Here is a 215,674-nt window from a genome sequence, read left to right as displayed (position 1 = left end):
TCCTCTGTCTGGCAGTTGTATTTGTTTGATCTTCGGAAGAATCTGCCAGCCTGGCTTCAGGCTCAGTGCATCTCAAATCTTATTTTTCCCTGCCCTCCTACATACTTGCAAGGGTGGGTGAGTGGGACGCTCACACGGTGTCAAACTTGGGCTGCACCTGCCCGCCCCGATGCAATGATACTGAAGCTGGCAGGAATGACAGTGTTCCTGGAAGCCAGTCCTACACCCGCAGCTTGCAGATAACTTGTCTCTACAAGGAAGTGGCGCTGAGCTACAGAAATATATCCCTCCAAGCCCAAATTAAATGTTACCCCAATTCAACTTCCTCTTAGCCGGATCCCGCAAATGCCCAACTAACGGAAAATCAGACAGAGAAGTGGGAATGGCAAGAGACGGTGCTGTTAACCCCTGGTGGTTGGATAATCTTACTTTTGCAAGTAGTACAGAAACATTTGGGCAGAAGAATGTGCTGCCCCTTTGGGAGGGGCAAGGAAGGCTGAGGCTTCCTCAGCTTCCCAGCAAATACATCCCTGGCCTCGAACAAGGAGCCTGTGGGGGATGTGGGGGCTGTAGGATGCTGACATTATCAACAGTTTTGTCAAAAGGCAACAGGCTTGGAGACGTGAATCCCAACTCTGTCCCCGAGCCTCCCTGTGCCTCAGGGGCCCTCTGAAAACAGAGATGATGACACTGACCTCCCGGGAGGGCTCTCAGGCTTAAAACATCAATCTGTGACATCTCTTGGTAAGTCAGAGCATTGAACAAATGTCCCCTGTTATTCTCAGACCAGCGTCGTGGCATCTCCTCCCCTTGGGTCCAGAAGGAACAAGTCTATAGGAACAGCTCTGCCTCTTTAAAGTACGAGGTTGTGCTCTGACCCCTAAGGGAATGTCTTCTGGAATCAGGATAATCCTGCTGAGGTCGCTTAGGCCACCTCCTCCTCCCTGCTGTCAGGCAGGGGATTAGAGGAAAGGCCTGTGGATTAACGGGCTCATTTTGTCATAACCAGCCCCCCTCCCCAGACCATCAGCCCCTCCTGGAGCCTGCTGGTCAGGCCAGGCAGCTCCTCTGTGCACCATTCTCTGCAGGGCAGAAAGAAGTCCTTGCCCCTGCCAAAACACTGTAGCAAGACCAGACTGAAAGCGGGGTGACCTCAGGCTTGCCAGGACTCGGAAGGCAGAAGGCCTGGGGACGTCCCAAGTATCTGGGTGACAGGTGGACAGAGCTGGCAGTTGGAGGCCGCTCTCCTCTCTCCCTCCTTTCACCCCGAGCTCTGCAGGGACACCATGCCAGGACTGCCCAGGTTCCACCCAGACACCAACGCCCCCCACCATCGGAGGCCCTGCTGCCCATGGCCAGTGGCGCCAGCCTCTCTACGGAAGACCACGATCATGCTGAGCCTGCTGCTCTCCAGCACCTCCCTGCCCCCCACACACGGGCAGGCCAAGATTCCTCTGGAAACGTAAGCATCAAGTTCCGCCCCCACCCCATAGAACCCTCTGGCCTTGTCCTCCCTTCCTTCCTCCTGGAGAGTCAATCCTCTGCCCACCCTCCTAGCCCGGACCTCTGGTCTCCCTTGGGACACTCCCCTGGGGGCTTGCACTGCCCACCATCTCTTCCCCTCCTCTCTTCCCACCTGATTCCCATTCTGGAGCGGCACCTGCCACTCCAGGGACACCTGCCGGTTTCAGGCAGAAGTGATCACGAGGGCCCTCACGCCTCCGGATGGGAAACAGGACAGTGGCTGGAGCACCTGCAGGCCAGAGGGATGACCCTTCGGGGATAATCACTGCAATGAGTCCACTGGGAATGGGGGCTTTGCTGGCTCAAAGCGATCATCGCAGCTCCCTAAGGATTTGTGAGGAAATTTGTGTTTCAACACTCTGAGAGAGTAAAGCGGTTCTAAACCGACAAAACAGATCATGCAGCCAGGCACTGAGCAAGACTGGACTTCTGTCGTCTTCACCTTCCCTTCCTGCCTCCTTCCAGGCCTCCTTCTGCATCCTGTCAGTCAGACCAGCTCCAGGAAAGACTCTGTTATCAGTCAGTTACACTTTAGTATAAAGCTTAGTTGCTGGGAGTGTGTTTTACTCTTCCTTGCTCTGGCGGTCCTATTAAAGAAATGGCCGAGATACGTGGGGACCAGAGCATTCTAGATGGCAGGGGACCACTTGCTGAGTCCATACCCGAGTCCAGCATAATAGCCACCAGAGCCAGCCGCCAGCCTCGCATCTGAACAGGAGTGGGGACCGGGAGGCCAAACAAAGCACACCTTTGTCAGGGGTGCATAGCAACGGCACTGTTGACGTTGGGTAGTAGAGCCTCTACTGTTTCTGAGCCTGGCACGGTGCTGTGCAGTTGAGGACACGAGCTCAGAGAGGTTAGGGGACCTCCCCACGTTCATGTGGGCAGTAAATGGAAGTGCCTGAATTTAAACTCAAGTCCACTTGACCTGCGCTTTCCCCACTGCTGGGCTATATGAGGATCTGTTGCTGAGGAAGAGGTTGAGAGTAATTTTCCATCTCCAGAACACACAGCAACTGATAGTAGAAGGAAAAACTCTGGGGATGGGCTGAGTTTTGAGTAAGGTAGCTGGAATCCAGGTCTTGGTTGTGGAGAACCATAGACTGGACCGTATACATAGCAACCTCGAGAGCTGGCCAAGATTACTTGCCTTTAAAGACACCTGTGTCTGTACCTGCCCTCTCCCTTGGAGCCAGACCTCTGCCAGGCCCCTGGCACCAGCCCTATTTCCCCTGCTGAATCCCCTTCTCAGTCTTGTGCACCCCAATGGCACCACATCTCCCTCAAATCATGCTCTTCCTTCCCACTTGACCCTCACCCTCACCCTCACCCCTTGCCAGGCTCCTACTGCCCTTCCAAATCTGTTGCCACCAATATCCCTAAAGATTTCCTTCCTGCCCAAATCACTAGACATCCCTGGCCTCCTCTCACTGAACTTCCTTCTCCTTGACTCTTGATACCTCAACGTCCATAACAATGAGCTCTCCTGGGTCTCCTTGGGCAACTGAATGAAACTTCTGTCCTCCTCAAGCAATCCTTTCCGTCTGCCTGCCCCTGAGATTGTCAGTGTACCCCAGGGTTTGTCACCACTCACAGGTCTTCTCATGCTACACACTCTCCTTGAATGAGTCCCTCTGCCTTCAGAATCTCAACTCACCCATATGCTAATGACTCTCTCAGCCCTGCCCCTGACTCTTAGACTGACATACGCATTGGCTATGGACAGCTCTTCCTGAAGATCATATGACGTTTTAAATTCAAGTGTGTGTCTTTCAAGATATAATACAATCAGTGCCTTCTGGAGTTGTGCAGTGCACAACCTGACCTATGGCACACAGCATCCCTGCAACAGGGAGGAATTCCACATTCTACATATCCCGAAACATTCTAGATTGCAGGGGGCCATTTGCTCAGTCCATACCCGAGTCCGGCATGATAGGCCACCAGAGCAGAGCCAGCCTCGCATCTGTTCAGCAGTAGGGACCAGGAGGCGGAACATTCATCACCTTCCACCCTCCCCAACTTGTCCTCCACCCCGATCTTCCTGTATTCTGAATTTAATCCAACAACACCAACTTGACCACCCAGGCTGGAAACCTGGAGTCATTTTTGACTCCTCAAGCTCTTCTCTACTGTTTATGTAGAAATCTCTTCCGAATCTCTTTGGCAGGGTAAACTCTCCTGAACTTCTAGCACTGACCTTAGATCCCGTTTGTCCCAAGAAGCCTTTTGGCACCACCACTGCTCCTCTCCAAGCTTTGTTGGTACCCCTTCACCTTCATGCATGCATCACACTATCTGTATGTGGAGGGGTATCCCTCTTCACTGAGGGTGTTACAAAGGTGAGGACTACGATGAGGTCCCAGCACTGTGTATGATGGGGTGGCACATAGTAGGACCTCAATAATTATTGGCTGAATTACAGCATGAAGGCACCCTTGATAGGACCGTGTGGACAAACCCATTTGGCTCCATCCGGAGACGCTCAGATGAGGTCCTGTGTACTCATTGCAGGACACCCCCAGCCTGCCCAGGGGGCAGGACCTTGGTGCGTTTCCCGGGACGGATGGGAGGTCAGGGCTTCTCCACGAGGCTGCCTGCACCCCGGATGTGGGGTGGCCTCCTCACACCCCCCCCTGCCTGGCCTGCTGTCACCTGCACAGAAGCAGCTCGGAGCGTCTTCCTCTGCCGCAGCCTCATGTCCCCCTCTGCAGTTTTAATAGAGGATTCGGTGACCAGTAGTGACCTGGAACAGGGAACCCTGGAAAGCATGGCCCACTGAGAATCTATAGTGGTGCCAAACAGCTCCCGTTTCCATCCTCAGGGTCGTCCCCGTCCGGGCCTGGACCCATCCACAGCCTCTTCCCCTTCTCTCCTCTCCATTCTCCACTCACAGAGAAGAACTCTTGGGGGCTTAGGGTCAGACTGTGCTTCCCAGCTGGTCCTCCCTGCCCCCTCAGGGCAGCTGTGGAGCCCCCAAAGGGTCCTCTTGGTTTCCTGCCCTAACCAGGAGGAAGGGTAGCTCTTTGTGTGTGTTTCTGGGTATAGGTCAGTATGTATGCCCACCCAGGTATATATATATGAAACTCTATGTATTATGTGTGTCTCTGAGTGTGTGTCAGTGGGTGTCTGTGTGTGCACATGTTGTTTTCTATGTGCATGTGTGTGTGTGTCGCACGTGTGTCTGTGTGTGCATATGTGAATACACAAGCACTCCCGTCACCTGGCAGAGTGAAGCTGTGGGCAGACACCTTCGGGCAGGACCTGTATAACACCGTGACCAAGTACTCAGGCTCTCTCTTGCTGCAAAAGGTCAGTAACCCCCTCCCGGGGAGCTCAAAGGGTGGTCAGAGGGCAGTCAGCCAGGGACTTCCTCCTGGTGGAGAAGCAGAGTCCTCTAATCCCTGAACATCCATGCTTTAAGGGATCGTAGAGAGCATCTAATCCATTCTCCTCATTCTCAGATGGGGAAACTGAGGCCCAGGGAAGGAATGATTTGCCCAAGTCACAGAGCAAGTCAGTGGCCAAGAGCAGAGGGTCAGTTCAGATCCTCCAGACGCTGATGCCAGGATAGAATTGGATGGGCCAGAGATTTACCTGGACAGTTCTGTAAAGAATAAAAGGGAGAGGGAGCAGGTGTAGACAGAGTGGGATCCTGCCTTTACACCTGTGAGCTGGCACAGGGAGGAGGGAGACAAGGATGAGTGCCTGCAGGGGCTGCTTGGGCCGGAGTAGATGAGTGGGCCTGCGGCCCTCTGCGGGGAGAGCTTCCCTGACCTCCAATTCTCGGGACCTCTAGCCATGCAGGGGTGCTGGAGGGCACCCACATGGGGCCATAGCTGAGGTCTAGCCTACGCCTGGCTCCCAGGCAGGAAGAGGGCCTTGATGGACAGGACGATGCACCAGCTTCTCCTTGCCTTTATTTATTAATTACTTTATTGCAGATTGAAACCGAGTCTCTCCTCTTACTGGATTATAAACAACCCCATTCTCTCTGATATTTATAACTCCCAGACCGATTTTAATAATAGTCTGCCATTCTCTATTATTACCATTTGCTAAGAGCTTTATACTCAAGATTTAATTCTCACCACAGCTTCATAAAGTGAGTACGATCTTTGCCATTTCCTAAATGTTGTTAAGAGCAAATCTCAGGTTTTTATGCCAGAGCGCGGCCACACTGCAGCCCTTCCTCGGGCCGCTGGGCGGGGCTGAAGGGAGTGGGCGGAGCCAGGGCGGGCACCTACCTCTCCCACGCCCCCTGCATGCCGCTGTAGCAATGACAGCTCAGACCCACTTCCGCTCACGTGGAGTTTCCACCCAGCGAAGCACCAGGTCGTTTGATTTTCTCATTTGTGCCCTCCAACCCCGGGTAAGGCAGATGAAGCAATAATGACGTGGCCATTTGGGGTAAAAGCATTCTAGAGCGTGCTCTAAAGCCGTCCAATGTCGCATCTTGTAGATGAGGAGACGGAGTAACTCACGTGAGGTCACATGGTCACAAGGTTGCCAAATGGGGTCATTAGACTTTAGTGACACACACACTAGGTGAGAGATTATCTCCTGCGAGCCCAAAGAGTAGACTTAAATCCAGCTCTCTTAACTCTCCTAGATTCTCCAGCAACTCCGGCAGCATGAACCCTTGTAACTCCTGCTGAGCTCTGCCCAGGCAGTAGAATTATAGTTCACACTGTTGGGAGCAGGGGCACACTGATACCTGGGGCATCAGGGAAAAATGAACTGCTCATAATCCCTGTGAGCAGCACCAGGGAGGCATCATGACTCCATAAAGATGGAAATCTGGGAGACCTGGGCCATCCCAGGTCCTCCATTCAAGGGCTGTGTGACCTTGGTCAAGTTTGTTGACCTCTCTGAGCCTCAGTCTACTCCCTTTTAAGGTTATTAACCACAGATTTAATGTCCAAAGTTCCTAGAACAGAGAGAACTTTGATAAGAGGCAACTATTAATGGTAGTGGGGGCAATTATACCAGAAGGCGAGGGCCTGTCCTTAACTCTCCTTGAGTCAACAAGACTCCACAAGTGTGAATGCTTAGTTGAGAGGATGGAGGCTGCACGTAATCATGTACAAGGCTACAGGTGCGCATCTCTCCCACTTCCCCCACATAGAAATACAAGGATGTGGAACCCAGTCTGAGTATCTCAGAGGTGGACGGCTTAGAGCTGGTGAGGAAGTTCTCAGAGGATATGGAGGCCATGCTCCGCAGGAAAGTGGAGGCTGTCAAGGTACTCTCGGTTCTATGATTTGTGGAGGGGTTCTGGCCCAACCCCCATGACACCAAAATGACCCTCAATGTTGTGCTCCCTTTATCCTCTTTCCCATACCATCTTCTTCTTACCTTATGAGTGTCTGCTTTGTAGCCTCATGAGCCAAAAGATCCCTTGTAAAGGAGAAAATGTTGGGAATCAAGGGAAGAGAGGTGGGGGCTGGAATTTGAACTCTGCCTGAGGGAACTTTGTCCAATACAATAGGATCAACTTACAGTGTCAAGAGGGGTTCTGCATCACAACCTCATATTCAGAGACAGGCACAGAGCAGGTATAGAGTAAAGTTTTAGGGGTCACTAACTGATGAATGAATGGGTGGATGGATGGGTGGCCAATGGGTGGAAGGGAATACAGCTGGATGGAGAGCTCAAAAAGCAAGCTCCTTCATCTCCTTTCCCTTTTCTCCTCTCTCCTTTTCTCCTCTCTCCATGCTCTCCTCTTCTGCATATCAGCCCACCCTTCATGGCACCCACATTCTCTGAGGGCCACCCAGATCCCAGAGGTACTTACAGTGCTGGGCCTCGTGTTCAGGTGATTCCCACATTGCACATCCCACTGAGCAGGAAGGACGTGCCCCAGTATCTTTGGGGATCTGGCTAAGTGGAGAGACATGGTTCCTGCTCCCCCCAGCCAGAAATCTGACCATCCAAGACCAGTCTTATCCCAAAAAGGACTCCCTTGGGGGAACCAGGAAAATGACAGAACTAGGATGGTAGATCATGCAGGGGAGGCAAGGTCAGGGGTTGGGGAGAGAGCAGACTGCAGTCTGCCCAGTGGGCCTGCCTGGCTCCCCACCTCCCCATCAGAACCCACTTTCTGGGAAGCATCAGCATCATAGTCTCTGGGGCCTTCTTTCCCACAAGTTACAATTTGCAGCCTCTTTTCCACAGCTTAGGAGAGCGGGATTGTAGCATCAGAGATGATAACTTGGGGACTGGAGAGCCCACCCTGTACTATGGTGGGAGGACACTGATCTCACAAACAACCGACACGGGCAGTCTGCCTCCTTCTGTCTACGGTGCTGTTTGAAACCCCTCTCTGGGCACAGACATTGGGCACCCCTTTGGGTACTGGTCCTTATGCTAGAACAAAAGTAATTCTGCTGCACTCCCAGAGACAAGGGTTCTGGGCTCTCTGGGGCTCCAGTTCCACTCTTTCCCATGGCTCCCACTGAGGAAACCAACCAAAAGAAAAGAGTGTTTGCTTGGCCAGTCTCCAAGTACCAGGCCCCACTCCTGCCTGGGGGTTCCATGGGGGCCTCAGTCACAGGCCCTTCTACATGGCATCCATCGGGAAATTTCCTGCAAAGCAGCAATAAAATTATCTTTGCCCTGTGAATAATGCTTCAGTGAAAATGAGAGCATAGATATCTTTTCGAGATTCTGATTTCATTCCCTTTGGCTATATAACCAGAAGTGGGACTGCTGGATTATAGGGTAGTTCTGTTTTAAGTTTTGGGGGAACCTTCATACTCTTTTCCATGTGGGGTACCAATTTACATTCCCATTGACAATGCAAGGGTTCCTTTTTCTCCACACCCTCACTTGTTATCTTACATCTTTCTAATAATAGTTGTCCATCCCCTACACACCTTCCCTCTGGTGACCACCAGATTGTTCTCTATATTTAAGAGTCTGTTTTTTGGTTGGTCTCTTTTTCCTTTGTTTTGTTTCCGAAATTCCACATATGACTGGACTTATATGGTATGTGTCTTTCTCTGACTTATTTCACTTGGTATTACAACCCTAAGTCCATACATGTTGTTGCAAATGGTAAGATTTCATTTTTTATTATGATTGAGTAATATTCTATTTTATAAATAGAATTTATAATTAAATAGATTTTATAAATTATATAGATACATAATTAAATTATATAACTATATGATTATATAATTTAATTATATTTTAAATCTATATAATTCTATATAAATCTATATATAATCTATATAATTAAATTATATAGACTTATAATTAAATATATTTATACACTAATAAATTTATAATTAAATTTATAAATATTTATATAAATAGAATAATATTCTATTTTTATAAATAGAATTGCATAAATAGAATCTATTTTATAAATAGAATATTACTCAATCATAATAAAAAATTAAATCTTGCCATTTGCAACAACATGTATATATAACATATATATAAAATAAAATATAATAATACAAAAAAGAATATAATAAATATAATAATATAAAAAGAATATAATAAAATAATAAATAGAATATTACTATTAATACTATTAATATTACTATGTAATAGAATATATATGCACCACATCTTTTTCCATTCATCTATCAATGAGCAAATGAGTTGTTTCTATATCTTGGCTATTGTAAGTAATGTTACAATAAACATAGGGAGGCATATATCTTTTTGAATTAGTGTTTTTATTTTCTTTGTGTAAACACCAGTAGTGGAATTACTGGATAATCCAGTACTTCTATTTTTAATTTTTTGAGAATCTCCATATTATTTTCCATGGTGGTTGTACCAGTTTGCATTCCCACCAGCAGTGCACGAGGGTTCTTTTTTCTTCATATCTTCACCAACACTTGTTATTTCTTGTGTTTTTGAGTTTAGCCATTCTCAGAGGTGTAAAGAGATAACTCATTGAGGTTTTAGTCTGCACTTCCCTGATAATAAGTGATGTTGAGCATCTTTTAATGTGTCTGTTGACCATCTGGATGTCTTCTTTAGAAAAATGTCTAGTCAGGGGTGCCTGGGTTGTTCAGTCATTAAGAGTCTGCCTTCAGCTCAGGTCATGATGCCTGGGTCCAGGGATGCGGCCCTGCATCAAGCTCCCTGCTCAGCAGGAAACCTGATTATCCCTTTCCCACTCCCCCTGCTTATGTTCCCTTTCTTGCTGTGTGTCTCTCTGTCAAATAAATAAAATCTTTTTTAAAAAGAAAAGAAAAGAAAAATGTCTATTCAGTTCTTCTGCCCATTTTAATTGGATTATTCTGGGTTTTTTTCCCTTGTTGCATTGTATGAATTCTTTGTATATTTTGGATATTAACTGCTTATCAGATATATCATTTGCAGATACCTTCTCTCATTCAGTAGGTTGCCTTTTGTTTTGTTGGTTTCTTTCGTGTGCAAAGCCTTTCATTTTGCTATAGTCCCAAAAGTTTAATTTCACTTTTGTTTACCTTGTCAGAAGAGACAAATCTAGAAAAATGTTTCTATGGTCAGTGTCAGAGAAATTACTCCTTGTGTTTTCTTCTAGGAATTTTGTAGTTTCAGGTCTCACATTTAGGTCTTTGATCCATTTTGAGTTTATTTTCCTGGACAGTGTAAGAAAGAGGTCCAATTTTATTCTTCTGTATGTAGGTCTCCAATTTTCCCAACTGTAGGTTCACTCTGTTGATTGTTTCCTTTGGTGTGCAGAAGATTTCTGGTTTGATGCAGACAACGAAAGCAATACAGAAATGAGTGATGCAATCTCATTTCTATTTTTGCTTTTGTTCTCTGTGGAGAACAAAACTTCTTGACCAGTGTCAAGAAGCTTTTTCTTTATGCTTTCTTCTAGTAATTTTATAATTTCAGGTCTTACATTTAGGTCTTTCATTTATTTTGAGTTGATTGTCTTTTCTTTTTTTATGTTTTATTTATTTATTTTTTAAATTTTATTTTATTTTTTCAGTGTTCCAAGATTCATTGTTTATTTTGAGTTGATTTTCATATCTGGTAGTAATAAAGGCCCAATTTAATTCTTCTACATGTAAATATTTAGTTTTCCTCATACCATTTATTTAAGAGACTATTTTTTTTTTTTTGCCATTGTGTGCACTTAGCACCTTAAAGATCAGTTAATTGTAAAATGTATGGATTTCTTTCGGGGCTCCATTCTATTTTATTTGTCTATATGTCTGTTTTTGTGCCAATACCAACTGCTTTGATTATTGTAGCTTTGTAATATATTTTGAAATCAGGAAAGTGTGATGTGAAATTAGCTTTGTTCTTCTTGTCCAAGATTGTTCTGGCTACTCAAGGCCATCTGTGGTTCCATATAAATTTTACAATAGTTTTTCTATTTCTGTAAAGAATGACCTTGGAATTTTGATAGGGATTGCATTCGTTTATAGATCACTTCGTGTAGTTGGACTTTTTTTTTTGGTATTATTATTCCTCTTTTATTTATTTTGTTATGCCAGTCAGTCAATATATCATTAGTTTTTGATGTCATGTTCCATGTTTCATTATTTGCATGTAACACCCAGTACTCATCACAACACATACCCTCCTTAATACCCATCACCCGCTACCCGATCCCCCACCCCTACCCCTCTGAAACCCTCAGTTTGATTCCCAGAGTACATAGTCTCTCATGGTTTATCTCCCCCTCTGATTCCCTCTCCTTCAGTTTTATCTTCCTTCCCCTAATGTCCTCTGAGTTATTCCTTATATTCCACATATGAGTGAAACCATATGCTAATTGTCTTTCTCTGCTTGACTTACTTCACTTTGCATAATGCCTTCCAGTTCCAGCCATGTCGATGCAAATGTTGGGTATTTATCTTTTCTGTTGACTGAGTAATATTCCATTGTATATATGGACCATGTCTTCTTTATCCATTCATCTGTTGAAGGGTATCTCAGCTCCTTCCATAGTTTGGCTATTGTGGACTTTACTGTTATGAACATTGGGGTGTATGTGCCCCTTCTTTTCACTACATCTGTATCTTTGGGGTAAATACCCAGTAATACAATTGCTGCATTGTAGGGTGAGTCTATTTTTAACTTTTTGAGGAAACTCCCTCCTGTTTTCTGAAGTGGTTGTACCAACTTGCATTCCTATCAACAGTGTAAGAGGGTTCCCCTTTCTCCACAATCTCACCAACATTTGTTATTTCTTGCCTTGTTAAGTTTTGCCGTCCTAACTGGTGTAAGATTGTATCTCAATGTGATTTTTATTTGAATTTCCCTGATGGGAAATTATGTTGAATATTTTTTCATGTGTCTGTTAGCATTTATATGTCTTCTTTGGAGAAGTGTCTGTTCATGTCTTCTGCCCATGTTTTGATTTGATTATTTCTTTTTTGGGTGTTGAGTTTGAGAAGTTCTTTATAGATCTTGGATAACAACCCCTTATCTATAATGTCACTTGCAAATATCTTTTCCCTGTCAAAGGGTTGCCTGTTAGTTTTGTTGACTGTTTCCTTTGCTGTGCAGAAGTTTTTATTTTGATGAAATCCCAAAAGTTCATTTTTGTTTTTGTTTCCCTTACCTTTGGAGACGTGTCATGAAAGAAGTTGCTGTGACCAGTGGGTAGTGCTGTCATTTTAACAATATTAATTTTTAAAAGAATATGAATTCTTCCAATCCATGAAAAAAGATCTTCCTATTATCTGTGTCTCCTTTAATTTCCTTACTTGCCATGATGCTCTATAATGCTGGCATCCTTTCCTTTTTCTTTTCTTTCTTTTTTTTTTTTTTTTAAGTTGTGGTAAATACACATTATACAAAAGTTACCAGTGGGTAACCTGGGTGGCTCCGTCAGTTAAGCATCCAACTCTTGGTTTAGGCTGAGATGATGATCTCAGGGTGATGAGATAAAGCCTGGCTTTGGGCTCTGTGCTGGTCATGGAGCCTGGTTGAGATCTCTCTCCCTCTCTCTTTGTTCCTCCTCCCTTGCTCATACTCTCATATGCTCTCTCTCTAAAAATAAGATAAAATAAAGTAAAATAAATATTTAAGTTACAGTTTTAACCATTTTTAAAGTGTACAGTGCAGTGGCATTAAATAAACTCCATGCAACTATCTTCACTATCTAGTTCCAGAACTTTTCATCACTCCCAAACAGAAACCCTGAACCCATTAAGCAGTCACTCCAATTTCCTTACCCCTCTGATTTCTTGTAACCACTAATCTGCTTTCTGTCCATAGATTTTCCATTCTGGACATTTCACAAAGGTGGAGTTATACAATATGTAACCTTTTTATATCTGGAGTCTTTCACTTCATGTTTTTAAGGTTCATCATGTCTTAACATGTACCAGAACTCCATTTATTTTTATGGTTGAAAATTTTTTATTTATGGGTATCCCCCATTTTTGGGGATGTACATCAGTTGATGAATATTTGGATTGTTTCTGTCTTTTGACTACTGACTATGTATATTTGTATGTATGTGTGTAGAATAGATACATATGTGAATATATGTACGTACACACACATTTTAATAGACTTTAATTTTATTTTTTTAAAGATTTTATTTATTTCAGAGAAGAGAGAGAGCATGTGTGCAAGCATGGTTGCCAGAAGGGGAGTAGACTCCCCTTGGAGCAGAGAGACTGATATGAGGCTCGATCCCAGGACTCTGGGATCATGATCTGGGCCAAAGGCAGACACTTAACTGACTGAGCCACCAAACACCCCTAGACTTTGTTTTGGAAGAAAGTGAAGAGTTTCCATATACCCCTGCCCCCACAAATACACAGTCTCCTCAGCTATCAGCAATTCCCACCAGAGTGATACATTTGTTACAATTAATGAACCTATATTATCACATGATTATCAACCAAAGTCCAGGTTTACATGAGGGCTCACTCTTGGTGTGGTACATTCTATGGGTTTTGACACATGCATCCAACATTATAGATCATGCAGAGTAGTTTCACTGCCCTAAAAAGTCCCCTGTTTTCTGCCTATTCATCCCTCCCTCCCCAAAAACCTCTGGCTACTACTGATCTTTTTCCTTTTTCTGTAGTTTTGCTTTTTCCAGAATGTCATGTAGTTGGAGCAGGACGTAGCCTTTTCAGACTGGCTGCTTTCATTGAGTAATATGCATTAGGTTTTGGCCATTGTGAGTAGAGCTGCTATAAACAATTATGCGCAAGTTAGTGTTTGAGTACCTCTTTTCAGTTCCCTTGGGTAAATTCTTAGCAGGAGAAATTACTGAAAACCTTCTGGACTTGTTTTGTCCATTCATTCTCCCTTTTGTGTTCCCATCCTGCAGAATCTAGTAGAGGCTGCTGAGGAGGCTGACCTGAACCATGAATTCAATGAGTCTCTGGTGGTGAGTCTGCCTGCTCCCAGAGCTGCTGCTGGGAGAGTATGACTAATGGCCGAACCACAACCAAGGCCAGGGTCACCTGAGTACAAGATATGGAGGGGTGGGGGAAGGGAGGTCCCACGCTGTCTTTTGATGTGCATAGGATTTGTATGAACCTACAGTAGTAGTTTAATTCTGAAATGTTCTCTGGTCTTTAAGAAGAGATTTAAGGATTGGGTAGGAGAGATAGCTATCAAGACCTGGGGGGGCAGGGCACAGAGCAGCAGTCCACCCATTCCATAAACTCATATTGCCCAACCACAGTGGGTTAGCCTCTGCAAAGATTAAAAAGTCAAGAAGCTCATAGACCAAATTACTCTAGCATATGGCATGTAACCAGCCCATGAGAGTTGGTAAACAGAGTTACAAGAATACAGAAGGGAAGGGGTGGAGGCTCAGATGCTTCAGCAGGCAGGGTGGCTTTCAGGCCAGCCTCAGGCTGCAGGGGATTGGAGCAGAACAGGCATGGAGAAGCTGAAGGAAAAGAAAAGACACCGAAATTGGAAAACACAAGATTGTGGAAATTGTGAATAGTCAGCTCTGTGTATCCAGGGGATGGTGAAGTGGAAAGTGACTGTGGACAGATAGGAATTTGGCCTCACTTAAGCTCAGAATGGCACATGTTGAAGGGTTTGAGCGAGGGAGGGACACAGCGGGACCTGTGTCCCTGGCCGTCAGTGGTGTTGTGGCATGGGGTGGGACGTAGAGTGTCCTGAGAGGGCTGTTCAAGATCTGAACCAGGTGGTGTGTGGGGAGTGGGGAAGAGGCTCTGATTATGGCTCTAAGTGTGGTCATCCAAGTGGACCCCCCCACAACACTGCATGTTAGAGCCAGAGATCACACTGATGACTCCTCAGAGGGGCACTGGGGCCACAGGCTGTTTCTTAAAGAAAGAAGCCTTCCCCTCCTAGAACCCACTGTTCCAAGTCTCTAGGAGCTCCCCACACAGGAAAAAAATTGTGGTGCCCATGATGCTGCTTCTGTCTCTTTACCTCACCTTAGATCTCTGGCTGCTTGTCTCTGGCTCAGATCACGCTCTACAGAGTGGGAAACTGAAGCAATAATCTAGACCATTTACAACAAAAACCAAGTGAATCAACCATGCACTCCAGTATCTGGCTATGTATTGTCTGTATGTGTGATGCAGATCATTTTTTGAGTTGTCCACGGCTGTTGCTGGTATAGATGCTGTCAGTCTGTCTGACCCTGTCTCCCATGTCTGAGTCCTCTGACCTGTGCCATTTGTTTTTCTCTCTCTCTTGTGTCCACACTGTCTGTCCTGCTCACACTTGTCTGCTCCTAGTTTGACTATTACAACTCTGTCCTGATCAACGAGAGGGACGAGAACGGCGATTACGTGGAGCTGGGGGCTGAGTTTATCCTCGAGTCCAATACGCACTTCAGCAACCTGATGGTGAACACGTCCATTAGCAATGTGCAGCTGCCCACCAATGTGTACAACAAAGGTAACTCCCCACCCCCACCTGACACTCTCCCTGAATAGCTTATACTGTGAGTTTTAACGCTATGCCTCCATTTTCCCGAGAAGCCATGAAGGGTATAAACTGAGTCTCCAACCTCTTACACTGAGGAGAACAAGAAGAAGGGATTCTGCACTAGTCTGGACTGGGAGAAAGCTCAGTGTTGCTGGATTGGAGGGTGTGAGTGTGGCTTTCTGAGTGTGAGGTAGCAGGCAGCTGTGAACAGCATCACTGCAGCCTGTGTGTGTGTGTGTTCAGTGGATGAAGAACCGGTCACTGTTGCTTGTGACTTAGTTTCCCTGGCAGCTCCTTCTATAATCTCATCATTTAGACCCAGACATTTTAAATGGAGTCTACATGTCTGAAGCCTTGAACCCTGTTTTTGTGGAGAACTTCCGGAGAGACCCAACACTGACCTGGCAATATTTTGGCAGCTCCACTGGATTCTTCAGAATCTATCCAGGTAGGGCCATGAGAAGGCATTTCTGTGGCCTTTTCGGCTTTTCTTGGAATAAGGCAATAGAGCATTGGAGACAGACCTTGGCACTCAGGCCCCCAGTGAATGAACTCCCACCCCATCCAAAAGCATCTCTAAACCACACTTTGACACCCTTTATAACATGATAAGCACATTTATGATAAATAGTTATTAAATAAATGAATCAATCAATGAATCAATGACACCATCAATCACCATGGTAACCAGACCCAAAATGCCCACATTAAATTCTTGTCCCATAAAAAGCACTGTGGAAAATTCAAAAATAAGATAAAACAAGTCTTGATCCTAAGAAGTTTACATCCTAATTGGAGACGTGGAGCATATTTGCTTGAAGTGCTCAATGGCAATGTAAAAATTTTCACAGGTTACTGTGTGATTAATGGCCAACTAAATGGACCACATGGAGAAAGTTCCCTTGTTCATCAATAAAAATAAGAAACAGAAATATCTACCACAACATTTGCATTTTACTCCAACCCATTTTTATATTTTTAGCACACTATCTGGAAAGTCTTGAAGCTGCCCTGCATTTCTGAGACAGGAAAACAGAAAAGTCCTAAAGGATTTTTAGTGTTCCCAGGCTGGAAAAGCCAGTTCCTCTGCAGGACTACATGGGGATCTTAGAGCCGACAGGGTTCCTGTTGTTAGCATGCCCTTATCTCTCTGCCTGAATCCACAACCAGTCGCTGGTTCTTTTCTGCTCTCCTGAGCCTCGATGAGCAAGCTCTTCCCCCTTCCATGTAACAGCCCTTCAAGTGCTTGAAGTCAACTCACATGTCCATGGGGCCTTCTTCAGGGTAGAATTTCCACAAGTATTTCTGCCACACCAGGGCTTCCAGAGACATCAACTTGTGTGCAAATAACACTGTCCAGTTATAGTCTGCAAAGAAGGGGGCAATTTCTCACATTCACATCCACATTTATAGATACATGTCAGCCCTCAGGTGGACTGTATTGGGTTGACCATAATCCTTGACCATGGTATACTGTTCCTATGAGTCCAGGAAGGCCTATTTCTATTTATCTTATTTTTAATTTGTTTAAAAGAGATGCTTGTATATACATGATGGATGCAAAAACTAGAATGTTACCAAACCTCTCTCTACTTAATATGCTCCTCCTCTGATCTGCCCTTGGCCCCCCAACTTTCCCGCAATCCCACCCTCCCAATGACCAGGTAACAGCTATCCTGCACTTTGAACTTAACATCCATTTGAATTTTTTGGCCATCTGCTTAATTATTTAGTCTTATCTCATATTTACACACACACACACACACACACACACACACACACACACACACACCTCCTCAAAAATGCATTGTTTTGTTTAGCTCATTTTTGAAATTTACTAAACTGGTTTTATGTATAGACTTTCAGAGCATACTTTTTTATTCAGTATTATACTAGCAACATTCATCTGGGTTGTCACATATATCTGTACTTTGTCATTTTTGTTCCTGTATCATATTCTTGAGGGCCAATATATCAGTTCATTCATCCTCCTGATCGTCTCTAGGTTGTTTGCAGTTTGTTTTTCTTCTGGTTTTTTGTTTGTTTTTTACTTCTTATGTTTGTTTTGTTTTTTTGTTTGTTTGTTTTGTTTTGTTTTGTTTTACTTTTAAGAACAGGGTTGCTATGAACATATCTTATGCATGTGTCCCCAGGCACATTATAAGAGCTGCTCTTGAGCATGTACCTAGGGATGGAATTGTTAGGTCCTAAGGTACAGGACTGTTCGGCCATGACAAGAGAGTACAAAATTGTTTTTAAATGCTTGCACCAGTTATAATCTGACCAGCCATGAATAAAAGGTTCTGTTGATGCACATTTTCTCAAACACGGGGTATTGTGAAATGTTAATCATTTTTGTTAATAACACTTTAGTACAAAATGGTATTTCACTGTGGTCTGACACTGTGTTTCTTCCATCGCTTAGAAGTTGAGCATCTCTTTCTTCCTATGTCATTTGTTGTATGCTTTTCTTCTTCTGTGAAATGGCTATTATGTCTTCTGTCTGTTCCCTTTCCTAATGTTAATCTGTCTTTACGGTTTTATGAAAACCTAACTTGATCATAGCAAGTTAGTCTTTTATGCGTTATTGGATTTAGTTTACTAGCATTTTTTTTAAAGATTTTATTTATTTATTTGACAGACAGAGATCACAAGTAGGCAGAGAGGCAGGCACAGAGAGAGGAGGAGGCTCCCTGTTGAGCAGAGACCCCCCTGATGCGAGGCTCGATTCCAGGACCCTGAGTTCATTATCTGAGCTGAAGGCAGAGGCTTAACCCACTGAGCCACCCAGGTGCCCCTAGTTTACTAACATCTTGTTCAGGACTTTTTGAGTAAAATGGTCTTGTAATTTCTTTTTCTAGTACTGTCTTTGTCTGGTTTTCAAAATTATACTAGCTTCATAGAATAAACTGGGAAATATTCCCTTTTTCTGGTTTTTGGAAGTCTTTAAATAAGTTAGAGTGATGTTTTCCTTGAAAGCTTGTAAGGATTCATCTATAAAACCATATAGGCTTGGGGTGTCTGGGTGGTTCAGTTAGTTAAGTGTCTACCTTTGGCTCAGGTCCTAGGGTTCTGGGATCAAATTCCACTTGGGCTCCCTGCTCAGTGGGAAGCCTGCTTCCCCCACCCTTACTCCCCCTGCTTGTGTCCTCTGTCACTGTGTCTCGTTCTGTCAAATAAATAAATAAAATCCTTTTTTAAAAAATATAAGCCTGATGTTTTCTTTATGGGAAGATTTTAAATTACCACTTCAAGGAATTTATGCTTATGGGCCTAATAAAGCTTTCTATTCCTTCTTAATTTGGTAAAATACCTTTTCTAAGATTCCATCTATCTTGTCTGAGTTTTCAAAACTATTTTCAGGAAGCTATTATTCTATTATCTTTTTACTCTCTGCTGTATCTATAATTATTTCCTGTTCTTATTCATAGTATTACTCATTTTTTTTTTTTAATCATTGCACCACTGGGTTCTCTGTTTTGTTAGTCTGTCTCAGGAATCATCTTTTGTCTTCATGGACTACTCTCTATGGCTTCTTTGTTCTCCATGTCACCTGTTTCAGTTCTGACCTTAGCTCTTCTTCTTCTTTTTTTTTTTTTTAAAGATTAATTAATTAATTTATTTATTTGACAGAGAGAGTGAGAGAGAGAGAGAGATCATAAGTAGGCAGAGAAGCAGGTGGAGAGGGGGAAGCAGGTGGAGAGAGTGGGGAGGAGAAATCCATGCTGAGCAGAGAGCCCGATGTGGGGCTTGATCCCAGCACCCTGAGACCATGACCTGAGCCAAAGGCAGAGGCTTAACCCACTGAGCCACCCAGGCGCCCCCTTAGCTCCTCTTCTCCCTTTCCTTGGATCTATCTGCTGTTCTTCTTTCCAACTTATTAAATTGTACACTTAGCTTTAACTTTTAGCCTTTCTTTGTTACTAAAGTAAAAGTTTTTGTGTTTTTTAAAAGATTTTTATTTATTTATTTGATAGAGATCACAAGTAGGCAGAGAGGCAGATGTGGGGGCGGGGGGAGGCAGGCTCCCTGCTGAGCAGAGAGCCCAATGTGGGGCTCGATCCCAGGACCCTAGGATCATGACCTGAGTCGAAGGCAGAGGCTTTAACCCACTGAGCCACCTAGGTGCCCCTAAAGTAAACGTTTTTAATGAGACTTTAGACCTAGAAGCTCCACGTTTGCTGTCTCTCATTAGGAATGGTTTCTAAATTTTTTAAATTATAGTAAAATACATATAACATAAAATTTATCACCCTAAATTTTAAATTGGAATGATAATTGATATATCTATTATATTAGTTTCAGGCAGATAACATAGTGCTTCAATTTTTTTATACATTACAAAATGTTCACCTCAAGAGCTCATTAACCTCTGTGACTGAACAATTATTACAGTATTATTGACTATATACCCTATGTTGTACATTACATCCCTGTGACTTATTTATGTTATAACGAAGTGTTTATCTCTTAATCCTCTTCACCTCCTTTGCCCATTTCCCAACCCCTCACCTCTGTCAACCACCAGTTTGTTCTCTGAATCTTTGAGTCTGTTTCTGTTTTGTTTTGTCTGCTCATTTACTTATTAGATTCCACACATATGGTTTTTGTTTTTGTCTGACTTATTCACTTAGCCTAATACTTTCTAGCTCCATCCATGTTATTGTAAATGGCAAGATTTCGTTGTTGTTGTTGTTGTTTTTTATGGCTGAGCAACATTCCACTGTGTGTGTATAGATATAGATATAGATACAGATATAGATACAGATATCTCACATCTTCTTTTTCCATTCATTTTTCAATGAACACTTATGTCGCTTCCATGTTTTGCTAGTATGTTAGTACTGCAGGAAACATAGGGCTGCATTTATCTTTTCAGATGAGTGATTTTATTTTCCTGAAACAAATATCCAGAAGTGGAATTGCTGGATTGTGTGGCAGTTTTATTTAATTTTTTTAGTATCCTCCATACTGTTTTTGGTAAGGCCTGCACAATTTACGTTTCCATCAAGAGTGCACAAGGGCTCCTTTTTTCCTCATTCTTGGCAGCACTTGTTATTTCTTGTCTTTTTGATAGTAGCCATTCTGACAGGTGTGAGGTGGTATCTCACCATGGCTTGATTTGCATTTCCCTGATGATGAGTGACACTGAGCATTGTTTCATGTGTTGGATGACCATCTCCACATCTTCTTTAGAAAAAGGTCTATTCGGATTCTATGCACATTTTTTTAAGGATTTTATTTATTTATTTGACAGACAGAGATCACAAGTAGGCAGAGAGGCAGGCAGAGAGAGAGGGATGGGGAAGCAGGCTCCCCACTGAGCAGAGAGCCTGACATGGGGCTCGATCCCAGGTCCCTGAGACCATGAGCTGAGCTGAAGGCAGAGGTCCAACCCACTGAGCCACCCAAGTGCCCCCTCTGTCCATTTTTAATCAAGTTGTTTGCTTTTTTGTTGTGAGTTGTATGACTTTTTAAAATACATTTTTAATATCAACTCCTTCTTGTATGTATCATTTGCAAATATTTTCTTCCATTCAGTAGGTTGCCTTTTACTTTGTTGACAGATTCCTTTACTGCAATTTTTTTTTAGTTTAATTTTTGCTTTTGTTGCCTTGCCTAAGGAGACCTAGGCAAAAAAGTATTGTAGGAGGGTTCCCCTTTCTCCATATCCTCGCCAATACCTGTCGTTTCCTAACTGATTAATTTTAGCCATTCTGACTGATGTGAGGTGGTAACTCACTGTGGTTTTGATTTGTATTTCCCTGATGCCGAATAATGTGGAACACTTTTTCCTGTGTCTGTTGGCCATTCAGATGTTTCTTTGCAGAAATGTCTGTTCAGGTCCTTTGCTCATTTCTTGTTTGGACTTTTTGTTCTTTGGTGTTGAGTTTGATAAGTTCTTTATAGATTTTGGATACTAGCCCTTTATCTGATATGTCATTTGTGAATATTTTCTCCCATTATGTTGGTTGTCTTTTGGTTTTGTTCACTGTTTCCTTTGCTGTGCAAAAGCTTTGGATCTTGATGAAGTCCCAATAGTTCATTTTTGCCCTTGCTTCCCTTGCCTTTGGTGATGTTTCTAGGAAAAAGTTGCTGCAGCTAAGGTCAAAAAGGTTGCTGCCTGTGCTGTCTTCAAGGATTTTGATGGATTCCTGTCTCACATTGAGGTCTTTCAACCATTTTGAGTCTATTTTTGTGTGTGGTGTAAGGAAATGGTCCAGTTTCATTCTTCTGCATATGGCTGTTTTATGCTCCCAACACCATTTGTTGAAGAGACTGTCTTTTTTCCATTGGACATTCTCTCCTGCTCTGAAGATTAGTTGACAATAGAGTTGAGGGTCCATTTCTGGGCTCTCTATTCTGTTCCATTGATCTACATGTCTGTTTTTCTGCCAGTACTATACTGTCTTGATGATTACAGCTTTGTAATAGAGCTTGAAGTATGAAATTGTGATGCTGCCAACTTTGGTTTTCTTTTTCAACCTTCCTCTGGCTATTTGTTGTCTTTTCTAATTCCATATAAATTTTAGGATTATTTGTTTCATTTCTTTGAAAAAAGTTGATGGTATTTTGATAGAGATTGCTTTAAATGTTTACATTGCTCTAGGTAGCATAGACATTTTCACAATATTTGTTCTTCCAATCCAAGGGCATGGAACGTTTTTCCTTGTCTTTGTATCTTCCTCAATTTCTTTCATGAGTAATCTATAGTTTTCTGAGTATAGATTCCTTGTCTCTTTGGGTAGATTTATTCCCAGGTATCTTACGGTTTGGGGTGCAATTGTAAATGGGGTTGACTCTTTAATTTCTCTTTCTTCTGTCTTGTTGGTGTTGTTGGTGTATAGAAATACAACCGATTTCTGTGCATTGATTTTATATCCTGACAATTTTCTGAATTCCTGTATGAGTTCTAGCAGTTTTGGAGTGGAGTCTTTTGGGTTTTCCACATAAAGTATCATATCATCAGCAAAGTGTAAGAGTTTGACTTCTTCTTTGCCAATTCAGATGCCTTTTATTTCTTTTTGTTGTCTAATTACTGAGGCTAGAACTTCTAGTACTATGTTGAATAGCAGTGGTGATAATGGACAGTCCTGCCATGTTGCTGACCTTAGGAGAAAAGCTCTCAGTTTTCCCCCATTGAGAATTATATTAGCTATGGGTTTTTCATAGATGGCTTTTATGATATTGAGGTATGTACCCTCTATCCCTACCCTGTGAAGAGTTTTGATCAAGAAAGGATGCTGTACTTTGTCAAATGCTTTTTCAGCATCTATTGAGAGTATCATATGGTTCTTGTTCTTTCTTTTATTAATGGGTTATATCACATCGATTGATTTGCAGATGTTGAACCAAACTTGTAGCCCAGGAATAAATCCCACTTGGTCATGGTGAATAATCCTTTTAATGTACTGTTGGATTCTATTGGTGGAATTTTTGCATCCATGTTCATCAGGGATATTGGTCTGTAATCCTCCTTTTTGATGGGGTCTTTGTCTGGTTTTGGGATCAAGGTAATGCTGGCCTCATAAAATGAGTTTATAAGTTTTCCTTCCATTTCTGTTTTTTGGAACAGTTTCAGAAGAATAGGTACTAATTCTTCTTTAAATGTTTGGGAAGCTTTCTGGCCCTGGGCTCTTGTTTTTTGGGAGATTTTTGATGACTGCTTCAATCTCTTTACTGGTTATAGGTCTGTTTCAGGTTTTCTATTTCTTCCTGGATCAATTTTGGTAGATTATACATCTCCAGGAATCCATTTCTTCCAGACTGTCAAATTTGCTCATGTATAATTGCTCATAATATGTTCTTACAATTATATTTCTTTGGTGTTGGTTGTAATCTCTCCTCTTTCATTCATGTATTAATTTTGTCCTTTCTCTTTTCCTTTTGGTAAGTCTGGCCAGAGGAGTATCAATCTTATTAATTCTTTCAAAGAACAAGCTCCTAGTTTTGTTGATTTGTTCTACTGTTCTTTGGGTTTCTATTTCATTGATTTCTGCTCTGATCTTTATTATTTCTCATCTTCTGCTGGATTTAGGCTTTATTTGCTGTTTTTTCTCCATCTCCTTTTGGTGTAGGGTTAGGTTGTGTATTTGAGACCTGTCTTATTTCTTGAGAAAGGCATGTTGTGCTATATACTTTCCTCTCAGGACTGCCTTTGGTGCATCCCAAAGATTTTGAACAGTTGTGCTTTCTTTTTCATTTGTTTCCATGATTTTTTTAAGTTTTTCTTTAATTTCCTGATTGACCCATTCATTCTTAGTAAGATGGTCTTTAGTCTCTATATATTTGAGTTCTTTCCAACTTTCCTCTTGTGGTTGCATTCTAGTTTCAAAGTATTATGGTCTGAAAATATTCAGGGAATGATATCAATCTTTTGGTGCCAGCTGAGACCTGATTTGTGACCCAGAATGTGATCTATTCTGGAGAATGCTCCATTGCATTAAATAAGAATTTGTATTCTTTTGCTTTGGGATGGAATGTTCTGAATATATCTGTGATGTCCATCTGGTCCAGTGTGTCATTTAAAACCTTTATTTCCTTATTGATCATATGCTTAGACAATCTGTCCATTTCAGTGAGGGGCTGTTAAAGTCCCCTCTATTATTGTATTATTGTCAATGTTTTTCTTTGATTTTTTTTATTAATTGGTTTATATAGTTGGCGCTCCCATGTTAGGGGCATAGATATTTAAAATTGTTAGATCTTCGTATTGGACAGACCCTTTAAGTATGATATAGTGTCCTTCCTCATCTCTTATTATAGTCTTTGGCTTAAAATCTAGTTGTCTGATATAAGGATTGTCATCCCAGCTTTCTTTTGATGTCCATTAGCATGGTAAATTCTTTTCCACCCCCTCACTTTAAATCTGGAGGTGTTTTTGGTTCTAAAACGAGTTTCTTGTAGACAGCATATCGATGGGTTTTGGTTTTTTATCCACTCTGATACCCTGTGTCTTTTGATTGGGGCATTTAGCCCATTTACATTCAGGGTAACTATTTAAAGATAAGAGTTTAGTGCCATTGTATTGCCTGTAAGGTGACTGTTACTGTATATTGTCTCTGTTCCTTTCTGGTCTATGTTACTTTTAGGCTCTCTCTTTGCTTAGAGGACCCCTTTCAATATTCCCTGTAGGGCTGGTTTGGTGTTTGCAAATACTTAATTTTTTGTTTGTCCTGGAAGCTTTTTATCTCTCCTTCTATCTTCAATGAGAGCCAAGCTGGATATAGTATTCTTGGCTGCATATTTTTTCTCATTTAGTGCTCTGAATATATAAGGCCAGTCTTTTCTGGCCCTCCAGGTCTCTGTGGATTGATCTGCTGCCAATCTAATATTTCTACCATTGTAGGTTACAGACCTCTTGTCCTGAGCTGCTTTCAGAATTTTCTGTTTATCTCTGAGACTTGTAAGTTTTACTATTAGATGATGGGGTGTGGACCTATGTTTGTTGATTTTGAGGGAAGTTCTCTTTGCCTTCCTGGATTTTGATGCCTGTTTTCTTCCCCAAATTAGGGAAGTTCTCTGCTATAATTTGCTGCAATATACCTTCTTCCCCTTTCTTTCTTTTTCTTCTGGGATCCCAATTATTCTAATATAGTTTCGATTTATAGTATCACTTATCTCTCAAATTCTCCCCTCATGGCCCAGTAGTTGTTTATCTCTCTTTTTCTCAGCTTCTTTATTCTCTGTCATTTGGTCTTTTATATCACTTATTCTCTCTTCTGCCTCATTTATCCTAGCAGTAAGAGCCTCCATTTCTTATTGCACCACATTAATAGTTTTGTTTTGTTTTTTTTTAAAGTTCAACTTGGTTAGATTTTAGTTCATTTATTTCTCCAGAAAGGGATTCTCTGGTATCTTCTATGCTTTTTTCAAGCCCAGCTAGCATCTTTATAATAGTCATTCTGAACAATAGTTCTGATGTCTAATTCTATCAGTACTGCCTCTTGTTTTTTTTTCTTTGAGGTGAGTTTTTCCACCTTGTCATCTTGTCCAGAGAAGAATAGGTGAATGAGAGAAAAAAATGCTGAAAGGGTAACAATAACCTCAGAAAAAATATCCACTAAACAAATCAGAAGAGACCCAAAACAGGGGTGGGGGGGAGGGGGAAAAAAACAACATATGATTAGGCTGGTGAATAGAACAGAGCTACACACTTGATTTTGGTTGTATTTTCATCTGTTAGAAGAATCTGCCTCCCAAATTTTTAAAGAAAGAAAAACTTATATATATATACACAAAATATATACAAAAATAAGGATAAATACAATGAAGGGATGGAATATGACTGTGAAGATGAAAATTTAAAAAGATTTTTTAAAAGGAATTGGTAAGAATTTGGTTGAAAAAAGAAAGAATTTTTTTTTTTTTTTAAAGTAGAGAATGTGACCAAGCTGGAGACTAGAACAAAACCATTCACTAGATTTAGGGTATATTTTGGTTAGTTAGAAGAAACTGTATCCCAAAATTTTGAAGAAAGAAAAACTTATATGTATATAAAAAATAAGGTTAAATACAAAGAAGGAATAGAATATGGCTATAAAAATGAAAATTTAAAAAAGATTTTTAAAAAGGTATTGAAAAGATAAGATTTGGTTAAAATAGGAGAGAAGAAAAATTAAGAAAAAATAGGAAAAAATAATGAAAATTTATTTTATTTTTAAAGATTTTATGTATTTATTTGACACAGAGAGAGAGAGGGAACACAAGCAGGGGGAGTAGGAGAGGGAGAAGCAGGCTCCCTGCTGAGCAGGGGGCCCAACGAGGGGCTCAATCCCAGGACCTCAGGATCATGATCCAAGCTGAAGTCAGCCACTTAACAACTGAGCCACCCAGGCACCCCATAATTAATGAAAATTTAAAAAATTTAACTGGAAGACTAAAGAGTCATGGGGAAAAAGCCATGAAGTCTATGTGCTACAAGCCTCTGGCTCTGCAGCTCCACGGTTCTCATTGATCAGTGAACTTGGTCTTGGCTGGACATTCTTGCTGATCTTCTGAGGGAGGGGCCTGTTGCAGTGATTCTCAAATGTCTTTGCCCAAGGTGGAATTACACCACCCTTGTCAGGGTCCAGGCTAAGTAATCTGCTTGGGTTCACTCTCGGGAGCTTTCCTTCCCTGAATGCTTTCCATACAGCTTTAGAGCACGAGAATGAAAATGGCGACCTCCTAATCTCCAGCCCCAGAGGAATTGAGAGTTTCAGGGGTTCCGCTCTTCAGTGAGCCCTCAGAGAAAAGCAGTCAATCTTGCCTGTCTCCCTGATTTCCGGCCACACCTTCAGCTCACCCAGTCGGTGACCAAGTATTTCTGTCTCTGGTGCACAGCCCCGTTTGGAGTCTCCAAACCCAGTTGATTCCTGCCATGCACTCCCACACTGCTCCTGCTGGTGGAGGAAGGTGAGTCTCCCCAGATCTGCTGCTTGTCGGGTCCCGGCCCAAAGAGCTGTGTGGCCCGACTGTGCCTCTGATCATGGTTTAAGGTAACCCCGAGCTGAGAACCCTCTGCTCAACTCTATCTCTGCCCTGGGCTTCCCCACTCTGATACCTGGGAGCTCTGCCATACTCAGGCACCCCTGGTTTTTCTGTGACCCTGTGGATCCTGAGGCCACACTGTCCCCATGAGGGCTCCACCCCCCACTTAGCCTCTGGATCAACATCCCTGAGTGGAGCAGACTTCCAAAAGTTCCGATTTTGTGCTCTGTGGCTCTACCGCTTGCCAGGAACTGGCCCCTCCCCCAGCAGTCTCTCTTTCCTTACATCGCCTGGGATTCACTTCTGCGCACATCCTACCTTCCAGAAAGTGGCCGCTTTTATGTTCATTGAATTGCTGCTATCTTTCTCTTTGATTTCCTATTAAGTTTGTAGGTGTTCAGAATGGTTTGATAACTATCTATCTGAATTCCTGGGACCAGATGAAACTTAAGTCTCCTACTCCTCCACCATCTTGCTCCTCGCCTACTCCTTTGCCTATTTTTGAATTGGACTGCTTGCTTTTGTGGTTCTTGAGCTGTAGTTCTTTATGTTTGATGGATATTAACCTCTTATCAGATAAATAGTTTGCAAATATTTTCTCCCATTCTATGGGTCTCTTTCCACTTTATTGATTTGATACACCAAAGTCATTGCCTGAGTTTTTGGTGTCATGGTAGTTGTTTAAATTACCATTTGCTTCTAAACATTTTTTAGTTTCCCTGTGATTTCTTCTTTGATCTTTTGGTTGTTTAAAAGTGTGTTTTAAAATTTCCAAATATATCCAATTATATTTATCTTTTCATTATAAATTTCTAATTCAGTTTATTTGCAGTCAGAGAACCTGGCATGTGTGGTACTGATTATGTGAAATTAGTTGAGATGCGTCAAGTATGTCATCAAGTTTTATAAATATTCCATGTGTGCTTGAAAAGAATTTGTGTGCTCCAATTGTTGGATGAAAAATTCTGTGTATGTTGTTAGATCAAGTTTGTTAATTGTATTGTTTAAATTTCCTATATATTTGCTGATTTCTCTATCTGTGCTGTTTGACCTGCACTAGCCCCATGGCACTTTCTGTTGTAAGTCTGTTTTGTCTGATACCCACAGAGTGATAATAGTTTTTGGTTAGTATTTGAGTGATGTATATTTATTGCCTTCTTTTACTTCCATCCTTCCACATTGTTTTGTTTTAGACCTATCCCTTGAAAATAGTGCATAGCTTTTCAGTTTTTATCCAAACTGACAATCTCTTTTACTGGCTGGCAAGTTAAACACATTTACATTTATTGTATTGATATAGTTAAACATGCCATTGTATGATTTCTAAAATTTTTACTTGTTCTTCTATTTCTGTTTCTTTATCCTTGTTTGTCTTTTTCAGTGATTAAATGTTTGATAAATAACCCCTTTCCTCATTACTTCTCTATTTTTCTACCAGTTTGGAAATATTCCTTCTGGTTTTATTTTTAGTAATTACCCCTGCAATTTCATCAGGCATACTAACACAAGATGTTAAAATTAAATAATATCTCTACTCTCCTTCCAGTCACAAAAGGGCTTTGGGACTCTTGCACTTACCTCTCCTTCTATCACCTTGATTTCCATTCCATTGTCATCTAACATTTCCCTTTTTTTATTCCCACAAGTTAGATACTATTACTGTTACTTGAGACAAATATTGCCTATTTGAATTAACCTTTGTTTACTATTTTATTTGCCCACCTTCATGCATCTCAAGCTGTCTTTCCAAGATCCTTTTCCCACTTGAAGTAAATCCTCCAAATGTTCCCTTCCAGTAGGTCTCTCTGGGTGGCAAACTGCTCCAGCTTTGTTAATCTGCAAACGTTTTGTTTTATCCTCATTTCATTGGTTTTTTTTTTTTTTGGCTTTTAAAGTCCTCATTTTAAAAAATTTTTATGAGTTACACCAATCATTTCCTGTTGTTATCTTATTTAAAAAGAAAAAGGCAAAGTCTTTTTTTCTTTTTTTTGATGAGTGTGACTAAGCCTGCATTTAATGACACCCCCCTGAGAAATGGTTTGCAATAAATAACAGCACAGAGGAACTAGAAACTCCCAAACAGATGTCAGCAAACAACACTGTTGCTCTCCATCAACACTGATGTATTCTTTAATGATTGTTTTTGCTGGGAATGCATTTCTAAATTAGCAACTATTTTCTCTCAACACCTTAAAACTGTGTTTCCATTGTCTTCTGACTTCCAGTGATGTTGCAAAGATCTGCTATCAGTTTAACTGCTGTTCCTTTGTAAGTATTCTAGTTTTTCTGGCTGTTTTCAAAGTATTTATTTATTTATTTATTTACCTTCGGAGTTGTGCAGTTTCACTACTGTGTGTCCACATGCGGATATCTTATTTATCCTGCCTGGGATACACTGTGCTTACTATGTCTATGGATTGGGACTGTTTGTCAGTCCTAGAATATGCTGACACCAGCTTTGTGGCCATTGTCCTTCCTTGTGCTCTCCTTTTTCTCTTTCTACAACACCAGCCAGACACATATTAGCCTTTCTGACTCTAGCCTCTGGATGAATGCTCAAATGCATGCATTTTCTTTTTATCAATGAATAACCCATTATGTATTTTTTCAACTTAATTTTTTTTTTCATTTCTGAATGTTCCATATTCTGAAGGCTGTCTCTTTGTTCCTAACCACTTCTTGTTACATATTCTTCCTGGTGATTTCTCTGACACAGCTATCCTATACCTTGTATTTGTAATTCAAACACATGTAATCCCTGAAAGGCTACATCTGATGGTTCTTACTTCTGCTGCCTCTCACTCACACTGCTTGTTTCTCATGTATTTAATAATCTTTGCTTGTGAGTCCATGCCACTTCAAGAGACAAGCTTCCCCTCCAGAGGATCATTTCTATCTCTTCTTGGAGTTGAAGATACCCCTAGCAAGACCACTAAAATACTCTTCTAAGGTTTAGGTTCAGAGCCAAAAACTTCAGACTCAATTCCCCCTCCTCATTATTGTTCTAAGGATCAGATTGCCCACAATCATGCTGCTGTAGGAATGTGGCCTCTGAAAGACCCCACATCTCCAGCTGCCTACAGGTCTGCATCACAGTCATTGTTACTCAAGCTCCCACCATGCTCTGGTCCCATTTCTTCCTTCCAGGGCTCCTGGCGGCCTTTGCCTCTGTCCCTCATTCTTAGAACTCTGCTTTCATTTGTCTGATTTGGGGGTCATGATCCCTGAAAACATCTCCTGCCTTTGAGAGACCAGCAATGCCTCAATGAGTACATCTCATCTGAAGTCTAACTACTGTGCAACAGGACAATCTCTGGGGGCTCCCAGCCAGACACTCATGATACTGCTACTACTTTTTTTTTTTTTTTTTAGCCCATACATAACCTCCTACAATTTCACCATTTATTTTTCATCTCCTTATCTTGAACCCTCTATTCACAAGTGTTAAAGTCTTTCAAACAGAGATTATGTTGTGGATCATGTCAGTAATATCTGTGCTTTGTGTGCCTTTATCCAAGTTTCTGAAAAGATAAATAAGACAAAAATCTATCCTGGCACTCTGCTAGTGCTCAAGGCAAGACCTTTCATACACATTCATTCATTTTTCATTCCTGTAATAAACATGTATTGAGCATCAACTCTGCTAGGTGCTGTGTCAGACACTGTGCTAGGTAATGGGAATCCCTGACCTCAAGGAGCTTACTGTTTATAACCAATTCACTTCTCCCTTTGAACTTAATTAAGCTGAGTAGGTGGGCTAGAGATCAGAGCACCTGCAAGAATTGCACTCTGTCCATGCTTTGCTGATGGTAGTGGATGCTAAAGTCATACCTCCTTCAAGCTTCCCCTTCTACAATTTGATGTGAGGTTCAGTCACAGGAGACTCAGGCATCACATTTGGTTGTCCTTCCTGGGACAGTAACCCCAACTCTGGGTCTGGGCAGTGTAGGTGGTAGGTGTCCCTCCATAAGCTGGCCTTCCTCCTTGACTGCTGCCTCAATTTACAGGGTGTAACCTAGTGGTCCCACACCCTGCTGCCCAGGCCCACTGCCAGTCCAGCCTTGGGGATGGTCAAACTGGACAACATCACCCAATCATTTCTCTGAAGCAGCTTTATTGAGCTGGTGCAAAAACCAGGCTTTATTTCCACAGGTATCAAATGGACACCTGATGAGAATGGAGTCATTACCTTCGACTGCAGAAATCGTGGCTGGTAAGAGCTCCAGGGGAGAGGTCTCTTATAATGGCATCTCTCTTACAACCCTTGTGTTCCGCCTAGTTCTCATCTGGTCCCTGCCTGGCCCTTACCACTAGCCAAGGGCCTCAGGATATAGAACCTAAATCCAACACAAGAGCAGGAAGACTTGCCAGCTGCATTCCTCCTTGTCTCTGCAGCTGCCTTTGCTCCAGGACTCTTCACATTTGTCTTTCCTACCCCAAACCTCCACACAGGACACTGAGCTGTCTCTAACTTAACTCAACCCTCTGCCAGACTTGCCTCTCCCTCCACACTCCTCCTCTGATCGATTTGTAACAGAATCTGAGACTGCAATCCAGCTGTCCCCTCCTTGCTGCCCGCCCCTCTAGGACACCGGCTGGTCCAAAACAAAGAGAATAAGGGTTACCACCAGGACTTAACCTTTCTCCCACCTGACAGGCCCTTTAGATGTGCACATTCCCAGCTGTGCAGTTCTAAATGGCTTTAGAACTACGCTGAGTGGGTATGGGGCCTGATAAAACCTGGCATTGATGGATCACAAACCTGAAATGTGGGCACACTTGAGCCAGACTCTAAATAGAAATAATTAGAGACTCAATCGGGTGGCTGCCCTGGCTTTAGTTTTCCCATCATTGGACTGTGCTTGTTTTCTGCTAAAGGTACATACAAGCTGCCACTTCTCCCAAGGACATAGTGATTGTGGTGGATACGAGCGGCAGCATGAAGGGGCTGCGCATGACTATTGCCAAGCACACCATCTCTACCATCCTGGACACACTGGGGGAGAATGACTTTGTTAACATCATCGCGGTAAATGTGCCTTCCTGCTCTGGAATAGCTCCCCTAGGAAAAAACCTTTCCTCTGCCTGCACTAGAATGACCTATATCTACAATCACTTGCTGCTTCATATTGTATGATGATTCTCTCCTCTGAAGCTGGGTATTCTAAGCTAAGGTCAGACCAAGGATGGCCTTCAAGAGGTCCACAGAGTTTCTGAAATTATGTGTAAAACATGCACATCCATTTTTTTCTAATTCTGTAGATTCCACCAATTTCTCAGATGAATCTGAGAATAATAATTAAGAGACACTGGCCCTGAGCAAATACCTAACTTACTCTAACCCATGTGCCCTTGACTGGTACCCATCTCTGGAACAGCCTCTCTGTTATGCTTTGGATGAGTGAGCCTTGGGCTCTGGATTTTTACATTTTCAGACCTTCCACTTCTTTCATCCCACCCAAATCCAGATGTTTCAGGAGAAGGGGAGCATAGGTTTTGGGGGCCTGGAAAGGGACCAGCAAACCCTGCTCCTGCTTTCACCACAACTCTTCCTGAGGATAATTCTTTCTGCTCTAGAAAAGTAATGAAAGAAAGGGAAAAAGCAGAAAGAAGTGGGAACATAAGAGTCAGGAATGCAATGAAAGAGCAGGCCAGCTCAGTCCTCTAAGGAGGCAGAGTTGACTACCACCTTGGAAGCATCATTTTGAAGGTCACCTGATCTAAAACTCTCCCACCAACTTGCCACATTGCTGAAAATGCTTGTCCTCTGTGACATCTATGTATCTAGTAAAGGAATACCAAGGCAAAATGATCTAATTTCAAAATGTTCATCCCAGGGTGTGAGAAGGGCCCCCCCCATCCCTGAACTGCTCCCCTGCTCCCCTGTGGCCTGCATCATTTCCTGGACCCCACCCTCCCAATCTCCACCACCTTTCCATCCCTGGTCATGATCTGCAGCAAGGCCAGGAAAGCCACAGGATCAGGTCCGACCCCCTCAGGCAGAGTGCGAGTGTGCTCCTGCTCCTACCACATGGCCTGCCCCACCTCCTTCCCAACCCTTCTCCTGCCATCTGGGGAGGTGAGGTAGGGGAAGCTTTGCTCCCAGTGTTCCCCCAGAACACCCCAACATTTGTCCTCGAACTTGCATGCACTCCTACGACCATGTCACCACCATCCCCCTTTCTCTCCCTCTCTTATTTATTTTTTTTAAGATTTTATTGATTTATTTGAGAGAGAGAGAGAGAAGCAGACTCCCTGCTGAGGGAACCTGATGTGGGCTTGGACCCTGAGACCATGACTGGAGCTGAAATCAAGAGTTGGCTGCTCAACAAACTGAGCCACCCAGGCGCCCCTCCTTCTCTTATTTAAACATCAGTAGATTAAAGACATCTTGAATATTTGAATTTTAACTATGAGGATGTGGAGTGAGTAAGAAAAAGAGGGCAGCAATAATTCATCTTTTTCCCTTCCTGTTTCCTGTTGAAAGTTAGAAGACCTTCATCATAAGTATAAAGAAAAGGGTGAAAGAACACAGTTCCTAATCCCCAGACCCAGGCCCAGGGGAGGGGTCTGCACATGGAATGCTCTGGGATTCTCATGGAAGGCACTTTGTGTAGTCTTAGGGTGAAGACCCAAGGGTTTCTTTCAGTACCTTCAGGTTCTCTGTATGTTCTAGGAGATGGACATCACTCAGCCAGCCACCGAGAAAATGGCCCAAGACCAGTTTTTGAGGGAGAACTTTTGGAGTTAAGACCCCACTGTTCTCTGTACTGCCTTCTCTCTGCTCAGAAGAACTGCCAGAAGCATAGGGTATCCCGAGATAATATTACACAGGTGCCTACGTAACCTGTGAGCTGCCTGAGTTTTTTCACTAGGCCCTGACCTTCCAAATGGACCCAAACTGTTCTCCTGTCCCTTCTGCCCTTTGCACTTGCAGTACAGTGACTACATCCATTACATCGAGCCTTGTTTTAAAGGGATCCTCGTCCAGGCAGATCGAGACAATCGTGAGGTGAGTGTCCCCCATCAAGTGAGTGCCTGAGGCTTCCAAGTCCCTGCTCTGATTAGGATGGTGGAAAGCGACATGTACAGACTACCTGATGGTCCCCTTTCCTTATTTCCATGGCACTTGGAAAGAGGGCAAAGAAGTTACCCATGTAAATACACCCAAGAAATTGCTTCATAAATATGCTGCCTGCCTATCGGAGCAAATAGTGAGCCAAGAGAGACCTCCCACCCAGGGGAAATCTCACTTATTCAGGACGGCTTTTTCTCTCTGTGGGTTATCCAAGACTCAGTTCTCCTCTTTGCCTCTTCTGTGGGACTTTCCACTATATCAGTCATAAGGAGATTCCCCAAAAGGAAGAGAAGTTCAAACCCATCAGATTGAGGCAACTTTTTTCAAAGGAAAAGCTTTCACGTGACAGATCCTTCTTCCTGTGGCTGGAGAATTTGAGTTTGATTGCTTCTTGAATCCCAGCCTCGGGCGGGACCCTGGAGCCCCTGGTGGCCTCCATGGTTTCTCCTGTGAAATGTTCATTATTGGGTTACATTGGGCTGGGTGCTGAAGGTGCTGGGGACCTGGGGACCTGGGCAGTGGCTCCCAGCAGTTCTGCCTGGACTGTCTTCCTGCTCTGGATGGGCTCACACTTGGAATTTCCTTCCAGTAGCAGGAATGCGTTTGTACCCAGCCATTTACACTCCTTCAGTTTATCTTGGGGGCATTTGAGAAACATCTGTGGTAGGGGTCCAGCTATGAAATTAGCTGGATCATGAAGAGATGGATTCTGCAATCATGTTTTGGGGAAACAGGTCTAAACAGCCTTTGAAATTAAGACCAAAGATGAAGGTTTCCTGGCTGTCGATCCACTGATTCTCCTCTAATTTCTTACCCATGACAGCATTTCAAACAGCTGGTAGATGAGCTGATGGTCAAGGGTGTGGGGGTCGTGAACCAAGCCTTGACTGAAGCCTTCCAGATCCTAAAGAAGGTACCTACACATGGTGAAGCTGGGGGAGAGTGAAGGGTTGGGAGACAAGGTGGAGGTGTGGGGAGGGCAGGAGATGGCCTGCAGTCCCAGTGCCTGTCCTTTCCCCACACAGTTCCAAGAGGCCCGGCAAGGAAGCCTCTGCAACCAGGCCATCATGCTGATCACTGATGGAGCTGTGGAGGACTATGAGCCAGTGTTTGAGAAGTACAACTGGCCGGACCGCAAGGTTACTCTTCTGGTGGAAGTCAGGGGGAGCAGAGGAAGGGGCCAAGGGGAATGTTCTACTGCCTGCATGGGATAACAATTGGTGCAAAAACAAACAAACAAACAAACTATGCCTGCCCTGAGTTCAAATGTTCTGACCCATTAGACCCGTTATCTTACTCAAATAGTATGTCTCAGACTGGTGTTCCAAAATTACACTGACCCTAGGCACAGAGGCCTCTTGCAAGAAAGAGTGCAGGCTGAGAGATCAGGTGTGGCATTGAGAAGAACACTGCCAGGCTGTGACCCTCCGCTCGGGATCTGGCCCATGTCACCATGGCCCTGGCAAGTCCTGTCACTGCCTGGGCCTCAGGATCCTTTCTGGTCAATAGGATGAAAGTGGAGAGTCCCAAGTCAGGAAAGTACTTGACCTGATATCCAAGGCTCACATAAATAATATTAGCACTACTTATAGCCAGGATCGTAGCTGCTGAGTCCATCTGTGTCTTGCGGACTAGGTTCGAGTTTTCACTTATCTTATTGGAAGAGAAGTGACTTTCGCTGACCGCTTGAAGTGGATCGCGTGCAACAACAAAGGTGGGTGGTGTGTGAGCAGAGCTCCTTGCTGCCTGCGTCCAGTCGTTGAAGGTACTGAGCCATGGCTCTGACATGGGGCCTTGCAGAGGAGCAGTGTTGTGCTGAGATGACAGTATTCACCCCTCCTTCTTACTTGGGAAAAGCTAGACAAAATGTAGATTGCTCCCGTGAAACCCTGAGTAAATGCATGATTACCCCTGCGGGAACTCTAGGTCATAAAGTCACCTGAAATGAAACTGAGAGTTTATGTATCCAGTGTTTGCAGAAGCAAAAATTCTCTCTTCAAATAAAGTCTATATGAACCACAATACAGACAGTGAGACAGAACTTACACGGTTTCAGTGTAAGTTCTCTCTTTTGTCTAGACTCCGCTCCTCTTGTTGCAAAATTAAGCCCCTTTACTGTGGTTCTGCTTCCAGACAAAAAGCAGAAGATCATCATTTTCTTTAGAATAATGTTTTGGATGTGATCATCATTTGTCTCTGGCCAGAACCCAAAGCCTGGGCTTCATGATGCCAACTTGGGCCCTCGATTCAACCAGCTTATGGAGTATGTACTGTGGTGCCTGGCAAAGTGGTCAGGATGGATTCAGTCTTGTTCTTGCTACTGTCCAGCAGAGGACACATACAAGTGAATCATTAATGATGACGTAATCTGAAATGTGCTATAAGGGCAGAGGGGCACAGATGATACTGGGGTTGGGAGAGTGACTTGATGGGAATTTGGAAGCAGCAGGGAGGGCTTCCTAAAGAAGAGGTGTCTATGCTGAGACATAAAGGATAGTAAGAATCATCCAGACATAGAGAGCATGGAAGAGTCTTCCAGACAGAGGGTCTAAGACAAGAGGCATCTGGGAATGGAACGCAGTTTCACTTTCTGGAAGGTGGGATGAATGTTTTGTGGGAAGTGATAAGCAATGAGACCAGAGAGGTAAACATGTACTAAGTCATTCATAGCTATTTGCTCTTTTAAGCCATTTTGTAAGCCATTTGCTCTTTTAAGTATCACCTTGGCTACCACACAGAGGCTATAGCATCCCTCCCTGTAACTGGGAAGGCAGTGGTCAGAGAAAGGGGGTAGGGAGCACTGAGTTACTGCCTTGGACTGTACTCCCTGAAAATGGACCCAAAACAGAGCTGCATTCAGGAGAGGGTGCTCTTGGGAAATAACCCTGTAAGGAAATAAAGAGGGCACCAATGTGAGAGGGAAGCCAACCCACACAGTCCTTGCTGCTGAGGCCCCTCTGCTCTTCTGGCCTTTCTGGATTGGGAATGCCCCCCGGAGCTCTCCCAGGTTGAGACAGAACCGGGGCCTCCAGCTCTCCCCAGGAAAAGCATAGCCTTGGGAGAGAATAGTCCCTGTGACCCAGGGAAGCTCCTAGTGCAGATCCCACTTGTAAGCCAAGAGCAGCTGGGGAACAGTGTATGGGCCCCAGAGACCGATTTCAAGTGGTGCCCCCAGCTTCCCACAACCACACTACCCTCTCCTCTGCAGGCTACTACACGCAGATCTCCACTCTGGCAGATGCACAGGAGAATGTGATGGAGTACCTGCACGTACTCAGCCGCCCCATGGTCATCAACCATGACCATGACATCATCTGGACAGAAGCCTACATGGACAGCAAGGTGGGAGCCTGACCCTGTTCCTGAGTTAGGGGCCCAGGAGTAAGAGGAACTTCCTGGGTCAGGAGAGTGGTGAACAGAATACCTCCTCAGGAGATGGGTGAAGGGGTGGACAGGCTCAGCCTGCTAGAAGACCCTTGCCTGGATGCTGCCCCCAGAGACCCGGAAAGCTGGTGAGCAGACCTGTTCAAGCCTGCCCTCCCTGGACGGAGCCCTTCTGCTCCAGACTTGTTCCTTCCCTCTTCCCTTGTTGGTTAGTGATCTATGCATGGTGTAATGAATACAGACAATATTGTATTATAATTACATAATATAAAAGACAGCACTACAATGGCAATCATATGACAGCATAAATGTATCAAAGCAACACTTAAGTAATACCTCGAGTTAACACGAGGTTATGTGTCAAATATATCCAATTTTTTGGAAAGATTTTATTTATTGATTTGATAGACAGAGTTCACAAGTAGGCAGAGAGGCAGGCAGGGAGAGAGAAGAGAAAGTAGGCTCCCTATTGAGCAAAGAGCCCAATGTGGGGCTCAATCCCAGGACCCTGGGATCATGAACTGAGCTGAAGGCAGAGGCTTTAAACCACTGAGCCACCCAGGTATCCCGAATATATCCAATTTTTAAAAGTTCTTCATTCTCCAGGAAAGAATACTATAGAACTCTAGGGGCTCAGCACAGCATTGGATCGATCCTGATGACGAGTGCACATATCAAACACACCTGCACACAGCACCTGTGAGGGCCTGTCTTCATAACAAAGTGGGATGCTTGCAGCTTCCAAGGAGGCTGAAGGAGCCCACACAGTAAGATGAGGCAGTTGGGAAGGAGGGCCATCTCAGAGGTGGGGAATGATGTGGCTCTGACTTTCTCAGTGAGGAAGAGGTTGTGGGTCTGTCTCATGGTCGTTAGGAGTGACTCTATGATCAGCTACAACTACGTTGTAGCCTCCCCTTGAGCTGCGCTTCCCCATGCGTGCCCTTGCGTTTGTAGGTGGCTCAGTGTCAATGTCCTTCTCCCTCTTAACTGGACTGGACTGTTGTGTCTGCCAACCTTGTGTCCATGGCAGAGATTTCTGGGTCTGTGCAAGACGGGTTTGTTCCCCGAGCTCACGCTCTTCCTTGGCATGCTTGAGACAGAGGACTTCATGAGCATGTTTGAGAGCTGTAGGCTCTGGGGCTCTGACACTTGCCCTGGTTTAGGACAGTTGTTGCTAAGTGACATCGTCCTGATTCCCTCTCCATCCAACCTCTCTCCTTCAGCATTACTGCCAGCTCTCCTTTTGCAGAGAAGGGGAACCTCACATGTGGCTTTTTCCTCCTGTTGGAAGGTGACACTTCAGTGGTAGTCCACACGGGTGACTCTGGGTCCTCCACACTATGGACTCTGAACTCTCTGTCCTTTTCTCTTTCCTCCTTGACAGCTCTCCCCTTCGCAGGCCCAGAACATGATGCTCCTCACCACTGTGGCCATGCCAGTTTTCAGCAAAAAGAATGAAACAGTGAGTGGCCACTCTCTGAGAAGCTGCAACAGGGATTAGAATTTGGGGCCATGGGCTGGTCTCTTTAGACAAATGGTTCTTGACTTGGTTACATATCAGAGCCCTCTTTCATATTCAGATTCCATGCCCAACCAGCTATACCAGACTCTCTTGGTTGGGAAGGGGTGAGGAGGGAAAGTGGTGTGGTGTCTGTATTTCCCAAACCTCGCCCTGTGATTCTGTTTAGCCGGTTTGGAGTTGTCCTAGTGCTCTGAACTTGTAACCACTGTCCTGAGATATAAGGCTAGAAAGGTTCCCTTGCCAACCTTCTGGCAAAATAACAGTTAACCTACCAGTTTGGGTGGCCTCTAATTTGTTGGTAAAGGCCTCTGGTCAGGGAATTTCTAGAAACTTCCATCCTTCCTCTGGTTAGAAAATGTTTCCTTATAGGCATTGTGTGTTTCAGAGCGTCCATCGGTTATGGTCCCTGGGATTTTGATACTTCAGCTTCTTCCATGAAAATTAATATTTCATTCAATTTTGTATTTCTTTTAAATATTACAATTTAAATATTAATACTGGAAATTAATCTTCCCAGCAGCTGAGATTACTCCTGGGACCTCTTCTGGTAGGTTCTAGATGTTTATTCCAAAGAGCTCAGCCTAAAATCCAGTTGCAGAAGAAGGGTCATATAAGGCCTGAGCAGCTTGCTTCCTCTTCCAGGCTCTGGGAAAGCTGAGGGTCCAGTCTGATCCTGTGCATAGGGAAGCCAGGTCCCCCCTGACCCTGATGTTTTTCTTTCCAGCGATCCCACGGCATTCTTCTGGGTGTGGTGGGCTCTGATGTGGCCCTGAGGGAGCTGATGAAGCTGGCACCCCGTTACAAGGTGAGCCTGGATCAGATGCCTGAGTGGAGATCACAGACTCCCTTGGAGCTGTCTTACCCAGCTCCAGAGCCTCTCTGAAGGCAACGTAGCCAAGCTCAGAGCTGGGATGGGGCCCTGCCGTCCCACCGCCAGGGAAGTGCAGGCACTGAGCATGGGAGCAATGGTTTGGACTTCTGAGACCCTTTGTCACCACCAGCTCTGACTCATTCTGTGGCCCTTTGTGCCTTGGTTTTTCTATCTGCTCCTCCATGCCATGCAGTCCTGTTTGGAGAACATGTGAGATTATATCATCAAAGCACCTAGAACATGTGGTGGGAAAAAGGTCAAGTAATTATATGCATCATTACAGCTGCTATAAACAGTAGAATTTAGGAAAAAATTCAAACTTCATGGCTAGTAGCATGGTGCTGGCCCTGTTAATATTCCTATTTGAGAACCTCACCACTGTGAGCTGTCATCTTTAATTGTCCTGCAGCCTGACCTTTTGCTAGCTCCAGTTCTCCAGCTCAAACAACAGGTCTGATGCCCCTCAATCCCTGTTGTTTTGGCAGCTCGGAGTGCATGGATATGCCTTTTTGAACACCAACAACGGCTATATTCTCTCACATCCTGATCTCCGACCCCTGGTAGGTACAGATCTTATTTGCATTGGGATCTTAACTCTATGGGATCTGGAGATAGTTCATAAGAACAGTTAAAACAATGAGCACACACTGGGCTCCATTTAAGAACCCAAACAAAGAGTAATATAAGAAAAAAAAATTAAGTCATGGTCCTTGTCTTCAAATTGTTTATAATCTAGCAGGAAAGACAAAGCAAAAATTCATGAACTAATTGATGAACAGACCAGAGGGCATGTAATGAAATGTACAGTTTTCCCTGAAGGACAAGCCACTTATGTTCCTGTCACTGCCTCAGTCACACCACACTCCTCTTGGAGCCTGACAGTGGTATCATCAGACCTTCAGGGTCCCCACATGAGGAAGTGTGAACATTGAGTTAACAACAATAATGGCAAGGAAAGAGTCACATGAGAGGTGGGACAGCAGAGCTATGACTCCTTGAGTTTGTCTTGGGCTATGTTCCCGAGTGCTCCTGTCTGCCTCCATACTAATAGAGGGGCTTGGGGCATTTTCATATGCAGTCGATTGAACAACTGAGAGCCAAGAGAGAAAGTTGCTTCATTTTATCTAAAGCTTCTACCTCCAAGACTTGGAGCTCCCTGCTGCCTCTGGTCATGGTACTTGGCCACTATTGATGACAATAGTAACCATACTTCTCAGTGTGAGTGCTGGGACCAGCAGGGGGAGGGAAGTTACAGGAACCTTAGCCCTTTCCCCTTTCAGTCTCACTCTGAATTGAGATGGCATCTGAAGAAAGTAGCTAGCAGAGTAAATTTGTGAGAACTTACTAAGGGGCTCATCTGCTCCAGTTGCCATTTGGAGAAAACAGCCAAATCACGTGTCATTCCAGTTTGGTTCAGATAGATACTGAATGTTCATAAAGCAACTGATTGAGCTATTTAAGGAAAACTGTAGAGGTTCATAGTAGAGAGATCGGGGCACACTAGAAGCCGTGTTGTCTTCCCAATTCAGACTCTACTGGGCAAGCATCTGAACCAAAATGGGTCACTGACTGGTATCAGTGGGTTCTGTAGGAGGTAGCCCCAATGGCAACAAAATGACTCACTAGGGGAGAAAAAGGTCTATCATGGAGCTGACTTGTAAAATTAAAGGGCACTGATCAGAAACTCACCTGTCAACAACTCTATAATATAGATGAATATAAGACTTCAACCAATCAATTGATATTGTGGGCCTACTGGGGGGCTGACCTTATAACACTCTGAGAATGCCATAAACAGAAGGTAATAGTCTAATTAAGGAAAAAAGGTATACCCAAATAGACTTACACAAATGAAACAATTAGAGAAAAATACTGTGTAGATCATTATCATATGATAAACGTCACTATGTAAAGCCAACATAATGAGCTTCCTAAAGAAACACTATCAGTTTGTGACAGGTATTAAGGAGAACAATACTTAAGTTTAAAAAAGAAAAGTAATAGAGGATATGCCTAGTAATAAACTGAAAGAGGGTCAAGAGCCGTACTGTTGGCCTGAGATCTTTCCGTTGGAGCTCGAAGTATAAGCCGTTATACAAAGTGGAATTATGGTTTGAACAAGAGGAGCTAGAGATGATCTTTCAAGTATTATGAGGAATAAGACAATAGCAATGATGCAGAATATTGCACCTTACTCAAAAGAAAGAGAGTCGATATAAAAGATGGTAGGGCAGTGCTGTTTGTCAAGAGCACAGGCCTCAGCAAGACCAGGAATGGAATGTCATCCAAGGGTGGGTGAGGAGGAAAGGACAATACTGCTGTGTCAGTTATAGTGCAGACCTCCTAGAGAGGCAAGAAATGAGGGTGACAATTTCTGGAAAGAAATAAAAACTGGCAGAAGCACGATACACAGTGATAGGGGACTTCAACAATTTGAGCATCTTTGGGGGCCTCATTCTGCTAAAAGTAGACCCTCTGATTAATTCTTAATTTACCCTGATAATAAACCATCCCTTTCCTTTTTTTATCTATTATTAAACTAAAGCTGGGAAGTGCTGCCAACCTAGTGGCAGATAACTTGACGATAATCTGTCTTGGTAGCAGAGAGGGAGGGAGGGAGGGAAGGTAGGGCCAGGAAATAATAACATTCAAAGACTTGATGAATGGCTCTGTGTTGAGCTGGAGGGAGGCCTTCATTAGGCGCTACGGAATCTGTCTGTCCTTGGCTTTGTCCCATTCAAGAATTCTATCAACAAGACGAAAACACAGAAACCAGATGACACAAAGTCTGGAAGGTATGGATAATACATTAAAGGAGAAAATTCGTATTCAGAAAGTACTCTTCTAAACAATGGGCTGAAACTAACAAGATAAATATATTAGGATGCATGGAAAGCTCTGCAAAATAGTCAGTGTTCAAGCATAGTATTGAAAAGATGTAGTTTAACAGTGTACCATGCAAGGAAAGCCAAGGGCACTTAAGTGACTGAGAACTCCATTTTGGCTGTCTGGGCAGTGTAGCTGTCCTGGAAATCCAGCTGAATCAGAGGTAGCAGGCAAAGCCATATGATATTGTGGCCCACGAAGGTCGCACGCACACACCACACTGGTCGGAACCCCATCTGAAATACGGACGTTCATCCTGGGCACTCCATTCTGGGAGTGACATTGACAACGTAGAGCCCATTCAGAGGGAGTTGAGGCATCTGCAACCTGTGAGCGTTTAGCTTGGAGAGGTGTAGTCAGGAATAACAAACACCTTCAAAAACCTCAACAGCCATCAGGTGGAAAACGTGCAGTGTAGCTCCAAGGAAAGAATAAGGCCAATGGGTAAAAGTAACAGGGGGCCCAGACTTGAGCTCTGTATGGGGAAGAGCTTCCTAATGATTAGAGCTGTCCCAACTACGACAAGCTGACTCACTATTAGGGAGCTCCTCACCATGGGAAATACTCAGAGTCCATGAGGTGATCTGTCACAAATGTTAGGAAGGGAAATGTTGCCTCCGGCAGAAGGGTGGCCCAGATAGCCTTCAGGAATCCCTGAGATTCTTTGATTTGATGAAAATATCTGTAAGGCTTCAGAGAAGAGATGAAAGTTGAGCAGGGCCTCGTGTTTCACCTCACATCTTTCTCCCCAAACTGCCCACTCCAGTACAGAGAGGGGAAGAAACTGAAACCCAAACCAAACTACAACAGCGTGGATCTCTCTGAAGTGGAGTGGGAAGACCAAGCAGAAACCGTGAGTAGGGAAAGCAGAGGAAGGAGGAGCGAGTGTGGCTCCATAGCCAGCACAGAAGCCAGCTGCGGGGCCGTGAGCTCTGGGCCCACTCTCTTCCTCTCAGGGGAGGCTTTCCAATCCCAAACCAGAAGCAGTTTCCGTAATGGGCAATCCTTCCAACAACTATAACAACGTAATAGTCTCTTCCTGAGTCTCAGGGAGGGCTGAGGTGGAAGGAGCCATGTCTATAAGCCACAGAGGTTGAATTCCAGTGGTGTTTCAGTCTGATTTGGGGAGGGTGGTCAGTACTCATTCTAGAGGAAATTATGTCTCAGTATTATGACACCATGTTCTCTCATACATCAAAGTACTTGGGAGCATTATTTTGGTGAAGATCTGGAATTATAAGCTAAATAAAACTAGCTAGAATCAGGTCGATACTCCCTCCTGGTATTCTGCTTAAAGGAAAGAGGGAAGAGCTGGAAATATTCCTAAGGATCACCTGCAGTCCGGTCAATAAAGCTCAGTGCCTTCTACCCTCCAGTGTGAGCCAGGGGACTAATACCATTATCTTTCCTCTTGAAGCTCAGAACAGCCATGATCAATGGGGAAACAGGTTCTCTCTCTATGGACGTGAAGGTTCCACTGGACAAAGGGGTAAGATGCTCAAAGGAAAGAACCAGGGTCTGGTTCCAGGAAGGCAGCATCCCGACTGACTGAGGTTTGGGGTGGTCAGAAGGGATTTGAGCCTACCTGAACTAGAGCTTAAGACTTGAGTGTTTGTTGTAGACAGTAGGTCATAGTGTGCATCAACCCCAGAGATACATTTGGCCAAGATCTGGTCAGTTCTTTTGAGACTACTGAGCAGTAGGTTAGCTCAAGGCATTTACAACTCTTCTTTCTTCCTACTGCTGCCTGCTATGCGGCCCTTTTTTTGTTTATAATGGAAGGAGGGAAAGTGATAGTTAATTTTGCAAATTGTCAGCAACTCTTGTTAATCATGTTATATGGGAAGAGGTTAAAAATAATCCACTGTCACTACAGATGGTCAAGAATCAGTGCCTTCACTGATGCCATTGCTATCTTCCCAGATCGGTGCATCATTTATAAAAGATCATTTCATCTTCTCATTTAAAAGGTTCCACTGCATTTATGCTGAATTTGCATTGTCCCTTGACATATTTACAAATGTCACCTCCTCCCTCACAACCACCCCCACCTCCTCCTCTTGTTGCCCATCTGCCTCAGCTAAAAGAACACAGGCATCTGTCTGCAACAATTAGACCCAAGTTCTTCCACAAACACAAACCTCCATGGAAGCCAAACAAGAAAGCATTGGAAAGGAAAAGCAATTCATTGCATTCCCTTTAGACACATGGGCTGAATTTCCCTGGGACCAGTATCTGATTTATGTGGCATCTGCCTGCTTTTTATAAGCTCTGGACTGGGAAGGGCCTCCATTAGGCAAACTGGGCAACATCAGTGATGTCAGGCCACAAGTTACAGAAGCTCCTTCCCCTAATCCAAAAAAAGTAGAGGTTTCTTCCATGCAGTTCCACTTTTATCCCAACAGACTCTTGCATATAAATGCACAAGGGAGCTCTTCCCTAACCCAGCCCTGCCAAAGCATTTAAGGTAGCTATAGTGAAAATTTTAACATACACATGGCAGAAGGCAACTTCCAGACAGATTGAAGTATGGCTATACTATATGTAATTCAGACCAACTTATGAAGTAGGCACTGTGTGTCCTCCATCCTTTCCTCCCAGTGCCCTGTGTTCTCATGTTGCCTTCATGCTTCTCAGAGCCACCAAGAGAGAGTTCTAACCAGATCCAGTCTGAACCTCTCCTCAAATTTCTGCTCATCCCTTTGATATTTTAGTATATGTGCTGCTGAAGTGAGCACTGCTCATCCCTTTGAAATGTGTTCGTTGCTGCTAATAAAACACCAAGGTTGAACTGTAATTTAACAAAAGCTCTTGGGTAATGCTGATCACGATTATGAGGGAGATGTGCATTTCATAGCACATAGGTGTTCATGGTATGACTACTGTAATTACTATTACTACTACTAATAACGGTAGCTAACGTTTATTAGAAACTGGACTCAGCACTTTGTTAGTATCTCCTCAACATTCACAGGTCTGTGAAGTACGTACTATCCTAACTCCCATTTCATAGATGAGGAAATTCAGAGAAACTAAAAGCTTGCCCAGTCACCCAGATGATTAATTGCAAAGCCCACATGTGTCTGATTCTAAACCACGTACTCTTAATCACTAATGCATAAAGCTTTTCTGTAGGAGTGGCCCTGAATTCTCTACTCAATCTCTAGCTCAAAGATTTCCCAAGAGTGTCTCTTTAGAATTCTATTTCCATCTTTAAAATTCATGGTCTTTTCTTCTTCCTCTGCCTCATTATAGCATAACTCAACTCTCTAATCTTTCCTCTCTTTACTTCCATGCTCAGAAGCTGCTGCACCTGCACTGTGAGTGTCGGATGTTTAGCTGTAAGACCACTGCAGCAGTATCCAGCCTCTCACTCCTCTGATCTATTATGATGCCACCCTCCCCAGTGTTGCTACATTTTGTTCTTTGCCGATTGCTCTGTCTGCCCTACATGTCTTCTCTTTTTAAGAGCTGCAGACAGTCCTGTCGTGTTCTTGCCTGCCAGTCTACCCCAGCCCTCTCAGTTCAGTGGCCTGTCTCACCTCACAAGCTTGTGCCTCAGTAGAAATACTCTACAATCCTAAGCCAAAGGAATGCTTTCTTAAAGCATTGTGGGAATATCTGTTATCATCCTGAAAGGTGGTGACCTGTTTTGTTGTTTTCTTTAGGGGATATAACGTGAATCCTTACTTCCCATAGATCAATTCAGATAGGCCATGTTCAGAAATGTGAGTAAGAGAAACAGACAAGTCTTGGTACTGCAGATGCTGGGAACTGAAATGTTACATGTGCCATCTAAAGAAGACAGCTAAGAATCCATATTTTTTAATGTTATGCATTTAATTCCAAAAGTATTAAAAACACTATATGGGCTGATATCAAGGATCTCAAACTCGTAAGGAGTCCAGCTTTGGCCTGCAGGCCTCCTATTTGCCATTTGGATACAGGCTGTTTTTCCCAAAATGTGAACCAGTAAACGGTGTCATAATGTCTAACCCACCAGTAGTATCCTGGTCAAATGTCCTGGGACACACTTAAAAGAAAAAACAGATAATCACCATATCCTGGAGCATCTTATCCAAGGCTCTTTTTATCCTTTTCATGTTGTTTGATAGTTTAGAACAAATAATTAGCAGTGAGGGAGGGAGATTTCTTTACTAGCTTTCAGGTTCTTCCAAGTTAGCCCTGCTAAATTGGGCATATGATACACACACACACACAGCAACTGGCACAGGTAGTTAGGGCAGCTTTGCCCCATGTTCCTCTAGTGCTTTCTAATCCCTATGCATTGGATTCAGAGGGACAAGATTAGAGTGCTCTGTGGCATTTTTAAATTCTCTCTCTTTGTCACACACTCATTCACTCACTCACACACTGTTTTTTACAGCAAAGGGAGGCAATCTGTTAAAGGGGGAGACTGTTCTGATGCCTCTTCACTCTCATCTTCCAAACCTCTCCAGTCCTCTCTTTCTGTTTAATGGGGATTCAACAAAACCCCCATACCTTCTCTCTTCCTTTTGCCTCAGCCTTTAAAGATTCGCAGTTATGATTCCAGTTATGCAGTACTCATATTGCAAACTATGAATAGTTTGCAATAGACTAATCCTCCAGCACGTAACAACTATAAATTTAGACTAAATATAAAAAACAAACATTTAAGGGCATATGAAAATGACTAAAAGCAGGCAGAAACAAGGGTTGAAGAGGTTTCAATTTTTGAATCAAGAGAACTACACTGGGTGAAATACTCATTTTTGTGGGATTTTCTTTTCTGAAGGGCATGCCCCAGTCTGTTTAAATGAAAGAGTTACGATTCAAGAAAAAAGTTATAATTACCACCTTGAAGTATCAGAGAATAGAATTCGGGCTCTCAGAATGTCTGACCATGAAGGAAGGCATCCTAGAAATGAGGGATCCACAGGTGGGCTGGCCCTAACATATGCATACAAACTCCCCTTAAATTCTTGACTGACCTTAAACTACATATACACAGGGGAGAATATTAAGTACCCAGTGGAAAGCAACAGTTGAAGAGCCGAAAATCAGAATAAGGATTTCAACTGCTATCGATGGTAGTGAAGGTAGTTTGGAGTTGGAGTCACACCAACGTGAAGAGGCTTGGTAAATAGCTCAGGAATTTCTTTGAAAGCACAGAAGATGCTACACTTTAGGAGTACAGACAATGTCCCAAGACCAGGAGATCTACTCTAGACCTAAAGACAAAGTTAAAACAGATCCACCCTAACAATAATGTAAATCTAAGCCTCCACTTGCTCAAGGTGATCAGCCAATTATTTATCCACTGATTAAAATAGAAACCAACATTCTCCAGAGGAAGACAAAGATCTCCAGCCTATTCTTTGCAATAGCCAGTGTGCAATAAAAATTATCAGACCCTTGAAGCAACTGGAAAATGTAACACATAGTCAAGAGAAAAAAAAAAAAGTCTTAGAAACTGACCTACAGATGACCAGAATTAGAAGGACTTAAAAGCAGGTGTGATAAATATGCACAAGAAGTTAAAAGATGACCAGATGAGTGACTAGATGGAGAATTTCAGCAGAGAAATGGTTGGGGTTTGATCAAAGAACTAAGTCCGCTACAAGTGATATGGATATAGGGCTTTACTCCAGGAGTTAAACATTACAAGACTGTCATTTCTGGTAGAGAAGTCTGTGAGACTGGTGTCTCTGCATTGAGTGGTGAGCGTGAGGTCATCATAGGTCAGTAGGGTCAGCAGTTTAAAAGGAAAGGTGGACGGAATGCAAAAGAAAACAAGAAGAAACTGAAACCTATGAGGAAAAATAGGAACCCTGAAGACAGCTAAAACCCACACCTGTCTCTTACTACCTCCAATCACAATTATCACAATGGTGTGGGTAGTCTCCAAGAAAGAGCAAGTGCCTTTCACATGGAGCCAGACAATCACCAGGCTCCGATCTCAGGGAAACTGAAGGAGGAGGTCTAGTGGCAGCTGGGGAAGTTTTGATTCTGGCTGCTGCCCCACGCCAAGAAGGTGAGCCAACAGCTCAGAGCAAGTTGCAAGTGCTTGATATGCTAGACTTACCTGTAGCATGTAAAATGGTGCTGCTTCACTTCTGCCTTATAAACCTCATGAAAATCTCTTTGAGTAGGCCTATTTTGGAACCAGACAGGGAAGTGAGTCTGGAAATGTAGTTCCAGCTTTGTTAATTTGACACAGTATAAAACCACCACAAGAACCAAGTGGAAATTCTAAAACTGACAAGTACAATATCTGAAATGGAATTTTCACTGGATGGCTTATCAGCAGATTGGAGGAAAACGGGACAGTGAATTTGAAGACAGATAAATAGAAATTATCCATTCTGAAGAACAAAGAAAATTTTGAAAAAATTTTTGAAAAAAAATTCTCCCTCAGTTATGTATAGTCTGACATATGTCCTTGGAGTCCCAAAAGAAGGCAGAAGGAATGGAACAGAAAGTATTTGAAAAAATAATGCTCCAAATATCCTGACTATTGTGAAAAACATCACCCAACAGATATAAAAATTTCAGCAAACCTCAAGCAGGATAAAAAGAAAAAGAAGCCACAACTAGGCTCACCATAATACACCTACGCCAGAAAATCTTAAAAGAAGCTAGAGGGAAACAATAATAGAATGATGGCTGACTTCTCATCAAAAACAATAAAATAAAAAATTTTAATGCCAAAGGAAGAAAAAACTGTCAACCCAAAAGTCTATGTATGGAGAAAATATCCTTCCAACAAGATGTGTATTTAGACATTTTCGTATAAAAAAAAAAATACAACAGAGTTTATCACTGTCAGACCTGCACTATAAGAAATGCTTATGGAAGTCCTTCATGCTGAAGAAAAATGACACAGATGGAAATTCAGATCTACATGAGGAAACAAATGGCTCTGGAAATGGTAAATGAGCATATTAATATGACTTTATTTTTTTAATCGCTCAAAAAAAAATCTATGTTAGACAAAAATTTTGACCTTGTATAACATACATACAGGGCTTATAACATACAGAAGTAAAAGATGCATGACAACAATAGCACATGGTGGGGTTATCCCAAGAATGGAAGTCAAAAAAGTCAATCAATGTAATTCATTACATTAACAGAGTAAGAGAGTAACGCCATATGGTCATCTCAATAGATGCTAAAAAAGTGTTTGACAAAATTTAACTGAAAACAAAAGGAAATTTCTTCAATCTGATGAAAGGCATTTATGAAAAGGCTAACTTTAAGTAATGGAATATTAAATACTTCCTCCCTAAAAATGTGAACAAGAGAAGGATGCCTGCTTTCACCACCTCTGTTCAACTTTGCACTGGACACTGCCAGGACCTATCCTTGCCATAAGGCAAGGAGACAAAATAAAAGGCACAAAAATTAGAAAGGAAGAGGTAAAAACTGTCTGGATTTACAGATGAGATGATGGTTTACGTAGAAAATTCCAAGAATCGGCAATACAACTAACAGGTAAATTTAGCAAGTTGACAGAACACAAGGTCAATACTATAAAAATCAATTGCATGTTATATATATATATACACATACACACACACATAAAATAAATATATATACACATATATATGTATATATACATATATATTTTCAATTGTCCAATACTATAAAAATAAATTGTATTATTTATTTATTTATTTCTAATTGTCAACGAATGATTGGAAATAAATTATTTTTAAGTTCCAATTTCAATAGCCTCAAACAACATAAAATACTTAGGAATAAATTTAACAAAGTCATAAATGATCTCTGCCTGAAAACTACATAACACTGCAGAAAGAATGTCAAAATAAATTAAATGAGTAGAAAAATATATTCGTGTTTACAAGTTGTTATCAATATTGCCATGCCATCCATTTTCTCTAAACTAATGTGTAGATCCAACATAATCCCATATCAAAATTTAAATGAGGTTTTTCAAGGATTATTTATTTATTTATTTATTTGACAGACAGAGATCACAAGTAGGCAGAAAGGCAGGCAGAGAGAGAAGAGGAAGCAGTGTCCTTGCTGAGCAGAGAGCCTGATGTGGGGCTCGATCCCAGGACCCTGAGACCATGACCTGAGCTGAAGGCTTAACCCACTGAGCCACCCAGGCGCCCACATATCAAAATGTAAACAGACTTCAGGAGGAAGTAATTCTAAAATTTACATGCAACTGCAAAGGACCTAAAATGCCCAGACAAGAACAAATTTGGATGATTCGTACTACAGGATTTCAAAGTTGACTCTAAAGCTACAGCAGCCAAGCAGGGGGTAGTGATGCAAGAATAGACAAAAGGATGGAGAATCTTGGAATAAACTCTCACATTATCAACTGAGTTTCAACAAAGACAGCTTGTCGGATCAATGGAGGAAGGAAAGTCCTTTTAACAAATGGTGCTGAACCTACTGTATAAAATGTATGAAGAAAATAAATGGTGAGCCATATCTCACACCACATAGAAAAATTAATTGGAGATCGATCCTAGTCTTCAGGGTAAAAGCTACAACTGGAAGTCTTCTACAAGAAAACATAGAAAATCTTTACCACCTGAAGTTATCCAAAGATTTCTTAGACAAAACGCTAAAAGCACCAAACATAAAATGTGATATACTGAACCTCATCAAATGAAGTAAGCTCTGCTCATTAAAAGACGCCATTAAGAAAATGAAAAAGTAAGGCCCAGACTGTGTGCAGAATACATAAAGAGCTCCTACAGATTGTTAACAAAAAGACTAACAACCCAATAAAAAAATGGGCAAAATACTTGAGCAGAACCTTCCCAAACGAAGATATACACATGAAAACATGCGTCACCCGTCATCAAGGAAATGCAAACTCAAACTGCAATCAGATTCCGTTCCATACCTTCTGCTAAAATTTAAGGGACCGATCGATAGGAGAGTGCAAAGGCAAGCTAGTGTCCCACACATCAGCGCACCCCTAGGCAACAGAAGGAAACACACTGCGGACAGACGCAACACCGATGGATTTTAAAGACATTATGTTATGCAGAAGAAGCCAGACCCAAAGAAGCACACACCGTGAGAACAGTCCAACGTAATCTAAGGCCGTAGAGTTCAGAACAGAGTTGACCCTTGGAGGGTGGATGGGGCTGGACGGGAAGGAGGCAGAGAGACTTCCTGGGGACAAACACTCCATATCTTGATTGGGGAGGTAACTACATGGCTGTACACATTTATCAAAACTACTGGAAGAACATACTAAAGATCCATGCATTTTGCCTTTTTCTTTAATAAGTGAAAAAAAAAAGGAAAAATTAAAGAGATCATCAGTTTAGACACTCAAGCCAGCCCCACCTTGGCAGGGCTCCCAAGGTCATCACAGTCCCGCTGGCTCCCATCCCGACTGCCCAGGACGGCTGGGAGGGAGGGAGACTGCAGAGAGGAGCTGACAGAGGCAGAGGAAGCAGGAGGGCAGCCCGTGGGATGAGGCCAGAGCTGGAGAACGGTTCTTTCGAGTTTAGTCTAAAACCGGTTTCCTATAGAAACAAACCTTTCTGTGTCACCCCACTCCCGCTGTGTCCCCTTCTGACATCTTCCTCTCATTTCCAAAATGAAAGAGAAGCCAGGAAGAAGTGAAGGGAATAAGAACAGCTCTGGAGGCAACCACAGCCCACAGCTTTCCCAGTGGCATAAGCAGATAGGACCTTCCACAGAACTTCAGAGCCCAGAGCAAACCTGGCTCTTCCCTGGACCCACACCCATCCGTGAAAAACACTCACAACCTCACAGCAACCTTAGGCACTGCCGGGTGCTGTTGTCAGTCCTGACTTACGAGCAAGCGCTCTAATGCTCAGAGCTGTGAAGTCACTCACCTGAGATCACACAGCCTGGAAGTGGCCGAGCTGGCCTTCAGTCCCCATCGTCAGGTGCCCAACCCCCACTCTGCCTTCTCTGATGCCCTCACTTCCACAAATTCAGCTGAAGCCCAAAATATGGCAGCTTTGCAAGGAAAAGGACTCTATGAAAGGGGCATGTGGCACTAGAAGGGGTTTCGTGGAGGGACCACTGCCCCCTCCCCCTTGGTTGTATTCCAGAAAGGGGGAGGTTGTAGGTGGGTCATACACCAGCTGGCGGTCTCCTCTCCCGTCCCATGTGAGCCCCAGTGTCGCTATCCATGCCATCCTGCACGGCCCGATACAGTAGCCACTAGCCACATTGGCTATCTAAATTTCAATGTATATTCACTCAGTTATCTAAAACGTAAAACTTCAGTGCCCCAGGCACACGTTTCAAGCGATAGCCGCATGTGGCTGGCAGCCACTTTCTGGGACAGCACATGCTGTCCCTTCGTCAGGCAGCCCCCGTGGCCGCAGCTTGCTGGGCCTGGTGGACAGTCTTGCCTGTGGCATCAACAAGGTAAGGCATGTCCTTGGCAGTTGGAGGTGAGGGGTCAGAGGTGAGGGTTCAGAGGTGAGGGAAGAGGCACAGAGGCGATGAAACCCCAAGGCATTCGATGAGGAGGTGGGAGTCGTGATCAGGCATTCCTCTCCCCAGCAAACACCCTTTTTCCTTCTTTCTTGTAGAAGAGAGTTCTTTTCCTGACCAACGATTACTTCTTCACAGACATCAGTGACACACCTTTCAGGTGAGGGGGGCCCCCGTTTTGTGTGGAAGGGGGAGCAGTGGTTGGAATGTAAATACCCACCACTCAGGGCAGAGCTCTCCCATCAGGGTAATGAGTTTATTTCGATTTAGTTGGCAATTTTTGTGGTAACCCAAAGGAAAAAAAAAAAAAAAAAAACAGGTTTGCCTGCAGGAAACAAGTTCTAGACGCACTCTGCGGGTGAATCCTTCTGTGCAAGGGTGGAGCCAGACTGCCCGGGCTGGGTCCCAAGCCCACCTCCAGCAGGCTGTGTGACCTTAGTTAAGGTACTCAACTGCACTTGGCCTTCGATTCTTGCCTGTAGAAGGAGGCCTTTGTAAAAGGAAATAATAGCTCTTTCTTTGTGGTCGGTGAGGACAGAGGATCTTCAAGCGATGCAATGTAAGCAATGGTAAGATGAAAGATGGAATTCGAAATTGTCTTAGGTTCCTTCCAACTCGTATTCAACTTGAGGAATTATACAGATTAGTAAACAAGTAGACTGCATCTCTGAATCGCCTCATTTCTCATTTCTCTCCTGCTCAGCCTAGACTGCTCATTAGGATACCTGAGGAGTTTTGCAAAGTTGCCAATGCCCCAAACCAGTAGACTCAGAGTTTCTGGGGTGGGGCCCCAGCACTAGTATCTTTTAGAGCTCCCCAAGTGATTCAGATGTTCAGCAAATATTAAAAGCAGTGTTCTACCAGGATAGAGAGGACGGCATTGTGGGATTCACCAGGCAGGAAAGGGCTTTCCTGTTTGTGGGACCCGTGGGATACAGAAACCTCTCACAATTCAGGAGGTCCCTGAAAGCTCTGGGATGACTCTTGACTAAAATGGGAGCCAAGGGGGCTCCTGTCCTAGAGAATGTACAGGGTCCTTCTCAGGAAGAAAGGCCGATGAAAAGAATAGAACAGTTCTAGAGGGGACGACCTGCAAAGCCAAGGGCAAAATCTTGTCCTGCAGGCCACTTGTCGGGGCAGAAAGCTCACAAACCTCAAGTGACTGTAAGGAGGGAGGTGGGCCAGGTGCCCCTTGGCTCTTGCTGTCGCTGAACATGCTCGTTCTCTGTTCTCCCCACAGCCTGGGAGTGGTGCTGTCCCGGGGCCACGGAGAATACATCCTCCTGGGGAACACATCTGTGGAAGACGGTGGGTGTGTGGCAAGTACTGATGGGCATCGTAGAGGGAAATGCAGATTCTCCCTGGGCACTGAGCAGGGCCAACCCGGCGCAGAGCCGAAGGCTCCCAGGTCCGGGACTTGAGAGCGACTCTCAGAGCGGGGCTGCCTAGCCAGGAGGGGATCTGCAGGTTGTGCAGGATCTGTGGGTCATTTGTCAAACTCAACTCAGCCTAGGACTAGCCCTCGTGGGAAGCTTTGCTGGAGCAGAGCAGGAAGGCCTCGAAGGGAGGTGTTTCTCTGGACAAAACTGCACTTCACCTGTCAGAGGGCATGGCAGAGGAGGTGGGGAAGAACAAAGGAGCAAATCCACAGAAGCTGGCTAGGACGGCCACACCAAAGCACTGCAAACTGGTGGGCTTAAAAACCAGAAATGAATTCTCTCACAGTTCTGGAAATCTGCCCACTCTGACCCTCCGGGGCAGGATCCTTCCTGGCCTCGCTAGCTCCTGGGAGCCCCAGGCATTCCTTGACTTGCAGCCTTTGTCCTCATCACAGGGTTTCTCCCTCTGTGGGTCTCTAATTGAGCCTTATAGAGGGACACCAGGCATCCCGGGTCGGAGCCCACCCTAACGGCTTCATTTTCACTTGACTACATGTGCCGAGACCCCATTTTCAAATAGAGTCACATTCACAAAGACTGGGGTTCATACTTCAACATATCTTTTCGGGGGACATAGCTCAACCCATAACAGGGAGCTTACAAGACATGAACTGAGAGGGGCCGTGAGAAACCCGGGTCGGGGGGAGGATGGGAGAGAAGGGCCCCACCTTCCCTAACCCAGCGTGCTCTTGACTTCCAGTTGCCTGAGAACCTTGAGAGCACAAAACCAATACCCAGGGCTCAGGGATGTCTCAGGAAGTCTTGAGACAGTGGGGTCACAGTTCTAATGGTCAAATTCTGTCCATTCTTCCCTCACCATCTCTTGAGTGCGTCTCATCCATCCGTCTCTCTGCCACCCGTCATTGTCACCTCTCCCCTGAACGGTCACAGCAGCCTCCAACTGGTCTCCCACCTCTCCCTTCCTGTAAATCTCTGCCAGAGGAACCTATTTAGAAATGCCAGATCACATTGTGTCACTGCTAAAGGACCTTCAGTGGCCTTCTGAATTTTGGGGGGGGGGGAGTCATTTCTCCATGCACTAAGCTTCAAGGTCTTCCCTTGAAAAGCTCTCCTCTCCAGGGCCCACCCTCTCATCCCATCTAAGTTTGGACCCACTCTTCACGTCCCAATATAGATGTCGCTTTTCTGGGAGCTGTCCCTGGCAGACCCTTGTGCCCAGCCCCGTGCTCCCATGTGATCCGGATCCCTGCATTTGCTCTTTCACAACAACATCCGTGATGTTGGACGTCTCTCCTTCTCGGTCTCCCACTGTCCCCAAAATGACCAAACTCCCTGGACATCCACGCCACCTTCTTGAGGACTGAGTAGGTGCTCTGTAGGGCCTTTGTTCTTCACTTATTCAATCCACAAACACATAACGAGCACACGGCTGGTGGAGGGGTAGCATGAGGCTACAGAGATTACACAAAACGCACATGGCCCATCTCTGGCTCTTCTTTCAATGGACCATTCAGCTCAGCTGGGTACAATGAAACCACTGAAGCCAAAAATCACGGGTTTCCAAGTATTATCTCCTTTCAGAGAGAACCTAATAGGTGAGATTTGGACATGAGGCAATGGGAAGAAAAAGCATTTCAGGAAGCAGGAGCAACGTGGACAAAGGCATTTGTACAGATGTACAAACCCACCACCAGCATAGCGGTTGAGTCCCTCCCTGAGGGATTGAGGGACTAAGAATAAGAAAGAATAAAACCCAGCCCTTCCCCAGAGAAGCTTCCTGGCAGTTGTTCGTAAGCAAATGAGACGCATACCCTTACCACATCGACCAAGCATCATACTGAGTGTGAGCTTTGATTTCAGGCCTGCACGACTTGCTTCACCCAGATCTGGCCCTGGCCAGTGACTGGTAAGTGGGAAAGTCGCTGTACGGGAGGAAGAGAGAATGGGAGGGAAGAAGGTGGAATTTTCCTGAGGTGACATTGACTCTCCTGGGCTCCAGGATCTATTGCATCACAGATATTGACCCTGACCACCGGAAGCTCAGCCAGCTGGAGGCCGTGGTCCGCTTCCTGACAGGGGAGGACCCAGATCTCGAGTGTAAGTGCCAGCCCCACCCACGGAAGATTTTCTTTTTTTTCTCTTTTCCCCTTTCTTTTCTTTTTTTTCAAAAATTTAACTACATACAAGTTTTAGTATGATACTTATCAAAAATTATATAAGCAAATTTAAAGTGAAATCAGAAGAAAAATACACTAACCTCGATGTGTAAGGTCTTGATGTGTTTTTTTAAAGTGCTGAATTACTGATGTTTTATTGCATTAATTATCATTATCAACCTTTTTTTATTCAAGCGTAATTAATATACAGTGTTCTATTCATCTCAAGTGTACAGCACAGTGATTAGGCAATTCTATTCATTACATGGCGCTCATCACGATAAGCACCCTCTTAGTCCCTGTCACCTGCTTCCCCCATCCTGCCACCCACCTCCCCTCTGGTAACCATCGGTTTGTTCTCTGTAGTTAGGAGTCTGTTGTTTTTATTTTGTTTTGTCTTGTTTGGGTCTGTCTCTTTTTTCTTTGTTTGTTTGTTTGGTTTCATAAATTGCACCTGTGAGTGAAATCATATGGTGTTTGTCTTTCTTTGACTTATTTCACTTAGCATTATACTCTCTAGATCCATCCATGTTGTTGCAAATGGCAAGATTTCACTCTTTTTCATGGCTGAGACACTGAGAAATTTACTCACTGCCAAGCAGCCTTATCCCACAGACTCACCCATGACTTAAAGAGAACAGGGAGATTTTCACTTTGGCGTCAAGAGGTTGTCTGTGCTCCTAGCACTGTGACAGCATGGGTGTATCCCCATGTCAGGGACCCAGATCCCTTTGAATGTCTTTCATCCTGGCACTGGGAGCGCTCTAGAGAGACACACAGTGTAAGGGCCTCAGCCTGCCCATAGATCTGTCCCTACCACCACCCAGCAGAGGGCCCCCAAGCCAGTAACTGATGCTCTGTACCCCCAAAGTCCTCATCTTAGCAAAGGAGAGTCTTCTAGCAGATGGTGTCTTGTAGCCTGTGGCCTGTGTTTTCCAGGGCCTCGTTCTCAGGCTAACCTTAAATTTCCCAACACAGAAGCAACTGGTGAAATCAGCCACACCCTCAGTAGGGTCCCTCTTCTTCCTCTTCGGAAAAGAAGTGGTCCTGCTGACGTATAAGTATCACCCCCAAAGAAGACTTTGCGTCCCATGCTGGCCCAACTTATTTGTGCATTCATGCATTCACTCCATCAGTAAATCTGTACTGAGCACGTACTCTGGGCCAGGCCTGGTGTGGGCACTGAAGCGACAGAGATGGCCCAAATGGGTGAGGCCCTTACTTGCAGGGAGCTCGTAATCTGGTGGAGAAACCACACCATAAAGAAGCAAGCATGTGTGTAGATGTAGGGATTCCAAACTGTGGTAAGTACCATGAATAGGACTCTGTGTGGGGTCCCTTATTGTGCCTGACTCTGTCAGACCCTGTTACTCACGTGGAGGATGAAAAAGAGCTGCTCATTGCCTTCACAGGCACAGGATCGGCTTTGAGGGCGATAAAAATGTGGACATAGACAGAGGTGACGGCTGCAATCATTGTCAGTGGACTGAATGCCACTGATGTGTATGCTTTAAATTGGTGGATTTTGTTAAGTAGATTTCACCTCAATAAAAGTAAATACTTTTTTTAAAAAGGAGAGAGGGAAAAGAACCACCCATGCAAAGAGTAGGGGAGAAGCATCCAGACCAAGGAACAGCATGCATGGAGGCTCTGAGGCAATTTCAAACTCACAGACCTGGCAAAAGGCCCTCCCTGCTGGGAGGGAGATGACCAAGTTGCAGAGGGATGGCAGCAGAGAAGAGAAGGGGCCGGGTCAGGACAAGGGCTAATGTCACAGGTGTGGGGGAGTTCTAACCTCTCAGAATACCAGAACTGGGAAGAGCATTAGAAACCACTTAGACCTACTCACGTATTGTTTGGGATTGAATATGTGAAGGCTGAGAGAAGCAACATGACTTCCTCTAGCTCATATAGATGGTTCTATGAGTCCCAGACATGGACTTATGACGCACATCTCATCCCCTGAGGTCAGAATTCCTCGTAAGGGCAGATGAGCTGTGTTCATCATCGTGGAGGAAATAAGTTGTTTGGTCTCTTATTTTGCCCCCAGGCGACGAGGAGCTTGTGCGGGAGGTACTGCTCGACGCGGTGGTGACCGCCCCCATGGAGGCCTACTGGACAGCGCTGGCTCTCAACGCCTCTGAGTATGTCCAGGGCTGGGCAAGGATTCTGAGAGGGGAAGCACCCCCAGCTCCCAGGATTCCCTTGGCTGAGTCAGGGTCCCTCCCACTAGGTGGCTGGCAGCTCAGGAGACAACTGGGTCCAAGAGGAATATTATGAGGGTGGGAAGACGTTGGGGGAGTGAGAGCTACCTTCACATGGCCCCAGTAAAACAGGGACTTGGCACGGCATCCACACCCCACACATGCTGCTGCTCTCCCCTCTGGAAAAATACCAAGTGTATGGTCTCCCGGGCCTAGGTCCAGATCCCCCACCCACACTGCAGTAGCCCCATTCCAGGAACACCTCTCTGAGGCTGGGCTGTAGCTGTGGGAGCCCCTTCACCAAGTGCCCTGGTAAAAGTGGTTTGAGTAGATCAGGACCTCATTTCCAGCAAGTACGCTCAAGACACTACGAAGTACAGACTTGGCCTTGGTCTTTCCTAGTGCCTTAGATTTCCTCACTCCCTTTGCTGATGTTTACCTAGTGCTGTCATATTTAATGGACAGGTAGAAAGAAGAAATAAATGGCTTGTGTGTGTGTATGCACGCACATGAATGTTGGGAAGGTAAAAAACTAATGAGGTCAAGAATACAGTGGACTCCACCTTGTTCCTGAAGAGGAAGATTTAACATTAACGTCATGAAGATGTCAAACCTCCCCAAGACACTCAAGTTAATTAATGCTAACCTACTGAAAACAATAGCATTTTATATGAAACAACCACCTATTTAAAAAAGCAAGACACAAAAAGCTGTGCACATTGTGATGCCATTTCTATAAAATGGAGACAAGACAGTATGTCTGTACATGTGCATGTACAGATAGACTATCTTTGAAAGACCAAGTAGGAAAGAGTTCTCACTGGTTGCTTCTCAGTAGAAAAATGGGTAAGTGAAACAGGGATGGAAGGGACACTTTTCACTGTATAAATTTTTGGTACAATTTTGAGCCATGTGAATGTATTATCTCTACAAAATTAAATTAAACTAGAGAACAAAAAAAGAATATAACAGGCCAAGCAAAGTTCTGAGTATTTGGTGTATATTAACCCAGCGAGCCTCATAACCACCTTGCTATATAGATACTATCGTTATCCCCATTTTACAGATGAGGAAACCAAGGCAGAGTGAGATAAGCAACTTGCCCAAGGTCGTATGCCTCCCAAGTGGCAAAGCTGGAATCAAAACCTGGCAGCCTGGTTCTGGGGTCTAGGGAATTGGATCACTGGTTTGGAGAGAAGGGGCATGATCTTCATCTTTCCAAGTTTTGAGATTAGCCAGAGACATTTTTAAAGTTGAGAAACACTGAAGAAAAAATATTCTTTACCCAGGTGTATATTAGAAAAGAAAGCCTGGATGGGTGCCTGGGTGGCTCAGTGAGTTAAGTCTCTGCCTTCGACTCAGTTCAGGATCCCAGGGTCCTGGGATCGAGTCCCGCATCGGGCTCTCTGCTCGGCAGGGACCCTACTTCCTCCTCTCTCTCTCTGCCTGCCTCTCTGCCTACTTGTGATCTCTGTCAAATAAATAAATAAAATCTTTAAAAAAAAAAAAAAAAAGAAGAAGAAGAAGAAGAAGAAAAAAGAAAAGAAAAGAAGGCCTGGAGAGTTAATATAAAATGGCGTATTGGTAATATAATGCCCTATCAATAATATCAATGCAGAAAAGATATTTGAACAAGAAGTAACATCCATGCATGTTTTAAAAAACTAATCAATAAAATTAAAATTGACCAGCGTGCCTGGCTAGCTCAGTTGGTAGAGCATACAACTCTTGATCTCAGGGTTGTAAGTTTGAGCCCCATGTTGGGTGTAGAGATTACTTAAAAATAAAAATCTTCAAAAAAAATTTGACCTAAGCCTGAAAGTCAACATCTGAATGGGGCTAGAGCCTCTCTCAGCTAAAGATAGGACTAAGACAGGCCCTACCCCTACTACTGCTTAACAAGGTCAGAAGGTATCAGTCAGGGCAGCCAGACAAGAGAATGCACATAGAAGCAGTGAGAAGTGGAAAAGGTAAAGTAAATTATCTCTGTTTAAGAAGGTCATAATATTATATATCTGGAAGCTCCAAAAGAATTTATAGGAAAACTACCATGAACACTAAGAGAATTTAGTGAAGTAGCAGGATATAATATGAACATTCAAAAATTAAGATCCTTTATCTATGCAAACAAAAAACTAGATTTAAAAATGTCATGTGAAAATATTCAAGAGGGCAAAAAATAAAATGTAATGAAACTCCTAGGTATAAACAATAAAATATGTCCTAAAATGTACACAAGAAGAATTATAATATACTCCTGGAAGACATAAAAGTTGTCTTGAACAAATGAGGAGATATTCAGTGTCTTGGGGTAGGAAGAACCAGCATCACAAAGACATTAATCCTCTGTAAGTCAATTTATAAATTTAATGTAATCCCAATAAAAATATCATCAGTATTTTTCTGGATCCAGATAAATGGATTATAACATTTACTTGAAAGAATAGTCAAAAAATCTCTGAAAAAGAAAAGCAACAAAGCAAGTTTAGTCCTACCAACATATTAAAACATATGGCAAAAATCTCTGTAATTTAGAAAGTATAGTATTAACACACGAATAGAAAGGCAAACAAGAGGACAGAATACAAAATCCAGAAATTCTTCTAAATGCATATGGAAAGACATGTCAGACCAGGGGAAAATGAACTCTTTAGTACGTGGTTTGAGAGCCATATGGAGAATGATAAAATTGTATTATTCCCTTACACCATACACCTGGATAAAGTCCAAATGACTCAGAGATTTAAATGTAAAAAAAAAAAAAAAATGAAACCATATAAGTACTGAAAAAAAAAAAATGAGCCAATTGCTCTAAAATCTAGGAATTAGGAAACCTTTCCCAACGATGACTCAAAATTCAGAAGCAATAAAAGAATGACTGACAAATTTAACAGCATAAAAATATTTATTTGGCAAAAATAAAAACATGAGCAAAGTGAAAACAGAAATGACAAACCAGAAAAATGTTTGCAACTTATATAACAAATAAAAGCTTACTATCCCTACATTATCGAAGAAACTTCAAAAATACAGAAGTAAAAAACCCAATCACTTTGAAGGAAAAAGGACCAGAAATATGGACAGTTCAGAGAATACATACAAATAGTCCTTAAATATATTTCTAGTTCATAATAAAAGGAGTGTAAATTAAAACTGTACCAAATTTTTAATTAAATTAAATTAAAATTAAATTAAAACTGTCACTCATCAGATTGATAACATCTAAGTTTGTTGCCAGTCAGGCTGGCAAGGCTGTGGGGAATCAGGCTTGTGTATATTGTCAGTGGGTATACAAAATGTTTCAAAGCCTATGGAGGACAGTTTGATAATATCTAATAAATTACATACCCATTTACACTCTGACTCAGCAATACCATTCTAGGAAAGTATCCTTAAGATATACTACGAAAAATAGGAAAAGTTACATACATGAGCTTTTTGTTAGAGCTCCATTTATAATAGTGAAAGATAGAAATAACCTAAAGCCATCAGTAGGAGCCTCCTTAAATAAATCATATAATTGAATACTATGTAACTGTAAAAAAGGACAAATCTACATACTGCAGTGAAATGGTCTTACCAATGGAGAAAAGTATATGTAATACCCCCACTATTTATTTAAAAAGAGGAGAAGCAAATATATTTTCATAGTTACTTACACATATATAAGCATAGATGCATGTATATGTATACATATGTGCACCTATCTTTTTTAATGAAACAATAAACAAGAAAACAAAAAAGATTACTTTATGCAGAGTGAAAGAACAGGGACAGAGACAGAGACAGAGACAGGCTTATGAACATGCTTTATTTTACATATTTGACTTTGGAACCATGTAAATGCTTTATATCATTATAAAACAAGATTAGATTTTCTTAAATAAGCTCTAAAAATTTGAAGGCAAATGAAACAAATAAACATAGTTATGTATCAAGCTCATGACATAACAATGTAAATCCTTTCAAAGGACTTGAAAACACAGAACCATAAACAACAAACAAATAAAATCTTAAACCGTGTTCAGTAACCACATTGCTAGAAATAATATTGGCACAATTATTCTCAAACTATATAGATGAATAGAGCAAATAGTATTATGTTAATGTCATTAGGAGCCAAGGTTTTCAGCAAATGAAAAAAGAGATGCAAATGTTTTAGATCAAAGAAATTAAGATGTGCTGCTGAATATGAATTGGAAATATCAATGAATTTGTGATGTGTTTTCCCTGAAGAACAAGAAGGCCCTGTCCATGGAGAAGACCAACCTCAGTGAGCACCCCAGCTCTGGACTGTGGACTTTCAATGTGCATATTAATAAGTCCTCATTAAAATGAGTCAGCAACCCTTGGAGAAATGTCTGATTTCAGGACAAGGGCAGAACTGTAAAACATGAGCCAGGAGCATCTTGTCATATCCAGAAGAAGTTACTAAAGACTATCACTACATTGTGCTAGAGGGACCCCAGAATCAAACTGAAGTGGCTTTCACTGGTCAAAGGGGGGACAATTAGAGTAACAAAAGTATGATAACTTCAGTGGATTAAAACATGTTTAATGTGTTTAAATCCTGTGTTCATAATGGTACTGAAGAGGGGGAAAAAAAGCTTTTTAGTCATCTTCAGAAGATGTTAAGAAACAAACTCATTATTCTAAAAACTGGTGAACAAACAGAGATTCAATTATTTATCCTGGCTCTCCTATACCAAGTTTGCATCTCAGGATAGCCAAATATTGATGAGGAGAAGTTTATCTTTATTCAAGTATTTCAGATACAAATACAATAAGGAAGAAATTAAGGAATATCCCTATTTGGCCACCTCTAGTCAATCCGACAGTATGTGCCTCATGACCAAGAACACACTGCCTATAATAACTCAAACCTCTATCAAGCCAGTAGGGCTAACTGCTAGCTTGTAAGAAATACAGGGGACAAGAGAGCATGCTGATTAACACCACAACATCGTGATCTGCTAAACCCAGAATGCAGAAACATTACGGAACAAATGACCTACTTCAGCGAATAAATTGCAAGGGAAAGAGAAGGGACAGAGAGAGGAGACAGAAAGGCTGAAAGTGACTAAAGATGACTGCTACTAGGTGTGGGTTCCTTCTGGGGATGATGAAAATGTTCTAAAATTGACTGGTGATGGCCACACAACTCTGTAAACATACTCAAAACCATTCAATTATACATTTTAAATGGATGAACTGTATGGCAAGTGGATTATAGTTCAATAAATATAAATTTCTATTATCTAGATCTAGATAGATGAGAGAGAGAGAGAGGAAAGAAAAGAGACACATGAACTTGTGGACCCTAGTCAGATTCTAATTCAAATAAGCTAAAAAAAGGATTTTGGATTCCTGGATTATCTGATGCAACTAAGGAATGGAGGGGTGGGTTTGGGTGTGATAATGGCAAGAATAAAGGATTTTTTTATTCCTTATATTTTAATGATAGAAATTAACATATTCACCAATGAAATGATATCTGAGATTTGCTTCAACATAATCTAGTTGAGAGGCTGAGGGATGCTGTAGATGAAACAAGACCGGCACGGACTGGTGAGTGCTGCTGCTGACCGATGGGTACAGGAATCTCATTAGACTATTCCCTACTACTTTTGAATAAAGAATTGCATCCGAGGTGCCTGGGTGGTGCAGTTGGGTAAGTGTCCAACTCTTGGTTTTGGCTCAGGTGGTGATCTCAGCGTTGTGAGATTGAGTCCTGCATCCGGTTCTGTGCTCAGTGCAGTTTGCTTAAGACTCTCCTGCTCATTCTCTGTCTCTCTCTCTCTCTCAAATATATTTTTTTAATTGCCTCAGGAAACTTTTTAGAGAAAGTCATTAGGTCCCAACCCCAGAAATTCTTATTTCTACAACATCAGAGGGGGGCAGGCAGGCCCTGTCTGCATTTCCAGATCCGTTCCTCTGTGGTTTTCCAGACTGTAGATCAAGTGCTTTAATCCAGCTCCAGGTGTCATCAGTTGAATGTCACATAGTACAGCCTTCTTCACAGAATCCCAGTAGGGAATCCCCAATACCCACACAGCTGAGCCTTGATTAAAAAAAAAAAAAAAACAATACTTCCCCTTGGCAATGCTTTGGGCATTGCCTACCTTCTACACTCACTAAAACACTGATCTAGGTACTGCGAGAAATTGGGTAATAACCTGTAGCAAATTGGGTGAGGGGTAGAATATTAATAAAGTTAGAAATAATTAAATAAAAACCACACATAACAAGCCCACAGCTGATGTCATATGCTATGGTGAAAACAATGAAAAGGTGAACATTCTTCCTCTAAGATCAGGAACAAAGTAAGGATGTCTGTTCTCACCACTGTTATTCCACATAATAGTGGAAGTCCTAGCCACAGCAATTAAGCAAGAAAAAGAATAAAATGAAAAGGCTACCTACAAAATGGGAGAAGATATTTGCAAATCATATCTAATAAGAAGCTAATATCCAAAATATGTTAAAAACAAACAAACAAAAAACCTCACAGAACTCAAGGGCAACAAAACGATCTGATTTTTTTAAAAGGGCAGAAGAGCTGAAAAGACATTTTTAGCTTTTAGAGGAAACCTACAAATGCCCAACAGATGCATGAAAAAGTTCTCAGCAACAGTAATCACCAGGGAAACACAAACCAAAAACTCAGCGAGGCATCACCTCACGTGTTAGAATGTTACCCAAAAGACAAGAGACAGCAAGTATTGGTGAGGATGTGGAGAAAAGGGAACCCTGTGCACTGTTGGTGGGAATGTGAATTGGTCACTATGAATAATAGTTTGGAGCTTCCTCAAAAAGTTCAAAAGAGAACTACCATATGGTCCAACGATCTCATTTCTCATTATTTATCCACAGGAAATGAAACCATTATCTTAAAGAGATATTTACACACCTGTGTTCATTGCAGCATGATTTACAATAGCCAAGATATGGAAACAACATGTCATCAATGGAGGAATGGACAAAGAGGATGTCATATAGATATATAGATATAATAGAGAATGTAATATATTATATATATATATGCAATGAAATATTATTCAGCCACGAGGAAGGAAATCCTGCCGTTTGTGACAACCTAGATGAGCCTGGAGGGCATTATGCTAAGAGAGACAAGCCAGACAGGGAAAGACAAGTACTACATGGCATCACCTATATGTAGAATCTAGAAAAGAAGAAAATTTTTAAAAGTCAAACTCATAGAAACAGAGAGAGGAGAGTGATCGCTGTGGGCTGCTGGGAGAAGACAGGTCAGCACAGTCTTTCAGCTACAAGAGGAAGAAGACTTGAAGGTCTAATAAAACGTGGTGACTGTAATTGATAACATTGTATTATATAATTGAAATTAGCTGTGAGTATAACTTAAATATTCTCAACCTCCAAAAAAAGATAAATACCTCATATAATGGACGTGTTATTTAACTAGATGGGAGGAACCCTTTCACAGTGTACACATATATCAAATAATCATAATGAACACTTAAAAATCTTACAATTTTATGTCAATTTTATCTCAAAAAACCTGAAGTCTTTAAAAAGAAGAAGAAGGAGGAGGGGGGAGGAGGAGGGGGAGGAGAAGAAGAAGTAGTAGTAGTGATGCCTCCCACACTGGTGCCATCATCGTGGAAATATGGCTTTGGGACCATGAGAAATATTAGTTACACTCCAGCTAGCTAATGGATTTTCTTTCTCCAATACTGCTGGCGAGGTTATAAAGTCCACTGGGTTCACATGGGTGGGTGAAGACCGTGTCTGCTCCTCCTCCTTTTCCATTTTAAAAATAAGGTAAACATGTGAAAACGGTTTTAAAACCGTGAAGTGTCCTGTGTCAGTCATAAAAAGTTCCTATTCCTGAGGTCACAAAACAACATCTCTTTTCCTGAATTCCTCCTGTCTTTCAGAGCCAACTCCCCTAAAACCTGCATGGACAAATTAGGAGCCAAAAAAAAAAAAAAAGACAGAAAGGCAGAGGCCCAGGGAACACATTAACAAGGGGAGGTGCTGCCCAGGGGAGCCGGGTCTACCAGATATAATAAAATGAGGCTCACAGTGGATGGCAGTGTATGTGTGTCTGTGTGTGTGTGTAACCCTCTGAGCATCCATTCTGCCTGCCCCCCGACCCCCTCCCCAAGAAGATCAAGCCAGGCACTAGCAGAGACCTGCAGGTCTTCCCCAGCCTCGCAGTGCCCCCTTTCCTAGACCTGTTGCTGTACTGCCTGGTAATGACATCTGCTCCGTCTGCCTCACAGTGAGTCCGAGCAAGTGGTGGACATGGCCTTCCTGGGCACCCGCGCCGGCCTCCTCAGAAGCACCTTGTTTGTGGGCTCCGAGAAGGTCTCAGACAAGTAAGTCATGCTGGGCACCCCGGGAGAGGGATCCCTCCAGCGTGTTCCTGCGGCATGTGGGCAGGCAGACTCTCAGAGGCCAGGAGAGCACAGAGTGTGGAAGGTGATGGTTTGTAGATTAAAAGAGTCAGAAAAGTAACTCTTCATCAGGGTTATACGCATCCTGGAGTTGTCCCCGGGAGAGGAGGGACAATGGCCCAGTCAGGCAAGAAAGTGGCTGGGACACTAATGTTAGAAGGGTTAATCACTTCCACAAGAGGAAACCCAGAAGTTGTTTTCCCCCTTGGGACAGTCTGTATGTGACAAGCAAAATCATTTATCTGTGTCCCCTCCTTTACTGACAACTTACATATCTCCTAAGCCAGCAATTCTCAACTGAGGGGGATTTTCCCCCAACCCCACCCCAGGGACATTTGTCAATGTGTGCAGACATTTTTTGTTGTCACAGCTCGGGGACGGGGGTTTGCTGTGAGCATCTAGTGGGCTGAGACCAGGGATGGTGTTACCACAACCATTGTGTGGCCCAAAATGTCAATAGTGTTGAATCTGAGAGACCCTGCTCCCAGCAAAGCCTGGATTCTGGGAGACCAGCTGGCCGGGTGTCCTCCCCACCAAGTACTGCAGCAAAGGGAAAATAGGAGCCAGAGAAGGAGGCCAGGTGGGGGTTGGGAGAGCAGAGCAACCAGCCTCTTGCAAACCAGGAGACTCAAATCGTCAGAAGTCAGCAGGTCTTTGGAAGAGAATGGCCAAGGGAGCACCCCGCGGTCCTTGCCTCTCACCTACTCCCTGCTCCTCTCACTGAATCCAAGCACACCCAGCCATCTAGGAGCTTCTTCCAGGACTCTGACAGAACCACACTTGCTAAAAAGCTAAGGCGTTCTAGGAGAACAAATCAAGTTGCTTTTCCCTCTCCCCATATCCCCTTACTCCCAGTGAGGTGAAGAGAAGAGAGCCCTCTGCCTCTCTAGCCCTTACCATGGTCCACTTAGAGATACAGCAAATAACTCAGTGGACCAAATCTGGTGGTAAATTTTAGATTCACCGAAAGGCCTTGAACAGCATGGGGAACTGACCTCCCCACAGTCACTACCCAGCTGGCCCCCCACTCATACCTCCTCCTCCCCTTAAATTTCCACCCCCACTCAGAAAATTGCATACCCATGTCATTGTCTGGCCAAAGTTGGACAGGGTGAACCACACCGGGCAGTATGAAGGGGGTAAAGCGTCCTTGGCAGTCCCCTGCACCCTCTGAAAGGCTTCGAAGAATGGAAGAGAGAAATCTTAATAAAGAGAGACCCTCCTGGGTCACAAAAGCAGCCACCATGAATGGCCACCCAGGGGCCACACAACTCCAGAGGGCTCACTTCACCTAGACCATGGCATGACTGGCGAGCTCAGGAACTGTGCAACAAGGCAGGTAGCTTCTGGAATACGTAAGTGGACCACTCTTAAAAATCAAACTTCAATTAACCACCTTGTGGGTTATCCACAGTGTCTTTTTTTAATCCACAAACCAGCTTCTCCCTGCCTCCCACTCTGCTTCTGGACCAGCACTCCCTTCTGCTGGCTGCTGTGTGTTCAGGCAATGCAAAACCATAATTAGCAAGGTAAAGCTGCTCAAGAAAAAGATAACTCATCATACATTCTAAACCCTAGAGGCAATGACTTTTGAAGTAACCATTTGGGGGGAATTTATGCCCTTCTATTAGTGCAGTGATAGAATTCACCATGCAATTTCCCCATTCAGACATGCCAATTAGCCAGACAGAAAGAAATTAGGGTATATCCAAAAGAAACACACCCTGCAGGCAAAGGAGTTTTTATTTAACCAAAAAAGTCCCCTTTCACAATACAGGCGCTCTACCTCTTCTAGCTACTAACATGCCATCAGGTGCAACAACATTTGAATCTGGAAAAGGCAGGAATTGCTGGGGAACATCATCTGGGGTAGAATCAGTGTAGTGGCCAATATTTTCTACCTGCAACTCTACTAAAGCAGAGATGAATCTCTCTTCTTGGCCCAGCCACGATGACCCTGTGTGGAAAAAAGAGAAAGGGACAAGCGTGTTCCCAGATCTGTGGGGAGGTACCGACTCTTTGTCTTTGCAGAAAGTTCCTGACTCCTGAGGATGAGGCCAGTGTGTTCACTCTGGACGGCTTCCCCCTGTGGTACCGCCAGGCCGCGGAGCAGCCTGTGGGCAGCTTTGTGTTCAATCTCCGATCGGCAGAGGGAGCAGGTAATCCGCAGCCCTGTGCTCTGGGACGGAGCTGGGACTAGGGCGTGCCTCCTCCCGCTGCTCTTGGTGGGGAACAGAAGCAGATGTGGAACAGAATGTCGACGCCTCTGGGTTCCCTCCCAGCCCTCCCTCCTGACACGTTAGTGCCTTGAGAAAGCTCGCTCATGTTTCACCACACTATTGATCTCTGCCCTGAATATAGGACAGATCATTTTATCCCCTAGCCAGCAACCAAAGTTAAAAATCCAGCATGGCACAAAGGAAAGAGATTTGCCCCAAAAGTCAAAGAGCTGGATTCCAGCCCAGATTCCAAGTGGGAGCGTATTGGAAGAGTTGATCTTTAAGATTTTTCTGTTTCTAAATATCTGAGTATCTTTGAAAGCTCCCCAGATGAAAGTAACAGACTTCCTTCCATCAGGGGACCACTGTACTTACCAGGTTCACTGCCCCATCGCACTACTTCCCAGAAAAAGCAGCCTGGTCTCCACTCCCTTATGGTCTCCCAGGAGCTGCAATATTGAGCCCCATCTTCTCCTCAGGACCTCCCAGTAATAAAGGGTGCCCCCTGGCTGTGCGAGAGGGGGGCCTTGAGGGGGAGGAAGCAGGGCAGCCAAATTCGGACCAAGCCACCAAATCCTTACTAGTCCAAGGCCCAGGAAGGGTTTCTGAGCTGCCGGCACCCAACTCCAACCCCCAGCCCCCACTCTGAAAAACAGCCCCCATAAAGAAAAATTAAGTGACTCTAACAGAGTACAAAAAAATTGCGAAATGTTTAGAACAGAAAGGGACTTGGAGGATGCATAGCTTCACCCTCTTAATTTACACTTGAATAGACTACGCCCCAGAGAGGTGGAGGGACACATCCCAGGGCCTAAGAGTTTGCAGCATAACGGGCCGTCCACTGGGGGGAACTGACCCCAGCACAGTGGGACGAGAGGGCCTAGGAATACCTGAGCGCAGGACAGAGTGAGCAGAGGTGGTGGGGGTGGGGAGAGGAGAGGGAGAGGAAGAGGAGAAGGAGGAGGGGGGAGAGAGGAAAGAGGGGGAAGGAGAGGATGGGGGGGGCGGGGGAGAAGAGGAGAAGGAGGAGAAGGAAGGGAGGGGGAGCGGAGAACCCCAGCTGGGAGTCTGCTGGAATGGAGAGTGTACTTCCGCTCCACCATGCCCTTCCACCGAAACCCTCCAGCCACCACTTTCACCAAAACCATCCTCCAACTTCCTGATGGAGAAGTGCCCTGAACTGACAGCTGGAGGAGATCCGGACTCCCAGGGGCTTTTCTTGGGGCTGCAGGCAGCAAGGAGGAGGTCCCCCTCTATGCCCTCTTGATGCCTTCTTCACCTTGTGCCTAAGCCCACATCTCCATCCTATGCCTGTTCCCCCCACCAAATGCATCGCAAATGTGCTTTACAAAACATTCCAGAGCCTACAACTCATACAATCTCCACAACCCTGTAAGCGTAGTTACTATTTCTCTTCTTATACAGGAAAAGTCTGAGGCTCGGAGAGGTTCTGTGACTTGCCCAGGAACACATAGCTATGGGACCACAGAGCCGGGCCAAACCCAAGTTCTGCCCACCAAAGCCCAGGCTCTTTTCCTGCCCTAAGTGTGACGCAGGAAGGGGAAGAGGAAGTGAATGCTGTTTGTCCCAGTGAAAGCCCACAAAGAAGGCTTCCAAAGCCAAGGTGATGGGCTCCTTGCCTCATAGTCCCCCAGAGCCAGAAAGTGGCAGCTCTTTCTTCATGTCACCTTCTAAAGTGGCATCAAAGGGCTCCCACCTACAGGGTCCTGGGGAGGTTCTCTGGGGTGTAGCCCCGTCCCCTGCCCCCAGCCCATGATGAGGGCTGCCTCCTACCTGCATTGTCACTGGGCCCATGCCTGAAGGCTGCTGGGGTTGCTTTTTGTGGCGGTGAGGTAGGAGGGCGGTGGGTGGGGAACTAAGCCGCAAGGAGAAGAGAGGGAAGCTGGCAACCCGAAAGGGGGGACGGTCGAGTAGGGAGGCAGGCGCTTGCTCTCTTTTCACACCCTCGCTTGCTGCTTTAGCTCCTGCCTGTGCCTGAAGACACGTGGGCACCTCTGCACACTCCCCTTCTCCCCCAAGGAAGGAAACAACAGCAGCTTCATTTTAATGGGGTCGGGTACCCTGAAGAGGCAGAGGAGCCGCCTCCAGGGTGAATGGAGGCTTCCCTCTGCCTCTCCAGGCTGACTCTGTTGCCTTTTGCCTGGGGCCTGGTGGGCTGAGTCCTGCCCACGAGGAACTGTCTTTTGCAACCAGCGCCTGAGAAATCTGCCAGCACGGAGCCCAGGTGCCTCAGGCCTGTCCCTCCTGCCTCCAGACATTTCTAGAAGCAAGGGGAAGAAGCTGACTTCTGTGTTTATTGAGGCTTTGTCATGGCAGATTCCTAGAATCAAGGATAATACTCCATATTGTAAGTTTCTAGAATCAGGGTAATTATGGATTTCTGTGAGGTATTGGATTATAGCAAGGTATGAGGAACGATCTTAGCAAAATAGATACAAGAAAGCATAATTTAAGTTCCAAGACAACAGACCATCTCCACATAAGCTTCTCATGACCTATTTGTTTCAAGCAACATTTGATATAAAGACCTTCCCACAAGACAGTACTTGATAAAAATTTTGCCCCTTTGTTGGGAATTTTAGTTATGGAACTTGGCCTGTAGATAAGAATGCTTTCAAAGGGGATGCCTGGGGGCTTAGCCTGTTAAGCATCTGCCTTTGGCTCAGGTCATGATCCCAGGGTCCTGGGATGGAATCCTGCATTGGGACTCAGCAGGGAGCTTCTTTCTCCCTCTGCCCCTCCCTTCCCACTTGTGCCCCCACCCCCTGCAAATAAATAAATAAAAATAAAATCTTAAAAACAACAAAAGGAATGCTTTGAAAAGTGAAGCCTTGTCCCTAGACTGATTAAGATTAAAAAGCCCAAGGTCACACACTAGCCCAGACCACCACTGAGCCAGAAATCTCTGTTTTCATGTCGAGCCAACACAGCCACCTAAATTCTGTCCCTATGGTGGCCTGATTCTCCTAAAAGAGGGGGTGCAGAGCAGCTCAAAGCAAGCCCCTTGCCCTTGAAGAGGCTGGCAGTGTCCCAGAAGTGCAGTCACCATCTGTAACACCTGTGAAAGGCATGGCTTGAGAACAGGGTGGGGGTGGCAGGCCGGCCCCTAGCCACCAGGATGTACAGAGTGCCCTGCCAGCCTTCTGTGTCTGCGCAGCCCTGGCTCTGGGCCTCTAGGGGGCTGTCAGTGTCACCCTGACTCATGTGACTGGTGAAGGACAGGCCAGGATCAGCCACCACGAGTCCTGGAATGCAGCCTATCCTTCTGCTAGGAAGAATCATTTGACCCAGCGCAAGTCTTCTGGATGGAACATTCGCGGAGAGGACGGGTCACAGCAGGGTCCCTGAGCTCAAGGGAGGCAGACAGTTGCTGCCCCAAGACAGAGCAAACCCACAGTGTTCAAGTGACATGGACACGCTGCATTTTCCAGGCCTTCGGGGGCCCTGATGTGTTTATCTGGCAGGTTCAGATCTGCGTGAGGACGGGGCAGTACCTGACACGCGGGGGCGATCCGCAAAGTCCAGTGGGGGACAGTTGCAGATCCACCGCAGCAGGGGTGTCGCCAACACCCCCCACCCCCACTTACTCCAGAAATGCCCTCTTCTGGGGTTCACAGTGTGCTCTCAGCTTCCCCACCCACTAAGCAACCCCTGGCTCTTCCCCAGGCACTGAGAAAGTGACTTGGCAATTTTTGTTTCCCCAGAAAGTCCAGGCCAGCCCATGATAGTGACAGCCAGCACAGCTGTGGCCGTGACCGTGGACAGGAAGACAGCCATCGCTGCAGGTAGGAGCTGCCCTCTGCGCCACGGTGGTCAGGGGCACTGTGAGTCAAGGTCAGGAATAGCACAGAGAAATAGCAGGAGGGCCCTGCCTGTGGCTGGCAAGGGCCGCAGCCCTCCAGCCGGAGGTTTTCCCAGCCGAATGGTGTGACTGCGGGAGAAAGGAGCCTTCCCAAGCCATGTCGTTTATAAAACCGTAAGTCTTGAGATCCAAAAGAATTTATGAAGTCAGTCAGATGAAGCTCAGACAGTTTAAGAGATTTGCTCCAGGTCACCCGGGACAGAGACTACAACCGGGACCTCTGCTTCCCTCTCCCGTCACCCCAGGTGTAGAACACCACTGAGCACAGAGGCGGCCCTGTGACTCAGACCGTAAGGATGAGCCGGGGACACGTGTTCAGTGTGTGCAGGGCACCACAGAGACCACATCCTGCGCTCACATCATCCGGCCCTCAGGGCCAAATGGGTACTTTGGGCTCCGTTTTACAGATAAGGTAACCAAGATAAAAATTCTTTGCCCGAAGTCACACAACTAATAATGAATGAAGCTAGAATTTGAGCTCAGGTGGCCTTTCTTTAAGTTCCAGCTTCCTACCCAGTGTTGCCACTGGCCTCAAACGTGATGAGAGCGCCCAGTGACCCTCCCAAGCTGCCCAGACTCGGTGGTTTCTTAGTGCCTGAAAGAGTTCTTTGCACCCAAGCCTCCTCGCCGGAGTGCAGTCAGGCCTGCCTGGTGAAGTCCTCCTTAGCCGGGCTTCAGTCCCCTTGTCTCGGCCCCAGCTGGGTTCTGCAAAGCTGTGCAGTTCAGTGGGCACTCACGCTTCGGCCGTCACAGGTCCCGTCCGGCTTCCCTGGGGGCCCCGAGCCGCATGGAAGGACTCTCCAGCTGGGGAGCAGAGGTGAGCCTTGTCCCCTCAGTCTGGGTTCAGGGCAAAGGAGGTAGGAGGAGCAGGCTGGGGTCCAGCTGAGAACCTCAACCCTGACTTTCCACCAGAGAAAACACCTGCTCCACGGGCGCCTTCAGGAGGCACTGCTCCAGCATTCAGGAGGCGACTTGTGCCATCTCAGCTGCCTTTTGAAACTTCGGCCATAGTGGGCTAACTCCAGACTCATTGCTAGGCCAAAACTGGACCCAAACTTGTCTCCCTCGAGCCTGTTCGCCGGTCCCATCCAAGTGCCTCTGTCCTGCTCCCTCCGTGCTGTGGACTCTCTCAGCAACCTCTCCCTCCCCCGCACCGCATACCTGAGAGTCTAGGAACCAGAGGGGACGCGGGGTCAGGCACTGGCTGCGCTCTCCGGCACTCTCCAATTATTTGATATCATTTTTAACTCAGAGCTGAATTAGAGCCTCCAGGGGTTGCCATAGAAACCGTGATCTGGTGCCTCTGGTTTAACTCACTGCAGACAATGGCTCTGAGGCTCTGGGGTGTGTGGATACGATAGGAAAAGAGTGAGGTACTAGAGACCTTATGCTTCAGCTTCTGTGTGTATAGAAGGTGGGGCGGGGTATCTCCTTTTGTAATTTCCCCTCCGTGGACTATGGCTCAACATCCTTGATACTGGAGCTAGATGGGCCTATATCTCAAAGCAAGAGAGGTGGCTGGTATGCTGTCCTGGCAGCTTCATCCCTTGGAAGCAGGGGGCACTGTGTGCATTGGGGGCTCCTGGACTGAGCGAGCCCTGGTGGCTAAAAAGGGAGCTGCAGGGGTGAGGTTGTGCACTGAGCAAGGGGAGAAGGCAGGAGAAGGGCACTCGGCCCAGCTACAGGGGTCAGCTACATGCCAGATGTGTGTGTCATGCTACGGGTTCCTCCAGAATGGCAGCTGAATAGGGAGGGGTCCTTTTAAGCTCTAAGCAGATGATTTACCAACAGTTTATGCAGAATTTCTAGGACTCTAACTTCTTGACCAGGATCCATTTTCAATTTCCCATACCCTGCAGACCTAGTTGGGGAGTACTGCCCAACATAGTGATGGTGGCAGCATAACCTGCAAGTGTGTTCCTCTAGTACGTGGCGTGCGATACACTTGTGCCCCTGTCCTGAGCCCTTCAGTGCAGAGCCTCCTCTCTGGGGGTCCACGAGCGCTCCTCTCCTCAGGGTCTGCCTCCGTGCAATTGGACCTGGACATCCACACTCAGAACAGTGACGTGGACGACACACCTATGCCTTACCCAGGCCTGTGCCGGGCTGCTGAGGGACCCTGGTCCCTGCTTCTGCAGTAGGGCCTGGGGAAGACTCTCAGGTCCGCTATGCCTGTTAGGGCGGCACTCCACAGTTTCTCACCACCTCTGAAAGGCAAAACAGCCAGCTGAACTCCAGGAAAGGGACGTGGAGGGCCCACTTTTCCCTAAGGCTTGCTACTGCCTCACTGGGATGTCATCCAGAGGAAAGCGCCTAGGAAGGAGAAAACTCCTTCTTGGTCTCTGAAAGCTAATGAACCATAGAGCCCGAGTGCAGTCAGCCAGAGGGCAGTCCAGGCCTGGAAGTGAGTCACCCCGGCTTGGGGCAGACAAGCAACCACCCAGACCTTGTTCTCTGGCCCATCTCCTCTCTTGGCCTCCCCACCTCCGGCCCTCCAATTCATAATTCTGAGAGCTCACCTGCTGAGCCCTGCAGGGATCATATCTGTCGGTGCAAAAGGTCATTTTCCTGTCCCTAAAGCCAGTCTTAAAGGTGCAAGAAGAATGTAAGCGAAATAGGGTTTCTCCTTCACATTAGCAACACCCCCGATCTAACCAAGGCTAATGAAACGGCATCAACAGCTTCTAGGGAGCCTTCTCCAACCTCCCCTTACACATCGGGTCCTCTGGGCAAACGCACGCCTTCCTCCCCCAGCGGCTGTCTGTCAATGGCCAGGGTGGTTCGGCTCGAGACAGAGCAATGACAGATCTCCAGCCCTCCCTCACGAATTCAGAGCGCCAGGCCAGCCCACAGGCCACCTGCCTCACTCAGCTACAGACCCAGATCCAGAGCTCCCCACAGACACCTCTCCTGGTGCTGCCCCCAGGAGAGGCCTCAGGCAGGAGTTTCCCATCTTTCTTATGGAGCTCTGGACATTAGGGTGAGGTCCTGCAGCGCTTCTTGCCGCTGCCTGGGGAGACAAGGGGGCAGGAAGACCCTCTCCCAGCGCCCGCATGCCCTCCCCACCCAAGGAAACCAGGAGGTACATAGGAAAATACAGTCTTTATTGTTCTTCTGAAACAACAAACCAGAAATATAATTTTGCCTTTAAAAATCTTCTGTCTCAGGCTGAAGATACCACTGTTGACAATACCCACCCCTCCCCACCTTTTCCTTTAGAAAATTCCTAGATCTGGTATCAGCTGGAAAGCCAAAAGAAGGAAGACTATGCCCCCAGCTCCGGGGAGGCCACCTGCACTGAGCTCCGCCCCCACAATGTTCAAAGACATTCTCTGCCCCTCCCCCAGCCCCCCACACATACCACGATCCTCTATAAGGTGAAAGGATGGGGGTGGGGCGTGCAAGGCAAGGTGGGCCTGCCCTGTCCTGCCCTGTCCCTCCTCAGACTCTTGGCCTCCATGTTCTGGAGTCCTCTTCCGGGGCCACCAGCAAGACCCCCTCTTAGAGCCTGAAACCAGCCTGATGTCTCCCCACTCTCAGTAAGCCGTGGGAAAACGGGTGTCCAGCAGGGGGAGACCTAGTACTCACCTGTGATCAGACTCACAGGGAGAGGGCCAACCTACACAAGGGCACTTGTGCCCCACAAAGTCCCGCATAGCAGCACAGCCGTCTCCTCCCCTACCGCCCCTTCGGTGTAGGCTGCAGGTAACAAACAGGACCCCAGCCCATGCTCTGGTTTGGACCCCAGCCCAGGTGCTATTAAAGACTCCAGGAAGCCAGACTGAGCCCACAAAACCCTGGGGAAGGAACCCCACCCCTGCAGCCTCTGGGCAGCCCTCTCCCTGCCCCTGGGGCCTCCTGGGGGTCTGCCCTGGCAGCGAGCTTATGCGAAGGCCATCTGCATTCCCAAGATGCCACCAGTCATGACCCAGTCCCCACCCCAAGATCCCAGGCCCGGATCTGCTGATGAAGGAGGGGTGAGGGGTACAGAGCAATGGTTCTTGGGCTGCAGGCTATAGGATTGGAATTGGTGGGTATCCCCATGGGGCCTGCAGTGATGATGTCCTTAGACAGCGCTGAAGAAACGCCCAGTGGGATGGGCCTGGGCTCTCTGGAGGCTGCCATCCACACATGCTGCAGCGTCAAGGCCTCTGGGCTGGTGTCCCTGGAAAACCCAGCAGGAGAGGTGTGAGAGGGTTACCATGGTGACAGGAAGGCTCAGCCAGCAGCACCACTCTGGCCCACTTCAGAGACTCTCAAAGGATCCTTGTGTTGTTGGTGTGGGCTTCTCCCCCCCGTTGACTCAAGAAGGTTGCAGGAAGCAAGCGAAAGGTTCTGTGGCCTGACAGCCAGAGACACAAGGGGGAAACAGGTCACCACTCCCTAAGTTCTCATGACCTCTATCTCCGTGTGATTCTGTGTGTGTGTGAGACAGAGAGAGACGGACAGACAGAGAAAGAGAGAGATTTCCGGTCGGCGTAATTGCACTGGTGACGCCGGGGGTGTGTGAGAGGACATGAGTAAGGCTGGGAACAGTGGGGCTGGTGTGGCCTGTAGCAGACAGAGGGACACGATGGCTTCAGCCAAGGGAGTGTGTCATAACTGAGTTTCTAAGTGCTGGGTCCAGATGCCGGGGTTGGTGTGATCGTACATGACAGCTAGAGGCTGAAAGCTGGACTCAACTTGGACACTGAAGGACAGCTGAGAGTATCTTCTTGGCTTAGAAGGGGGTCACGGGAATTGACCCCTTGGCCCCCTCATCCCCTCCTCCCCACACCTATGGGCCAAAGGGGAGAGGCACCCAGCTGTGATTGCCCCAGGGCAGGAAGGACAGCAGGGGAACCCTGAGTCCAGAAGCCTGCACTTGCACACAGAGCCATAGCCAGAAGCTTAGGGAGATCCCCAGCTGTTCAGAGACTTGGTGGCAGGAGCCTTGAGCACAAGGGCAGCTTCTGCAAAGACTTGGAAGTTCATGGAGACCCCCATACCGCTTCTTGCTCTCTGGAGGGCTGGGGGCACCAGTGGAGGTGGAAGGAAGGGCCAGCCCTTACGGAAGGGATCCCCCACGTGCTCTCCCTACCCTTCCTACCTAGGCCAGTGGGGCGGGGCTCTCATGCCACAGAAGAGATCTGCTTCTGGTCTTCGTGCTCACCCTCCGGGTCCCCCATGAGGGGCTGCCGCTTCTTGAGCTCCCGGTGGTACTTGGCCATTAGGGAGGCGTAGATGCAGCCGTAGGCAGCAGCCACCACCATCATGATGCAGACGATGCCACAGACCACCCCCGCGATGATCACAGTGCCGATGGCCCGCCTCACGCTCACCGGCCGATACCGCTGCTTCTGGGGGCAGGCTGTGCTGGGCTCGGGCTCGGGCTCAGCCCCTGGCTTGGGCTTAGCAGGTTCAGGGCTGGCCTTGGTGCAGGGCGGCCCCGGAATACCCAGCCCAGCCGAGCTATTCTCGTCCTCCAACTGGGAGCAGTAGTTGAACATCTCCATGGGGACGGCGCGCATGTCCTTCCCCCTCAGCTCCTTGGGTAGGGTGCAGGCCAGCTGGTCCAGGCGCCCCCCTGCAGCCAGGGGAGAAAAAAAGCTGGGGCTGACCAGGCATTCGGAACCTGGACTCCCTCTCCCCATCCCCAGGGCCCCAAAGCAGAAGGCCCTGAAGGTTAATCAGGAATGCAGTCGGTCCTGGAGTCACCGCAGTAGGAGAGGACCGGAGAACAACCAGCATTTATGAGGCCAAGGACCACAATCGGTGAGATACACGTAACAGGTCATTCCATCAGCACAGAAGCCATAGAAAATGGATAGCGCCGTCATTCCCATTTTAGAGAAGCACAGAACCATTCCAGTCCAGCCTGCTCTGCCCAGAGTCCAACTGCCCCACGAGAGTACGGCACCGCCAATGTAGGCCGATGCTCGGAAAGACTCAGCCATGAAAAGAGAGAGCCGAGAGCCCTGCCGGGGCTGCAGGTCCTCTACTCCTCTCCTCGCCCCCCATCTGCCTGCTCACCGCCCATCTATAGATCTGGAACACTGTTCTCCACTGTATCTCACCCCTCCGGCACTCCTCCCTGTCACAGAAAGCACAAGTCAAAGGCCACTGCCACAGCCACCACTCTTCTAAATGGAAGCTTTTGGTGGCCCAAGATTATTTCTTTGGCATGGGGAGGAAAAAGGTCAGGTGAGAATGTTTGTCGTTCCCTCTTTGAGAGCATTCCCATAGCCCATCAGCACCCCAGCATCTCTGAGCACAGTGGCATCTTGGGAGGGAACCCTGAGACCCCTAAGGGCAAAGGAGGGGGGCTGGTGATAATGAGGGGGTGTGGTGCACAGGCTGAGCCTTGGGGAAGTCAGGAGAGAATGTGTATGCAGAACACAGGCAATAGATCAGGAGAATCCCCTAGGAAGTCAGAGTCAGAGTTTGTCCCTCTATGAGCTTCCAGTGAAATCTGGATGCCAGCAAACGATCCCTTCCCAAATAGCTCCTGCCGTCCCCTCACTGCCAGTTCCCTCTCCCCGAGCAGCTGCTGTGCGTCCGTCTCCTCATATAATAGATACGTTTTTCCTGGGATGCTGATGAAAACATCCCAAGAATTTTTTTTTTTTTTAAAGAAGTGCAAGGTTGAAAACAACTGTACTGTTGAAAAGTTCCAAAAATAGACATTCCCACTCCAGGCCCTTTGGTGCTAAGAATTTAGTTCCTGATGACTATGTAAAAAGACAAGGACGTTGCCTAGGGATAACAAATGGGGCTGAGACCCTTGGCCTCTAGTTCGCCTGTGCCTCTGACTGCCTAGGGGACTTGTGGCAAGTCTCACAGCCAGCACATTGTGTCCAAGGGTCCCCTTCAGACAGGCAGGGGTGGGGTGTTGAGATGGAAGCAACCTCACCTTCCTGTTCAAAGACCTGAGGTTGAATCCTCGCCAATAATTTAATTTATTTAATTGCATGTGAGTCTTGGTTTTCATGGCCATAAAAGAAGAATGGCTAACTCGATTAACTGTTATAAGGATTAGGATAGATAATGTATATGAAAAGATATTTATAAACTGGAAGCTATATAGGTATTAATGGCTATTTCCTGACTCACAAGAATGGGAGAAATTATCATAGTGACAACATTTTATGGCACTTTACAGTTTATAAATTTTTTTTAAAGATTTTATTTATTTATGTGAGAGAGTAAATGAGAGAGAGAGAGAGAATGAGCCAGGAGGGGAGCTGAGGGAGAGGGAGAAGCAGGATTCCTACCGAGCGGGGACCCCAATTCGGGGCTCGATCCCAGGACCCACGATCATGGCCTGAGCCAAAGGTAGTAGCTTAACTGACTGAGCCACGCAAGTGGCCCTGTAAAATTGTTTAATTAACTAACACAGGAGAATATTATGCAAATGTGGCTGGATACAAAACAAAAGGAGCAAGACTGGTGGAAAGGATTGGTATTCTTTTCATGTGGATTCACTCATTCAGCAAATACTCAGGGAGCATCTACGTTGTGCTGGGCACCAAATTCTGTCTTACTAAATCCGTTCTATGTTATGACTACTAGTAGCAAACGAACAAATAAATGAATAGGTTTTATGGACAACTTGCTTTATGCTAAGTACTTTTCAAGACACTTTACAGGTGGATGCTCATTCAGTTAAGTGTCTGCCTTTGGCTCTGGTCATGATCCCAGAGTCCTGAGATCAAGTCCCGCATCATGTTCCTTATTTGCCAGGGAGACTGCTTCTCCCTCTGCCTGCTGCTCCCCCTGCTTGTGCTCCCTCTCTTTCTCTCTAACAAATAAATAAAATCTTTAAAAGAAAAAAAAAGATACCTTTACATGTATTGCTATTTAATTCTCACAATGATTCTATCAGATAACTGTTATCTGACCCATTTTACAGAGGAGGACAATGCCACAGAGAGGTTTCTCAGAATCACACAGCTACTAAGGGACAGAGCCACAAATCACACCCAGACCTGGCACTTTTAACCACTACACTCACTTCTTTGCCCTCCTTATCATTTTATAGCTCATTCTAGAACTTTCCCCAAAAGAGGGAAGGGAAAGAGTAAAACTAAAGCCATTTGGTTTCTTATTAAAAGCTGTGAATATAAAACTTCTTGGGAGAGAGCGTTGAGATCATCATCAAAACGAAAATTTGGTTTTATCTGTGGATTTAAATTATATTCCACCCTCCTGAAACTGAGGATATTTAAGAAATTGCTGTATTATTCAGAGGAGCAAGGGTGGTTTTTCTTCCTCCTACCATGCCAGGGAAGCCCAGAGGCATACCTGGTGGGATGCAGAGAAAAATTATTAAGTTGCCTCACAATACCTACAGAAGTGAGATCGAGTTACAGTGAGTCAGTCTGAAAGAAAAAGAAGAGGGAGGAGTGGGAGGGGCACACAAAGAAGAAAGCGGAGCAGTAAAGGGGGAGGGAAAGCAGCACCAGCCTTTCTGCCCTGCCCATGGATTGGAGCCCAGGCTGAGACTCCTCCAGTCCGAAGCTAGAGGAGAGGTAGGGCCACCCCTTCTCCCTGGACCTCGGACCCGTGTCAGCGCCCAGCCTCCAGGAAAAGTGTTGGGCCAGGGCTGAGTCTCCCGATTCCTTAACCCAGGCAGGACTAACCTCGGTAGGAGAACCACTCCATCCAGTGCTTGAAATCACGCAGGTTACAGTCACACTCCCAGGGGTTGTCCCCAATCTGCAGAAGCTGCAGGCTTGCGAGGGGTTCAAACGTCAGCCGGTCCAGGTTCTGCAAACGGTTGGAGCGAAGTGACAGGGAGCGCAGAGCAGGGAGTCCATCGAAAAGGCCAGGGGGCAGCTGCGCCAGCCCATTGATGGACAGGTCCAGGTGGCGGAGCAGGGGCGAGTGCTGCAGCAGGTCCCTGTCCAGGGTCCTGATGCTGTTGTTGCGCAGCTGCAGCTCTGTGAGATTCGTCAGGTCCCCGAAAATGGACCGGGGCAGCTGGTCCAGGAAGTTGTTGGATAGGTCCAGCCGCTGCAGGCTGGACAGATTGGCGAATGCCCAGCTTGGCAGGGCACTCAGCTTATTGTTCAAGAGTAAGAGGGTTCGGGTGGCCGCAGGCAAGTCTGGGGGCACCATGGTGAGGCCTAGGCCACTACAGTCCACCTCCAGACTGCGGCTGTCACACTTGCAGGAGAAGGGGCAGGCAGGGAGGGCGTCCACAGCATACAGCGTGATCCAGCAGGTGAACCCTGGAGGGAAGGGGGACAGATAGGCGGAAAGAAAGCCATGGGCAGGGGGTTACCGTCCTTTCTAATTTGTACCATAATGGCCTCTTGACTTTATCTGTTTTGGCCAGAGCCCCAATCAATGCACAAATCCTCACTGACCACATAAAAAGATAATTAACAAGCTGAAGCCCGTCTATATTACTGGACATCACACAGTGTCCGCAGAACTCCGTGCCTCACAGCACATCTGGCAAAGAAACCAGTTGAGTGGAGTACAATCCTGGAGAATGGCAGGCCTGAGTCCAGAGGATGAGCAGTGTTGTTCCACAAGATGCCCCAGCTCACGGGGCCTCGCCTGGTTGATCTCCTTGGGAGCTTGGACCCCACTGATACCATAGATGTTGACCAAATAAAGGGTGTAAGGGTGTCAAAGAAACCTGCTCCCTCGTTCCTCTCCCAGTGTCACAGAGAAAGATCCTCTTTCCAAAAGAAAATAGCCACATTGCTGCTTCCTTCCCCCCTGCACCTCCACCCCCAACTTGGGGCTGCCCAGGGCTAAGACGCACCGTATGTGTAAGAGGGAGAGCACAAAGGGGTGCTCCCACCCCTGTCCCCTACATCCTCCCATGTGCTACCAGAAGGGAACTGGTAACAGTATGAAGACCAGGAGCCCCAGCCCCTCTAGGATCCCACTCTGAAGACCACAGTGGAAATGATGAGGATAAGATGCCCAAATCCATTTCCATGCTGAAGAACACTTGGGCACAAATGACTGCAAATCATAGATTCTAGGAGAAGTTTCATATTTATTTTCATTCTAAAACCAACCATGCACTTAGGTTGGGCTCCTGTCCCTCAGGGCTGCGGGATAGCATTTCTGCAGGATGGACCCATTAACAGCTTTCCTTTTGTGGGCCCATGTTTTGCCCAGGACCCCTCTGAGTAAGCAAGCTCAGAGTCTAGCCTGGGAAGGGCTGGGACCTCTCAGAGAATAATTATAACAGAGCAGCTCATTCCATTGTCCAGCAGCACTTTCTCAGAGTGACTGCAAATCTCCCCTCAAGCATCTTCCTGAATCACATGGAAGTTTGCTCGCTATGGAAGAGAGAATGGGTGAGCTCAAAATAGTTCAACTTCTTCAAGTCAGCACCCAGTCTGGCAAATTACTGGCTCCATCTTGGATGTGGGATTCATGCAGATCTGACAGTGCAGGGGAGGTTGTAAGGGCAGGGGTGGGAGGGCCCTTTTGTGCTCTGTCTCTTTCACGCATGGCGTGTCTGAGCCTAGCATAGCTCCAAGTTGAGGGTAGGGGTGCAGAGGGGAAGCAAGCAGCAGCGTGGCTGTTTTGTTTTTGAAAGAGAGGTCCAGAGGAAAGAACCTAGCCCGAGAAGCAATGGAGAATCAGGCCCAGTTCATGGCCCCGGTGATCCCACTCAGAGAGCCAACAGCCACTCCGACTTGAGTGCCTGAATGGGATGGTCTTGAGCCTCTGTCCGGTAAATGTCTCGTTGTCTGGTGTCCCCAAGAACAGAGCTTGAAGGAACAGTATGGGATTATCTCTCCCCATGCTTGTGGGGTCAGTGACAGCTGAGAGGCGGACTGCAAGGCTGACCCCTGAGCCTCATTCTCCAGAGGAACAAGCACAGTCATGGGCAGGGGAGCTGACCAGTGACCCTTCCTGGCCACGTGGGGTGGCCTGCTGCTACCTCTCACCTTCTTACCCCTATGATCGCTTCTGTTGCCAGGTCAGCCTGCCCCACTGTGCCATCTGAAAATCAACATTCTTCAGACTTCACTTTCCCCAGAAAATAATTCAATCCATCCAGCTTCCCTCACAAAAGGGTCATAACCAGAAGCCATTATTCCCCCCACCCCTGAGGAATTCAGGGTGACGTGAAAGCTCTGGTGACAAGAAAACATAATCCTGTATTGCGAGGTGTTGAGTGATTCTAGAATGAGGTTGAAACAGGATCTGAGTGGCTCAGGGATCAGCCGCTCTCACGTGGTGAATAATTCAGGCTGCTCTGGTCCAGCCACGGTATCACCAGGCCAAGTGAGCGAAGGGAGAAGTCAGGCAGAAAAATGTCCCTCGGGACCATTTCTTACCTCTTACCTTGTAGCCGTGGGCAGGCCAGTCCTCACTGACCTGGACACTTTGCCTCTCCTGATGAGAATTCTCAAGCTTCTTTCAGCCTGACAACTTACAAGGATTTCTTATGGGAAATGGAGATCCCATTTTCCCCATATACAGAAGGAAGGCTGGGACCCAACCCCTATGGCCCTTCCAAAACCACAATCCAAGAGCTCTCTCCATTTCAGATCTAGGAAGACTGAGACAGAAGCCTCTAGGTTCACCCAGTCAATGGAAGACAAGAGGGAGACTCGCCATTAGAACAGCAGGACTCCCACAAGCCAGACCGCTGAGGGTGGGGGTGGACTTCCTGGGCGCAGGAATGGCCCCACCTAGAGCCGCAGAACCACCCATCATGGCCTCCAGCTCCTGACTTAACCACCGAAGGTCCCAATGGCAACTCTTTCTTGGGCTGCCACAGATGCCAGTACCACGGGCAAGACTGTAGAGGGTAACCCCTGGCTTCTCAGGCCTTGGGCATCCCAGAAAGATCAGAGCTTCCTACAGCCTGGCAGGCATCCCTGCATGCCAAGCTGCCTCCTCCCCCACCCACTCCTGCCCCACTGTACTCACAGGAGATCTGCCTCCATGGCAGGGCAGGCCTGGTCCTCTGCTCAGGGCCAGTGCCCCGGGCCAGCATGGTGAACGCCACGGCTCTCACGGCTCTGTACCTCCGGGGAGAGAAGAGCCCCTCAGTGCGTGCTACCTGTCAGTCCTGAGAGAGAGAGAGAGATAAAGAGCTGAACAGCACTTGAGGCCCCGTTCCAGCCCAGGGGTTAGGAGAGGGCTTGGTGTCTCTTTACACTCCTTGTCATTCCCGCTCCTGTTCTACTCAGCTATGATTCCCTGAGTGAGGGAAGGAAGAGAATGAGGGGCAGAGAAGCCAGGAAACCATCCCCCTCCCTGGGTGACTGGGGTGGCAAAGAGGGCAGGCTCCAGGCTGTGGCAGGCTGCTGAGTTCTGCCTGTGCGATGCGGAGTTCCCTAGCAGCCACCTCTCTGGTGTCCCCTCCCCGGCCTCTCTTGAGGCCTCTCTGGTGTGCTATCTCTAAAATGCTCTGCAGGGTGACAGGGCCTCCTTTGTGAGTTTCCCCCAAGTCACAGGTGGGACAGTGAGGGACATATCTACTAGGTAAGCAGAGTGAGGCCATGGTAACCATGTTCCCGGTCCCCACGCCGCTCTTACCATGGCCCCCGAGGAGGCAGAGTCTGCTGCTGTGTCAGGCGTGAGGCCCAGGCCCTGCTCCCGCCACCGGGCTGGCCTCCCGCTTCCCCTCCACCTTCGCCTGAGAGGTGAGGTGCAGTGCTCTGTCTTCCGCCCGCTGGTCTATAATAAGACTCATCAGCTCAGGGAGTTCATGCTGCAACAGCTGTTCGTGCAGGAGACAGGGACAGGAAGGAGAGGATGAGCTTGAGAGCAGAAGGAGGGCTGGGAGGGGGCCCAGGGAGGCAAGGAAGCAGGTTTCTCTTACAGATGACAAAAGAGGGGTAGTCACCCTGTCTAGGGTCTCAGGACCGGCCCTGCACCAACCCGAAGACTAGTAAGAGGGGCATGGGCCCTCCCGTGGTCCCATTTCCTTCTAGGTATGGCTAAGGCCCTCAGACAGAGGCCAGAGCCTCAGCTCTCCCAGCCCCATCGGAGGGATGGGAAAGGGGGACGGTGATACCATTGCAGCAAGCAGGGACACGGTGGGGAAGGGGACGGGTGCAGGAAGGGAAGGCTCTGCCCCCTGCCCAGCCCCTCCTGCTCCCAAGGGCCAGCATCCCATCAGCCCACTGCTCCTGGTTGGCTCTTCTGGTGGCCTGCTCATCCCTCTGTGATCCAGGTCACAGCCTCCGCTCTCACACACAACATCCCTCCCACCACCGCACTCTCCCCCCCACAATCTGGAGGAGCCAGGGGCAGAGTTAAGCAGGCAGCTGAGGAGTTAGAGGGACTGCTGGGAAGCTAAGTCAGCTCTGACATCTTGCATCCAGTGAAGCGGGTTTCCCTCGGGCATTTTGGGGCCTCCTGCCATTCCTGTGTCTCTCGGCGCCTCCCCAGCCCCCACTCTCGAATCGAGCCACCTCCGGTGGCAACCCCACTTAAAACACAGCAACCCCCACAGGACCCTCAACTTTGCTCCCAGCAAGGGGAGCCTGGGGTGGGGAGGTGGTCTTGGTTGGTCTCTTTCCCCCTCTTCCACTGGGAGATAGGGGGCTCCAGATCGTGCAGGTCTCCTAAGGGCTGGCAGAGTCTGTCACAACAACTGGGCCCCCATGTGGGGTGTGGGGAGCAGCCCAGTGCCCCGCACCGCCTCTTGGATGGGTCCCAGGCCCTGGGCTGAAGCATGAAGGAGAGGCTGGGAGCAGCTCAAGTATTTTCCCCAGCAGCTCTTGCCAGCCCCGGCCCACAGGCCTCCGGTTCCCTTCGGGTCCTGCCGCTCCCTAGCTGGACAGCCTTAGCAAACCGTGTAAACTCTCTGAGCCTCAGTTATCTTCTCTCTGAAAGTGATGACAGTAAGACTTCATGGGCGGAATCTCTGTGCAGATCAATTTACTTAAGGGAGGAGAGTTAATATCTACTATACTATATTTAGTACACATTACCTTAGAAGATAATTCAGGAGAACATGCCCATCCTGGACATGAGCCCATGATAGCTGTGAGGAAGCCCCAGCTCCCCTCCTCCATGGGGAGGGGGACCACAGCTTGCACGAGTTCTAAGTAACACCTCCTTCCTGGTCCCACCAGCCTCACACATGGGACTCCTTCCCTATTTCTGAGCAGATGGCCCATCGCGGGATGCTCATGGTGGGACACGCTCGCACACACAGCCTTCCTGGACCTCCATCCGGACAGCAGTGTCCACCCTCTCTGTGTCCCTTAGGCCCTGACCCTTGGAAGAGCCTCCAACTCCCACAGGAACCTCACAGCCAGAGCTCATGGCACCCACACAGTATCACAGTATCAGGCAGGTTAGTGGCCATCCAAGGCATGGAGAGGATGACCAATTTGCCCAAGGTCACATGCTAGATCAGAATAAGTCTGAGTCTGGCTGCTCGTCCACTCCCTGGTGATCATCACCGGCAATGGCCCTTATGGGGAGACGTTCATGTGTGCACCGAGCAGGGTGCACGGAGGCTCCCAGACACGTGCTTGGAGCACCCAACACAGCACATGGTGCAGACACACACCCACAGAGAGCTGTGCAGTTAGGCACGTGCTCACGCGCACATACGCACATGCACACACATGCGTGCACACACGCATGCGCACTGGCAGCCTTCCAACGCTCCCCCTCAGATGCCAACACTCAATCAGCAAGAGCCTCCAGAAGACAGACGTGCAGGGACACTTCCAACCTAGAAGTAAGGTCTAAACAAAAACCTCACAAGTAGCCCCCACTCCAGATCATTCTCTATACTCAGACCCAGAGGGCTGCTGAAGACCCAAGCCAAACTTCTGCTCCTGCTCTTTCCAGCTTCTTGCAAGGACACAGGGGGCCAAGAATCCCTCTTGCCCAAGCCCAGGCCCTGTTTCCACCTGAGCCTGTTCTCCTCTGTTTCAAGCAGCTTCTCCGTTTCCAGCCCGCTCACACATCCCGGACCTCAGTGTCACCCCATAGCCCAGGGGCTGACCAGCAAGCACAAGGCAGACCCCTAGGTGTCATCTTCCGAGGTGACAGGATGCCATTGACCCCAGCATCTCTAGAGAAATGTGATGAAAACAGAGTCCCCCCAGGTCCAGTGGTGGGGAGTGGGGCAGTGGTACCTGTGCCCCTCACTGAGCTGGCCCTGCCTCCTTGGGCACCATGGAAGTGACCTTTAGGGAGATATGAGGCTAGAACCCAGTGCTTCCTGCCTCCTTGGCCCTTTGCCCACAAGCACACCTCCAACCCAAGGACCCCTTCCCACCCCCAGAAATCTCCAGCCTCATTAGGAAAGGGGATGACCTACATTAGGAGTGCATCTGTGGCTGCAGGCACTGCCCGGCTGCTGGAGTAAATTTACACTGTCTGAGAGGGAAGTCCCTGCACCCAGGATGGGGAATGGGGGACAGAAAAGAGCAGGGAGGCCCTGCCAGAAAGATCTCCAGGTCCCGCAGCCTCTCGGATGCTGGACTTGCTCCTGTTCCTCACACACTCATTGTCTCAGCCCCAGGGACAGAGACACCCAAGAGAAGGGCCGGGCCCCGGCGGGGCACTGGGCCTCCTTCGCTGGGCTTTGCTAAGAGAACCGGGACATAGTGGGGCCGAGGAACTACAAACAATCAAAGGGAGAACCCCCGAGAATCCTTTGCTACTCAATATGGTCCGTGGGCCTTTCTTAGGAATTCCTTAGATACGACTGTCAGGCCCCGCCCCAGGCCCACCCAACTAGAATTTGAATTTTAACAAGATCCCATACTCAAGTTTGAGAAGCACAAGACTTCTCTCCTGGCAGGCCCTGGCACTTCCCGGGAGGCCATGCAGTCCGTTCCCCCAGGCTCCATCTAGGGAATGGCCATGACCTGGGCAAGGGGGGGGCGTGGGCAGAGGATACTGACATTAACCTCCTTCAGAAAGCCCCTTTGTGAGGAGAAGCTCCTACCACAGCCACAAACACCTGTTTATAGTGTTCCTAGTTCTCAGAACAACACTTTGAGGTTTTGCAGTTGGGGAAAACTGAGGCAAAGGAAATGAAGTAACTTGTGTCAGGTTGAGCCAGGGAAGAATGAATACAGCTTTGTGATCAAGCAGCCTGGGGACAAAGCTACAGCTGAGTTAGTAGCTTTGAGCAGAACGGGTCCATTCTGCTCCTGCTCTGCTCACAGGCAGGGGTTCCAGGTGTAGGAAGGAAAGGCAGACACGGGAGAGGCAATCTTCCATTCGTAGAGCACTTCACAGTTTACGCAGCAAGTCCTTACCCCCAGACTCAGGGGACCTGGAAGCAGGTGCTTTGACGCCCCTCCTGCTGGTGAAGAAGCCAGCGGAGCTGAACTGGACTGAGACGCCAGCCCAGTACCCCCTCCAAGGCCCCTCCTTCCAGTAAGCTCATTGATGCAGTGTGGAAACGTCCCAAGTGGCCAGGATCTTAGGAAAGGACGTGGAGGGGGCTTTCTAGAACCCCTTTGGGGGGAGGACCGGGTGCTGAGGTGAGGAGGGAAGCCAGGGGTGGAGGATAGTGATGGAACAGGAGGCAGCAGTCAGAGCAGAAATCTCCGCGTGCTCCAGCCGTGCGGAGTGGGTGTAGCAGCATCCCCTGGGGACTGGGAGCACCCCCCACCCAGCCCCACCGGTGACAGGCAAGGAGCAGCCTGCCAGGGCCCCAGCCCACAGAGTGCTTGGGCCGGAGGGTATGGGGCGGTAGCCTCTCTGTGCTCCTGTGCCTTGGGGTTTCTCCTGCAGACAGAGGTTAGTCCTCCAAGTGAGGCTGGCTCAGACCTCAGCTAGAAACCTCCAACACACCCACTGCCAGCCTGGTGTCCACACCCTTCCCCTGATGATTCTGTCATGTCCGTCATCCCAAGCCCAGTGTCCAAACCACACAGCGCTTAAGGCCCGCTGAACCTCAGCCTGGGGCTCCCTGACTCCTCGGACATCATGCTTGCTCCTCCATTCATCTCCACCAGGATCTCCCTTCAGTCAAGGGTCTCTAGTTGAGGACGAGGCTTCTGCACACCCTCGGCATCCAAGAGTCACAGAACTGAGAAGCAGAAAGGGCCTTCGTGGTCACCTGCGCACCCACTTCCCTCTGCAGACAGGTGAAGGTCACAGGCCAGTGAGAGGCACCAAGACGGGGGAGGGGGACCTGGACTGCAGGGTGGCCTGAGCTGAGCCCTGTTTGGTGGGCACCACGCAGGGTGACCGCTCCACCTGCTGCCTCCAGTCTGGCCATCTAGGCCCTTCTAGGAAACATGCTCAGCCTCTTCCTGCCTGTTACCCTCATGACACGCTGCCCAGGCAGCAAGGAAGCAGCTTTTATCAAATCTCTCTGTCTGTGCTTGGAACCAGCTGACCTTCCTGGTTCGTTTTAAAAAACATATCCCATTCTCACCCCAAGCTTCCTGCCTCCTGGTTTCCTTGTTGAATAGTCCTGATCCCAAACAGATCTTCCTTGTTGAATAGTCCTGATCCCAAACACATCTTCTGGGAATCCGAACAGAAAAGCCCCCAGTCATTCCTCACTGGAGCCCCTCTCCATTGTGAATCAGCTAAGCGTCCTCACTGAGGTCAGGCCAAGGCCTCAGGCCGTGGTCTTGGGCAGGGGGCAGAAGAGACCTGACCTGAGTTAGAAGGAGAGAGACCCCAAGAAGGGCGAGCCTGCCTGAACTACAACCCCTTCCTCCCCAGACAACCCAACATTACATAAAGGCCCTCCCCTGCCTCTAGCCCATGTTACCCATCCTGCCCAAAGCAGCTCCACCTGGCCCTTCCTTGGCTTTGGTGCCAAGGAAATAGGAACGCGATTTGCTCATCCAGGCCCCAGACACAGCTTCCAGCCAAACCCCAAAGAAACCAGATCGGTTGCTTAAGAAACGTCCCTCCTTCTCCTGCCACCCCCAGGCTGGCTTTCCTGGGCTCCCTCTTTTGGCAATGCTGGAGACTGTAGCAGTGGGGAGGTGGGGTGGGAAGAGCAGGAAGCTGCTTCGGGTTTCCCTCCTGCTGGACTTCCCCCGCCCCCTCCACGTGCTCAGCCTCCCTTCCCTCCTTCCCTCCCCCCCTCCCCGCCAATGTAGTTATCTAAGCTCCTGGGCGTCAATCTGAGTCATGCCAAAGCCATGCCCCATGCGCCCTGACAGCCAGGTGCCACCCTCGCCATCCCCCCCTTTTGCCCCCTGCCAACTCAGACAGCTTAGCTCACAGAAAAGATAAAGCAGCCCCTGGAACTGAGCTGGGCGGTTGGGACCCCCGGTTAGACCACCCTCTCTGCATTGTCAAAATGGGCCTGGGGCTGCTGAGAGCAGTTTTCCTACTCCAGCTCAGGACGCCCCTGCCTCAGTGGGTCAGAATGCCAGGCGGGCAGGGCCGGGCTGTACACCACCCATTCCCCCAAGGCTGAGTCCACAACTCCCACCAAGGAGGCATAAGGCTTCCCAACCCATTTACAGATAGAGGACCCGGTGTGTAGCTGGGAGACACCCTGAGTGAGTTCTCATGAGCCCGGGTCCACCCCCTTCCCCGGCCCCCCTGAGGGCTGGGAGCAGGGCCTCTGGCTTTGCCAAGGAAGAGCTACAAGGCTTTTCTCCCTTGTCCACTCCCAGCCACGCCCCCACCAGGGAACTTTCCCCCACAGCTGCATGGGGCCATGTCCAGCTAGGGAAGGGTTCCTCTGCACCCTTGTCCAAGGACAGCTGCCTGGAGGCCAGCAATTCCACACTGAGGGCATCCAGCAAAGAGGCTGGGCCCTCAAGGTCTATTCCCATACCTCAGACAGCTCAGATCTCCAGCCTGCCACCCCCCACCCAAGCCACGCTCTGAACCAGTTCTGTCACCAGCATCCCCTTTCCCATAGCACCCAAGCTCCTCGGGCTGTGAATGCTGAGCTGGGCAGGCAGACGGCACAGGGCTCTTGGCTGGCACTCCCCGTGCTGCGGGGACTGGTTTCTATGCCACCCGGGCCTGTCATCTGGCACTGGCACTGCTCTCTTCTCCCCTCCCCTGCCCCAGCAGAACCCCAGCTCACCTCCCCAACACTGTGAGGTCAGAGCAGCCCTGCGCCCTATGCCTTTGGGCTGCCCCGATGTCCAGTCCTGAGCACTTCCCCAATCCCGGCAACTGCTCCCAGGCAGGAGGTAACAGCGGCTGTCTGTGCAAGGCCAGGAGACCCAGCAAAGATGGGCCCCATTCCCCGTGTCCCGGCCACCCTGCACCCCCACGGGCCCTTCATGCCTTCCCTCCAGCGAACAGCACTCACCTTTCTTCACCCTGACCGCAAGCTCCTTAAATCAAGCAGCTCTAAACCATCCGTCCAGTGAGACCCTCCTGGGGTTCCTGGAGAAATCCAGACAGCCCTGTCCAGCGGAGCGCAGTGGGCACTGAGTCCCCAGTCCGCCGGGAGCAGGGACCTGGAGCGCAGCACAAAGCACGGGGGAGAAGGAATGCCTGCCGCCGCTGCCAAGGGGACCGGGCTGCTGGGTCAATAACAAACTGAGAAGGAAAGAGGGAGGGACGGAGGGAGACGACAGCAGAGGGAAGAAGGGGGAGAGGAGGAGCGCGTGTGCGAGCAAGGACGGAGCAATGGAGTGACAGCTGGGGGTACATCTGTGATGACAGCGACAGTAGCACACACAGCAAAGGCGCGCACGCACAGGCGCGCGCACACACACACACACACACACGCACACACACACACACACACCCCAGAGGCGCTCTTGGCCAGAGGGCAGCGCTCACCCTTAAAATGTGAGCATTTCAGTGGAAAAAAAGGCTCCTGCGGCTGAATTGCTTCCAACCGGAGAGGGGAAAGCTGTTGAAAGCTGTTTTCCCACCGACCTCCATCTTCCTTCCCCGCGCCCCTCCAAGCTCTCCCTGCCCTGACCAACTGCTCCACTCTGGGCTCCCCCTCTCTCCCCTTTCCTTTGGCAGAGAGGGGCAGGACCCTGGCGGCAGGAGGCCCCTAGGAAGCGGGGTCTGTCTCCAGTTCAGAGGGATGCAAGGCAGTGTCTTCCATCCTGCTTGGGGAGCAGGAAAAACTGAACCCCTTTCCTGGTCAAAGGGTGATATATTCCAGAGAGGGTAACTGGAGGGGTGTGCAGGCAGCCCATCTGCCCAGCAGTCCTCCAGAAAGGGGCCCTGAGCCACACGGAGCTGAAATCACCTGGTCACACACAGGTCAATGAGCCTCAGTAACCCCAGACCAGGGCTGCCGGCTGTCAGCTCAGGGGCCTGCTGCAGCTGGCTGATGCGGGAGGGGGCGGGGGGACTAAATGCAAGCCCCCACCCCGCCACACACCATGCTTGGCTTTTCTAGGCTTCTTCCTCTTATCTAGATGGGGGAGGCATGGAAGGGAAAAAAAAAAAAAACCTGGTATTCAAGAATTCAGAAGCCTAACCAGTCAGGACAAGGAAGTTGGGGAAATTGATATTCCAAGAGATGACAAGTATCTGATCCAAAGGCAAAGGAGCGAAGCCAGGGACTTGTCCCAGCGAGACCACAGCCTATGACCAAGCCCCCTAAGTGACCCTCCTTTGAGTCTCTTAAAATCTCCCTAACAAGAAGATGGCACAGTGTGTTGCCAATATGTCAGGGATATCCCAGCATCCCTCTTCTATTTCACTTGTGTTGGCGGGGGGGGGGGGGGGGGGGGGAAGGGTGGTCATCAGGATCAGGAACGGGGGAGGGGGAAGTTGAAAAACTCCCTCAACTCAGGATGACTCTCACAGGCACTCCTGCACCTCCTTTCTCTCTGTTCTGATGGAAGACAGACTCAGCAGGAGGGCTCGGACAGAAGTCCCAGGAGGAGAGAGAGAGAGAGCGGGTCTTCTACCTCCTGGGAATTCCGTGCCTCTCACCTACACAGGGTGCATCCTACCTTCAAACTAACTGTACCCACCTGCCTCTAAACAGACCTCTGCTTCTCCAGCTCCTTCCCTGAGTCTGGAACAGCCTCCTTCCCCATGGGTAGCCTCCCCCTTCCTAAAAACCCAACCAGAAAGTCTGCTTGTTTACAAAGGTTCCCTGGATGGTCCACAGACTTGACCTTCTCCCATCTATAGCCTTTCTTGGGGCCATCCTTGAGATTCTTATCCAGAAAATGTAAAGCCACTTTCTGTGGTATGGTTTATCTTCTTTCATAAACTAGGAACTGTTCCGGAAGAGGGACTCTGCCTCTCCCACGCCCCAGTGCCTTCTTGTCAGCTGAATGAGGGAGAGAAGGGACCAGCCCAAGCCTAGGCATCAGGGGACCCAGAGTCTAGACTCTGTTGCTCATTAGCTATTAGTTAGTTAATGGACCTGACAGCCCTGGGCCTTGCTTTCCTGTTCTGTAGAACGAGGAGATAGAATGATTGAGGTCTCTGGTCTCCCTTCGGTTACTGGCACTCCGTGACCTTGAGCATCTGCTGGCTCCCCAGCTTGTAGGCATAGGAGATAGGCCCCTCCTAGCCTCGCAGCTCTAGATCCCTTAAACAGTCTCTGGGCTGAGCTATTAGGGCAGAGAAGGGAGAAGGACAAAGGAGATACTAGAGCTGGGGGGTAAAATGTGGAGGTGCTGACCCCTGGGAGCACGACTTCTGACAGGGAGCCCTTCCCTCTGTGCACACAGCTGCTTCGCTTTGCGGTCTGTGACGACAAAACAGCGCCATAGTGACAGACAGGACTCGGAGCGAAGAGGTACATCTTGATAAGCTGCCTGCTGCCTGTGGCCTTACAGGGCTCTTTGTTAGGTTGTCTGAGAGTCAAGCAGATCTTAAAGAAAAGCTGCTTTGGAGGAAGACCTGAGATCATTCCAGAGACGCAGGGGAGAGAGGTCAAGAGGAGGCCCGGGGGAGGGGGAAGGACAGGCCCGGCTAGGGCCAGGATGAAAGGGGTGTCATTTTTCCACATTTATCAAATTGCAGCAGGACCTGGGGACCAAGGTCAGGCTCTGAAACAAGGTCCAATCATGTCTGGGCAAGAGGGGGAGGTCCCACTGCTCCCCTGGCGGAGCAGCCCAGGATGGCTAGATGCTTCATGTTCCCTTGACCCCTTTGCTGGATCTCTCTGCACTCAGAGTTCTGAGCTTGTCTGCAAACATCAGACCGTGAGGCATGATCTCCTGCACACGGCAGGCTGCTAGGAGGTGCTGGGAGGGAAGCTGGCCAGCCTGGTGCTCCCCTGACATGGGGGGCCAGTGAAGTCCTGACGATGGCCGGCCACCTGAGCAAGCAGCACAGAGACCCAAGCGTCACGCTGGCAGTTCTCCCAGGAGAGAAGGCTGGGCTGTCTCAGTGTCTGGGGTGGAAAAGTACAGTTTGGGCTGTAAGGCAGGATTTGAACAGGGTTTGAAATGATAAGTCACGAGGCAGGGCAGAACAGACAGTCTGTTGATGAAGAGGTTCCCATGCCCCTCACTCGCTCCCCAGTCCTATCTCAACCCCTGCCCTCAGGATCTAGCACCTCCTGTCCCGAGGAAGTTCTTTCTGTCTCACCCGAAGTCCCCATTCCTTAGTGGGTTCCCTCCTAGGCCTTCAGGGGAATCAGAGCACAGCTTCAACTCTAGGGACTCAAGTTCAGATCTGTAAGAGGGCGAGGCTCCATACAGAAGGAAGGAGTTCAACATGATCCCGAGCCCCAAAGGGACGAGACTGAGAGATCTTATAGAATTCGCTTCCCCATCAAGAGGCTGGCTCAGTGGAATTCACAAATATTTACCTATTTAATTCAAAAGATATTTTTGGAGCGCCATGATATGTTAAGTCTGATGCTAGGTGCAAGGGATCAGAACTCTCTCCTTCTTGCCTATTAGCCCCCATGCCAATAAGGCAAGACAGGCAATAAATGAGAATAAAATAAATAAATCATGTTGCTGAGAAACTAAAAAATGATGAAATGAGAATGAAGGATGAAGGGGTGGGCTACTCTATCTGGAGAGGTCAGGGAAAGCCTCTGTAGGAGGTGACATTTGGAATGAGATCCGACGATGAGAAGGAGCCAGCCATGTAAAGTTCTAGGGCAAGAGCATCCCAGGAAGGAAGGACAGCGGATGCAGAAGCCCTAGGTGGGAACAAGACTAGCATGTTCGAGGGAGAAGATGATTCAGGTTGAAATCAGAGAGAATGGCAGGGCTGGCTCCTGTGGGGGTTTGAGGCCATATTGCAGAGGAGTTTGGATTTTGCTCCAAGAGCAGTGGGAAGACATTGGAAGTCTTTAAGCAAGGGAGTGAGGTGATCTTCAGAAAGATCACTGTCATGACTCTTGGAGAACGGATCACAGAGAGGCTGCTTGGGGGTCTAGAATATTAATGCAAGTGAGAGATGTTGGTTTGGCCCAGGGTGGAGCAGACGGACTTACCGTGTTTTGGAATAAGGTCTGCAGAACTTGGACGGGATACAGGAAAATGATTACAATTAAGTGGAATATGCTCCAGATGGTGAAGTCTCAAGGAGGGTCACATTTTGGGGAGAAAAAGCCCAGGTTCAGTTTGGAACCTGTGAGGTTTGAAATGCTCTCAGTGACTCAAGCATGGAGAGGTAGTAAGCATTTGGAATGTCCTCAGCTCTGCATACGGATCCCAAACACAAAGGACCCCGAACTAGTCTTAGAGGAGCTTATGCACCAGCTGTGAGACAGAACCCCCAGGGGGAAAGAACATGCTTTGCTCCCCACTCCTCCCATTTCTACGCAAGAGCCTCAAAAACATGTTTCTTTAGGGGAAATCAACCCCCACTCTCTCAAGACTCTCCGTGTTTGAATCATAGCATTTCTTCTAGCTCAGGAATGTCATGATTCTAGGTACCGTGGCTCCGAGCAAGCAGGTAGAGAGACAGAGTCTGTCTCTAGGAATAGGAAGAGAGCTCTTTGACCAAGGAAGCCAAGGACAAGGGTAGATAAACTTTCCTAATCCCAAAGATTTGATCACTCTAAGCATTAGTGTGATGGCTCCATGACAATTTTGAGAAGGTTCCTCTCCTTTCACTCAGCCTTTATTCTACAGGTGAAAGACATTGTCTAAAATGAGTATCAGAGGCGGCCTCACAAGAAAGAATAAGGGGGAGAGCCTGAGGAGTCCCCTCTGTCCTCCAGGGCTGGAGGGAACCGTGAAAGGGAGGAGGGATGTGCCAGCAAACACTGGGCCCTCCAGCACAAGCTTTGTGTGGGGATTACTGCTGTCCGTGTGTCTTTTGTTTCGGTCATGACCAAGAATTCCATGTACTTGTGTCCTTCTCACCGACTCCTTTCAGCCAACAACAAGGAAGTGCACAAAGAACTCAAATGTTCCCATATCAGAGGACCTGCTCAAGAAAGCTAGCCACGCTTCCAGCCACAGAGCTGCCATGAGACTCCAAGGGAGGGGGAGGGGCCTCTCAGAGACCTGGTTCCATCGTCTGCAACCACATGAGCTCTAGAACTGCGTTATCCAACATGGTGGCCACCAGCCACATGTAGCTATCTAAATTTAAACTAATTAAAGTTATATTTTAAAAAATCTAAAATTCAGGTCCTCCATCATAACAGCCACATGTCAAGGGCTCCACAGCCACATGTGACTAGTGGCTACTGTATGAAACAGTGCAGAGCTTGGACGCCCCATCATTTCAGAAAGTTCAATCAGACAGCATTGCTTTTGAAGAGCAGTTTCCAAACCCTGGTTCCCGGGCCAGTGGCATCAACACCAAACACCATCTGGGAGCGCTCTAAAAATGCAAATTCCCAGGCCCCGCCCCAGGCATATGGGGATGGGGACAAATCCTCCAGATAATTCTTTTCTTTTTTTTTTAAGATATTATTTATTTATTGGAGAGAGAGAACGTAAGCAGCTGGGAGGAGCATGATGCGGGGCTCGATCCCAGGACCCTGTGATGGTGACCTGAGCCAAAGACAGATGCTTAACCAACTGAGCCACCCAGGCATCCCCTTCCAGATGATCCTAACACATACCAAGTTTGAGTACCAAAGCTCTAGTGTAGAATAATATTCTCTCTCCCTGTCCATTTGAGCCTCAACAATCTTATACCCATTCAGCCTTCCTAGGGCAAGAATAATCATTACTTGTTCTATAACCAAGGAACAAATCCAAAGATCGCAGCTCTAACCCAGGGCCAGAGTTCTGGCCCCTTGACCCTTCCTTGGTCTCATTTTTTTTTTTTTCCACCAAACTTGTCTAGGATCATTTCATATTGAAAACAAAAGGATACGATTCTATAGCTCTTTGCTGTAACTCCAGTCCATTGAGAAGAGCCGGCTGCTGAGTTTGGGGAAGTCAGAATGATCACAATGGAAAATCTCTCCACCGAGTGGCCATGGGTTGATTAGAATGTCCCATGAATGTGCGGGAGCAGTCGGGAACCCAGATCCAATCCCCCTGTACGGACCAGGGAGCCATAGCCCCCAGTGGGAGACTGCTCACCCACGCCCGCCGGCTCCTTCCTGACCACTGTGACCCAGGCGTGAAGAACAGAGAGGTTAAGAGCCTCAGAGACAGACCCCAGCTGCGCGTCCTGGTTCTGTCATTCGGAGCCGGGGGACTGAGGCAAGCAGGCCGTCTCTGCAAGCCTGTTTCCTCTTCTGTGAAGCCCCAGTAAGAATAGAACTGCTCTGCTGTGGGGATGAAATAAGCCCATGGATGTGAAGGTGCCCGGCACTCAAAATTTTCAATGTTATTATACCAGACAGTAGGAAGTCGACCTAGTTTTTCTATTCTTTTTCTTTTCAATAGAACCTGCCTTTTCTTTGTGTTCTCTGACCTCAGATTTCTCTTAGCATGTGAGCTCTAGCTTGGGTCTTCCAAGCCTGTTTGGGAACCAAAGAGACATGCGTAGCCCCTTGTAAGTGGCATCACCAAGGGGTAGTTTTTGCCAGCTGGCAGCATGTCTGGTTTTCTGGAAACAACCCGCAAACCTGGGTAAACCTGGTCACACCTTTCGGCAAGGAAAGCACCTTCCTACAAAGTAGGGGAGACCCTGAGCAGGGATTGGGTACAAGACGGGCTCTTGTGTCAGGCTTGAAATCTAGAAAGCTCCATGTGGGGCCCTGAACCCCCATCTCAGCCTGCCGCTTTTGGTCGCCGTGACCTTGAACAGATGGCTTTGTCTCTCTACCTCTGTCCTTCCATCCTTGGGAGAGGGGAAAATAATGTGCCCAGTGCATCTGCCTTGAGTTTCCCAAGATCAGAGGATGAATGCCACCCTCATTGTTCTCTAGAACCTGGGCCTCATCTTTCTCTGGAAGCATTTTCCAGAATTATCTGCTGCAAAGAGATAGAAACTGCACCCCCCCCCCCCACGGCCAGGAGTCCGGGCTGGGCTCTCACAGGCTCCTGTCTGACTCAGCTATGATACTACCCCTCCCCTTGGTTCCTGCTGATGCACCTCCTCTCTCTAACTTGAATCTATTTTTTTCTCTCACTGTCTCTTCCTTCGCACAACCCCCCTCCCCCAAAACACACCCATGGTCTTGTCTGCCCTCTTCCCACTTCCCCGCAGCGGTGGGCGTCCAGATGAGGCTGGAGTTCCTGCAGCGCACATTCTGGGCGTCGACCCGGCAGGTGGGTGTGATGGGGCCAGGTCAAGGCCAGAGGCTCCCTCCTGCTGCCCCACTGCCTCCCGAGGCCCCCTCTCTTCTGGGATCCTCGCTTAGCTCTCCTGGATCCCTTCCTTCTCTTCCTGTCTCCGTTCCCTGTGCCTCTGACAGTGGCCTGGATCTCTCTGCTCCGCTCAGCCCTGGGAATGAGCAGGACCCCGTATTCCCACCAACCCTGCCCCTGGGGCGAGGAGACGTGTGCCCCTCCATCCTTCTAGCCAAAACCCAAGCCTGGACTGCTTTCCAGCGCACCTGTTGCCTCCCAGCCTCCTCTCCCAGTTCCCTGGAGCCCTCTGCCTTTCCTGGGTTTCCTCAAGTCCCCCTCAAGTTCCTCCACCAGAATCTGCCCCTCTGTTCCAAGACCTTATCTGTCCACTTGCTGTTGCCGCTTCCTCACTTCAAGCAGGTTTAGGGAACCATGACATGAAGATGGAGAGGATGGAATGAGAAGGGACACCCGTCCCGTAATCTAGTGTCACCCTCCAGGTCACACAAAGAACAGGAGCCTCCGAAGCCACCCCAGGAGGCTTCTGGCACCATGAGGCTGATCTCCAACCCTCACGCATGGGATGCAGGGGTGCGGTTCCCTCGGAGGGGAATGTGGCTGAACCCCTGTGCGTGGACAGCTGGTGAGGGCCTGATTCTCAGGGCTCTGACCCCGCTGACACATAGCCTCACCCACACATATAGCACACGTGTGTATCGTGCCCGCACACACACAAACGGCTCATGTACACCCTACCCATACAACACACCACATACACCCTACAAAGACGCACACCCAGCACAGTGTGTACACACACGCAGACACACAAGTATGCCTCAAACACACATTCACCATCCCCCCACACAAACACAAGCACACACATAACCCACACACAACACAGACGTGCTCATGCGGTGCGTGTCTCCCGCGTTGACACACACATACACGGAGGCACACACCACGTACAGTTTTTCCTCTTCCTTCTAGTGCAGCCCAGTGGATGGACCCTGCCCAGAGAGCTGCAAGGACAGTGTAAGTTCTGTCCCAGGGGAAAGGTGGGGGAGCGGGAACCATGGGCCCCACAACTAAAGAGGGTACCTTTGCAGTAGACATGGGGGTGCTCCCCACACACCAGGCCAGGCCCAGCGGTCAGGGCTTGGCCATGACCTTCCTCCCGGTCTCTCCCCAGGAGCTGGACTGCTTCGTCATCGACAACAACGGGTTCATCCTGATCTCAGGGCGGTCTCAGGAGGTAAGGTGTCCGGGAGGTGGAAGGAGGGAGGAGTCGGATCATCCTCCAGACAGGCCAGTCAAGGAAAGGACTGACCGTGGTTGCTAATGGCGGCTTGGGGCACCAGGAAGTAATGGCAGCTTAGGGCAGATTAGAGGGAACAGTCTGAAGAACGCAGAGTCTCTTCTCCAAGCCAAGTCAGTGTAGGAAGACCACAAAATGCAGACACTTCACTCAGATCGTCAGAGAAAATGTTATTTCTTTATTTTGTCTCTCCCTAATCCAGCCTCGTCCCATGGTTGGTAGGGAAACTGTCCACACGACGAGGAGAGGCTCTGCCCGGCTCCACCGCAGGGCCCCCCATGTTTTCTGTGCTCTGGCCGTGATGCTGACTGGCCTGGCCTTAGAAGCCTCCTCCCAGAGTGCAGACACCCTCAGACTCATCACCCCACTCCCCTCCATCACCTTCCTGCCCCTTTAATCCACTTAGGCCACTGCTGGGGGGCTCATCCACAGAGAGCAGGGGGCCTGTGTGCCGGGGTGAAGGCCCTTTTCTGAGTCACAGACTTCTCATTGTATCCTCGTGTGGAGCAAAGGGCAAGGGAGCTCTCGGGGGTCTCATCGATACTGACCAGATCCCATTCCTAAGGGCCTGATCATACTGATCATGATCCCATTCCTAAGGGCCTCATGATCTAATGACCTCCCGAAGGCCCCACCTTCTACCTTCAAGCCAAGAAGATCCAGTGACAGACAATGACAACAAGACAGAAATCAATGTCTTTTGGAACCTAATTTCAGATGTGGCATCCCATCACTTTTACTATATTTTACTCACAAGAAGCAAGTTACCAGGTCCAACCTACCCAGAGGCTGGGACCATTGTGAGTCGTTGCCGAATGGCCCTACCACACTCCCCTCCACCTCCCCAAACACACTCCTGTGGTGGGGGCACTGGCAGCAGCAGCAGCGTCTGGGAGCTTGATAGGAATGCAAGTTCTTGGACCTGACCCAGATTGGCGAGTCAGAAGCTCTGGGATGGGGCCTTCCAACCCTGCTGTGACAAGTCCTCTGCTGACTCTGAAGCCCGACAAAGTCTCAGGACCACCGCCTAGCCTTTCCTGCCAGCGGCTGTTGATCTGGACGCACTTTCCCTGCCGGGCTAATATGCCGAAGGTCCAGGCTGCTCCTTGTCCCTGCCAAGGTCCACCCAGAGGTCTGGGGAGAAAAGACTGTCCCTGCTCCAGACGCCAACTTTCCTCCCCACCCTGCCTCACGGAGGCCTTCCTGCCGGGCAAACAGGGCAAGTGCAAAGCCCCAGGGCACCACCTGTCTGTGGTCTGCGGGAGGCAGAGGCAGGGGCGGCCTGGATCTCCTGCCCCAGTGGTGTTCCAGGCCTACTGATTAGACATTTGGTCTCCCTGGGCCTCTCTTCCAGCTCAGGGTTCATTGTTATAATGAAAGACTACAGATGACAGGATTACAGCCCTCCGCGGGGGCCTAGAAAGAGAAGCAGACAGCTGGGGCCATGAGAGTGACAACAGCTCTGTAGATCTCTGTAATGTTTACAGTGGACCTGTCATCCCAGATTTGGGGATCCCTAGTCCTCCCGCTTGCCTGTGGGTAGCACCTACACAGGAGAGCTCCAAAATGGACCTCACAGGGGCACCAAAGCTAGAAAATCGAATGCCCCATCATGAGGAGGTGAAATCTCTCTGAGGGTGGGTGCAGCACCCTCTCCCTTCCTGCCCCCAGCCCAAAATGCTGGGCTTGCCTTCAGACCAGGGCAACCCTTTTCGCCCTCAGAGGGCCTCTGATGTGCCTGTCTCAGCTCATTTTCCTCAGCAATCCCTTCTCCCTCCCTGCTTCCCTATACACTGAGTGCCGGGTGCTTCCAAAGAAAAAGTCAGTTGGCCACCTGCCCCCTGGGTGGCTCTCTCTGGAGCACAGTCCCTATGCTCTCTCTCCCACATGCTTCCCCAGCTCCACTGTGGGGCCAGAGGGACTTGTCAAGAGACTGAGCAGCTCAGGGGAGCCCGGGAATGGGGGGCTATACATGAGAAAGGAACACCTTACGTTTTTAGAGAAGAAACCGAGGCTGTCCTTCGGTAAGAAGAGGCTGTGAGACATCTGCTCCATCCCAGAATCACGGGCTCTCCCACCCAACCTCAGGTCCCCCTTCCCTCTGGGGACCAGAGCTTCACACAGGCATGCAAATTAGCCTAGTTCTGGGGGCTGCGGCCCAGCCACCCGGAATACTCATCAGTTCTGGGTTCTCTGCCGCCACCTGCCCCCTGTCTGCTCCCTGCACCCCCGCACGCCCTCCTGCCTCATTACAGACACTGAAAACACAGGCAGCCCCAGGCCCTTTTCATACAGCCCCAGAGCTTGGGCAGTCCAAAGGACCGTTGCTTATTTGTGGATTGTGCCCTGGAAACATGGAGCCCTGCCCCGCTGCAAGCAAACCCGAAGGCAGGTGGCACTCGGGGTGCAGGGACCTGGAGCTTCCAGACCTTGGATAGCACCGTGGCTGGAAAGACGCCACAGACCCCGCAGTCAGTCTGGGCACCCTGAACTGACAAGGGTGCTCCAGTTTGAGTGTTTGGACTTCAGCTTTGCAGGGTCAGGAACTAAGTCAATCTACCTTTTTGAGGCACTGATGAAGTTCCAATGAAACGATCAGCTAAGAAATGTGTTCTGCTGTCGGCAGTGGAGCCCCCACCACAGGGTTTTAACCAAATCAAAGGTTTATTCTCTCACATAAAAGAGTAGATGAAGGTAGCCCAGGACTGGTACGGTCTGGTCACCAGGTGTCTGCATCCTCAAGGTCACAACATGGCTAAAGGAGCTCCTGCCTTCTTGTCCCTTTTCCAGACCAGAAGGGAAACAGCCATGAATGAGGTACTCCTCCTATGGAGTCTTCTCCCTTTAAACAGATTCCCGGATGTCCCACATGGTGACTTTGCTCAGTTTTCATTGGCCAACTCTGGCCAGAGGGGAGTCTGGGAAATGTAGTCTTTTAGACCAACACACTGCTACCATAATTCAAGTCCGGCTTGCCTTACCTGAAGAAGGGGAGCCCGGTCAGTCACGTTGTTTATGTATAGAAGAGGATACATTTTTTTCCAGTGTCCAGGAGCTCATCTTCTCAGAATCAAGTGTCTGAACTGTGGTGTTTTTGGTGAATAAGCGTAGAGTTTGGAAAGAAAAGCCTTGTGGGAATTTGGGCCAGCCTCATTTCTACTCCACTGCACTTTCCCAGGGAGAAAACTCCGGTCACTCATTCATTGCCCGTCCAATCCCTCACACATGCCTTCAGCAAAGATGCACGGAACAGTAACCACGAACAAGACACTGGGTGGTGTGGGGGACCGGGAGGTAGGTGTCTGCCCACAGGATCTCGCCGTCTGGTAAGGCAGGAGCACACACACATCTGGTCCCTGCAACAGCAAGAAGCAACCCACAGCTGATGGAGAGGGATCGCGTGAGCTCAAGGAACTTCAGGCGGCTTCAGGGCTGCACTTCGGAGAACGGCAGGAACGGATACCTCACACCTTTCCACTTGCTAGTCTCTCCCTCAAATGCCTTCGACTCCTCTCTGCTGTCCTCTGCTCTCTCCACTGCCCTGCTCCAAGAAGCCTCGCAGGCCTCAGAACAGAGCGGTCTTCTGGCCAAAGAGAGCGCAGAGCTCAGACAAGCCTGCATGTCCCATCCCGCACTCTCTGGGCCACCCCCTCCCCTGGTGCCTTTGTCCTTACCCTCTCTGTTCGTGCAGAGGAGGGAGGCCTTAAGTCCAGCTGGAAAGGTGAGAAACGAAAGACTTCCTGGAGGAGGACAACAAGGAAAGCTCCTTGGAGTAAGGACTGGGGAAGGGTTGTCCAGGCAGAGAGAAGAGCCAAGGTCAGGCAGCTCCTTATCCTATGCCCACCACATACGGAGCCCTCGCCGTGTTCCAGATGCTTGGCACAAGCTATCCCCTCCCCGGCCCATGGCCACGCAGTGGGCAGTGCCGGAGCCAGGATCTGAATCAAAATCTGATGCTGAAGTCCAGGCTCTTTCCTCTCTGCCATGCTGAGAAGGCCGCAGAAGCAAGAGACCAGGGCAGGTGGGGAGGTCAGTGTAGGGGTGAGGCTGGAAGGCAGCCTGAAGCCAGATCATAGGAGGCTTGACTGTCATCCAACTTGGGGGACTTTGCGGGCTTGGAGGGTACGGCCTCGGCTGGTGCACGTGGTGGGTGCTCACCAGTGCTGGCTGACTGGGCCATGGAGGAGGGACTCGGGGGAAGGAGGATCCTATTTTGCTCTTTAGGAAACAAAAAAAAGTAGAGAGAGAGACCAAATCCCAGCTGTGTTGGCAGCAGGGCTGGGGACTGGGCTCCAATCGTAGCCCCTAGATTGATTTCATAGCCAACTAAATGAAAAGTGCTAAGATAAAGAATAGGGCAGGGGAGCCTGTTAAAGGGGGAGGGAGCCGGTGGAATGGGTACAGTTCTGATTCTGTTGCCCGGTATCTATAGGGGAGACCCAGCCCACCCCTGTCTGGAGCTAGCAGTGAGCCCTGGCCTAATGTGGGAGACTTAGAAGCCTTCATCCCGCTTCCCTCCTCTTCCTCTCCTCCCTCCCTTTCTTCCTCCTCTTTCTCCCACTCTCCCTCCTCATCCCTCCCTCCCTCTCCATCTCTCTCTCTCTCTCTCTCCCTGTCTCTCTCGCCCTCACAGATGGGAAGATTCCTGGGGGAGGTGGATGGCGCTCTCATGACCCAGCTGCTCAGCATGGGGGTGTTCAGCCAGTAAGTGGGACACGTTTCTCCCCAGACTGAATACACACAGAAAAGGCAGGAGCTGATGCTAACTGGTCCCGACAGATATCAGGATCCTGACCTCAAAAACCCACAGTGAAAGCCCCAAAGAGCTAACAGAGCAACGTTTCTGAAGCCAGAGACTAGATATGAGGTGGAGAGGGGTATAAGGTCATATGGGCCCTTAGAGGGAAAACCGAATTTGCTGTTCCGTGTCTTCAAAGCAGTGGAAGTGCAGAGATGAAATCGTCTGATCGCCCATCCTCCCTCCCTCGCCCTCAGGAAGCCTGGGAAATGGGAACCCTGCAGCAAACCCCCACCCCGGCGGGGGGAAGGCCTGACTCCCCAGGTCCTGTTTCTGATTTTCAGAGTGACCATGTATGACTACCAGGCCATGTGCAGACCCCTGAGTCACCACCCCAGTGCCGCCCGGCCCCTGGTCAGCGTGAGTGTCACCCCAGACCTTTCTTCCCACCCACTACCCCCAGGACCCCACTCTTGACTGGGACCAGAAAGTAATGTCAAATCTCCTCCCACCCCACCCCCGGACCCACACCCCTGCTCCCTGTCCTCAGCCTGCCCCTGCCCCGGGCCTGTGGGTCTTCTCTCCGGGGCTTCTGGGTATTGTTCTGGCGGCCCCCTGAGGCAACAAGCCTCTGGCAGAGAAAGCAGAGGGCAGCCCCTGGATTGTTTTGTTCCTGCCTCACTTGCAAGTAAGTGCTTTCACACGTATCACAAAGGATGCCAGGAGCAGCACCAAGTGGCTCATCAGGGAGAGAACTGGAGGAGTCCTCCTGATGGGCATGGTCGAACCCCAAGTGCCCTAGGAATTTATCACATAACAGTTGTAAATGCTCCCTCTGCTGGGAAGGGGTGGGAGATGGTGGCAGCCGGAAGGGGCAGGGGGGAAGCTCCTCCCTCCACCGCACGTGCTGGTCTTTAATGACGGTGCCCAGGGGAGCGCCCTCAGCTGGGGCCTGGGCCTAACCCTGTGTCCCCTCTCCTTCCCAGCCAATCTCTGCCCTCCTGACCGCTACCAGGTGGCTGGTGAATGAGCTCTTGCTGTGAGTGAGGTCTGCGCCTTGGGCGGGGGCTTGGGGGGGACTGGGGGGACTTCATGCAGGTGTGCCTTATGAGGGAGCCCTTTGAGCAGGAGCTGCATCAGGTCCCCGGAACCCCAGAGGAGGCAGGCGAGATCCCCGGGTGTCTCGCGCCTGCCCCCCAAACACACTGCTGGCCAGCGGGGAGGCTCCCTGCTCACCCAGGAGCCCCAAGCAGGGAAGAGGGTGTCCTGGAGGAGAGGGGCTAGACCAGGGGCCGCCAGGGAGCTCTGGTGCTCCAACCCCTCAGGCCCCCGGGTCAGGAGGGCACCGGGTCTTGGAGATTCAGCTCTGTGTCTGACAGGATCCTTCTGGAGTGGAGTGCATGGGGCTCCTGGCCAGCAGACAGTGGGGCTGAGGGTGAGTACGCAGGACTGCAAAAATGGAGTGTTTGCTCTCAAAGCCATTTCAGTAGGAACCTGTCACCTCTGGGAGGATGACAGATGGGATGGGGACTCTGGAGAGTCCGTGCCTCCCATCTCACCTCACCAGGCCCTCTCTCATGGCCTCCCCTCACTTCTGGCTCCCCTCACCTCTCTGTGTGACATCATACCACTGCCATCTCGGGACACCACTGCTCCGTGTGACATCATTCATTCCATGCGACATCGCCACCCTGTGCCATCCTGCCCTCCATGTGACATCGTGCCCATCATGTCCTGGACAGCCAAAGCTGTCTTCCATCACTGTGAGTAGCCTCACTGAGTTTTCTGGGGGTGCGGGTAGGGACTTCGAAAAGGGACTGTCCTCAGCTCTCCATCCAAGGAAGTCTGAGCTCTCTTCATCCAGGGGACCCCTAACTCAGAGGCCCTCTCCCACTCGAAAGCCCCATCCCTTAAGGCATGAGGGTGTCACCCAGATCTCGTCCCACACAAGTATAGTCCTAGCCCAGGGCAAACAGAACCTCCAGCCATCTCCTTGGGTGAGCTCACTTATGATTCCAAGGGGAGGAAGCGTGATGTGGCCCAGTGGCTGTGACCACGTGCAGGTAAGCAGCCGCCAGGTCTCCTCGTGGAGCAGGAAACAGGGGTGCCTCCAGCTCCCTGTGTCCACCGAGCCCCCAGCAGTGTGCAGGGTTAAGGGGGTGGCAGGTGGAGGCCTAGGTCTGGTCACTTGGGCACTCTGGGGATAATGTATCTCCTGTGACCTTGGGTCTGAGGACAGTGCCCTCCACAGGCCCCACCATGAACCAAAGAAATGTCCTCTGTGTCAACCAGCTGTGACTCTAGACTGCTCTCCCAGAAGAGCGAAGCCACTTGACCTTTAAATGCAAAAGGCAGTCCTTGGCTTCCACTCCCAGGGTAGCTGGGGGATTTCCTACCACACAGACTGTCTCGCTTTAACCAGCCTTGCTCAACCCCTCCATCAATAGAGCCTTTTCCATGGGGTTCTGGAACATCTCCACTGCCTGGGCTATTCTCCCCACCCCATTTTTGTTAAGAGTTTGGCTTCCTGATGGTGTCTGTGACAGGAACCAGGAAGCACGTGTCACAACCCATTTAGAAACAGGGCCCTCCTCCCTCTGCATGGGAACATGGGCCGGGGGCACAGCTCCCCTCCCTGCCGTGCTCTCCCTGCCAGCAGCTACATCTTGCAAACGCTGAGAACGATCTCCCTCCGTCTCCTGGTTCACAATTTCTCCTCTTCAGGGAAGCTGCCCCTGGAGCTTCTCCGTCCTGCCCAGGAGGCCTGGTTCAGCCACTCATCCATGTCCTCAGTGAATAGCGCTGGACTTGGAGTCCAAGGACATGGACTGAGGGAGGCCGAGGGAGGCCCTGTCCCAGCTGCGTGGAGGCCCACTCCAGTCTGTCGTTGTCCGCATGGTCCCTATCGCTGTCATGGAGATAATCTACCCACACGAAGTGGCTCAGGTGACTGGCCCAGCCCCCACAGGGGACGAGGCCAGTATAACTGGGCCCAGGAGGGAGCCGGCCGCCAGGCTCCTGCAGGCTTTAGCCAGGGTGCCCACACAGTCAAAGTGCCCAGTAGCAGCCCTGGAAGGTCTGGTGAAGCCGACCAAGTGTGCAGAGCCCCGACTAAACACTGTGGTTCTTCCCCGCAGTTCGCACTTCTCTGCCCACAGACTGGCCTTCCCTTTTGCCTTCACGGTCCAGTGGGAAGTTTCTGGGTCTGGGTGCTCTCCTGCTAACCCCCATGTGATCCTGAGATGGGGGTCTATGAAATGGGGGTGACCCTGCCCACCCTCCCCATTCCACAGATAGTAGCCAAGAACCCAGAAAGCGCAGAGAAGTGCCTGGAAGAAACAGACGTGCTGTGTTAACAAACCAGGGCTGCTATTTTGACCAAAAATAATGTCGTTCAGTCCGTGAACCAGCCCCGTTTGGCTCTTTGCTCACCCCAGGCGCAATGTGTGTCCTCCAGGACTGGGCTGTCCGGGCCTCTGCTATTCGTTTTTCCGAGTCCTGCTAGCTTCATCCTTTGTTCCTGAGGGGACTCAGTGCACCACTAAGGAGCCGGAAAGCTTGGGAGCTGTGTCTCCTGGGCTTTGGCCACGTTGGGCCCTGGAGGCCCCTGCTGGCTCTCTCTCCCAGGCCCAGGCAGGCTGGCGCTCAGCCCTTGCTGCTCTGCTCAAAACTGGTGGTGGGGGGGAGGGCTGGGCAGGGTGGGGGGTTGGTTAGGGAGCAAGCCTAGGGCTGGTCTGCGTGCTACATGTGCAGAGCACAGTAGCTAGACTTGAGAAATGTCACCTGTATACAATGAATGGGGGGAGGGGTAGGATTAAGAGACCAAAGTGTCCCCCAAGTCACCCCTTGGCCCTCCTCCTGCCTCTGCTCTCCTCTCAGACCCTGGGTATCAGTGCTGATTGGAGCCTTCAAGGGGTCCCCCCCAGCCCTTCTCCCAACCAGCCGGCTTACACTGAGGATCGCGCTTCCAAGGGGGGAGGTGGTTTTCCCCCAGGTCACGGGGCTAGTGTGCTAATCACCCACAGCCAAGAGCCAAGGCCCCCCATGCCAGTCTGCTGCCCTTCCCACTGTGACACCATCTGCTCCATTTTTTCTGTCTCTTTTCCTTCCCTGTGTTCCTTCCTCCCCTCCTCCTCTCCGAGCCCTGAGAACCTTCTGACAAAGGGACAAAAGGGTGTTCTACTGTACAGTAGTGACCATGCCTGCCAGCCAGGGTTGCAGCTGAGACCCCCCCCCAGGCATGGCTTCCTGGGGCCCTCTCATCTGGCAATGCCCCTTTCCCCATCTGTAACTCTGTCTCTCTGCAGCCCACAAGCACAAGAAACAGGACGTGCTGCAGCCGTGTGACACAGAGTACCCTGTGTTTGTGCACCAGACAGCCATCCGGGAGACCAATGGGATCATTGAGTGTGGAGCCTGCCGGAAGTAAGATCCGAGGGCAGCGCTGCCTGACCGCAGCTGGGCTCCTCCCTCCCCCTCCCCCCGACAACACACCATCACACCGTCACACCCACACCCACCCACCCCTCCCCATCTTTGCTTCCTCTTTTCCTTCGTGAAGGAAACATGGGTGGGGGCAGAGGGTAGGCTGGCTGGGGGCACCTGACGGTTTGGTAGAAGTGGTCCCGAGGCCAGATCTGGGCCCAACCACCCTACCACAGGCTCCAAAAGAAAGTCTCCCACAGCCCCTCTCGGAGGCCCTTTCAGTGTGGGTCACACACATTTGCTTAGCCCACAGCAGCTCAGCGGCAGCCAGCCCCGTGCAGGCCCGGGGCATCTGAAGGCCCTGGGAAGGCACCGGGAGGCGAGGATAGCGGTGAGGAAGAAGCCAGTCGGTGCCCCCTCAGAAACCTGTCTGTGCGGAGAAGCAGGCCAGCTCGGGGGCCCTCTCAGGAGTGGTGGGCTGGAGGAGGACTCCTAGCGCTGTCAGGTCACACAGGCCTCTCCTCTCCGTGGCCGGCCTGGAGCCTGTGTGTGCGCCCCGCAGAGACTCAGGCCTTGCCCGTGTGCAAGCCGTGAGACCGAGCTGCATCCTACTGGCTCCAGCCAGCGCTGGCCTGAGGCGGGCAGGGAGGCCCAACAGAAACTTCTCTCCCGCCAACTCCCACCCTGACCTCGGGGACCTTCCAACTTGTGAAGTTCTGTGCTGGGCCGCCTCTAGGGTGTCCACTCAGCCAGCTCAGCCATTCGCCAAGGGCTTCTCGGGACGTCCCTTGGACTCCCCAGACCTCAGGGGAATTACTTCTAATGTAACGCCTCAGACTTGGCATGGGACGGTCCTACTAGTGTGTGATGTCGGGTGGACAGTAACCTCGCCAGAGCGGTTTTCTGGGAACTCCTGTGACTCGTTTATCTCAAAGGCTTGTCATGAGAATGAAGTAAGTGGTCTGGTGTAAGGCACGGACTTCAGGGTAGACAGTTTCGAGTTCAAAAACACTCTCTTCTGCTCCGCAGCCCTGTAACGTTAGGCAAGTTACCTCACCTCTTCTAGCCTCTGGGTTCTCCTCCACAAAACAGGAACGACAGCAACCTCCCTCGGAGTGGTTGCGGTTAAGTGTGTGTGTGAGAGAGAGAGAAATCATCCACCCCAGAGGAAATGCTCAGGAAGTGGCAGCTACTGTTACATAAGGCACCAGGCCTCCCGCAGACAGGCTTTCCCGGATCCCTTCCTCCCTCCCTCTGGCGGCTCTCCAGGGCCTTGTGCGGGCGGGCTCTGCCACCTTGTGGCCAAGCCTGAGCACCGCATCTTTCCGGCACGGCCTGCCCCAGCCACACATCCCTATCTGTTTGGGACAGTCTTGATTTATGCCTGCTGTCTCTGAATATATTAATGACAATTCTTTTCCCTCTCAAGAATTATCTGAGCCTGCCACAGAGCGGTTCCGCAACCCACTTCTCTCTTGGCCGCAGGATATTTGTGATGCAACAGATTCCCAGCAGTAACCTTCTCCTCCTGGTGACAGACCCCACCTGTGACTGTAGCATCTTCCCACCAGTCCTGCAGGAAGCTACAGAAGTCAAATATATCCTTCCAGCTTCCGGGAAATGAGGGCTGGGGGAGGGATGGAGGTGTTGGTGTCACTGAGGAGCTCAGATATTGAGAGGCGAGGCCATCCTCCCTCCCCACCAACATCCCCCTGCCTCCCACCCAGGGCTTCCGGATTTGTTCCCTAACCCCTCCCCGCCCCCCAACCCCTGGGTGCCTTCTTCTACAAGGCAGCTGGTCCCACCTGGGCTAGGCTCTTCCCAGACTTAGTCTCTAGAATCTCCAGAATTCGCTGCTGTCATGAGATGTTCGCCTTAACAGTGACTTCCGCACATAATGCGTCCGTCAAGTGTGACAGGCTACGCTCACAGAAGCTTCGAAGGAGACCAGATTCCTGCCACGCCTTCCATCCAGAGGTAAGGGCTGGAGGGGGGCAAAGGGGCGGGGCTTGGTCTTCATCCACAAATCCTGGGCTCTTGGATGGGGCCTGTGCATTTGCAGATGGGAGCTGATGCTTATGAATGCAGCCCTGCTTGTGCACGTCCGTGGAACACATTCATGCGTGTGCATGGACATTCAGGCCCCTGTGGCGTTCACATGTGGAGGCAACCAGGAGCTAAGGGCCAAATTTCCTAGGGTTTGGGCCCTCAGTGATTTCAAACGCAGTTCCCCCATATTGCCTTCATTACTACTGCAGTTAGCTCCAAACGAGGAAGCTAATATATGCACATGCTAATGACATTAATTGAGCACCCACTATGTAAGGTGCTTTTAGCTTAAGGCCTCAAGCTGGGTGCCTTACTCATGGTATTGTCTTTGTTGAATATGCCACAAATAATCCACATCCACTAAGTTTCCAGAGTTGATGGCTTCCCCAAAGTCATTCTAAGAGGATGGTCCCACGGCCACTGTAAGACTAGGGACAAGCAGAGGCTTGAACCCAGTTCTGGGCTGAGTGCACAGCCTCTCCTTTGCCCTAAAAAATAGGCGGTCTAAAAAAGATGGCAGGCAGTGTTTCCTCCATTTTCTGGGCTTTCCCTCTTACCCCAGGTTTTTGGCTATTAGTCCCAGAGGCCCTCCTCCCTCTTCCTTGCCTCATCCTGAAGGCTACCTTTTCATCTCTGCTCTGGGTTCACAGGAAAATGCGCAGGAGTGTGGCGGCACCGCAGACACCTCGGCCTCCCTCCCCATGCTCCTGCTGCCTCTGTGTGCCTGGGGGCTACCACCCCAGCTGCTGCGGTGACACCCGACCAACCTCACCTCTGTTTTGACAAGATGATCCTTCCAGAGACACTCTTAAGAGTGGGCCCCTGCCGTGGGATCCACCTCACTATAGCTGGGTTATCACCCAGGTCACTGTTCATCTGTCTTGGGCTAATGGTCCCTGCCTCCTGAGATTGCCGGATGGAACCAGAAACCACTTCTTAAAGGCCTTCCAGGGAGCCTAGTACCATCCTTCCTACCTCCTCTTCAGGAGTCCACCGGGAGCTCAACTTGGACCAAGACAAAAGAAGTTAATTGCATCTATTCTCCAGAAGCCCAGACCCAGCCAAGGGTCAGCTGTTTCTAATGAACCTGGTTGGTCTTTAGTAGAATCCAAGAACTTTAAGGTATGAGAAAGAGGAACAGAACGAGGCCAACAGCAGAAATGAGATGAAGAACATGCCCCCACCTGAAATAGAGCTTTCTCAAAATGAGATGCATGGTGAGGGGATAGGTCAATTTCCTAGCTGCTGCTCAGAAAGGGGGGGGGGGGGGGCAAAGAAGTAACTAGTAATGGGAAAAACCCAGAACAGGAACAGGTATTAAATCCTTTTATATTACTGTGGCATGTCTGCAAATTATGGCTTCTAAAACTTCTGAAAATGTCTTTACAAAATGCTAACATACAGAAACTTTTGCATCTGAGTAAAAGCCAATAGGGTAAAATATATAGCTCCTGCACTAAAAGGTGACAGAACAGGGGAGGTCACAGTCCTTCACAGTGGTCTGGTGAGGGATCTCCTGAAGGACAGCTCCAGACTCCCCGGGAGGGCCAGCTGCCTCAGTGGTCTGTTCTAGCCACTTATCTTTGTAAGAGAGACTACCTTGATCTCCACGTCCTGGGACTGAGCCCCATGCCCCATGTCAGGCTCCCAGCTCAGTGGGGAGCCTGCTTCTCCCTCTACCTCTGCTTCTCCCCATGCTTGTGCTCTCTCTCTCTCAAACGAATAAATAAAATCTTTTAAAAATAATAAAATAAAATAAAAATTTAAAAAAGACTGCCTGACTCTATCCCTGGGGTGGGCATTTCAAGGAACATTCCAACATGCATAGCAGAGTCCACCAGGAGGGGAGCTCTGTCTGGGAACTTACTCTCCACATGCACACCTCCCCCAGGGTCTTAGGGCCCTGGAGCTTCCTCCTCCCTCCCCCAAAAACCTGGCTCCACTGTGAGAGCAACATTAAAGGCAGACCATGTAGAAATTCTGAGGTGGCCTCAGAACTTTAAATTCAACCAACATCCAACGAGGAAGTCCAGCCAAGCCCCAAGATAAGCATGGACAGCATGCCGGGCCTCGGGAGACCCTTCTCGGCCCTCCACAATTCAGAGTACAAGCTTCCCACCAGCAAATGGCCCCCCTCCCCCTGTACAGTGGGCCAACTTTGAACAATGCATTCATTGCCCTATTTGTAAAATGCCTTACATTACTGATAAGATGACGTCACTTTCACCACTTAGTCTCACAAGCCTGTGAGGTCGGCATTAGCAGCCCTACTTACAGCTGAACAAGTAGAGCCTCAGAGAAGAGAGTGACTCAAACTCACTTGCTCAGCCAGTTTAAGTGGCAAAATAATGCTAGGAATGGCTAAGGCTTACAGGTACCTGGTAAGTAACAGGCATTAACTCATTTAAATCTAGCAGCAATCCTCTGAAGTAGGTACTGTTATCTGTCCCATATTGTAGACAGGAAACTGCAGCAGAGACTTGAGAACTGGTTGTAAATTACTGGGAAAGAGCTTTATTCATGCAGTGTGCTGGGCATACAATAAGCACAAATTACATGTTAACTACTGTTAGATCTATTACCTCCTTGGGGAGGAGAGAAGTTGGCCAAGAAATGACAATGTGGATGTCAAGAACAATAGGCAAAGATCACAGGTGTCCATCTGGCACAACAGGGAACCCTTTCTCCAGTCAGGTGCCATTGCTCAGAGCTTCCCCATCATCCTGTCCAGACCTTATCATGACAGGCATGGCTGCATGAACACTTCCTGACTTGCTCGGGCACCTTCACCACCAATAACACCCAGTGCCCACGTGCACCCCTCTGCCTCTCTTTGGCGTTAATAAACGTTCTGGCCTTCAACAGCATCTGACCTCTATTACCAACTCCCAGACACAGGCTGCTTGTTCTTCTCTCTAGGACAGCAAGCCTGTCTTTTGAAAGGCCTGACCTCCCTGCCCACCCAGGAAAATTTATCAACTCTCTTGGCCCTATCACTTAAAAACCAAGATTAGGTGCTCACTTCAGCAGTACATATACTAGAAACCAAAATTAGAAGTGCTGGGACAGCTCCTGGCCTTGTCTTGTCTCCTTCATCCCCGTGTCTCTGGGTGGCCAGGAGACTATAAAATTGGGAAATCACTTTTAGAACCAGTGGAAGGAATAAACTAAGCTTTCTGAGAAACCAACCTTGCTCCTCACTTGGGAGAACAGAATATTCTTGTGAGCTTAGGAGACCAGAGCAACTATTTTTTCCTTTCTTCTTTTACCAGAACCACTACTAGACAGCAGGTGGCGGCCTGACTCAAGCTAAAGAGTCATCACTGATCATAGGCGAACGAGTTAGAACCAAAGCCATTTAATAAATGACAAGAATCTGTCAGCATGTTGAATTATTTTTTTTTAATACTTTTTATTTATTCACGTGACAGAGAAAGAGAGAGATCACAAGTAGGCAGAGCAGCAGACAGAGTGAGAGGGGGAAGCAGGCTCCCCACTGAGCAGAGTCCAATGCGGGGCTCGATCCCAGGACCCTGAGATCATGACCTGAGCGAAGGCAGAGGCTTAACCCACTGAGCCACCCAGGCGCCCCTTGAATTATCTTTTCTTAAATGACCAAGAACTCAAAGCTGCTGTCAGATCCTCCTTCCTCAGTACCAGGAATAAATTAACTACTAGATCCAGCTAATAATTTTGTACATTCTGATAGAAGTGCTTTCATGTAAAACAGTTCACCACTTTATAATGCTAAGTGAAGTTCTGATTCCGGAGGGCAGGGGAATGGAAGTATCTTAAAGTCAGAGAAGTAAATATGGGGGAGGTGGTCACAATAGGAAGAAATCAGAGCAAGAGTTCAGCAGAAACACCCGCCAATCACTATGGAAAGTGCGAGAAATGTTGATCTCAGTGAAAGATGCAAAGAACCTAAGCCCATTTTAAAAGGTGAGAAAAAGAATGCTGTAACTGAAGCTAAGTATTCTAGAGACAAGGATATTACTTCCAGGATAAACTGTAAAGCAACACTGCCCAAGGGCTCTTTTAGGAAACCCAGAGCCCAGCATTCTACAAAGTGAAAATTCAAACTTGTCCTTTCCTTTGCAATATCCATGGCAATACCATACAGGATCATCACCTGAGAAAGGGAGCATACAGTTTTTAGCAAAAAACTAAGAAAAAGCCAAATGGTTCTTTATAATGGCTCAAAAGAACAGAATGCAATCCAGTGTTCTATACCCAGGGAAACCCTAAAGCTGTATCTATACCTTAAAATGAGAATTCGGGGCACCTGGGTGGTGCAGCTGGTTAAGCATCCAACTCTTTCTTGCTGGTTTCAGCTCGGGCCATGATCTCAGGGTCAGAAGACTAAGCCCCACATTTAGCTCCAAGCCTAGCATGGAGTCCGCCTGAGGTTCTCTCTCTCCTTCTGCCCCTCCCACCCATGGTCTCTCTCTCTCTAAAATAAATCAATCTTTTAAAAAAAAAAAAAAAATCCAAATACTGGAAATTCTCCTGCAAAGATAATTTACCCAAGGCAAAGGGGCACGGATTCCTCTCCTTTCTTAAATTACACAAATGGTTAACAAACCCCCAAACCTTTAGGTCAACACATGAGATTTAATCCGAACTGTCTTCTTATTGTGAAGAGTGCAGCACAAGAGTCACACTTGGCCTTTCTGAGCTTCAGTCTCCAAACCCAGAAATGAGTGATACTAGTTAGTTCACAGGGAGGTGGTTATGAGTATCTGAGATACCAAGTCCTTCACCAGAAACTTTCACATAAAGTATCCATTATGTTGAGTATTATTTTGATAAACTTTAATCATAAATTAACTACCCCTTGGGGTTAGCTCTCCCCTGCATTCTAAACCTCATCTCAGTTGTAATGAAAGCTTAAGAAAGGTCAGGAAAAGTGAGTTGGGCATAAATAACTTTGATTTGTGCATTCAGACCGGGAAGTATCTGACAATTTCTTAAGCTTCGGTGTCTAAATTAAGACTTCAAGGCAGGTAATTTGAGTCAGTAAAACAGTACACGACCAAAGTTCATATTCCATTTGGTTCTTTTTATTAGAAGTTGAGAATACAGCAAGTAAGGGAAATCCCATGGCGAATGGAACCATCACACAGAGGCCTTTCTGAAACCCCAACCTTCTATGATCCCCAAAAAATGTGCTTTGTGGCTTCAGCAATTTATAAAGGGGAAGGGGGAAAATACTGAAAAAGGCCACTATTTAATGGTTAAAGAATGAAGCTGTAGAGGTCCTAACCAGCCTAGGGCCAACGAAGAAAATTAAAAATCTGCACAGAGCAAGCAAGCCTCTGATGCTGAGAGTAAGGCATTCAGGCGCCAACCTGGTGAGAGTTCTCAGCGAGCACTGTGAAGACCAAGTGCACAGTGAGGCTGTTGGTAGTGAGTTGCACGTAGACACACACACATAAATGGGCGCACACACACGCACTCGCACACACACCCTAAAGAGGGAGATTTTTACTGGATGACACATCATTGATGTTAATTTCATTTTTCCTAACAGTTTGTGCTATGTTGAACCAGATTTAGCTCCTCCTTTGGGGTGTGGGGTGACTGGGCCCAGAAACTTCTACTTCTGTTGGTGGTGTTACAGGGCTGCATCTTATACCCTGTATCCCAAAGTGCATGACCGAAGAGCAAGTCTGGCTTCTGATATGTGCTGTTGCTTCCATGAGACTAAGTGTCCCTCCTTCCAGATGGCCACTGCCCTGCTGGACTATTCCCTCAAAGGGAGGAATACTGTTCTTTATTGTGTCAGGCACCACACCAGTTCACCTACTCAAGTCTCTCGTTGGGTCCCTTGGTACCCAAGGCAGTGACCTTACCCAGAACCAAAATACTCTTAAATCCTTCCCCAGTTCTATAGTGGAGTCCTTCTTCCCAGTTCCCAGCTTTTGCTGGAGACTGGAAGGGGAGAGAAAGGAGATTACCAACAAGACAACACTCTGCTGGATACCAGACTCTTCCCATATGCCAAACGCCTACTGGAGGGTGCCAGGCCCCAGACTTAGGGCTTCAATGTTTAGTTCTAAAACCCACAATCCCGAAGATGTAACTCAATCACCTGAAACCTTGGGTGACAGCAAGTAACCCAAGATTCAAGTGCTATTTTGGTGGTTTGCCTATGAGCCAAGATTAGAATTCTGTGAACCAGATCCTTCCCCTACCACTCTCCCTGACACCATAACAGGATACCTCTGGGGCATGAGCAAACTTTTTCTACTCCTAGCAGCTCTTCAAAGATATGGCTGTACCAGGCTCCCTGGCAATAACATACCATTTTCTTTTGCAACTTCCCACCATGCTATCCCCGGAATCTGGGGTTTGGGGAATACTGATGACTCCTTGGTAGGTACTGGACTGGCTTTCTTGTTCAAAGACAGCTGATATGTATGTCACGACTAGGCTTACTAAGACAGTGGTGCCAGAGGTGAAATTTACCTTTCCTGATCCAGAGGAAGCCTTCTCCCAACCTATGTACATGAGCTCAGGAGGCACCTGGACAAGCTGGAATCTTTTTTGTGGCTGGCTGCATGCCAAGAACTATGATGCCAGGGAAAAGGTCAATTTGTATTCCCAAGACAAGGAAGGGTAGTTAGGGCAGTGACTTTTAACAGAAGGATTCTGGGGCGTTCCTGAGCTCCACAGCAAAGATACAGAAAACTGTCACATCCCTGCAGATAAAAATCACCACAAAACTGAATAGGATGCCATGAAGTAATCTGATCAGCCCCCGGGCTAACATTTCCAGAGCTCCTCCTACTGTCTCCACTACCCCTCTGCTGGCATAATTGACTTTCCCAAGTAAATGGCTCTACTCTTTAGAAGGGGTCACTCTCAGCATAGAAAACAAATCACTCTCTCAAATGATACCTTAACTAGAGCCTTTATCTAACACATCCTGTCAGCCATTCACATGCTGCTTCCACTGAGAAAACACATACAGCTTCCTTCCACCTTGGGACTCCCTAAGGCTCTCAGACATGAGAGTGGTCATGTGATCACTGGGCTGGGGCTATACTTTCTGCCCCACAGGGTCCAAGGTATGCCAGCCTTTAGAAGGCACCTTGGTGCACCAAGGCATTATACATTCTGGGGCCATCACCTGATCCTCCTACAGTCACTTTGTGCAAAATTGAAACAGTGTGTGGTACTTGCATGTTTCGTTCTGTACAAAATTCCCCTCCCTCCCCTACCCCTATGTTTTAAACGTTTATATAAATTCTTATTTAAACAGTGAGTTAGAAATCTTATTTACATTAATTTCTTTGTTCTCCCAAAAGAGCATCTAAAATCACATTCCCACCCTTTAACAGGATATAAATGTTCACCTAAATTGGTTTTTAAATTGATTTAAGGAGCGAGAAAGGGAGAAGAACGAACCACCAGCTAAACTGTGTTCCCATCTTCTACAAAGAAATGTGACACGGATCAGAAGCCAGTTTGCCAAGGTCGTGCAGAGCCCTCAATCAGTAGATCCCAATTATAAGTCAGGGTTTGGGCCATTTCTCCTTTTCTCCAAATTGATGCACTCCATCCTTTGAGGTATGATTTATTTTTGTTTTTCTCTTCTCAGTCGTGTACCAGGTGGAGCCCCAGGGGCATCACAAAGCCCACGAGGCTGTCAAAGTTTGGGGGCTCCTCTGGCACTGGCATCAATGGCCGGTAAGGGAGGCCTGCAGACGCTGCAGGCCCTGTTCAGGGTCACAGTCCCCGGCTTCTGGAAGGTGTCACAGTGCATCCTCTTCACTGCAGCCTCCACCAATCATGAAACGGAACTCCTGGAGGTTTGAGACGCCATGGAAGTGAACGAAAGCGCCAGCAACCACAAAGATGTGAAACAGCTGATGAGAGTGAAACTGGAGGGAGGTAGGGGAGAAACCCATTCATTATTTAAGTCTGCTAAAGAGTCTTCAGGTTGTTTGTGCTGAGCAGGGCAGGGAATGGAGGTTACAGAGCTCAAATTCAAGGTGTCCACAGATCTTGAACATCCATTAGGCATATCACATTCTGCTGAACTGAAGGCCAGCTGTCCCCAAAGAAATCAAGGTGCTACCGCTAAATTCTAACCATGAAGATGTGTACACATATCATAGGAGTATCTGGTGAACTCAGGCCAATGGCATACACACACCCTTGCTAACAGACTACAAGGCTACAGTTAGACACAGGGAGGTTTTCCTGTTTGCTGAAGAAAGCTTTTATCACGGCATTAAAAGCACCAGAGCTATGGCCAATTTAAATGTTGCTCTCTCTCAGAAAAACTAAAGGGATTTCCAGGATTAGGTAGAAGGTTGAAACATTATGTCTCTCCAGCTCTAAGACTCTGAAATTTCACAAACAACATACCTATCAAAAAACTTGGAAGGTCAGGCCTTTTCATTCCTTCTCTAATCAGAAGTGGTCTACAAGCACATGAGCTTTTTTTTCTGATTTAATCTCTTCTGTTGAATGCTAGTTCATTGTTTAAAAGGGATCTATCAATTGCTCAGTGCACCAACATTACTTCAAAAATTATACTATTCTCTCATTATCATCTCAAAATGAAAAAGTACAGTGGCAAAACAGTATTCATAAAGAGAAAGGCATTAACTTTAGAGGTTAAACTAGAAAGAGCCATAAGTCACATCCCAGGAAAAGTTTCCTAGGAAATCAATTCATTCTCAAAATTCTCAAAATAAGGGGGGGGTGGGGGGGCTATCTCCATAACTGATGTCAAAATGATGAGAAGGCAATCTCCAAAAGATAAATTAACTAATTTGAATCTGAAAAGGTTGCCTAAATTAGCATTATATTCATTTTATGGAGGGCTAAATTAAACTTTGAAGACTGGATGATCAATTTAGTTTACAATAATCAGCAACAGGTCAAGGAACAGAATTCTAAAGGTCAGACTTCATATCAAACAACTCTTTAGGGCGCCTGTGTGGCTCTGGGTTAAAGCCTCTGCCTTCGGCTCAGGTCATGATCCCAGGGTCCTGGGATCGAGCCCTGATCTCTGCTTGGCAGGAGCCTGCTTCCCCATCTTTCTGCCTGCCTCTCTGCCTACTTGTGATCTCTGTCAAATAAATAAATAAAATCTTTAAAAAAAAAAAACAAAAAACCCCTCTTCAATCCTGCACCTACTGAAAATGTTTCAGGCCATTTTCAATTACAAAATTTTCCATCTATTGGACCCTTATATTTCTTTCCCCTTCTCTTTCCCTCTCTCTTAACCACAATTTAGTTAGCTCTCCTTCCTCTCTTGCTACCAAACACACCTAAACACAAATCTCTTGTTACAAATCACCGAATTTTAGTATCAAAAAGAACTCTGGTAGGGGTGGCCTGGGTGGCTCAGTTGGTTAAGCCCCTGCCTTCAGCTCAGGTCATGATCTCAGGGTCCTGGGATTGAGCCCTGCATCAGGCTTCCTGCTCAGCAGAGAGTCTGTTTCTCCCTCTCCCTTTGCCCCTTACCCCTGCTCATACTCTCTCTCTCTCAAATAAATAAAATCTTTTAAAAGGGGGGTGGGGCTTTGATAAACAATCTAGTCAATCACCCTCATTTTCTAAATGAGGAAACCAAAACAAACTGTCTTCCTTGCCAGTTCAGTGTACTACAGGAGCACAGACTCTGATATTAGACTAGCCTGATTCAAATTCTACTTTTTTCACCCAGCAGTAACTTGTCCTAACATTGGACAAGTTACCTAATCTCCCTAAACCTCATTTCCTAATCTGTAAAATGAAAACATTAATAGCAGTGTCATACCTTATAGGGCCAATGTATTAAATGAGGTAACCTGTGCAAAGCACTCACTCAGTACCATGCCAGCCACCAAGTAAGTGTTCAGTAAATGTTAGTCCTCACTGTACTTACCATTTAGAGACACACAACTAATGAAGAAGAGTTACAACTAAAATACGGGTCTCTCAATTTTGAGTCTAAAACAACTTCAATTATTTCACTTCCTGGTCTGTCAGTAATATACTATCAGATATGTATGTATACATACTAACTCCCCCTGGTCATACTTACCCAGATATCACACTTGCCAGGAAAAAAGCGTTCAGGGATGCGTGCAGCATAGAGGGCGGCGCCTGTGATATAGAGGCTGGCCATCAGCATCAGCCAGCCGATCTGCCCTATGGTGGCGGCCTTCAGGAATCCCTCCGAGATGACATAGTGCAAGGTAGGAATGATTCCACTCAGGCCAAGGCCCAAAAATACTCCTGGCAATCACAAGAATAAAATAAAGTAAAAATGCAGAAGAGAAATAAGGAAGAAGAAATATTACAATATAGCACGAGTAATTCTATAAACAGTATTTCAAGTATGATGCTTCTTGTTTGAAAGGAAAAAGGTGGTCTTCAAACTCTGGGATACTGCCACAACAGACAGCAGCAGCTGTGTTCTAAAAGATGGACCCATTTACAAAGGCAAGGAGCCTCCTGCTGAGAGAGGCTCAGCTTAACAAGTCAGCAGTCCTCAGTGGGTTTAGAACTGTGTTGCTAAGTGTTTCAGGTACAGACAGCTCCAGAAGTTTGTTTAAACCTTCCTCAATGCTTCCACTTTGTAGACAAAAGAGACTGCAATACAGAGCAATTTCACATATTTTGTCTCCCCTCTGAAGCAACAGGGATTCCCGGCATTGAAGTGGAATGGAAGAGCAGGGGTGGTAACTGAGGAGGTTGGAGGGAGGTCACAACTGCTCCTGAAAGCTCCCAGACCCAGAAATACCAATCTGGTACAGAAATCTATCAGAATCATTCCACCACAGCCCTACTGCCTTCAAAATCATCTACAGCAGTGTTTTTCAAACTTCTGGATATGACTTAGGCTGTAAGATCAACTAAGTGAATCTGGATTAGCATTTTTTTATTTTTTAGTGAACTACAATGAAATAAAAATCAGACTGTCACAAATGGAATGTTAAGTAACAGTTTGTAAAAGCTGAGTAATATATGTGTGTGAATTTATAAGTATATACACAAATCTGTGTCAGTTGAAATACCACAGGAACATCTCACACCCAGGAGCCAGTAACTGCTCCTACATTTTGACAGAGAGTGTTAAAAATAAACTTTAACTCTCTAAACACAAAACAAAAATTGGACATTAACAAATAAGTTGCTGGTGTGCAACAATGTATGTATGCACATACACATGATAAATAATGGGCATCTACAAGAGAAGAGGAAAATGGCAACGCTCATCTCACAAAAGGGAATCAACCAGGCCTAAATAAGAACCTTTTCCTACTTCTACTCATTAAAGAAAAACCATCACAATCCTGTTTCACTTGTTATTTTCCTCTACATGCTAACCAGAGGTTCTAGTGGTTTTGCCTACCATTCTGGAAGTCAAAAGCTCAAGAGCTTGGTTCTTCTGATGTGTATTTTTACAGCAGAATGTTCAGCTGTACTCTCAACTCCTGTGTTGAAGCAGGCTTAGCCCCACAGTTAAGTACTGCTGCAAGTCATGCCTGACCACTGCTTCTCTACTTAAAAGGGTCAGTGGATAGACTGTTGTGAACAGTGGTCATTAACAAGAAGTTAAATTCTAACTTCTAACCTTGCAGGAAACTGCAGATGTACCATGGCTTGGATTTTAATACGAAATGGTTTTGGGCTTTGGGCTGGGGTTTTTGTTTGGTTTTTTAAAGGTCAAAAGGAAAAAATACTCCTTTTACTACTACTTGTTCATTCTCAGTAGACACCAGGTTTGATAGTGAGGATAGAACACTGAAGGACATGGTCCTGGCTACAAGGAGTCCCAGTCCAGTAGGAAACAAAAACATGTCCCTGGTGAAATCCCCACTCCTAGAGGAAGGCTCAACCAGAGGTTTCTGGTTTTCCAAACACTCTCCATCGAGACAGGCATGATTCTAAATATAAAAAGTTTTCTTATCCCTATATTAGAAGAGATGTATGGTACTTGTGTTAGTAGAATACAATCAGTATGAAGTTTTATTTACCTAAGCAGTACACATTTTCGAATAAAAACACAAAACAAAAAAAATGATGCCAACAAAAAACCCAATCACTTAAAAAAGTACACTCCAAGCTGATAAAGAGTAATCATTTTTAACGAAGGTTACAAAGACACTGCCTTATGGACAGTATATAGCCATAAACTCAAGTGAATTACAAATACATATACACTGACTCATAAAGCTCACCATGCCCCTCAACTCCATGCACTTTAAGACAACTAATGAATACTACCATATTAAAAGCCCCTGAAGAACAGGAACTGTGACTTATTTATCTTTGCATCACAAGTACATAGCAGAGGACTTGGCAAGCAGACTGGTAAATGACTGGTAAATTAGCAAAGGCGCAATGTAAAACCCCGACATCTCTTACCTGCTCGTACGCCTCGATACTGAGGGGTAGCAAACATGTCCCACTGGGAAACGATAATGGCCGCAATGCCCAGCACACAGATGACAATCAAGTAGATGAAGCAAGGTTGTGGATTACAGTAGAAAGAGTAATAAAGCCATGGAACAAAACTTCCCATAATCAGAAGAGCAATACCAGAGTAATCCAGTCTAAAAAAGGAAAGAAAGTCATGTGATATTAAAAAATACAGCCCACTACAGACAGGTTCCAATTACTCCCCCTATGACAGGAGCTAGCAGGTAACAGACAAGAGGCAAACAGGAATGCTTGCTTTAATTTAAAAAAAAAAAAATTTAAGTTCCCATCAGACAGTATCAAGAATTCTGGCAATTCTGCTAGATATTCTTCCCTAACCACTGACTCAAATACTTGATTACAATGTAGACTTTCAAATACTTACTTAGAGAAGAGCCGGGAGACCCCTTCTGAGTGGCAGTAGACCGTGTGGAAGAGCCATGAAAAAGAAAGGCAGAGAATGGCCCCCAAGAAGAATAATCCAAAGACCACCTTCTCTTGCAGAGGGGCCACAAAGGAGATGTTTGGGCGAAACATATAAAAGATCCCCAGGCACAGGAAGAATACACAACCTACAAAAAGAGTAGAGAGAGAAAAAAGAGGATCCTTGTCAGGAAAAAAGTGTTGTGTGTTGATGAAGTTCTCAGTCCTTCACAATCACAGTATCTGAATCAAAAGCTCCAGGAGAAAGATTTTCCAAATAACTAAAGCATATCCAAAATTCTGGTCTACTTCAAACATTGCTCCTCAGCTTCAAAAAGCAAGTGTTTCTGTATAGGAATAGTACTTTATTTATCTAAGAGCATAATCCAAAAAGAAACAAGACAATGCTACTACTTCTTAGAAGGCTAAATTTGTCCACTTCTACCTCTAGGTCTAGGATAAAATTTCATTTAGAAAGTTTTTGGCACATATGCTGGAGCCCAGCTTTCAAAGACCCATTTTCTGTTTGCTTTTGCAATGAATTCAAATGCCTCCAAACCCTGTCAAGAAATACAGCTTTCGGGGTGCCTGCATGGCTCAGTTGGTTGAGCACCTGCTTTCTGCTCAGGTTATGGTCCCAGGGTCCTGGACTGAGTCCTGCATGGGCAGGGAGCCTGCTTCTCCCTCTCCTCTCCGCCAAATAAATAAACATCATTTAAAAAAAAAAAAAAAAGAAAGAAAGAAAGAAGGAAGGAAGGAAGGAAAAGAAATACAGCTTTCCTCCACCAGTAGCTGTCAAGGAACATTGTGCTTCTCTGGTTCTCACTGGTTAACCCAACAGATTCAAGAGTTAAGGACAATAAAATGCCTATTCATTCTATTTCTTAATCAGTTTTTAAATTGCTCTTCTATTCTAGGGCACCTGGCTAGCTCAGTTGGTAAGTGTCTGCCTTTGCCTCAGGTCATGATCCCAGGGTCCTGGGACTGAGCCCCACATCGGACTCCTTGCTCCACAGGAAGCCTGCTTCTCCCTCTCCCACTCCCCCTGCTTGTGTTCCCTCTCTCGCTGAGTCTCTCTCTGTCAAACAGATAAATAAAAATCTTAAAAATAAATAAATAAGCTGGTCTTCTTCACACTAAAATACATGTTCTTACTACTTAGGAGAAGGTCACAGGGCGCCTGGGTGGCTCAGTGGGTTAAGCCTCTGTCTTCGGCTCAGGTCATGATCTCAGGGTCCTGGGATCGAGCCCCGCATCCAGCTCTCTGCTCCTCGGGGAGCCTGCTTCCCTCTCTCTCTCTCTGCCTGCCTCTCTGCCTGCTTGTGATCTCTCTCTCCCTCTGTCAAATAAATAAATAAAACCTTTAAAATTTCTTAAAAAAAAAAAGTCACTTAACACAAGGAAGGCACCGAAATTAAGATGTTAAACATGTGCTAAGTAACTGTTCTAGTTAATAAAACTTTACCCCTGAGTTAGAAGTCAGCAATGAACTGTATTTGCCACTCTATTCCACCCTCACTACACTAGCAGGTAGGAAGGCATCTGGGGACACAACAGAAATCAAATGTGTGAAAAAAAAAAAAATGCAAGTCGAATGGGTAAACCAGAAAAGATTTCATATACTCACAGGTCTGTAGAACCATCACTATTATTTAATTTCAGAATATATTCATCACCCCAAAAAGAAGCCCATAATTACTACATTCATTTCCCACTCCATACTCTGCATCTAGCCCTAGACGACACTAATCTTTCTATCTCTGGCTTTTCACATTCCGGGCATTTCGTGTATATGAGTTACATAGTATGTGGCCTTTTGTGTCTGGCTTGTTCCACTTAGCGTAATATTTCAAGGCTCACCCATGTTGTTAACACATATCATCAGTACTTCATCTCTTTTTATGACCATATATACTTCATTTGCATGGATATACCACATTTTATTTACCCATTCACCAGTTGAAAGATGCTTGGGTTGTTTCTACTTTTTAAATATTATAAATAATGTTGCTGAAAACATTTGTATACATGTTTTTGTGTGAACATGTTTTCAATTCTCTTGAGTACATAATTAAGGAGCAGAACTACTTATACCTCTGTTTAACTTTCTAAGGAACTGTCAAAATTGTTTTCCATAAAGGCTGTACCATAATAACACTCCTACCAGTAAAGTATGAGAGTTGTCACCTTTCTATATCCTTGCCAAAACTTGTTATTTTCCATTTTCTTGATTACAGCCATTTTAGTAAGTGGAAGGTGGTATCTCATAACATTTTTCAAAGTATTTGATTTGCATTTCCCAAAATGACTAATGATGTTGAGCATCCCTTCCCCCCCCCCCTTTTTAAAAACTGAAATAGAGTTGACAATTGAGCATCTTTTCATGTGTTTTATTGACCACTTGTAGATCTTTGGAGAAATGTCTGTCTATTCAGATGCTTTACCCATTTTTTAAACTGGGTTGTCCTTTCATTGTTTAGTTGTCAAAATTCTTAGATCCTCATCAAATAGATGATCTGCAAACATTTTCTCCCATTTTGTGGATTATCTTTCCACTTTCTTGATAATGTCCTTTGATATACAAAAGTTTTTAATTTTGAGAAAGCCCAATTTAGGGGCACATGGGTGGCTCAGTTGTTGGGCATCTGCCTTCAGCTCAGGTCATGATCCCGGGTCATGGGATCATGCCCTGTGTCAGGCTCCCTGCTTAGCGCGAAGCCTCCTTCTCTCTCTCCCACTCCCCCTGCTTATTATATTCCCTCTCTCGCTGTCTCTGTGTTGAGTAAATAAATAAATAATCTTTTTAAAAAGGGGGGGGGTCTAATTTATCTGTTTTTTTTCTTTGGTTGTCTATACTAAACTTACGTGTCAATTCTAAGAAATTATCACCTAATCTAAGGTCACAAAGATTGACATCTATGTTTTTACCTAATAATTCTACAGTTTTAGTTCTTAAGTTTAGGTCTCTTTGATCCATTTTGAATGAATTTTGTAATGAGGCAGGGATCCAACTGGACTCTTACATGTAATTACTCAGTTTTCCCAAATACTATTTGCTGAAAAGACTATTCTTCCCCTATTGTACTTTTTTTTTTTTTTTTAAGATTTTATTTATTTGACAGACAGGAAGAGCCAGTGAGAGAGCAAACACAAGCAAGAAGAGGGGACACGGAGAAGCAAGCTTCCTGCTGAGCAGGGAGCCCGTGGCAGGGCTCAAGCCTGGGACCCTGGGATCATTACCACAGCCAAGGGCAGACACTTAACAACTGAGCCACCCAGGTGCCCCTCCCTGTATTCTTTCTTTAATATGCAATCAGGATGGAAAAAAATATTAGAGACCACATTCTACTTCAAGTAAACTGAAATTTAATTTTCATTATGCTAAGTAATGATTTTGAAAAATCAGCTTATTTCTACTAAATAAGCACCTTTATTGAAAAATCAGCTTATTTCTACTAAATAAGCACCTTTCTCACAGTGTTCATCAAGACACTATACCACATTTTGTACAGCAGCTTTCCCTAGGCCTGGTTCAAGGACACAGTCTGAAAATCTAGTAGAGAAAATGAAATAAAATCAGAGTGCAAACTAGGATAACAACAGAATAAACCAGTAAGAAACTGCATCATTAGACATCCAAAAAACAAAATGGCAAATCCCAAATACATTTGTTTTATCCATATCCTCAAATACATGGGGAGAAAAAAAAAGTAAGTGAATCACTAATTCCTTGCACCACTGAAATTACATACCTAAAAGATGTGTCCAGATGTTGCCTGTCTCTGTGTGTATTCTGAAAATGCTCTTAAAACAGGCCCGGAAAGAAGGCATTGGGGGCCGATGTCCATGTAAAAGGAAATCGTTATCCTTGAGCCAGTCTGGTAGTACATCATGAGGGATTACTCGCCACCGACCTTCCCATACCTGGAAGAAGAGTATTAAATATCTTTGTGGTTTTGTCAATGTAGCAACACCAGCTGCCCTAAAAAAATGGCTTCAAGCTTCATTTCAGTCTGGGTAAAGGAGGGTCCACCTGTACTGACTTACCTTTCTTCATCATCCACAACAGACTTTACCTCTGAAACGCCCCTGTGATAATAATTAAATATGACTGCTTCTATACTTAACATTTCTGCTGGTGGAAAAAAAAGTACAGCTGAACCTTGAACGTGGTTTTGAAATGTGCGGGTCAACTTACATGCAGATTTTTTACAGTACAGTCCTATAAATAAATTTTCTCTTATAATGTTACTAATATTTTTTTCTCTAGCTTACTTTAAGAATATAGTTTCTAATACATATATTGTACAAAATATGTGTTGACTTTTTATGCTACTGGTAAGGTTCCCAATCAGTAGTAGGCTATTAATAATTAAGTTCTGGAGGAGCCAAAAATTATGCATGGATTTTCAACTGCCAAGGGGTCAGTACCTTTAACCCCTGCATCATTCGAGAGCCAAACCTGTATACAGAAGCACTTGTGTGGCTTCTGCTAAATTCTCTCCCTTTCCCTTCTCTTCCTACCACAACAAACACGACGAACTAAAAAAAAAGTGCACCGGAGTCAAAAATCTTGGATCTCTATCATTAACTAGTTAAAGGAGCTTTAATGAGAAAATCACCAAGCCCCAGTTTCCTCATTTATAAAAATGGGATGATACTTTGGTTACTTCGTAAGGATCAGATGAAATAACCCAGAGCCCTTGTAAGTGAATTAGCAAACTCCAACATCCACCCCACGGGTGGAATGTAACCCAGACCATCCCCAGAGGCTAATATCTACCTAAGAGTTAGTGACTAACCCACCCTCCTCATGCTGAAGAGACGGCAAAGAAACTCAAACATTAAGGGCTCTTCAAAAGTCTCATCATCACCACCCCCTTTTTCTCCCTTTCTTCACTGTCCCTCCCCCTCGGACTCTAACAGAAGAGAGATCAGGAATTTGGTATCAGTCCTCAAAAACCTGTCAACTTCTGCACTCTGCTTCTTTTAATGTCTCTCAGCCCAGAGAGCTCACATCAGAAGGATCACTTAATCCTAACTACCTTGTTTCTGCTAATCAGAAAGATGTAAGGGAAAATGCCAGGTATATGTGCTCTACCTATAGTATTCAGGTTGAGACAATGACCCCACTCCTACCCCTCAGGGTTCTGGCAGGCAAACAAACAAACAACGCAGCTGGGCTATACAATCTTGGCTCTCTTTCTTCTATGTGATGCAAAATGACTGCCAGCTGCTGAGCCCAATCTTTCTGCTACACATCTTCCTGATCTCTGCTCCCCTTAATCCTTCTTATTGAAGTATGCTTGTAAAAGAACTGATCCTCTGTGTAACTCCAAAGGAAGCAAGAACTAACAATTTAAGAGAAGTGGCCCTCTTAACACTACTAAAACTCATTCTCTCTAGCCTCCCCACTTCCTCTCTCACCTTCTAACTCAAACCCTGAGGCCGGTAATTAGGATAATCTGGCCATTTCATGCTTGTTCGTAACACACAGTGAAATACAATAATGCCAAAAGACTAATCTAGATATTTAAAGTCTACTGGTAATAATAGTTTTACCACTTGTAAAAGTAGCTGTTTGAGATCTTCCAAATGACTTTCTGGAGAGATAGAGAATACTCTAAGATACTGAATTTATTTTCTCTAATTTGGACTTGAAAAAGATAGCTATTGTTAACATTAACTTTACAAGATGCTGCTCTGTTTTACTTTGGGAGAATTTTATTCTCTAAGAGGGAGAGGAAAAGAGAAATCAATCCTTACATCCTCAAGGCAGTTCACAATCTGCAAACAGCTCTGCTGTGACCATATGAAAAGTGCTATTGTGTTACCCACACAGCCAAGATGCTCCCTTTTTTGCAGTCAGAAAGAATATGCTGAGATTCTTACTAGTTATATTTGCACATAACGTCAGAGTGATTATTCTCCATTGTTTCTAAACATTCTAGCAGTCTAAACTGAGCCAAGGAACTATACTCTCATAATTACACTGAAGTTAGTGTCATATTCAACAGACACTGCACCCTCAATCCTCAACTTGGAGTCAACCCAAATAGGCAATGTCTTACTCCCCAAGGAAAAAAAGAACAGGATCACAGCTTGGCCAAATACATATTTATTTATAAGCTTGACAAAGGCACTGCATAAATCAAACATTTGAGCAATGGTCCACTGGATTTGTATTAAGACCATTAATGCACAAAACATTTCTTTTTAACTAAAGGCTGGAAAAAAAGAGCATGATCAAATTGGACACTCTATAAAGATTAACTGATTTTATTTCCCCTTTTCCTATAAGAAAAGCTTTTCCAAAAGGGAAAAGCAAGGCCACAGGACACTTTGTTTTAAGTTCTGTTTACATCCTTGCAACCTAAGAAAAAAATTTTGTGTGTCACTAGACCCATCGAGCTGTCAAGTACGCTCAGTTGCATGACCACAGCAGGCGGAGCAAGCATGGAGAACGCCATGTCAGAAGAAGCCTCTCCAGGTCACTCTCACAGACAAAGTGCTAGAGGATGATAAGAGAATGGTAATAATTTTTGTGCTTCACTCATTTTTCTTTAGTAAATCACAGCCTGGAGCAAATAAATGCCCTATTTATTCCCCCATTCTCTGTTACATTCAAAGTTTTATTTGCTTTACTTTTTATTGTTAGTTCAGAAAAGGAGGATAAAAAGGCAGTCAAGTTAACTACAGTACCCCACTGATCTGTAAATATTAAAAATCCCTAACAGCCCAGACACTAAATATTCAACTTCAAGAGATTTAACACCAAATTTGCTTTATGAAAAACAAAACATATCCTTTATATCCTTATGTGTTAATTCTTCTGAGACAGAAATCACTGGAAAGAATCTATTGTTTTGCTTTTTCTTAACCAATTTTTAAATACTGAAAATTTCCTGGGCTCTAAGTAGACCTATAAATGTTTAAACCTCTCCCCCACTACTCTCTACCCATCCCCTTTCTCTTAGAAGGGATATCTATACTCAGATTATAATGTTTCCTCATACTCTGGTCCAAAGTACAGTATTCTAAAGTCAACTGGCCCCCAATTATTTCTACCACCACTGTGAATGTAGGAAAACCTAACTTGGTTTTCAGGACCTAAGACCACATGCACAGAAAGTCTTGATTCCATGAAACCTATTAAAAAAAAGCCACGGAAAAAAAAAAAAAAAAAGCCACGGGTCACACAAATTTCTCTCTAAATAATCAAGAGCGCTCCAGAAATGTTTAACAAATAAATTTATTTACACATACTAACACAGACTGACTTATGATTTTGGATAATTCCTAACAGGGTCCCTATTGATCAGATTATCAAGTAGTTATAAATTTACCAGTGTCTCTGACTTCTAAGAAAGCAACCCCAATTCCAGTTACCATTTCCGAAGAAAAAAAACCACAATATGACCTAAAGAATCAGAATGCGTTAGGAAAAAACCTTAAAAGACAGAAAACATGCCAGATGAACTAGAAATGCTAGATCTGCATGAAAACTGGGAAATCTCTATCTGAAGATTAGTTTGACTACCCACAGAATCCTTAGAAAGATTAGCACATTTGTCATCCCAGTCGAGTAGCAGAAGAGATTCAAGGGACTTGGACATGGCATTTTAGTATCTCTAGGGATCAACCACTCCCAACTTTCATTCTGTCTTATCTAAACTATCAGCAAAACATCTACTCTGTTAATTTTCATCAGGAAACACCTGTTTCCTGAATGAATATTCCAGTTTTATCACAACTTTATCATGGCTACTTCAGGCAAACAAATGTATTTTGTCTTAAACACGGTTAAAGTCATGAAACTGTTTCTGTCTCCATTTTGCCAAGGATAATTTCCACAGTAACCAAAGGCTGCAAATCTCCTTAAAGGTTCCTGTTTGGGAAGGGTTAAATATATAGCATAGAAATGATAAGAAACTTGTATCTTACCTTACAAACAAATTCTTCCATTCTTTCCATAGCGTGATGGGCTTGTAAAAGAGGGGACATGCCCATAAACCCCTCATCTTCCTGAGAAGCTTCCTCATTGCACTCATGTTCCTCAGAGATCTATAAGGCAATCACAGAAAGTCAGGGACAGAGGCCAGGAGCCAAATGAAATAGTCAATACACTAACCTATAAAATTATAATGAAATAATTCTCTCTTAAGGTCAAAGCAAGGCTTCAAACAAGTAACAATATAGGAAGTATTGTCAGTTTATTGTAGAGTTATGAGTACTGAAAAGGAACGAAAGTTACTCAATGCTTCTCACTGGCAGACAAATGAAATATAAGAGCATTCCCATGTTTGTTTCAGTAGCAAATTCCTGGGGTAGCTTGAATGGTTCATTTTTTTGTGTTAAGATTATATTCACATATTCAAGAAATTGCTGAGGGGAAAAATCTCTAAGATGGTACCTGGTACATATAAAATAAATATTTGTAATACAATATGGTAAGGGGAAAAAAGGGGGGAAAAACGAAAAACAAAAGAAAAAAAACATTTACTCAATTCTTAAGATATGCCAAGCATAATCCTCTCTTAATCAAGAAGTAATTTTCACCAGAGAATGTATATGGCCCTACCTAACCCACAGCAACTGCCTCCTCTTCTCAACTCTTCCAGCAGTTAAAAGTCCGTAGCCCCCATTTGACAATGAATATATCTGATTTACAGATGTTTTACTGACTTATACTGTTTTATTTCTCGTTTGACATAATTTTCCTTTTTAGTGTATCATTTCCTAAGTGAGATTTTAAGTGTCTATGTGATCTTCTTCCCCATGACCCCCCAAAACAGCTCTGTGTAATATGTTATATACTTCACTACAGCTCAAATTAACGCTTTAAAATTTTTTCAACAAAAATTTTTTAGAAGTGCCTAATTAAACACAAAATAGACAACAGCTTAAAAGGATTAGCAGACTGAGTTTAAAGTATAAAATGTAAGTTTATACATAAAATGTAAAATAGCTTAAATAGTTACACATATTCAATATTTACATGATCTTCACAGAGTAAAAGAAACGATTGTCTTTTCTTATAAATTATGCCAGCAGTTTCTAATAAAACTATAAATAAATGAGCACATAAAGCAGAACTAGTTAAATATTTCCTAAACCAACATAAGTAAAACCCAATTAGGTGGCAGGAATGGTCTGAAATGTCAATAGGATTACTTACAGACAGTAGTTTTGAATATCGGGCTAATAATACATTTGGATCCATAGAAGACCACTGAGAGGAAAAGAAGCCAGACTCCATGGCAAAACAAAGGGTATTTCACACACTTAATGATTTAGATAAGAAAAAATGAGGATAGGGTGTCTCTCTCCATGGGTACTCCTACTTTCTACAGAAAAGAGAGATGAATGGTTCAACTTTCCAATCATAAGGAGGTTAAGAAAAACAATGGCACTGCTGTTGGGAAGCCAATACATTTATCGAAAGAAAACAAGTACATTCAGAATGCAGGATGTATGGTCTGAGTCAAACACCAACTAGTTGCCAAAAACATGTTTATTCATTTAGTTAAACATTTTTTTAGGAAAGGTGGCTTGCATAATGGATTAAGAGTCGGAAAAACTGATACTGATAAATTCTGTCATCTCTGATAAGACTACATTTAACCAAAACATCAGTTTCCTTATCTGTGAAATGATTTTAATACCGTACCTACAATGCAGATCTGTTTTAATAAAGACAATAAAGAAAAAGAAACTATCATAGGACCCAAGACTCAGAAGGCAATATAAGTGATAGTCTTTATTATTATAATGATGGGCTAGGTACTGGGAACATTAAAGTTAGTATCACAACCTGGGGGAGAAGATATACATGTAAGTAAATACAGCAAGTGAACTGTATGAAAAAGGTCTGATGCAAAAGAAAACAGTTAACTTTGACACTGCTGGAGAAAGGTAACATCTGAACCAAGAGCTGAAAAATGTGTAAGAGATTCAGGAGTTAGGCATGGCAGGGGAAAGACATAACAGGTAAAGGCAACAGTGTATATCCAAAAACACAAAGGAACACACAAAGAATACATAGTTTAGCATGGCTGCTGCAGCAATAAGTCAATGTGACTTTAGACTAAAAAAGGTTAAGTACAAGGGTGCCTGGGTGGCTCTGTCAGTTAAGCATCTGCCTTCAGCTAAGGTCATGATCCCAGGGTCCTGAAATCAACCCCCGTATCAGCACGCTCATACATGTGCACGTAGTTCTCTCGTTCTCTCTCTCTGTCTCTGTCAAATAAATAAATAAAATCTTTAAAAAAAAAAAAAAAGGTTAAGTACAGACACAATCCAAATGCCCATCAACAAATAAATACATAAAAATGTGGCATACACATACACAGAATATAGCACTCAGTCATAAAAAGGTTATGGTGGGTACTACCACATGGATAAACACTGAGAACATTATGCCACACACAAAAGGGCAAATATCATACAATTCCATTTATATGAAAAATCTGGAATAGGCAAATTCACAGACACTAAAACTAGAGAGTGGGTACCAGGGGCTGGACTGGAAGGAGGGAATGGTAAATTCTATTTCAATAGGTACAGAATTCTGTATGGGATGTTGAAAATTTTTAGCAACAGTGGTGATGGCTGTGAATGTAATTATTGTCACTAAGTTGTACACTGAAAAATGGCTAGAATGGCAAACTTTATACTATATATTTTACAATAAAAATAAATTTTTAAAAGACACAGGGGTCCACAGCAGCATTCTTCATAAAAGTAAAAAACCACAAATAATCCAACTATCAATAAGAAAATGGATAAAAACAAGTGTGATATATTTACATAACAGAATATAACAGATTACTCAGAACTACCAACATAAAAAGAGTATGGCTAAGTAACAAAAATATGCCAATCATAAAGAGAGTATATTACTGTATGAGTCCACTCATTATTCAGCAACAATAAAACAATCCATTGTGGTACAAATCAGAAGAATGGTTCTCTCTGGGAATATAAAGGCAAGGCACAGAGAGATTACTGACTTGAAAAAGGCATAAGAGAAGTTTCTGAAATGATGAAAATAATCTGAATCTTGATCTGTGGTGATCGTATATAGGTAGTGTCATGATGCTATATGTTTAAGATTTACATATGTTTAAATTATTCCTCAATAAAATGTTATCTGTGTAAATCCTCCCTCAATAAAATGCTTTCAAAAACAAAAACAGGAGAGAGGAACAGAAGTGCTAAAGGCTTTTCATACTAAGGGTTTTTAGGTTTTGTCACGTAGGCAAAGCTGAGCATTTAAATGATGAGGTTGGGCCAAGCTGAACACGATTAACATTTGTGTTGACAAACTTACTCTGGCAACAGAGAGAAGGCAACGCTGAAGAAGGGAGACAGGAAAGGAAAGAAATTAAGAAAACACAAAGTCAAAAGCAGTTGTTCTCAACGAAGGGCAATTCTGCTTCCCCACCTAGGGGACATCTGGCAATATCTATAGTTGTCTTTGCTTGTCACAAGTAGGGGGAAATGTTACTGGCAACTAGTAGGTAGGGGGCAGACAATGCAAAGACAGTTCTCCAAAACAAAGAACTATCTGGTTAATATGTCAACAGTCATTGAGAAACTCTGATCTAAAGATATGATGAGGGATGGTCTATATACCTACTACGGTATTATGTGTTCACATCAGAAAAGAATATTTTATCAGATACTTCACACTTCTTATTAATAAGTGGTTACTAGTGCCATGGCTAAATGGTAATCATTCATTCAAAAAACTTAGAAAGTACTCATTGAGCAGCTACCATTTGACAGATGAGCACACTTAAGGCTGAATGATTTGCTCAGGGTTACCCACCTAGAAAATACCAGTCAAAAGTTCAATTCAGATCCATACAAGTTCCAAAGTTCATGCTATATTCTTTCCACTCTCACTGTTTTCTAATTATAAAAGTGCCTAATTTTGTGGGTAACACATTTGACCAAAAGGCCACAACACATACAGGCAGACTTTGCTTTCTAGTGGTGCAGGATAGTAAAAATGACTATGCAAGCCACAATCATGTAAAGCATTCTTAATAACCAACGAGGAAAATGGCTATTGTGTGGCTTTCAAATTTGCTAAAATATTAAAACTCTGTCAGTTATAAATGTGTAAGACAATTTTAAAAATAGTAAGACTAGTATTTAGTATGCTATATTTTAAAAACAGAAACATTGAGAATTATTTATTTATAAGAAACTTACCCAGAGTAATTTGAGCAGTACCTACTTTTTTTTTTTTTTTTTTTAAAGGAGGCTCCACACCCAGTGTGCGGCTTGAACGCATGACCCTGAGATCAAGAGTTGCCTGCTTTACCAACTGCACCCCAGCTGGGCGCCCCAGTGCTTGCCTTCTTGTTGTATAATTTATGATACAAGGTGAGCAACTCTTCTCGGCCTTGGGAAATTGTCCATACTCTGAGTTTGGATCAGCTTTAAACATCTTACTCTTTGTGCTGTCACCTCATGAAATATCTCTAAGATTTCCTATTTTTTTTTTTAAGATTTTATTTATTTATTTGACAGAGAGAGATCACAAGTAGGCAGAGAGAAAGGGGGGGGAAGCAGGCTCCCTGCTGAGCAGAGAGCCCAATATGGGGCTCAATTCCAGGACCCTGAGACCATGACCTGAGCCGAAGGCAGAGGCTTTAACCCACTGAGCCTCCCAGGCACCCCTCTCTAAGATTTCCTTCAATGTGATCCCCCACCCCCCCGCATCAACTTCTCTGGACATCTTCATCCTTTTTGTCACAAACACTTTACTCCTTTATGTTGACCAGTTTGCCTTCACCATGTTCCCCTGGCTGCACATCTAGAATCTCTTAAGTGATAGCAGGGTCAACATTCCCAGTCCCAATTAGGTATTTCTTCTATAGCCATTTATGTTTGGTCTGATTTGCAAATGCAGCATTATCAGTTTCATTTCGTTGCTTTTATTTTTACCTTTGTTAGCCAATTCCCCCTTCTGATTATCCATTTTTGTAAAACATCACATGGGTATATCACTGGGAAACCACACAACCATATACTTCACTGTCTTATGCATTAAATGAATGACAGATATATGATAACCAATCAGTCATGACAGACTTTGAAAGAAGTGACAAGACTGGATGGACACTAATCCTGATGCATATCTACTATTTGCACAGTAGATATGCAGACTGTAGACTGAAGAGCTAGCACAAAAGTGTGTGCTTTATGCAATTATACACAGTAAACAGTGAAATATGAACCATGTTGTTGAGAGCCTGGTATTATTTGACTAACCCAAGATAACTGAAACTCATGCATACTGGGACCCTGCAAAGTGTTAAAGCTGCTTGTCCACATTTTCTCTTCTTATCTTTTACAAGTGCCCCTTCTACCCAAAATAGCACTTCTAAAAAAATTAATCTCAATTGAACAGAATGCAAGCCTATACATAAGCAAGGATTTCAATGTGCACTACATTTCTAAGATATGTAACTACATCCGCTTTTTAAGTCAGTTTTTTGTTAAGAAATACTGCCAACAATAATACAGCTGACACTGAACAACACAGGTTTGAAGAGCAGAGATCCACTTACACATGAATGTTTTATAGTACAGTACCATAAATGTATTTTCTCTTCCTTATACCTTTATTAGTAGCGTTTTTTTCCTTTCTCTAGCTTATATAGTAATAGCATATAATAGCATATAATATTGTATATAATACACAGAACATATAAAATATGTGTTAATCAACTTTTTATGTTATCAATAAGGCTTCCAATCAACAGTGGGCTACCAGCAGTTAAGTTCTGGGGGAAGTCAAAAGTTATACACAGATTTTCAGAAAGTCGACACACCCTTTACCCTTTCAGTACTCAAGAGTCAACGATAATTGCATCTCTGGTAGTCCAGTGTATGCTGTGAGGTATAATGTGTCAGTGGTCAGAAATACATATCCCAATAAAAATAACTACTTCTATCCATCCCAGTATGTCAGGAAAATTTGTGAATATTTATAAAAAAAGAGTATTCGTTCCCAAGTACAAAGTATTCTTGGTCTGTTAATTTATCAAGTATTATCTCTAATTCTCAAAAAATAAACATCTAAAATACTAGCCCATAATTAGCTATTTACTGTGTTCAAGCATTATGGAGTTGCTAATTAAGAGATCTACGAAGAGTAGGTATAAATAAATATAGCTCCCCGGGTTAGGCAAAAGATAACAAGTAGGAATAAAATGGTAGAGTCAAACACTGGCTGTAACACAGAATAAAAAATGCATTCTCTAGGGTACATGTGCCAGTTCATGGCTATGCCACGAAACAATGGTTTAGAAAGCCTATCCTGGGCACAGTATATAAAACAGTTTTTTCCTCCAATATTAACTCTAAAGAACTACACTATCAAGAGCAGAAATAACTTCCCATTAGCCAGCACTAAACTACAGTACCCAAAAACCTCTCTTTCAACACTAAATAGCATCTATATTAAGATGATCACATACAAGTGTTAAATACATGTTATGTTCTGTTTCTGTTCATATTCTAACCCTCATCAAAATAAATTATGAAGAGCAACATGACACTGACAAAGATTAAAAGACTAAAACTAAAGCTGTCTTTAAAAAGCCATAAAATTGGGACACCTGGGTGGCTCAGTGAGTTCAGCATCTGCCTTCGGCTCAGGTTGTGTTCCCAGGGTCCTGGGATCAAGTCATACATAGGGCTCCTTACTCAGTCGGGAGCCCGCTTCTCCCTCTGCCTGCCGCTCTACCTGCTTTGTGCTCTCTCTCTCACTCTGACAAATAAATACATAATCTTTTTTTTAAAAAAAGGCATAAGTAATTCTCTAAGGTTTTCTACACACAAATTACTATATTTAAACTTAAAGGTCAATGCTCTGAAGTACAAAGGCACCTTTTAAGTATTTTTCTCCTACATTCAGTGAGGTCCATCTGTGAAAAGACTAAGTTAAACTTATATTTCAAAATACAATGATATCCGACTCTGATGATCTATCCACAGTGAACCTAAAATGATAATTCTCTAGAATATATATTTTGCCTTTGGAAAGACAGAGAACCATAGTGATAAAGATGAAAGACCTTTAAGATCAGTCTAATATGAAAAGAATTCACTTGGGCATTTACTTGTTTTAGCACAACTCAGTTCAATACAGTTAAGTTAACAAATGTTTACTAAAAAGATTATTTTATTTAAAAAAGATATTTATTTGTCAAAGAGAGAGCAAGAGGGAGGGACAGAGAGACCACACAAGCAGAAGGAGCAGCAGGCAGAGGGAAAAGCAGGCTTCCCACTGAGCAAGGAGCCCAATACAGGACTCAATCCCAGGACCCTGGGATCATGACTTGAGCTGAAGGCAGATGCTTAACCGACTGAGCCACTCAGGTACCTCTACTGAAAAGATTCATAAATAGAGGAGTAGGGTATAGTCTCTGTCATTCACAGGCTTCCAACCTAATGAGGTTGGAAAACACAGCCATGTAAATGACTAAAACAGAAATAAGGTATAACTAGTTTAAAGGCAGGGAAATGTGGAGCTCAGAAAAGACTGCATGAAAAACAGAATTTTGAGAAGATAAAAGAGAATAGTCAAGAGAAGAAAAAGCAAAAGTACCACTCTGAGGACAAGAGACCCTTTTGGTTCAACTGAAGCTAAGGATGCATTCAGGAAAGTAGCAAAACATAAACTACAAATGTAAATATTATTTGAAGTCAGTAGACTAGTAGACAAAATGCCACACAGATCCAAAATCGTAATACCTTCCACAGTTAGAAAATAAAGGTCAAGGAAATGGTAAAATACCCAAGGGAGAAGACAGTAAATCTCTGGTTAAAATTTGTCTGCCTTTATAGATGTAACTGAGAACTGCTTAATTATGAGGACTAAGATGTAAGGCCCCTATTCTATCATCTGTTCCAGAGAATCCATGCCCAGGAAGGTTTAGAATACTAACCAGTAAATAATTTTATTATTAGCTTTAGAAGCTTCTCAAAAATTCATTTAACTATACAACCAGCCCCCTAGTATAATTGTTCAACTGGGTAAATCTGCTCACTTATCAAATAACTGTTCACCAAGACTTGCTCTACCAATCCTAAACTATCAAATCACAAACTGTGTGCAAATCAGTATGACTGCTGTTTTTGTTTTTGGTTTTTTTTTAAGATTTGAGAAGACAGCATGCATGCGCACCCACACACACACATGTGGGGGGCAGAGGAACAGGGAGAGAGAGACTCCAAGCAGACTCTGCGCTGAGCATAGAGCCCAATGTGGGGTTTGATCCCATCACCCGGAGATCGTGACCTAAGCCAAAACCAAGGGTCTGACACTTAACCAACTCTGCCACCCAGCCACCCCTCTATTCATTTTTTTAAAGATTCATTTATTTTAGAGAGAGAGCATTGGTGGGAGGGGAATCACAGACTCTGCACTCAACGCAGAGCCCCACACAGGGCTCACTCTCATGACCCTGAGATCATGACCTGAGCCCAAATCAAGAGTCGAATGCTCAACTGACTGAGCCACCCAGGCACCCCATGACTGCTGTAATCAAAGACCTGACTTAAACCTCTAGAACCCAGACCCCTAAACCCTAGAGATATCCATCTATGACTTCTCCTTTGTAAACCACATACCCCTTTATGTGGTATGCCCTTTTACTGCAGCATGTAATAAACCTGGCTTAGTTTGAGCAACAGGTTATTAAACGGTCTTTTTGGAAAGTGGACAGGCTAAACCCAGCTTTAATTTAGAAATCTGAAATGTGTAGTAAGGCAGTAAGCTGATAAAGCAGGCAAAGACAAACACAGGGGTTAACAGAAATTAAGGTGTCTACAAAAAACGAAAGCTGAAAAAGAAAAGGCACTGGTGACTGTGTCTCTTGAACTGTCCAGTAAACTAAGTATAATAGTTAATGTATAAAAGAAAAAAACATTCATTTTGGGCTGCCTAAAAATATATATACTTTTAACCCATACAGACTAGTCATCTCTATCAAAGCTTAACAGAAAGGCTCTTTAAAATCATCCAAATTATTTTTTTAAGATTTTATTTATTTATATGATAGAGAGAGACACAGCGAGTGAGGGAACACAAGCATCAGGAGAGAAAGAGAGAGAAGCAGGTTTCCCGCCAAGCAGGGAGCCCGGTGCAGAGCTTGATCCCAGGACCCCAGGATCATGACACTTAACCATCTGAGCCACCCAGGTGCCCCATCCAAATTTTTTTTATTGTCACATAGCAACTCTCTCTAGTCTTAACTAAATATCCTAAATACACTTCCTCCAGAAAAGAAATGTAGAGCTCAGCAAATGATAGCCTATTTACAAGTTAGCTTTCATAGGATAAATTAATATACAGTGGCATTCTTAGGAGTTTGGTTAAAGTAAAACTGCTCAAAAAATAATCCCTACATGAAATGAGTAAAAGCTGGCTCCTAATCCTCCCATTTATTAAGAAGCATCTGGAGCAGAAGAAAAGTAGGACAACCATAAAGGCTGCTCTCTTTGTCTAAATACCTTGAAAACTCAAAGATGTGAAGAAAACCAAAGATCAGGGCAACCTGGTTTAAAATGCCTCTTTTGTGGTTTTGTCTAAGGAAGCTTACTTCCTTAATTCTTAACTATACACCTTAGCAAATACAGTTAAGAGAGTTCAGGTTTTGGAGTCAGAGACCTGGAAGAAATGGCCTATTCATTTCAACCAACATACCACATTATACATTACAAAAAGAATTCTGTATGATAAAATATACTGCACCAGGAGTCTAGAAATCTGGATTTCAGGCCTCAACTGTCTAGGCTTACTCGCTACCAAACCCTCTGCTACCCTGCACTCTTGATCCTTCATTCTAGCTATGCTGAACACTTTCCAGGCTTAGATACCAGTACATACCAACGTATATTCAATACATGCTAGCTATTATTGGTACCATTCCCTAAAAGCATACTATTTCCTACTTCTGTGTCTTCACATCTGCTGTTCCCTCTGCCTAGAATGCGCTTAACTCTTTTCTCCTAGTTAACTCTGAAACTCAAGTTTTGCCTCCCTAGACCCCCAGCTAAAAGTACAGTTAATCCTATAGCACCTTGTACAATCCCACAGCCCTTACCACAAATGTACTCATTTCCTTGTCTGTCCCTCCAACTGCCTTCAACAAGGGCCAAAACTATGTTTTATCTTTGTATTCCCAGAGTGCCAAGACATACTTAAAAAAACATCGCGGACCTGGGGCTCCATTGGTTAAGCCACCCAACTCTTGGTTTCAGCTCAGGTCATGATCTCCGTGTTGTGAGACTGAGCCCCCTACTGGCCTCTTCAGAGTGTGAAGTATGCTTGCCCCTGCCCCACCCTGACTTGTACTCTCTCTCTCTAAAAATAAATAAATAAAATCTTTTTTAAAAAACACCTAACAACATCTGCAGAAAAAAATAAATGCATGCATGCATTTTTACTAAACTAAATGACTCTTGGTATTCCCTCCAGTCTGACATTTTAGGAACCAGATTTGAAAACCTGGAAGAAAGCTGGGACGATTTAGTAGAAACCAGGACATTAGAAGGAAAAGCTTATGGGGGAGGAAGCAGGCTAAATTATTTCAATTTAAAGCAGTTAATGCTCCAATAAAGAGGTCAGTACTAAGATGACAGATTTAGAAAACACCTTTGTGAAAAAACTGTTGAAGTCAAGGGTGGCTGAGATGTAAGAATAAATTCAGGATGTAATTACTAGATTTATTGCAACTGTTTGAGTACTATTACAAAGAAAGGATGGGGTAACAGAATTCTTATTTCCTGTGTGCTAACTACATGCCAGACACTGTGCTAAGTGCTTTTACAAATTAAATCCTCAACAACCTTCTGAGATGAGTATTTTTATTCCCATTTTATGATGGGGGAAATCCAGATCAAGCATGGTAAATAAAGAAATGCAATCTAAGGGAAGTTACACTGCTCTGAACGGTACCTCGATTCCCAACCTAACAACAGTATCTTACATAGATGAACTAAAGAATTCCTGATCAATTTCTATCATGCATTTTTTCAAACTAATATTAAAAATATGGCCATCGTGTGATGGTCTGTTAAACATTTTTGATGTTTAAAGGAGGAAAGGGGCCATCCCTTGATGGCCTAGGTATAGAGCTAACAGAAATGCTTCTGTACCTTCACCAGAAGACAAGCACTAGAATATCCACAGAAACAGTTTTTTAATAGTCCAAAACTTGAAACAACCCACTAGTCTTAATAGTATACATATGTTACAGTCACAGAAAGTTAAGATGAACTATAGCTACAGAAGTACAAATGAATTTCACAAATATGATACTGAGTGAAAGAAGCCAGATATAAGAAAAATGAAACAAAATGGAACTGACGAGGGAGACAAACTGTAAGAGAGTCTTAGCCTCAGTAAACAAACTGAGGGTTGCTGGGGGTTTGGTGGGGAGGGATAGGGTAGCTGAGTTATATGTGCTATGGTGAGTGCTGTGAACTGTGTAAAACTGATGATTCACAGACCTTGAAGCAAAGAATACATTACATGTTAGTAAAATATAAAAAATGTTTTTAAAAGTATATACTGAGGGGCGCCTGGGTGGCTCAGTGGTTTGGGCTGCTGCCTTCGGCTCGGGTCATGATCTCAGGGTCCTGGGATCGAGCCCCGCATCGGGCTCCCTGCTCCGCAGGAAGCCTGCTTCCCTCTCTCTCTCTCTCTCTCTGCCTGCCTCTCTGCCTACTTGTGATCTCTGTCTGTCAAATAAATAAATAAAATCTTTAAAAAAAAAAAAAAGTATATACTGAATGGTTCCAATGACATAAAGTACAAAAACAGGAAAACTAATCTCTACCGCTAGAAGTCAAGACAATGGTTACCTCTGGAAAAGGGACAGGCATCACTATGGAAGAGGGAAGGCATTAAGGGGGCTTCTAGGGGTACTGGTTACACAGGTGGTGGCCACTTTATACAAATTTATGGCACTATCCGTTTACAAAATATGTACTTTTCTATATGCATATTACACTTCAATAAGGTTTTTTGTTGTTTTGTTTTTTACTCAAAAATATTGGGAAATAATGATGTAGAAGAGATCAGAGGTTCAAACTGAGGTATCTCTAAACCCAAAGCTCTCCCTTTTTTTCCCCTTTTACCAAACTGCTTCCTCTGAGATTATATACTGAAGCACAGAAACGGCTTCACTTAATAAAAACACATTTGCTAAAAGTGATAAAAGTAGCTATTAAGTAGAGTTATTTAAGCAAAGATACCTAATTAGACCAATCCATGAAAAACTAATTATGATTCTCATTCATCTTTTCTCCTCTAACAAAACTAAAGTGGGGGGACCACAGAAATGTGAAGGTTGATGGGCGCCTGGGCAGCTCAGTTGGTTAAGCGTCTGCCTTCAGCTCAGGTCATGATCCCAGGGTGCTGGAATTGAGCCCTGCCTCGGGCTTCCTGCAGAAGTCTGCTTCTCTCAGCCCCTCCCCTGGCTTGTGTTCCCTCTCTTGCTGTGTCTCTCTGTCAAATAAATAAATAAAATCTTTTCATTTTTTAAGATTTTATTTATTTATTTGACAGAGATCGTAAGTAGGCAGAGAGGCAGGCAGAGAGAGAGGAAGAAGCAGGCTCCCCGCCGAGCAGAGACCCCAATGTGGGGCTCGATCCTAGGATCCTGGGATCATGACCTGAGCCGAAGACAGAGGCTTTAACCCACTGAGCCACCCAGGCACCCCAATAAATAAAATCTTTTAAAAAAAAATGTGAAGGTTGAGAAACCATTAGATATCACCTAACTCCAACAACTTCATTTCAATATTAAGAAAATGAGGCCCAAAGAAATAAAGAAAATTGGCCAAAATCACACAGCTGGCTAGCAGTGCTAAAACTCAGATTCAATCATTTACTCATTCCTTTCCTTGTTTATTGAGCAAATACATCACTCCGAACTTTTTTAAATGTAGGGGATAGGCATTATATTTAGGTTTGCATAAACAGATCATAACAATCTTTTTTTAAGATGATTACAAAGTCTTTTAAGAACAATATCCAATAGATTATGCCTTGTCCTTTGGATAGAACAGTCTGCCTTTCTGAGGCGAAATTTAAGCAAATCTTTTCTTTCTGACAAAAATACAGGCTTCCGATGATGTGTCATATCCAACATTTTAAGTACTTTCTATGTACCCGGCATTGTTCTCACTGGTATCGTGCAGGTAGCATTCTCACTACCACACTACAAGACATACTGTCAGATACTCCATTTACAGATAAAGACAGCTACTCAACCCTTTACTCTGAAGTTCCATCAGTCTAGAGCCTATACATATGTATCATGAAAAGGAGAAGGCTATAATCACTAGTTCTCAAAATTTTTTTTTTTTAAAGATTTTATTTATTTATTTGACAGACAAATCACAAGGAAGCAGAGAGGCAGGCGGGGGGGGGGGGGGGGGGGGGGGAAGCAGGCTCCCAGCTGAGCAGAGAGCCCGATGTGGGGCTCGATCCCAGGACCCTGAGATCATGACCCGAGCTGAAGGCAGAGGCACTAACCCACTGAGCCACCCAGGCGCCCCACTAGTTCTCAAATTTTAAGTGTGCCCCAGAATCTTTTTCATAAAGAAAAACAGATTCCTAGACTGGAGATTTTAATTTTAAAGTACAGTTAACCCTTGAACAACCCAGGGATGAGGCATGACCCCACCACCACCCCACCCCATGTAGTCAAAAAACCATGTATAACCCCCACCCCCCCAATGTAGTAGAAATTCCTTAAAAACTTAATTCCTGATCGTCTACTATGGATCAGAAGCTTTACCAATAACAAAAATAGTTGATCAATACATATTTTGTATATTATATACTGTATTCTTACAATGAAGCAGGCTAAAGAAACTATTAATAAAAAATCATAAATAAGAGAATATATATTTACAGTACTGGTACTGCATATTTCAAAAAAAAAAAAATCTACATATAAGCAGACCTATGCAGTTTAAGCCTGTATCATTCAAGAGTCAACTATATGTGATTTCTAGTCCTCTTTCTTTTAAAAAAAAAAAAAGAAAGAAAAAGAAATTGCTTCTTAAGGAATAAAGTAAATTAACTTTTCCATTGCCTCAAATAAAGGACTATCACACACAGGGAAATGAATGTAATTGTGCACATAGATATTTCATTTGAAGCTACTTAAGAGTCAATTCCACAATTACAATGATCACTACCACCTATCAAGGGTCTCTTTTTCCATAATTTTGACCATCTATGAAAACAATGTCCTTTAAAATATATTAAAGACAAATAACCAAACTGCCAAATCACACTTCTGACAATAAACCAAAAAAGGAAAATCCAGTCCCATGAAGAGAAGTAGTATATTAAATCCTCCAATAAATGTCCCAATGTATCACTCACATAAATTCAGTGGAACCTCAGTTTCCCCATCTGTAAAACAGATACTACTAATGCCTACTCTATAAGGCTTCTCTGGGGATGAATGAGACAGTATGTGCAAAAGAGTTTGGAAAGTTGCCTCATACATTGTACATGCCCAATAAATATGAGCTATCATTCTTCTAATAATAAAAATACTTATTCTATCACAGATTAAACAAGTATGTTAACTAATTTTCCCTGAATATCAAAATAGCATACCCCAATATTCTCTTTCTATACAAAAATCTTTTTATGGAAACTGCCTGAGACCATTTAGACCTAGAACACTATATTGGCTACTGACAAACTCATTCGATAATCATGTGTTATACGTCCACCATGAATCAAAAAGACTGGGCTAGAATCTGAGGATGACAAAAGGGGTGACAAAAGGCAAGACCTGTTCCACCACAGAACACAGTCTACAAGCAAAAATAATTATTAACATCATACAAACATATAATTGCGGGCGGGGCACCTGGGTGGCTCAGTGGGTTAAGCCTCTGCCTTTGGCTCAGGTCATGATCTCAGGGTCCTGGGATTGAGCCCCGCAATGGGCTCCCCCTGCTCAGCAAGAAGCCCACTTCCCCCTCTTTCTCTGTCCGCCTCTCTGCCTACTTGTGATTTCTCTCTGTCAAATAAATAAATAAAATCTTTATATATAGATAGATAGATATAATTACAAGTTACAGTGTGTATTGTGATGAAATATAAATGGTATGCTTAAATATAAGAATGGAAAAGATGAAATAGAATGAAGAAGAGGCAGAGAATTTGTGAAAAGTTTCTCTAAGAAAGTGATATTTAACCTAAATACTAAAGAATAAGCAGCAGTTAGCCAGAGGTGTGGACCTAACACCACTCTGGGCAGAGAAAATAGCCACATTTGAAGGCTCTCTAGCTGCAGAGAACCTAGCCTGTTTAAGGAAATAAGGACAATGTGGTTGAGGCTCACTGACCAAGAAAGAGAACACCCTGAAATGAATTTAGACAACCAGAGAGTTGAGATCATCAGAGTCCTGCAGATTATGAAAAAGAGTGGGGATTTTGTCCTAAGTGCAATGGGAAGCAAATGTATTTTTGAAAATGGAAATGGTTAACAAAAACTCTGCATTTTTAAGAATTCTCTTTAGCAACTGTGTGAGGAATACACTGGATAAAAACAAGAAACAAAACAGAAAGCCCTATTAGGAGATCTAGCCCAGTATTCCAGATGATAGATGATAGTAGCTTACTTTAGTTTAACAGAACAGACAAAAAGAACAGACCATTAGAAGTTGAACAGACACAACTTGAGGTTTTAATAGGTTTGATTTTTATTTCTATTTCCAGAGTCTTCAAAGAGGTTAAGTAATTAAAATCTTCAGGGGTACCTGATGGCTCAGTGGGTTAAGCCTCTGCCTTCAGCTCAGGTCATGATCTCAAGGCCCTGGGATCAAGCCCTGTGTCGGTTCTCTGCTCAGCAGGGAGCCTGCTTCACCCTCTCTCTCTCTGCCTGCCTCTCTGCCTACTTGTGGTCTCTCTCTCTCTCTCTCTCTATCAAATAAATAAATAAATAATCTTTTAAAATTAATTAATTTTAAAAATAATAATAATTAAAATCTTCACCCACAGCTAACCTAGGTAGATCTCCTGATAAAGAATCAAGAGTCAGGGATGCCTGGGTGGCTCAGTGAGTTGAGCACCTCCCTTTGGCTCAGGTCATGATCCAAGGGTCCTGGACAGAGCCCACGTCAGGCTCCTTGCTCAGCGGGGAGCCTGCTTCTCCCTCTGCCTGCTGCTCCCTCGGCTTGCGCACTCTCTCTCTCAAATACGTAAAATCTTAAAAATCTTAAAAAAAAAAAAATTCAAGAGTCAACTGTGACTACAATGAGATACCACTTGGTATATTCAAAAAGATAGGGTCCTGGGACCAAGTCCAGCATCAGCCCAGCAGGGAGCCTGCTTCTTCCTCTTCCCTTGCTTCTGCCCCTTGCTCATGCTCTGTCAAATAAATAACATCTTTAAATATACATATATATGTTTAAAAAAAAGAATAAAGATAGGCAAAACTAACTGCCAGCCAGGACATGGAAAAAGTGGAACCTTCAAACATTGCTAGTGGGAATGTAAAATAGTACAGCTGCTAGAGAAAACAGTCTGGCAGCTCCTCAAAATGTTAACAGAGTTAACACATAGTCCAGAAAAATGACTCCTGTGTATATACCCAAGAGAAATGAAGTCACGTGGGCACACAAAACAGAAACATTTTTTCAATACAGTACAACCATACAATGGAATATTATTCAGCCATAAAAGAGAATGAAGTTCTGATACATGATACAACACAAATGAACATTGAAAACATTATGCTAATTAAAAGAGCTGGTCATAAAACACCACACATCCCATGATTCCATTATAAAAAAGTCTACAACAGGAAAATCTGTAGAGACAGAAAGTATACTGGAAATCAGCTGCCTAGAGTTCAGGTGTGGGGACAGGAATGATAGTTAATGGGTTAAAGGTTTCTTTTAGAGATAATAAAAATGTTCTAAACTAGAATGTTGTAATGGTTGCACAATTCTGTGAATATACTAAAACTTTTGAATAGTACCCTTTAAATGGGTGGATTTTTATATATGAATTACCTCAACTTTTTTTTAAAATAGTGAACTGTGAGTACATGTGACATTTTCCTTTAACAAACAGCAAGAAATCTAACTCGATTTCCTAAATATTCCTCAGAGAATGCGTAGAGATTTGCCTTTTTGCAAACCATGCTCCTGAGAAGTTTTTAACATGTTATTTTAAATAAGAGAACTACAGGGGCACCTGGGTGGCACAGTTGGTTAAGCATCAACTCTTGGTTTTGGCTCAGGTCATCATCTCAGTCGTGAGACTGAGCCCCATGTCAGGCTCTGTGCTAGATACAAAGTCAGCTTGACATTCTCTCTCCTTTCTCCCTCTGACCCTCCCTCTTGCGCATGCTTTCTAAAAATAAATAAATCTTTAAAAAAAAAAAACTAATTTTTTTTAAAGATTTTATTTATTTGACACAGAGAGAGAGAGACAGACAGTGAGAGCAGAAACACAAGCAGGAAGTGGGAGAGAGAGTGGGAGAGAGAGAGAGAAGCAGGCTTCCCGCCAAGCAGGGAACCTAATGTGGGGCTCGATTCCAGGACCCTGGGATCATGACCACAGACGCTTAACGACTGAGCCACCCAGGCGCCCCTTGAACTATAATTTTTAAATAGTAGTAAGGAGCTTAGTCACTTGCGAAGATTTTAAAAAATATACTCATCCAGGACCCAAAGATTCTGATTTAGTAGGTGAGAATTATATCCTGGCATTTGTGTTTATTTTCCTTAAAGGGCCAAAGGTGACAAGATAAGCATTCCAAAATAGATTCACAGATTTAAAGGAATCTGCTGATAAACAGCTGCATAAAAAGACATATCACTCTGTAATGGATACAATTACCTTTAAACCTTATTTTTATGAATTCAAAATCTCATTTAACTTGTTTTTTATTTTTTAAAAAAAGACACCCCCTCTTATTTTTCCTACAACATTCTTATCCTTATGCACGACTGGCATTTAACACAGCTAGAGAATCTAAGGGAAACTACCACCTTTTTTTAAAGCCTATGCAATCTACTGAAGTTCTGTATTTTTAAAAGAGGGAATAGGAGTACCTGGGTGGCTCAGTTGGTTAAGCATCTGCCTTTGGCTGAGGTCATGATCCTGGGGTCCTGGGTTCTGGGATCAAGTCCCATGATGGGATCCCTGCTCAGCAGAGAGTCTGCTTCTCCCTCTGCCCCTCCCCTCCACAACTTGTGCAAGCTTGCTTGTTTTCTCTCTCCCAAATAAGTAAAATCTTTAAATAAGTAAATAAATAAATAAATAAATAAATAAATAAGGAACAAATACTCTAAGAAAATGATGCAAAATCATTAGAAATGTGAAAGAACACACCACGGTAACGTGATGTTTATGTACTTTCAAAATAAAAAATCCACTGAAAGGTTAGAATGCATCTGAGAAGCAAAATTATCCTAGTGTAGGAGAAAACGAGGTATATACAACAAGTCTGTCAAAAAACAAGTCCAGTGGTTCAATCTAACCTCTGGGCTCAACATAAATACTCAGAGGCAGAGTTTGGAATTGAGAAACATGAAGTCAGCCTGCTGGCAATTTTCATAAAGGCAGCGTTGTTAAGCAGAAAGTGCAGTCAGAAGACCTAACACATGCTCTCATTTAGCCATGTGACCTTGGGCAAATTACTCTAAGCTTTCTAAATCTCACTTTCATCCACTTTTAAAAAGAGATCATATCTGGTCTTCCTACTTCAGAGTGCAATTTTGAGAAGCAAATGAGATGCTGTCTGTGAGAGTGCTATTACAATTATTCAGATGGATACACTCTATTTGCTAGCAGTTCACATACTTTGACTTCAAACTGGAAATTTCAAGAAAAGAATCCTTCCTCCAAAACCAAAGAAACAGAAAATCAGTGTATGGAACTCATTAAGTCCCTGGAAGGTAATAAGTTAATATTTTGTCTTTCATTTCAGTCTCAAAATTACACAGCTTTCTGTAAATCTATCTTCCTAACCTCCTTCCTACCTCCCTTCCTAACAACTCCGAAATTAAGCAAGGGACAGTACTGTATACAGATTATTAAATATAGAATGGAAGTTGCAATGAATGAAGAAGAGACACAAGGGAAAACTAGAGCAGTAGAAAAGTTTTCATTGCTTAAATGATCCAATGAGTTTTCTTACTGAAACCACCTCCCAGGTAGGTAGTACATACAGATGCACTGGTCTCTCCATAAACCATCTTCTCATTTTCAGCAAAGAACTTCCACTCCAAAGAGAAACAATACAGAAAGGACAAATTTTCATTAGGAACAAAAACACACAATTTCCTCTTTAGTAAATTGAGGGAAGTAAACAAGATGGTTTCAGAGAGTCTTTTCAACTCTATCATTCCACAATCTAAGGTTCTGATTCTCTCAATCCATGATTCCTCACAGAAAATGTTAAAAACAGATGTGAAGAGAAATGGTTCTTTTGTTCAGGCTTTTGGCTTCTGGGTTAAAAAGGAAAATCAAATACAGGTTTTCAAGGCAATATAATGAGTTCATTCAAAAGGATGAAAAAATCACATTCAGTCGATTATTTATTAGTAAAACAAAGAGCACAAACATTGTATTTAGAAAATACCACCCTATCGAGTGAAAACGATAAATAAAAATACATAGTATAAAAAGAAACAGATAACCACTAGAACACAAAAGGAACTGGATAAATTCTAAATTCTAAAAACATTTTACCATCTCATAACTTCTAAACATAACTTTGTTGTCATTTTTAATCTCAAACTGGCCAGTCTAAAATTCCTTCTAGCTTTAATAAAAGTCTTTAGCTTCAATAAGCAAATAGTACTACATTAAAAATCATATAGTGGGGGTGCCTGGGTGGCTCAGTGGGTTAAAGCTTCTGCCTTCGGCTCAGGTCCTGGGATCAAGCCCCACATCGGGCTCTCTGCTCAGCGGGGAGCCTGCTTCCTCCTCTCTCTCCGTCTGTCTCTCTGCCTACTTGTGATCTCTGTCAAATAAATAAATAGAATCTTTAAAAAAAAATCATATAGTGATATAGTTACTACATATTCAATTATCTCCTTTAAGATGACTAAACAGAATCTCCAATCTCACATTTTAAAACGAAACTCCTGATTTCCCCCTTTTTAAGCCTGCCTCCAACCTTAGCAATCCCACTTTTTGTGCAGTTAAAATATCCAATAATCATCCCTGATTGCCCTCTTTTCTTCACTCCACCTTTCATCAGGAAGTCCTGATGGCTTGACTTCCAACAAGTCAACGGGAATCCCCCAAGTCGATGGGAATTCCTCCACTTCTACTGCTACTACCACCCTGTTTCAAGCCAAGATCTTTTCTCATCTAGAATATTCAACGGGTTCCTGTCCTTCCATTTTGTCTTCTCAAAGTTTATTCTCCATAGCCAAAGTGATCTTTTAAAAATCACAATCCCTCCCTCCTGTTTAAACACCTCAAAGGCCACTTCCACTTCCACTTCCCAGCGGACTTTATTAAAATAAAATCTAAACTCCTTCTATATACCTATATGATCTGGTCCCTGCCTGGCCTACTGACCTCAACTCATTTCACTTTTTCTTCTTGTTCCTCATGCTCTAATTGCACTGGCTTTCTTTCAGTCCTCAGGGTGAAGAAAAGGAGCAGGGAGGAGGAGACAGGAGGCGACAGAAGCCACAGAGGAGAAAAAGCTTATTCCACCTGTGGCCCCCTATACTAGCTTGTTTCCTCTACCTGGAAATACTCTTCTCCTATCTCTTTGCTGGTTCCTTATCACTCAGGCCTCACCTCAAGCAAGATTTCCTTAACAACAGCTAAAGAACTGAGAGGGGGTGGGGGTGCGCTAACAGAGCACCCAGGAATTTTAGGGCATTGAAAGTGAAAGTACTCTGCATAATACCATAATGATGGATATATATCATACATTTGTCCAAACTTACAGTATATACATCAAGAGTAAACTGTAGGGGCGCCTGGGTGGCTCAGTGGGTTAAGCCGCTGCCTTCGGCTCAGGTCATGATCTCAGGATCCTGGGATCGAGTCCCGCATCGGGCTCTCTGCTCAGCAGGGAGCCTGCTTCCTCCTCCTCTCTCTCTCTCTGCCTGCCTCTCTGCCTACTTGTGATCTCTCTCTGTCAAATAAACAAATAAAATCTTTAAAAAAAAAAAAAGAGTAAACTATAAACTATGAACTTCAGGTAATTAAATGTGTCAATACAGGCTCATCAATTTTAACAAAGACAGCACTCTGGTGGGGGATGTTGACAGTAGAGGAGGCTAGGTTATGTGTGAGGGCAGGGAGTATGCAGAAAATTCTGTTTCCCCTCAATTTTTCTAGGAACCTAAAAACTGCTCTAAAAAAAAAAGTGTTTTCAAAATTCTCTCACCTTATTACCTTAGCATACTTTTCTCCTCATAGCAATTATCATTTTTTATAATTAGCTCATTCATTTATGTGTTTCAGGGGTTTATCATCTGTGTCTTCACCTTTGCACTTGCACCATACAGGCAAAAATCGTGGCTCTTACCTATCACCGTATTTCTAGCGCTCAGAAAGGCACCTGGCCCAAAGCAGCTGAACAGGGCCCCTGTAGGCTGTGCACAGCACAACTTAGACGGCTCATCACAGATTATGATTTGATGAAATCTCTGGGAAATTTGCAAAATGACAGACCTGGATCTGAAAAACATACATTCCTATAATACTTACATTAACAGAAGGGATAATAGTTTTAGATACGCTATAATGACAATGTGCTACTGAGGTAGTCAGAACAAATATTAGCACTTGCTGACATACATAGCTAGGTACTTCTTTGTTGTGGGGGCCGTCTGTGCATTATAGGATGGTTAGCAGCACCCATGGCCTCTACCCACAAGATGCTAGTAGCACAACTCCCCTAATTTTGAAAACCAAAAATGTCTCCAGATGCTGGAAATTCCTAATGGTAGACCACTAGAAGGGTCTTTTAGGCTTTCACTAAGTTTTCTCATCTATAACACACAGAGACTCAACATATCCTAGAACAGCCACTTCAAATGCACATACTCATTTCCCTCGTATTAGGAAACCTCTGGATATTCACACTAAGTTTGTTTTTGTTTTTTTAACACAATGCTCATTATTAGAATGCAGGCAACGGTCCGGAACAGAAAAGCAAGCACCAAAACTAAACACTAAAAGAATTTTCACAAGTTCTCATATTATTCATAAAATATGCATACAGAAGATAGACACAATGTTATTGTTGCTCTTTTTCAGAGAAACTGATGTACTGAAAAGTTCTACAAAGTTATAATCAGGAGTTAAATAGAAGAACCTACAACTTCTGTCATTCTAGGATTCTGTGGTATAAGAAAAGTCTCTCCAGCATCTGATGCAGCAATGAAACTCCGTGTGTTTTTTTTTTAAGATTTTATTTATTTATTTATTTATTTATTTGTTTGCGGGAGAGGAGCAGAGGGAGGACAAGCCGACCCCATGCTGAGTACAGAGCCCAAGGTGGGGCTTGATCCCATGACCCCAGCTGAAAGCCAGAGATGGATCCTTAACCAACTTAGCCACCCAGGTAGGCACCCCTAGTACTGAAAATTTATTTTATGAAGTACAATAACCTATATAAAGATACTGGGATAGGGAACGGCTTTTTCCTTACAAACTGTGGCAGATTACATATTAAACTTTTCAATTATTTATTCACTCTTCCCACAGAGAAATAGAATCTCCATCCCATTATCTTTGATCTGGTCATATAAGTGCTTTGACCAATGGAACATAAGCAAATGTAACTTACATCACATATGAGCAGAAACTTTGAATGCAAATATGTGATTTGATTTGTTCTCTGGGACTTTTGCAATCTGCCATGAGAACATGTCCCAGAAAGTCTCCTTCAGTCTGGATCCCAGAATAAGAATATGCATGGAGCCAACCCACAAAAAGAATGGCAATCTAAAGCAGTCACACCTGACCTACAGCCCTTAGGTATGTTCCTATCGTTCTAAGTCATTAAGCCTCTGGAGTATGTAGTTCCTGCAGCAAAAGCTGACTAACACATGGATATACTTTTCTGGTGCACTAACATTAAAATATTTACATAACTCTAAATTTCACTGTATATGACTTTATAAAAATTGTTCTCTTTCTCTCTTGCTCTTTCTTTATCCACACACACACACCACACACACACACACACACACAATCTTAACTCCTGCTTTTCTTTAACATTCAAAATGCATATTATGAACATTTTTAGAGATTAAAAAATTACCAGAACATCTATCTGCACTTAAGATAGTTGTGTTACAATTCTCAGTTCACATTATCATACTCAAATACCACAAAAATAAGCAAAATATGAATTCCAAGTACAGGTCCAAAGAATCTAGGAAAGATTCTCCACAAATATGGAGTTAGAATATAGTAGGCCTGGGATGTCTGAGTGGCTCAGTCAGTTAGGTGTCTGCCTTTGGCTCAGGTCTTGATCTCAAGGTCCTGGGATCAAGTCAAGCATTGGCTCCTTGCTCAGGGGGGAGCCTGCTTCTCCCTCTGCCTACCACTCCCCCTGCTTATGTACATGCATGCTCTTTCTGACAAATAAAATCTTTTTTAAAAAGGAATACAGTATGCCTCGGTGTCCTCCAATTTAGTCTTAGTATTCTTTAACAGTCCAAAAACACCTAAAAAATAAGTCATAAATAAATAAGAAATTTATTAAGATAAATTTCAAATCTACACATTTGCTGTCCATTGAATGCAAAATATACTTTTATAAAAGGAATAAGCAAAAAATTAGAGGCTTTATGTAATTCTAATTTTATTATTATTCTGTGTGGGAAACCCAAAAGTTTAAAATAATTTCAGCATATAGGAAACACACTTGGAAAAAAGTTCACTTGTTTGGCTGAAACCTCTTTTTACATGACAGAGAAATGACTGCTTATTACACATGCCATGAATATTTATCACCTACTATTCACAATTTGATCTACTCCAAGGTCTGGTTTCTGTTCCCACTCCTCTACCAAAATAGCTCTTGTTAAGTTCACCTATATGAACACCATGTTTCCAGAACCAGTGGTCACTAGTCTATCCTTTTTGTTCATGATCTCTTTAGCAGCACTAGAAACAAACCAATCACTGCTCCCTCCCCTTCCTCTTGAAAGGCTTTCCTGGTTTTTTAATATAACACTTTCCTGGGTTTTCCTCCTACCTTACAAGAGTCTCTTAGCTTCCTCTACTTGCTCTCTCTCCTTAAAATGCCCTGTGAATGCTGGTGTCCTTCAGGCTGGATCCTAGGGCCCTTCTCTTTTCCCTCTCTTTTCTCTTCCTCTCTTAAATAACCTTAACCATTTATCATCTACATTGCAGCTAGCTCCTAAATAATTACTACCTGCCCAGGCCACTCTTAGGAATGCCAACTATCTTCTAGACACATCCACTAAAATGTCTCATGTGCATTTTATATTTAACACAGTCAAAAGCAAATTTTTGATCCTCCCATCTAACCCTATTTCACCTCCAAACTTATCCTCTAGTTTTTCCCATCTCAGAACACGGAATCATACCCCAGCAATCCAAGTATTCACGTCATCCCTCAGACGGATTCTTGTCCTTTCCTTCCCTTCTCCCTTAAGTCATCATAGCCAATCTACCAGCAAGTTGTCAACCCTACCTCCAAAGCACAGCTCAAATGTATCCACTTCTTGCCAACTCAACTATCACCATCAACCCAGAATAAGCTACTCATGAATTTCTGAAACAGCCTTTTGACTCATCTCCAAGTTTCTTTCCCAACCAACAGCCCCCCAAATCTGCTGTTTTCACATAAGAGCCCAAAGTGATCCTTCTAGAATGTAATAAAATCTTATCACTCCATTACTAAAACTTTCCAATAATCTCCAATATACTTTCTCCATATCATGGTCAACAAAGGTCATTACGTAAAATTTTTTCCTCATTTCTTACTATCCTCCCACTTTTCGCACTTCTTAAATATGCCAAATTCTTCTCAGATTCAGGAACCTGCACACACTACTCCTATTAACTGAAATCCCCTTGCACACACTTCCTCCTTTCCTCTTCCCCAACTTTTCATCAGTCTTTACTAAGCATTCAATTACACAATCACTTCTAGAAACTGCCAGAGGTACTACTAATCAAAAAAGAACTGAAAACAGTTCTCTAAATTGGATATTAGTATATTTCAGAATAGTTCAGTGTGAGCCGCCCAGCTGGCTCAGTCAGCAGAGCATGCAACTCTTGATCTTGGGGTTGTGAGTTCAAGCCCCACACTGGGTGTAGAGATTACTTAAAAGCAAAATCTTAAAAAAAAAAAAAAAAAAAAAAGTTCAATGTGTATATTCTGGAAATCTTTGAGACCATTTCTTAGTATCAGAAATTGATAAAAATATAGAATCCTGGAGCAGCTGGGTGGTTCAGTCAGTAAAAGATCTGCCTTTGGCTCAGGTCATGATCTCAGGATCCTGGAATCAAGCCCTGCACTAGGATCCTTGCTTAGTGGGGAGTCTGCTTTTCCCTCTCACTGTCCCTCTGTGCATGCACGTGCACATGCTTTCTCTCAAATAAAATCTTAAAAAAAAAGGGGGGGGGAAGAATCCTATCATAACTGGAAAGGAACACAGGTATCATCTATGACAAATATAAATCAAGGATAATTAAGTAACTTTTTCTATTTCACAAAGGTAGATGATAGGTCTCCTGACCCTGTGTTCAATAACTTAGTCAACCCTCTTCCAATTCTGTTTACTATATCTCCATTTTCTTTAAGATAACCCCAACATTAAAAAAAAAAAAATCCCTAAATTCATGTGGAATGACAAAGGGCCTCCAACAGTCAAAACAGTATTTTTTTTTTTTAAGAGGGAAAGTGAGAAGAGACTTCCTGCTGAGCAGGGAGCCCAACATGGGGTTTGATTCCAGCACCCTGAGATCATGACCTGAGCTGAAGGCAGACATTTAACCAACTCAGTCATCCAGGCACTCCTACTCAAAATAGTCTGGAGAAAGAACAACAAAGCTGGAAATATCCCACTTCCTTCAAAACATATTACAAAAGTACAGTTATCAAAATAGTATGGTACTGGCAGGAAGACATACAGACCAAGGGAACAGAATCAGAGCCCAGAAATAAAATCACGCATACATAGGCAAGTGATCTTCAGCAAGAACAGCAAGACTACTACATAGTGGAAAAGAGGCTACAGAGTCTCTTCGATAAATGGTACTAGAAAACTGGATACCCACATGCGAAGGAGTAAAACTGGACCCTTAACATAATACACAAAAATCAATTCAAAATGACTCAACTCAAAAAAACCTAAATGTAAAACCTGAAACCATAAATCTTCAAGAAGAAAATACAGAGGAAAAGTTAAGTTTTATAACATCGGTTTTGGCAATGATTTCTTGGATATAACACCAAAAGCACAACCAATAAAAGCAAAATGAGACATGGGGGATTATGTCACCTAAATAACTCCTGCACAGCAAACAATCAACAGAATGGACCTATGGAATAGAAAATATTTGCAAACCATATTTGGAGTTAATATCCAAAATATAAAATAAATTCCCAAAACTCTACAGAGTTTGGGCAAAGGATATGAACAGACATTTCTCCAAGTATATAAGTATATGAAAAGCATGCTCAACATTCATCATCAAAGAAATGCAAAGCAAAACTACAATGGGGTACTACATCACATCTGTTATCAAAACAGAAAACAGTAAGTGTGACGAGGATGTGGAGAAATTAGAACCCTTGTGCACTACTGATGGAAATATAAAATGATGCAGCTCCTGTGTTAAACAGTATGGAGGTTCCGCAAAAAAAAAAAACTAAAAATAGAAGTCGTATGATCCAGTAATCCTACTTCTGGGTATATACAAAAAAAAAACTAAAAACATTACTGAGAGCTTTATTTACAACAGCCAAGAGGTACGAAAAACCTGAATGTCCAGCAGCAGATGAAGGGATAAGGACAATTCAATAGTATTTAGCCTTAAAAAAGTCGTCTTATCATATGCTACAACATATACAAACCTTGAGAATATTCTGCTAAATGAAACAAGCCAGTAATAGGAGAGATACTGTATGATTCCACTTATATGGGCAATCTAAAGTAGTCAGACTCCTAAAAGCAGAAAGCCCAATGGTAGCTGCCAAAGACTAGCAGCAGGCAGAGAAAATGGCAAGTGCTACTCAAGGCTATCGAGTTTTCAGTCATCCAAGCTGTAAAAATGCTAGAGATCTAATGGACATATAGTTAGCAATAATTCATGTTGTACTAATGGTCACAAAAAGGAAAAAATTAAAAACCACCTCCAGTCACTCATCCAAGCTTAGTGATAGTCCTCATTAGTAAAATAACAACTGTTTAGGTCTTAATAGCAAATGAGGGAAACAGCTTGTTCAGCTTAGATAGGGTAGTCTTAACTGCTAATACACATTACTTTAAAAGGGCAAGAAAGTAAAGTCTTAAGTGTGGATGGAAATTCTTGCCCCAGATATCTGTCAAACCTCTTTTTAAACAGTAATAATGCCAGTTTAAAGACCAAATAATATTATTATACTTACTGTAGGAAAATAGGTGCTTTTTTAATCCTACTGACCTGTTCTCTGTATGTGTGGGCACATACACACACACGTGTACGCAAATCTTTCACTGTAATACAATCTAGACAAGAAGATGAAGGTGGCTTATAAAGTGTTCCTAAGAAAAGAAGAACTACCTTAAATTTCCTATATTGTACCTATACTGCTACAGTGCTCTGATGAAATTCTTGTAAGAGACCTGAAAGGACAAGACAACCATCTTGAGTTCAAACCAATATCACTATTACCCATACAATAACTGTATTTCTTAGGATGATAAAGATGCAGTTTGGAGTAGAGGCTTTCAAAATGTGTAAAGTACAACCCACATTAAGAAATGTATATATTATTCATATCTACATACATATTTATATAAAACTAAACAATTTCATCGAATAATACAGTATAAATGTATATTGCTCTATACATGCACCTCTTTGTTCTTTTGCTGTTTAATTTTTTAAATACTACTTATAGTACCAAAATCAATTTCACAACCACTAATGGAAAACTACAGTTTGGGAAACACTGTACTAGAGCCACAACAGTGAACACATGCTATGGCATTCCAAGGATACAAAGCACATAACAAAATGTATAAAACAGTGACTTTCTGATGCTATTCACAGGTACTTATATCTTTGCTCTCTAGGCACAGTTGCTTAAATAATTTAAAGGCTGCTCTTTTCTCTGGGAAGTAAAAGGAAAGATTAAAATCTGCCTTCTGTTCCCAGAATTCTAATGACTCCCAAGGTAGACACTGGAGATAAACTATATCTGGAGAAGTAGTTCCAGCACAGAGTTAGAATTTCTCCAAAAATACAAAAGATAATATCATAACTAAAACATGGCTGAATTATAAAGATTAAATAGTAACTACAAAAACCCATTTCCCTTCTCAAACAAGATAAAGCAGATTAAGTATAATTTTAGGGTCAGCAGAAAAGGATTAACTATAACATCAAATAATATCTAGTTAATTTTAAAATCAGACTCTAATTTATCCTGAACAAAACTTACAAATGTGCTCAATATTCCTTTTCGAAACCCCATCCTCTCTCCAGCAATGTCCCCATAGTTTTTCTTTTCCTAAGTATCTTTCCTCCAAACACATTCCCATAAATGCTGTTTTATTTATCATCCTTCCCTTTAACTTACTTTTTTATGATGAGAAGAAAGAACAGATGCTTCTAAAACAGGTTCCAAACTTCCTTGGTGGCTGTCATTATCACCTCTCCTTGTACCATCCAGTTGGTGTCCTTTTCTGAGCCTTATATCTGGCTCTGGAGTCCTGCTGCACCCCAATCGGTTTTCTGCTGTCTGGTTCATGGGCTACCCAAGCCTTTCTTACAAAGAGGTCTTTCTTTCTGTCCCTTCTGGGAGTATGGACTTTCTGGATAGTGAGTTGACCCTAAGGAGAAGAAAGTTGTAAATTAATATATTTTAAATAAACACATTAAATGAGTGCTGGGGGAAGACATAGGTTATATTATAATACACTCAAACAACAGAATACCCAGCAATCATTAAAAAATAATGCAACAGGGAGCCTAGGTGGCTCAGTCGGTTAAGCATCTGCCTTCAGCTCAAGTCATGATCCCAGAGTCCTGGGACTCCCTGCTTAGCAGGGAGCCTGCTACTACTCCCTCTCCTTTACCCCTCCTCCGGCTCAGGTGAGTGGTGAACTCATAGGGCACCTGGGTGGCTCTGTCAATTAAGCCTCTGTCTTTGGCTCAGGTCATGACCCCAGGATCATGGGATCCAGCCCCACATCAGGCTCCCTACTCAGGAAGAAGACTGCTTCTCCCTCTCCTACTACCCCCCAGCTTGTGTTCCCTCTCTCACTGTCTCTCCTTCTGTCAAATAAAACAATAAAATCTTTTAAAAAATAAAACAAGGTATAAAATATCTATATTTGCTAACAGGAAAGATGGTCAAAATCAATTTTTTAAAAAATCAGGATAAGGGACGCCTGAGTGGCTCAGTTGGTTAAGCGGCTGCCTTCGGCTCAGGTCATGATCCCAGTGTCCTGGGATCGAGTCCCACATCTGGCTCCTTGCTTGGTGGGGAGCCTGCTTCTCCCTCTGCCTCTGCCTGCCACTCTGCCTGTGCTCGCTCGCTCTCTCTCCCTCTCTCTCTCTCTGAAAAATAAATAAATAAAATCTTTAAAAAAAAAAAAAAATCAGGATAAAAGACAACATGTATACTGTTCCCAAAAGTTGTAAAAGTGTAACTGTATACATACACAGAATAATTACCAGAAAGTATACAAAACTGTGCTCTTGGTACCAAAGTTCTCACTTCTAAGGTCTGAAGTGAGAAAACTTTTCATTTTGTTCTGCCTGCATTTTTTTTTTTTTACAATATATCATTTTACATATGCCATTACTACTTCAAATATACCAATTTATATCACTTTTTCAACTAAAAACCAGGCCAAACTGCAGAAAGAATATGTGGATTTTATGCATAATAGCTGGGTCTTACATACCCAGTCTCATCTAAACATCACAATGACCTCAAAGGGTATATTTGAATTATCTACTTTTCAGGTGAGGAAAACAAAATTCACCATACTTTGGAGGAAATAAACAGGACAAAGTCTCTGACTTTCATAGCACATATTATTGGTAATGTTTTGCATTCAAGTTCCTTAACTGTCTGACATTTCAATATTTGAGTTGTTTTGAATTCTAACTAGACTAACCTGGAAGGCCAGAAACTCAGGACTGAAGCATACTTCTTTTACACTCCTTAAGTTCCCAGAAAGTGCTATCACTAAATGTTTAATGACTATTTGACAGATAACATTTAAATGTTCTTGAGTGGTAAAAACTCTCAGAAATCATCACTCTATCTCTAAATTAGGCTGTAGTAAATCCTTGGAGTTCAATTATTTCAGGTCCTTGGCCCTCTACCTCTTAAAGTCACAGTACAAAAGCTTAACTTAGACATGTAGTCACACACACTAATAAGGTCATTATCACAGCCAATCCAACTAGAAACATAAACAGAAGAAGCCAGGGTATGTGTTATGCATAAAAGTCCATGAGATTCAAAGTTCTTCCTGGAGGAAAGGAGGAGTAAGGCAAAGTGGGAGAGCTTGGATAGCATAAAATGAGGGTAAAATGGGTATTTGGTGTATGTATGTATGTACACACACACTGAGACTAAGAATCAGCCCTAGAATTCAAATTAGACTAAAAATCAGACAACTGTTTGTTTCATACAATCATTTGAATTTGCTGCAGAACTTCTCCAAGGGCTTTCAAAGTTTCTGGAGCAAGAAAAAACACAAACACAAATACAAATCTTTAAGGATCTCTAAACCTTAGCATGTGCCTATCACATAATGGCCTCAGCAAGCATATTAATAATACTGAGATTATAAACTATGCTATTAATGCCCAATTCTAAAAGAGAAAGCAATGCTAATAACTTACATTTATTTATATACAGCTCACAAAACTATTTCATACCATATCATTGTGCTTCAGAGGAAAGGAAGCTAACATTTACTGTGGATCAACAACTGCAAAATATTAAATTCTGTACCAGAGAATTTACATGCAGTATCTCACATAATCCTAATATACAGCCACCGCCCTGAGGTGTTTTATCCCCCATTTTATAAATGAGGAAACTAAAATTTGGCAGATTAATTTATTCAAGGCCATTAGTCAATAAAAATAAAGAGGAGCTGCTGGAATTTACACCCATGTCTTTCTGGCCCTCATAATGTTCACGTTTTTTCTACTACCCAAAAGATTAAGACTAGGGGAAAAGAGATAAAAATCTGAACCCTAAAGTCATTTGGCTTATGTGGCAAGTAAACAACAGAATCAGAATTTTTATTCTCAAACTGTAGCCTGTAAAATAAAGCTTTCTGCAAAGCAGCCTTGAAATACAACCACACCAAACTTCTCATAAGCAGGAGCTTGATATGGAGGAGTGTTGTTCATTTATGAGAATACTAATGGAATATTCTATTAGTTAGAATTGTTTTGTAATCCGCAACTCAGAAAAAGCAAGCAAATAACAAGAAAAAGTTTTCTGAAAGAATTTGTAAAGGATTCATCTTAAAATAAAAAGAAGAAAATCAATTTCTAGGAAAGGCCTGAGAGATCAATATACATTCCTATCAGTAATGCTTTCTAAATTTACAAGTAAAAGAATAAACAAAATAAGGCACTGTAAAATCTTCAATCAAAAAATTTTAGTTCTATTCACTACTTTGTATATACAAAGCAAGAAAGCCTACCACAAAGTTTTAGTTTCAATAGTAAGATTATTGAAGAAGAAAGCATTATGTCAGCCTTCAGGTTGCTGAAGATTTAACAAAAGCCTCCCAATCCTAAAACACTCAACAATTGTAATATACTATACATTTTAGTTAATTTGCATTCTACTATAGATAAAATGAATTGCTCCTGGATGCAATGTTTTGAAATCAAAAGCACTGATACTAAAGTCTAAGGTAAAATTACAGTTAAGGTAAAGGTGTTCTTCCTCACCACCATTATTTAACTCTGTCCTGGCGGTTTCAGATAATTATATAAGAGGTGAAAATGAGGATTAAAAAACTCTTAACTACTTACAGATTATATGATGCCTTAGCTAAAAACCCAAGAGAATCAACTAGGAAAAAATCATGAAAAAATTTATCAATGGATAACAGCCTGCATCCCATTAAATTTGATTACTACAGGAAAAATTAATACACCACAATAGGGCAAAAGGGTAAAATGCTTCAAGCAAACCTTAAAATGCTAATGAAGATCTACAAAAACTGAGACTAATAAAATGAGTTCTGCAATGCTTACAGAGTATCAACATTCAAATATCAATCACTTTTTTATGTACTAAAAATATGTATGTGGAAACAGAGACTTAGAAAAATAACCATTTAAAATTACTCCCAACAAAATTAAATACTTAAGTATACACTTAACAAAGTATGTACAAGATCTGTTTGCCAAAAATTACAAAACGTCGATGAACAAAAACAGCAACATACCATATTCATAGACTGGAAGACTTAATAAAGATATCAATTCTCCCCAAATTTTCTATAGGCTTAAATGCAACTGCTATCAAAACAAGATAATGGCAAGCTTACTCTCAAATCTATATGGAAGGCACAGGGTCTACCAAAAACAACCTTGAAAAATAAAGTGAGAAAAATCCCTCTATCTAAAATGAACGCTTATTATACAGCTACAGCAGTCAAGACAGTGTGATAATGGCAGAGGAAAAGACTGATGGAACAAAATAAGAGACCCAAAATGTAGAGACACACAAATACGCCTCTTATTTTAAAGATATGCAAAAGCAATTTATTTATTTTTTTATAATGGTTATTTATCTGTCAGAGAAACAGAGCGTGAACACACACAAGCAGAAGGAGCAGCAGGCAGAGGGAGAAGTAGGCTCCACACTGAGGAAGGAGCCCGATGTGGGACTCGATCCTACGACCCCGGGATCATGACCTGAGCTGAAGGCAGATGTTTAACTGATTGAGCCACCCGGCATCCCTGCAAAAGCAATTTAATGGAAGGACAGCCTTATCAACAAATATTGAGAGCCACCCCCACCCCCACAAAAAAAAGAAAAAAAAAGAAAAAAGAAGAAAGAAAGAGAGGCCTTCAACCTAAACCTCACGTTATACAAAAGTTAGCTCAAAATGGATAATGGCCTTTTTTTCTTTTTTTAAAGATTTTATTTATTCATTTGAGAGAGATACAAAGACAGAGAGAGAGCACAAGCAGGGAGGGGGAGAGGGAGAAGCAGACACCCCACTGAGCTGGGAGCCTGACATAGGGCCTGATTCCAGGATCTGGAGATCATGAACTGAGCTGAAGGCAGAAGCTTAACCAACTGAGCCACCCAGGTACCCGATAATGGTCTTAAATATAAAATGCAGAAGCATATTTTATTTTAAAAAAATACAGGAGAAAACCTTCATAATCTAGAGCTACCAAAAGATCCATAATAGAAAAAAAAAAATAAATTGGACTGCATCAAAATTAACTTTTCTGTGAAGCCCTCTAAGAAGTTGAACAGACAAGTTGTAGAATGAGAGAAAATATTTGTAAATCACATATCCAACAACTATTATCTAAACTATATAAAGAACTCAAAAATTCAACAGCACATAAAACACTCCAACCAACTAGAAAATGGACAAATGACAGGAACAGGCCAGAGGATATACCAATGGCAAATAATCACAAGAAAAGATGTTCAAAGTCATTAGCCGTCAGGAAAATGCAAATTAAAACCAAAATGAGCTGTCGCCACAAGCTTAATCAGAATGGTTAAAACAAAAAACAGTAAGAACAAGAGAATGACTTCTGGCATGACAGTGTGAGCAGCTCTGCTAACATGCTCCCCAATGAAAATGATAAAAACTAAAACAAAACATTAAAAACCTCTGGAAACAGTCCTAAAGTTTACCTAAAGGTAAACAGCAAATAAAGAAACATTCAAGATTACCTATGAAAATTCAGTAAGAGAAGCAAAAAGTCAATGGTCTCTGAACCAATATGCCTCTCCTCCTCCCCCCTCCCAACTCAGATGAGCAAACAATCTACTCCAGACTCCTGCAGTCAAAAACAAAGGGCCCCTTGGCCTCCAGCACCCAGATGAGGTCGGAAGGAACAGGAGGACACCAGCGTTTCTCATTTTGCCTCTGGTACCTATTGCCAAGGCTAATCCCAGATAAACAGTTTACAAGTAGGGGCGCTCTTCCTCCTACTAGCCCTACTTACAGAATTGAGGCAACTGCTACTTGACCATGTTATGCTCACTGATCATTCCTGACCCAGCTCATGCGGTGGAGGTCCTACACCAGGAGAAGCAAGCTGAGAGGACCCAAGACCAATGCCCACTGGCCCACCAAGCACCCATCTCAGAGTGCAGCTATTACTCAGAAAGGAACTTGTCACTGTCCCATCCCCTTATCTCCAGAGCCCACCTTTAGAGATTTTAACTGGGGGAAAGCAGCAGGAAGCGGGTGGGCAGGTATGCCTAATCTCTTCCCAAAAGGCTTAACTTTATTTGCAAGGCAGGGTGAAGAAGTCTAAAGGCATTCTAAAAACAGTGGAAATATTGGAGCAGAATCAAGATATAGACTAAACCAGGGGTACCTGGGTGGCTCTGTCAGTCAAGCATCAACTTTTTTATTTTAATGATTTTATTTGTCAGAAGGGGGGCACACAGCAGGGGAGCGGCACAGGCTCCCTGCTGAGCAAGATATGCAAATATGCCCAGTATGGGACTCGATCTCAGGACCCTGGGATCTCAGGACCCTGGGATCATGACCGGAGCTGACGGCAGATGCTTAACTGACTGACCCACGCAGGTGTCCTAAGCATAGAATTCCTCATTTCAGTGCAGGGAATGATCTTAGGGTTGTGAGATTCAGCTCCACCACAGACTTCGCACTGGGCATGGAGCCTGCTTAAGATAATTCTCTCTCTCCTCTCCCTCTGCGCGCCCCCTGCCTCCAAAAATAGGAAAAGAAAAAACCAAGCTCTAGGCAGGTTAGTTTGCAAAAGACAATGAGGGAATAAGATAACTGGTAGGAGTTCTCCTGGTGTCTAACAAAAATTAAACACTAAAACCCAGAAACCATTCCTTCAAAGGAGCTGGAATTTGATGGGATTAGTCTGCAGAACCATTATAGTCCAGGGCACTCTTAAAATCATTAGGGCAATTAGTTGGCAATTAATGAAGTTTTTAACAGCTGAGTGTGTTCAGGGACAAAGAAAAAAGAGAACCCAACCCTTATCACGTTAGATTATCACCTTAGATAACTGTGCCCATATCCAAAATTATACCTCCCTGAGAAACAATATCAGAAGCTGAACACTAACGGGGAAAGACACGAACCAAAACAATCCGTCACCAATCCGTTAACACGGCAAGTTAACAAGCAAAGAACAAACACTGGAAGAGGGGGTCCAGTACCTAGAGTTGCTACATTATCTAAAAGGTCCAGTATCCAATAAAAAGTTAGGAGGCATGCAAAGAAACAGGACAGAATATCCACTAATGGGGAAGAAAGAGAAAAAAACAGGTAACAAAGGTGATCAAAAGGTACAGTCCTGGGGATATAATGTACAGATATTAACTATAGTTGGGCACCTGGGTGGCTCAGTGGGTTAAGCCTCTGCCTCCGGCTCAGGTCATGATCTCAGGGTCCTGGGATTGAGCCCCACATCGGGCTCTCTCTTCAGCAGGGAGCCTGCTTCTCCCTCTCTTTCTGCCTACTTGTGATCTCTCTCTCTGTCATATAAGTAAATAAAATCTTTAAAAAAAAAAAAGTATAATAACAAACTTAAAAGTCATTAGATGGGCATAACAGAATTGCAGAACAAAAAATAAACAAACTTGGATATAAATAAGACCTTATGCAAACCACAAGATAGAAAGAAAAGAAGCAGTAAAATGAAGAGACCCTCAAAGGTCTTTCAGAAACCATGAAAAGTGTAAGAACATAAGAGGGGGTGAGAAACCTCCAAATGCCCAGGTTCAGCATACAGGTCAGCCACTGGTCATGTCCCCTTAATTACCTCCTCTTAAAAACTGTCAGCCTATAATCCTACATCCAGCAAAACTACCCTCCAGAAGTGAGGGAGAAATCAAGACATTTATAAACAAAGCTGAAATGGTCTGTGATCACTAGACCTGCCCTGCAAGAAATGCTCAAGGGAATTCTACAAGGTGAAATGAAAAGGAACTAGACAATACTCTAAAACTATACAGAGAAATAAAAAATTATAAATTATAAATGGTTTGTAACTGTATTCATTTTCTATGTGATTTAAGAGACTAATACATTCTTTTAAGATTGATTTGAGAGAGCGAGCGAGCAAGCGAGCGAGCACACGTGCTTTTAGTGCGAGGGACAGAGAGAGAGGGAGAGAATCCACAAGGAGACTCCCCACTGAGCACAGAATCCAGGGCAGGGCTCAATCCCTGGACCCCCAAGGATCATGACCTGAGCCAAAATCAAGAGCCAGATGCCCAACCGACTGAGCCACCCATGTCCCAAGAAACTAATACATTTAAAGGAAAAAACTATGGTTAGTTTAACAGCTAGTACTACTGTAACTTTTTTTTTTAAGGTTTTATTTACTTATTTGTCAGAGAGAGAAAGAGTACAAACAGGTAAAGCTGCAGGCAGAGGGAGAAATGACTCCCCACTGAGCAAGAAGCCGAATGCAGAACTTGATCCCAGGACCCTGGGGTCATGACCTGAGCCGAAGGTAGCCACCTAACCGACTAAACCATCCAGGCATCCCCAACACTAAGGAATTTAAACAATGCACTGCAAATCACTGCATGTTTTTGTTGTTGTTAATCAACAAACACAAACAGGAATGCAGGAAGGAACCAAAAAAGCTACTGGGTATACAGAAAATAGCACAGGCTAAAAGCGAAAGGATAGGAAAAGATATTTCACACAAATACCAACCAATAGAGTGTAGGAATGGCTATACTGATAATAGACAGAACAAACTTCACATTAAAAAAAGATTTTAAGAGATGAAGAAGGATGGGGCGCTTGGGTGGCTTAGTCAAGTGAGCATCTGCCTTCAGCTCAGATCATGATCCCGTGGTCCTGGAATCAAGTCCCGCATCCGGCTCCTTGCTTCCAGGGGAGCTTGCTTCTCCATCTGCCTCTACTTCTCCCTCTGTTTCTCATGAACAAATAAGGAAAATTTAAAAATAAATAAATAAATAAAAGATAAAAAGGACACTGCATTGAAATGCAGAAAGGAATACTTAATTCCTTGTTATGTTCCAAATCCTTGGAAATTTTTAAAAGGTACTTATACTTAATGCTTTTGGTAATAAAACACTATATTCAGAGCTTGGGATTAATTTCATTATTTGTTAATCTTCAAATTTATTAAATTTATCTTAGAACAGATATACGAAGTACAAAATTCTGATCTTAGAGGAAGAGTTTTCAGTCTTTACTAATGAGTATGATGTTTGCTGTGGGGTTTTTTTTCCATATGACTTCTAAGAAGGTTTCCTTCTGTTCCTATTTTACCGAGTGCTTTTATCATGAGAAGGCACTGAATTTTGTCAGATGCTTTTTCTGCATTATTTGTGATGTGCATGTTTTATTCCTTCATTCTGTTGATGTGGTATTTTACATTTTTACATTTTTTTACATTGATTTTACATGAGTAGTGGTCTCATCCCTCATACATACACAATGACAGAATTAAAAAACTCATCATAAAATGATAACTCCAAAGTCACATTTTTAATGTAATAAAGGAGTTAAATTATTTTATACATATAATTCTTATATACAGTATAGCCTGTTTATCACATACAGCTAACTTAAGCCAGACCTTTATAGAGACAAATCACCAAAAATGATTTTTAGTTTTAACATTTCCAAATAACTCATTATCAACAGTATGTGGATAGCTGAGTTACAGGTCTCACAGAATATAAGCTACTGTTTGCTAATGCCATGTGACAAACTTTGGTCTGTCATAATATAATCTCTTTCTGGGACACCTGGGTAGCTCAGTTGGTTAAGCCTCTGCCTTCAGCTCGGGTCATGATCAGGATCATGATCAAGTTCTGTGTCAGGCTCCCTGCTCAGCAAGGAGACTACTTCTCCCTCTCCCCACAACCCCCTCCACTTTGCTTGTACTCTCTCTTGCTATCTCTCTCTCAAATATATACATAAAACCTTTTAAAAAAATAAAATAAAATCTCAGGGCACCTGGGTGACTCAGTGGGTTAAAGCCTCTGCCTTCGGCTCAGGTCATGATCCCAGGATCCTGGGATGGAGCCCCACATCGGGCTCTCTGCTCAGCGGGGAGCCTGCTTCCTCCTCTCTCTCTGCCTGCCTCTCTGCCTACTTGTGATCTGTCAAACAAATAAATAAAAATCTTTAAAAAAATAAATAAATAAAATAAAATAAAATCTCTTTCCACAAGCAAGTTTTTTAAGTGATTCTCAAAGAGCTGTCCTTTGCAAATGCCTTTAGAATTGCTATATTCTCCCTAAATAAAAGTAACACTACTAAGTCCTTTAATTTCTAACTCTTCACAAGGAAAGGAAAACAAAACTTGGTCATCTTGAAATAAAGAAGGTTGCTATTATTGTATTAGCCTTACTTTTGTACATTCTATTTTTCAGATTTCTGAATTACTATGTCCCTGAATGTCTTCTATTAGATGCCTGTCTTATGGACAGAGGACCTGAGCCTCAGAGGTGGAGATCTAACCACAATAATATAAAGCAAAAATCAGATCCAGGGGAACCTGGGTGGCTCAGTGGGTTGAGCCTCTGCCTTCAGCTCAAGTCATGATCTCACGGTCCTGGGATGGAACCCCTCACTGCGCTCCCTGCTCAGGAGGGAGCCAGCTTCCCCTTCTCTCTCTGCCTGCCTCTCTGTGTACCTGTGATCTCTCTCTCTGTCAAATAAATAGAGTCTTTGGGGGAAAAAAAAAAAAATCAGATCCAGATCTCACAACTCTGACTCCCCCACTGAGTTCAAATTCTTGGTAGAGAATGTTTAAATTGCCAAAAAGACCATCTTAACCTAGTTCATCTAGGTAGTTCATCTTTACCTATCATTAACATTATCATACCAACTTTCACCTAAGAGCTGCTCCACTTTAAAAACATTTACCTTGCAATAAAGAACTTTAGCTCTAAAGAAAATGACTTAATGGCATTCACAGTCATTTCATCAAACCTGACATTTATTTTTTTGTAAGAGTGTCCAGGGCTTTTTAGTTCCAGACAAGTTATTTGTCCCAAAGGCACACTTTCTGTCAAACTATGAATTCCCTATGAATTTCCTACATTCCCTATTTTCAAATAGTTGTAAGCCTGTCAGCTGGGACACTGAATTAAACCAAACCACTGTGTATTTGCCTTATGTTTTCCTACTTAATGACTGAAGGCTTTAACTTTCCAAGTTATATTCTCCAACTTGCTGATACAGCAATCAATTTGCTAAATACACAGATTTACTAGCCTTAGTGGACAGTATTACACATTATTGCTAAAGATATTTCTCCCTTATCACAAATTCCTATATCCAACCCATTAGCAAATGCTACAGATTTTACCTCCAAAATACCTCTCAAATTCTTTTCTTTTCCTTTTCTCTATCACTTCTTAGGCCAGGTTATCAGTATCTCTAACCAAGAATACCTTTGGTAATCCCCTAATGGGTCTCCTTGTTTCCATTCTCAAACCTACAGTCTATACAAAGCGTTCTTTCAAACAGTAAAATCATACCAATTACCTCCGCTAAAATACCTCCAGTATATTTTATTCCTTGTGCAAAAGAAAACCAAAATCTTTTCCATAATCTCCACAAGGCCCTTCATGATTTGGTCCTTATCAACCTTTGCAATTTAACTCATAAAGCTCCCTAACCTGTTCAGTTATTCTTCTGATCCTTGTCTATACCAATCCTGATAGTCATCAAGACCTGGAAAAAGACCTGGTCCCTAAAGTCACCTTTTCCAAAAACATTTACAGGACCATCCTTACCTAACACAGCATTACCCCACCCTCCATACCAGTCACTGATAGTACTTTACACTGTTTAATTTCCTTCATAGCCCTTACCACTCTCTGAAATCATTTTATTTTATTTATTTGACAGAGAGTGAGACAGCACAAGCAGGGGGAATAGTAGAGGGAGAGGGAGAAACAGGCTCCCCACCAAGCAAGGAGCCCAATGTGGGGCTCAATCCCAGGACCCCTGAGCCGAAGGCAGATGCTTAACCATTTAAGCCACCCTGAAATCATATTTTTACTTGTTTCCTTTTTTATTATCTATCTTCCCCCACTACACCATCAGTTCTAAAAATACAAACCTTATCTGTCCTGTTCACCACACATATCTCTAACAGTGCCTGTCATGTAGTACATCCTCAAATTTTACCTGATGATTAAATGAAGCTTCCATTAGAAATTTCTTGGTACTGGGTCACCTGAGTGATGGAGTAGGTTAAGTATCTGCCTTCAGCTCAGGCCATGATCTTGGGATCCTAGGACTGAGTCCCGCTTCAGTCTACCCACTCAGTGGAAATCTGCTTCTCCCTCTCCCTCTGTCCCCAACCACCCCCCCCCATCATGTGCACATACCTTCTCAAATTAATTTTTTAAATCTTAGAAAGAAAGAAAGAAATCAATCAATCAATCAATCAATCAATCCTGGGGCACCTGAGTGGCTCAGTGAGCTAAAGCCTCTGCCTTCAGCTCGGGTCATGATCTCGGGGTCCTGGAATCGAGCCCCCACGTCGGGGTCTCTGCTCGGGAGGGAGCCTGCTTCCTCCTTTCTCTCTGCCTACCTCTCTGCCTACTTGTGATCTCTGTCAAATAAATAAAATAAAATCTTGAGAGAAAAAAAGAAAGAAAGAAAGAAATCCTTTGGTGTCATGGACTGAACTCTATCTCCCAAAATTCATGTTAAAGCCCTAACTCCAAGTACTTTAGAATGTTGAGTACTAAATTTGATGACAGGGCTATTAACGAGGTAATTAAATTCATAATGGCGGGGCCCTTATCAAATATGACTGGTATTCTTATAAAAAGAGGAAGACACCAGAGATGCAGATGCATAGAAAAAAGGCCATATGCGGACACAGCAATAAAGAAACTGTTTACAAGCCAAGAAGAGAGACCTCAGGAGAAACCAAAACTGCCAACACCTTGGTTTGGGGCCTCTAGCCTCCACAATTGTGGGAAAATAAATTTCTGTTGTTTAAGCCACCCAGTCTGTGGTATTTTATGGAAGCCCTAGCAAATGAATACACCTGTCTTTCAATAGTAGCACATTTCTTCAGAAATAAATGAAAATAAATTACATTATCAATGTTTATCTCTAGTAGTAGACATCATAATGGCCCTTTAGATAGTCGTTGACCATTTAATTTTTAACCACTTAATAAGCAATCTGGGTAGGGCGCCTGGGTGGCTCAGTGGGTTAAGCCGCTGCCTTCGGCTCAGGTCATGATCTCAGGGTCCTGGGATCGAGGCCCGCATCGGGCTCTCTGCTCAGCAGGGAGCCTGCTTCCCTCTCTCTCTCTCCCTGCCTGCCTCTCCATCTACTTGTGATTTCTCTCTGTCAAATAAATAAATAAAATCTTTAAAAAAAAAAAAAAAAAAAAAAAATAAGCAATCTGGGGAAACAGCTTCAAGAGCATACAAGAACTAGTCAGTGTTCAGGACCCTCAGGCAGGATCAACAAACTTTTTCTGTAAAAGTCCTGATAGTAAACATTTTAGACTTTGCAGGCCTTAAAAGGCATCTGGTACAGCTACTTAACTCTGACACTATGGTGCAAAATTGCCCTTAGACAATACATAAGTGAATGGGTATGGCTGTATACGAATTAAGTTTTATTCGTGGACACTGAAATATACATGTCATATCATTTACATTCATATGTCACAAAATAACTTTTCAAAACTATTCAAAAATGTAAAAACCATTCTTAGCTCATGAGCCTGCAGGCTACATTTCACAACCCTACCCTAAAACAAAATTTATCATATCCATTTTACAGATGAGGAAATCTCCAGGTTTCCCCTAGAGAGCAATGATTAATATAGCATTCCAATGCTTAGACTACACGTATGTTCATCTATTTCCATTTATAAAACTATGCAAATAGCAGAACAAAATGGTGTCACAATTTGGGTTTATCCTATTCTAAAGAACTCTTTCTTTACCAAACCTAAAAAATTCACTATTCTTCCTTAAGTTATATTTCTTCTCACACCATGAAGGAAATTGAAAAAAAAAAAAATTATATAAATTGACAGATCAGATGACATATCCCCCTATTAACCCAAGAGTGGCCAGAAGGCACCAGAAACAAGATACAGAAAAACATAACACCATTAGATTTTGGTTTAATAAAGATTTTCTAAAATGGATCAAGTGACCCAAAACAAAAATTTTAAAACTATCCAAGGTCACAATTCTGTAACTGTTTCCAGATGCCCTCTTTCTCTGCATTAAACAATAACCACAACATGGTAACCTTTGTTTTTTAACTCTTTAAAAAAAATTTTTTTTGCCTCTTCTCAAGCTTAGGTAAATGGAAAATATAAAAGGCACTGAGAGGAATCCCCGCCAGTAAGAAAATGGCTATCAGAATATCAGAAAACAGTGGCTTAAATTACCTTCTGAAAAAGTTAAACAGAAGGATATGTATTCAAAAGAAAATTTTCAATCTAGAGATAAGAATTAAGTTTGGCAACCAAGTCAGACTTCCACCTAAAAATTCCTCTCTTTTTAAAAGGTAAGGTAAGTAGGGGCACCTGGGTGGCTCAGTTGGTTAAGTGTCAAACTCTTGATATCAGCTCAAGTCATGATCTCAGGGTATGGGATCAAGCCACTCATCAGGCTCCATGCCCACTGTGGAGTCTGCTTGGGATTCTATCTCCCTCTGCCTTGCTCAATCAATCAATCAATCATTTTAAAAAGAGGTTAAGTAAATTATGGTTGTAAAGTGGAATAATGTCTCCCACTACCAAAGATGTCTACACTTAATCCCTGGAACCTGTAACTATGTTATGAAACATGTCAAAAGAGAATTAAGGTTGTGCATGGAATTAAGTACTTGACTTTTAAGAGTATAAAGGAGCCCTGAGACCAAAAAAGTTTGCTAACACCTGAGCTAAACAAAAGCCTTCAGCAGACAAGAAATGAACTGAGATAGTGGAGTGTGATTTTGATTCTTTAAATTTTCATCAAGTCTTTCACCATGTCAAGACAAACTTATATTTTTATATTTGTAATTTTAAAACCATTTAATTAAGCTCAAGTTAAAACAAGGTAATGTCTCACCCCTACTTAAGATCTTAAAATGACTGCTCACAGCTTGCAGAATAAAGTAAAAACTCCTCAGTGCAGCACAGAAAGCATCCAATCTTCTCCTTACCAGAAAGCCACTTCAGGTACACTAAATTCTAGACTACCCAACGTACTCAGCTCCCTCTCGTCTCTCCAGGTGTCTTCCATGTTGCACACAGTCTGGAACCACCTCCACTTTCACTTTACTAACTTTCTCCTTTTTCAGAACTTCAGTCAGATATCCATCCCCATCTCCTCCAGGAAGCATCCTAAGACAGGGTAATTACCTCTGTGTGTTATCATGGTTTCATCTGCAGCAACCCACTGTTTCCTTACTTACCTACTGTTCCCACTAGAGTACGAGCATAAGAATAAGCATAAGTATAAGAATAGAGAGCAGCACTTTAATCACCTTTTAAATCCATAGCCAAGTTACACTTCCTGACACAAAATAAATTTTCAAATGTCTTCTGAAGGAATTCATGTTTTCTAACTTAGGATTTTCCTTTCAACTCTGAGGTGCCTGGGTGACTCAGTTAAGTGTCTGCCTTTGGCTCAAGTAATGATTCCAGGGTCCTGGGATGAAGCCGTACAACTGGGCTCCCTGCTCAGCGGGGAGCATGCTTCTCCCTCTGTCCCTCTCCCTGAACTTGTAAACTCTTTCATTCTCTGTCCTCTCTCAAATAAATAAAATCTTTAAAAAATTTTTTCCCTTCCAACTCTATTACTGCCCCCAAAGCCTTTATGTTAGTCATCCCCCTAAAAAGAATTTTTATATGGCAATATAAAATTAAAAAAGAAATCTTGCAAGAAGAGAGTATCTCACTCAAAAACTTTAAGTGACCTGCCCCCAAATATACTTAATAAAGATGGACTTTTTGTTGTTATTAATTAATGCAACTATTAATTTCCATTTTTAAGAAAAGTGTTCCTTTGCTTTTCAAAAGAATATGAATACAGAAATTTAGTCCCAGATCAAAATAGAGAAAAATATTCACGAAAATGGCTTCACCATTCAACCAGAAGAAAATCTCTTAACTGTACCCACTCCATTAATAAACATGCCTATGGAGCTGCCAGACAGTTCTGAGTAGCAGACTTCACTGACCCCCAAAAGGTCATCACCTGGGGAGAAAGGAGGGACCAGCGTAACTACTAACCTTAGATAAGATGATTTCTCCAGGCTGGAGAATTCACGTATTTACTTATTTAGTATTTTATTCTTGTAGGCTCTGGAATTCTCCCAGACACTCTTTACAAAATAAAAAGGAACAAAAATACAAATTCCCAGGGTACCCGGGTAGCTCAGTCATTAAGTGTCTGCCTTCAGCTCAGGCTCAGGTCCTGCGATCAAGCCCCACATCAGGCTCCCTATTCAGCAGGAAGCTTGCTTTCCCTCTCCCACTCCCCCTGCTCGTGTTCCCGCTCTCGCTATCTCTCTATTGCTGTCAAATAAATAAATATAATCTTAAAATATATATATATATATATATATATGAACTCCCTGGTCAGGGAAAAGGGAGTTGTTTTGGTTTTCTCTAAAACAAGAAATGACAGAATTAGACCTTTTTTTGGCCCAACATGGAAAATTAAATTCAATTTATAAATAAAACAGAAAATAATAAAACTTACTAAGGTGTGCCCATAAGGGAATAACACATTAAAATCAAGTACTGATAATATCCTAATATTTACTTCCACCCCTGAATAGAAAAAATAATCAAAAAAAGTGAATATGACATATAGCAACTCTAAGACACTAACCAAATCCTCAATTCCAAGTAAGACTATAGAAAGAGTAGGGGTAATGCTGTGGTAAAAAGTCAGTTTGTAGGGGCACCTGGGTGGCTCAGTCAATTAAAGCATAGGACTCTTGATTTTGGCTCAGGTCATGATCTCGTGGAGCGTACTTAAGATTCTCTCTCCCTCTCTCTTCTAAGCCTCCCCTCTGCATCCCCCCAACCCTAGCTACATGTGCTCCCAAATGAATAGAAGTCTAGGACGCCTGGGTGGCTCTTAGACACTGGGTGGCTCAGTTAAGCATCTGAGTCCTGCACTGGACTCCTTGCTCAGTGAGGAGCCTGGTTCTCCCTCTGTCTGCTGCTTCCCTCACTTGTGTGCGCGCTCGCGCGCGCTCTCTCTCTCTCTCTCTCTCTGGCAACTAAATAAATAATAAAATCCTTAAAGAAAGAAGGAAGGAAAGTCAGTTTGTGTAACAAACTGTGTTTCTTCCATTAAAGGAAGACTAATAAACAACTCACTGGTGTAGTCCTTTTCCCGCATTTCTTTAACAACCCATCTTTCTATATGGTAAACTTGGAAATTATAAATAACACCATGAAGACAACTTCATACCAATTCCAGGAGGAACTAACTGGTTTTGAAACACAATTCAGCAGAAAACCTAAAGCCTGATAACAAACACGTATTTTCTACATGACAAATTAATAACACTCTTTAAAAAAAAAAAAAACCTGAACTATGAACTATGAACTATGAAAAGAACTATAAAAAGTGCGCTGAGGGGCACCTGGGTAGCTCAGTGGGTTAAAGCCTCTTCCTTCAGCTCAGGTCATGACCTCAGGGTCCTGGGATGGAGCCCCACATCGGGCTCTCTGCTCAGCAGGGAGCCTGCTTCCCCCTCTCTCTCTGCCTGCCTCTCTGCCTACTTGTGATCTCTCTCTGTCAAATAAATAAATAAAAATCTTTAAAAAAAAGTGTGCTGAAAGAAAAAGTATTTAGATACTGAATATCTAACAAAAGGAGACCACAATTTCAAACAGAAATAAATACATGTTATTTAATATAAACACATGCTGTCAAGTACCCATTCTCTGATTTATTCTTCAAAACAACTGCAAAGATTCAATACTTCTCTTCTACAGCTGAGGAGTCTGAAGCTCAAACAGGTTGAGCAGGTAACTCAAAGCCTCAACAAAGCTGGCAAGTAGAACAGAATTCAAACTCAGGTCCTTCACACGTTCTCCATTCAGCCATGATGCCCTAAGCAGAAATGAAAATAGGCCAAAAATATGCACAGTAATGCTGACCAATTTTTTTGTACCAAAAATAAGGGTACATGGTTTAGCTAGAAATGTATTTTCCTAACTTTAAATTTCTGTATTTGAAATATAACTTCAAAAAGGCCAATTTTATGACCTACAAAAAAAAGAAAAAAAAAATTGATCCAGTAATTCTACTGGTAGTTAACTTGCAAAAGAAGTTACTGCAAGTCTCAAGAGTTTAATTATTACCCTTAGGGCTATATCCAAGAGCATGCTGTCTCAAGGAAAGCCTGTTTCCCTGCCTATAAAAGGAAGTATATGTGAAAGAATCTTATTTAACTAGACTAAATGCACACTCAGACTATATCATAATAAGAAATTAAGCATGTATCAAAACTATATCTAAGGCCTTCAATAAACTATTACATGAAGTTCTGAAGTAATCAAGAAACAAAAGATCCAGATGACAAACATTAATTTCTTGAGTTTTCAAAAGAACACAGTATCACCACTTTCTTAAGTGAAACCACTGAGAAGCTTAAAAACAAAAAAGTTAGACCTCAGAATCATACATATAACCAGTGTTACTCATTTCTGGATAGCAATATAAACTGCAGTAAATCTCCAGTGTACACAGAACAGGATCTGGATCTGCAGTCCTAGTACATAAAGAACTACCTAAAAAAATGGCCTTGACTTCTTAACCTAATAACCCTAATCTTTGGAATTTCTCCTTGAAATATATACTAAAGGAATAGAAAAAGGGGAAATCTATAAGCACAAAAGCATTTTATTTTAGAGAGAAAAAATTAAAAAGCAGTTAACCAATAACAAAAGAATGGTAAGCCACATCCACTTTTTTCATTAGAATATTAAGTACATTTAGAAAATGGACAAATATGGTCTGTTTACAGTATCTTAAAGTTAAAGAGCAAGACAAAATCTTATTACAATTAAGTAAAAACAAGCTTTACAGATATATAAAAATGTGTGTGCCTAAGTATAAAGGTTAAAAAGGCAATTTACCTAAATGAGTTGAAAACTTAGGTCCACACAAAAAGTTGCACAAACGTTTATAGTAGCTTTATTCATGATTACCAAAAGTTGGAAGCAAGATATTCTTCCATAGATGAATGGATGAACTGTGATACGTCAACATAACAAAATATTACACAGTAATAAAAAGAAACAAGCTATCAAACCATGAAAAGAAATTTACAAAAGGAAACTTACACAAATACTGCTAATGGAAAAATCCAATCTGAAAGGCTACACATTGTATGATTTCAACTATATGACATTCTAGAAAAGAGAAAATTAGGGAGACAGTAAGAAGATCAGTGATTAACAGGAGTTCAGGGGAGAGAGAGAGAGATGAATAGGTGGAGCACAGGGTATTTTTAGGGCAGTGAAACTATTCGGTATGATACTGCAATGGTGGATACATACACATTTTCACAACCCAAAGAATAAACCCTATTATTAACTATGGAATTTATAGTTAGTAATACTATATCAATATTGGCACATCAACCATAACAAATATACTACACTAATGAATGATAACAATACTAGAGAAAACTGGAGGGAATGAGAGAGGGTATATGGGAACTCTCTACTTTCCACTCAGTTTTTCTAACAATTTAAAATTTCTCAAAGTAAGAAAAAAAAAACAAAAACAAAATAACAAAGTATTGGGGCATCTAGGTGGCTTAGTTGGTTAAGTGTCTGCCTTCAGCTCAGGTCATGATCCCAAGGTCTTGGGATGGAGCCCAACAATGTTCCTGCTCATCAGCAAGCCTCCCTCTCCCTCTGCCTGCCACTCTGCCTACGTTTGCTCGTCAAATAAATAAATCTTTAAAAAACAAATACGTGTGCTCTTCGTCAAATAAATAAATCTTTAAAAAACAAAAAGAAACTTTCACAAAACAAGAGACAAAGACTTCCCCAAACAAAAGCTGAGGGAGTTACTCACTATCACACCCGCCTTTCAAGAACTGTTAAAGAGTTCTTCAAACTGAAATGAAAGGATACTAATTAATAACATGGAAACATATAAAATTGTAACACTCACCAACAAAGGCAAGTATATACTCAAATACAGATCAACACTGTACTGATGGTGTGCACATCACTTTCAACTCTAATATAAAAGTTAAAAAACAAAACTATTAAAAATAAGTATAGCTGCAAGTGCCTGGGTGGCTCAGTGGGTTGGGTGTCTGCCTTCAACTCAGGTCATGATTGCAGGGTTCTGGGATCCAGCTCTGCATCAGGCTCCCTACTCAGGGGGACAGTCTACTTCTCACTCTCCCTCTACACCTCCCCACCTCTTGTGTGCATGCTCTCTCAAATGGATAAAATCTTTAAAAATTTTTTTAAATTAAAAACACCTATAGCTATAATATTTTGCTAGCGACTACCCAATATAAAAATATGTAAATTGTGACATCAATAATATAAAAGATGGGATGGGCAAGTGTTGAATATGTTGTTATCTGCTTAAAATAAGCTGTTATGCTTTTCTGTAAGCCTCATACAACCAAAATGAAAACAGCTCTAGTAGATAAAGGATAAAAAAGATTCAATGCAACCACTATTTTTTTAAAAAATTATTAAATCATGAAAAGACAGCAAGAAAGGAAGAATGGAACAAAGGAAATAAAAAAGTCAGAAAACAATAAAATGGCAACAGTAAGCCCTTACGTATCAATAATAGTTTAAATGTTAATGGATTTAACATTTCATGGATTCTTCCATGAAAGACATGAGTCTGTGAGTACATTAAAAACAAGATCCATTAATATGTTCACTACAAGAGATTCACTTTAGCTACAGGGACATATACAGGCTGAAAACAGATGGAAAAAGATATTCCATGCAAACAGTAAATGAAAGAGAGCAGGATATTACTCAGCCATCAAAAAGAATGAAATTTTACCATTTCCAGTGTGTGGATAGAGTGTATTATGCTAAGCAAAATAAGTCAGCCAGAGAAAGACAAATACCACATGATTTCACTCTTGTGTGGAATTTAAAACAAAACAGATGAACACAGGGGTAGGGGGAAAAAAGAAAGAGGGGGAAGGAAACCTTAAGAGACCCTTAACTATAGAAAACAAACCTGAGGGCTGACGGAGGGAGGTGAGTGAGGAATGGGCTAGATGGATGATGGGTATTAAGGAGGGCACCTGTGATGAGCACTGGGTGTTATATTAAGCAATGAATCACTAAATTCTATACCTAATACCAATTTTACCATATATGTTAATAAACCAGAATTTTTTTATTAACATAAAATGTATTATTTGCCCCCGAGGTACATATCTGTGAATCATCAGGTTTACACATTTCACAGCACTCACCATAGCACACACCCTCCCCAATGTCCATAACCAGCTAGAATTTATTTTTATTAAGATTTTATTTTGAGAGATGCCTGGGTGGCTCAGTGGGTTAAAGCCTCTGCCTTCGGCTCAGGTCATGATCCCAGTGTCCTGAGATCGAGCCCAGCATCGGGCTCTCTGTTCAGTGGGGGGGTCTGCTTCCTCCTCTCTCTCTGCCTGCCTCTCTGCCTACTTGTGATCTCTGTCTGTCAAATGAATAAATGAAATCTTTAAAAAAAAAAAAAAAAGATTTTATTTTGAAAGAGTACCTAAGCAGGGGAGGGGCAAAGGCAGATAGAGAATTTCAAGTGGACTCCATGTTGAGTACAAAACCCACTTTGGGGCTCAATCTCACAACCCTGAGATCATGACCTGAGCAGAAATCAAGAATCAGATGCTTAAACAATTCAGGCACCCAGGTACCTCAACTTACTAGAATTTAAATACAAACCTGAAATTTAAAAAAAAAAGAGCAGAAGTAGCTGTACTTATTATATTATAGCTGTACTTAGTATAAGAAGCTGTACTTATTATTGTACTTATTATAAGCTGTACTTATACTTATTAGACAAAAATAGACTTTTAGTTAAAAACTATGAAAAAAGATAGACATTATGTAATAATAAAGGGGTCAACCCAAGAAAAGCATATAATAATTGTAAATACACATGCAACAAACACCAAAGAACCTAGATATATAAAGTAATTATTAACCAAACTGAAAAGACACAGAGACAGCAATACCCACTTTCAAAAATGGGTAAATCATCCCAATACAAAACCAGTAAGGAAATACCTGCCTTCAGTAACACATCAGATCAAACAGACCTAATAAATATATAGAACATTCCATCCAACAGCAGCAAAATATACAATCTTCTCAAGCACATACAAAACATTCTCTAAGATCAATCACATGTTAGGCCTCAAAATAAGCCTTAACTAATTTAAACAGACTAAAAGTATACCTAGCATCTTTTCCAACCCACAATGGTATGAAACTAGAAAACAGTATCAGGAGGAAAATGGGAACATTCACAAAAATGTGGATATTAAATGACATGCTCCTGAACAGCCAATGGGTCAAAGCAAAAATCAAGAGAAATTTTAAAAACACTGAGACAAAGCTGGAAAAAAAATGCCAAAACTTCTGGGTTGCCACAAAAGGGGTTCTAAGAGGGAAGTTCAAACCAATACCTACACTGAGAAAAAAGAAAAACCTCAAATAAACAATCCAACTTAACACTTCAAGGAGCCAGAAAAAGAACAAACTAAGCCCAAAGTTAGCAGAAGGAAATAATACGATTAGAACAGAAATAAAACAGAGACTAGAGAAACAATTTTAAAAACCAAGGGGCGCCTGGGTGGCTCAGTGGTTTGGGCTGCTGCCTTCGGCTCGGGTCATGATCTCAGGGTCCTGGGATCAAGCCCTGCATCGTGCTCCCTGCTCCGCAGGAAGCCTGCTTCCCTCTCTCTCTCTCTCTCTCTCTGCCTGCCTCTCTGCCTACTTGTGATCTCTGTCTGTCAAATAAATAAATAAAATCTTTAAAAAAAAAAAAAAACAATGACACTAGTATGTGGGCTTTTTATTTTTTGTTTTTTGTTTTTTTATGATAAACAAAACTGACAAAACTTTGGCTAGGCCAATCAAGCAAAAAGATTCAAATAAATAAAATAATGACAGATACTGCAACTGATACTGAAGAAATGGAAAATATCCTAAAATACTACTACGAACAATTACACGCCAATAAATTGAATCTGGAAGAAATGGATAAACTCCTACAATCATACAATCTACCAAGACTTACTCATGAAAAAATAAAAAATCTGAACAAACCAGTAACAAAAAAGTAAGAAGACTGAAACAGTAATCAAACATCTTTAAACAAAGAAATGCCTATGACCTTCTTTGGTAAATTATTTCAGTAATTTAAAGAATTAATGCCATTTCTTGTCAAACTCTTCCAAAAAACTGAAGAGAAAGGAGCACTTCCAAATTCATTTTACAAGGCCAGCATTACCCCAATATTAAAGCCAGACAAGGACACACTACAAGATAAGAGAATTACAGGCTAATATCCCTGATAAACATAGATGCAAGTATCCTCAGCAAAATACCAGGAAACCTAATCCAATAGCACATTTAAACAATTATACACCATGATCAAGTCAAATTTATCCCTGGGTTGCAAAGGATGTTTCAACATATGTAAATCAACAAATGTATTATACTACATTAACAGGATCAATATGATCACAGTTCATATGATCAACTCAACAGCTAACACCTCAATAGCTAATGACAAGCTAACATATTCAATGGTAAAAAGCTGAAAAGCTTTACATCTAGGATCAGGAACAAGACAAAGATGCCCATTCTCACCCCTTCTATTCAATATGGCATTGGAAGCCAGAGTACTTGGGCAAGAAAAAGAATTAAAAAGCCATCCAAATCGGAAAAGAAATAAAATATTTTTGTAAATGACAAGACCTTGTGTAGAAAAAAACAGCAAAGGGGTGCCTAAGTGGCTCAGTCAGTTAAGCCTTCGGCTTAGATCATGATCCAGGGGTCCTGGGATGGAGCCCCATGTCAGGCTCCCTGCTCAGCTGAGAGTCTGCTTCTCCCTCTCCCTCGGCCCCTCCCCCAGCTGGTGCTCGCTCACTCTCTCTCTCTCTCTCTCTCTCTCTCTCTAGCCCAAATAGACAAAATCTTTAAAAAAAAAAAAAAAAATTAAGGCTCCACCAAAAACTGTCAGAATAAACAATTTACTGAATGTAAATTTGCAGGATACAAAACCAATATGCAAAAAAATCAATTAATTGCACTGAAGCATCAAAAAAATATTAAGAAAACAACCTCATTTACAATAGCTTTAGAAAAGATGAAATACTTAGGAATAAATTTAACTGAGGAGGTGAAAGAGGTATACACTGAAAACTCTTATGATATTGATGGGAGAAATTGAAAAGACACAAATAAATGGCAAGTTAGTCCATGCTCATGGACTGGAAGAATTAACACTGTTAAATGTGCATAGCACCCAAAGCAATCTACAAATTCAAGGCAATCCTACCAAAATTCCAGTGGCATTTTTCACAGAAATAGGAAAAAAAAAGTCTTAAGATCCATATGGTACCAAAATGAACTCCAAGTAGTCAAACCAATCTTGAGCTAAAAGAACAAAGCTAAAGGTATCATACTTCCTGATTTCAAAATACATTACAAAGCTACAGTAATCAAAACATATGGTATTGGCATAAAAACAGACATAGATTAATGAAATAAAATAGAGCCCAGAAATAAACCCAAGCAACTACAGTCAACTGATCTTCAACAACAGTGCCAAAAACACACAATGAGGTAACAATGGTCTCGTCAATAAATGGTGTTGCGAAAACTGGATATCCACATGCAAAAGAATGGAACTTGACCATTCTCTCACACCATACACAAAAATCAACTCAAAATAAATTAGACTTAAATGTAAGAAATGAAACTATAAAACAGGAGGGAAAACGGGAGGAAAGCTTCTTAACATTAACATTTTTTTCAATAGGACCCCAAAAGGTAATAAAAACAAAAAGATGGTAGGATTACATTAAACTAAAAAGTTTCTACACAGCAAAGAAAACAATCAGCTGAGTGAAGAGACAACCTATGAAAAGAGAGAAAATATTTGCAAACCATACATCTGATAAGGGGCTAATATTCAAAATACACAAATAGCTCAAACAACTCAAAAGCAAAAAAAAAACAAATAATCCAACTAAAAAATAGGCAAAGGATTTGAACAGACATATCTCCAGAGAAAACACACAAATGGCCAATAGGTATATGGAAAGGTACTCAACATCACTAGTCATCAGGGAAAAGCCAATCAAAACCAGGAGATATTACCTCACCCCTGTTAGAACTGTATTATCAAGAAGACAAAGTTAACATGAGCTGACGAGGATGATCCAGCAATTCCACTTCTGGGTATAGCCAAGAAAATGAAAAGATATCAGGATCTCAAAAAGATGTCTGCACTCCATGTTCGTTTGACACATTACTCCTAATATATGTATGGGTAAAAACAAAGTGTCCATTGACAGATGAATGAATAAAGAAATTAGGATATATATAATATTTCATTACACACACACAGCACTGAAAGAAGGAAATCCTGCCATCTGCAACAACATGGATGAAACGGGAGGATATTATGCTAAGTATAATGAGCCAGACACAGACTGATAAATATCACATGAACTCACTTATATACAGAATCTAAGAGAGTCAAACTCATAAAAACAAAGTAAAAAGGCAGTTGCCAGGGGCTGGGTAATGCGGGACATGGAGAAACATTAATCAAAGGGTACAAAATCTCAGATACACAGGATGAGTAAGTTCTGGAGATTTAATATACAGCATGGTAGCTACAGCTAATAATTTTGTATTGCATACTTGCCATCTACTAAGAGGGTAAATCTTAAGTGTTTTTAGGACCAAATAAAAAGGGAGGTGAGAATATGTTATGTGAGGTAATGGATATGTTAATTATTTGACTGTGGTACGCACTTCACTATATATATACATGTGTGTATCTATATACACACACGTGTGTGTGTGTGTATATATATATATCAACCAAATCATCCTTTTCTCCTAAATTATATATAATTTTTTACTTCTCACTTAACCTCAGTAAAGCTAGAGGGGGCAGAGAAGGAATCTACATAGCAGAGCACTATTCACAATGGCCAAAAAGCTTAAAGAACAGATGAATGGATAAACAAAACGTGATATAATCATAATAGAGAATATTCTTCAGCCATAGAAAGAAACGAAATTCTAATACATGCTACAAAATGAATAACATAACATTATGCTATATGCTACATATTAAAAAAACCAGACACAAAAGACCAGTACTGTATGACTCCACTTAAATGAGGTTACTAGGATAGGCAAATTCATAGACTAAAACTAAAACAGAGGTAACCAGGAGGTGGGGGAAGGAAGGAGTAGGAAGTTATTGGTTAACTGTAAACATTTTCTTTCTGGAATGATAGAAAAGTTGGGGAAATGGCAGTGATGATTACAAAACACTCCTAATATATTTACCTTTTTTTTTTTTTTAAAGATTTTATTTATTTATTTGACAGACAGAGATCACAAGTAGGCAGAGAGGCAGGCAGAGAGAGGAGGAAGCAGGCTCTCCACTGAGCGGAGAGCCCAATGTGGGACTCGATCCCAGGACCTGGGATCATGACCCGAGCCGAAGGCAGAGGCCTTAACCCACTGAGCCACCGAGGCGCCCCAACACTCCTAATATATTTAATACCAATGAATTGTACACTTAAAAATGGGTAAGATGTGAATTTTATGATACATATTTTTTCACCACAATAAAAAAAAATGAAGTACTGATACATTCTACAACATGGATGAATCTGAAAAACATTTGCTAAGTGAAAGACATCAAATAAAAAGGCTGTATTATTTTATGATTCCATCTATATAAAATAACCAGAATAGGTAAATCCATATGAACAGAAAGCTAGACTACCAGCTGCCAGGGGCTGGACTGAGGAGAAAATGGGAATAACTGCTTGATAGGTATGGGGGTTTCCTTCTGGGGTGATAAAGTTCTAGAACCAAGCTGTGGTGATAGTTGCACAACACTATGAATGTACTCAATATCATTGTATTGCATACTTTAAAATGATGAATTTGGGGGCACCTGGGTGGTTCAGTCAGTTATTTGACGGTTCTTGATCTCAGCTCAGGTCTCAATCTCAAAGTTATGAGTTCAAGCCCCAAACCATGCCCAGCTGGTTGCTGAGATTACTTTAAATTAAATTTTTAAAAAGTGAATTTTCCACAATTTTTAAAAAGAAACCTAGAGTATTAAAATGTGTAATGCTTTACTGTTAGCTTTATCAATGTACAATTTCTTTCAAATAAATATATATGGTATAAACTAATTTTTAATAAGGTAAGCGTCATTTATTTGTCACAGTAGCCAAAAAAAACTTAAAATCTATGGTATAATTTATACTAATAAGAGGACTGATCATTGCAATCTGTTGGGCTTTTTTTTAAGATTTTATTTATTGATTTGACAGAGAGAGAGGGAACACAAGCAGGGAGAGTGGGAGAGGCTTCCCATGACCTTGGGATCATGACCTGAGGCCAAGGCAGATGCTTAAGGACTCAGCCACCCAGGCGCCCCTGATCATTGAAATTTGTAAATAATTAGCCACAGTTTTAACTTGCTTCTCCCCCAAACCTTTAATTAAGGTCAAATAAAATCTTTTAAAATTATAATTTACACTTTTCCACTCTGTGCTTATCTCCTTGTAGAGGTGCTAATGATCAGCAAACTGACCAGGAAATTTTGTAAAGAAACAAAATGCCAGGAGTTTAGATAATCGAAAACCCAGGTAATCAAATATTGCTATAAACAATATAATGAGCTCTTCCAAGTGTTTCTACTAAAACCATATTAACAGTCTTCTCAAAAAATTTGTCTCCTAGGATTCTGAGTAAAATTCACTGCTAAGGGTAAAGACCTACTAAGCATAACTTTTTCTGCCTAAGCTCTGATAAGAATACTTTAATATCTGTAACTACAGTATTATAATTATGTAAGGATCTAGAGATATATCCAATTATCTCTAGAGATGCCTCAGAATTCTCCTAAACAATGAAATAAATTAGCTTAAAATGTGAGAATCACAATGCACTTTCAGAAATGGGGACATACTATATAGTGGCATAAAGCAGTTACTTAAGCAATATAGAATACTTTTTCCTCCACATTTTTTTGTTCGTTCCTTTCCAGTGTGCCTTAGCTCTTAGCTAAGGATCCTAGGATAAACTGTACCATTAAACAAGGCCACATTCCTATCATGTGAGTTCAGCTTTATTCCCTACTCATTCATTCACTCATTTCTTCAAACGAAGTTTACTATATGCCAAGTTTTGTGCTTTTCCCTGATTTCTTACTACAGTTTTACTACAAGGCAAGAGATAGTTACATGGATGACATTTCTTTCTCTTAAGAAATAAGTAGAAAGAATAGAATACATAGAAAATAACAGAAAATATAAGCAGGTTTTGGGGGGAATGGAAACTAAATTTAGAAGCTAACTATTCAGGGTAAGATAAAATAATTAGAAGGTATTAAGAGCAAACATCACTCAAAAAATAAAAAAGCATATGGTAATATATATCCATTTCCTATGCTTGTCATTCTAAAGAAAAATACTATTAAAAAAAAGATTGCCTAATGATTTTTAAACTATTAATAAAGAAAAAACCGTTCCAAGTCAAAAAAAATCAGGAACTTTTAGTTCCTCCAAAAACTAAGTAATACTCAAACAATACACAAAAGCCGGTGTTCAAATATTTATTGTAGTATATTAGGAATCAAAAAACTAACCTCAGCCTCATGGCCTCCAGCACATTCTAGGGATAATGGGAAAGATAAATAGGCCTGTGGTGTAATATTATTATCTATCATGATGCTCTACTGCAAGTTGCAAAAAGAAATTATGGGTGAAGGAGAAAAAAGATTTAGGTAAGCCACAGAGAACAAAAGTATTAAAACAATGAACTGTCCCACCATTAAACAAATGACTATCTAGTGAGGAAGAATAAAAAACTGGAAAAGTATTTGAAACTAGGCTTTAATTTGCTCTAAGAGTCTTAACAGTAAAGGGAGTAATACAGGAGAAGGAAAGTAAGACTTCTGAGTATCTGTCAATCAGAAGAGTTAATCTTTATTCTACTTATACAGAAAATTTTCACTCATCAAGATTCTATGAATACTGTGTTGTATCACAAAGAGCTTTAAAAAAAATACAGACGGAAAATAGCTGGTAGGAAGAAACAAGTAACTAAGAGGTACTTGAGTCTCTGAATAGGTGCAGAAATCCTATACAAATTTGGCCACTGCATTTTCACAAATAGAGCACATCTGGGTCTTTTAATATCTTTGGGTGGCCAGGAAAATACCACTGAGTTTTTCAAATCCTACACTTCCTCCTCAGATTGCTAGGCCCCTCTTTCCCAATATCTAGAGCAAATACTCTCTTACTGAGTGAATTATTATGCTTACAATGTTTGTTGAAAAGGCTCATTTTCTTTCTTTTTTTTTTTTTCCCAAGATTTTTATTTATTTATTTCACGGAGAGACAGGGAGAGAAGGAATATAGGCAGGGGGAGTGGGAGAGGGAGAAGCAGGCTTTCAGCCAAGCAGGGAGCCTGATGTGGGGCTCGATCCCAGGACCCGGACCATAACCTGAGCCGAAGTTAGATGCTTAACAACTGAGCCACCCAGGTGCCCCGAGACTCATTTTCTGTATAAAATCGTTTAAACATACATTCCACTACTTTTCTTTTTAGGAAATACGTTCTTGGGCGCCTGGGTGGCTGAGTCACCTAAGCATCTGCCTTCACCTCAGTTCCTAGGATTGAGTCCTGCATCAGGGTCCCTGCTCATTGGGGAGCCCCTCTCTCCCTCTACCACTCCCCTTGTTCTCTCTCATTCTATCCCTGTCTAATAAATAAATAAAATGAAAGAAAAAGAAAATAAGAAATGAAGGAATGAAGGAAGGAAGGAAAAGAAAGAAAATACATTCTTGCAAACTAACTTGTCCATAGGCATAGACTTTCTTTTGAAATTTGTTGTGGCTATGTTCCCAGAAAACGTAATAGAGTCTCTTATATAGATTATCAAATATGAAACTATAGAACTACAGACGTACAACAGAGACTTGATCTCACGTGGTCTAGGAGCAGAGACTCAGGAGTCATTTATTTTGCTCTGCCAAAAGAGATGTTGAAGGTTTTATAGAGGAGGTTTGCCAATCACAATAAATGAAAGATATTCTGTACAAAGAAAAGAATATATACAAACAAGGACAGATTAGAGAACAAGGGACAGATTCAAGATATAAGAGGTAGAGAAAAAACATATGGATGACTGATTAAATAAGGATCAAACAATAGAAAATCACCATGACTCCGGTTTTTTGCTTAGGCTGAGTGTATTTAGAGGATGGCATTCACTGAGATGAAGGGATGATAAAGACAAAATAATAAGGAACAATAATGAATTTGTTTGGGGGAACCTAGGTAGCTCAGTCCGTTAAGCATGGGCCTTCAGTTCAGGTCATGCTCCCAAGGTCTGGGGATTCAGCCCTACTTCAGACTCCCTGCTGGGCAGGGTGCCTGCTTCTTCCTCTTCTTCTGCCATTCTCCCTGCTTGTTCGTACTTCCCCGCAAACCCCCCACCCACAAATAAAGTCTTTTTTTTTTTTAAGATTTTATTTATTTGACAGAGACAGACACAGCGAGAGAGGGAACACAAGCAGGAGTGGGAGAGGGAGAAGGAGGCTTCCCACCAAGCAGGGAGTCCGATGCAGAGCTTGATCCCAGGACACTGGGATCATGACCTGAGCTGAAGGCAGACAACCATGTGCCACCCAGATGCCCCCACAAATAAAGTCTTTTAAAAAATAATTAAATAAAAAGAATGAATTTGTCTTTAGAAATGAAGTTTGAAGCGACAAATATTCAGTTCACATCAGGAAACACAAATCAAGAGGATATACTGGATATTACCAGTATAAAAAATGATACTGAAATAGTTACTAGCCTAACAGTAATCAAAATCCTTTAAGAACAGTTAAAAAAAAAAAAAAGAAAGAAAGAAAGAAATCCTTCATTCCTCCTTCTCTCTTTCTTTCGTTTTATTTATTAGACAGAGACAGAATGAGACAGAATAAGCAGCAGGAGCAGCAGAGGGAGAGAGAGCCTCCCCGGTGAGCAGTGCCCAGGTGGCTCAGTGGGTTAAGGATCTGACTCTTAAACCTCAGTTCAGGTCTTGATCTCATGATTATTGAGTTCAAGACCCGCACTGGGCTCCATGCTGGGTGCAGAACTTACATTTAAAAAAAAAAAAAAAAAAAAAAAGTTATATAAAAAAGTGAGGAGGGACAAAATTCCAGGTGAATACCAAATACTACATGATAAAGTCAGGACTAGAACCTAGACCTCTTGACTCCCAGTCAAATGTACTAAAACCAGGTTGCCTTCCTAATGGGAAAGCAATGGAAAATTTTAAATTCCCACCTCTTAGACATTACTTCATAAAGTTACTACATTGGTTAAAAGCACCACAATTACTTAAATGTACCTCAAAAGCAATTTTTTCTACCTGAAGAAATTGCTAAATTAATTGTTTGACACTTCATCTCTAGTAATACTCTATTCTAGGAAAAAGTATTTTTAGAAAACCAATAGTTTGGGGCACCTGGGTGTCTCAGATGATTAAGTGTCTGCCTTCCACTCAAGTCATGATCCCAGGGTCCTAGGCTCTGGCCCTGCATCAGGCTCCCTGCTCAGTGGGAAGCCTGCTTCTCCCTCTCCCTCTCCTGCTGCTTGTGTTCCCTCTCTGTGTCTCTGTCAATAAATAAACTCTTTAAAAAAAAAAGAAAGAAAGAAAGAAAAGAAAACCAACAGTTTGTATGTTTCATGAGGGCAGGGATTTGTTTCTTTCACTGCTGAAACCCCAAACTTCAAGACATATACAGTAGACATTCCATATAGGTTGCCTGAATGAATGAATGAATGACCCATTCTCCAGGGGGAAAAAAGGAAAAAAGTAAAGGAATCAAAATTATTTATATTTACTCATAGTTCAGTTGGGCTTGTCAAGATAGACTGTATTAGTACAATGTATTACTTCACCTATTTTGTAATTTTGATTTTTATTTTGTCCTCAATTTTAAAAGAGCAGGCAAGATGTGGAAAACAGTATGGCAGTTCCACAAAAAAATTAAAAATAGAATTACTATATGATCTAGCAATTCTATCTCTGTGTATATATGCAAAAGAACTGAAAACAGGGTCTGGAAGAGACATTTATACATTAGTGCATAACAGCATTGTTTACAACAGCTAATATATGGAAGCAACCCAAGCATCTATCAGTAGATGAGTTAATAATGGAATCCATACACACAATAAAATACTACTCAGTCTCAAAAAGGAAGGAAATTCTAGGGTGTCTGGGTGGGCTCAGTCAGTTGGCCAAGTGACTTGCTTTCAGCTCAGGTTGTGATCTCACGGTCATTTGCGCACTGCTTTGGACTCCACACTAGGCATGGAGCTTACTTTTAAAAAAAGAGAGAGCAAGCGAGCAAGCAGACAAGCCCAGCTCCACAGTTTTAAATGTAATAATACTCCACACCAGAAATTTCAATCCAAGGAGTGGATAATTATGCACACAGCTTCCAACAAACATGCATACCACAATGGTAATAGCCCCTGAATAATAAAAATAATTTCTAAAAAAAAAAAAAGTCATCCATAATTTTACCAAATGATGATAATGATAATAAAAACAACACTGATGGGGCACCCAGGTGGTTCAGTGGGTTAAGGCCTCTGCCTTCGGCTCAGGTCATGATCCCAGGGTCTTGGGATCAAGCCCCACATCGGGCTCTCTGCTCAGCAAGGAGCCTACTTCCACCTCTCTCTCTCTCTGTCCACCTCTCTACTTTTGATCTCTGCCTGTCAAATGAATAAATAAAATCTTTTAAAAAAAATAATAGAAAATTAAAAAGTGACAAGTTCCTCAAAAAGCTGAACAGAATTACAGTGATTCAGTAATTCCACTCCTAGAGATATAGCCAAAATAACTGAAAACAGGGATTCAAACACCAATACTCCCAAGCACCAAAACATGGAAACTCTACTAGCATCCATGGATAGATGAATGGATAAACAAAATGTGGTATAAAAATACAATGACATATTAAGCTATTAATAATAACAAAAGAGAATGAAGTTCAGATTCATCCTACAGAATGATCACAGGTAAAATACAGGTTATCAGGGCTAGTAGGAGGGAGTAAAGCAGAGTTACTGCTAATGGTTAATTTTGTTTTAGGTGATACAAAAGTTTTGGGATACTGGTGATGACTACAAAACACTGTGAATGTATTTAATGCTACTGAAATGTAAACTTAAAAATGGTTAAAATGGTAAGCTTCATATGTGTATTTCATCATAATAAGAAAAACAGTAATAGCAACTAAAGCTTATTTAGTGCTTTACTGTATGCCAGGCACAGTGTCTTTTAAATAATACCTAAGAATTAACTCAGTTAAAACCCTGTTAGATGGGTACCATGCCCACTTCAGAGATGAGGAAATAAAGCAAGACAGTGTGCATAACTAACATACAACTAGTAACTGGTAAGCTAGAATTTGAACCTAGTCAGTCTCACTCCTGGTATTCTTAACATATGCTACTTCTATAACTTTATTAATAAATGATTAATACCAGCAAAGAAAAGCTCAATTCATTGATTCATGAAAAGAAGTAAAAATTTTTTTAGAAGTCAAACTACCATTAAAAATTGGATGAGTAAAGAAAACAAATTTATTTCAAAAAATGTGCTCAGCTTAAAGCCCATAAAGTTCACAGCTTACGAAATTAAGAAAAAGGTACCAAATTAAAGTTTTAAGAACTGTGAAGTATGATAACCAAGGCTGCAGTTCAGGAAAATATACTGCAGTACTACACTGCCTCTTTATCTAATAAACTTTTGATGAAAAAAATATATTCCAGAAAGTAAAGTTCACAAAGAACATGAAGTATAAATGTTGTGTAACCAGCAAGAAACACATGCTAGTATCCAGATAACCCCTTTCCCCCGATCACTGTACAATTTTTTAAGTATTAATATTGAGATCAACCACTTTCCTTGCCAGTTAGTATGAGAGAAATCTCCCATCCAAATTCTGGAACGACTTAAGCCAGTCATGGAACATACATCTAGTATTGTGATTGATAGTGATTAAAAAAGAAAGCAAAAAAAAAAAAAAAAAAAAGCTAATGTTCAAAAGAAAATCTGGTACCTTTAACATCCTTGCTAGTCCCACTGACGAAATAAACTATCCCATCCTAGAAAAAAAAATCCCATTCCACCAACTGTTCAGATTTGTATCCACTATATTTCATTTCAACACTGAAGTTGGAAAGAAGAGGTAATGATGGATACAACATACCACTACTTCCATGTAGAACATTTTGTACCACTCTGGTTTCCAGTAAAGGAAAAGCATGAACTTGATATCAGAAATCTCATTAACCATGTACCAACTTCAAAGGCATACCTCAGAACGGAATGACAGACCACACAAGAATAGTTTACATATTCAACTTTCAAGTCACTGTGAAATTGGCTACTTTCACCTTAGAGGAAGCCAATCAAATCCTGGAACCTATTTTGCAGCCCATCCTCTACCACTGAATAATCTGATAGTAGAACTAGAAAGTGATGGGCAGTAGCTCTTTCTGCCCACACGTCCTGTCTACGTGCTTTAATAAAACCACCATTTTGCAAGAACAACAAAACAAAACAAAAACACTAGAAAGTGATGCCACTAGGTTTCAACGATTATACCCTACTCACCGTGTCCAACTAATATAAAGAGATATTGCACTATTGGCCCTCAGAATGTGAAAATTTAATATCATAATTGTTAACAACCTCAAAGGTTCATAGCAGATAGGAAGTTAACTTGTAAAGAGTTAACAATCTCTACACTTCATATGTGGTTGTGAGAACTGAACAGGCTAATAGAGGCAAAACACCAAGATTTAATTTAAACCATGCACTGTGCAGCAGGTGATAGACTAGGATCACTAGTGAGAAAGCCTAGCCAAATAAGCACACGCAGTAGTGGTAGTCATACTTGAAGATTCTGAAGTTTCCGATCACAACAAACACTAATAAGCATTAAAAAGCCACTTTAATATTATTTCATCCTTAATTTCTGCATTTCCCCTTGCCATTTTTTATTTGGAAGACAGTGTACCCACAGTATTAAAAAAAAAAAATAGCTAAGTATAAACTTAACTTTTAAAATAAATGGCTGAGGCCCTAGCTCATAATCGTATGATGGACTGGAAAAGTACAGAAATATAATTAAATAACCAATACCTAAACTTCTTCCATTAAGCAATATGAAGAATCAAACCAAATAAAAGATTTCAAAATATATGATGGCTTCAATTCTTTATATTACCAAGTGAAAATCATTCAATACATTTTTAAAGGTCTCAAAGGATGGGGATCTTCTACAAGTGTTTCTTTAAATGTTTAATAGTCCTTAAGTTCTAGAAATCAATTGTTATTTACAGTGAATGTCAAAAGACATCATCCATTTTTGTTCTCCACAATGGTAATATCCAACAGTTTGCTGCAAATCCTTACTATTAATTCAACTTTGACTTATCCAGGTTAAATAATTCTTATTCAGGGGCACCTGGATGACTCATCCAGTTGATGCTGCAGTTTTAAGTTTGAGCTCCTGACTGGGTGTACAGACTGCTTAAAAATAAAATCTTAAAAAAAAAAAGTAATTCTTGGGGCGCCTGGGTGGCTCAGTGGGTTAAAGCCTCTGCCTTCGGCTCAGGTCATGATCTCAGGGTCCTGGGATCGAGCCCCGCATCAGGCTCTCTGCTCATTGGGGAGCCTGCTTCCTCCTTTCTCTCTGCCTGCCTCTCTGCCTATATGTGATCTCTGTCTGTCAAATAAATAAATAAAATCTTTAAAAAAAAAAAAAAGTAATTCTTATTCATTAAACTTTTCCATAAAGGATCCATTTTCTAATTTGTGATCATTTCCTGGAGACTTTACTAGAGTCTACACAAATTTTTCATATCCTATCTTGCATAAAAAGCTCAAAATTAGATACAATACTAATAAAATGTTTACATGATTACAATTATTACCATGTGATAGGTAACATATGCCCATAAAACATGATTATTTAAGCATCAAAGAGCATTTCTGTAATAAAGTTTCTGCTAAATTTCCTAACTGTTGTGTAATTTTATTAACTATAATGAATCAGTTTTTTGTTTTAAATGACAAGTAGCTACATGATTTGTATTCTGTTACCTACTGAAGTTTCTCATTTTACAAAAGAGGAAATCAAGAAAAGTAAAGTTCTCCCCAAGAATTCTGTGACAATTCACAGCTTAAAAAGAATTTTCACTTCTCTCACCTTGTAATCTTTTCAAAAACTCTTAGATGGAACTTTGAACCAAAGTCATAAAAGTTTAAAGGGCATTTTGGTATATCAAGAAGTACCCTGGTATGATACATACAAAGTAAGTGAATACAAATACAGATTCCACTGTCTTGTAAATTCCTCAACTATTGTAATTTTCCCAGACTAAAATCTCTGTTACAAGAGGAAAAATACCATTTACCTCAGTACTATGGAGATGACTGGGTAAGGTACATAAAAAACTTAAATCTTTAGAATACACTCAAATAATAACTGCACCCAGGCAAATATAAAAACAAGACTCAAATCTAGGCCTTACTTGTAGATACAACTATTATTCTGCTTCCCTTCCACCAAACAATTTCTCACCGAGGAATCTACGGTTGCCGTCTCCTTTCGCCAACCTCACATTCTCATTCCACCCCTCACCTAATAGCTCTCTACAACCTATCTTCTATTCCCACTGAGCCCACACTTACCAAGGTCATCCTTGGGTCATCTTTCTCACCAAATGTAGCAGATATAAATCAGTGATTGCCAAATATTTATCTCTCACTTAACTCCATAACCTATAATTACTATAATCTATCAACAAGTATAAAATTTCTACACAGATGTCTAACTGGCACCTCAAACTTAACAGAACAGAGCTCATGATTTCCCACAAAACCTCTCTAGATTTACCCATTTCAGTAAACTGAACTCTCAGCCTTCTACTTGCTTAAGTCCTAGGATTTCTCTGGCTGGTCCTAATTCAATTAACAAGTCCTACCAATTCAGTCTTCAAAATAGGGCCCAGGGGCGCCTGTGTGGCTCAGTCGTTAAGTGTCGGCCTTCGTCTCAGGTCATGATCCCAGGGTCCTAGGATGGAGCCCCACATCATGCTCTCTGCTCAGCGGGAACCCTGCTTCTCCCTCTCCCACTCCCAATACTTGTGTTCCCTCTCTCACTGTGTCTGTCAAATAAATAAATAAAATCTTAAAAAAAAAAAAAAAGAAAGAAAGAAAGAAAGAAAAAAATCATGTCCCAAATCCACCCATTTCTCTCCTCTACTACTTTCTGGTTCAAGCTAGAAAATAAAATCTCTCTCACCTGTCCTAAATACAAAAGCCTATAAAGGTCTCCTTGGTTCCATTTTCGATACCCAACTACCACCACTCCTTATCCTCAGAATCCAGAATCCACTCCTCACACAGCAATCACAGTGATCTTTATGGAAAGGTACTCCCTTGCTTTAAGCCTTCCAATAATTTTTTTTAAATATTTTATTTATTTATTTGACAGAGATCACATACAGGCAGAGAGGGGGTGGGGGGGCAGGCTCCCAGCTGAGCAGAAAGCCCGATGCAGGGCTCAATCCCAGGACCCTAAGATCACGACCTGAGCCAAAAGCAGAGGCTTTAACCCAATGAACCACCCAGGCACCCCCCAGTAACTTTCCTTTATAACTAGGAAACCCTTACTCTGTCTTACAAAACCTTAAATGACTTACCCCCTACCTCTGACCTCATCTGATACCACTCTCCCCCTTGCACGCTACATTCCAGCCACACTGACTGCTCCTCCAAACACTCCAAAAGCTCAAACGGCTTTATGTCACCTGGTTTCGCAGCCCAGAATGCTCACCCCTCTGATAATCACCCACTACAAGCTCCCTCTTCACAGGCTGATCTCAACTTCATGGTCACTTACTCAAAGAATCCTTTTCTGTCAGCAAAATCTGAAGTACCTCCTAACTCAACTCATTCCTTATCACATGACCTTTTAATCTCTTTTACAGCAGTTGTCCATGATTTTTTGTTTGTTTGTTTATTAGTGACTTTTTTCCACTGGAATAAAAACTTCTGAAAGAGACAGTGCCTTCTTTACTCCTATATTCCCAGCACCTAAGATAGCAACTGGCACACAGTACCTATATTCAATCAAGTATTAGCCAAATAAATGAATGGGGAATTACTGCTCACACTTCATAAGCTCAGAAGCAGAAATTAATTTCCCTGACCTCCCCAGGCTCCTGACACTAAATCCTTTATTCTTCTCACTTATTAATGTTTTTATTAGAGTACCTGTCACAATTTATTGCATTTACCTGTTTACATGCCTGTCCTTCCCCTCCTGAACAGTGAAACTTCTTAGGGGTCAGGAAGCCTTTAGAATCCATTTTTGAATCACAACACCAAGCATGGTTTGGATCCAAAGTGGGAGCTCAGAAACCTTTGCTGAATATGGAGGAGAACAGCTAACATGCACTTGAGTACTTAACACCCAAGTCAATGCTCTTATCCACAGCCCTGTTTCCATGAACAATAAGCTGTACTCAAATAAATGCACAATACTACTTAAGTATCAAAACCAGGAGTTTCAATACCAATAATACATCATACTTAACAATGCTGAAAATACCATGAAACAGTCAAAAACTAGGGAAGAACACAGAGCCTTGCTACATACTGGAAGCAATAAAGCAATTGATCAAAACTGGAATTCTTCCCTAAACACTCAGAACATTTCTGAGTAGAAAAATGTCAATAAAACAAAACTGGTAACTGAAAAAGGAAGAGATAAAATGGGAAAAGTTCCCAACATATGTTACTGATACAGCCCTTAAGAAAATTGTACAGTTGATAACTGAGAAGAGGCAATACCTCAATTTTTAAGACAGGCATTCTCAAGCCTTCATGTTCATAACATAGTAACTGTTATAAGCACATGTCGAATCTGTTTTTTAAAAAATACTGGGGATATACAAACACAGGCAACACTTTGTAACATTTACACTACTTTTTCTTTTTTTTTTTACCCTGGCATGTGGGCCAACTTTTAAGTAAAATTACATGGAACCTGTTTTAACTGCCACATCCCACCCGCCAATCTTCTTGAGGAAAAAAAAGACAAATATCACCTGAAGCACAGTTGTGGGAAAAGCCAGTGGAGCTGACCACACAACTGGTCTCTTGTTATGCCTAATACAAATCTTTTTTTTTTTTAAGATTTTATTTATTTATTTGACAGAGAGAGAGAGATCCCAAGTAGGCAGAGAGGCAGGCAGTGAGAAAGGGGGACACAGGCTTCCTGCTGAGCAGAGAGCCGGATCCGGGGCTGGATCCCAGGACCCCTAAGATCATGACCTGAGCCGAAGGCAGATGCTTAACTGACTGAGCCACGCAGGCACACTATATACACTGTCTTGTTATAAAAGGTTAAGGTAGAGAAAAACTTTTTAAGAAAATCATAACAGAAAATACACTTAAAGTACTGTACCATAAAAAAATTCAACCATAATGATACTTGCACAGTTCGAGCGTCAGCTGTATTCTGTATTTCAAGTATCAAGATGTCAGTCGAGGGGCACCTGGGTGGCTCAGTTCATTAAGTGTCTGCCTTCGGCTCAGGTCATGATTCGAGGATCCTAGGATCCATCAGGTTCCCTGCTCAGGAAGGAGCCTGCTTCTCCTTCTCCTCCCTATTCATGCTCTCTGTCACTCTCTCTGCTCTCCCTCAAATAAATAAATCTTAAAAAAAAAAAAAAAAATCAACTGAACACCTGCTTATCTAGCTTCCAAAGTCTGTGGATGTTTACCAGCAATGCAAAAACCAGCCATCTGTTTCCTCACCAAAATGTAGCCTCAAACTATCTGCAACCCAGCTTCTTAGAAAAGTGGTTGAGAGAAATGACATTTGGGTGAAATCTACAAAAATGTGCTCTGTTTCCATCTACTCCTGTAAGTTATATCTCTGAATCAAGTAATCACCGAATCACATTAGTCTTGCACAGAAGTCACAAACTTGAACATGTGAAGCAGCCTGAGGAAAGACAAAAAGGCTGTTACTGTGCTGAACCAAAAACTGCTTAAAAGATTAACAATTCAAATTTTAAAACACACTGTTAAACAGCGCTATAGTCAATTGGCTATACATATAAAAAACTAAATTACATTCTTGCCTCCTGCCTCACACCATACACACACAAAAAAACTTTTGTCCAGGCAGAATCAAGACCTAAATGTTAAAAAATAATAATAATAATAATTTTTCTTAAAGATTTTACTTACTTATGAAAGAGAGTATCTGAGGCAGACCCCACACTGAGCAAAGGGCCCAACACAGGGCTCTATTCCTCAAGATCACAACCTAAGCCAAAACCAAAACCAAGAGTCAGATGCTTAACCAAATGAGCCACCCAAGGGCCCCTTCAAAAACTTTTAGAAAAAAATTGGGGGGGTGCCTGAGTGGCGCAGTCATTAAGTGTCTGCCTTCAGCTCTAGTCATGATCCCAGCATCCTGGGATGGAGCCTGCATTGGGCTCCCTGCTCAGGAGGAAGCCTGCTTCTCCCTCTCCCACTCCCACTCCCCTTGCCTTCTTGGATCCCCTCTCTCGCTGTCTCTGTCAAATAAACAAATCTTTAAAAGAAGAAAAAAATTTGGGAGACTCTTAATGACCTTGAGGTAGATTTCTTAAGACACAAAAGACACAAATGAATAAGGAAAATAGTGATACATTTAATAATCACTCTATTTAACCATGTAAAAAGTTAACTGATAAACCACATACACTAGAAGAAAATATTTGCAATTCACTTAACAGATATAACCAAAATACATAATTTCCTAAAATCAAATTAAAAAGACAAAACAAGGGTGCCTAGGTGGCTCAGGTGGATAGGCATCTGACTCTTGATCTGGGCTCCAGTCACGATCTCAGTGTTGTGAGATCCAGCCAATGTGGGACTCTGTTTGCACTGGGTATGAAGCCTGCTTGGGATTCATTCATTCATATTCTCTCTCTCTCTCTCTCTCTCTCTCTCTCTATGCTGGCTCTCCCCCTCCCAGACTCCCACAACTTCGCCCTTGCCCTGCTGGCAGCACAAACATGCCCATTCTCTCATGGACACTTTCTACCTCTCTTTAAAAAAAAAAAAAAGACAAAGCAATAGAGCAACAGGCATTGCAGCAGGGAGTGAGGGGGGCCCTGTAGCAGGCACTCAATTCAAGAAATGGAAACCTGGGGCGCCTGCGTGGCTCATTGGGTTAAACCTCTGCCTTCAGCTCAGGTCATGATCCCAGGGTGCTGGGATCGAGCCCTGCATCGGGCTCTCTGCTCAGCGGGGAGCCTGCTTCCTCCTCTCTCTCTGCTTGCCTCTCTGCCTACTTGTGATCTCTGTTCAATAAATAAAATCTTTAAAAAAAAAAAAAAGAAGAAAGAAAGAAAGAAATGTAAACCTGAGCACTCCACATTTGAAAAAATGCTCAATTCCATAATTACTCATGAAAAATCTTAATTAAAAATTAAGATGATGTGTTATCTTATCTATAAAAATCTCATCTGATTTGTAAACAAGTAAAAAATCTGACAATGCCATGGATCACAGGATTTGGAAACACCAAATTCTCATATTCTCACACAAAAACAAAGTGACACAATTTTGGAGGGTAATTTGGCACTATCTGACAGAGTTAAAAGTTTCTGCATTATTTATAACCTCCAACCCATTAACTTCACTTCTGGGTAATTTTCACTACAGAATTTCATTTCAAATTTAGTAATCATAGGGGGCCTGGCAGACTCAGAATAGCATGTGACTCTAGATTCTTGGGGTTGTGAGTTCAAAAGCCCCACATTTGGTGCAGAGTTACATAAAAATAAAGAAACTTACAAAAAATAAAACTTAGTAACCACATACATACATATACACAAAAAGAAACAAAAATTTCACAAAGCATTATATCCATACTGCCTACAATACAAACTGACACTTTCTATCCTATTTTAATCCCTAAACTGATTTCACACCCCATTCATTAATGGCTTCCAACATGCAGTTTAAAAAACTCGCCAAAGACCTTAAATATGTGTACAAGGATTCCTTATCAGGAATACTCAATGTAGCATTGTTTGTTTGTTTGTTTTTAACTTTACAAACATTTTATTAAGTTTTAGTAACTTTCGAAGACCATTCTAAGCCTAATAAAAAACACTCGTTTACTCTGTAACGATTGTACTCTTCCTAGAGAAAGTCCTAGAAAATGATCTAGGAATCTAAGAGAGTCATGAGTTTAATTCTAGATTTTCATAATGCCCTTCAGCCCAGAGATATTTCATGTTTTGGTATAGTTTTGTTTTTTTTTTTAAATAAACATGTATTTTTATCCCCAGGGGAATGTAGCATTGTTTTTAAAAGACAAAAAAGCAGGGTGCCTGGGTGGCTCAGTGGGTTAAGCCTCTGCCTCAGTTCAGGTCATGATCTCATGGCCCTGCGATCGAGTCCCGCATCAGGCTCTCTGCTTGGCTGGGAGCCTGCTTCCTCCTCTCTGCCTGCTTCTCTGCCTACTTGTGATCTCTGTAAATAAATAAAATCTTTTAAAAAAAAAAAAAGAAAGAAAGAAAGAGAAAAAAATAGGGAACAACCTAAATACCTATCAACATTTTAATAAACTAAAAATAGCTATATTCATTTAACAGAATAATGTAACTATACCCCAGATAAAAGTGATGACTATAATTAGGTTGAACCATATGAAACTGTCATTTTTGTAGGTCAAAAATGGTAATGTATCAGGAATTTCACCTGAATCAAAAATACATGTTTCAAGAAAAACAAGTTACAGAATAAGCAGAATACTGTTTACACCAAGTTTGAAAATATACAAAACAATATTATGATTTGCTTATGAATATATTTCTATTACCCAAATCAAGCATTAGGAATGATCAACACCAAATTCACAATAATCATTAGTTCTGGTAACAAGTGAAATATAATCCAAGAAGGTGCTTAAGTGTATGTGCAATTTTTTTCTGAAATGGAAAATATGAGAAAATGTTGAGATTTTATACAGCCGTGTTGTGGATATATGAATGTTAATTATATTGGTCTCTGTAGTCTCCTGAACTTCTGAGATATTTTAAAGAAAAAAAATCTATTACCCAAATAAAATGCACATATGCAAACTAAATTCAAATCAAACACCATGCAAAATTTCTTTCACGGGCCTGAAATGTTAATGCTTAGTCTTCACCCTAGGGCCTCTAGCAAAAAAAAAAAAAACTAGCAAACAAACAAAAAGAACATCTTTTATGTACTTCCCAACTTAAATAGTTCCTTAAAATCTGTCAGGAAAAGATTTACCCCTGGGAAAATTGGGTCTTGTTCCTCCTTCCAGTTTAACGCTATGTATTTTACCATATTTCCATCTTTACCCTTGCTGCCAAGAAAACTCAAATCCAAATTTTATTCTTAGTCATTGAATTATGCTTCTTTCTTTTCCTCCTTTTCTCCTTATATTTTATTACACTTCTGGATGACACAGGATATAAATAAATTCCAAGCAAATAAAAAGTAACCTGCCTATTCCACCATGCTGAAGAGTTTTCACCACATCACTTTCTTCCATGACCAAAGGAAGGAGTGTAATAGATACAATTATGTATAATATGCTCACTAAACTAAGATTCCAGGGCATACAGGATTTAAGTGAATAGGCTGCCAATGAAAAATAATTAGCTAATATACTAACAAAAGAAATGCATACGAAAGGCCTAGACGACCAAAGGTAATTTAATAAGGTAAGTTTGTCTCTTTAAGACCATATGCTTTATATGCTTTGTTTTCTAGTACATGGATACCACAGAAAATATATAAATCTATTAAGAATATGTAATACTGGGGTGCCTGGGTGGTTCAGTCAGCGTCTGCCTTCAGCTCAGGTCACGATCTCAGGGTCCTGGGATTGAGCCCCACATCCAGGGGTTCCCGCTCAGTGAGGAATCTATTTCCCCTCTCCCTCTACCCCCCCATGCTTGTGCTCTGTCGCTCAAATATTTTTTTTAAAGATAAAATTTGTTTAAAAAATATGTAATACTATAAATCAGCTATTAAAAAATTCTATTTTTCTGTACTCTTCCATTAAAAAACTACAAAGTGTCCTTTCCAACAGGTATTTTCCCCATGCCTGAAGAGATATTCTGGCGGTTTCTAGAATTGAGCTTCACTTTTCCTTCTCTCTGTACACTTATAATGTCTAATTAAGCCAGGCTATAAAATCATTTAGACAGCATACATACCCTCTAACACATGGTATACTGCAACAGAGAAAAACCAAAATCATGGGTTATATGAAACAAATCCCCTATTTAATCCATTCCTTAACTTCCAAAACTGAATACCAAATGTTACATATTAAATAGGTTAATTATTCCTAACAAACAGGTCCTAGGATAGTCATCAGCCTTATTTATCTCATTTTAGAATTAAAGGATGAAATAGAGAACATATCCCAAAATGACAATTTTATGCTGCTATTTTTCAAGTTTATATTCCACTAAGACTTTGAAAAGGTTATTTTTAACAAAATTAAAGCACTTCACTCAACACAAGAGCACAATCCAATTTAGGTTTTAAAAAGACCATTACTTCCCACTTGCTATAAGCCAGGACTGCTGTTTGATATAAGAAAACTACATTCTGGGGCGCCTGGGTGGCTCAGTGGGTTAAAGCCTCTGCCTTTGGCTAAGGTCATAATCCCAGGGTCCTGGGATGGAGCCCTGCATCAGGCTCTCTGCTCAGCAGGGAGCCTGCTTCCCCCTCCCTCTCTCTCTGCCTGCCTCTCTGCCTACTTGTGATCGCTGTCTGTCAAATACATAAATAAATAAATAAATCTATCTTTTAAAAAAAAGAAAAGAAAACTACATTCTCCTTACCCTCAAAAAATATATAGTCTACTGGCCCACCCCTCAAACTCTTTTAACAGGGGTGGCAAAACCATACTGCTTTCAAGGGCTGGACAGGGAGTCTAAATAGGTGAGCAGATCTTAAGAATACTAGGAAGAACAACTACAGAATGTAGGCTCCATCTATAATAATTCTAAATCAACGTCAAAGAATGACATCACAACAAAACACCTCTCCAAGTGAGAGAGACATAATATACTAACAAGATAAAGACCTTTTTTAAAAAGTTGGCAATGGCATGGAGAAACTAGACCTCACCCACATTTGTGGTGAGTGTTTACAGTGCTGTGACCTTTCTGGATGGCATTCTGGTAACACGTATCAAAATGAAACCCATGTAGCATTGTATGTTAACTAAAATTTAAATAAAAATTTAAGAAACTAAAATAAAAACCATGTACCTCCTTCAACGCAGTAACTAGACTCTTAGAAAGTTATCCTATAGAGTCATTAGCATCAGCAATTGTACATATGTGTATGTACATAACACAGTAAATTTAAACAATCTAAATATCTAGTAATAGGAACACTATTAAATTATGACTCACCCATGTAATCAAATACTAAAGAACTACTTAAAAGAACAGAGTAGATGCAAATGTACTGATGTGGGAAGCTACTGTGAATATTAATTTTTTAAAGCACGCTACTATGAGCCAAGATGGCGCCACCTGCCGAACTCCAAGGCTATTTCTAGTCACACCCAGAAGCATTATTCCGACCCACAGCTGAGAAGGGTTGGCTGGTTTCGGGTGTAGGTTTTCTGAGAGCTGCTTATCGCCAGCCAATCTGTACCCATTATGTCCAGCAGAAACAAACACTAGCTGCCCAGCAACCTGCAGCAGTTACAGAATTAATAAAGTGGACCCTCTGCCTATGCTGAAAGTCATTAGAATATCCACTACAAATCCAAGCGGAGATTCTCAAATTGCAACTAAATAAAACTAGCCAAGAACTGGCAAAGCTGGATATGTTTATGGCACTGATTGGTCACTACTACCAAAAACATCTCAACAACTTTCCTCAAGAGCTGAAAGATCTGCTTTCCTACAATTACACTGTCTTGTAGATCATCCAATAACATTTTGCAAAGCTTTGATCTCTGGGAGGAAAATCTCATCAATCCATCAAGTTCGTTACTGCTCTTCTTTGAAGTTCTACATTGCCATACAAACTTTAAAAACTTAATACACTCATTTTGTGACCGATTAGAGTAAAAGTACAAAATACAATAAAATGATAAAGTATTACAGAATTTCATGTGCACGTTAAGAGACAGCAATGCAACCACAGCCAAGATATCTTTTAAACTGATGACTAAACTCTTCAGAAGAAAGATCTGAAATGATGCCAAGACTGTCAATGTTGTCCCAATTCATACTTCTCTGAGGTCACCAAATGATTAGCTGCTGCCCTGACCTTCTTCCTAGTAAAAGATATACAAGAGAAACAGGACAGCAACTAAGAATGTTAGTGTAGTATGCCACAGAGAAAAGAAGCTCCGAACACTAGGAAAGGTTGAAAGGTCATTAAAGTGTTTACAAACAAAGGGAAGGAAAAAATAAGAGGTATTTTACTTCTCAGTTACCCATCTGATTCATGATTCTCCAAGATTTTGCAGGAAAACTACTACTGCAGCTCTAAAGAGATGTCTAAGTGAATATGATACTCTAGAAACTTATCTCCAGATTGGCGGGAATTCATGAGTTTTTTCTAACTTCTATTCCTTTGTGCAAAGGTTTCTACAGCAGCACCAAAGACAATTAGTAAAATCCTTCTGTTTGGTGCACCAACACACAAACATCTCATCACCTGTATAGTCCCAGAGATCATTCAGTCACTCATGATTGTGGACACCCATTTCATCATGGACAAGAACTCTGGGGAAATCATGACAGTAGGAATCAATGAAAGAGATAACAGCTGAATGACTAACTTCCTCAAGGCTTGGCCCAGCATAAAATACACAACATTAAAAAAGTGACCATGTCTGCTAGAACTTTGACTCAGTTCTTCCCAGCACTAAATCCCTCAGATGAAGAAATCCCAGGGTTAAGATTAGATAAAATCGAGAGTACAAGAATATGCGGAATTAGATGCTTAAATTTACATTCTAAGAATAGAAATGCGGAAATGGAGAATGAGGAAGAGAATGCTAAGAACAAAAAAGATGGGTGGGGAAGAAACTGTTTCAGTGAGGAGGATGTTAATGGTAACTAGGTTGGTCTGCATCACTTTTCTAATGAAGAACAGCAAGAAAATCTCCAAGAAGCTGAAGAGCTTCAAAAAGCCGAAACGTGGGGCTCCTAGGTGGCTCAGTTGGTTAAGCAACTGCCTTCAGCTCTGGTCATGATCCTAAGGTCCTGGGATTGAGCCCCGCATCGGGCTCCCTGCTCAGTCGGGAGCCTGTTCTCCTTCTCCCTCCGCTGTTCTGCCTGCTTGTGCTCTCTCACTCTGTCAAATAAATAAATAAAATCTTTAAAAAAAAAGATTTTGATTTTTTGACTGGAAATTTCCAGTCAAAAAATAAGAATTCTTCCTTCCAAGAAAAGCAACTGACATACAACATAAACTTTTGAAAAAGAGGGCGCCTTGGTGGCTCAGTGGGTTAAGCCGCTGCCTTAGGCTCAGGTCATGATCTCAGGGTCCTGGGATCGAGTCCCACATCAGGCTCTCTGCTCTGCGGGGAGCCTGCTTCCCTCTCTCTCTCTCTCTCTGCCTGCCTCTCTGTCTACTTGTGATCTCTCTCTGTCAAATAAATAAATAAAATCTTTAAAAAAAAAAAAAAAAAAAACTTTTGAAAAAGAATCAAATAACTTCCTAGCAACTTTTCCATTCCAAAAAAACTGTTAAATTTGTGTTATTAATCTGAAAATTCGTGAATTAATGATATTTTTTGCACTACAAAGTCCAGAAGCATTATATTTTAAAAACCATCCGAAAAAAGCACACCGCAGACAAGATTGGTTGAATCCCTTTTTAAAACACAACTCTGCAACATAAAAAGGACACCTATTATAAAATACAGATTTTAATTAATGACTATATAACAACACTGGTTCATCAACTGTAACAAATACACATTAACGCATGCTATTTTAATAACAGAAAATAGAAAGCAAGTGATACAGAAACTCTATATTATCTGCACAAAATTTCTGTAAACCTAAAACTGATCTAAAAAATCAAGTCTATTATTTTTTTTAAAACCGGTATGTATAAACAAATTTGTGAATAAACATTAGTATAAGCAGACAAAGAGCTGGAAATCTCTATATCAAGCTGCAGTGAATTTCTATAGAGAATGAAACTGGAAAGAAAGGCGTAAGGACAAATTTTTACATCATAAACCTCTGGACTGTCTCAACTTTCCTATACTGAGCAATGCTCTAATGAGAGGCTCTGTAGCATATTGGGAGCCTGGGTACTGAAGGATGTATGGATTCAAATTCCATCTGAACCATTAACTAGCTGATGAACTTGCGGAGTTAATTTCTCTGTGTCTCAGTTCCCTCATCTTTAAATATGGATATCAGTTTGTGTATCCACAGAGCTGCTGCAGGTAATAACTTAATACATGTCAAGTACTGAAAAACTACCTAGCACACAGTAAGTGCTCAATAAATGGAGTTCACCACCACCACCACAAAGTGTCTATTATTCCTCTTTTTTTTTTTCCTTAAATCTTAACTGGTAAGACAAATCACGAAAACTCAGCTCATCAATCTTCTTTATGCAGTAAGCTCTACTATGCAGAAATACAAATGTATCCAAGAGCTAAATAACAATAATCTAAGGGGTTTTTTTTAAAAGAAAATTACTAACAGGGGTGCCCAGCTGGCTCAGTCCCTGCAACTCATGATCTCAGGGTCATGAGTTTAAGACCCACAATGGGTGTAGAAATTACCTTAAAAAAAATAAAATCTTTAAAAAAAAATTACAAATCACCACTTAACAGTATGAGCCCAGTTATACAAAAATAATCACTAACCATTTCTGTAATAATCACAAAAACAAACCCCTCTGAGTGGTGTGATTCTGGACAATTTTTACTTTCTTCTTTATACTTTTTTGACTCATTTTAATTTTCTACATTACATATGCATGACTATTAATAAAATAAAATAGATGTCAGCAAGCTTTTTCTAGCAGGGGCCAGAGAATAAATATTTTAGGCTTGTAGGCCACATGAGTCTCTGTCCCACTACTCAATTCTACCCCTGCACTGCAAAAACAACCACAAACAACATCAAAATGAACACAGACAACTATATCCCAATTAAAAACTTAACTTACAAAACCAGACAGCTGGCAAAACTTGCCCCACAAGCTATAAAGTTTGCCGGCCCCTGAATAAAGAACAGAATAGAATTATTTTCATTTTGGAACACAAGATGTGATTTATACTGAAAAAAGTACACAGCTAAATTGATACTAGTGGTGGAAAAAGATTCATCCATTTATTTATTCTTACTCGTCTAGGGATAGAAAAAGACAAACTCTCTTTTAGGTTCTGGAAATCCTCTTCGTCTCATCTGTAGTGTTCAGATAAGAGAAAATACGCTATTAAGTAGCAGATATATGAATACATAGATATATACTTACCTATATTAAGTATAGATATGAACATATACTGGTGGATATACAGTTACAAATAGAAGATAAAAGAAATGTCTCATATTTAAATCAATCTGAAATTTTTTCAAAGTTCCTAATAATTAACCACCAAGCAGTTGCCACCTCCTGAGTGAAGTCCCATCTACTGATGAAATTATTTTAGTTACAAACTGTCAGTCAGCAAATGAAAATCTTCATTTCTATGAAATGAAAAACCAGGAGTGAAAAATCTATCAAATTCAAACAGAATGAGAGTGAGAGCATGGTAACAGTAGACAATGGGTGGCCTTTGTCAAGAGAACACTTCAAACTTCAGAAATGACAGCTGAAGATCTCCCCTCCAAAAGTAAAGCTTTGGATTGAAGGGAATTGTTTTTAACACCTTACTGACAAGTTTTGTAATCAAATGATTTTAAATATTCCAAAAAAGATTTCTTCAAGTTCGAGTTTCTTGGGGGTGGGGAGACTGTTTTTGGAAGAGATCTAATGGGATTAACAGAAGGCTGAGAAATACAGATCTAAAAATAAAATATTAAAAGGCCATCCTACTAAAAAAAATTTTTTTTAAAAATGCCAAGAACCTGCACTGAAGTCACCATACCCAGCAAAATTCCGGTCGGACATTTGAATCTTTCTACCAAAAGTAACAGTTGGGCAGTCTGGTGAAGTTGTCAAATTTCAGAGACAAACGTATTTATACTTATTGTCAAAATCCAGAAGGAGAAAAGAAGTTACCTACTAGTTTCCAATCCGAACTCTCTCACAGACCCCTGGCATCGATTTAAACCCTGTTACCATCAGTTTTAAAAGAAGCAAACAGTGAAAGACAAAAAGCCAAACGGGGCTTGGGAAACAAGGGCCCAAGGTACTATCCCAAGAAGGTTGCCTGGAGCGCCATCAAAGAAAAGGTAAGGAAAATCTTCGTACCCCAGGGACTATAAAAGTAGTACCAAGCAGAACCCATTCGAAGCCTGCCACCAAAGAAATTCCTAGAACTAATAAAAGGGACGGAAATGAAGAAAGGGAGGGTAGAGACTCTCGGCGGCAGTAAGGAAAGACAACTGCACGCGAAGAAGAGGTGAGAGAGGACTCCGGACCCCGTGCTGGGAGGGGCGAGACGGGAAGGGGGCGCCAAGCGCTACCGACAGCGGTTGAACGGAGGGCGGATCCAGGCCCCTCACGGTCGGCCCCTGGGGCCACTGCATGGCAAACTGTGCCCCGCGGCGGGTCAGGTAAGGAGGCCAAGTTGAAGGCTGGAAGAGCGCGCGCTCCCTGGTCCGCGCCGGGGACACTCTCCGCCTCAGACCCCTCACCGCCTCCTCGACCCCGGGCTCTCTCCCTTCGCCCGGGAAACGGCGCTAACACTCCAGAGACCCTCACCCAGAGCTTGTCGCCGCCTCGTCGCAGGTCTCGGACTCCTCGGGAACCACAACTGAGGGGAGGGGGAGGAAGGGGGAGCGGAGAAGGGAGGGGACCCGGTGGACCCGCGCCGCTGCCGCCGCCGCGATACCGCGCCTGAGATCCTGCTCGCGCCGCCGCGACAGCCGCCGCCGCGTCTTCCCGCCCCCACGACTGCACGTTGCCGTGACGCACATCGCACGAGGCGGTTCGAACCAATAAGAGCACAGTTCGTGCGCAGGCGCACTGGCCCAAACCGGAAACAGCTCTTCTGACCGCTCTAGAACGTGGATGCATCCTGGGAGTTGTGGTTCGACCAGGAACTCAACGAAAACAGTGCTGAGCATCAAGGGACCGAGAGAAAGAGCGCTCCTTGGGCGCGCACACAAATCCTCTCCGTTTTGTTGGGTTTTTTTTGTTTCCTTCCACCAAAAGCGGAAGCAGACAAGGCAGGGGCCCGCCCCAGCTCGGGGACGCTTTTTCCGGTCTCTATGGATACGGGCTACACACCTTGGGCGGAAGCCAAAATTTAGGGATTTAGGCTGGATCGTGTTTGGATCGTGTTTCTGCCAACCGCCAATATATTGCTAGGCGTCGTCTCTGAAAGCTTCCGAAATAAATCCGAAAGCATTAGCCAAGTCTTGTGCGAAACAATAGCTTCTGTCTTTTATTACCTTGTTAAGGTATTGTGATTTATGTCCTACTCCTCAAAAACAAATGTGAACCCACTCACACTTAGAATACATATAATTAAGAATGATTTGTAAAATGTTCTTAGTGTAATAGCAGATCAGAAACTAATTCAGCATTAAATACTGTGTCCATTTCCCGGAGTGAGTGATTTTCTGCATGTGAGGCTTCAACTGAGACTGAGCTCTAACTTCTTAGAAATCAAAGAATGGTTTGGTTACATACTTTTTCTATAAGAAAAGGAAGTAGGAGCCCTCCAGCCCCCATCCGAAAGTTAGGTTTTTCACTAACCGAAAAAATTACAAAGAGGGTTTTCGCTTTTCCAAATGGTAATTTTTTCCTTACCTTTAGCCTGAGCTTGAGAAAGTCTTCTTAAGAAAGCGCTGTATTTTCGGATAGCCGGATGAAACCTGGATAGAAATTGATTGGCATATAAAAATGTTTTCCTCACGTTCAGCTCTAAGATGAATTTATCACACTCTGAACAGGTTATTGTCTTAACTGTAAAAACTCTTGTTAATGATTAGAGAACATCATAAGCTTTCAAGAATGCTTAAGCCCATAACTTGTTTGTCCTTCCCTTGATCCACAACAACAAGAAAAAACAAAGAATTCTGGAAAAAGCTGCACAGATCTCCTATCAAAAGGCCTAGAGTCTGATGTATAGGGAAACACCCCTCCCCCCCAAAATAGGGAACTCTTCAATCCTGGAAATGTAAATTCTAGAAGTGATTAAAGTTACTAAAATCACAAAATGCATGAATAAGATGGTCTTAATACTAGTATTTTTGCCCACCCAGTTAAGCTTGCAAGAGATAAAATTAATACAAATTAAATTACAGAAATTAAATTTAAAGGACAAAATTTCCTTCAAGGAGTAATTTATGTTGAAAATATGAATTACCTTTTTTTTTAAGTTTGCATAATTTGTAAAGATACAGCAATAATGACTTTGGTTTTTCCAGACATAAAGACATAAGGCTTTTGAGATTGAAATCAAGGAAGACATTCATACACTTCCACAGAACATCAGAAATAAAACACTTTTGGATAGCAAACTTGACCCAGTGTACCAACTCACATAGGGAAAAGATAAGAAGAACGAGAGCCTCAGGCTTAATAAAAGGACTGCTAAAGGTGACAGAGCTATACAAGAAAGATAATTAAAGTAGAGGTTATTCCAAGATCTCATATTCTTTTCTCAAATCGTCTTTCTCTCTTAATGATTTGCTTTGACAAAGTGCTATACTCTAAGAAAATTCCTCTGGAATTTGTGTGCTAAAACATGTGAGAAAGAGTCTTCTGATTTCTCCACCAAGATTTTACCTCTCATTCTCTGTCACCTTGATCCCATTCCCAGATCACTATTGCCAATTCCTGGTGCTTTCAAAGATAAAATAAACCACAGTATTTTCTCAGAATGCTCACATCTTCTCAGCTGATGAAGATGTTGTCACCATACTTTCCATACATACCTGATATCTATGCTGGCTTCACCCATGTCACTCACCTAAATGTCACCATTAAGTGTTCCAAAGCAGATTTCTCAGACCTCTCTCCCAAGCTGTACTTCAGTTACTAAACCTTATATATATTATCTTAGGACTAGCTGTCCAAAAACCAAGGAGAATTCAGTAAAATTCTGTGTCCTCCAGTGTCAGCTGTGGATCTTTAGAATCTCTGCTGTCTCCATTCTTATCGTGTCACACTTCCCCATGGGAGGAGAGTGTAGTTCTTCATCATCTGCAGCACCAAGAAAAGAGTCCCTTCCACCCCTATGCCCCATACTAGTCACCAGTGACACAACAGTACCCTGTGGCACAGCTAGTCTGAAGTAGAATCTCTGCAATTATCAGGTGTTGTTGACAAGGAGAACGCATCATAATCTACTTGTGGCCATCCCAGAATGGGGCTTCAGTGACATTACAATATGTTGCTGAACTGGTGACATTGAACTTGCTCTAGGAACAGACTTAACTTCCATTGTGATGTGCAAGTCAATA

The 215,674-nt window shown here is 43.4% G+C and overlaps 3 protein-coding genes and 1 pseudogene across 6 annotated transcripts; 2 read left to right on the top strand and 2 right to left on the bottom strand.

The window, feature by feature from the left end:
• Positions 1-1,260: 1,260 nt before the first annotated feature.
• CACNA2D4 (calcium voltage-gated channel auxiliary subunit alpha2delta 4) lies at positions 1,261-113,638 on the top strand. Its single transcript, XM_032349227.1, has 38 exons — positions 1,261-1,462; positions 4,755-4,836; positions 6,653-6,769; positions 13,787-13,846; positions 15,186-15,348; positions 15,695-15,826; positions 31,003-31,063; positions 31,729-31,879; positions 33,788-33,862; positions 34,752-34,841; positions 34,954-35,067; positions 35,564-35,642; positions 37,137-37,270; positions 38,697-38,774; positions 39,559-39,639; positions 40,191-40,265; positions 43,358-43,444; positions 44,009-44,080; positions 53,148-53,209; positions 54,290-54,357; positions 56,310-56,355; positions 56,449-56,546; positions 58,656-58,749; positions 67,077-67,172; positions 69,282-69,409; positions 73,195-73,275; positions 99,759-99,820; positions 100,829-100,873; positions 101,031-101,093; positions 105,790-105,860; positions 106,239-106,314; positions 106,881-106,933; positions 107,274-107,329; positions 107,637-107,657; positions 110,202-110,319; positions 111,805-111,917; positions 112,214-112,296; positions 113,019-113,638. The coding sequence occupies exons 1-38, from the start codon at positions 1,287-1,289 to the stop codon at positions 113,121-113,123; spliced, it is 3,366 nt and encodes a 1,121-aa protein (XP_032205118.1). The 5' UTR covers positions 1,261-1,286; the 3' UTR covers positions 113,124-113,638.
• On the bottom strand, positions 76,445-92,948 carry LRTM2 (leucine rich repeats and transmembrane domains 2). 2 transcript variants are annotated; one of them, XM_032349228.1, is made up of 6 exons: positions 92,551-92,948; positions 85,860-86,043; positions 85,248-85,389; positions 81,974-82,564; positions 78,442-78,918; positions 76,445-77,517 (listed from the first exon to the last, which is right to left on the bottom strand). In XM_032349228.1, the coding sequence occupies exons 3-5, from the start codon at positions 85,312-85,314 to the stop codon at positions 78,464-78,466; spliced, it is 1,113 nt and encodes a 370-aa protein (XP_032205119.1). In that variant the 5' UTR covers positions 85,315-85,389; positions 85,860-86,043; positions 92,551-92,948; the 3' UTR covers positions 76,445-77,517; positions 78,442-78,463. The 2 variants fall into 2 exon arrangements, with proteins under 2 accessions (XP_032205119.1, XP_032205120.1); XM_032349229.1 differs by having other exon boundaries at positions 78,505-78,918.
• A 3,771-nt stretch (positions 113,639-117,409) lies between the features above and the next one.
• On the bottom strand, positions 117,410-214,071 carry ADIPOR2 (adiponectin receptor 2). 3 transcript variants are annotated; one of them, XM_032349224.1, is made up of 8 exons: positions 214,017-214,071; positions 162,054-162,303; positions 133,168-133,287; positions 128,976-129,147; positions 125,186-125,372; positions 124,747-124,934; positions 122,417-122,610; positions 117,410-120,257 (listed from the first exon to the last, which is right to left on the bottom strand). In XM_032349224.1, the coding sequence occupies exons 2-8, from the start codon at positions 162,219-162,221 to the stop codon at positions 120,129-120,131; spliced, it is 1,158 nt and encodes a 385-aa protein (XP_032205115.1). In that variant the 5' UTR covers positions 162,222-162,303; positions 214,017-214,071; the 3' UTR covers positions 117,410-120,128. The 3 variants fall into 3 exon arrangements, with proteins under 3 accessions (XP_032205115.1, XP_032205114.1, XP_032205117.1); XM_032349223.1 differs by lacking the exon at positions 214,017-214,071 and adding an exon at positions 212,964-213,156; XM_032349226.1 differs by lacking the exon at positions 214,017-214,071 and adding an exon at positions 171,652-171,673.
• LOC116594177 lies at positions 207,767-208,431 on the top strand (annotated as a pseudogene).
• Positions 214,072-215,674: the final 1,603 nt, after the last annotated feature.

This window comes from Mustela erminea, chromosome 6 (genome assembly GCF_009829155.1).
Source record: "Mustela erminea isolate mMusErm1 chromosome 6, mMusErm1.Pri, whole genome shotgun sequence".
NCBI classification, from domain to species: Eukaryota; Metazoa; Chordata; class Mammalia; order Carnivora; family Mustelidae; genus Mustela; species Mustela erminea.
Note: the sequence above shows the minus strand (reverse complement) of the source record. Positions and strands in the feature narration are given on the sequence as shown.

Coding starts and splice junctions, on each gene's coding strand:
- CACNA2D4 (XM_032349227.1), top strand. CDS start 1,287: ATGCCAGGACTGCCCAGGTTCCACCCAGACACCAACGCCCCCCACCAT. Junction 4,837..6,652: donor GCTCTCTCTTGCTGCAAAAG/GTCAGTAACCCC, acceptor TCCCCCACATAG/AAATACAAGGATGTGGAACC. Junction 99,821..100,828: donor TCTGGGCGTCGACCCGGCAG/GTGGGTGTGATG, acceptor TCTTCCTTCTAG/TGCAGCCCAGTGGATGGACC.
- LRTM2 (XM_032349228.1), bottom strand. CDS start 85,314: ATGCTGGCCCGGGGCACTGGCCCTGAGCAGAGGACCAGGCCTGCCCTG. Junction 82,565..85,247: donor GCCATGGAGGCAGATCTCCT/GTGAGTACAGTG, acceptor CCTTCCCTCCAG/GGTTCACCTGCTGGATCACG. Junction 78,919..81,973: donor GGAGTGGTTCTCCTACCGAG/GTTAGTCCTGCC, acceptor CCCTGGCTGCAG/GGGGGCGCCTGGACCAGCTG.
- ADIPOR2 (XM_032349224.1), bottom strand. CDS start 162,221: ATGAACCAGACAGCAGAAAACCGATTGGGGTGCAGCAGGACTCCAGAG. Junction 129,148..133,167: donor TGGAAGAATTTGTTTGTAAG/GTAAGATACAAG, acceptor CTCTTCTTCCAG/GTATGGGAAGGTCGGTGGCG. Junction 122,611..124,746: donor GTATCGAGGCGTACGAGCAG/GTAAGAGATGTC, acceptor TGTGATTGCCAG/GAGTATTTTTGGGCCTTGGC.